We start from the raw sequence: 273,974 nt of genomic DNA on the forward strand, positions 1-273,974 counted from the left end.
ATCACCCAATCCTCGAATTCACTGCCCCTGACCACTCCTGTAAATTGCAGGATGATGTCTTGGAAGGGGGGGGGGTGAATTGTGTAAGTCCATTTGATCATCCCGTATTTTACGGGACAGTTAAATTTTCCCATATTATTCGGCTCTTCGGAAAGGGTGATTACACCCATCCCTTTCTCCTCCTCTTCCGCCCCCGCCCCTTTCCTGTGGAACCCCTTCTGAGCGAAGGCAGGCAATTTCAGCTTCGAATGGAGCGCAGGCAGGTATGTTTTCAGCTGCGAGTGAAGCCCAAGCAGATATCTGCAGCTTCGAATGAAGCGAAGGCAGGCAATTTCAGCTTCGAATGGAGCGGAGGCAGACGTCTTCAGCTTCGAATGGAGCGGAGGCAGATATCTGCAGCTGCGAGTGGAGCCCAAGCAGATATCTGCAGCTGCGAGTGGAGCCCAAGCAGATATCTGCAGCTGCGAGTGGAGCCCAAGCAGATATCTGCAGCTGCGAGGGAAGTCCAAGCTGATATCTGCAGCTTCGAATGGTGCGAAGGCAGGCAATTTCAGCTGCGAATGGAGCCGAGGCATGCATCTTCAGCTGCGAATGCAGGCGAATCCACGGCGATGTGTTGGAGAAGTGACTTCCTTATTTTGTAGTTCCATCGGATCATCCCGAATTGTATAGAACGGACAAATTTTCTCCATATATTCGGCTATTGGGAGGGGCGATCGCCCCCATCGCCTTCTTCTGGAATCACGCTTGCCGGAATGTACTTAAAAAAGGAGGAATATTTGCAAAGATAATTATCTTTATAGCTTCACGTTATAGCTTCCGGGACTTTAGAAAGTATATAAGCATGTGAACCAAAGATGCTCAACCTATTGGAGATCGTGGGCCACTTCATTGGTTTGAAAACGTGTCGCGAGCCACATAAGTGATCTGTAAATGTGCCGCGGATCATTTGTGTGATCTGAGAGTATGTCGCGGGTTACTAAAGTGGTCTGAAAATGTGCCGTGGGTCACTTAAGAGAGGTAAGAATGTGCCGCGAACCACTCAAGTCATCTAGAACAGTGCCCTAGGCTATTTAATTGATATGTAAATGTGCCGAGAGTCACATTGTGGATCAATTAATTGATTCAAGAACGCGTCGCGGGTCACTAAAATAATCTGTAAATGTGCCGTGAGTCGCTTTAACAATCTGGCTATATGCTGCTTAGTTCATTTCTACAAAATTATCTTTGAGGTCACGGGCCACATCAGATGACTCCGAGCGCCCCATTTATCCCGTGGTGGGTCATAGGTTAACCATGTATGATGTAAGACCAGGGTGTCCAACCTTTCGAAGAGGGCGGGTAACTTCACTAATCCGAAAACGGGTCACCTGAGTTTCTTAATTGTGAACAGCTCCGCACGTTACTAAATTGATCTGTATATATGCCGTGGGGTCAATTAAGCGATCTGGAAATGTGTCACCATAATCTGGAAATGTGTGTGCCATAAAAGTGATCTGAAAATACGCCTAGGGCACTTAAGTGATTTGGGAAATGTAACTTTACTAAGAAAATTACCTGAAATTTTTGATTTTCACTCCTCAACAAAATTTGGAGGAGTGAAACTGAAATAAAATCAGCAAAAATATTTCTAGGAAAATATTGAGAATAGCTGTACGGTACAGTGGTGTTCGTTAGTATGCCATCTAGATGCGTGATTCACGCATAGAAATTCGATTTTATTCTTCCTCCAAATTTCATTGAAGAGTGCAAATACTCCTTCAAATTTTAGGTTTGTTCTTTTACTAGCGTTATTCCACTTTTTTTCTTTTAAAAAAATGTCCCCCTTTTCACAAAACTACCCGTTAAACTTTTAGAGAGGAGTGAGTAATTCTGTGCTCACATGGCAAAATGTCACAAGTCGCTTTTCACAAAAAATTGAGTTGTTCGCATTTTTGTGTCTCGTCCGTCAAAATTTTGGAAGATGGCGAAATTTCGCCCATCCTCTTTCGGTTTATGAAGAACCAACGGAGGGCAAATTGCAATAAGTCACATTTTTGCAAAATATTCTTTACAAATTTGCCCTCGTGAAATTTTGAAAAGTGACTTATCACATTTTGCCGTCTGAGCACACAGAATTACTCTTCAAAATTATTTTGTCTCATAACACATTACAGTATAGTGTTATATAACATGTAAGAAACGATATTGAACTGGAGATTCTACTGTCATCTATTATATTAAAAAAAATACAACAGCTATAATTCTTCGATTAAAATTGGTAATCGATTTTTAATTGATGATCCACGAAAAAAAACTATGGTGTGGTATTACTAAATATTTTATAAGCAATAATATCTAAGTTTAATTATCAAGTTTGCTTCGAAATTTTAACAGTTGTTGTTTGTGTGTTGTAAAATAACATTAGTAAATTAAATGTACACCTCCTAGCTATTTAGAACATTCTTTAAACCGCTAGTCAGTTCCCCTCGGGCTAGGCAGCGACGAGGGGAAATTAAATTCGGTCGGTCCTCCTTGGCTTTTTGAAGTTGTGATTACAAAAACCCAAGGAGGAATTACTTATAAAATATTAAGTAATAACCCACCACAGGTTTTTCGTGCAGGCACATCAATCAAAAACCGATAACCAATTTTAATCGAAGAATTGTAATAGTTGTGTTGTTTTTATACGATAGGTGCTCTAGTTCAATATTGTTTCAAACGTGATATATAATACTATACTGTAATATTATGATTATTATTAATTTTGAAGAGTAATTTCATTCTTCGATGAAATTTGGAACAGTAAAATCGAATTTAGATGCGTGATTCACGCATCTAGACGGAGTATTGACGAACATTGAGCACATGCCACGAGCTACTTTGGTGATCTGAAAATGCGCCGCTTAATTCAATTTTACAGAGCTCGCGGGCCACATCAGGTGCCTCTGAGGGCCTGAAACATAAATTTTCCCGGAATGTGTTACTTGAAAGGAAGGATATTTACAAAGATAATTATCTTGGTAAACTACATTATAGCTTCCGGGACTTTAGAAAGTTCCAGTTCCCAAATTTAAATGGCGACAGCGGGATACCCGTCGTTTACACTGCAGTATGTGTTTACCAGGTAATCGTAGTAATCTTTGGCCGGGATCTGTCCCGGAAAAAGTTTTCCTTTTTCGGAATCACCTATAATTAGTAGCCGGTGACGAGTGAGGAGTTTCGGAGTAATTAAATGGATAATTCCATCTTATCCTAATTAGACGGGGAGAACTGCCGTTTCGTGGAAGTCGTCACGTGACTCGGGAAAGAACGACATCGTGGCTGGAACCGGGACGACTTATCTTTTCGGGGTTGTTAAATTCCTTATTCCCTCTGGATATATTTCCGACGTCATTTTTTTAAAAGAAAAATAGACTTTCCCGAGAATCTCTTGCGGGAATTCCAAGAACTGGATCAGGATTTATGATGAGCTTTCGGTGTGTTCGTGAGAGAGCTTTGTAAACTCGCTTATAATTCTGTGCTCAGATGGCAGAATGTGTCGACGCCGCTCATTAGAATCATGGATAATGTTGTCGTTTGGGTATTGCTATCACTTTTGCAAGGAACGGAAAAGGACCATACATCCTGTTCGACCAAACTATGGTCACTATACTACTTCACCAAACACCAACTCTGGCCATATCGCCGTTTACTGCTATTAATGAGATGGGTTGGAAATGAAGGCGCTGTATATTGGTGTTCGCATGGAACTCATTACGGAAATATCTCATCTATATTCTTCCTCGGGTTTGAACCTGGAACCGTGACAGCAACCTTCAAGGTTTTAGACGAGCATCTTACCACCACGCCACTCGGGCGCTTGGTCACTCTACTGGCAAACGGGACATTTTTCGATTTTCTTATCGTTCGGTTATTGTTATCAGAAACCCCTAGTCCCGATGTGATCACATAAAGCGGCCTAGACTGTATAACTCACTTTAAAAAAAAAAATTCAAGATGACGAACTGCAAATAACATTTTTCCAATATGTGATTTTGTGGTTTTTTCACTTATTACAATTTGCTTCTGTTGTTTGCTCATAAGCAGAATGAGAAAGACTTACATTTTGACACCTTCTAAGAATTCAAACATTCATTTCACCTTCGAATTCAAACAGGGGCGTAGCCAGGAATTTCGTTCGGGGGGGGGGGGACCAAAGTGATAGAACAATAGATTTGGCCATCTTTTTCCCTTTTTTTGGTCATTTTCTCACATTTCGGAGGGGACCAGACCCCCCCCCCCCCCGCTACGCCCTTGAATTTAAATATATCGGAGACTTGCACTTAAAAAACATGGAATTTTATTTGTTGGGCTCAGGAGAGACAGGGCAAAAACTTACTAATTGGGTTTTTGAGCGCACGATGACCGAATGAAAAGTTAATTATTTTATTAACTATACAACCACTTCCAATATGAATAACGTATCTGAGTTCCACGCTACCTTTTTCCAATTGGAAATGCGCCTCTGGAATCAACAGTTCACCAACAATTTACGGCAAAGAGACTTAAGTAATCACGCTGTATATTAATAACGCACTTCTACTGCGATTGCGTCATTGCTACCTTGTTAATTACGGTAGTTTGCACAATCTATGTACAGCCCATTTTACTGAATTCTTTGAAAAATTATCTTTTCGTATATTTTCATTAATATCTGTTCATTTATTGGCTTGCTTCGTTCCGCCATTTAAACATTTGAAATAAGAAATTATTTTGCATTTGCTTGAATTTCAAAAAATTTCAAATTTCCAAATTTATATCACCTACACATGAAATAAGGGACCTTCCACTGAAAAGGCAACTCGAGACAGATAATTTCAATTATCTTTTGCACTTTCCAATAATTTTTAGTTACCTTTTCATTTCCATTTGAATTAGTTGTAGCTTTTAATGCCTGGAACTTCATTATTACCAATTTAACTCCGAAGTTAAGAACTCACATTTGTTTATCACTGATTCACATAAGAATAACAAAAAAAGAATATTATAAAAATACCACCCACTCATAGAGCCACTAACACTAAAACAACACTATGATAGAGTGATCACTCACTTAAAAACAGTAAAATAAGCAACTTCAACTTAAAATAATCCTCTTCAATACGGTACGTTTTGTAAGCTGATGTCGTCTGCGAGAAAAAAGTAGCAGGGCCGTGTTGTCATACACAGCTCCGAGAAAACGCCCACTTAGCCAAGGCGGCAAGCGTAATTTCAAAGAGATGAAAAACAGTCCTTACTATATAGCCCTGCATCTGACCTATCTCCTTGCGCACCTTATTCGAGAACCACCGGACTAATCCTTAACTTATTTCAGATATAAAATGAATTTTATGGCAAGAGTTATTACTCACACCTTCAGCGTGAGTCTCTGGAGCTGTGCCGTGCGTATCGCTCGAAACCTATCGATAAGCAACATCGATTTTTCTTTTGTTCTCCCATTTTATAAATATATCGGTTTGTGATAGACACGTTGGAAATCTCAGCAGAAAACTTCTGTATGTGTCAGGCTCTGGTTCTTGCAGAGTCTGCAGATTCTCCAACAACCGAGAATTTTTTTCCCATCCGTTTTCTGTATAGAGAAAATCGTAAAAGAATTAAGAATTTGAGTTCTAAGTTTTATTATTACTAAAAATTTATGTGATCTAGAAATATGTGATCGTCGTAATCTATGCGATCGTTTCAAAGATTATGTATCCAGAGGCAGATTTATGGTTTTGCCCAGGGCTATATAATAAAGGCTGTGTTTTTCATCATGAGTCGGTACCAGCTGACGTCATGTGCGGCGTCGTTCCCCCGACAGAACCAATACCTTCTAGAGCAGATACTAGTTTACACTGCATACTTCTAGAGCATACCTAGAAGGTATTGACAGAACCAAAGCGTATCTGGACAGAACCGAGTGAGGTGCGCCCTCTACGCTTGCTGCTACCACGCTAATCACGGTAGTTTCACAAGTGCTGTGCTGTCCATTTTACTGATTAATTTCCAAAATTGTCTTTCCGATTATTTTCATTAGTACAGTATTTGTATATTTTTTAGCTTCCTTCGTCCAACCATTTAAGCATTTAGAATAAGAAATTTTGCATTTGCTTATGAGGGAATTTCCACTCGGACCTATTTCAGTTGAATCACGTACGTTAACTTTTATTGGGTTAATTGAAAGCAAACTTGACACTAAATTTCAATTATCTTTTGAACTTTCTGATAATTTTTGATTATTTTTTGTTTTCATTTGAATTAGGGGAGAAGAGGTTTTAGAAGCCTTAGACTTCGTTATTACTAATAACGTGTTATATTTCAATACTAGTGCAACATAAAAATATAGGAAGGAAACATAAAAAAAATCCTAGTATAAAATGTTTCAAGTGATTATTTTGAGTGCTAATATCATATCTAAAGATATTAACACTTACTATTTCTTGGATTTAATGTATTTCTTAGCCTATAGAGAATAATTAGGTTATGAAAATACGCACATACCTGTGTCACTAAAACAGCAACATGAACGAGAGTTAAGCAAATAAAATGTAAAAAAAAAAATTCTCATCAATTCAGCACGTTTCGTGTGCTGATGTCGTCTGCTAAAGAAACATGTTTGAGCAGTGACGTCATGCAATAGTTCCGAAACTGCGCCCACTCCTCCAAGGCTGAAAGTGTGACTTCAAAGGGATAAAACAACCCTTAATATAAATGTGTGTGTATATATATATATTTGTCCAGGGTTAAGACGAGGGGCGCAAGGAAAAAATGACTAAATAGGATCAAGAAACACTGGTCTAAATGCCGAGCTTGGTCAACACCCATTTTGGTCATCGGAGAGACTGATTCATGAGTACCATCTCTACGAAGTTTTCATACCGTTACCTATCCTCTAATACAGTGACGCATCCAGGGACGGGCTTAACCATTTTGCGGCCCGGTGCTACAGCTGCTTTGCGGCCCTCCGAAATTATTTTTCAAGATCCTTGAGGGGGCTGAAATAAGACTCAGCCCCCAGGTTCCGATGCCTATGCCAGAGAATAGCATAGGCATCGGACCCATTCTGCTGCAAAATGCGGGCGCCATCTCTACAACATCTGTACACAGTACATCACAACGGAAGGGCTGTCAGGGCTAGACGACGGATTAAATGCCCAGAGTTACAACTAAATACGCTTTCAGCTGTGACAAGCACGCATTTTGCCGCACCGCACCCCCCCCCCCCCTGTACGTACTGATTAAAACTGTACGTCGTTAGAGTGAGAATTCAGCGCTCTTGTCCAGCGCCCCTGAACAAATGGGGTACGTGCCCAAAAATTTACAGGGCGCAGAATTTGGCTGCTTTTTGCATTACAGGCAAATCCCTCTCCCCGCCTCTGCCTCAAAGAAAACTGTACAAGAGCCGCCCAAAAATAGTACTTGCCTAGAGCGCGAACTTATGAGATGCAGGTCGTGGGTTCGGGAGGGGGTTGTCAAAATCCTGGATTTCGAGGGTCCCTTGTCTTGGACAGAATCTTAAGATATTGCATTCATAAGAAGTAAAAATTTAACTCAATGCAATCAACGTATTTTTCTCATTGTAAACAAAGTATTTTTAATTCGTATTGCGACCCCTAAAATTTAGCGGCCCGGTGCGACTGCACTCTTCGCACCCGCCCAATTCCGGCCCTGGACGCATCAGTACATACAGTATAATGGGGTAAATTCGATTGAAACATAGAAAAGAAATGCTATCAATATTTTTACATATTTTTCGTTCCGAATCTGAAAATAGTTTCCTGGATCTTAATATGGAAATTATTCATAGAAATGGCTGCTTTTGGCATTGCCATGACGTGTCTTATTTGACAATATGGGGGGGTTTTTTTTCCAAAACAAACTCAAATTATTCATGATCATGATAAACATGCTTGTCTGTGTCACTCCCATGTCATACATAATTCATGGATTCAACATGTATACAGTATTTGATTTATAAATATGCAAATTAATTAAAAATTTTGTTTTCCAAATTTTACGTCAAATTTCATTTTCAAGTTGGCGACCGAATGGCGGAATGCAATGAAAGAAATCTCGCCAAGAAACACCCGATTTCACCGTCCATGAATTTCTTATCTCTAAAGATTTTCTCATGATTTATTTATAACTAGGAATTCCATAATAATATATTTTCCCTCTAATTTTTTTTTAAAAGATGAACAAATGGGACGGAAAAATAATTCTCATAAACAATAATTAATGGCGTATCCATTAAAAGACCGCTTTCGGAAACGGTCCATTGATATAATTTTTTTTCCAAGGGTAAAGAAATATGGATGAGCAATTATATCATCCAAAACTGTTTTTAGGAGACACAGAGAACGGGGGGAAAAATCCCCTCTTTTCCTGGAATTTTTTTCCCGGGAAAAATTATAAAAGGCAATTTATTATTAGTACATTACGGGGTTTCGAACCCGTGAAAAGCCTGAATCCTCTCGTAAGTGTTCGGGTTCGCTCTGATTAATGTCTTAAATAACAAATTCCATTCATTTTCGTTTTGAAAAATCCAATTTTTGAGAGCTCTCGAGTATTTATTACACTCGTATGATCTATTTCAGAGATGGTCATGATTAGAGAACTGATTATATGCGCTAAAACAATGGCGAAGTCTGCACTGAAAATGTAAATCTGTGTTTAAAAATGCCGAGATATATGTTATGAAATCGAAAATATGTACATAAGGTGCCGTTTAAGCATTACGCCAACCATTTTTGAACCCTCCCCTTGTCAGCAAATTTCCGTCAGCTCTGGGGGCGGGAGGGGGGCGGGAGGGGGGCGGAAGGCATAGGGGCCTCTTGCTCCCCCCCCCCCCCAGACGATCAAAAATTTATTTTTTAACGTAAAAAATATTTAAAAAAAACTAAAATTTCGGAAGAAAATACCTGTATATGTTATTATAATCAATTTCTGTTAATTTCAATTCTATTTAAAGGCTAAGAACTCAAAATTTCTTTTTAAGAAATTCATTGTGACCCACCCTCTAAGCCATATAGTGACGAAATGTGGCCCGCCACCTCAAACCTAATTTTGTAAAAAATGAACTAAGCGGCACATTTTTACAGAGACACATTTACAGAGTATCTAATGGTCCGTGGCAGAGTTAGAGATCCCTTAATTAAGTAACATGTGGCAGTTTTAGAGCGCTCAAGAGGCTTCCAGTGCAGTTCTACAGTGCTCAAGTTACCCGCGGCACATTCCCAGATTACTTAAGTGATCCGCGGCATACTTGCGGATCACTTGATTACGGATCACGTGACGCGTGGCACAGTTCCAGAGCACTTGAAAGATCAGCGAAACATTTAGAGATCACTAAAGCGGTTCTGTAGATAACTTATCGATAGAAAGAATGTTAGTTCAGGTGCCCAGTATCTATCGGAAGGTTATTTTTCCGTTTTTGGCGCACCGAATAAGATGTCACTAAGATTATTTCATATTTTTCATAACGGTGGTTGATGACGTAAGCATCACTCAAACACCCCCCCCCCCCCACACACGTTATCAAAAGTCAGCAAACTCGAAACCCCCCTCTGACCCCCACCCATCGATGCTAACGTAATACAGTAATTGATGACTCCTAAAATGAAAACGAATCCCTCTGATAATGCCGAAATGTTGCACTAAAATTGAAACTTTCTATGTCTCCTGGTTTTAATGACGTCATTTTTAATTTATCTTTATTAATTAGTTTGCTTTTTAAACTAAAATTTTAACAAAAAAAGAAACGCATAACAAAAAACAAAAACCGTAAAATGCCATTATAGAATTTAACGAGCAATGGACCATGTTGAATGGAAATTTCATGGATTGGCGAACTTATGGCCGAACGATGAAATAATGATAATTCCTGTTGAAAAATCCCCCTTTTTTTTCCCCCTTTTCTTTTAATTCATTGAAAAAATGGGGAAAAAAAATCATGGTTTTTTTTTTCCATTTCCCCTCTAAATGCTCTCTCATTTAAGAATTTAATGTGGAAACAACTCAATGAAGGGAAAAAAAGGCTTTATTTTTTTTATTCACAATCAAATATTTTAATTGTGATCTTTTTTTGTTTCCTTTATTTTTCGTTTTTTCCCTCTTATTTTTTCCCTATTCCAATTTTAACGCTCGTTTCCCAAGAACCTCAATCTTAAGACATAACTTTAATTAAGTTTCCCGGAATTATATTTCAAGCATTGTTCCGTCATTTTTTTTTTTTTCCACCCGGATATGCGTTTTTTCCCCCCTCTCATTTTACCTCAATCTTTCATATTTTGTGTTTTTGAATTGCCGCTGAAGGGAAAAAAATTCCAGAGGAAATTGGGAAAATAAATATGGAGGAAGAATGCGGATTTTTTTTGTTCGTAATACTACTTGGAATCCCGGAATCTTTTCTTTTTTTTCCTAGAAATAAAAATTGTTTTGAGTATTTGAATTCTAAGTAATATTTATTTTCTAGGAATTTAATTCGAGAACTATTTAAAAATTATTTTAATGGACCAGGCTCATGAAGTTGGAGGAAATATCGTATTAACCGACATTTCACTGTATTTTATAACTGGGTGCGACTCAATAAGACAATCAAATATTCTGTAAATTATTGAGAAATCGATTTTCCGGATAAAAGAAGCGTTAGACATTGAAAGAAACAATATGACCAAAATTAATGCGAGAAAATTAGAAAGCAACATTTAAAGTCAAGGTAGTTGATGCTAAAAACGAAACTAATTTACCTTAGCATGTATATTGGAACTAAGATTGAAAACCGAAAACCATAATTAGTGATACGGGGTTCCATGTCAACTTTTTTTCAAACTGAGCACAACTCAGGTCTATCACCATCTATGAGCGATTTACCGATTTACTACCTAGTGAGTTGTGTGCCGGAAGTGTATCTGTGTGTGTACCTAACAGTCTGAGTGCGTATGTAGTGTTGTGTTTGATTTTTCAGTGCTGCCATCTAAATTTCAGAAGTGAGGTGAGTAATGTGTCATGATTGACATAATTTGTACTGTTTGTAGGTCTGTTGCTCTCTGTGGCGAGACTTTTTTTAAAGGGGAGATCGGCTTGCGTTCGCACGTTGAAAACCATAGAAAACCAACTTCAGCCGAACCCGGGAGCTCGACCACCACAGTTCCATGTCAACTGTCATATGAAGAAATTTCAGCAAGATGCTGAAATTCAGAGTCGGAAAATTTATCAAATACTCTTTTTTTTGTCAATTTTTTAGTGTACACAGTGATGTTCAACAAGTCGTAAAACACAAAACCGTATGTTACTGTGTATATCCATAGTGTATGGTTAGTAGACTTGTGCAGTATATCGGCGCTGATAAACTGGCTGCACGCATTGCAGGGAAGTCCAAGACATGCCCGGAATTTTTCGGAATGGTGATCGGAATTTCTTGCGCCAGGGATGTGAGACCTGTATTTACAGCTCGAGGACGACACTTTGAACACCATCTTTGACCTCTGTTATTTGTTGAAATGCATATTCACTTACGTGATGTGTTTTCCGCATTTCTATGTCATCCCGAGTCGTTTGGGTGCCCAGAATATTCGACCACGAGTCGCCTCTATCAATCACCACGTTTTTTTTTACATAATGTACAGGACACCCTGTATATATGAGACCCCCTTGTAAATATACGAGATGAGAGAAAGCAGTTCTTGAGAAGGATAATTAATTTGGATCACAGAAAGAATCAATCCTTCTCTCTGTAGCTAGTTTGTTCTTCAAGAAGGGGGGTGAGTATAAATGGACGGTCTTTCGTCACTAGATCTTAATTGAATTGGGCATCGTCTAATTCACGGGAAGGGATTTTCCCACGTGTTGTCCGAAGAAGCAACCATCCCCCACGGGGCATCAATTGTGTCTCTAAAGCCCTTGCCGATTTTTCTTTCCTCTCGCGCGCCCATAAGTATCAATTCCTTTCTTCAACACCCGCGTTAATCCCAACTCTCGGTAGAAGTCGCAATTCACCATCCATCGTTGGCCGGAATTGATGACTTCAATGGGCTTTCGTATCGTATCTAAAAGGCGATTCCAGACGCCTCCTATTTATTCTTAAGGTGCCAAATCGAATTTCAGCAGTTCTTATTACTGAAAGAAATATTAAAACTGGAATCTTTGGAAAGAAGCTTTTTCTGGTAATTTATAAATATCCTAGAACTTTTATCACACACGCACGGAAACTTTGTTTTCGCGTCAACAATTCAGATCATACATACTGTCAAACTATGGCCCACTGGCCAAATGTGGGCCCAAAAGAGTCACCTGATGTGGAACGCGACCTCAAACCTAATTTTACGAAAATGAATAAATCAGCGTATTTCTAGATCGGTTGAGTGAAGAGCAGTGCAATTTCACATCACTTGAGTGACCCGTGAGATATCCCCAAGTGCACTGTTCTAAAACACTTTCGATACCACTGGGGCCGACCCATAGGCGGAGATAGACTTGGAAGTCTGGAGTGGGGGGCACGATGATGATGGCAATTCATATATACATTAGATCAGTCGATTCCACCTTTGACACTGGAGGGCATTACCCCCCCCCCCCCCGCATCTCCGCCCATGGGCTGAGGACCCCAAAAGGTGAACTTCGCTTGAAAATTTTCACCAAACTCTCAGAAACACCGCACTATTCGCAAACTTATTTATCGAGTTTATTACTTTATCCGATAATATACGAGGTATCAATCCAATCCTCCAAAGTATCGATTTCCGTATAAAGAAACTGGTCGATTTTCTAGAAGAAATAGGAATTCTGCTTTTTCTTCTTATGATGATATATAAACTCAAATCTCCACAAACTTCCGTCCATATTCGGTTATAAGGAGGCATTTTCTTTTGTAAATACGTAAGGCTGAAGAATTTCGCCATTTCCCTTCCGATTTTCCAAAAAAAAAAAAAAACCTTTTCTCATAAAAACGTTTCTCCGGAATTTCCTTTTCCCCCAAAAATTATCTCCCGACTCCATGAGAAGGATAAAAAATGCATATAAATATTTTCTTGAAATGAAAAATTTTGCTTATATGAGAGGAAAGCAAATATATGTTTGTGTTTCGTATGATATCGTTGTATATTCTTTTATATATAAAATAGTATATATATAACTTAATATTAATATTTCTTCATTCCCCCCTGGAGAAAGAACGATGGTGTTTTTCAAAAAAAAATCCGGGAAATAAATCCTCATTGGGATTTGATAGCCCTGCGTTTAGAAGAAAGGACAGGATTTAAGGTATTGGGGGACCGTGGGAAAAAATAGAAACTGTTTGTTTGAAGGTTATTCTCATATTATTTTTGAACTGATGAATTTTTATATTGATATTCACTAAAAAATGAATTTTGCGACTTGAATTTTTTGCGGAATATCAAAAATTTAATTCAAGGTTAAAAGTTATCAATTATTAAAAAATAATTAATTTTTAAATTTTTAATTAACATTTTTTTAAAATTTAATATCGTTCTGTGATTTAAATAGTTTCGTATGGATGTTTGAAAATGGTCATCACTGATAATAACCATTCCTGATAGTTCACGTCCTTTCAAAGTACTGGTCATACTTATCTACGTAGAGTTACCATAAGTGTTGCCACTAGAAAAGTTTCGGTCCGCATTAGGTCGAAAACCTCACAAAATTGGCATTAAATATGGATGATTGACGTGTTTGACCCGGTTTTCACTATCATAATGAGTCGGTCCCGCTGTGTGACTTCCAATGGCGTATAACCCAGTTCTTCTCTAAAACTCTGTAAAAATGGGAACGACGCGTTTATTTTGATCACCTGAACAGCAGTTGGTGTTAACAGATGTGAAGGACCCGAGTTTACGCGAAGTATCTTCAACATGGAAGTCATCGCGTACGCAGTACTCGCGTCTTTCTGGTGGTTGTCTTCGATGACCGTTTGCCTCCCTCTGGTCCTGCTCCTGAAATATAACGAGTCTTTCCGGAACAAATGGTTCTCGTGGGTATTCGTGAACATCGTAACGCCCGCGATGAGGTCCAAGCTAATGCCGCTGCGAAAGACCTGCTTCGACATGCTACGAGATAGACTTCGCTCGCGAGATAAAACGGTCGCGTTGAGAATTCTCGAAATAGGTGTAGGAGAAGGGCCGAACCTTGGATTTTACCCGGAGAACTCGTCGCTCATAGCGGTCGATACGAACCCGGATTTCGAGAGGTTTTTCGAGGAAACGTTATTGAAGCACCCCCAGGTGAAGCTCGAAAAAGTCGTTCGTTCAATGGCCGAAGACATGAAGTTAGTGGGCGGATGTTCCGTCGATGTGGTCGTTTCGACTTACGTGTTGTGTTCTGTCGGAGACATAGAGTCGGCTCTAGGGGAGATTCGGCGTGTCCTGAAACCGGTAAGTATCATTTTCTTACCAGTGACCATCACTGAAGATCGAAAATTCTCAGGTGAAATGCCATAAATGCATTTTTTCTCTTTTCGAATTTTGTTTTGCAAAAATACGTTTTGGGAATTTTTTTTCCCACAGTAAATGCTCATTTCCTAGTTGTTTTATGTTTATCCAGGAATTTTCAACACCAAATTCTGTAGTACAGGGTATCCCATAAATTCATATATAGTTTAAAGGTTCATGAAAATTTGAAGAAAATGGTATAATTTGAATACGGTTTGCGAACGACTTATTCGCACGAATTTTGTTTTGTATAAAAATAAAAATTTGTTCAAATTTTTGTCAGTAGAGAACGCTGCATGGAAGAAAATCAGGAGCGATATTACCTGAACTTTTCTTCAATCTCTTCTGTGTCCAAAACGTTCGTAAAGCTTCATGATTAGTGGGTGAGGTAAAACAACTTCGCCAACATTGAGTGCTTTACAGGGCCGTCTTAAGAGGGTCATGGGCGCTCGGGCTAAGTGATTTTTCTGAGACCCTACCTGGAAAATTCTCGAAAATTTCAACTACTTCTCGTTTTTCTGAGGCCCCTCTTCTCTTGAGGCCTCCGGGCCGTGCCCGGGTGGGCCCATGCGTTAAGATGGCACTGGTGCTTTATCCACCAATGTCAACATCATAATAAAAACCTTATGCGCCAGTAACAGGAAAATTGAGAAATGAGCTGCTAGTCGCACACTCCCCATTTTATAGGACGCTGATTTGCATATATCAAGTGATTTGCTTTCGTGTACTCTATATTAAAAAAAAATTGAATTTATTTTTTACAGTACCAAAAACAAAAATCCTCCTCCGTGAAAATAATTTTTTCGCGAACTGCATTCAAAAGCACCAACTCCTTCAACTTTTATGGCTTTTTAAACTAGTCCTCGCGAACATACCATTTGACGGTGGGTTCAAATCCCACCGTCGCCACAGTGGTGGTCGGCTGAAGTTGGTTTTCTGTGGTTCCCAACATCGAGGCGTGAATGCGAGTCGATTTTCCTGTTAAAAAGTCACCACGGAGAGCAACATGCCTAAAACGATGCAAATATTCTGTCATTACATTTCACTCATACGTGGCAAAATTGATGGCAGCACAAAAAAAATTCACACACACCCAGAATGCTAGGTACACACACTCATACACTTCCGGGTTGGAGGTCTAAAAAATCATTTTCATCTGTAACTAACTAGCATTGTAGAAAGGTAAATTTTCAGATAAGATTTAGATAAGAATACAAAGAAATTATCGAAAATTCTTGTTTGAAAACTGGTTGAAAATTTGTTATAGGCGTACTTTGCTGAATTCTGTGTTCGTTATAAGCAACAAAAATAACACAGATGACCAATACGAAATTCACGAGACATGGAAAATTCGTAATATTTGTGTTCGTTACAACCGGGTCCGGCTGTATATGCATAACATTTCTAGTGTATTTTCTACAGCCTTTAGAAAAACGGTACCTACCCTCCCCCGAATGATGGGCCTGCTTTCTACCTACATTAGCTGACAAAAGAACAACGGCTAAGGTTATTATTGAATGTTTCAAAGCAGTGTGGAAATAAACATTAAGCTGGTATAGATATAAAATCAGTTCGCTTTTGTGACGTTTTAAAATTTCTGTTTAATATTGAGAACTTTTTCAAAGTTAGAAAGACGTCTTCATTGAATGGCTACCTAACTGCACCATACACTTTGTAAACATTCCTCTAAGGAACTTCCAATAAATTGGTATGTGCTAGAACATGTGCGTGGTCCTAATGTATTTATGTTGTCAGAGTTACGCTTGTTTTGTTATGCGGGATTCGAACCTGGATCCTCATGATGAGAGTCCAGTATGATACCCAAACGACTTCACATCAGCCCATTGAACGGCTGCTAGCCAATTACTGAAAATAAGATGGTGGAGCCAGCATCTCATGAAAGAATTAATGTCATTTATGGGTTGAAAATTAAATGATTGATTTAGCTTACAGGAATTTCCTCCAGAGATAGAAGAGTTACATCTTTTATTTTTTTAAATTGTGGAGATAAGCGACTCATCGAATGAGGCGGATTTTGTGTGCTCATTTCGGTACATGAATTTCTATTAATGTGAATTTCTTATGTCAGCCAAAATTTCATCAGATCATTCTACATCTTTATGTATTTCCAGGGCGGTATGTTTGTCTTCCTCGAGCACGTCAGTTTTCCAAATGAGCGATGGAGCCTGGCGGCCGTACAGAGTCTGGTCAAGCCTTTGTGGTCGCTGTATTTCGCCGGTTGCTGTCCAGACCGGGACATTGAATCCAAGATAAAAGTTGCGAGTTTCACGGATGTCGATTGCAGGAGTATTGAGCCTCAGACCTTGTCGTTGTTCATGAGGCCTCAAATAGTAGGAGTCGCAACAAAATGACTCTCATCCAAAAAAATAATACATAGATTCAATTTCTTTCTATACAGGATGTTCGTGAGCCGTTTTAAAACAATTGATGAGTACTATCACCCCTCTAATTGTTACCCATCAAGACAAACAATATTTACATGTAATCTATGGTCACAATCCATTCAGAGTGTCAGAAAAGCATAAAATCCATTGTAAGCAAAGTTCCATTGTAATTATTGTTCGTCTTGGTGGGCACTATCACCCTCTTCAATTTGTTTTAAGCAAAATTACATTGATGCAATGGGAAATAACTTTATCTCAAAAGTGCTTTGAAATCCCTGATGTAGGCAAATGTATAAGTAGAGTTTGTTATAAAAAATGTCGATGAGAGATTACATGTTTCATTCTCGTTTCAACAGATTGTAAAATATTATTTTAAAAAGTGTTTTTACTGCTGAAAAAAAATTATAATCTGAATTTCAGTGCTGACATTATTTTAATATTTAATGACATCGTTTCAACACAAGACAATGAGAAATGGAGTATTAAATCATGACATAAATCGGCAGTTACTGCGTTACGCTGCTTGACCTTCAATTCACTTGCAAAATTTGTCAGACTTCATTTTTGCTCTCCTAATATGAAAAATAACTTTTTTAATAAATTTGGAACATCATATTTCAACTGTACAATAAATAGTATTAAAAAACAGAGAATTATAGAATTTGACCGACAAAAACTCAACTTTCCAATACAAATGAGATAACTCTAAATAATATTTTAATGTGTAGCTAAAATGACATAAAAAAACAAGTTTCTAGCAATTCACATTTAACTTTTACCTGTCTAAAAGAACTTCGTGAAGATTTCCATCTTTCCTGGCTCTTTTCACTGCTGAACGATCTTCTCCGCTGATCTTCAATTTTCTGTCTTGAAAACTCTGGAATTTTTTGCTGGACAAAAGTTTAATACAGACGTTAAATAAAGATTGACAAGGACCAGACATGCAATAAAGATTTGCTAGCACTGGTGACCAAGTTAATTATCATTGGTCAGTATGTCTACAGAAAATGAAGAAGAAAGGGAAGAGGGAGAAAGAAGCACCTTTAATTCCTCACTGGGGGGCTAGATGCCGTTTTTTGAAAACTCATATCATGTCTGAAAACTTCCGATTTAATAGAATAAAACTTCCAGTTACAAGGAAAACTTTAAATAAACACTAAAATAATATTGAAGGTTCTGGAGCCGAGGGAAAACTTTGACTTAGGCATATATTCATGTTATCTCTGAGTTCGATTGACTGTGCAAAAAAAATTCTTATGCCTAATTTGGGTTCCATACTTGATGTTCCATCACACTTTTTTTCAAAATTTTTTATCTTATCGCCACATAACTCAAGTTTTACCAATATTATTTTATGGTACCAATATTATTTTAGGTTTTACCAATATTATTTTATTTTATTCATAACTTCTATCGTTCCTCTCAAACCATTCAATTGTCCTCCGTTCAAGGGACAATATTGCTCATGTTGGGAAACATTGGCTTAACTTGATACAAGCATGTCTATCATTACACTACAAAGACATTACACAGTAATTTTTTGCATATAACCTGCAGCAGCATATTAAAATCCACACATGTAAATTGGATTTTAAGGCACACAGGGACTGTATAAAGAGTTAATTTTTTTATTTTAATAACTATGCAATCCCTTGCAACATGAATGACATATCTAAGTACGACACATTATTTGGAAACTTTTCTAATTGCAAGTATGGCCAGGGCTGTAACTAGAGAGAAGCAGGCCGGCCAGAGGGGTGCAAATTTTACCCCTCTAACCTCTTTTTCAGCATTACAAGAGGGGCCCCCAAAACGTGTGCTTGCCCTCCAGCAGACCAAGCGTCTAGTTGTGGCCCTGAGTATGCCTCTATGATTAACGGTTCGCCAGTAAAATACTATACGCCCTGCTACCTATGCATTTTGTACAAATTCACATCATACCACCCCCCCCCCACACGCACACACACACACACTTTCAAGCCTATCTCTGCTTATGCACCCAGTGTACTGCTGCTGAAGAATAAAGGGTGCTCACACTACTTGAAAGAGGTTGGATATGTAGGAAAGAAACTAGGCTATTGATATCATCCACTTACACATAATTCAGCTCGCATGACTTTACGTTTCCCTTTTCTTCATCGGGAACATCATCTTTATCACTCTTAATGCGCTCCGAAACACACCGTATCTGGAAAATGGATAAAAGGAGGAAAATAATTCCCACAACAAAATTTTTGATTCCTTTTCTTTTACAATCATTATGAACTTGCAATAACAAAACCATAAGATAAAAAAAAATATGTGGTAACACAACTGAAAACGATCAAATAACATGGTCTTTCTCACACTTTACCTTCAACATTTCATTTTCACCAGCTTTTTTCACATTGGCTACGAGATCACTAGTTTCGTCATCCACGGACATGAAGGAGTTTGTACATGACAGCAGTGCCAATTTACCCTGAAAAACAGTAAATTAAAAAAATAAGTATTACTTGACGATAAAACAGATCACTTTTCACAAGTGACTAACAAGACTTATTTATTTATAGAACTCACATCCTCAAAAATAGGTTCCCATTGTTCCAGTGCTCCGATAGCATCAGACCGGCCCTCTACATGCCCTTCACTCGAAACTCGCAGATATTTCCCGTAACCAGATTTCAATGCGATTTTTGATTCAGACACTGGCACAGCTGTTAATACTTCTTCTGGGTCTGGTCCTTCACCTGATTTCAAACACATAGAATTACAATCAGAAGCACGTAGAATTAGAATCAAATAGAGGCAGCTTTTTTGTCTAAGTGAATTCTTCATGCAATATTACATTATGTCTTATTACAAATATTATTTTTTGGGGATGCAACAATAAGTGTTCACCACATTGAAATTTCAAATTACAGTGAAATGTTGATATGAATGTTGATACTCTGCAGACCGAAAAAAATATTGTTGTTGAGAGAGTATCTTTACATTTAGAGGCAACATTATTATCACGCCATGAAATTCAAGCTGTTTTGACATCTTTTCTGAATCAACGTTGTTAGTACCACAAAAAATCTGCTTTTAAGTACTTATTTAATGTGAAAAAATATAATTGATTAGTTTGTTGATAACGTTTTAAAAGTTTTATTAATTAACTTTTAAAAAAAAAAAATAAAACCAACATAGTTGGATTGAAGTTTAGACAAGAATAATGTATTGTTAGATATTCAGCATGAGTTCAGGAAGGGGACGTCATGTGTAACTAACCTCCTTTGCTTTGAGGTTACTCAACGCTACACCTAGCCTATCCAGTAATGTACATGTGGCGAACTCTTGCACGTGGCTAGTCCAGCAAGCGACAAAGGACACATACTCTTTTAACTCTCTTGTGACCAGATGGTCACACAAATCGGCTCTGTATTATATTTAAAATGTTTAACATTCATGTGTAAAAAAATAAATTGTGTTAAAATCCAACTTTAAAGGTACGCTATCAGTATGTTTCAGCTTCTATGATTACTGGACTGAGGCTTTTGATAAGGGCAAAAATGTAGATGTTGTTTAACGTGATTTCCAGAAGGCATGTGATCAGGTCCAACATTGTAAACTCTTGAAGCATTTACACGAGATTGGGAGCAACTTGCCAAATTGGATAGAATCGTGGTTAAAAGATAGATCACAATGAGTTGTGGTGAGCGGGGAATTCTCTGATTGGACAGATGTCACCAGTGGAGTTCCTCAAGAAAGTGTCCTTGGCCCCCCATAGTTTTTCACTTTTTATCGATACAATCAATCTATAGACACTTTTTTATCGATAAGGATATAGATGGGATTGTTAGCAAACTCGCAGATGACATGAAGCTAATGGGGGTGGAAGAGGATCAAAGCAATAGGAGTTGCTCCAGGCCAACTTAAACAGGATTGGAGCATGGGCTAATAAATGGAGCATGAAGTAGTGTTAACATGTGCATAGTCACGCATTTTGGTTAAAAAAATCCATGTTTCTCTTACAAGTTGAATAGTGTCACTATTCCAGATGCAACTAGGGTCACCAATTTGGGAATTCTCATTGATGAGCGGCTTCGAATGTCCACGAGTTCGAATCCAGGCATAGAACATCAGAGGCAAGTTCTTTACCTACCAAGCCTATAGGGCAACCACCAATGGATGGAGCTTTCATTTCCCGCCCAGCTCCACTGGTTGGAAATTGCAGAATGGCGATATATATGACCAGAGTTGGTGTGCGGTAAAGTAGTACCAATTGGTAAGGGGCAATTCTAGGTTATGGTGTCGCATGGAATTTTTCTAAATACAGAACAAGAAAAAAACTTTTGATGAATAAAAACCCTAAACTGTAATCCTGATAACTATAAACAAAATTTTTCACCATGCTATGATATTGGTCTGTTCCATACTTTGAAAAAGTCATAATAATACCCGAATGATAATATCTATGATTCTAAAAACCGCCTGCTGTGTTACTCAAATAGGCTTTTTTTCATTGGCTTCCAATAACTTGACAATTTTAATCATTTGGCATACCGTGTTGTGATATGTGCTGGATCATTGATAATTTTTTTCGCACCACAGGGCTAATTAAACCTGGACCTACAATTTATTTCCAATTCCGAATGGCAGTGTTTGAAATTTAGCTTTTGAAATTGAGCCTCTTTTTCTTATACTCATCGAGAAGTACGCTAACCCCTTGGTATGGGACTTCCTGCTGTAGCAATTTTTTTGTGCAGTCATGTCACTGTTTCTGTTGCACACCTGTGTCATGAAAGTTTCTGACAAGGATGAACCGAGTATCGAACTCGCGACATCTCTAAACATCCTTTGGTACTTTAGACGAGTATCTTATTGGCCTAGGCTACTGTACCCATGAGCTGGATTAGAGAATCTACTATTTAATAAAAGAAATAGTATATTTTTTCATTATTTAAAATGGAAAAGGATATTCTCAAAATTTTACATCCAAGAAAATATGCTCAATCTTCAAGAATATTCTTCAGAGAAATTCTCCTTGTTTAGTGATGAGACTACATTGATTATGAACAACAACATATAACAAACTCTTTAATAATAAACATCCAACAGAGACATATGTTGCCATAACAACCGAGCCGACATTCGAATGCATACTGCTGCCATTCCATGACTTGTTATAATAATAATGATAATAAATTAATAACATCTTCAACACTCCTTACTTAAGAATATATTCGCCTTACATCTCTAGTTATTAGATGCCCTTGGAAGAACAAAAACAGGTGATGAAAGTAAAAAAAAAAATATATTAAAAGTGATTTTGAGCAAGCTGTAAAAATATATTGTTGTAGATTGAAAACTAAAAAAAAATATCACTAAAGAGGGATTTCTCATGGCAGACGATATTGTTACATTAAGAGCAGTTTAACATTAGACTATAGGGCCTAGACAATTCTAAAGATTTAGAAAAATATCATTATAAAGGGATATAACGTTGTATCAAGTATCACTATACTGCCCACAGACTAAAAATATAGGTATTTATATTACATATATTTTCACTATATTTAATAGCCATTTTATGTTACAGTAGTACATATAAAAACCAGAGTAATTAATACCGAAAAATTCTATATAATTAAGTACCTTTAGGATGTGGACCTCCAAGTATGAACAAGCCATTGTCCAATGCCTTGACATAACAATTTGATCCAAATTCAATGGCTATCGAACCAGTTATTTCAGAGAAAGTCTCCACAGACCACCAGCCTCCTGAATAAAAAAAATATTCAATATAAATATTATGTCTACTGATATGAGCTGATGCTTTATTAATTTCATTTATGTACATGTAATTGAATAATTTCCTATAATTCTAAAGTTGGGGAAATGAGTCCAGTACGAGAGTGACAAACCGATTGGTAAAATTACCACTGGATATAATCAGCTTCTAATTACATTTTGCCAAATGTGAAATATTTTATCAAATTCTATATGAATACTAGCTATAATACCCGGTGCTGCCTGGGTTTTCTTCAATTGCTGGGAGGATTGAAAAAATGGCAAACCATTATAAAGGCATAAGCTATTATACATATACTCGCAGCATTAAAGAAGTGACAAACCATTGTAAAGGCAAATGCATTTCTAGGGAGCCATGGTAACCAAAGTAAACATTCTTAAAATGATTGTTGAGGCCCAGGAGAATCATATTGCCCGACAGTTTTTCCCCATTTCGGGCACTTGCTCAGCTCTGATAAGCTTTTAAAGTAGTGTATCATTCAAGTCGGGACCCGTTTGGTAAATATGCAAAATTTGGCGACGATCTGCCCAAAATTGCAGATTTGTACAGAGAACATACACACACACAGAAAATCAATTTTATATTTTACTAGCTATAATACCCAGCGTTGCCCGGGTTTTCTTCAATGAAGCTTTTTTGGATCACGTGATATCTCCCCCTTTCTTTCAGGGACATGCAAACCACGAATATGGTGACTTCCTGCGCGACTCATGAAAGAAACAAATCTAGATTTAAAGAAACGTCAAAATAAATAAATATATATATATATACAAGATATACAGAAGACTGGATGTTGTGAAGATATTTGTTATTTGAGATGTTAATTTTTTAAGGAAGGAAAAAACTCATCTCTGCCTCTACCGGGAGTCTTAAAAAAAAAAAAAAAAAATTAACATCTCAAATAACAAATATCTTCACAACATCCAGTCTTCTGTATATCTTGTATTAAGAAGTGGAGAGCGACATTCATGTCATAAATATATATATACTTTTTTTTTTAAAGGGTGCTAGGTATTTCGATTTCCTTCCCCCCCCCCCCCCCCTTGAACTTCAAGTTATCCATCTCTGCCTGCTTCAAAAAATGCTTAATTAAAGCTGTGGAATTTTTTCTATGTACTTTTTATGGGCCCATAATTAATTTTAAAACAACCTAAACTATATGAATTTATGTAGTTCAATATTAAAAGACAATACGGAGACATTAATTTTCAGGCTTGAGAAGATATAAATAAAAAGTTGAAATCAATGTTATTGCCTGGATATCCAACTCAAAAAAGTAGGTCCGGATATATAATTACTTCATATTTAATCTCCTGGGCTTCATATATCTCTAAGCGAACTCAATATTTCAAAAATTGAGTATTTAATACAATTTTTTAAAATTATTGATGTGACAGAAAACCCCATCAAATTTCCTTATTTCTACATTAAAATTGGCAATTTTAACACTGATTTCTATGAGAATCACTCTTTTCCTGACCCTCAAAGCAATGCTGATGATGATTATGACGTCATTCAAAAAACCTCATTACTGGGAGTATTGAAAATGTGGCACACCATTATAAAGGCATAAATATTATACATATACTGACAGTGTTGAAGAAATGACAAACCATTGTAACGGCATATACACGTCTGAAACGCAATGCTAGGGAACCACGTAACCAAAGTAAACGTTCGGAAAGTGATTGTTGAGGCCCAAAACCCATTGTTGCCCTATGGTTTTTTGGCCATTTGGGGCATTTGCCCTGCTCTGATGAATTTTAAAGTAGCCTATCATTTAAGTCAGGTCTCATTTGATATATATGCAAAATTTGGCGACAATCGATCTAAAATTGTACATTTGTATAGAGAACATACACACACAGACAGAAAATCAATTTTATATATATAGATTATGTATATATAGGACTAAGAATTTTGTTTCGGTTATTGCTTCTGTCATTCATTTTTATCTTTCTTTTTTTGTTTTAACCTCCATAGCGGAAATCAGTGTGTAACTAGGCAGGTGCACCAACACAGGGCCCACTTGGAAGGGGGGCAAGAATAAGCCAGAAGGGGTCTAAATGCAAATTCTTGCACAGGAATGGCTAGTTACGGCACTGGCAGCAATCCCAAATATCTTGTCTTCTTACAACCTTCTCATTTCGGCAATATCGGGTCCAGCTAGGTCTGTACAGAGAGCTTTGCCTAATAAAATGTTTTCCTCCCCTATCAATCAACTGCCAGTTGGTAGAGTGAGCTTTTATTCACAGTTAGATAATAGGGGCAAGACCATTTCCCCCCCCCCCTTTTTGGAGATGCATATTTCTATGCATACAGAATAAATGATAGATCTTACATTTCTTGTTTTTTTATTATTATTCTTGGTTTCGGGGAGAAAACATTTATCATTACACGGGATCAGAAAACAAATATTCTTCTTGAAAACAGGTAGCAATTTCTAGTAGATTTTGTGATTTCCACAGTGGCAGTTATATAATTTTTTTTTAAATTTGTTTTAAGGGTTAACAGACATAGCATTACGTCTTTTTGGTGGGGTGCTGGTGATTGTTTTCTTCTGTAATAAATTTTGTAAAGGGGCTCAGCCTCCCCCCTTACAGAATTATTCACGATATACAAAACAAAACACCATTCAGCCTCGTGTACAGGCTTGAGTCCCATATGTATGGGAAGAATGGGGAGATTTTCAGGCCCCCCCCCCCCCACCAATGTTTTCTTCACATCAACGTTTTTGGCATAGACTGAAAATTGTGCACCACTGTTATTTGGCAACTATTTTTTCATCTCTAGCCACGATTTGGCGATAGGGCTACTGGCGGGGTGATGGGAAGGCTATAACCTTTAAAAATGGGAACAGACAATAAGGGGCAACTTTATTTCCGGCGCCAAACATATCTGACGACCCAACCAAAAGTCGCCAAGGCCGTTAGACACTACGGTCACCGAAATATAAAAAAAATCTCCAGCATAGAAAAAAAAAAAATCCATTCAAATATTAAAAATATTACGAAAGAAAAATATAATAGTATGAAGACAAATTAGCTCTGGATTATAAATATGATTTCTGCATAAATAAATAAGCTCTGGATTATAAGCCTACAATCGTCTAGATCAGCGGTTCTCAACCGGTGCTCTGCGGAGCCCTTGGGGCTCCTTGTGCACTCCCCAGGGGCTCCGCGGCCGCTCGAGAAAAATAATAAAAAAACAGTAAAATTAAAAAAAATAATTATAAATATTTTTAAATAGTAAAAATAAATCAGTAACTTTGATGAATAATTAAAAATTTGGTTCGGGGCTCCGCCATAGAACTTTTTTACTTAAAAGGGCTCAGCGAGTCAAAAAAGGTTGAGAACCGCTGGTCTAGATGGTTTGAAATCCTCCCATTTGACTTCCCTAACCATTTCCAAAAAGGCATTGAATATATCCATTTTTTCAGCTGCACATGCCTGCCAGAACATAAACTGTGTCAAATAAAATTTGAAATCTGCAAGGCTATTGTATTCCGGCAGTGTGCTCTTGACATGTCGCCAAGTGCTCTCTCTATGGTGTTCGTGTGACATCATTTTGGAGTCATCGAATTCAACACTATGGTTGACTGTCGAATGGGTGTATCCTTTTTCGGCTAGACGCTTATAGGCCTTCTAGCAATTGGAATGAATGAATAGTTGTTCTCTTCTCTATCTATGTCTCGATAAGCCCAACGAGCATTTCCGCAGACTTGTCACATGAACGGCTACTAAAAACATCTCCCTCCCTCTCTCTCTCTACCCACCAAAAAAAAAAACACTGATCCTCCACCCTGTGACCTCTATTGTATTTTCTCTTTCCAAATTTAGCCTCATCGACCTCTCAATGGTCTTACCTACACCGCCTATTTTCTCCGAATGATACTCAATGTGATCGAGAATTCCATCATAATTAAATTGACACCAGTCAGCCAAGGTGCCACAAGAAAAAGAATATTCCTGAGCTATCCTGGCGGTTCTTTGACCTTGCAGAATCTCATAGCAAAGTAGGAAAGTCTCGGGAATATTCAATTTACTGCACCCGAACCATGACCCATACCTGATCGATTGCTTGGCTCTGTACTTACTAGCCATCAGACAAAAATAAAACCATCAGAAATATCATTTTTTGGGGTCACTTTCATGACAGTTCCGCATTTTAGGCAACACATTGTTGATTTAAGAAGCCCTCTGTTCCGCAAAAACTCTAGCAACAGGACCCTATTTGGGGACAGGTAAGTTTGGCAGAAAATTGTATTACCCACTCCCTCCCCACCCAACATCGGCCTGCCATTAGACAATTTTAGAGTGAGATCCTGCTTAGAAATAATGCCCTAATATTTTTGAACAATGCTTTAAATGGAAGGTATGGTCAAAAATAGAAAAAAAAAGGAAAGATACAACCTGACCTGACAACAAAATATAATCCAAATGCACGGAACATAATCGACAAAATGGCAGTTTGAAAAGACGCGCTAGAACAACCAGCGCCACCTGGCTGTAGTTTTTTAACAGAAAGAACATTCTAGAACAACAACAACCCAGCAGAACAACGGCAAAGGCAGAACAACACAGCGCGCCAGCGACTTATCGTCGGGAAAAAAACGCCAAGTTGGCATGTCCCTTATACCAAAACCATATATTGAGAACTAGCCATATCGATAAATCTGGCCAGGCAATAAAAGGGGGAACTACCAAACTAAAAATCCGTGTTTTGGAAATTTAGCCTAAATGATCAACGAGATGTCGCTGATTTACCATTGGCGATTCTATAAATGTCGCCAGTTGGCGTTGAGTGCAATTAACTTAAAATATACTCAACCGTGAAGCTCTGTATCATTGTCTTCAGTTTGGCGACTAGTGCTTTCATCGCCACGATCTTTGTGTTTCCTCTTGTGTTTATGCTTCCTAAAATATAAATACATACAAAACGCATTAATCACCACACAGTGAAACAACTAAATAGTATATGGAGAGTAGGGTGGAAAAAAAAACGGGGTTCACCAACTTTTTCTCGCCTTTCAATCGCAATTTCCCGGATCTAACCCCAGTGTAGTCGCTCATTTCGGACAAAAATGTAAACAGACGTATCGGTACGACCTTGACTAACGAATCTCTCACAGGTGACGTGAAAAAACAAATTTTCAAAAGAAAGAAATTAAATCCTAAAAATTTGGGAAAGAAACAGGCTAAAATTCTTGCAATTGATTTACATCATAGATAATAAAATTTATTTTATCGATTTATAAATTTTTATTGCGAAGTCAATAATCTTTCGAAGTCACAGCCGTCCAGTAGTCAGGTCACAACTGTACTGCTTGTATGCGGCGTTATTGTCTTTTACTGCTGTACTCTAATTATTTCCTATCATGTTTAGAAAGTAAGCTCATAGTTTTTGTTCATATTTAGTGCATATATTTTATCTCTGAACTATTTAGTGTTAATCGCATTTATTAATCCTACCAATCAATTCAATTCCAGTGACTAGCCATTAATTATTTAAATGTCCCTTTAAATATTTAACTTCTCCATTGATTAACTGATTTAAATCTGATGTATATAGTGACATGACCATTGTAACATTTAAGTTCAACAAGATTACAAATTTGATAAATTTCCGTTGTGTATAATTAATTGTATTTACTTTGAATTATCCAGGCTTCGTGTTGCTAATGCTTACTAATTTATTCTAACCGTTGTTCTGGGCTGCACTCCCCCCTATTGATATTCGAGTCACCTACACGCACCCCGTTTGAACGGTGATGCAACTTTATTCTAAAGGCTATGTTGCATGGTTGGATCGGACGCAGAAGTTGCCTTTAGCTGTAGGGGGAGCAATTGTTTTATAGCTCTCAGTACGAAGGCCACAGAATAACGACGGAACGGGAGGGTAGAACTAGATTCTTCCAACCCGTCCTGATACTTTTATGCTGGCCGCTAGGACTCATCACCACTTCCACTTGTGTTTGCCTGAGGCACTTTGCGGTTTGTGTTGAACAAAGAGGTTTTATTACCTTTCTCCCTTCCACATCATTCCAGTTCAAACCGTATAATGTCCCCCTTAACTGTCTTTTGTCTGTCCCCTGGAATGAAGGTAATTGTAGAATCCGGGTCTTTAGAGAGTATAAATATACAGTGAGATTTGTGATAATGTTATGAGAGCGTTGCACACTAGCTGTACTGCTCATGATTTGTAATTAATGTGTATTATGGACCTCTATGAGAATAGGATATGTCATGGCTCCTACATCCTGCAGCAGGGCTCCTAGGCTGGATCTTTATAAGCCTCCCCTGTATAGTGAATATCAGATGGAGGGGGGTGAAAAAAATTGAAGGTTGTCACAGGCCCTAGACTTGTGCCACTTTGGTGGTGGTGGTCCAATGGTCATAGCGACGGATTTGTATCGCGAGGACCCGGGTTCGAACGTCACCACAGTGGTGGTTGATCAACTTGGTTTTCTGTGATTCTCTCCCAACTTTTCAAGGACCAAATGCGAGCCAATCTTTCCATTAAAAAGTCTCACCACTGAGAGCAACAAGTCTATAACGATGCAAATATTCAGTCATTACACTTCACTCAAGGTGAAAAAAATTGATGGCAGCACTACACATAACAAGCATTACACAGAAACAAACCTTCACATTATGTCAGAACACGTGTGTGTGTGTGCACACATTCCAACATTCGTTAGAAGTTCTGCAGAGGAATGTGGATGAGGTGCATATTTGGTTCGATAGTAGGCCCTAGACTTGTGGGATATGCATCATATCAGTTGTGGGGGGGTTGGTTTTGATATTTTTCCCGCTTGTTGAAATCTTTGATTTTAGAGCGTAGCAAGTTTTACAATATTCATATTTTACGAGTAGGTGGCACTACTGCGTTGTTTATTTGTTCTATATTTTATCATTTTCTCTGGCTAGCTTGTGCAGCTTTTTTTTTTATGCCTGTGTTCTTGATTTTTTTTGTGATGGAAATTTCACATTTACTTCAAAAGGAGGATGATGTAATCATTCTTTCTGAATAAAATTATCATAATTCAGCTCATAGGTGCTGAAACTGGGCAGGTCTTCTCCTCCTGGGTAATACACTTGAATAGTAGCCTAGGTATGGGCCCAAAGCAGAATATGCCAAAAACTGTGACTTACATTGCATAAAAATATCAGGAATAATTTCAAAGAAAGAGTTTTTGTGTCGAGAACATTATTATGGGAAATTTACTGAAGAACATTTCTTGTCAGCTAAGCGCTTGTTGCAGAACAACACTGAACATTCTGCTCTGGGGGGGGGGATGATACAAACTAACCTATGCCTTCTCAAAGGCAGATTTATGGTTTTACGGCTCTTCCCTCATTCTAGTGTAATTTTCTTGGCCATTCATTCCTTGAATTTGATGCCCTTGACCAGGGTTGGACAAACCAATATATGTATATATATATGTGCCAGAAAAAAAGTTTTACCCGAAGAAAAAGTAAGTCCAAAATAATGCTTCTTTTGACTTTATCAGGGTATATTGACCCTCTTTCATGTTGGCAAATATACTGTCATAAATGCCAAACATTTCATGCTGCTCTCAGCCTGCACAATTTAATAACTTTGCAAAGAAAATTTCAGGAGCCAATACTAAGTTTTTAGATGCCACGAGACGACCTGGCACCTGGGATTTGTCCAGCCCTGCCCTTGACTATATCTTTCTTGGTCACTCACTGGCATGGTCCCTCGCTCTCTAGGTCACTCCCATGCTTACACACACAGAGCCGCCTTTAGGGGTATGCAGCAAGTGCGGTCGCACTGGGCCTCGTAGTCACGGTAGTAGAAGTGAAAAAAATATGCATGAAAAAATACATTTTTTTAGAAAATAAGGTGTCTGAGTTTCGACTAATTTCATTCTGGAATTACTTTCATTAACTCTTAATTTCCATCCATTCTGGCACTACTTCTATCATTTATTCTGAATTTTCATTGATTCTAGAATTTTTTCTTTCATTGACCCCTCAATTGCCACGAGTGTATACATACGCCCTATGGAGTCTGTGCATTAACTGCTACGGGCGTATTTATAAGTCTTTACTCTTTATAATTGAAAAAGAGTGGCACTGGGGAACAGATCGTGTAAGATTTCATTGGCAGTTAAGGGGTTAATTTTCCACATTCATGGATTGTAGAAATTTTTCTCTCATTAATTTCCCATTTGCATCAAATCAGGGTTTTCCTCTCATTAGTTCTGAATTTTGATCAATTCGTGAGATTTTTTCTTTGACTAATTCCTGAATTTTCATTGGTAGATACTACAATCATTTCTCATTTTTAGTTCATCAATTTTAAATTATCATTAGTTCACAGATCACTAGGCCCTTTGAAATAATTTTATTCATCAGTTTAAAATTTCCTTCAGTTCTGAATCTTTATTGATTCAAAATTTTCATTAATTTTTGCATTCAATTGTCTCTTCATGAATTTTTTTTTTTGAGTGAATATTTTTCTACATTCCTGAATATTCTGTGATAATGAATGAATCTATGGGTGCTGATTCCCTTCCCCTCTACAAAATATATGAAATCGATGCTAAGGAGCCCCAAATTTATTTTTGCACTGGGTCCCCGCATCTGATAAGGGCAGCTGTGCTTACACACTCTCTCTAGGTCACTCTTCTGGTAGCTAACTAACCTGGTCCCTTGATCTCTAGGTCACTATTTGTGTCATTCCCATGTGCTTGTATGCTGTTTTTGTTATTCATGCCTGCACACTCATGTCAGTCTTTTGGCCTCTCACGGACCTGATCTATCACTCTTTTGGTTGCTCACTTATTCTGTCCAAATTGCTCTCTAGGTCAATCTTTTGGTCAGTCACATGCTTGGAAACTCTGTAGGTTGCTTGTTTGATTGCTCACTGTGATCTAGTCTCTCGCTCACTAAGCAGGGGCAGATTTATGGCTTTAACACCTCTTGGCTATACAGATTTTGTGTTGCCTCTTCTCCCATTCTACTAATTTTTTTTTTACTACTAATTCACATTCTTCAAATTTGCCATACTGGGCTATAGCCTGCTAAGTACCTCCCTGTAAATACATCTCTATGCTTTTCCCCCAATGTTTTATTTTTTGTGTGTGTGTCTGCCTTTCTGTTTTCTAGCTAGTTAACGTTTTAGCAACAATGTTTACTAGATGATGATATGAATGGTGGAAAAGCTAAGCTGCAGATACTGCATAACAGATTGCTGCTTCATTGTGACTTTTGCCATAGTACTTTGTTTTGTTTGACAATGATAGGAAAAAAATGTAGACTGCACAGATTCTGGCAACCAAAGGAAAATTTGATATAACTTACGGACATCTGAATTGGGCCAGAATTACCTACCTAACTTTGATAAAAGACCCTTTACAAAACTTGGGGGGGGGGGGGAAACAACCAATAAGCTTCATGTTTACATTCGCTTGAATATAACTGATACACATATTGGTTACTAAACCAGACGTGCACCTCGTCCATATTCTGCAGAACTTTTAACGAATTGGTACATGTTACACATTGGTGTGTGTATGAACGAAATGTGAAGTGAACCTTCTGTGAAGATTGTTTCTGTATAACTATTATGAGAAATTTAAATTTACAAAAAATTTGTCTTATTTCTTTCCCACATATAGAAGTGGGACACGGTTGTGGGAGGAGTGGAGCAGTAATTAAAAAGTAAAAATTTAATTAACACTGAAGTGTGATAAATTTAAAATTAATTTGTAATTGAAATAACTATTTAAATCACAACCACAATATTGATAAAGCTTTTGAAAATTATATCCCTGTGACCAGATTTAAATAAAATATTGACACTATGGAAAATTTGAAGGGAGAAAAAAAATTGTATCTGTTCAAGAACAAGAAATTACTACAGATTCATAAAAATATCTGAACAGAAGCGTTTATTGCCTCTAAAATACAACATAACTATTTAATTGCTGCATCATCAAACTAATAAATCAATTAAAATGATTAAATTGAGGATGTCCCATTCCTCCCTGTAGTGGATTATATATAAAAAGTCTCAAAACACTCAACTAAATATAAAATCAATAGGCTTTCTGGATATTATGCCGAGGTGAACAGGAAAAAAATGTGTAATTTCTCTCCACCGGGAATCTAACCCAGGGCCTCTTGCATTCCTACTGGGTTCGATTCCCGAGGAGAAACAACAAACGCTTTTTTCGCCTCGGCAAAATATCCAGAAAGCCTATTGATTTTGTGTATCTAAGCCGAGCAAAAATTCACCATTCATCTCACAAACCAAATAGTTTTTAGTCTGAATGTTAATGCCTGAATATATTTAGAAATGTTTCTCTTCTATTATCAACCCAGTTTGTGTTCAAAAACATAAAACTAAAAAATTATTTCACAAAATTGAATGTATTTATTAACTTTTTTAAACATTGAAAATGGTTTTTTTTCAATTTATACAAGTTACCCTAAATCTTCTTTGTCTCAAGTTTGTTAGGCCAGGATTACACTATAATTAAGTTTGATAAAAGTTGAAAAATGCATAACCAATAAGTGCATCAGTTACATTTCGAGCGAGTGTAATCAACTAGCTTATTGGTCTTTTTTTCAAGTTTTGTAAAAGGTCTTTTATCATATTTTTATGGTGTAGTCCTGACCCCAGTAATAAATGTTGAGCTTTAAAAACTTCATACATTGGAGAAAAACAGGAGCAGATTGAAATAATTTATTTACGCATACGGTCCCACACCTTCCGCTCCCTATGTATAATATAATGTACTGAAATTGAAATGTCTTGGTGTTGTAGCTGTTTTAGAAGATAACTTCTGCCTAACTCATTTCAATGCATGTTCGTTTCCACAATGTGACCATTAATGTTTTCTGCAGACTGTAACATGGCTTTCCAAGAAAGTCTTATTAAATTCTGACAGCATTTCCTCCAATGGCATACCTTCCATATTTTCCATGTGGCGATTGCATTCTAATTCATGTTTGCTTAAATTCACACCTTAGAAAATTTAAGATCCAAAATATGGGAAGCATGGTGGATGGATTTTAGTGCGGTAACCAAAACAAAGTTCCTTAAAGTTACTGTTGAGGCCCAGGAACCATTGTTGTCTGATAGTTTTTCGCCCATTTTGGGCATTTGCCCAGCTCTGACAAACTTTTGAAGTAGCCTATCGTTTAAGTCTGGGCCCTGTTTGGTATATATGCAAAATTTGGCGACGATAAGTCTAAAATTGTAGATTTGTATAGGGAACACACACACAGACAGGTAGAAAATCAATTTTATATATATAGATTCGAACCAGAGTGCTCATCAGCTCTGTAGGCCTATCCTATGATAGTGGTGATGTTTCGTACAGTCTTTCTTTTGCCTGCAGAAAAATCCGACAAAATATAGCTTTTTTTACTAATGTAATCAGTTTACTATTAATTGTGGTTTTTAAAACTTATTCTCAAACTCTCTTGTAGCATTTTATAAATAATTTTTAGTTACAAGTAAAATCCTTAAGATGAAGCTACTCATCATTTTAGCCTTTCCGGAGAATATTCGTAAATATACTTCTGAAGAATAACGTCTCTGATCTCTCTTGGTAATAAATGAAATGGTTGCAAAAATTTGTAAAACCAGATAACAGATTAAGAACCAAAATAGCATTATGAATGTAATTTATCGTTAAATCTCAGTGGTGCAGAACGTCCGAAAAGAAATTGGCTAAATAATAAGTAAAGGAGAAATGTCAAAATTGGTGCATTTGGCTAATATATACAGGGTGTCCTTTAAGTGCTAGCACAGCTTTTATCTCATCAACCGTCCATCATAGAGGTATGATTTTAGTTCAAAAAATGTGCAACAGCCGCTCAAAAATTACCCTGTCCCAGTTTTGAGAGTGAAAATACAGTGTTTAACAAAATAAAAAATCTACATTTTTGTACGGTCCCCCTGTGCTCTAATTTCCAATTAAGAAGTTGTTGCCCTGTCTCTCCTGATGCAAACAAAAGAAATTCCATGTTTCCAAGTACAGTATTCACAGAGATATTCAAATTTAAAAAAAGCAGAGGAAATTTTGCAAATAACAGAGTTAAATGCAGAAAAACCGTTTTACCCGCATTTAACGTTTTTTTTTTTTTTTTAAATTCCTGTTTTTCGAATTTGAATATCTCTGAGTATTGCGTCTCTCAGGAGAGAGAAGGGCAACAACTTCCTAATTGAAGTTAGAGCACAGGGGGAAAATATAAATTTTTTTTTTTTTTTTTTTTTTTTTTTTTTGTATTTTCGCTCTCAAAACTGGTACAGGGCAATTTTTGAACGCCTGTTGCACATTTTTTGAATTAGAACCATACCTCTACGACACATGGTTGATTCTTCTTATCATTACTACTTGGTAGAAGGGTCATTCCATTTCAAATCACCCGGCAAAATGCCAAAATGACACCCATAGTCTCAGATTTCAATGATTTTTTTTTTATTTGTTGCATTTACCATTCTTATTAACCGTGTGAAATATTATTTGCATATCTCTAAAATTTTTTGAGAAAAAAAATGTTGAAATTTATCAAAAACTGATGCAGATGACTTTTCCGAGGCTCAATTTTTAAGGGGCATTGTTTGAGAAAATAAATCATAACTTTTTCAATTTTCAATATATTCAAGTGAAATTTTCACTAAAGTGTTCACAAAAACATACAGAATATGAATAAAAATAATTCATAAACTTACATTTGAAATTCGCATGCAAAACAATTATGTAAACTTTGTTTTTGTGGAATTTTTCGTTAGAAAAAATACAATTTTTCAAACGTATTTTTAGACCAGAGGCACAGCAGTTACCAAAACAACTTTTATTTTAAATTTCTCCTAAATATATGAAGTAAAATACTGGAGAAAAAAAATAATGGTTTTTTGACCGTTAATATGTTTATTCTGGCTCGCAACACAAAATTCATCGAAATAAGACTGGATCGTTCCGATTTCAAATCATTCAACTAGATACTGAAATGCAACCCATCATCCCAGATTCCAATTATTATTGTTTTATTTATTGCTTCTACCATGCAAAGTTTCATGTACATATCTCAAAAACTTTTTGAGAAAAAAATGTTTTCTAACCTCACGAATGACGTCTCTTAGGCTAACCCCATTCAAGCAATATTATTTGTGAAAATATATCATAACTTTGCAGATTTTCAATATATTCAAATGAAATTTCCACTAAAATGCTCACAAAAAAATGCAGATTATGAATAGAAAAAATGTAAACCTTAGAGGGAAAAAGTCATTTAAATTTTATTTTTATTTTTGACACAATTTTTTAAACACTTTTTTTTGGATGCACAGCATGAATTTTCAATTTTATTTAAATTTAATCCTATTAATATATTAAGAAGACTAGAAAAGTAAACATTATTTTGACAGTTAATACATTTGAGTAACAAAACAATTGTACTTATATGACTATATTAATTATATTTGTACATTTTGACTTAATATAATGATTCATGCTTAGTAAAAAGAAATTTATATTTTATTTTTCATGTACGCTTATACATTTATTACAGTATTCATTAAATTAAGTTCCATGAGTAGTTAATGCAATAATTCAAAACAATTAATAAATTTTAAAATTCTAGGATTAAATGAATTCATGAACTAATTAGAAATGTTAATGTAATGTGTCAAATGGGAGTTGGTGAAAAAAAAAGGTTTTGGGTGAATAAAATAATTTTTCAAATTAAACCTTCATGTTCAGATTCTTAGAAGTGTTCAAATTCCAAATAATTAATTTCACTTTTAATTGATCTATAAATATTTCTTATGATGCAACAAAGACAAACTTTTGCAATCTGATATATTTTTGCATAAAGAATTATTTTGTATTTGATAAATCCAGATAATGTTAATCATATATATAGATTAATTTTTGAAGTTTTTTAACATGCTTAATTATAAAGTTATTTTACCACAACAGTGTTAAATTTTTTTTTAATTACTTCGACTTTTACAGTATATATTTTAATAAACATATATTTAATGTATATGATAAATATGAAATGGTTGTACTTGTGTGAAAAAAAATCTACATTATAATAATTAACACTAAATAATTTTTCTTATGATAACACAATTTCCATTTGAGCTAAATATTTTATATCATCATTTTGGAAATAAAGGAAAATGTCAGAAAAGACACTTGAAATTTATAGTGTTGGAAAAAAAACTGGATCTGACTGCCATAAAAAGTGTTATGCAAAAGTGTAAAATCTGTTACCCATTACATCATTGGACCCATCAGACATCAATATTGAGGAGTGGAGCAAGTTCTGAACATTTATCTACTGTGTGTTTAAGCATCATAGAGCTTTTTTCTCAAAGTATGAAATATATCCGGAAGCATGCTTTAATCCTTTAAAATGTCATAAGAAAAAAATAAAAGGTTTAAGGATAGTAAACTTGTATTTTTCATGTATAAATGAAATAAACGGTTGTACAAAATCAATTCCAGGGCAAAAAATATGCCATGCCTGTAGAGACAGCGAATATAAACAACAATAAATTAAATGAAGAAACTGAATACTGTGAAGAGATGAACAGTGACAGTAATGTAGAGAAGTAACTTGGAAAAATGTCAATTATTAAACAAGAAGCACTTGAAGAAATAAATTCATCTCTACAGAACATAGAAGAGTCACCAATTAAACTTCATACGGTAGCTCCACAGTGCAAGTCAAACAATGCCAAAAGAAAAGTTGAATCTGCTTGCAACACTTTAAAATCAAATGTTTGTAAAGTTTTTGAAGAATTACCAGAAAATGAATCTCAATGTACACTTATAATAATGAAGATATTAAACAGAAAGCAAATATGAATATTTTGATAAAGTTAATTAGAAATAAGACTCAATTTACCCATCACAACAGGGGCAAATTTTAACTCTGGCCCCTGCTTTAAGAAATGGGAACAAGGAAAAAAAAGAGTTCAATGTCAATGAATATGCCGTGAGAGAAACAGGAGAGCTTTTGTAAATGAAAAAGCAAAGGTGAGCCATTGTGTTTTTATTATAAAAAGAATCAAAAATTAAATTTCAACGATTTTTTTGCAATCTAATTTTTTTAATGCAAAGGTTTAAATTTTCTTTCCTAGTCATAATCTACATTTTTTTATGAGCATTTTAGTGGAAATTTCATTTGAATATATTGAAAATCTGCAAAGTTATGATATATTTTCACAAATAATATTGCTTGAATGGGGTTAGCCTAAGAGACGTCATTCGTGAGGTTAGAAAACATTTTTTTCTCAAAAAGTTTTTGAGATATGTACATGAAACTTTGCATGGTCAACAAGCATGGTAGAAGCAATAAATAAAAAAATAATAATTGGAATCTGGGATGATGGGTTGCATTTCAGTATCTAGTTGAATGATTTGAAATCGGAACGATCCAGTCTTATTTCGATGAATTTTGTGTTGCGAGCCAGAATAAACATATTAACGGTCAAAAAACCATTATTTTTTTTCTCCAGTATTTTACTTCATATATTTAGGAGAAATTTAAAATAAAAGTTGTTTTGGTAACTGCTGTGCCTCTGGTCTAAAAATACGTTTGAAAAATTGTATTTTTTCTAACGAAAAATTCCACAAAAACAAAGTTTACATAATTGTTTTGCATGCGAATTTCAAATGTAAGTTTATGAATTATTTTTATTCATATTCTGTATGTTTTTGTGAACACTTTAGTGAAAATTTCACTTGAATATATTGAAAATTGAAAAAGTTATGATTTATTTTCTCAAACAATGCCCCTTAAAAATTGAGCCTCGGAAAAGTCATCTGCATCAGTTTTTGATAAATTTCAACATTTTTTTTCTCAAAAAATTTTAGAGATATGCAAATAATATTTCACACGGTTAATAAGAATGGTAAATGCAACAAATAAAAAAAAAATCATTGAAATCTGAGACTATGGGTGTCATGGCTGGGTGATTTGACATGGAATGACCCAGAATTACTTTGCGAAATTTTGAACTTCTGAGATTACAATTTTTTTTCAAATAATTTCCCTTCCTCTAGTTAAATTAATGAAAAAGTGTCAAAATATCTGCTATTGATCAGCCAAGACTTTATATATATATATATATATATATATATATGCAAAACTGAATTTTGCTCTATTTGTAATATTTCTTTCATAGTGACCAATTTCATGAACAATTCACATTCATTGATATTTTCCTTAAGATTTGATGAAAGAGAACACGTGTCTGGTGTAACGCAGCTTAAATCTTCAGTGCAGAAAGGGATAAGAACAAAACTGGTCGAGCAGTTCCCACATCTGGAGGATTATCTCAATCAAGTACTACCCAAGAAAGAAAATCTCAGAGTTATCAAATGGTATATTTCAATGATAAGTAAATATTCATAATTCAAGAAACGTATCTTCAGCTTATTGAGTTGATTTTTTTGCACTGGATTTAAGTTAAAAACATTTTATTACAGTGACGAGCAGATCCTCACCAATTTTGGGATTAAGGTACTCTCAGAGTGTCTGCAAGTCGGCTTATCAGAAAAAAAAGGAAAATGGTGTCAATTTTATTTTGGAAACAATTTAAAATAAGTTTTGGCATCTACTCAGTTCTGTAAATTTCAGCCTGAATAGGGTCAGGTGGGGTAAAATGGTCATAAAAAGAGGTGTTTTCATCTTTGAAGAGGTATAACCATGTGACTTTTTCAAAAATAGGATATCTTTTGGCTGATATTTTACATTACATTCTTAGAGAGTATATTAGCACATTTTTCAAAAATATTTTTTGAGTGTAACAGTTTTTTTCTGCAACTTTTTAGACCTCACTTTTATGACCACTTCACCCCATGGGGTGGGGTAAAGTGAGTAGTGCATGGGGTAAAATGGTCATACCAAATAATAATGAAATTTTAAGAAAATAATCAGTGGGCATTGAAATTTTATTTAACACATTTATCAAACAATCATTCTATACTTTTAAATTTATAACTTTTAATGTACTCTATGATTATAAAGCTCGGCTTCATTAGGATCTTCAAATACAACTGATCTCTTATTTCATCTATGTCCTTATTTTCTGAAAAGGTATAAAAATTCATTATTTAAGCTTTTTCAAGATATTCAACAGATAATAAATCCTTATTAATCACTTGTCTGATAATTTGCATTATTGGTTTTTGTTCTCTTCATAATAAACCAGCACTCCACATACACAGCCTTCTGACATTTTTCATAAAGTTTGAATAGTTATAGATTTGTGTCAGATCTTCAAGAAATTTTTTCTTTGGCTATGGGAGTTTAGTGTAATTTTCGCATATTTATTTTGTGGCAGTCAAAGTTCAACTATTTCCTTAATTAAGATTTCTCCTATTCTATCGTGAACATGTTTTCATTTTGCCCTTGAACTCTGTATTACCCTTTTGTTTACAGCTGAGATTAACGAGGGCAAGGTAGTCAGTATGTGGCTCATTAGACACAACACTGATATTAGCTAATTTTGACACTTTCTAAGTTCAAGTCAGCCACTCATGCAGTTGATTCTGTATCTTTACTTCCCTTGGTTGTGAATTGTGAAAGTTCAACGTCTACAAAAGGGATGGGGGGGGGGGGGGTTGTTCACATTGAGCAAGATTTCAAGCCTTCAATACTAGTCTCCTTTGCATGGTAACCGTGATTTTCTTCTAGAATCCTTTTGTCTTGACTTGTTAATGATCCATCTTCCTTAAGTCATATGGAATCTTTAACTCTGCAGCTCACATGATACTCTAATGCTCTTTCCAACAGCTAACAATACTAATGGAAGAATGTCAGAGTACTGTTGTATATTCTTTTCACATATAGGTTCAAACACCTACTTTCCAAGTGCATGTTTGCTCTGGAAAATAAAAAAATTGAACTACATTAAATAAAAAGTAAATTGAGTAAAAAAAATCTTACAAGTTCAATTATATGTTAGGCAAAATAGCTCCTAGCAACTAAGTGTTAGTTAAGCCTAATGCTATGACCACTTTACCCCACATTGTTTAAATTACTATAATATATGAAGTATAATGATTACAACTTACCAGTGCATGGAATAGTGTTCTTGAGATACTTCTGGAGTGCCCTGTACAGCCAATCTATAAAAAGTTTTAGCAACTAAAATGGTAGAGAGAAGTTATTCAGGCACTCAAAAAACGGAACCCGAGCTTCAACAACAACAAAAAAATTTCATTTCCACTAAAATGTTGCTTGGCATTATATTTTAGGTGAAAAACTTTGCTACTAGCAAGTGAAAGTTAAAACAGAAATTTGGTAGTAATATCAATTGAAATTCTTAAGTTATGCCATTTTATGTTCAGTATGACCACTTTACCCCACATCTTTCACTCGTTGCTGTTGTACAGAACGACTTTCCTGGAATTCAAACGAAGATTTCTTTGCATTAACAGGGTATCATTTTATAAATTAGTTTCAAAAAGATCTATCTCGTAGGCACCACTAACTTCTATCAGCAGGGTATAGTGATGCAGTGGTAAGTTGTTTACAAGGTGCATATACAGTGTAGTAGTAAGATGTTCATGAAGGCAACCGTTACATCTGTAGGTTCAACCCCCAAGAATTGGTAAGCAAGAGTTCTTCCCCATTGAATCTGAGGCAGCCACAGATAGATACCTCAATATGCCTCTACCATGCTCAGGACAAGGATGGAAGTTTCCTTACGACTTTCACTAAAGAAAGATTTCCATCCCAACTTGATCAATAGTAAATTGCTGTGTTTGAGATGATCAGAGTTGGTGAGAAGAAATTATAGCTTCCACTGCAGTATACTGTCGATTGCATACTTCTGATTATAGAGAGAATTTTGCGGGGTTTTTTTTGCTTTTAGTAAAGTCCTAAATGTATATTTCATTAAGCTAATTTCTAGTTATGTGTTTTTTAAACATTGACTCCCATCCTGATATTAATTTGATGAGTTCATGTATGAAATAATTTTTTGAAATTCATAATGATCATATTAGAAAATTATTCAGGAGACACAAGAAGGCTGTACTTTACAAGGGTTAAAAGCATTTCCCAATATTAATGAGTTTCCATGCTCATCCTTCACCTGTAACTTTCCGCTTTGAATTATCATTCTCTTTCCACAGCTGATAATAAGTTCCATAAGTGTGTGTATTTTTCCACTGTTTTTTTTTTTTGTTTTTTTTGTCTGTTTTGGAAATGCCTGTCTCTTGATATAACAACACAACCTCTCTACATTATTTTTTCTTGGTCTGTAGAGTATTGCTATATCAAGGTTTCACTGTAATTGATGTATTTTCCAAGATTCTGTTGTCTGGATGACCAGTCTATTTTTTTCACTGGGCTGCTCAGAAACCACAAATTTACTTCAGCTGTTATGAAGAGTCGTTTTCTTTTCTCTGCAAAAACTTTACAACAGGATTTTAACCATAAGGTGTGTTTCTTTGGCTGAATAAGTCATATTTAGAAATGGTAAATTTTGGAAGACGTTCTCACCCACAGTTCTGAAGTGCATCAGATTCTCTTTGTTCCAGACCATTGCTGAACTCAGCAAGATAACCAATCAGATTACGTTCTTGGACAAGAAGCAGCAAGCAAAGATGTTACTCATCAAACAAACAATTTAATATTTGCTACGACTGGGCTGAAAAAGCACATGCTGCAATTATTGAAAAGACTGATTTCCAGCCACACACAAAGAAAAAACTTCAACTTACCAACCACTGGTGATTGTAGGAAACATTGAGTGGAATTAACCCATACCTGTAACAGCCTTTTTTTTTTGCCCTGAGAACTTCTCTTATTGACTGAGACAGTGAAAACAAAAAAATGAAAGAATACAGATGAGAAAAAAAAAACCAGTACTCGATCAATCTTTAAATTAATTCAACTTTATTTACTTTCGACAAATACAACACAGCTCTACCAATCAATGGTTTTGTGTTACCCATGAAGCGGGGGAAAAAAACCGGCTAATACACAATAAATACTTTTTCTTTTATACCTCACTTGCATATAATTTAAATTATATTTAAAAACGAGAAATAATACAAACTTTCACCAGAAAATTCTTCCCTCCCCTGACTCAGACAGGAAAATGAAATAAACAGCTGAATCATTAAATGGAAGTCACCAGATTAAATCTCATTTTTCTTTACATCATCCCAAAAATATGTTTAAAAGTTATAATTTGATATAAGTGTATTTATATTAATATATATATTTGTATGCATGTGTTAGTGCTGTGAGAATGAGATTCTGCTCTCGGAGCATCTTGTTCAAATCAAATAACCTAAAAAAAAAAAAAATGTGACTTCCTGTTTCAGTTTGCTACAGTTTCTGGGGTTTCGTTTGTAAGATCTTGCACTTCCGAGATCAGAGGTTGTTCTGTGGCCGCGCTGCCCTTGCTCAGTATCGTGACAGCCGCTATCTTACCCTTGTGGTACCCTTTTAGAATCGTGTAGCTCAAGAGCTTGAGACAGACATATTCAAGTAGCAGGCCACTACCGGCTATCAAAACCTGCAGGCCGGTGTTGGGTAGCTGTTTGATCAGAATGAATACCCCGGATGCTATCGAGGGCATGGTGATGATTAGGGCGACGAACACTACCCAGTTCAGCGGCGTTATGAAATTCGGCAGCCACCTTGAGTACCATTCAAGTACATATTTTTCATTGCACACTTTGCACTTGGCGCCGCCTGACTCTGTGCAACTCAAGAGCCATTTCTTCAAGCAGTCGTGGTGGACAGCTGATACATCTCCTTTGCAATTGCATGGTTGAATGAGGGGTCCACATTCTTTTGTATCCGGGTCATAGCATATCCAGCAAGTGCTTTGAGACTCTGACTTTGATGCCTGCTCATCTGTGGGAAGTTTCAAAGCAAAAGCTTCGTCTTCAGCCCCACTGTGAAAAAATGCCGGATTCTCAGCTTTTGTGAATAGTCTTCTCGGGTTGAGAATCCACAACTGTTCTGGGCAGGTACAGTTCCACAGCACGCATGGGAACCACAATACAACGCCCATCTCGATGACCCGAAATATGACATCATAGCAGTTGCGGCTCAGTATTGGAACTTTATCCTTCCACAAGCTGCTGAGACTGTCAGACGAGATGAATGCTGCAGTGAAGAGCAAAAGCATCGCCTGTGAGACGAGGCCGATGCGAGATTGATGCAGCTGAGAAATATTTGTCGAGGGTGGAGTTGATCCTTGAATAAACTCTCCGCGGACCTTGAAGTATACTTCTACGCCATAAATAAGAAAAAATATCACAACTATCAACATAAGAATGGCATAACAGCCTTGGAAAATACTGATAAGCCTAGCCCTCTCTTCGTCAGTAGAGCTAGAAAACTTCAGAAGCAACAACTCCGACAACAGCAAGGAATATGTAATCGTGTTGAAGAAAACAAACCCCAAAAGCGATTTGCTCAGAAAACTCTGTCTATCGAAAGACATGTTCTTGAGGTGGAAAACCTCTGCCCAGAAACAAACTATCAACGATGAACCGGTGAGAAGGAAAGGATAATATGCACTCAGGAGGGTGAATGCCCAAACTACTTGCTCGGGAGTGGGTGATGAGAAATAGATGGCTCTCAAAAAGGTAGCTATACATATAACGACGTATAGAGCTTTCTGAGTGGTAATACGGCAAGCAGACAAGACATATGAAGGCTTCATTCTGTCATATTCAGACTTGATGCATAAAACCAGCTGAACCAACGATACTCCGAATATCATATAGAATATGGTAGCGAATGCTATGTAGTAATTGAAGTTCGGGTCACTGCACGTTCCACCGCTGTACTTGACTTCGCAGATGCAAATTCCATCGTGGCATTCCCCATGGCCGGAACAACTGTTGAGACAGTTCAGTGTTGAATTGGTTGTTATTATGGACTCCATATCACAGTCTCAAAATGTTCGAATGACAGTTCAGAAAAATATATGTTCTATGCTCACTGAAGAAATTTGTGTCTTAGTAATTGTTCTTTATTTCAGGGTGAGTTCAGAAATCCTGAAAAATATAAAAAACTCATATTTTTTTCTCTAACATCATAAATAAACAAACATATACAAACACTTTTTTTCATTCTTGTTTCAGCCATGATCATATTGAAATAATTGTTGGCGCTAACGGCGAGCTTCTGTTTTTTCGTCAAAGAGAAGGACCATATTATCCAACTCTCAGACTATTACATAAATGCAAGTATATATATTTCACATAATCAAATTAAGGCAGTGGTTCTCAAAGTAATATTTTTTGGCTCCAAAGAGCAGAATACCAATCTAATATACCAATGTTAGAAGGACAGAAACTCCATTTATACAGAAGGGAAGACCTCTATATAACGGATAGGATAAAGGAGCTGCAAGTGCCAAACTTTTGAGAACCACTAGATCAACAAAATTTTCTGTAATGTTGATGCTCTCATGATAATGAAGTGTTTGTGATGTTTACAATTTCATCATCAAAAAATAGTTTTACTCTTTCTCTTGCAGATCCATTTATATGTCCAAGAGAACAAGTAGATAAAGGAGCGATCCGATTTGTACTTGGTGGAGCTAACATAATGTGTCCAGGTCTCACATCGCCAGGAGCAAAAATGACTCCTGTACCGAAAGGAACTGTAGTCGTATCCTTGCTATTGGCTGCCACTTTTCAATTATATCATACATTATACAAGTTGAATGATTATGCAGTTGACACTCGCTACAATGACCCAATTCTTTGGTTGAAAACAGATGTTATATTGAAACGAAAATATATAGGATTGTTTTCATTTGGAACATACCTTACCAGTCATTGCAATGAAGTAATCACCATGACATGGGTCATTATAACGGTGTAGACTGTATTTTTTTTGAATAGATAGAAAAGATTCTTTTGATCCATTATTAGAAATGTTTCTACAGAGATAAGTTTCTTTGACAGTGATACAGAGTATTTTTGCTGAAGGAAAGCAACATCCACTTGCTGTCGGATTGACAACGATGTCATCTGAAGATATGTATGTTGAGTGGTGTTTGCATTAGTAATTTCCTCATGATATACGTAACTAAATTCATGTCACTTGTAATTAACAATTTCATCACTCATGTGATAGTTTGTGAAAACGTCAAATGTAAATATTGCTTGTTCAAACCCCCTTTTTACTCTCATTCCAGAACTAAAGTGAATAAAGGGATTGGAGTAGAGAACGTTCATTATCTAAATGATGGTTTGTGGCAGATGAAACCAGTCAAATAGAGATTGCAACGAACGGCGAAAATATTGTACATTGATGAAGTTCAAGGAAGCAACTGCCAAAAGTCTGTGATGTGTTCTTGTTTCATTGATGAGAAATATAATAAAAATGTGAATAAAAAAAATGCAAGACTATATACACTAGAATCAGTTACTTTTGAATTATTAATGTACACCATGTGAAATGAGATTTACGTAGGTGCCAATTCCCAGATTTCAAAAAATCTGTAGTTTGTCACGTGTTTATATGTCAAATATTTTTCTGTCAAAAACATGTCATGGAAATGGAGGCCATGCAACCCAATTTCCTGGAACATTTCTGCATTTTCCCCTATTATGGCCATCCCGATTTTTTTTTAAATCAAGGATTCAAATTATTTCGCAACTTAGAGAGATAGATGGCTTTTTCTCAGCTCGAGATATCAAGGAAACAGTTATTTTCCGGATATTATTCTGAGGTGAACTCGGAAAGAAAAGTGAAGTTAGAGAGGCTACTATTGCCTCTGCCACAGTGCGTGAAATAAGGAAGGCATGAAGGTCATATCTCCAGTGGTGTAGATGGTGGCATGCTTGCCCAGCATGCAAGAGGGCCTGAGTTCGCATCCCAGCGGAGACATGACTTTTGTTTTCAAGTTCACCTCAGCATAATATCTGGAAAATAACTATTTTGCAACTTATTTTAATTTATAACTCATATTTTTTATGCTAAGTTTTTTTTTTTCCTTTTTATTGTAGAATTCATTTCAATCCACTGTGATTTACAGTAGCACTTTATTTTCCCGCCACTATAGATTTTAGCAATAATTGGCAACTTCGCTCATTTTTGGCATCATATTAGGCAACAACAGACGATTTCATATATTTTTATCGAGAAAACATGATCAGCCTAGGATTCAAGGACTATTTCAGAAACTTTTCTATAAAGATACAAAAAATTGGAGGATTTGGTTTTGGGCCAAAAGATTTTAATAAGACTAAAATATTGGAACGGTTTTGGGTAAAGTCTACCAATATTTTAGTCCTTCCATTTGGGTTCTTACTTTTAAACCAAAATGACATTTTGCAGATAATTTAAGTACACATCTCAGGAGTCTATGAAAATTTCTGGACAGAGTCCTGTTTTTATTAAAATGATTTATAATTTTGTGAAAAGCAAAAGAATTTGGTCAATTTCAAATTTATTGTTTTTTTCAATTTGTATTTTGTGAGGTGGGGGGGGGGGGGTCTCTGTTTTTGAGATTCAGAATTTTATGAAGGGTCCGGAAAACAGACTGAAATGTTGGCTGGGCCTTATACATGGTTCAAATTTGCTTTCAAAAAAAAATTATAAATAAGTCAGTCAAAAGGTTTAAGCGCCAATAAGTAGTGGCCAGGGCATGACAAATTGCAGGTGTATGACAAATTGGCATTGGTGCCTAAAATTTACTGTGTGTGATGAACTGGATTCTGAAGAGAATGGGAAAATTTCAGAATTTACTTGCGCTTATTTCTCAACCCACATGGGAAAAGGTCACTAAGGCCTGGGGAAACCTAAGAAATGGGTTTTTTTTTTCATTATTCTTGGAAAAATGTTTTTCACCAAGAAAATTTAGATGGAGCCTAATTTTGATCTGGGAAGAGCACTCATCCAGCAAGATACAAATGTTTCTATAAGTTACGGAAAAACAAAATAGGTTTATTTTTATTATTAGGTTATTATAGATTATTATTTTTTTGAAATAAAAGAAATTCTGTTAGCTCCTATGAAATTTATTCAAATTGGTGCCTAATTTTTTTTCCCCAATTTGTCAAGCACTGGTGGTAGCATTACTAAATGCTAAAATATGAAACATAATATATATACATTGGGCCCGCTTATATTTTTCAAAAAACCCACCATGAAATATGCTTTGAACGGGAAATCTTGAGTATTAGTAAGAGCGTTGGGATCATACAAATAAGTCGCACTAAGCTTGAAAATGTTCTTAGTGGGAACATTATGAGCAATAATCCACTGTATTCTTTACTCATTTTGTATAGAAAAATATTACAAAATTGAAAATACATTAAACCTTAAGAGGACTCAAAAAGTACACTTGACAGAGATGAAGAATAAGTAATGAACAGGCAAAAATGATAGATCAGAAAAAATTAGCCCTATGAGGAGGTTACTTTTCTAAAAGTTCTTGGAAACATTGTAATCTGAGTAATATAAGAGAATAAACATGTGTCACTTTGCAAATATTCTGCAGCATAGTTTTCAAACTTTTCTAGAAAAAAAAATCTGTTTCTATAGATATTTGAGTCATAAGTTTTTGAAATACATTGTGTATCAACCATGATTCACACATTTATAAAAAAAAAAAGATTGCAGAAGAAAAAGGCAAAAATAAATAGAAGGCATGATTGCTCCAAGCTAATTTTTGCAAATAGCATAAGACATTTAAAATAAAAATAATTGTATGAAGTACAGAGTGTACATAATTAAAATTCCACCAATGCTCAGGTGTCTAACGCCTTGACAACCCACACATCCTAAAATAATTAAACTTTAGGAACATTTTGAAAAAGGGATGGAGAAGAATTACTAAAGCCCCCTTCAAATATCAAAAATCTCTGCATAGCTTTTGGTGCAGAATTAGTTTCTTCAGCAATGCAATCTTGTGAATGCAGCGTCATACTCATTAGTGGAGAATGGAAATGGTTCTGCTGCAGATGTGTATGGATATCCTGCAATGAACCTTGAGCAGCTTGGTCCCCACGTTTGCAAGAAAATAGTATGTTTAGTAAAATTTGTGAGTAGAGAACACCCTGTAGTGATTCGTGTTATAACTGATTACTTTTGCTCTCAGTTCCCCCCACCTCATCGATTCATGAAGGCGTTTCATAACTTTGATTGAATATTTCATAACTTTCTGATGAATAGTTAGAGATGTTGACAGTTCACTGAGTAGGTAATTATGTACACCCTGTATAACATGAATCAAAAATGAAAATCTTCAACAAAAAAAATTAAATCTTGTTGATAAAATAGAAATCATCGGCACTTGAAGGGGGAGATTGAGAAAAGAATTGAATATTTGGATAGGTTTTCGATGGGAAAAATACAGGAGAAACAAAGAGGAGGGGAATAACGAAAGTAAGACTAAAATAAATCGATACCTTTGGTTAATAATAAATATTATTGATAAATATCAACGACCGGCCGACGGATGTGAAGGGGGAGGGGAATACCGAGAAAAATCATATTCTCTCCGCCTCCCACCCACACGTATATCGGTTTATATTAACTTTCCTTAGAACAAAAGATTATTTCAAGGTTTCGGAGTATTTTCCCTCCTCCGGATTCTACTTCCGAAAAAATAGCACATAAATATACAAGTTAGCTTTTCTTTTCCATAAAGGGAGCATCTCGGTCGAATTCCCTGTAACTTAAAGGATAACAACTTTTGGATCAAGGTGAGTTATAGTTTCATTTCAAATGCGGAAAATTCCGATAAATTTTTTAACTAGATGCGGGAAAAAGCAATGCTCATATAAAAAAAGGTATGTTCTCTAGATATCTTCGTAACATTCACCCGGTCTGTAACCAGGAATCGGGATCCGTTGCCGTCCGGGAAGGAGGGGGGCTCAACTGTCAAAGCCGATGAATTTATAATGGTGTTTTTCGTTTCGCTTAAAATTTGCCACCCACTCGAGATTGCAGCCGCAAATAACTGCTTCCCTTTTTTTGCCCCAGTTCCAACATTCGATCATGGATGCTATGGAATCCACGTGCTTGATAATTAAAATTAAGCTACGTCAAAACTCATATAGAAACAAATTTTTGAAATGATGCACAACCATTCCTAGAAAGAACCGCCAATCATCGATAACATATATTGAAGTAAATAATATAGTAGTCTGTGGAGTCTAGATGACACGCGTATGACTTTTGCAAGAGTCGATAAATATTGCTAGAATTTTCTTTTCAGATTGAACTATTCGATGTAAAATTATATTTGATAACACGCAAATTACTGCCGATTTCCAGTACTCTGATAGATTTCATTAAGTTCTTACGCGCAGTAAGAAATCGTGTCCGTGTCTTAAAAATTATGTTTACCTCGTATTCGTGATTATAACTCGCATTCGCACCTATTGGACAACTGCCGCTCACTCGATCAGTCGAGGCAAGCACGTATTTTTAATTTGTTGTAAGTTGCGGCCCCGAATGCGACATCACACGCACAAAAAACGACGCATACATAGAGTGCGTGATTCCCGATAATCTCCGCGACGGTGAGATTCCGTATATAAATGAAACCATAATTTTTCAATGTACAACATATGTTAACAATTTTAAGCTGCTACGCATCATATCAATTTCATATCGGTTTATATAGAATACAGGGTATAATACCCGGCGCTGCCCGGGTTTTCTTCAATTATTGGGAGGATTGGAAAATCGACAAACCATTATAAAGGCATAAAATTATCATACATACATAATATTGGCATCATTAAAGAAGTGGCAAACCATTGTAAAGGCATACGCATATCTGAAACGCATTAGCTAGGGAACCACGGTAACCAAAATAAACATTCCGAAAGTGATTATTGAGGCCCAGGAACCAATGTTGCCCGACAGTTTTTCCCCGCCCTTTCGGGCATTTGCCCAGCTCTGATAAACTTTTAAAGTAGCCTATCGTTCAAGTCGGGCCCCGTTTGATTTGCAAAATTTGGCGACGATAGATCTAAAATTTAGATTTGTATAGAAAACATACAGCCACACAGAAAATCGGTCTATATATATAATTGATATTGTATGTTCTCTATACAACTCTACAATTTTTGATCGATCGTCGTCAAATTTTGTATATATACCAAATGGGGCCGACTTGAACGATAGGCTCATTTAAAAGTTCGGCAGAGGTGGGCGAAAAATTTTTCGGGCTACAATGGTTTCTGGGCCTAAATAATGACTCGGAATGTTTACTTTGGTTACCGTGATTCCATAGCGTTTCAGACACACACACACACATATATATATATATATATACATATAAACTTACGATAAAATTCAACTTCATTCTTGATCATTAAAAAAACAAAGATGCAAAACTGTTTACATATAATTAAGGGCTCATGTTCACAATGAAACAAACCACGACACGAGCGAGACATGCTTGACGGATGCGTACATACTTTTGAAAAAGATCTGGACATCTGCGCCAATGAACGAACCGATCGTTTAGAGCGGAAGATTGAATTTGCCCACGCGCTAATCGTTCTAAAAGTTTTTCCATGATAACAGAAGTCTTAGTCATGTTTACCAACCACACGGGCAGGTAACATTGAAAACTGATTTCCAAACAACAAACTTCACTCTTATCACGACCCAGGAGATAAAAAAAAAAACAGGAAGAAAACCTCCATACTCACACTAAACCAGCAGGGCAGGAGAAGGCGAAGATTTTCCAAGTCCTGCTCTTATCACGGGCAGCAGAAGCAAGACCCTTCAAATTATATCAAGCGATAAAAAAAAACCTACTACGGAATTCATTTCGTTCCCCCGTCCAAAATGCTAAATAAACGCACATTTCAAGAGGAAGAAAAGGTAAATTCGCACAGAGCAGTTGGTTACACGAGTTCACTTCGATGTTTGGCAGTTATCCACGCCCGACTCGCATTCCCCTCTAGTTTTAATTTAATTTTTTTTCTCTTTTTTTTTTTCCTGGTAGCAGAAAAAAAGAAAAAGATTCGTGGCAACACGGGAGTATATAATGAAACATTTGAAAGGAAGAGCTGCAGCACTTGTCCACTTACTCCGTAAGTTTTCAGACATGTTTAACTGCAGCAATTAGACCAGGCTTAGTCTAGACTGCAAACCGTTTCCTCGTTGAAGAATGCAAAGTTCACTTGAAGAAGGGGAGAAATAAAAATGCGTGTCGAATGGAACCCAAGGATATCGAGGGAAGAAAGCATTTCAAGTTCGAAATTACTTACACTGATGCTCACTATAAGAATTCAAACTAAATGAGAAGTGTTATGCAGAACCCTCACAGATTTTATTTTCCAACGTTCCGATCAACACTCACAACCAATGCCTTAACACATGGGCCCACCCGAGGGAAAACTCATGAAAATATCGAGATCTGGTTAAAATTTTCGAGAATAAGTGCAAAAGTTGATAGGCAAGCATTTTTAGCCCCAGCAAGGGTCTCAGATAATGACTTTTAAACGGCCCTGCACACAACACATGCCGTCAGACCTCGATTTAACGAACTCCGATTCCACATATTCCTCGATTTAACTAATTTTTTTCTGAAATTTTAAGGAAAATAGTGGTCAAACCATTATTTAACAAGTAAAAAACCTCGATACAAAGGATTTTTTTTGAACTATCCAATTTTTTTTCTCGTCACTTAATCACAATCCGAAGATTTGACTACCCATGAATTGACCTTGAGCCCTTATTTAGAGACAAACCAAAAAGGGGGAAATAGGAATCTGTTCCTTTTTGAGTAAAGGAGACAATAAAACCATTTAGAATGTACCTGGGCAGGTTTCAGCAATTGGTATAGCATCAGTACCATAAAACATTGTGCTGTCGCACGTTTAGATTTTAGTAAAAAAATTAAATTACTTAAAGTTTGTGCTGTTTTGACAAGTAAAGAATGGCGTGTCATCAGAAGAGAAAACGTGTCACGATAAACATGTTGAAAGCCCATCAAAACAAACTTCTTATCACGCAATTTGTTCGTGTGCATCCTGTCTTTATTCTTATGTTTATATATATTTTTTTTTCAATTAAAATTTGTAACAGCAACCCCAAAGTACCATAAGTAACTTTTAAAATTTTCAGTTGAGTGTTTATGCTATTGATCAATTTGACCCCCCCCCCCCCTTTAACGATTTCCCCGATTTAACGAATAAAATTATCGATTTCTTCTGATTCGTTAAATCGAGGTTGGACTATAACTTCTCTTACCATAGCCAAATGCATTTTTTTCTCTCTTTCGATTTCTCGTCCTATTTAACATAAGACAGGGTTAAAATTTAGAGTCGTAATTTTATGGAAGATATATGGGAGAGCCAAAACAGAGTTACATATGTGAGGTATTTATTCTTTTTATGAAAATGATAATACTCTTACTTTGCATTCATTGCAATACAATGAAACCACTAAACCAGACATGCACCTCGTCCATATTCCTCTGCGGCACTTGTAACAAATTAGTGTATGTTGGAATGTCCGTGTTGTGAACCTAAAGTAAAGTTTGTTTCTGTGTAATGCTTGTTATGTGTGGTGCTGTCTGTCATCTGCTGCCAAATTTTCTAACCATGAGTGTAATGATTGAAGATTTTATCGTTGCAGGCCTGTTGCTCACTATGGCGAGACTTTTTAACGGGAAGATCGGCTAGCATTATCGCCTCGAAGTTGGGAACCACACAAAACCAACTTCAGCCGACCACCACTATGGCGACGGTGGGGTTTGAACCAGGAGCAATACAATGAAACCAGTTCCCTAAACTTATTTTTTCTACTGTCCCCAACTAAAGCCAACCTATAGGGTCCTCCCATACTAAGCTTATATCTTGTAGCGCCCCGCCCGGACCATTTCACTGCTTCCCAGGGACAATATTGTGCACTTTGAAAAACTGATAAAACCGTCACAATCAATCTACACCAGTGATTCCCAACGTGGGCGTTAACGCCCCCGGGGGGCGATGGAATGTTCCAGGGGGGCGGTAGAAGCTACGGGTACAACATAGGATCCTATGGGTTAGATTGCGTTGGGGGGCGATGGGAGAAAAAAATTTCTGAAGAAGAGGGCGATGGGACAAAAAAGGTTGGGAACCTATGATCTACACTGTTGTCACCCGTGTCTGCCTCTTAACGTGAGTTACATTAATAGTTTTACTCCTATACCAAGAGTTTTCAACTATTATTCACCCGCGGACTACGTTGGTCTTATCATAGGAGAATTCCAAGAACCCTATTTTTCTTAGTTCTGTGTGTAATTCATTTCAATTTATTCGTTCTGAAACGCATTCCCCCTTATAAAAAACCTGCTGCCCTAGACAACTAAGAGAAATTAGACTATTTTTCTAAAATAAAAAGTGGGTGGGAAAAAAATATGGTTTTAAATAAACAACCAACATGTCGATTCACAAGCGGCATCAATATACATGATAATTACATCGCAAACACCCCCGATAACGTCATAGGTTGTAATAACGCCCGCACGATAGGAAATCTGCTCGCACGCAAATCGGGGCATACTCACTTAGAAACCAGCCAAAACTATCGAATATAAAACGGAATAACAACAAAACCAACGTCATTTCGTCCGTTCATTATCGCATTGGATTCACAGCATGTTGTTTTCTTCCGTTCACAGACATGACAAATAAAAATAAATAAAAAGTATCACTGTAGGTGCCTACAAAATATTTGGTTAGGTCACGAACACGTAAAGAATTAAGTTTCACTCACACAAACATCGTGCATTCACTTGTCACCTGCGAACGAACGGATAGCCTACCTCGCTCCTGAAACAGCGGAAGGTAAATAAGGTCGCACGGAAATTGCTTAACCAATATTGAATTATTGCAAATAAAAACTAATCATTAGTTATAGTGTTTGTATATTGTGGCTAACACGAAGGGAGAAAAAAAAAGAGCAAGCCTATATCTGCGTGTCCCCAACCTCAGGGAATAATGTGAATTTTACTTTGAAAATAATGTTCATCATGAATAAAAGGGAATGAAAACCAATCAGGAAAAAATACTTTTGCTTCTTGATGACGTCGCAGACAATTCGACAATTTTATGATAAAACTTGGCATGTGAGACACTTTTCATTTATTTTTCCGTTAATGACCTGGTAGATTAATAAGAAACCGTCACAAAATTTCCACGAACGAAGCAGAATTTGGTTTTTTTTTCTTCTAATTCTCCTGCATATAATCCACGGATTATACATTTAAAAAAGCATCGGAATTTCTTTCGCGCAGATTATATCTCTATCAATCATTTTTAACTCTCTGTTTGATGTAGGTCACCAAATTTTCCATTTTTCCTTTGTCCGATGCTTTTGCCATCCAGTTAATATTAGTCATCTTTCGGGTCTCATTGCTCCATTTTGGTCATGGGGGGCCTTCTTCGACATTAAGCATTACGGGGGTATTAACTGATAATATTTGTGGTCCATCTTTTGCCCCGTCTTCTTGCAATGTGTCTAGCTCATTCCCATTTGAAACGATTAATTCCCTCCATGATTTTTGTCCATTTGTACATGTTCTCCCATATACTTTTGTCAAAAATATACACCTTTCTCTGTTTTTGATGCAGAAAAAACAATTAGAAAAGCAACACGCACACACATAGCCCCCCTCCTCAAGAAAACGTTACTCGCATAATAACACCGCCGCCACAGAATTGTTTCTAGCCAACACTGCATTCGGATGCTATAGCCTCCACTGAGAAATGACACATTCACACTCTTTCGTCGATGTGATCATCTAACATTTTTTCCATTTCGGAAAAAAAACCTGGCATTTTTGTAATAAAAAAGTGAAAATTTTTGTCAACGGGCCATTTCGTAATGGCTCGGTGACAATTGTGATGGCGCTGGGCCATTATAACTTGTCCTTTATGAAAATACGCTAAAACAGCTGTAACTTGGCCATGCTTAGATATAGCTAGGCCCCTGGTGGTACAAATAACCACCACTGTTAGGTCCTTTGAGCAGGTCATTATCCGGTGTATTTCATTGTTCATTATGATTAGAATGGGGGAAGGGGGGGGGGGGTACGTGTATTTCATGCTCTCTAAACAACCAAGAATGCGACCAATTCTCCCTCCAGGCTACGGGCGTGCGCAAGCAAAATACGAAAATTTACTACTAGTGAATAGGACAGATTTCCTGTCACGGCATTGAAAAATCCCGTCTACACAGATGAAAAAAAATTGGAGGGAACGTTGCTTACGACCAAAGATCGAGGTAGAACTTTATTTCGAAGCTCCATTGATAAATGCAGCAAGACCTCCCAAATCCGGACACTTTGGCCAATAAATGGTGTTTCTTTTTTAAATACAAAAATTTCGTTTCGGCTTTTCCGTAATTTTATTATTTTTTACATCACTTATTGTTGGTGCCCAATGTGTTCAGGTTTCTGGAAAAACAATGATAGCAACTGTGTGTCTCAATGAATGTAAGTCAGAAAGTCGGCTTTGATCAAAAAAACTTTTCTTTCTTCATTTCTCGGCGCTGTAGAGTTAACCTTTGTATTTTAAAATTTGTCCAGCGCTGTATTATTTTCTGTGAGCATCTAAGTGAATAGCCAAACAAGTGATGTGACAGGTACAAGCTCAAACGGAAACAATGCTTTAAGTAAATATGAGAAAGTCGAACTTTTGAAAAATTATAACGCGGAACACCAGTACGAATACAGTCAAATCCCGTTTTAACGAATACCGTTATAGCGAAAATCTCGTTTTAACGAACACTTTTCTAATCTCCCAGAAAAGTTTACATAGGAACAATGCTGTGTAACCTGGAATTTCTTTATAACGAAGTGATTCCTCTGGTCTCTTGGAGTTCGTTATAGCGGGATTCGACTGTATTGTGTAGAGGAGAGGGAATCAAAGAATCTACTATTCACGATCTTCAGAAGCAAAAACATTTTTTTTGTTTTTTTTTTCGGATTCGAGCAATTGACTACAAAAAATGATTTAAAAAATCGATTTTTTCGGTAGATAATTAGTAACGGTATGTAAACTAGAAATTATGTGGTTTAAAATTAATTTAACTGCTATTATACATACACACACATATATATATTGCTTTATTAATGTTTTTTTGAAGGAAAACATGAGTCAAAGTACTCTAAGAGGTATATTACCGTTTTAAATATGAAAACTCGGGAATGTTTTGCAACGAGCCCTCAGCTGGCTGAAAATGTTCTGCATTAAAAATTCTCATAATAGTGTTTTGTACACTGGAGCTTTCTTCCATCTTTTCAAGATTCTTTCCAAAATTGTTCTGCAACAACATTTATAAATTTTCGGCATATTCTGCTTTTGGATCCGGAATCACCTAGATCCCGATGAGTCCGGATTTTAGAGGTTCTACTGTAGTTATAAAAATACATGCCGAGTGTAATCAAATTTATAACGGTGCTAAATGACATTGTTATATAAACGTCACTCCTAAGTAACTCGAACTGCTGTCGTAATTACCAACTTCCAATAGAAAAGGATGCCCCCCCCCCTTTAAATGACATCGCTTGTTTTTGGAAAATGAGTAGAATTTTTTTTTTTCTGCTGCTTAGCCATTATAATAGGTTTCTGAAAATGACTGACGTATTCATTATCACATATAAGAATTATAACGCCGTTATTTATATTGATTTGGCGTTCATCTATCTCTGCACAAGCCTAAGAGCAACACATCAAAATGAACTGGAATCGATAAAAGAAAAAAACCCCGAAAGAATAACATATATTAGAACAAATATAGAAACAAATACGACATTCAGAAACGATTTAAATTTCAAGTATACAGGTCGAATTGATACCCTTAACCTAATTACAGGCTAGAAAGGAAGGCTCACTAAAACAACAATGATAAAAAGTCTAAATGCGGTGTGGGATATGAAAAATTCAAAGCCCTTTTAAAAAATGACCGACATTTTCATTATTATTACACAAAAATATCAGAATACTGAAGATAGATCTGTGGGAGGAACTGAATACATATATTCTTGACTTCGATTCGGCGTTCATTACAAGGGAATTGCTCCTCCTCTTAAATGAGTTTTCACAAACTACCGTCTTTTCCAGGAAAGGGGGGGGGGAGAGAGAGAGAGAGAGAACAGAGAGAAATTTATGAGAGAGATCGTTCACATTGATCGAAATAACGTACGGTCAACATTAATCCATAAAAATCTCATTTAAACAAACAGAAGGAGAAATGGCTCTCCCTTTTAGAACATACTCTCCGCTGCTTATGATCAATTTCTCTGTTACTTTCTATCCTCCCCCACCCCCAATTCCGCAAACGAATAATAAAAAAGTTAAAAAATTGGCAGCAGAGAAAACATGAATACCAGGTATCGATTTCATTTAAAATACACGCTATTTACACCCGTCAATGACTGTGACAGATACAAGTACCCAAGTATCAAAGAGCAAAAAAATATCATTAACACCAGTAACGATTGACTATTTCTTTTTGAATCTGGACCATTCTTTTATGTACCAATCACATCATAAGCAATAACTACTACAACTCAACGCTTGTGCGCCAGTGATCAACGAAATGACTAAACTCGATGGCTTTCAAGCATACGGGTAGAAAAAGGAGGAAGAGAAAAAAGTACGGAAACACACAATTAAAAAGGCTAATTTATATAGGAATAGGGCAACGCGAGGAATACGCGAAAATTAAGTGAACTTCAGTGTTATGTATGCAAAAAAAAATTATTTCATCTCACTTGTACGCGATATCGCGGTATCTATTTAGAACGCGGGATCCCGAATTTCTGAAGAGTTGAATTGCACACACAAGTGTATTATTTAAGGGCAATTCCTTGCGTTGTAATAGTTTCTCACTCGACTATTGTTCTCACATAGGTATTATGAAACACACTTGATCCATCAGGAGATGCAAAGAGCCTTGTGAAAATTCGAGAAATATTTGTCGGTGGAGATATATCTGTCACCAAGGTCAACGTCCACCAATTAATCGAGAGGAACGTTCTTAGTCTCATCAAGAACAATAATCACGGTCATGTCCTCAGTCATGGGCAAAAAGAGTTCTCACTACGCTGTGAGAGGAGTGAACCGCGTTGTCTCCTCGTTCGCGGCGACGACCTCGACGCACGGAGTCCGCAAGCTGACGACCACGGGGAATCCTGTGAGGCGAGTCTTTTGGATAGTGGTATTCTTCACCTCTCTCGCCGGCTGCTGTTATCACTGTTCCCACCTAATCTCGACTTACGCCAGTTCGCCCAAGGTGACCATCACGGAGGAGAAAGACGACGACGACGTCGAGTTCCCCGCGTTGACGGCCTGCAACGTGAACGTCATCAAGATCGGCTACGCAGACAGATACTTCGAGCAGTCGAAAAAGCGGAGAAGAAATACATTCTTGCACAGCCAAAAAAGTAAGAACTCCACTTCGTCCGTACTCTGCTTTCACAACGAGACCGACCTCTTGAACCAGAGCGCTGTCGACCTGAGCGATTCGTGGCTCAATCTCGGAATAACCAGGGATAATTTGTCCGAGTTTGGCCACAAGCTGCAGGATCTGATCGTGCAGTGCACTTACAACAGCATAGACTGCAATAAAGAGAAGTAAGTATAATCTCGAGCAATTCTACCGCTAAATATGATAAGACTTTCGCGGCGTTACCTATATAATAACGACTACACAGCAGGGCTAAATCTATTGCCCGAGGCATGTAAAAATTCTTACCGGGCATGTATTTTTTTTCAATCACATGACCGACGCGGACACTTAAAAACAAAAAATTAAAACACTTTTCGTGTTTTAATTATCGGCGGCGATGCAAGATCAGTAATTTTACGACTAACTACAGCAATTTTATGGGTTTTTTATAGCATAAAAATCAGCGATTCCCAACGTGGGCGATGTTCCGGAAGGGCAGTAGAAGCTACGGGTATGACATAGGATCCTATGGGTTAGAGTGCGTTGGGAGAAAAAATTTCCGAAGGGGGCGAGAGAGAGAGATGGAGCAAAAAAAAGTTGGGAAACTGATATAAATAGAGCGTGTTCAGAAAGCTTACGGGGGGGGGGGGTAATAGTAATATGAAAAATCAGCACGTTACTTGAATCATTTTCAATTGAAGGTGTTTTAATAACAGGTTAAGAAGAAAGAAGCTTGAATAAGAAATTCCTGGGCATTCTGTATAATAAGGTTTATTGATGGTACTTCCTAAATAATTGTTATTTAGAAGGTACTAGTTATTCTTATTAAATGTTCAGCAAAGACTTTGTTAGGCAGTTGCGATGGATTATATAGTCAAAGCATTTTAATCTATTTCATTTTTACGGCCTTTAATATTATGCGTTCTGGTGGTGCTCTCGTCCCTCGCACTTGTTAAAAGTCAGGTTCTGGAACGCAAATCAGCTATTCATAAGCAAAATAAACAGGCACTCACCGACTTCTTTTCAGACACCAACAGAGCGGAAAATTACAATATTGATTGACCTTAGATTTTCAATTTTAATGACCGCACTAATTTTTACGAGGATGAGGATCGATAGTTTAAAAATGGAATAATTTGATCCTAAATCTATAAACAATTTCTGACAAAAGAGGCAGTAAGACAAATAGTGGAACGAAGAGGTACGCAATATAAGAATTGTGCTTAGGAAGAAAAAATTGCATGGGCGTGGAGAAAGATGTCCGACAATAGTCAAGGAATAGATAGAGAAAATGACAGGAGGGGTTCTGAAACGTAAGGGCGTGATGATAATGATGATCCCTCCGCATCAAAGAGAAAGAAAAAAGGGAGAAACGGACCAATCTGCAGATCGAGGTGAAAACAAACAGATTTGTTCAAGTCGCGCACCTCGTTGAGTGGCCTCTATTTTTCTCCTTCGCCTCGCTCCCCGAGTGTATGCGGTGTAGAGCGAAACAATACAATTGTTTTCGTCGCTAGTCTCTATTATACACTCCCGTACCTTTTGGTCGCCACACCATATGCGCGGCCGAAACTCTGTGCTGGTTTTCATCATATCAACAACCACAGCAGTGACAGTTCAGATGATGATTTATGTTTAAAATTTGTGTGTTCATTACGATTTTGTTTTAAAAATTATGTGAATAACTATTATATGAAGCTATTTTGTACGTTTTTTAACAATGAGAAATTATTTTCACAATGAAATAAGTAAATCCGGTAGTATTTAGGAGTATTTTTTGGGCATGTATTATTTAAAGTTAACGTGGCCGACTGGGAATGTAAATTTTTGGAGATTTGTCTAGGCCCTGCTATACAGTATTTACTCTAGGATACTTATTTGGATATTAAATGTATATTATTTATTCGTGATCGAAATACAATCAAAGCTTTCATATTTTATGGGCAACAGATGCGTTATTAAGGACTCCACCAGGAAGCTGGGTCGGAAGAGATCTCAGCAACGGGATAAGTCTAGTAGCAGAGTTCTAGCCTTCTAATCCGTTATTAATTGTGAGACTAAAAATTTACGATCATATCATTTTGTCAAAAAAAAAAAAATACACCAGAGCTTTAACAAAATGGGCAACATACCCTACAAAATATGCATGAAAAGCAGCTCTAATTTAGAAAAAGTAGTGGAAAAAATATCATTCCCCACAATGCTATTTAATTCTGGCCAATTTACGAACTGATGATATTTACTCCATAGCTTCATTACAATTCTTGCACTGCAGTAAAAGAAACACACTGTAAGGTCATAGGACGCTAGCCAGAAATTTCGTTCGGAGGGGGGACCACTTTCATTTCGGGAAGGGGGGCAAAGTGGTTGAACAATAGATTTGGTCATCTTTTCCCCTTTTTTCAGTCATTTTCTCACATTTCGGGGGGGGGGGGGGGGGGGGGGGAATCAGACCCCCGTCTCGCTACGGCCGTGTAAGGTCACATGACTAAATAACCTGTTACAACAGACCAATGGTTCTCAAAGTGTGCTTCATAGCTTCTAAGGAAGTCACCAACGTTTGTCAGGGTGTCAGGAGAGCTGTCAACATTGACAAGTAACTGTTTAGTGCTTTGGAGTGTTGGCATGGCAAGAGAGCTGCAGATGACAAAAGTTTGAGAAACCCTGCAATAGACTATTTTCTTATTCACTGAAGTTCAGATTCAGGTAAAAATCTGGACACTTAAAGTGCTTCGGGGGAAAAACACTCAGTTTCAGACTAATGGGTATTGGAAAAAATTGTTACCATGAGAGAGAGAGAGATCTATAAGCATTATGTTGTGAAGAAAGACAGAAATTGAAAAATTTTCTCAATCAGGTGATGTGAAAATTGAGGTTTTGAGAAGCAAAATTCAATCAATAGTTTGAAGAGGCATTTGCTTACACAAGAAAATTGGATGATGAGGTCAGAACAAAATGAATGAAGATTGAGACAAGAAAATTTTCTAACTTGGATGAAAAATCTTTTCTATAATTTATAAGCGGACCTCTTCCCCCCCCCCCCCTCAGCATCTATCAAAATTTTCAATTCGCAATCATTTATTTTTTATTCAAAAAAAGTGAAAATTTAATTCAACAGATCAGTGGAAACATTTCAAAAAATTGAATTAGTTAAAATACTCATTAAAATCTTGTAATATATCATGAAAGAGCGATTAATAAATAAGAAAGTTATCTAATTATTGAATGTCTTTTTTTTCTGATTCTCGAAGCGATTACTTCAAAATAGCCTACAAAGAAGTATATTCTCCAAACTTTGGATTATGCCATACTGTATCTGTCCGGAACAAAAATGAAAATCCTATTATAGTTAAAAGATCCGGAATGACTCAAGGTAAGCTGAGTAATAACCAATTATTTTGTTTTCTCATAATTAAAAAAAATAATTTGCCGACAATTATTTGAAAGAAAAGAGAAATTTAGCATAAAATAATGAGCATTGTTACTTTAGCAACCTTTGCCTCTATTTCCCATTTTAGGACTCAGACTAACTATAAATATTGAAAGTTACGAATACTGGGACATGATAACAGAAGAATTCGGAGTTCGTTTGCATGTTCATCCACAGAATACTTTCCCGACACTAAGCAGAGGTGGAATAGTAGTTAGTCCAGGAACAATGGCATACTTGGGAGTCAAAAGAGTAAGTACATCTGATTCTTAGTGATCCATAAATCCAAGAAGTGAAAAATATTGTACCTGTTTCTCTCCCTCTTATGATTACAAATTTATTCTTTTGAAAGCGTTCAAGTGCACTTTCATTCAGCCAAGATGAATTAATCACCATCAAAACATTGAAGTACTAGGCATTTTAATTTTTTTAAAGTTTAGGCAAAAAAAAATCGATCATTTTTCTTCCTCTAATATTTTCTATTGTTTTGATGACAATTCATTAAAAATTACAGAATAAATAGATAACTGACAAACCTGTTTTATATTTTCAGTTGAGCATTGCCACTTTGAATTTGAAAGAACAAGAGCAATTATTATGCATAAACAAAATTTCATGTCATCCAATAAACTAAAAAATTTCTTGCTCTGTTATTTGATAGGACTTGACCAAAGTTTTTCATAAATGATATTATAGTAAAATTGTGATTAACTGTCACTCGTTTAACCATCAGTTTCTATTATCCGTCATCATCTTAAAAATAATAGAAAAAACAGCTCTAGGTTATAAGGTCCAAAAAGATTTGATACTGCTATGGTCTGTGCAAATGCCACCGGCAATCATAGCTTACCCCTGCTGGTAATTGATAAATCCAAAAAACCATGTGATTTCAAAAATTTAAATATAAATTGCCTGGGAACTAGTGTGCCCAAAAAAGTGCTTGGATGGGCCAAACAATTATTTCAGAATGCTTCCACAACATTTTCGTGCCTCAAGTTAGAGCTCATATGAACGAAAAGCAGTTGTGGCACAAAGCACTGATGTTAATGGAAATGCCCCGAAACACCCCTCTTGTGAACTCAAAGTTGACGATAGCAAAATAACATGCCTCTTTCTCCCACTGAATACAACTTGTCCAGCCTATGGACCACAGCATAATTGAAAATATGATGACACATTAAAGAAAAGCTTTTATCGAAGACTTGCTTTCATCTGATGATGCCCCCATGACTGTTAAAGAATTTTGGAAGAGATACAACATAAAAGGGGGATGCTATTTTCAATATTGCCACTAACCACTAAAATGTTGGCTTCTCTCTGACATTAACAGCGTTTCATTTTTTCTAATAGATAGTGAGCCAACGCCTACCAGGGAGACACAAAGAATGTTTTGAAAATTATGAAGAATCTGATGTAGTTAAAGAATTTATAGATAAAGGGCTTGATTTTGATCTTTCTGGTTTCAAATATACCAATGAAGTAAGTTAAAAACAAAAGAACATGTTTGCAAATTTTATGAAAATGATTAAAAACACATTAAATTTGCATTTATTTATTGATTTATAACCAGGGTTGGTAAAAAAACCGTTTTTTTGGTTTAAACCGGTTTTTTGTTTTAAATAGTATTAACATTAAAACAATGAAATTTCTGAAAAATCATTCAAACTTCCAATAATTAACTAAAATAAAATGTTTATTAATGTAATTAACACTATTCCTATGCTAATTAATCAATAAATATTTATGACATTTTAACAAAAACCAACTTTTGCAATTTAATTATTTTTTGCTTAACTCAATGGATTACTGTGTGTTTGAAAATTCTTTTAATGTTATTATTAATCATGTAATATATAAAGGTTTTTCTCCAGTTACTTTCAGTATACTTAATTAGGAAGCTATTTTGCAAAAACTATAATAAAAATTAGGTGAATATAATGTATTTGATGAAGTATAAATAATGCAGATTAATTAGCAATGGTTTACGATATACAGGATGATTATAACTAAGGTTCTGATTTCAAAACACTGTAAAAAAAGAACGATTGTCAGAATGACTTGAAAATTGACATGAATGTTCCTGAAAAAATGCAATTTTATTTGATAAAGGGGAAAAAATATTTAGAAATGTAAAATTAATGACATCATGAAACATGTGGGAAATTTGCTTGCAGAATGGAAACGATAGCCAGTCATGGCAGAATGATACCTTAATTATAGCATTTCACGATTTCATAATTCATGGAAACATCACAAAAAACAAAGTAATTGAAGAAATAACTACAACTTACTTGAGGAATGTTAAATATGTTGTCCACCGCGTGTTCTGGCTATGAGGTTGAAAGCACAAAAATTCTTGTTCAACAACAGAATGCCATGGAATGGTGGATGTGCTTGCAATTCAGCTTTATTAAACCAAACCCCCCCCCCCCCCCCCAGGGCAGTCTTAAAAGCATCATGGGCCCCCAAGCCAAGTAATTTTTCTGAGGCCCTACCAGGAAAATTCTTGAAAATTTCAACCAGATCTCATGTTTGTGAGGCCCCGGGCCGTGCCCATGCCTTAAGACGGCACTGTCTCCTCCCCCCCCCCCCATTAATATTCCTGAGGAACTTCTAACATATAGGGAATGTGCTAGAGATTGCAATTCACCAAAGTTTGCAATCTCACCACTGTTTATAACATTTTGAACTACACCCACAGCCAGAAGTTGCAAGGGTTAAGGTGCATCCTGTCAAAATGGGTTTTCAGCAGCTGCTTTGCTGGTATTGCAATGTGCATCTTGATAGAAGTTCTATCAACACACTGATGCTGTGGAAGTGCCGAAATGATGTGGTTGCACAAAATAGATTATACTGCTGGCCAAGTACAGCATCATCTACTTGCACATTTTGCATTTTTTTCTTTTGCGAAAGAAACTTCCATTGCTTCAAGAGTATCCATGCAAATTTTCAAGTCATACTTATTGTATAGTTTTGGAGAATCAAAACTTAAATTATAATCACCCTGTATATAGCTGATTATTTTTCATAAATCTGTTACTACTATACAGTAAAACCTTGATTAACTGGGCTTAACAGTGTGTGTGTGAAAGTATAAAAAAAAAAACAACTATTGAATATTAAGACTGGGAGATGTACAGTAAGAGATGTGCTACTTCTTATGGGAAAGAAAATGAAAATGTATGTGAGGTAATGTAACTACTAGTACACTAGTTTTTGTCCTTTAAGGACAGATGGTGTCTTTATTAGATTATAGGACCACCTGCCCCTAGCATGACAGTATCACTACTGTAGCTGCTTCTTTGTGAAGGGAAAAAGAAACCCTGTGAGATAATACACCACTACATTTAGATGTGTGATGCAATCCTTATTCATGAATTTGCTAAAGATAGAGCATCAGAACGTAGCCAAAGGTTAGAAAATGTTGTAAGAATGAGAAATTTTGGGTTTTATATATAACTTTAAATAACTAAGATACTTCATATGAAAAATATATATATATTCTGGCCACTTTTATGAGACTTTTTGAAAAAAACCACTTATAAAATCTTATGCCATTTAAAGATATACCATCAGAATGTACCCCAAGGATATAAAATGTGGTAAAAATGAAACATTTTGGCTAATAATGAACCAATATGATATTTTTCAAGGAAAAAAAATTATATTTAGGCAACTTTTATTTGATTTTTTTGAAAAAAACCAAGGTTTAAACCAACAACCCTGTTTATAACATAACAGGGATGTCCCACTAATTGTATGCAGCTCAACAAGTAATTTACTAATATTTAATGCCCATTCGGGTAGATTTCAAATGTCTTTTGCCACCAAAGGAAGGTGGGAAAATGCTTGGCTTACATTATTTTGACTCAAAATGGTAAATGTGGCTTCAAAGCATTCTCATCTACTATGGTTAGCATTTTGAGAGTTGTCTAAAAGTTTTTTTTCCAATATGGTCTGGAAAACCCAAAAGATTGGACATCCTTATTAACTTCTACAAAAATTATTAAACACTAAAATAAAGTTAAGCTTTAATTTTATAGTCACTTCGTCGAGTCACCCTTTTTAATAAGTTTTTTGTTTTTTCTGTTCAACATGGAACTAAATAATTTATTTTTGGATATTTCATGGTGCAAGGACTATAAAATATTTGAAATATTTTGTTCATGCTAAATCACTGAAAAATTAATAAATTTTAAAAAAGTGAGATTTTTAGATATCAATATTAAAATGTACAATTTCTCGCCTTAAAGCATTGCAACATTCTATGTAGAAACAGTATCTTGTTGGAAAAATGTGAATGTCTTGACGAGCAAGCAAAAATTAGAAGCGGTGAGAATATCAATAGATTTTGCAACCCATGCAACAGAACACAAGGTAAGAGATCTACTGAAACTTATAGCCTAGTTAATTTTTTCCATTTGAGATCAAAGATATAGGAGTGCAGCAAAAAATATCAGCTCAACCTAAAAAATGCTATATTATTTAATTGATAGATTAGGTGATACTAGGATGAAAACCATCAAGAAACCCTCTATTAAAACAAAAACTCAAACCATTTCAATTAAAATTAAAGTAGAAATATATTCATGTAATATAGAAATGTCCCCTCCACTTGTCAATACAAGATTCATTGAAAGACTGATTATTTGTGGAGATGAAGATTACAAAGAAGATTATTCATCACTGCGGCCACAGGGACTCGAACCCCGGTCTCTCGCTTGCCGGACGAGTGCTCTACCATCTATGCTATGGAAGCAGATATAATATTTCAACCTTGGAGCGTATATATCTGTTGAAAAGCACCGTACATGGACACCATCAACAATCAACTAATAGCTCGTGAATGACACAAGCCAACCAGATGGCCACAGGCATATAAAAATGTCCTCTCCACTTGTCAATACAAGATTCATTAAAAGACTGGTTATTTGTGGAGATGAAGATTACAAGGAAGAAAATTCATCACTGCCCCCACGGGGACTCGAACCCCGGTCTAGGCAAGCAAGAGACCAGGGTTCGAGTCCCCGTGGGGCAGTGATGAATTTTCTTCCTTGTAATCTTCATCTCCACAAATAACCAGTCTTTTAATGAATCTTGTATATTCATGTAATATAGCATGACAAATGTATGCAAGTGAAATAATTATATGCTCTTATGAAGAGTTTCATTGAAATGGGACATTGGAACAAGTTTAACTTCAATGAATAAACAATTTTTACATGAATGCATCATATAAAATGTGAAAAGAATTTAAGTATTAAAATTAGTTTTAAACTTGTTTATTCCAGCTGCTTGTCGAAGTGAAGTACTTAGAAATTCATCGAATGACAATGACAATTGCAATATTTTGTGTAAACCTGCATGCAGGTAAAAAAGTTTAAACTATTACATCCAATTCTGAAATATTTTTATTTCATACAATTGAGATTTTTTTAAAGAATAAATACATGTCTATAAACTTTCAACAAAAAAATCTGTAATGTGAAAGCTGTATCTCTTAAAATAAATCTGTATGTGAAAGTAGTGCTAGAATTTATATTGTTGACATAAATTAAAATTATGATTTACTCTTCCATTAAAATTGAAAGATTTATAATCATACTTTGAAAATCAATTTTATGTTTTCAAGTTTTGTTCATTTCAAATTCGAAACTTCATAATAGTCCATCTAAATATTGATAATTTTGCCTCAAAAAAATTAACTACCTGTCCTTATATTTTTCTCTTCATTCATAAGAAAAGTGGATTACAACATTGCACTTTCTCATTCATCTTGGCCCAACGTGGATCATATGGATTATATATTTCGCAGAGCACCATGGCAATGGACACACTTTCAAGAAATTGCTGCTGCTCATAATTTTTCTTCTCATGTTGATTCCATGGCTAATAACATGTCATTTTTTAAGTAGGTATCTGCTATGGTAAACTTTTAATTATATATTTTATTCTAAAAATATAATTTGAATCATGAAACCAAGAACACAGATAGTCGTACCAGTAAGAAACTAAAATAACCAAATAAGGAAATTTATGAAATTAAAATTGTTGCTATGTTATGACTTTGATAATAACATATGTGGCAGCATTAAGTTCTTGTTTTGAACTGTGTCATTACAATCTGATAGCTTAAGAATAAGATGAGAATGTTTTGTTCCCACAAACCAAATAAGAACCACACAGCCATAATATAGATAGAGATTAAATGCGCAAAATATTTTTATATGCTCATATATTTTCCCATCAAAAATAAGCAAAGAAGCATAACACTCTTTTTAACTTTTTTCAATAAAAACATCCTATCTACTTGAATAAGAAGAAAAAAACCCAGCATCATTGTCAAATGAAATTCAAAAAAATTTGTTTCCAAATACTTTTCAACAATTATAGCATTGCCAAATCATTTGACTTTAGGCAATTGGGCTGTTTTGCAATGTTATTTACGAGAGTGAAAAGCTTCATCAATAAGTAAAGATATTCATTAGAATTTGAAAAATACTCAACATTTTGAGAAATGTTTATTTTTCAAATGAATTTTTGTTTTAATTTCTATTTGACAAACCATGAAAATTTCATAATAAAACAAAAAACTTAAAAACATCTCATATTCATAGGGAAAACTTACTGAGAGTGCACCTTTTTATCCGTGAACTCACTTATCAATCAGTAGAAGATCAATATAACTATCTGGTAAGTCAAATTATGAATTAATGAAATGATACATGATAATGATTGTACACAAAATAATCATACACACTTCATACACCGCATATGAAGTAAAGCGACATACTGATACATTCTTTCATTTTCACAGTTACCGAAGCTTCTAGCTGATCTCGGGGGATGTCTTGGATTGTACTTAGGGGTATCGGTAATCTCAATAATTGAACTGGCTGAATTTTTCGGAAGCATGTCAGTGATTTGCTTTCTCCGTACACAAGCCAATCACAACAACAACAGGATTAGATCTGAAGCACTTCGGAGAATGCAAAGGAAGAGAACAAGGAAAAAAGAAACCCTGCATGCGAATTGTGATTATAATTCCACAAGAATCACTTCAAATAATAGGAATTCAATGAGAAACCATCAAGACATGCCATTTGCAGAAAGTTCTCGGTTTGGGTAAGTATTAGCTGTATTAGTTGATGCATTAGTAAGTAATGGGAACCAATAAGTTTGGTTTTTAATGCTTTGAAAATTAAGAGAAATTAAACCACTTAAAATTATAATCTAAAAAAAAAAACCTGTTTAAATGAATTGGGAAGTGAAGCAAACAAAGCCTTTGCGGCTATTATTTAGCAAAAAATTCTAAGTTTTCAGGTTCTTAGGCTGACAGGATGAAAAGTTTTCATCTTTAGATGTTTCATTTACATGGGTGGTGACTTTCTTGAGAATATTTACCACCCATGTGAACGAAATATCGATAGATACAAAGTTCCATCACATCTGCCTATAACAACCTGAAAATGTTATGCATTGAATGACTGATTTTTTTCATTCAATAATTAGGAAAGTTTGAGCTAATTGTAAAAAGTTGTTTTTTTGTTTTCTTTTTTTTTCAATTCTAATACAGTAAAAACTCTCAACTGATCCAAGATCTGATTTCTCATACTTTTTTTTATAAGTGACAATTTTAATCAAATACAGATTCAATTTCTATCAAATTTATTCTGCCATTTTGTTTTTGCATTTAATCTACTTTTTAAAATTTTTGGATATTCTTCATTTCAATTGTAAGCTTCTGGATGCTTCTTCGGCACTATAATAACAACCAGACTTTACTTATTGTTGCAAGCTGTACTCTACAGAATTTAATTTATTTTGATGGGCATGAAACTCGTACAATAAATATAAACATTCGACTAAATTACAGTAGGCCTATGCAAAAAATACTTAATCCAATGATTTGAATTCAGAATATTAGTACAGTATTTAACTTATCTATCTCATGGCACTTATCTTTACTAAAACTTAATTTTGTAGGCTTGTGGAATTCATTTATACTGATGCCCGGATCAAGTTAATTTCTATTTTCAAGAGAACAATTTAGAACTAATTATGAGCATTAAACAATTATTTTTCAATTAATATTTGTAAAATACAATAAATTATAATTATATGAAAATTAAATTTTGTCCTCGAAAGGTACAGTAGATACACTAATACTCACAAATATATTTAAATATTTTTTCACACTATGGAGCATATGCCCATGCAGAGCTCATACCAAGAAATGCAGGCAAGAAAAAGTCAACTAATTACTCATTAAAATAAATCAATAAAATGAAGAAGATAAAGTCCAATGATGTTTGCTGAAAATATAAAATAAAATAAAATAAAATGAGGTTAAACTGAAAAATCTGAATTGAAAATTTCTCAGAATTTGAATTTATGGGAACTACAGCAATAGCATTGATGGTAATGAAAAAATAAGATTAATGACCCAGTAATGCTTAATATTTAACCCAATTCCTGCTAAAATGAAAAATTTAGAAAATTTGCAACAATAACTTTTCTTTTAATGATGCCTATTATCTGTTATTGAAGATCAGTTTTCGTACATTAGGAAATAGAAATATAAATCCAAACTACTTTAGCAGATTAGATTTTCTTTAAAGCAACAAGATTTAAAATTGCCTACTGTACTTTAATAGGAATTTTATTAGCAGAAAATAAATTCAAATTTATTTGTTTCTCACTACTATGAGTGTATGGAGCAATTTTCTAAATCTAATTAAATTCTGGTTTCCGGCTTAATGTGGAATAAAAGAATCATGATTCAACTGATTACTAAATTCTAATGCTATTCATCATGCTTAATAATTTAGCTACATAGTTTTCAACATAGAAACCTGAGATAATGATGGTTTTCTTTTTTTACTACTCCTTTCAGATTTTTTTTTCTCATTCAGAAATTTCATTGAAAGCATGAAATAAAGAATTATTAAGCATGAAGTATCTCTAGATTATATCCAAGTGGTTCATTGATAGAATTGCAATTTCTATAATTACAAAAAATATGTTTCCTATAATTAGTGATGTTTGAAAAACTTCTTTCAGGCCAACAGCTTATACAGATTTATATTTCGATTACAACAGACCAAGTGGGAGACTTCAAGGAAGGTACTAAGGGATCAAAATTGACATTTGCACAGATAATCAATCATATAAATAAAATGAGGCTAGAATTTTACTTCTGCTCCCGATTTTTCAAAAATATTTTTTAATTAAAAAAGAAATATACATATCAATTGAATGTGATTATTTTTGTTTAGTGCATAAGTGGTTTTTTTTTCTATATTTTTACCATGAGATTCATAATATGCATGCACGTATAAGTAATTAAAATTCTTTTATATACTTATAGCAGTGGTTCTCCTAATATACAAAACTGTTTTTATGGATCTCTTTCTTTCAAAAATTATAATTAATCTTTCTTTCAAAAAGAGAGAGATTAAATGACACTTAAATCAGTTGAAAGTATTAAAATTTAATTCAGGTGGAATAAGTCTCATGCAATTCTCATGAATAGTTAGTTGATCAATCACAATATTCTTTGATTTGGTTTAATGCAAGGCCTTTTTTCTTTGACCTTTTCCCACAAGCTCCCAGTTTCTCAAAGAACTATAGAAAATATTTGGGATGCAGTAATCAAAATTATAATAAAAAAACAACCAGAATAAGAAAGTTTTATTATATCTGATTAAAAATAACTGGCAGTTTTAGAGATGCATTGGTAAAATATACATAATCAGACACTGTCCATATAATTACAGTTAATTAACAAAAGGGAAACAATTTTTTTAAAATTTAAATATCAAAATAATTATTGATTACATCGTGCTTCTGGAATCTCTGAAAGACTGCACTAGGTTATATTATGAGATGGCAGAATTTCCTAGACCCAAGAAAGAAATGAGAAGTTAGTCACAGAAATGAGGAAATTTTAAGTATGACAACCGAACTTCCAAATTCAAAGACAAAAAAGACAGTTGAAACATTGCTAGATAGGATACATATATTATATTCTATCTGCACAAAAGATGATAGAAGCATTGAGGAAAAGCAAACTGCTGAGTTGAAGGACATTCAGCAGACATCAAACAGGTAAAATATTTAACAACCGACAGTGATCACAAGGAAACTTGAATAAAAGCAACACGTGCATGATTTCCGTCTGAAATTTTGCAACGAATGAAAGAAATTCATCATATCCACTTAAATTAATTTTTATTTACATTTAACTGTATGATTCAGGAAAGAGAAAACTGAAATGAAGATGAAATTTAAAATAAAACTCTCAAGATATGAATACAGATGTGCTATCTTGAAATACCTTTATGTACTTAGCTCTGAAAGACGAGATGTGATTATGTCTATATGCAAGTAAATTTGACATAAAATACGTAAAACTTTTTGTAAATATAGTCGTCCCTTTGGTATTAACAGGGTCACGTTTTGGAAGTATCTAATAGGTGTGAATAGGGTAAAGCTACAAATAACCCAAACAGTGAACTTTCATTTTTTAGGAATCTCATTTATATCTACTTTGCGAGACAGAAGTCAAAGAAGACATCCAGTGATTCGCAGTGATGGTTTCTGAAAACACCACATAATATCAGCCCTCTCTCTCTCCATTTTTTCTTATTTAGTAATTTATTAGAGCATGTTAGTAAGGCTTCCCCTACCAATTTTTCTAATATGGGAACAACATACCATAGATAGGTTCATCTCATGGAAACAAACCATTGTCAGCTTAAATTTATGTAACCCTATGCTATGCTGCTTATAATGAGCTTCTCTTCCAATTCTTAATCTTTATATCGCCTGAGTTGTAGGAGCAATCAGCTCAAATAATCTCTCCCCTGTTGATTTCTGAATTGCTCTGCTGTCAACTGATTCTCTAATCTTTAGCATCAATGAATCCTTCTTCATCCATCTGCTTTACTAATGCGGCACAATATCTTTCATTATATTAAATATGTGAATACTGATACTTTATTGAAACCATTATGATGAGTAGAGAAAATGAAATGAACAACAAGAGGAAATAAAGTGTATTCGAATAAAGTGAATTAAGACTTAACTGCAACAAAGGACTAAGCATTCAAAAAAGCTTCACATAGACTTGGAAAAACAAATTGCATGAATGTGTTGAAAAGCTGATTGACAAAGCACACAAAAATCAAATTTATCATGATCATCACTGAAAATAAAAATTTTAGATAACCATTTTTGTTTAAAGAAAATGTCTAACTTTTTATTTTTAAAAGAAAAATCAATCCTCCCTCTCAGATTTGTTGTTATACTAAAATTAAAAAAAAAACCATTATCCAGTGAAATTCTACTAATGCATTGCCTAAGATTTAAGCTGTGAAAATAATAAATAAATCAAACATTTTCTAACAGATAGTAGCATAACACCATGTTTTATGATATTCTTGACAGAGGACCACCTTGAAACATGTTGATGCAAGCAACATGGATAAAGATACACCATGAAGGAATGAAGCAAATAAGATTCATGCACATCGAAGGAATAAGCAACAAAAATTTTCAAAAATTTGTCAATATTATAATAATTGCATCAAAGAATAAAATATACATTTCTCAAATACAAATATAAACACTATCTAATTAGAAATATTAGGTAAAAACTATTTGAATTTCCTGCATATAATTTGCAAATTGTTAAAAATTCAATCTGAATTTTTTCTCTCCAAATCATAGGTTGCTACATATTTCTACAGCTTTCCTTCTGAGGAAAAAGGTAGGAATAAAAATAAATATCTCAAGAATAATTTATAAAAAATAATTTTCCCAAAAGCAACTGCTTGTGTATAGATGTTTAGAAAACTAAAAAAAATTTCTACTCAAACCCACACGACAACCCCTTTATCTCATCATTGGTGAAAAAGGGTAGCACGCAAAAATTTACATATAGCAACTTATAGGATGACTTTTTTCCCCTTTCGTGCAGCAAAATTTACATGTGCGAATTATAAGCTGCTGAAAATTTGAGACAGGAAATTAGTTAAAAGTAGCACGGTAAATTTCAAACAGTTTTCCATTGAGCAAAATCTTTTTCATATGTTTTCCAAAATAAAATAAAAAATCATTTAAAGTTCAGTTTTAACTTAAGAAAAAATGTTTAGGCTCTATGAGAGAAAAGATTTTCTTTATATACCTTTCCTAACAATGGATGAACAGGAGCTTGATCATATTTAAAATGTATTTGCTCCAAGTTGAAAGATAAACATGGGAGTGTTAATCAAAAAATAATAATTCTGTCTGTCAAAAACCCTAGGTTGTGGAGAAGCATCGTGTCTTGATTGTAGTCCTCACACATCAAACTTTGAAGGCCATTTTTCATTTGATGCATAATAAACACTATATAGTACCACACTCTATAGGAATTATTTAATTATTTATCAACTGGATTTTCATTAAAATAGACAATCTTCAGCCCCTACTAATCCATTACAATCAGGTTCTACTGTATTTTACTGTTCAATTTGTGAATGACGCCTTAACCCCCTTCTCTTTATGACTTTAAAATTGAATACCTTGGCTAACATCTGTCATAAAGTGATGAAATTTATTCTGTTTGTCATACTACCGCGAGGACAAACTTTTTCTAGTACTTTGGGAAATGCAAAATGTGTAAAATTTTTGTATTTTTTCAAAAATTAGTTTATTTACATATAAAAGTGTCATAATATGAGTACAGTAGAGCATTGATTATCTGAAACCATTAGGGACTCTGGGTGTTCGGATAACCAATTTTTCAGGGAAAAAAATTCTACCAATGGAAAAATTCTACCATGGGAGCAATATGAAACAGTGATATTAAACACAAAACTATATATATTTTATATTACATCTTACAAATAATACAGAGAACTGACTAACTTAGTTTGACAAGTGACAGCCTACAGTGAGGGCCTACAGTTTAAAAAAAGAAGTCCAATTTTTTTTTTTTTTTTTTTTTTGCTGCACTAACAGAACTAGCGGTCACTATCAGCTGCTAGTGGAACTTCTACATTGCGTGCAAATTTAAATTTGCTGATTGAAATGCTTTCAGTTAACCAATGTTTCAGTTGATCGTATTCGGATAATCAATACTATACTATATTTATCTCATTCAAAGCATTTTTGCAACTGGAAGACTTTGCCAATGGTTGAGAAGGAAAAGGCCCAGGTAAATGCTTTCTGGACATATCGTATAAAATTTTTGTAATCACAGATTTATAAAAATTTACCATACTCATCATACCGGCCACAAAAATAGAACTCGTACTGTAAACAAAAACTCAGACCTGCAAAATCCTGCAATTGCCTGCAAAAATACCGTAATTTCCCATGCATAATCCATGGAGTACAAGAATTGAATGTAAAATTAGCAAAATATGTGTATATTTTTATAAGGTAACAAACTGTGCATGGATGCAATATTTTCTCTGAAAATCTGTGAACCCAAAGAATATTTTGATTATTTAATGAGAATTTCAATAATTTAACCCAAAAAATAGATTTTTAAAAAATTTTCGATTTTTTTCCTCTTTATGAAAATCAGCTATATAATTAAAACCCAGAAACCCTATAAAGGTTTAAAAAATCTGGCATTGTTGAACCAAATCCAGAGAGTTGGCAGGTCTGAAAATTTATAGAAATACAAGTACACGCTTGATGAATCATTATTATTGAGGGTTGAAATTAATATCACTTACTTTGGTAGCTTCAGAAAGTGCACTGATTAAGGTCTTGACTTCTTGCTTATTCAAATCAAGAGAAATCACTTCATCTTTACATCCTTTCTGGACATTAAAATCGAGGATAAGTCGTGGTTCATTCAACAGCGACATCTTATCACTGGCCAAACATAACTGTTAATAACAAAAAAAAAACCTTTTTTCAAATCCAGTAAAATATTCAATCAAAAATTCTATAATTTCAGAAGCGGTCCAGAAGATCAGCCTCTATACATATGGTGATCAAATGACCTGAATTTTACAGAACATTCCAGTAATTTTGGCCATCCTGACTTTTTACAAAATTTCTGCGTCTCCCCCCCCCCCTCCTCCTCTATTTTTAGAGGCACACATGAATTTAAAATCAAAAATGAATTATGTTATAATCATGACAGTCATAATTATAGTCATATAAATATACTCATTTTCCATATTTGTCAAACATTTACATTTCTTTATAAACAATTTTGTGAACTGCATTTTTACACATTCCAACTTGCAATAGCCCTGTATTTTTGGCCGTTGGCAATTTTTCAGCAATTTTATAGGCAGTTAGCAACTTTAGTTGCCTTTAACAATTTTTTTTTTGTAGTTGCCACCTTTACCTGCCCAGTTGACAGATTTTTTTGGAGGTATCCCTTACAGATCCAAAAACTTTATGAAGTATAATCAGCCTAGGTATGTATTTCGTAATATATATTGATAACTTTAACGTTGAACTTTGGTTTTACCAATTCGGTAAAAGGGCAGTGAATTTCAGAATACCGGAAAAATTGATTATTGCCACTGTGGTGGTAGAGTGGTCATAGTGATGGATTCGCATTGTGGGAATCCGGGTTCAAACCCCACCGTCGATGCAGTGGTGGTCGGCTGAAGTTGATTTTTTTGCGGTTCCCAACTTCGGGGTGCGAATGCAAGCTGATCTCCCTGTTAAAAAGTCTCGCTGCAGGAACAACAGGCTTACAATTATTCATTACACTACACTCACTGAGTTGAGAAAAAACTGATAGTTTAAAAAGTTTATTGGAGATGGCAGAACTGCACATAACAAGCATTACACAGAAACAAACTTCATGGAAGGTTCACTATACATACACACACATTCCAACATGTACCAATTCATCCAAAGTTCCGCAGATGGACGAGATGCATGTCTGATTTAGTAGTAATATATATTGATACTTTTCTAACGCTGCACCTTAAAAGCTGCACTCATGGATGGAACACACATAGGTACTTGGAACACGCTGACGGGCCAGAAGTTCTGCACCACGATTTAGAGTATCTTCTATAACTCTGTAGTTGAGTGCAGCCATCCTTAAAAATTACGGAGTTGCAATAATAAGTCAATCCTCATATTAATAAGTCTTGCCACAGAGAGCAAAAAACCCACAGTGGTACAAATATTCAATCATTACACTTCACCCCTAGTTTGAAAAATAGATGGCAACACTAAAATCCACACAAAACACTATATATACATACTATTAGGTACACACAGGCAAAAGACCAGAGTCGTGCTCAGTTTGAAAGGAAGAAAAAAAAAGGAAGTCCTTATAGCGAGTTTATGCCAAAAAAAGATAGGGGAGAGAGTCTCGAAAGTCTTTTACTTATTGCAAAACAAGTGTCACATACTTTTAGTTTCCAATCGAAGTCTTTCAAGAAAGCTGGAGACACCTCATGAGTTTTCTCAAGCAATGCACTTTCTATATCATCCGATCTCACTTTCAGACAACGGGTAACAATATCTTGATACTTGGGAGGCAAAGAAGAAATCACTGCATCAAACTGCATAAAAAGTGACAAAAAAAATCAAATTTAATTAACATTCATTCATTTGAATATGCGCAGGGTTAGGGGGAAATTTTTTTTTGTAAGTGTTCATTCTAGAAAGGGAAAAAAATCAAACTTTTTTTTTACTTACATCAGAATTAGAAGACTTGTATCCTTTCAGAATAAGTTGACTAGCATCGATGAGATCCCACCACTCGGTAAGAGTCCAATAACTCGAATAACTCTCGTAATTTAAAGCTCGGCGACCACAAAGCAAATCGATAGCTTCATGAAAAAACTAGTGGAAAAGACATCAAATGAAATGGAATATTCATGTACAAATAAGCATTTTACACAAATACAAAAGAAAACTTTGTTTTAAACAGAAACAATTACAAAACGACAAATACCCAAATCTTTCATTCCAAGTTAAAAAATTCTAAAATTCTATAACTATAATGGGTGGCCTCTTTCTCTTCTTTGTCTCACTTCTCAAGTGCGTGCGGTGTAGAACAAAACAATACAAATGTTTTATCGCAAGTCACTTCCATACCTCTTGGTTGCTTCACTATACGCACAGCTTCTTTTGGTGTTATGAAACAAGTCATCAGAAGTCTATTGCAGTTGCACAGTCTAAGTATAATCTTAATCGTTGAGAAATCTTGGAATATTGTTAAGACAAGAGATTCCATTTGTTTCAGAGGGTTGAGATTAGAATGGAAGTTATTTCAAAAACTATAAAGCGTTACAAAAGGAAAGTCAATTGTAGAAGATGGTCATGCCTTGCTAGTGACCATTGTTACTCTTTATCGGTCGGCCAAATATAAAGCCAGTTAGCAAGATAAAAAAAACGTTGAACTATGGTCGCAGAAATTACACCCATGCTCTCAGGAGGACCCCACAGCGGTCGTCGGCTGAAGGTGTTTTTCTGTGGTTCTCAACTTCAAGGCGCAAATGCGAGCTGATCTCCCCATTAAAAATTTCCTCCACAGAGAGCAACAGGCTCACAACAGCACAAATTTTCTCAATCATTATTCTTCACTCATACTTCGAAAAAATAGATGGCAGCACCATGACAAACATTACATAGAAACAAACTTCACATTAGGTTCACAACACAGACAAGCTCATTCCAACATGCACCAATGCATTAGAAGTTCCGCAGAGAAATATGGAAGCGGTGCACATGTGTGGTTTAGTAATAGTAGTATTTCTGCCAGAAACTGGTATATATATTCAACAGGACTTAGTTTTTGTTTGTTTTTTTAATCAAAAATTAAGATTATTGTAATGACTTAGACTTAATTACAGCAATTATATTATGATAATTATGACTCCTATGATGAGGGTTGATAATAAAAAATCTAGGCACCAACCAAATATTCCAGGAGGCAAGCTCAAATTTTTTGTCCAAGCTAGAGATCACACATTGAAAATTTTAGGCGCCAGTACTAATTGTTTAGTCCTCATGGCAATCTGGGATTTGTCAAGCCCTGGTCAAGTAAATACATTCATCTCACACATTTGTTAAACATGTACAGCAGACTCTCGATAATCTGCCAGTCGTAATCCGGCGTTTTTTATGCATAGAAAAAAAAAATCATGTCACTGTAAGTCTGTGTGCAGAAGTTTGTATGATTTCAATGAATTTTCAGTAATCTGGTGATTTCAACAATCTGGTTCGATATGTGCTCGATTAGCGAGAGTCTACGGTAGGCCTACGTTTCTTTTTGGTGGATCACATTTTCCCTTGCATTTTCGACGATTTTTTTGGCCATTTCTAATTGCCTTTGAAAAATTTTCTAGCTGTAAACTTTACTTGCAGTTGGCAACTTTTCAGCAATAACTTGTATTTTCATGAAGGAAATATGGTCAGCCTTGGTATTTATAGTGTTTGTGCATTGATACTTTTTATTGGGACAGAGGTTATACATCCTTTGCTGTAAAGCAGCGGTTCTCAACCTTTTTTGACTCGCAGAGCCCTTTGTGGTATATAATTTCTACGGAGGTGCCCCATTGGCCTATTTTATTAACTTGAGTGATGTAGACCTGCACTGAGGGGATGGGGGGTGCTTAAGTGCTCTAAAATTGTGCCACATGGCACTCAAGGAATCTCTAAATGTGCCGCAGATCTTAAACGTGTTCTGGAACTGTGTCGCGGGTTACTTAAGTGATCTGAAAATGTGTCGCGGGTTACTTAAGTGATCTGAAAATGTGCCACAGGCTACTTAAGTGATCTTTGAATAAGTAAGCGATCTTTGATACCTACTTCAGTGATCTGAAAATGTATCACGGGCCCACTTATGTTATCCTAATATGTGTACATTCTCAGTCTTAATGTAACCCAGAAACGTTTCTCCAACTCCATCTCGTCTGTAACCACCACAAAATTTGTTAATCGTGACAGTAACCAATTTTCGGGGGGGGGGGGAAATATGCGCATAAATCTTCTATGTTATAGTTTTTTTTTTACACAAAATAAAGTGTTCCGGACTCTGCCGCAAAGCCGGGCTGGAAGAGATCTCGGCAACAGGATAAGTCTAGATGCAAAGTTCTGGCGTTCATTCAGCCACAGAATCTTGAACCTTGAACAGCAGATCTTGACCAGGATTGGGTTTTTGACATGACAAGTGTCAAAACTGATTTAAACCGTCAAAAACCTACATGAATGCTTTTCGATAATGTTTTGAACACAAGGTTATAAGATGATTAAAAACTTAACTTTTTTGATTATTGCAATGCTTTATTTTTAAGCATTAATTTATTACAATAATTAAAACAGGAATATTAATTATAATTTGCAATTTTGAATTTTTCAACTAAGTCTAGAACATAGGCCTATAAAATTAGAGATATATTCGAGAATATTCTCCGGAAGGACTACTTTCATGAATTACTGGGGAATATTCTTATAGAAAATAATAAGAATTATTCTGAAGTTATTAACACTATAGTCCTTCCTGAGAATATTCTCCTCGATGAGAATATTCTTAAGTTACCAAAATCTTTCCAGAGAGTATTATCAAGAATATATATAATAAATAACCTCAATAAATAACTTGAGAATAATCATTATTTTCGATAAGAATATTCTCTAGTAATTTATAATAGTAGCCTTTGAAGGACAGGGTTTAAGCTAGGTAAAAACTTCCTTCCGCAAAAAAAGTGAAAATAAGGAGAAAAGCAAAACGCTTATGATAGATGGTTGGATGCCTACTCGTTTCGTACCTCCTGTATGCATTTTTGTGAAAGCGGCAACTACTTCTTTCACATTCTATGATTTTCCTTCGCATTTTGCGAAAAATGCTACCTTAGGTTAAACCCTGGTACAAATGCACTGGGTACCTGGTACATGCAAAAAAAAACCAGTCCCACACATCACAAAGTTGGCCTTGTTGTTGTTTTTGGGTCCTTGCTGAAAACGGTTAAGAACCTCTCCTGAATTACACCAGTACCTAAACAGGAAATCGAACCCGGACTTAAACGGCTGAGGAAGAGTTGGCAAGTTAATCAAACTGCAGCTAGAAATCCGACAAAGGATACAAAAACTGGAAATTTTTTTTTTTCCCGTTCCGAATAATTCAAGTAAGCCTCGACTACGTTTTATACCTAACCCACTCGTTTCAATGAAGTGGGGGGCGGGGAGGGAGTTTTCGGTGATTTAGATTTAAAAGCGATCAACACACGTTAATTATAGAATCAATAAACAAAAAAAATGACTCATTACGACTCTTTTGTTTAGGTGACACGTTCCGGAAAAGACTAGTCACCCGTGACACACAAGTGTTCCGTTTCCTACAACTACAATCGAGTGGGCACGTACAACCTAGGCTGTCGCAACAACAACAGCACGACCTTGCTTGTGGACACGATTTCGAATTAATTAATTGATCGATTAGGAAACAAACTCACTTTCTCGGCAATTTCAGTGGAACATTTAACAATCAAGGTATTGAATTCGGAATCAACGTTTCCATCAAGATGAGCAGACATAATATTACATTGCAATGGCTGATGAGAAGGGACCCAGAAGAAGAAGTAAAAAAACAACAAACAACGATTGCAACAGTATTCAGTGCTTACGCACCCGAGAACAGAATGGATCAATCAAAAAATTGATGTCATTCGAATGGTTTCTGTTATTCGTTATTTGATTGGGCAGTATGCGTAAGCTGTCGTCTGGGCATGCCCAAGTTGAAACTGTCTCCAGTTTTCTTATTGGTCTATCATAATATTCAAGTTGATTTAGCTGATCGTATTTCCTGCATAGATCTCGAATTTGCTGCCATCTATAGTTTTAAAATATCACTACTCGATGGTTTTTCTTTTTGAATAATAGGTAACAGCATGAGTCCAATTTCATTGTTTGTTTTGAAGTTGTCCAATTCTCAAATAGATGGCAGCATTTGCTGTAGTGTTTTGCCATTCACGTTAGATTACTCTGACCATATTTATTCAAGAATTATACAGGAAAACATAATCAATTGCTTTGATTTTGGGAAAAAAATCAAAAACTACTGCATATTTTCAAGAATCTGTGTCTTTTAAGTTTTTCTAAATATATTATTAATGTCACAAAGAGATTTAAAAGATTTTTCACAGAAAGCAAGACGAGCGAATATACGGGATTTTTCAGCCAATCAAAAGTACTTTCTGAACAAAATATAATTATTTATTTCAAAAGAAGTCATTTAATTCGATCAATGCATGAACGCATCCTGATATTTCAAGAGCAGCCTAATCGATTTCAAATGCAATGGACTCCTAATTAAGAGCCCAATAATTACTTGTATTTCTGGGTTTCAATCTAACTATACGAAATAAATTTTTTCATAAGCAAAGATCTCGTCTGATTTAATATTAATATTTATTACCCGAATATATCGCGGATAACAGATGACGCTAGAAGCCACACAAACTCGACATCCGGGTGCCATTAGTTATGGCTCCCTACGAATTATAATAATCCCAGCAACAATTCCGTAAATATTTACTGTCCGTAAACATTATAAGGTTTGCGGAAGAAGTCAGCTGATGAACGGGATCCGCAAACTCTCAGGTATTATTTGCTGACTCCATAATGTCCAGCGGACGAAAACCTCTAGTGATTATTCCCGGAAGCATTTGTTTACTATATGTGATGAGACTATCAGTTTTTCTAGGTAATAGTGTATTTCCGTGCCGAGGTATATTTGAGTCCCGGAAAAGAGGTTGTATTTGGATTTCTTGCACATAAAAATTATAATATCCTGTTTTTTTTCTCCCAATAGACTTTTCCGAGTCCATTAAAAATATACGATCGGATGAAACAGTTTCAAGATCGAAAGTATGGTGTTGATGACATATAAGCAATATTATATATTCCCTTATTTAAATCATTTAACCTGTAGGCGAGTAAAATCTTGCCCCGAGCACCGGGAAAAGTCATCATTCATCTGGGAGCACCCTTCGATTGTTGTCTTCATAACCACTCTGTCAAAGATCATGATCAGTGCCAATGAAAACAAGTCTTGTTATGGAAGACCTTGAGAAAGATCTTGCCGCTAACTAACTGGGAAATTCTTTTTTTAAATCTTTACGAAACGAGGATATTATTAGCATGAAATTTTCAAAAACATAACTTTGAGAAAATATCAATTTATTTGTTGATTGATGCTAAGGTTTCGCCATAGTTTATAGAAATGTTTCCCCCCATCATTTTCCATGTTGTGAACTCCATGTAATTGAGATCAATACACCGCAGACCTCTTGTAACATCAGGAGGTCTATTTCCCCGCCCACAGGGCCGTCAGAGGAGTGAAGCTGCCAGGGCATAGGTCAGATATGCTTATCATACTTTAAATTTACCACAGTAAAGCCCCGTGGAAAATCTGATCCGGGTGGGCCCAAGATCCTAGCCGAGGCCCTGTTGCAGCTATATGTGTGCCATGGCTGCCATCCCCACCCCACAAAATCCGAAACTTTGTATTTTTTATAATTGGCACATAGAGATGTGAAATTCTCAAGAATAATCTTTAGGGGGAATATAATATTCTCGACAAATCTGATCAAGGGCGAATTTCTATTATAAATAATTTGAGAATATTCTTAGAAGTTCTTAATGAGAATATTCTCCTGCATAATATAGTTATACAGTCAAATCCTGTTTTAATGAATACCGTTAGAGCGAAAATCACGATTTAACAAAACACGATTTAACAAAACACTTTTCTAATCTCCCAGAAAAGTTTACTTAGGAACAATGCAATGTAACCTGAAATTCCTTTATAACGAAGTGATTTCTCCGGTCTCTGAGTTTGTTATAACAGGATTCGACTGTATGTAATATCCTTCAGAATATTCTCGGAAAGGATTACATCTATAAATTATTGGGAAATATTATCGAAAATAATAAGAATTATTCTCAAGTTAATAATAATAGTCCTTCAGAACATTCTGAAATATTCTCCAATTATATAAGTCCTTCCAGAGAGTATTCTCAAGAATGTATGTCGTAACATATAATAAATAATATCTGTAAATAACTTCAGAATAATTCATATTATTTTCGATGAGAAAAGTCTCAAGTAATTTATAATAGTAGTTTTTCGAGAGAATATTCTCTGTCCCGTGTCTCTCTTCCCGTCAAAAAGATGGGAATATTGAAGTTTGAAAGCAAGAAAATTAAACCAACGTGGCTGAATTGCGTAAGTTTTAAAGAAATATGAGTGATGCAGAATATTTAAGTGTATGTATATTGAAGAAAGCAACAGTTCTGTATCTTCTTAGAATGAAGGTGATTATACAGTTGAATCCCGTTATAACGAACTCCAGGAGACCGGAGATATTGTTTCGTTATAGCAAAATTTCGAGAGAATAAATAAAACGAGATTTTAGCTATAACGGTATTCGTTAAAATGACATTCGACTGTATAAGAATAACTCCCTTCATCAATCAACTTTGCCTTTACTCTTTGCTTTGAACTAATTTCTGAAAATTTATCTAATTTTGAAATAATTTTTAGGTTTTAATCTTAAGGTTTCTAAAATCTTCGTAACCAAACTTTTAAAACTTCTCATCATGACCAAGAGAATATTCTGAGAATGTTCTCGAACTAAAAGTTGTCATCAGGGGTGATTACATCAAAAATTGCTTTGTTTTAAATGTTTTAGGCAATGAAAACTGATTTATATTTCATAATATAAACGAAATCAGTAAAAAAGATTTCTTTAAAAGGAAAATAAATATTCTCTATTATTCTCAAATTTTTACATCCAGGAGATTATTCTCAGAATGTTCTCATTCCCCGATAATATTCTCACCTCGCATCTCTATTTGCACGTCATTAAAAAATGCAACAAATTAATTCTACAGCACAAAATGTGTCATTCATGCAATTATGGTCCAACGGTGATCCTAGATTGAAAAATACTGATATATATTGCTATCTTAGTTCTAATGCACTGTTCTCACAGGATAACTATGCTTTAATAATGACTGCTTCTTGGTACATCAGGATTGCAAGAGGTGTTCATTTACGTTCTGAAATGTATTTGTTTGTAGTCTTTATTGCACAAGTTGCTATTGTTTTTATAACGTATCATATTGTGCGCGAAATGATTTAACAGTTCGAAGGAGTGAACCAAGGGGGGTGTTCCATTCATCCCTTTTCTTTTAAACAACTTTTAGACCATGGTGGAGGGGGGCAGCACCGAGAAATTTGTTTTTGCCCCTGATGAGATACATTAGTGAACTCCCCCGAACCACTGTTATATCCAAAGAAGGGGTGTTTTGGTTCGGAAAAATCACCGTGGCAACTAGAAAATTGGTATTGGTCCCTATGTGATTGCTAGATCAGAACCTAAGGATGGCTTAAAATTTTCTCATTTCATAATAAACTGCTTCCCAACATGGGCAGGGGTCATCAAGTTCGGAAAAATCATTATATTTAAGACACTTTCTTTTGAAAGAACCCATGCTTGGCTTTCATAAAATTTGACTGCCATCTAATTTTTTCTGATTTGTCAAGCCCTGGATTTCGGGTGAATCTTTTTTTGAGTTTCACTGTATCTTAGTTGTGACCCTTTCAAAGCCATCGGCACATCGGAAGTGCTGGTGTAGGAAGGCGCTTTGGGGGAGAAAGTGGGGGGATCGACCTCTCCGGGGAGGGTCGGTCTTTTCTTCTCTCTCTTACAGCGCGCTCCTCAATAAGTCAAGTTTGGGTTCTCTCCTTGAGAGACACACACATACTTTATGGGGCCTCCGTTCGCCCATCTTAATGATTGTTTCTAAGCTGTTTTTAAGGAATTAAATAGTTATTATTGTTACTCCATAGTGGTGCGAACTTATATGACTCGATCCTCTGTCTCTGGTGAGAACTAGTTAGCTAGCCTATTGAAAATAAACATACAGTCCACGAAAATGCATATGGGTCATTCCTAAAAAGTGTATAAACCGTTTCCGAGACTTTGTAATTTTTTTTAAAAAATTTCAAAGCACTCTAGTTTTAATTTTAATCTTTTTTCCTAGTTCTTTATTTAATTCCCTGTCATATGGCATTTCTTAATTGGTTTCCAATTCTTTTTTTTTTTTAATCATCGTTTGTAGCAAAACCTCGGAATCTGGCTGTCCCAGCTTGAAAAAAAGTGTTAGAGACTTCAAAAACTTTTTATTTATGTGCCGTTTAATCACGTTTTATATATGTGCCATAGATGAATAAAACTAACAGTAAAAGTTTGAAAAAAAAAAATATTTCTCATGAAAAACTATTTTTTTTATTCGTGTCCCAAAATGTTTCCCATTTTAAAATGTTCACTCTGTTTTGGTCATTTGGGAAATGTATTTTTATGACAGACTAAATCGTCAAAAATCACTTTCAGGCACAGATCCAGGGAGATGTGTCAAAAGGGGCATTTTACTATGAGTAAAGGTCATTATTTGACAATACATTCTGCATTTTATGGGACAGAATCATTATTTCCCTATATATTTTTTTGTTTCCATGTTCCATTTCTTCCCTCCCGTCCACTCTGGATTGCCTAATGTGAGATTTATACCAGCATATCAAATTACTGTTCAGTATAAACAAAACATTTTTGGAGTAAAAGGAAAATCATCCTGATGATATAATATACAGCTGAGCAAGTCCAGTGCCCACTTTGACCAGATTTTAAAAATTTTACCAGACCAAAATTCACAAATTACGAGGGGGAGCATGTTTTGGAGTTTCATCATGGTGGACATTTTTCAAAGGTTATAGAGGAGTCTCTGGGTCACCTATCACATTTTATATACAAATTTTGAGAAATTAAAAGTGCATTTGCATAGCCTATTTTGAATATTTGAAATATATTTCTCTCAGTTGAACATTTCTGTGCACTCTGTTACCAAGTTGTTCCATCTGTTAAAATGATGTCCACTCTGTTATAGGAAGCGTTTTTGCAGTTCACAGGCAAAAAATTTCAAGAACACTTCAAACTAAGATGTTAAATTATAAATTACCAATCCATTGTCTGGCAGAAATAATAAGTTTTGATTACATGTATAAGAAATAAGCTATTTAATTATTTTAAGGGATAAAAACAGTAGAAATAATTATATTTATTTTTTTACATCAATATTTGTAACAGAGTGGACAAAATCCATGACTTTGTCATAAAACCCAAAAAATAAAATATTACTACAAAATAAAAGTAAAAAATACTTATGAAATATTAAACTGAAGTCATTAGCTATAATTTGAGATCAATTGTTATTTTGAAAATTAAACTTTAAATTTATTTCAAATATGTGGAATGAACACTTTTTTTTTGGGAATGACCCATATGCACTGTGTGTTATCTGAAATGTCGCCACCTTTCCAAACTGTAATCAATCGTTTCTACACTTGACTGGGTCATGTGCAGCTGAAAAAAAACGTTATTACCATAAGCATATTCAAGGATGGCATCACTCTCCGCTACAATAAAGAGAGAAAATTCAGCTGCCCCTGCTGGGAATCAAACCCACGTCCTTTCACTTTCCAGGTGAATGCCCCAGCTCCAAGGAAAGATTGAGAGATTCTGTGCCCCTTTAAGTCTAGTGGTCTAGCGCGTTCAGTTGGAAAGTGGAAGGACATGGGTTCGATTCCCCACAGGGGCAGTTGAATTTTCTCTCTTTCCAAAATATATCTTCGCAACAGCCAGTTGTTTACACCTTCATATGGTAGCTGAGAGTGACGTCATCCTTGTATAAGTCGCCATCTGGTGGCAGCATCAGCATTTGTGAGCTTGGCCTGAGTCTGGTCCGGCCATCCATGTACGGTCCCTTTCAGTGTACACGAGCTTCAAGGAAAGATTGAGAGATTCTGTGCCTCTGTAGTCTAGTGGTCTAGGGCGTTCACCCATAAAGTAAAAGGACATGGGTTCGATTTTCTGCAGGGGCAGTTGAATTTCTCTCTTTCCAAAATATATCTTTGCAACGGCCAATTTTTTAAACCTTCGTATGGTAGGGGAGAGGGACGTCATCCTTGTATAAGTCGCCATCTGGTGGCAGTGTCAGCATTTGTGAGCTTGGCCTGAGTCTGGTCCGGCCAGCCATGTGCGGTCCCTTTCAGTGTACACGAGCTCCAAGGAAAGATTGAGAGATTCTGTGCCTCTGTAGTCTAAGGCGTTCACCCGATAAGTGGAAGGACTTGGGTTCGATTCCCCTCAGGGGCAGTTGAGTTTTCTCGCTTTCCAAAATATATCTTCGCAACAGCCAGTTGTTTAAACCTTCGCATAAACATATTGTTGCATTTTTGTCTAGTAGAGTGCACATGGAAAGTAGTAGTTGTTAATTCTTAATAACTACTACTTTTCATGTGCACTGCTAGACAGAATTTTTCACTTTTTTTCCCATTCATGACTATAATGGAAAATAATATCTTGAATATTTATTCAAAAAATTTATGGTACTTTTTCAGTAAACAGGTCATTCCCAAAAAAAGTGTATATTCCGCATTTTTAAAATGAAAAATTCAGAGTTAAATTTTCAAAATAACAATTGATCTCAAATTATAGCTAATGACTTCAGGTTTAATATTTCATAAGTATTTTTCACTTTTATTTTGTAATAATATTTTATTTTTTGGGTTTTATGATAGTCATGGATTTTGTCTACTTTGTTACAAAAACAAATATTGATGTAAAAAAATTAATAAAATTATTTCTGCTGTTTTTAACCCCATAAAATAACGAAATAGTTTATCTCTTACACGCATGCTGAAAAAAAATCCCAATTTTTTTTTTTTTTTTTTTTACTTTTTTGTGTTTTGATGGTTTTTCGTGATTTTTTTGGAAATAGTATATAGAAAAGTTTATTTTCTATATACTTTTAATTACTTTAAATCAAAACTTTTTATTTCTGACAGACAATGGGTTGATAATTTATATTTTAACATCCTTTAGGTTTGACATGTTCTTTAATTTTTTTGCCTGTGAACTGCACAAATACTTCCCGAAACAGAGTGGACAGAAATTGTTAACTAAGAGATAAATATTTCAAATATTCTAAATAGGCTATGCAAATACACTTTTGCTTTCTCAAAAATTATATACAAAATGTGATAGGTGTCCCAGAGATCCTTCTATAATTTTTGAAAAATGTCCACAGTATTGGAAAATTTTCTTTAAAAAAACATTTTTTCCCCCTCGTAGTTTGAATTTTGGTTCTGGTAAAAAATTTTGTATCTGGTCAAAGTGGACACTGGACTTGCTGAGTTTTATATATATTATATCATCTGAATTATTTTTTTTTACTTCAAAATTTGTTGTTGAAATTGAATAGTAATTTGATATTGGTTTATGCTATGATTAGTTTAAGGTTAAGGGAAATTGGTTATTTAATCTTGTGGTTATGCCTCTCACTTAAGTGATCCAGAGTGGGGAAAGGGGTAGAGCCTAGAAACAAAAATAATATAGGGGAATAATTGTTCTGTTCCGTAAAATACAGCATGTATTGTCATATGATGACCTTTACTTATCGTAAAATGCCTCTTTTGACACATCTTCCTGAATCTGTGCCTGGCAGTGATTTTGGTGATCTATACCAGTGGTTCTCAACCTGGGGCCATATGGCCCCCTTGCAGTCCTGGGATATTCTAGGGGTCCACGGGAGAAAATCAGAAGAAAGGTGATCCACGACAGGTGGTGAAGGGAGTCATAGAGGGCTGTGAAGAGAAAAAAGCTTTAAAAGTCAAACATGGTTGAAAAAAATATTACTACTTTCAAAATTCATCAGATCCGTTCATATAACCAGGGTCATCTTAACCCTTGGGTCTACAATGGAGGGAGGGGGACACACTGCACTATATGGGATCTGGTACTATGATTTTCATATGTAAGCTGTTACTTCCAGCTAAGTATGGAGGGCCGCCAGAGCAACGGTTGATGTGTTGGGAGGGTCGATTTATCGTGTGTGTTCGTTGGATCGTACTGTATTTTACATGGTCTGTTTTTTAACATATAATTTGAGTCCGTGCCTAGCTATATTGATCTGATTTATTAAAATTTCATTCATAATAAAAAAATAGAAAGTATCTCAATCTTTGATGAGGGTAGAGGGGGGCCACGAGAAAAAAATGTGATCCATAGGGGGCCATGGGCTGAAAAAGGTTAAGAAACACTGATCTATACTACTTAATGAGTTAAAGCAGGTTTTTTTCCAGGCTATTAGGCCATGGTCTAAGGCAGGGGTTCTCAAGCTGTGCACCATGGTACCCTGGTGTGCCTCCAGCCTTTTTCAGGGGCGCTGCTGACCCTGGCGAAGGTTTTTGAAAATACCTTTTGTTAAACAGCTCTGGTGAGCTATTGAAGCACTCGGATAAGCATTGAATTTGAGAAAAGGGGCGCGATGGTAAGAACCTTTGTCTCATTAATTTTCTTCCTGATGTTTCATTCACATCTGTGGCAGACATCTTCTGAGGTTGCATGGATTTCTGCTACAAGCGAGAAAGACTTCACACTAAAGTCGAGTGATTCACTATATAGACTTCTGAGGCATGATCAGCCGCAGAAGAGCCGCATTGGCTGGCTGATTGGCTGCATGCAGGGTGTAGTGGAGATTGGCTGTCAAGGTCATTTTCTCTCTGGCTCTCGTCAGGGGCACATCTTGGCTCTCTGTACTGCTGAAGTAACTGGACCCAGGTAGGATGTACCTTCATTGTCTCCTCTGCCCCTTTTAATTTATGTTGTGGTGCTTTAATATTTCAATTGCTTCTCTGCGAAGGTAAGCATACTAGTGCATCTAGGATGATATTACCTCAGTATTTTCAAATTTAATTTTGTGACTGATCTCCCACCTATGTTCTGCTGGGTAAGTTCAGCCATTGCAGAACATATGGAGATTCGACCGTGAAAAATCTGTTACTAAAGTCAAAAGTGTTATCAGATTTAATTTGGTACAAAAATATATTTCCCAAATGGCCGTAACAGAGGAAATCGAATTTTTAAAATGGGAAAAGTTTTGGGGCACAAAAAAAAAAAGTTTATCGTAAGGAAAAACATTTTTTTTTAATTTTATTGTCAGTTTTATTCATTTATGGCACACATACATAATGTGATTCCAACTTTTTTGAAAAAAAAATTCCAGCGAGATTTGTTTCAAGTCTCTTTGTTTAACAATTTTTTGAAGCTGGGACACTCAGATTTTGAGGTTTTGCTACAAACAATAATTTAAAAAATTAAATATCATCTGAAACAAACTAAGGAATACCATATGACAATGAATTAAATGAAGAACTAGAAAAAAGTTGAAATTATATCGCAAGAATGCTCTGAAATTTCATCGAAAAAATTATAAAATATCGGAAATGGTTTGTACTTTTTTTTTTTTGGGAATGTCCCAAATATATGTATGCAGATATATATATATTTGGTTTACTGTATAATGCAATTGGAAAATAACTAAGGTCACTCATCTCCTCAAACAATTCAACTTCATTGTTATCCAGGGAGCTCTATTCGAAAAGATGGGATGAGGCAAAAGGCTTTCTTTTATTTAAAAAAAAGTAAGATCATTTTGAAAAAAGTGTAGATTAACTTTTTGAGAAATTAAATAGAATATTAAAATATCTAAGACACAGATCATCAATTTCTGGAAAAATAAGCAAATTTTATTCTGTGCATAGCCAGCTTCAGGCCAGCTTCAGCCATTCTAGGCCAGCTTCAGGCCTAACCATAGGCCAACAGATTGGCAGAGGGGAATAGCAATAGTTTGAGATGTGAGTAATAATGAGATGTCTTTAAAGAAAATAGTTGATGTTTTGTAAGTTTCTTGTACTAGTGGAATTGCCCACAGTAAAAGATTATGAGATTCACATACAGTGTGTTTGAAAAAAAAGGCTTCCCTGGCCACTACTTACAAGCACACACAATGAGGATTAGAGTTCATTAAAAAGTATTTAAATTTTTAAGGGTATAAATGTTTGCAATTTTATGTGGTCTTATGAGTTATAGTCTACAAAATTTACCATTCATTACTTTCTAAATTGAGTACTTGTTAGGAAACTTCAAAATTCACTGTGTGTGTTCTTGCAAACAGTCATCAGGACAGCCTTTACTTTTGAACACGCTGTGTGCGGACTCCCTAATCTTCTATTGTGGACAATTTTACAGGTACAAGAGCATTTTAAAACGTTTGTCTTTTCCTCTGAAGACATTTTTTGTTCACATCTCAAATTATTGCTATTCTCCTCTGCCAATCTGTTGAAGATATCTGCCTAACTGTTCTTTTACACTCAGAATAAAATTTTCTGTTCTTCAAGAAACTGTTACTGCATGTCTTAGACATATTTGTATTCTATCTAATTTCTAGAGAAATTAATCTATACTTTTTAAAATGATGATCGTACCTTTTTCTATAAGAGAGATACCCTTTCACCTCATCGTCTTGTCTTGAGACCTTTCGTCTCATCTTTACGAATAGAGCTACGTGGAAAACAATAATGTGTCAAATTATTTGAAAATCTCCCAGAAATGATGCCGGCCATTAGGATTTGCAAATAAGGTAAGTGATGTGAGTAAAAGGGAGAGGTGGCCTTATAGTTTTTTTTTTTAATTACACAGTGAATCAAAAATATATATGTTTATTAAAAAAGTATGAAGTTTCTCAATAAATTTTTAAGATGTTCCCATTGTAATCATAATCTCCAATTTTTTTTTATTTTTTTTTTTAATTCTGATGGTTACTTTTTTTGTCATTTTTCATTTGACGCTATAATTTTTTCTACCACTGTACGTTGTGCAAAAAACCTGCAAAAAGATTTCTTTGCAGTTTCTTCTGTATTTGTGTGTTAATTTTTCCCAGTAATTTCCATTGTATTTGATAGTAGATATATCTCTTGAGAATAACTTAATCTTTTGTTCTGGTTTCAGATGAATACAGATTTCCCATGGATTCATCAAGTGCTTGTATCATATTTTCCATATCAACCAGTTGGTTTGTAAATTTCAGTGCAACTTATCATTTCTTTGCATAAGTAAGATTATGGATTTTTTTTTAATGTTTTTTCTTCATATATGTATATAGGGTGCTTCAGAAATGAGTCTGCAAGCACTGAAGAAAGGGCTATATTAGGCTATATTTCCATGCAATACATGGGTTGTTAAGCTATCATCAGATTACTCATAAGTTCTTCCAGGAAAAACATTTCGAAATCTGCCTCTAAGGCAGAAAGATGGTGTAAGGTACGAGTTGCACCTTCCGACACACCCCTAGCAGTACATGGATTGAAATTGCAGAAGGTTAGATCCTGGCAGTACTGGTTTGACAAAGCTGGACAGGATAAATTTCCCAAATCGATAGTCAGTAGAAGGCCAATTCATGATATAGTACAATCCTATAAGTGACGATCCAACATTGAAGCTCAAAATAACAAAGATTTCAAGCACCAAGCAGCTGTTTCAAGACTAATATAGCCTTTTCTTCAGTGATAGAAAGTCTGTTATAGCATAGACTACTTGGAAACATTTATTTTCTGGATATTATGCTGAGGTGAACTCAGAAAGAAAAGTCATCTTGTCTCCGCCAAGACATGAACCCAGGCCCTCTTTCATACCAGGCAAGCATGCTACCATCTACACCACTGGAGACATGACCCTGCCTTCCTTATTTCAACCACTGTGGCATGAGGCACTGAAGTAGAGACATTAGTAGCCTCTCTTAACTTCAGGAAATAGCCCCCAGGTGGGACAGTTTTTAGAGAGATAGATGGCTTTTTCTCAGCTCAAGATATCAAGGAAACATTTATTTTCTGGATATTATGCTGAGGTGAACTTGGAAAGAAAAGTCATCTTGTCTCTGCCGGGACTTTTCTTTCTGAGGTCACCTCCGATCTTTTTTGTTTGTTGGCGGTGTAAAAAATAATGGAGCCTTTAAAAAAATGGTTCATTGATGTTTATTCTATTTGGGCGGCATTTTTTTTTTCTGATGCAGAGCACTGTTTAGCACAATGATCATTTGGGTACTAGCGTGTGCTCCACATGAAACAAGGTGCTCACTCCGTTAAACGGTGTTCTAGACTATTCTGCTCTGATTTGAGCCCACTATTGCTGCACATCATAGCACAATGCAACGGGGCTGGTGTGGACCAGAGTATGTTCATGGGTTTTTCATCTGCAGGACGCATTGTCAGCAATCGCGCCTGTGGAGCTTGTTTTGGAAAGTTTTTCATGTAGGTGCTGAGGGAGCTCTAATACGACAAAAACATTGGTGGGGGTTTAGGTAGGCCCAGGGTTGTTTGGTTTAAACCACGTTGGTTTAAACCATGGTTTAAACCTTGGTTTTAACCAAGTGGTTTTTTTAAAAAAACCAGTTTGGTTTTTTTCAAAAAATCAAATAAAAGTTGCCTAAATATAATTTTTTTCCTTTAAAAATATCATATTGGTTCATTATTAGCCAAAATGTTTAATTTTTACCACATTTTATATCCTTGGGGTACATTCTGATGGTATATCTTTAAATGACATAAGATTTTATAAGCGGTTTTTTTCAAAAAGTCTCATAAAAGTGGCCAGAATATATATATATATTTTTCATATGAAGTATGTTAGTTATTTAAAGTTATATACAAAAGCCAAAATTTCTCATTCTTACAACATTTTCTACCCTTTGGCTACATTCTGATGCTCTATCTTTAGCAAATTCATGAATAAGGATTGCATCACACATCTAAATGTAGTGGTGTATTATCTCACAGGGTTTCTTTTTCCCTTCACAAAGAAGCAGCAACAGTAGTGACACCATCATGCTAGGGGCAGGTGGTCCTATAAACCAATAAAGACACCAACTGTCCTTAAAGGACAAAGACCAGTGTACTAGTAGTTACATTACCTCACATACATTTTCATTTTCTTTCCCATAAGAAGTAGCACGTCTCCTACCGTATATCTCCCAGTCTTAATATTCAATAGTAGTTTTTTTTTATACTTTCATACTGTTAAGCCCAGTTAAACAGGATTCTACTGAATAATAATAACAGATTTATGAAAAATAATCAGCTATATACAGGGTGATTATAATTTGAAGTTTTGATTCCATAACTATTCAATAAGAACTACTGGTCAGAATGACTTGAAAATTTGCATGAATATTCCTGAAGCAATGGAAGTTTCTTTCGCAAAAGGAAAAAAAAATAAATGCAAGTAGTGCAAAATGTGCAGGTAGATGATGCTGTACTTGGCCAGCAGTATAATCTATTTTGTGCAACCACATCGTTTTGGCACTTCCACAGCATCAGTGTGTGGATAGAACTTCTATCAAGATGCACATTGCAATACCAGCAAAGCAGCTGCTGAAAACCCATTTTGGCAGGATGCACCTTAACCCTTTTAACTTCTGGCTGTGGGGGGTACCTCAAAATGTCATAAACAGTGGTCAGATTGCAAAATTTGGTGAATATTAACATGGGGGCGCGTTTGGTTTAATGAAGCTGAATTGCAAGCACATCCACATCATGACCATGGCATACTCCGATTCTGTTGTTGAACAACAATTTTTGTGCTTTCAACCTCAGGTTGGACAACATATTTAACATTTCTTAAGTAAGTTGTAGTTATTTGTTCAATTACTTCGTTTTTTGTGATGTTTCCATGAATTATGAAATCGTGCACTGCTATAATTAAGTTAACATTTTGCCATGGCTGGTTATCATTTCCATTCTACTAGCAAATTTCCCGTGTTGGATGATGTCATTAATTTTACATTTTTAAGTATTTTTCCCCCCTTTACTTAATAAAATTCCATTTCTTCAAGAATATTCATGTTAATTTTCAAGTCATTTTGACAATCGTTCTTTTTTTACAGTGTTTTGAAATCAGAACCTTAGTTATAATCATCCTATATATCGTAAATCATTGCTAATTAATCTGCATTATTTATGCTTCATTAAATACATTATATTCACTTAATTTTTATTACTTTTTTCAAAATAGCTTCCTAATTAAGTATACTGAAAGTAACTGGAGAAAAACCTTTATATACTATATGATTAATAATAACATTGAAAGAATTTTCAATTACACAGTAATCCATTGAGTTGAGCAAAAAATAATTAAATGGCAAAAGTTGGTTTTTGTTAAAATGTAATAAATATTTATTGATTAATTAGCATGGGAATAGTGTTAATTACATTAATAACCATTTCATTTTAGTTAATTATTAGAAGTTTGAATGATTTTTCAGAAATTTCATTGTTTTTAATGTTAATACTATTTAAAACAAAAAAACCGGTTTAAACCAAAAAAACCTGGTTTAAACCAAAAAAACCCGGTTTTTTGGTTTTTTTCAAAAAAACCGGTTTTTTTACCAACCCTGGGTAGGCCTGTAACTTGGCTGGGGCAACAAGGGCCCCACTTTGTACTGTGCAAATCAAAGGTATTTCTTTTATATGAAGATATAGTGTCAGAGTATCTTATTTTTCATAGAATGTCTTCTGTTTAGATACAGATTTTAAACCTTGGAGCAATCCTGTGGGCTACTAGGATAGTGTAGTTCTCCATTGAATGCAATGATGAATTCACTCTATTCTAAGATTACGTCAGCAAATTTTTAGTAATTTTTGACCCCCCCTTTGTCAGCGAAATTTCGCCATCAGCTCTGCCTCCTAACGCATATTAGTGGAATCAGAGGCATATGCGTGGGGGGGATAGGGCAGCTCGTGCCCACAATAAAAAATTTATTTTTCTAATGCAAAAAAATTAAAACATATAATTCAAATTTCAGAAGAAAATACTATACGTTATTATAGCCAGTTTCTGTTAATTTCAATGCTATTTTAAGAATCAAAATTTCTTTTTAAGAAATTCAACCCACCCTCTAAGCCATATCATGATAAACCCTTGGCCTACATAAGCGGCACCCAGCGCAATTCTACATCGCTCAAGTTAGCTGTGGCCCATTTCCAGATTACTTAAGTGATTCGTGGCACAATTACAGATCACTTGAGGAGTCAACACATCAAATTTGTCATTGTCACTAGATAAAGGCATAAATGGACAAGAATTGTGGATGCCCTCTATTTGAGCGGTAATCATAGAATTGAATTGTGAATTGAATTGAATCATAGAAGAATTGTGAATTGAATTGAATCATAGAAGAATTGTGAATTCTTCCCCCTTGTTAATTTCATATCCCCAATCAATCTCTTAGTTATGTTTGAAGGATTTGACTCCAGCTTCCTAGAGACCTCTAAAATTAGGAGCTCTTGGGGGAAGAAACTTCCATATTTATATTTATATTTTATACTTCCATATTTATATTAATATTTTCCGATGCAGAAAATGAAATCAAGTACTCGTCAGGTTTCCTAGCAAGATTTTTCAGGATTTTCAACTCCGAATGAGCATCTACAAAATATAGATGAAACTTTTCCTCTTCAAGAGAAAAACATTTTCAAACAAGCTACGAGTGCTTCAGTTGTGAAACCACCTACAATTTTTAAGTGAACTGCTTTAGTGACCATGCAAACAAAAATAGCTACATAAATTTTCTGAAGAGAACCCTTTTTTTGAAATTTTGATTTGATTAGAAAAGGTCCACAGAAATCCAGACCAGAATTGGTGAATGGTGGGCTAGGGGTCACTCTCCACTGGTACATTTCCCATGATTTGTTTACATATAACTGGTTTGTTTCTGAAACATTTCACACGGTTATGTACAATTTGTCTAACCAGATCTTTTCCCTTTAATGGCCAATATACAAATACGAATACAACGCCACAACAGGCAAACTGCCCAACGAGGTGGCAGATAGGTGGCAATATAGTTGACAAATGCTGTACAATAAACCTTGTGGTCCGGAATGCATATCTCTTAGTTAGCATATGTTGAGATGGCAAAATCAGATGATTTGACATCAGACCCCAAATTGGACTGATCAAGTCTACCTGCAACCCTAAGCAAACTATCAGAATCAAGAAATGGATTCAGAGATCTTACCTTACTATTCAGAGATATGGAAATGCCTTTGGAATTGTTGTCACAATTTATAGAGATCATCATGTGGATAGAGGTTACCTTTTGGGCAATGAAATAAACACTGGAATCACTAAAAAATTAAAAAAATTATAGTGGTGGTTTTTTTTTTTTTTTTTTTTTTTGCCATATATGTGTGTAGCTACATATACCTAAACAAATTTTAGAAATTGTTCTGGCTAATATCATATGAAAACCCTTTGGCCTCGCATCTGCTCTCGGGTCATTTTGTTTTGTATATTCATCTATAACTTTAATAGCTTGCCAAGCTATCAAGGTTCTACTCTATACAGTAAAACCTCTCTTTTGCCATCACCGGCAGGATAAAAAAATTCATTGTAAAAGAGGGATGACAGTTAATCTGGGAGGGTGGGTTTGAAATTCATACTTTTATTATACAAGGGGAAGTTATTATTTGGCCATAAAAGAGAGGGTGGCCACATGTGAATGAATGAATGAAGAGGTGACCGCATCTGAGTTGTGTCCATTAAGAAGGATATTATTGTATATACAGCCACTTTTTATTTTGCTGACTTGAACAGACTCAAAAAGTTCGTTTGTAAATGGGAAAGCCATTTATATGTAGGTATACATTTTGCATATTGTTCAGAAGCGGAGAACTAGTTTTTAAAACATGACAGTTTGTAAAATCGAGCTGTCACTGTACTTACTGTCAAATCTTGAAAACTTCTACCTCAGAAACCTGTCTTGAAAAAAAATTCTTTTCACTCTGAGCATTCAATGTACTTTTTTATATTTACCTTTAAACAGACCCCCCGCCGCCCAAACCTTTGTTGTCTTGAACTGTAGATTTCTTGTGTTAGCGAAATGCAAGGTATAGACGTATAAGTAAATTATTGCTAAGGTTTATTTATTATTTATTTATTTGTGCTTATCTCTTTAAAAATAAATCACAGTCCTTTAGTAACTCATGAAAAATACAATAGTCTAACTCAGACACCTTCAACAGTTGACAATGGCACAGGACAAATTTGGAATTTTAATGAGGCCTATTGGCCACTTAACTATACTGCACGTGCATTACTAAAGAGCTCATTGAGCTATATGTGAAAGACTTTTCCTGAAGAATATTCAATCAAATTAGATGTATTGATTAAACATGCCTGTGTGGTAATTTTATTATTGTTGTTACAGTGTGTGTGTGGTCTAAATTCTCCCAGTTGTTATAAGTGGATCCCCAGGAAAAGAGAAATCAGATCTTCATCTTGAAAATTTTTCTACTTAATTTTTCTTTTTTTCAAGGCAACCACGGATAATATTCAAATCTTAGCTTTTGTGTGAATAAGTCCTGATTTCACTGAAAATGATGGTCCAGCTCAAGAAATATATTTCCTTACTTCCACATTATCCTCCTGCCTCTTCCTTAAGCATTTTCACCTATACTCCACTATATAGTATTTTAATCTATAGTGTCTTTCAACAAGAATAATGATGCCAATATAGGGAAATAGCTCACTACAGTGGTTTTAATGTATTTCTACCTCTCTAGACTTATTAAGCAGAAACCTGTCTTCAATGGAAAAAGATTGTGTTCTTATGATTCAATCCCAAAATACACATGAAAAAACCTGAATTAAATGGAAAGTCTAACGTGGAAATGCAGAAAATAAAATTGTACCCTTTAATCGAAAATCCTACACAAACACTGAGTGTTTGGTGACCAAAAGATCATACAAAATGTTAAAGTGCTCCACCAAAATTTTTTAAACAATCTGTGATTTTGCAAATGCAAATTATACATCATTCACCCTTAAATTAACAAAAACGGTTTCTGTGCTTGATGCTGTGGTTTCGATAAGCCATATGTGGTGAAGCAGTGGCTTTATAAAATTGTTACAAAATTTTTCCACTTTTGAAATTGAGAAATCAGTATAAGGATTGAATTTCCAAATGCAAGACTTACAAAATTGTATGCAAGATGTGTAAATTTTGTGATCACAAGGCTAGAAGTAATTAGAAAGAGGCAGCTGCCCTGGGGGCGAAATTCAGGGGGGGGGGATGGGAAAATTTTAGGTTGGAACAAAAACACAATTATGAAATCATTGAATTTTACAGTGGTTGGGATGGCAAAATTATGTTAAGTTTCCCTCACAAAATTCCTAGTTACGGCCCTGGTGCTGAGGATTATATAAACATAGGCGATAATGTACGAACTGAACCTGACACTAGAGATATTGACTGATATTGACATCCTAATAGAAAATTTTTCAGTAAGTTAAAATAGCATAATGTTATTTTATAAGAGAAACAGTATAAGTTGAAATTTTATACAGATGCTGTCAAAACCTAAACACAGTATTTAGTAATTATAGGCTAATTATTTATTTATTTTATTTATTTTTAAATTATTTGCTTTATCTTAAATTAATTTTTTTTATTTTATTTGTTCAATCACACAAGATCATTACATAATTTTGCACATTATATCAATTGAACCTTTATTAAGCAGAAACTTGTGTTCAACGGCAAAAAATCTTGGTCCCTTGAAGACAGGTTTTACTGTATATTTTTTAACTGAAATTTTTCATGAATACATTATAACTGTAAAACAGAGTAATTTAATGCCTCTAATTCTAGGTCAAAAATGGTCTTTTTGCCGGAGGTGTTATCCAAAGATTTTGCTTTCCTGAGGATGCAAAATGAGTGATCAACCTGAACCATGCAACTCTCCACCTGAAGAGCAGCAGGAGCCCACTATGGTCTCAATGGCCATAGTGGGCTCCAATGCTTCAGATGAAGCTCAAAGCTCATGGCAAGATGATGTTTCTGTCTGTGGAAATTCTTCTGATCTTTGTGATGTGTCATCTATGGACAACAACAGGCAACAAGTTGATCAACAGCAGGCTGAATCTACCGTCACGCTAGCATCAAATTCATCAAGTGCAATAACTCACATCAATACTATCATACGAGACGGTGCCACTTCAGCAGGTTTCAGGCATTCGGGAATGGTACAAGATGCGGATTCAACATCAGAATCAGTTGGTGTGTGTGAAGATGAACAAATGTTAGTTGATGGGCCAATGTCTTCTGGTACTGCTGGGCAATCAGCAATTTCACAAGATTCGATGGCTGTATCACAGGATTCAGACAACAGTGATGATCAAATTTCTGTTATGGATAACATCACAGCCCAGGAGTTCTTACGGCAACATGATCTATTAAACGCTGCTGCGTCTGTCTTACAGAGAGAAAAATCTCCAGTTACTGATGATATCCTTGGGAAATCTGATTTGTCTCATAATTTAATTTCATCTTTAGATCATCATCATCATCAACAGACTAATCCTAGTTCTCATCAGTCTGATTCTATGGCAGTGCAAAACCTTCTTCGTGATCAAGCCGATTTGGAAGCTGCGGTGCCTGCTATCACTGCCTATTTGGAACAGTCACGAGCTCAGGTCTTGGATGGCGATACATCTTCACAAATACACATGGAGATGACTCCTACCAGCGATATGCAAACAGACAGTATGTGTTATGGATCTACTCCTACAAGTGAAGACACATCAGTCGGCTTGACATCTGATACCTGTATATCAACTGGTGTAGGCTTGCCACCAGTGTCCACTATAATTCGTTCATCTGTTGCAAAAGGGAGATTTGATGCTTTCTGTCGACCTTCCAATATCAACATGATTATGGGTATTCCTCAGTTTTTAAATAATACTGGTTCATTTGATGCAGTTTCATCAATGGGTGCCATCCAACGTATTTCTTCAGAGCAGCACTGTGATGTCCTTCCAGCTGTTAGTTTAACTAGTCCATTAGAAGTTTCAACTTCCAGACAAAATGTTTGTACAGATCTAAATATGGAAAATGTGGATGTACAGTTTTCTTCATCGCCATTAGTTTGCTCCACGTCATCCAATGACCTCAGTGCTTCTGTTGTTGAAAGCAGGTGCATTAAACCAACCTCTTCTGTGATGTCTTTGGGACCAGATTTGATGGACAAGCATTCAGTGCTGACAGATGGCCATATTCATCCTGATGATAATTTCAATTCACTATTGAACTCCAAAAGTTGCATTCCTGTTTATCCTGGTGTTATTCCTTTGAGGGATGTCATAAGCCTTGGTTCTCCTACTCAGGTTCAAAATATTTTATCTGCAATGCGAATGGAAGACATGCAAAAAGTTGCAGCCATCAAAGAGCATCTTCGGTCTGAAACAGGTACATCTCTAGAGCCCAGTGAAGACACCTTAGCTCATACAATTATATCACCTCAATTCAATTGCAGAGATGATTTACAGCATACTGGAGCATTTGTAGATGACATTAGTCATACTTCACAGTCATTGCCTTTGTTTTCAGTATCTGCCATCGAAACCAATGTTATCATGTCTACTTCAAATGTTGATTCAACACCAAAATTGAGCAATGCCGAGATGAAAGTCATAGAAACCACTAAACGTATGAGAGAGCAGCAGCAGCAACTAGATGACTTGCAGGCAATCAGTCAGGAAGTTCAAAACTCTAGCATTGGTCAAGAATTGATGGAAAAGCAGTCAGAATCATCAAGGAACACCAATATAATGTTCTCGAAGGTACAAGAGGCATTAAGTGGTGGCATGGAAACATCATCTCCCTTGTTTACGTGCTCTCCTTCCACATTGAATAATCAGAATTTGAATATGGTTTCCAGGTCATCAATCATTGAGAGGCACATAGTACATTCTTCAGAAAATATCAAAGCCAGAAAATCGAATGCACCATCGAAAGCAAAAGCTGATTCTCCTGAATGCATTTCTAGTACAATTTTATTTAAAGCTAAAGATGAGTCATTGAACGAATTGAGAAAGTTAGAAGATGATAACCAAAGACAAGGCATTAGTCCAGTTGGTCCAGCTGTGACAGCTAGTGTCATTCAACAACTCCTTAAATCACAGGTGTCACTTGATCTAAAACCAACCATACAGCAAAGGGTAGTTACTGGGGGAGTTATAACATCAGTGACTTCAGCTAAAGCTGACATGAATGCCATATCTAACTCAAAGTTAACTTTCTCCACCTCTGCAAAATCTGAGAAATCAAAGGTCAAATGTGAAACGGATGAATTTTCTGATATTCCAACTTCTGTGGGCGAAGCGCAGTCCAGGACTCTCTTGGTTAATATCACTGATCACGAAAAATTGCAAGAGATTGCTGCACAGTTGAATGATGATTCGTTAGACACTGATAGAGATAAGACATCAGACAACTCATTCCATTTGGTATCAGATAAAAGAACTTCTGTCTTGCCCAACTTATCTGCATCTTCACTTCCTGCTTTTTTTTCTAATCTTCCAGCAAGTGCTATAGCTTCTTTACAGTCAAGCTTGAAGTCCCAAAATGTGTCACTTCCATCATCTTTGCCTAATATCACAATTGCGGGTACAGCAACTCCGGTATCACTCTTGTCGTCTTTGCCTTCAGACCTGATGTCTCCTCCATTATCTTCAACCTCTTCTATATCACTTTTACTTCCCAATATACTTTCTTCTACACTGCGAGGTCCTATGTCAGCAGCTAAATCTTCGGTTGGGGATTCATCTAGCAACTGTTTGCCTTCTAGCAATTCTAATGTTTATAGTGGTCTTTTGAAATCAGTAGGTCTGTCAGCCCTTGTAAAGCAGGAACCAGAAACTGAAAGGGGTTCGGGTCCTCTTCCGCCATTTACTCTTGTTTCTGGCCTGCCACCTTTGGTAAAAAGGGAGTTGAACGCAAATATAGCATCTTCATTTCTAAATACGAGTAGTAACACTAGCTCACAGATTCCTGTAGTGACTATAAAACAGGAGCCTGGAGCAAAACAGTCGCCTGTCAGTGCCTGTTCTATTCTGAATGCCAGCTCTAATCCGCCTAATGTAACTTCTGTTCAAATACCTTCAGCAGCAGCAACAACACCCGTTGAACTATCAGTTGTGGTTGCCTGTACAAATGCAGCTGCAACAGTATCTTCTATGACAAGCCCAGTGCCTTCCCAAGCCTCGACTATTGCATTTGCTGGAAACACGCTATCTGCTGTTGTGTCTGCTGCTGCTACAACAACTGTATCAGGTCTCATCACACCTAGCTCGAAAGAGGATCAAAGTAATGAGAAGAAATGGAACTGCACCATGTGTAAGAATGGAAGCCCCTGTGGTCTTCATCCTACTCACTCTCAGGGTTTGCCGACATCTTCATCTCAGATAACGCCAGCTCCCCCTCCTCTCATGTCAGGTGATCCAGCAAAACCTTTTCAGTGCACCCTGTGTGGAAAGCATCTCGCATCGAAGAATGTCTACCAACTGCATCTCAGGAGTCATTCTGGGGAGAAACCGTTCACTTGTAACTTGTGTGGCCACCATTTCTCTCAAAAGACTTCCCTTACTCGGCACATGCGATCTCATACAGGTGAGAGACCTTTTCCATGTGAGGCATGCGGTAAGAGGTTTGCAGACAAAGAAAGAATTAAAATTCATATGCGTACTCACACGGGTGAGAAGCCATTTGCTTGTGAAGTCTGCGGGAAGCGGTTTTCTCAAAAATCAACTGTTAAGCGACATATGAGTGTGCACACCGGTGAGAAGCCTTTCAAGTGTGAGACCTGTGGTAAGGGGTTTGCCAATCGAGGGAACTTGAATGCACATAGCAAAACACATGCAAATACATGAGAGTTATGTATATATATATAAAAACTTGACCTTATTGCATAATTATGTATACTTGTGTATAAGATTTATCGACAGTTTACAGAAAGTTATGCCTTCAAATAATTTCATTTTAGTAAGTGTTTTTTTCCAAAATCACCCTTTCCTATTATTCTAGTTTTTTCACCACTGCAGCTGGAAAACTTTTCAGATATGTTTGAGATTTTTATCATGTTGACATTTTTCTGACTGCAGAATCAGGGCATTTGTTGTTTAATCATTTTTTTTTTGTTGTTGCTTTTTTTTTCAGCCGTCGATTGAATGAGTTATTGTAAATTTTAGAAGAAAGTACAAAATATTTAACTTACTTCACTGCAATATTGAACATAGCATTTGTAAGCAGTCCCTTGTACATAAGGGGGAAAAAATATATTGTTTTTATCACCTGCACATATCTAGTGTATAGATGAGATTATGAAATATATATATATATATATGAGCCGTTAAAAGTAGTGTGACTGCAGTTGTTCATTGGAAAGCATTGCTTCATATTCAAGTATAGTCACAATGCTATTTGTTAATCAAGTTTTTTTTAAGTGAAATGATCACTTGTTTTAACATTATTAAAACCAAATGATTTGAGTCGGAGATGATTTCATTGTTGATATTGAAATATATATATATTATATGAATAAATGTTTGTAATATATAGGCAGGATGTCTGCATTACTGCATTGGGAAATTACCACACAACATGGTATTAGAATGTGGCAAAATTGTCGTCTCTATAAATCTTGGAGCCGGTTTCCAAAATATTCTTTTTGGTAATCATTCTGTGTAAATTAAGTTGTGAAGTCTTTGTAGAAATTGTTAATTTTAGAATGTAGGCTTTTACAGCCAGAGTGAATATAAGTGATGAACATTCAAAGCTGAATTGCCATGGGTTGAAAAAATTTTGATTTCCAAATATTTCATTCACATTTGCAGTAGACATCTTTGGTGGAGATGAGGAGAGTCGATAAAATCTTCATTGTTCTCCGGAGATTACAAAGAGCACCACAGATGAAAGTGGAACATTTTCAAAATTAAAATTCCCATAACCCAAGCTCTTTAGCTCAGAATCTACTGACTTAGAAATTTCTGTTTAAATATTAGTTGTGGAAAAACATTTTTGCGGCAAGACAGTTTGATTTTTACCATGATTCTGATGTGTGCGTATCATAATATCAATTTAAATTTCAATCCGCTTTAAAATTTCACTTTCAGTTCGAATGAAATACTTTAATGTCATTGAAGACTGTGTGGGAGAATGTACAAGTATGTGATATGTAATGCAGATATCCCGCCATGTGTAACAAATCTTGTATAATAATAATAATGTTAGCAAGTTAATTTGTGTGATTCCAGTGAAACGGAGTAAAAAAAGTGTTCTCGTCTCGTTTTGTACCAAAGTATTAACGTATCCGTTGAAAAAAGAAATGTTTATATTCAACAGCTTACCAGGTATTGAATTTGTTAAATTTGATTTCAGGAATTTCTTTGTTTTAATTATTGTCTCACAATTGAAATTTTAAATATATATAATCACAATTATGTATATTATATCTGCCTTTGCCCTTTCATCAGCAAATTATTAAGTTGTAGTTAAACAAACACAAATTTCCAAAGTTTGTTAAAGAATTTTTTGTTTTTGTTCGCTGATATTTTTTGAATCGCCTTTGTGTTGAATAGTTTCCAAACTGTCTGATAGTTTGAAATGCATAGTGAAAAAAATGTCATTATGACCCATTAATACGATATGATACTTCAAAATGCATATGCATCATAGTGATTGTTTTGTGTTTCCACCAGGATATTATAGGTCTAGAAAATGTGTGAAATGAAATGAAACATTCAGTTGACATACGGCAGACCCATCATCATTGAGTATACTGATTGAGGGAGGAATAGTAATGTGCATGAGGGAAAAATTTGCTATTTTTTCTATGCTGAATTTGAGCGTTTGCATAGTTTTAACCATCAGTATGAAGTTTCGTTTTATTTAATTAAAGCCTATTTATTTTTAAAAAATGGAACAATCTAAAAAATACATGTGATTTCTTTGATTTATTGGTGAGTTAAATAGCTATTTAACTCACCAAATTAAAGGGGGGGGAAATTAAAATGTCCTCCAAATCAAATGTTATGGTTGGTTATTTCATCAAAAAAATTAATTCCAAATTATAATTTTTTTTATCTTAAATTTTTCTTTATTATAATAGGAATGAACATAAAACAAGTTTTTTTTCTAATTTTAAATTGTTGTAATATATAGTGAAACCTGTCTGAGACAGGCACTGTACAAGGCAGAAGCAATGAACCAATTCATGTGAATGATAGCCCTGTGTAATTTATTTGGTCTCTGCACAACTGGTAATGGAATCATTACCCCTTGCTTGGAGCTGCTACAAAAAAGTTCAGATTTTTTAAATTTTAATATTTGTGATATTGGCTACATGTTATATGTATTCTTGAAAAGATCGGTAAACCACAGAATAAATATAGGGATGACTGAAAATGTGCCCCAAATTCTGAGCAGAGACATTTTGCATGTGACATGCATAAATGAATCTAACTTCAAATTATCCAAAACATTTGGGAAAAAATTCAAATCAAACAGATAACATTAAATTGAATAGAAAACTCAAGGGAGCAAGTACTAAAATTTAAATTATACCAAAAATTTGAATTCATCACGGTCCACTGTATTTGAAACTGGTCTTGAATGGAATTGAAAGGTAGTTTGCTTGAGGATTTGTGCTTTGATGTGCACCTTTATAAAACATAAATCTGTCTAAAAAACTCAGAATATTATTTCAGTCTTTTGATGTTCTGTTTCGTACAGGTTCCACTGTATTTTATTTGATAATAAATTCCCATCACCATCATTAAAGACATAAAATAATCTAATCAAGTGGTTTTGTCATCCGTTTTATCTGATTGGCAGTATGGAGTTTTTATTATCAATATTGTGAGTAAAATAACTTCTCAGACTAAAACCAAAGATTCAATACCAAAAGAAAGAAAAAAGACTTGCGTAACCTGAAATGCAAACAGCACCAGAAAACTCCATTTACTGACCTTTGGGTGGGGTAGAGAATAACAATATGATATCATTATATTCCGAATTTTTATCATATCATGTTGGTTGGTCTCTTAAATTTAGAAATTCAAATCATTTCAATCCTAATAGAGCCAATTAAAAAATGTGTAAATATCCAGAGTGGGTGATTTATGTGTACCCGGTGATTGAGTGATAAGTTTCAATTTACAGTAAATCATGCACGCTATCTCATTTGTTGTTCTAAACCAACCTAAATATACTGAAAGGTTAAAAATTCTATTGTTAAAGTTGATGAGGAGAATTGATTTAATTGTGTAGATAATATATGTATAGGTGTAGACAAGTTTCTTTCTTTATAAAAAATAATGAAAGCTTTTATTTTACAATCACTCATGCAAGTAGAATATGTGCCAAAGATTCTGTGTGTTCTTGTTCAGGGGAAAAATGTGATGAAATATATTTATATACCTTATATATATAACTATATGTATACATATGTTGCATTATTTTAAAGATGATAATTAACGAATATTCAAAGTTTGTTATTGCTGTTGAAAGGGCTAGGCAGTAGCTAAAGTCTTTATCGACCGATAGTTGCCATGTTTACAATTTATTTCACGTAAAATAGCTGTTTTATTTGCTGCACTTACTTGAAAATGCTGTAGAATAACTTAGCTTTAAATCTGAACTCTGTGATGCTACATGATTAGTACAGCTGCAGAGTGGTGGAAAGAAAAATTTCAAATGCTGATTGCATGTGTCATAAAAATCCTCCTTTGCGATTCGATTCAGAATTAAAACATCTAGAAAAATTCAATTGATGGTAACCATTAACACAGCGGTAAACATTGGTAACATTTCAAACTGCACAAAATTTTGAACTATCCCAGCTGCTTGTTCATCACACACCTTTCATACGAATTGGTGCGATACGGATATAATCTGTACAATACTACCTCATTCTAGATTTTGAGCTGTTTTATTTGTAAAGCTATAAAATGGCTCTTGTTAGAAACATTGAAAACATAAAAAGCGGCAGTAGTTTGATTTCTGTTATTACAATCTGTGTTTAGTATTGAATATACTTCATGATTTTGAAAATTTAGCGCAATAATTCTACTAAAAAGAAGCATGAAACTACGAAAAACATGATCAAACACTCAAATTGATTTGAATCCATGATTGGCTTCTTTACTTAGTCGTAAATGTCATGATTAAGTCCAAACACATTGTTTTGGTGACAAAATAAATTTAGCGATAATTATTGAATAAATTTAAAATCTTAATTTTGTTTTCCATTTCACAAAAACAGACTCATTTTTTCGATTCTTTGTGTCACTCTGCAGCAGTATCAGATTATTTCCCTCCTTTTTGTTTTCATTTACCCCTTATTCCTTTGGAAAATTTTTTCAATACTTCTCATTATAACTTTTTATTTCTCGTAAATTCTACGATATTCACTTGGAACTATGTGATGCAAATATGGTCCAAAAATTTCTAGTTGTTGTGAAGTGTACAAGAAAGTATTTATGAGTGCAACAGCATTTGTTTCCTGAGAAAAAAGCAGCTGTGTATATATAACGTTCACAATTTTGTATCAACTGTTTATCGCTTATTGCATTTTGTGATTCGTGTGGCATTACATGCATTTTCCATACTGTACTAATATCATCCACATATATATAAATATCCTAAAGCAATAATGGTCATACGATTCTCGATTGCGCTGTCACATATTTTTTAATCAGAATGCAAGTGATGATAATCCTATTCTTACACTAATTTCTATGGTAGATTCATTCTATAAAGAAATAATTTACACCTGGTACATGGATTGTGATCTTGTCTGTATGATAGCAATGTTGATTTGGTAACAATGATTTACAAATTTTTGCATGAAATCAAATTGTTGATTCAAATTCAAGTGGAACACAAGGTCTGGTTTCAAATAACAAGACTATACCTGATATGCGAGAGAAAGAACAGCATTCTATTTTTTTCCCTTCATTTAAAATATTGGAGTAGTAATATTTATTGTCTTCAGGTTTTCCTGAACCTACATGAAGTCCTCCCCCCCACTCCAACTTTCTGCCGCTATGTGTAAAACATACTTCTGACCCGGAACCTATTTTGGAAAATTGAATTTTTTTTAATCAATTTATTTTGTCTAAGTTCAATAAAACATGAATATCAAATATTTTCCAAAATAATACATTCTAATTCAAATTCTAAAACAATTCCAAATAGGCATCGTTGGACATTTTGAGGCAAATATTCAACTTATATAATTTTAAATTCAAAAACGTAACTAATGTGTATCGTTCTCTGATCATATGATGTTCATAATTTGATTGTGTGTGTGGATCATGTACAGGGTACTTGTACTCTGTACATTGATATTATTATAAGCTGATATAAAAGAGACAGTTACACTTTGGAAAGAAAGACACAACTGTTTGTGTCCTAGTGTCATTGCTGATTGTGTAATAAAAGTCTATTATTCATTAAGCCATAAAATTCACACTTTGCTTTATAGCGATGAATTAATTACTAATGCTCTACTGCTTAAGAGCACATCATAGAATGACCCAAGATGAAGGAGATGTAGACCCTTGTAAGTCTAACACTTTACATCAACTGATTCACAGTCTGATCGTACTAGAAAAAAAATCAATATAGGTATGATTCAAATATGCAATATATATACCTGCTATAATTTTTAAATTTTTCACAGGTAGTCAGAAGACATGCATATCAACAAAGAGAATATAGTTGAGCTCACAACTGATTGCATGGAACAGTAAGCTGCTGCAATTTATTGCAAAGAATGTGACTGTGCAATGCTAATTGGTATCATTCCCCCACAAAGAATGGGCTGTAAAAGCTAAAAACGTTAGTGATTTCACTTGGAATCACCAGGAAAGAAAGGGTTAAAGATTATCTTGAGTCAAGGAGTTTTATATGTGCTCAAGAGAATGTTTCAATTCTGTGATAGAGTTCTTCTTAGACCCTGGCTTTTTTTCTTCTCGCCTGTTAAAATTACTTATGTGTTATGTGGTTGGGTGCCTGCATCACCTTTCTGAGACCCGCTCTTTGAGAACCATGACTATTTAAAAGTAAAAAGCAGTCAATGCAGCTTAGAAAAACTGATTTAGAGGAAAATATCAAAATCACCATTTCACCTTCTTTTTGTTATGAGAAACTGTTATGAGAAAACTTAAAAATTGCTGGTCCCCTTCTCGTAAGGCAACCTGTAAAATCTTGTATTGTAACTCAGGACTTCACAAATTGAAAAAAAAATTAGATTTCAGGTAAATTTCTTAAGAGCCAAGTTGACTAGGTAATCCATTTCCATGTTAAATGTGATGACATAAATTCTGAAGATGTTATTGTCCTCAAACCCTAATCTATTGATCACACACACAGGAAAAAGTTCAGGCGCTATTACTAATCTTTCAGTCACCATAGTGATGTGCACCTGAGATTTGTCATTCCCTGTTGTATCCATAGCTTTTATTTCTCATGGTCTATTCCAGCCTCCCAAGGAAGACATCACCATATTGCTTCTTTCAGCATTTAAGAAATTACAGATTCTTGAAATCCGCTTCTTTCTAAATGAAAAGAGGCATATGCTAAGGTGGATCTGAAGAGCTGGGAGAAAAACACAATATCAGTTCATATATGTATATCAGATCAGTTATTCAGGCATTCATCACATCAAGGCATTCCCCCCCCCCCCTCCCCCTTATCTCTAGAGATGAGTATCAGCAAATTCACTGACACGCTACAGCATTTTGATTACTCCAGACTGTGGAAAAAGAGGTTAAAATTTAATTTGAACATCCCATGGTATACTTTCACTCTTATGTTGCCAAAAATATCTTGGTTCTAAGAGACCTTGTCGAGTTAATGTAGAATGACTTTTTACTGGAGGGATAGATGATAACCTAGCTATCGAACAGGGAAGCTCATGGAACTGATTTGGGAGAATTGAATGCCAAACACTTATTTCAAATGAAATTGGTGCTTCAAGGAAAAAGACTTCTGATATTAGTGCCAAGATAAGCGTTGGGAAGAAAAGTTGATTCTCTCCTCGCTGGTTTTCTTTCTCAAGTTCATCTCGGCAGTAATGTCCAGAAAGTCTTTCTAGGATGTATTGTAGGCCAGAAAAATTAAGATCTTTCATTAAATTAGTGCTGTTTTTTCATCGCAATTGCAGTATTTTTAAACCATGCTCCAGTTCATAGATTATGTTTCGGAAGTGTTGTGCGGTTAGTCTCTCTGATTTTTTATGTTTTTGGAAATGATTTTTTTTTAATTGTCAAATGAGAGAAAAATAAGATAAAAATTTCTATATTCTATAGATTGGAATCATTCTGTATGGTATATGTATTTTTGTAATCTCCAAAAGTGATTTGAAATATGCACACTTTCTTCTCTGTAACAGTAAAGAAAAACAAAACATTGGTTTGAAGAGTTTATTTGTAATTGAAAAGGGGAAACATCTAAGCTTCGAACATGTATTTGAAAATGTTTGATTTTGTCATGAACTTATTTGAAGCATGAAAGCTATCATAATTAAGAAACAACCGACCAGATGGTTAATGTAAATCTTCATGAAGAATCAAGACTTTTTGCTTCAAGTTTCCAAATTACTCTAATTCTAAAGCTTGATATATTTATTGCTTTCGGTCTGAAAGACTTGTGGGTATTATCATCATGAATTGAGAGAACATTGTTGAGGAAATTTTACCGGCAAATGTATGCTGTTGCACTGCATAGTGAATGTGTGCATGGTTCATGAAATCTCAAAACAGTATTCTGTAATAGTAATAGTTTTAAAGGAAAAAAAGGCCTTTCTCGTATGTGTGACCTTTATGCTGTTCGACACGAATTTTGGACTTGAAAATAATGTGACCTTAACCTCTGAGCTTCACTCTGTTAATTGTCTTGTGGAGATCGAGTTCTGTGCACCTCGTTCATTTTTGACGGCATAGATAGTTTTTTAAGCGGCAAAAACAAAAAAAAGATGTATAAATAAAACAAAATGAAGCAATTACGGGAAGTTCTCACGTGCGTTCCTTCATATACATATTGAAAAAAAGGCTTTTTACCCGTCATTTATGGCATTGCGAAAGGCATTATGTATATATATTTTTAAACCAAAGGTGACGGGATGCATAATATATATATATGAGTAAATAATATATATATAATTTAGATATATAAAGAAGAAGAAAAAGTTTACGAGTAGAATTGCACACTATGCAGTATTTTAGTCATTTCAGAGTGTAAAGATTACCATTACACGTTTTTTTAGTCATGAAATGTTTTTTACACTAGCCAAGTAGAAAGTTCCACTTATTTTATTGATTGTCCGTTACCAGTGTTTTAAGGTTATGTTGTATATTTGTGTACAGGGAAGTTAACTAAAGAAGATATATATTTATCCAGAGATTTTTCTTTTTTGTTTATATCAGTCCATCCAGGGAGTGATGTTCCCTTTTATACATATATATATATATCCAATCACATCTGTAATTTTGCATGTACGTGTCAAGTTTCCATGGTCGACAAAGTTGACACACTTCATTCAGAGAGACATTATTTCTTTCGTTCTTTTTTCTTTCTTTTCTCAGAAACTGTAGAAACTCTCTTCTCAGATAATGCCTTAACAGAAACATTTTGCACTTAGGTATACCATGGAATATCAATTAAGCTTTTCTATACGAGTCAAAACATGAAAAAACACAAAATTAAGGTGAATGATACACACACCTCTCTGGTTTATGCCATTGCGAAATAATAATTTTTTTAGTTGAGCACTTGCGCACTATGCAGGCACCACATCAGCACCTGAAATGCTACGAAGAAAAACAAAAACAAAAAAAAAAGTAACTATTTTGTACTTGCCCTCGTCTTCCATCTGTAGTTGTTTATTCGTGACCAGGAAGAATATTACTCTGCCGCTGTAAGTTGATTCTATTTCTCCCGATTTCCCCTTGTTTTGTTGTTGAATTTTAATGACTTTTTCTGGAAATATTTTCTGATGACAAAGTTAGTAAACATTTTTTGTTGAGGGAGAAATCCGCAGAAGGCGTTAGGATATTAGTTTTGGATAAAATTTTGTAGAGAAAAGTCAATTTTGATTCTTGAAATTCTAAGCATAAAATACATCATAATAAATAAAAGCATGAGAGGAAAAACTGCACCATACTGATTAATACAATAAGATTTTTTCTGTGGCCATATATATTAGGCGAGCTGAATGTGCATGAAATTTAAATACTTGCTATTTATTTGGCTTTAAGAATAATCTGACACGCCACAACATCTTCAGTTTATTATTACAGTCAATATTAATACCCATTATTCACAAGCTTCTTGCCATATTACGGATTTGGACAGTTGACTGCTTGTAGTTATCTAATACAGACGTGCCAACTTCTGAAGTCCGGAAATCCAGAGATTCTTCTGGGATAGAGAAGTTTCCCCCACTTTCTGGTTGCCATAACCCAGATCAAAAAGTTCATTCATTTTTGTGGAAAAAAAACCGATTAATAAAAGTGCTCCCCCCCCAGGTAGGTCCGGTGTACTTCTTTGAGCAGAATATAATAATGTGAAACATTTTCTGCTCAATTTTTATGTCTTATTTTCAATACAACCGTATCATTCAATCATTTTCCATGTGGTCGGTACACCACAGTGACTGCACCCATAGAGTTCCCGAGTTCCCATAGATCACAGCAATTACCATACCCTACTATCAGTAATACCATGTTAGTATAGCATCAAAAATAAAAAAAATCTAATTGGTTTCCATTTTGAGGTTTTGGACAGTGAAGAGTTCCCAGTTAACTACTATTCCTTTTTAAAATAAAATTAATTTATAATTAAGTGAATTTAAATAGGCTCTAATAGTTGTAGAACTGCTGTCAGAGCTGCAACTTGAAACAAAAAATTTACTCAGTCACCAGGGGTCAGAGTATATTTTGGCACCCCCTCCCATAATTTTGAATGGAAAAACAGTAAACTCAGTGGTGGAGCACCAGACCTCCCTCCCTTTGCACTCTACTAGTTGCCACTTTGCCTGCTGTGAGAAGAGGGTGGCATGATACTATGACAACTATGAGAAACTACTCGTTAAAATATTAAATTGGAAAAATTGGTTGCTGTTTCTTTCAACCATTTAAAGTCGTCTCTAGTAGTAAAGTACTCAAAATGGTCAAAACTGATATCAACCAGGACAGTTGAATCAGATTTTGTGCATGGTCAGAACCGCACTTGGTCGAAGTGAATGCAACCGTTTTTAAAAAAATCACATTTTGATGCTTGTTAAAAGTAAAAACCGATCTTAATTTTAAATTTAATATGAAAGAAAACAGTTAAAACTATATATATATTACTACATCAGTTTAAGACCATTTCAACAGTTTCAACCAGTTTTGAGCACTTTTAGCCAGTGGCATGGACAAAACCAATTACAACCCTAAATAAAAAGTCAATAAAGCAGGGCCTTAGCGGCCAAGAATTGGCACTTAGCTAACAGATTGAGTGCAATGAGCAGCCAAAACCATCTGGTGGGAAATAACCGGCTTTTTCAAGTTCTTAATACTTTTTACCATAAAAATCAGTATGCATTACAATTGTTTTGTGTACAAGAGAGAATGTATTAATTATTTTGTAAATTATGTAATATTTTTTATACTCAAATTAATACTCTATTCTATTATAAAAGTAATTCATTTTAAATTATGACTGTGGTTTTTTTTTATTAGAAAATTATAACTAAGCACATCCTGGGAATATGCTGATTCTTTTGCAATTAAAAATCAAAAAATTGTTTTTAAATCTTATTTGATATTATCTCGCAATCAATGAGGTGAAGAAATAAGCCTTAAAATTATGTAATCAAACAATAATTCATGAATTTTCTTCCATTTCTTCCACTGTCTCGGAAGAAGTAGGTTTCTTCCGCAAAAAAAAAAACCAACCGAGACGTAGCGAAATCAGTTGAAATAGAAAATCTTTACCTTTCTTAGAAATTAAAACTGCAGGATATCATGAGGGATCCTCGATTTGTCAGATTTGAGTATTTCCAGTATCAAGTCCTTGTTGCATTGTTTAATTTTTTTTTTTTTTTAATTTTTTTTCCTGCGCTTCTTCCGATCTATGCAACATGTTAAACATAATGTTGTTGTTGTTATTATTCGAATTATTCAGATTTTGCTGTTAATCATTGTTTCAGTTTTACCAAACTTGTATTCATTTTTTTACTTAATTGCATCTAACTATGCAAGTTATATGTTCAGCAGAATGTAGTTTTAAAAAAAAACTACAGAAGTTGTTTTTCTTTTTCTTTTTCCATGTTTCCCAAAGTACTTTATATTTTTTTTGAACATTATATATATATACATAGAAGGAAAACTTGCATATATATATAGACCGTATTTCTAGCTGGCAATATTTATGTAAAGCGAGAAAACGGTGCTGTTGGTTGTGCCTTGGCTAGCGATTAGAAGTCAATTCCAGTGCATACATGAACATGGTGACGAGTTCTTGTTAGGAGGAAAAACAAAAAAAGGTGTTATTAGATTTGTTAACTAGCCTCGCGCTGTACTGTATGTAGGCGATTAATCTCAGGTTTTAACCATTATAGAGTTTCTCTCAGAATTTATCATGAAGAATAATATATATAGTTGCCTATAAAAAATATAATATAGGTCTGACAAGTTCTCTAAAACTTTTAATTACGTACCTTCACTGCTCTGTAAAGAGACTTTTACTTTAAGACTGTACATCACTTTGCAAATTAAAAACAATATTGAAAGATATTCATGTTGGTGCCATGTTTCATTTTTTCAATTCTCAGTATGGAAATGTTTTTGATTTTTCTTTCCGAGGCACAGTGTGTGTAAGAAAATTGCAATAAACAGAAAACTGTGGAGATTTATTTAAATACACACAAGATGTGCGTATATTGAGTTTGAATTTAAATATGCATGGCATGTAGCAAAGTATAAAAAATTAGTGTGTCACAAAAGTTTTTCGTAAAAAAAGTTTCCTAGATCATGCTCAAAAATATTTCATGTAGGTCTGCTTATAGTTACCTTAGCACTTAAATGTGTACTTTTCCATGGGCAGAAGAAAGGTTTTATGAACTTTTTTAATGCAATGGATGCTATGGCGCCTTTATCAATGCTTTCCCCAGCTCCACAACAGTTTGGTAATCCTTCCTACCGTGGGACGTTTGGCGGCCCCCTTTATACTTAATTTATAGTGTGAAAAAACGAAAATTATGAGATTCGCCCCAGGGCCGGAACCCTGCCAGCCCCACCCTTGTGGGGGCCATGCTTCCCACTGATTGGGTAAATATAGCCCACACATTATCTACTGGATTGAGATCCAGGCTAGTCCAGACAAGGGCCGCTGTGGTGGTCGAGTGGTCATAGTGACGGACTCGCATCGCGGGGACCCGGGTTCGAGCGCCACAGTGGTGGTCGGCTGAAGTTGGCTTTCTGTGGTTCCCATTTCAAGGCGCAAATGCGAGCCGATCTTCCCGTTAAAAAGTCTCGCCACAGAGAGCAACAGACCTACAAATATTCAGTCATTACACTTCATTCACTTCACTTCTGAGCTATAGATGGCAGGACTGAAAAATCATACACTACCCTAGATACGCGCTTGGACTTCCAGCACAACTCACTAGGTAGTAAATTGCCCATGGCGATAGACCTTAGTTGTGCTCTGTTTGAAAGTCCAAACAAGGCGAGTTGAACTATAAAAGCTACCCAGACCCCTCCCCCACTTCCTCTATGTGTGAGAAAAGGAAATCGAAAATTTAGAGTAAATTTCAAAAAATTCTAGCACCCATGAAAATTCAGAATTTATTTTTGAAATAATTCCAGATATATGGTGGAAATTCAGAATTTATGAAAAATAATTCCAGAATTATATATTTCTAGATGAAAATGCAGATTTCCAGAATTGACGAAAATTCGTAATTTATGAAAGAAATTATTGTTGCCGTAAATGCGGAGACCAGAAACGCGGGGCCCAGTCCGACCGCACCTATCGCACACCCCTAAGGGGAGGCTCTGAAACCACCGCCTTGTATGAGTGAAAAGGTGTATTAGGGCGCTACCCCTTGTTGAAATACACATGTAATTATTTCCCAAATGTAATCAGATTATGCTCATAGTTTTCTGATTATTTTTCACACTCCTATACGACTCGGATGAACATCAAAATGACGTACAAGACGAAGACGCACACTGTGACCTCCAAGGGATTAAACGTACTTTTTTTTAAATTCCATTTTGAATGTTTTTCTATTAAGTAGAAAAAATATTTAAAAAATTGTAATGTATGAAATTTTCATATTCCAATTTTTTTCCTATATTCCCGCTTTTTTTTTTAACTGCGAGAAAATTATGAAAAGCGAAAAACAACACGCTGGTCAGTGGAATAATTGTCTTTCCCACGACCTATAAAATATACAAGTTACCACACAGGTTATCTAGATTATCAAGGTGGTCGTGGACAAGCACGCATTTTTGCACCCTCTTGCAATGGTAAAAGAGAGGTTAAAGGGTGGAATTTGCGTCCTCTCTGGTCACAGACGTGCTTGCTCCTTCCTAGTTGCAGCCGTGGCTTTTCTAATGATATAGCCTATTGTTAAAAATGTCATTCAGCCAATGGATCGCTGTGTTGTCTTCAGATTTCTCGCCATGATGGTCTCATCTCTAGATTTGGCAAAAAAAAGTAATTGTTTGGGAATAGTAGGGCATGGTTTTGTCACACTGCAAAAAAATGAAAAAAACAAACCTCATGCTTGCCTGGTGTGTGATCGCAATACCCCGCATGCTAACCGGTTGCGGTTTTTTTTTTGCAGCTTTTTTAAAACACTAGCAAATTACCGAGTAATGGTTATCACTAATTTTTCAATGTCGTTGTAAACTTTTTTCTCAATCAAGGATGTTTATGGTTTAATAAATGCCTTTCTACAACCTTGTTGTTGAAATTTGATGTCTATCTTGCTTAGATTTCAAGATAGCATGAAAGTTCCAAAATTTTCCACCAGGTGGCGTTCTAATCTTTCTTATCGTTTGGCGCTTACTCGTATTGCTATACCACTACGCTATTTTTATGATTCTATATGCCACATTTCAGGAGTTATTCAAGATTATTGAAAATAACGCTTCAAGAGCGTTTACACGAGATTGAGGGCAACTTGCTGAATTGGAAGTATTGTGGTTAAGAGATAGGTCACCAGTGTCGTCTTAAGGCATGGGCCCACCCGGGCACGGCCTGGGGGCCTCAAGTGAAGAAGGGGCCTCACAAAATTTAGATCTGGTTGAAGTTTTCAAGAATTTGCCTCGTAAGGCCTCAGAAAAATCACTTGGCTCTGATTGGACAGGCGTCACAAGTGGAATTCCTCCAGGAAGTGTGTCCTTGGCCCTATACTTTATCACTTTTTATCGATACACTCGATAAGCGTATCAATGGGATTGCTAGCAAATTCGCAAGTGACGTGTAACTAATCGTGGTAGTCGGAAATCAAAGCTAAGACGCCTTCATATACGTATATAACGGCGCTTTAATCAAAGCGATAGGGAGTTGCTCTAGACCAGCGGTTCTCAACCTTTTTTGACTCGCGGAGCCCTTTTCAGTATATAATTTCTATGGCGGAACCCTGTTTGACTCGGAGAGCCCTTTTTTGTACATAATTTTTATAGCAGAACCTTGTAGACCTCTCTTATTTACTTATCTACCAAATTTACTGATTCATTTTATTTTCCTCGAGTCACCGCGGAGCCCTTGTGGCTCCGCAGTGCACCGATTGAGAACCGCTGCTCTAGACCAACATAAACATGATTGGAGCATGGGCAAATGAATGGTGTATGAAGTTTAGCGTTGACAAGTGCATGGTCGCTCATTTCGGTTCGAACAACCCACGTTTCTCTTACGAGTTGAATGGTGGCACTATCCTGGATGCAACTAGGGTCACCGAATCGGGAATTCTCATTGACGAGCGACTTAGGTTTTCTGAACATTGTTCAGCCGTGGTAAAAAAATTCGAATAGAATGCTCGGTTTTATTTTCAAAAAATTGTCTTCGCGTTCTCCTGAAGTCATTCTTCCGCTTTTCCGAGGCTTAGTTCGTCCTGGACTGGAGTATGCAGTAAGGTTTTGGGCACCATATCTACAGAGGGACATAGACTTGGTTGAAGTGGATGCAGAGAAGAGCTACGCGGGCCCTTGTTAGCACACGTACAACCTTTCTTTCGACATTACAAGGGGGCGCCAAAATACTTGCTTGCTCCGACTGACCAAGCAGCTATTTGCGGTACTGTCGCAGGGCAAATGCTTCACTTCCCCATGTGGAAATCAGGCCCTGTTCTATGTTCACCAAGTAATGTGGGCAGGGCCGCAACCAGATGATTGAACAGCCAAGCAAGTACATATTCTGGCGTCCCCTTGTAATCAGGGTCACAACTAGGGGGGAGCAGGTGGGTCTCAAATTTTATTCCCAAACCTCTCCTTCAACGTTACAAGGGGGCGCTGAAATGCTCACTTGCTCCGGGTGACCAAGCATTTAGTTGCGTAATGTTGATTGAAGGAGAGGCGAAAAGGTGAAATTTGCCCCCCCCCCCACCCCCAGACCAAATCCGCCTGCTCTCCCTTAGTTGCGGCTCTAAATGTAAGGCCGAGTTATAAGAGAAAAAGATGAAAACATAACTTATTCCAATTTATACATTCCCACTGACCGTTGAATATCAAAAGGCCATCTTTTATGTGGAAAAAGTTTTCCCCCGTTCTGATAATTCCTTTTCTGTTTCCCTTTTTGATTTTACAAATGTGCATACTTCCCATTAATTTAACATTGCATACATGGGACGAAAATAAATAAAACACCTTTTCACGGACACCTCTCAGATGCGGTGAACGCTCTTTTACGGCCAAATAATAATTTCCCGTTGTGTAATAAAAGTATGCATTTCAAACCCCTGATAAACGGTCACCCCACTTTTAAGGGCGATTTTTTTTTTTTTGTCATGTCTATGTCCCCAAAAGGGAGGTTTTACTATATTCAGAATGTGTCAGTGTTTTTGATATCTGCGGGTAGATCTCGTTAGGGCAAATCCGATGATTTCCCCCCCCCCCCCATTGATTTTAGTACCTCTTCTGGTCTGAGCATCAGACTCGCGGCTCACTTTCATAGCGAGTTGTTTGTTTTGCACTCCATCTCCATAGGTTTGTAACGCAAAACATACAACATTGGTATCGTCTGTTAGCTATTCCAATGACAAATCTGGTGATAATTTCATTATGTCATTACCTACTACGCGAAGGTAGGCACAAAGAACGTATTCGCGTCGAAACTTGCGGCCGTGTCTATGATACAGTCCACACAATTTTTCTTCTTGCTCAGAGATAGACGATGGGTCCGCTCTCTTCGATGTATTTATAAGCTAAGACAGAGATGAAGGTTCACGATAATAGAAAATAAGAATATCAAGATGTTTCTTCCCTAAAATTAAAGAGATGGATAGCGTTTGAGTGAGAAAAGCCAGTCCTTATCCAGATCTCCCAACACAGAGAAATTAGGCCTGTCGCATTTGAAATTCAAGCATCATACAACAAGCATAAATACCCGTGTTATCCACTCGGCTCACAAAGTATTAAAGAAACACAAGTGGCGACGAGGCCCATCTTAAAAGTTGGATAGAGTATTCACTCGAAGACTGCAAAAGGTAGGAGAAAAAGTTTTTCATACATCTCTTGACCATGGAAAATTTAGTTGAAGAGTTAATAAGACAGAATCAAGCTCTAATGGAAGCTCTCAAAGAGCAACGAGGCTCAACGTCAACAAACCAAAAAGTGACGGTTTCGTTTGATAAATACGATGAAGCTTAAGAGACTTTCGATTCGTTTATAGAACGTTCCGAGGCGTTTTTAGACATTCAAAATTTCCCAGAAAAACGTGCTGAAGTCTTAATTTGTCGAGCATTTCTGCAAAGCTCTACAACTTGTTGAAAAATTTATTGTCTCCGGACAATCCATCAGAGAAAGAATTCGCCATTTTAAAGAATGTTTTGAAGAACCATTTGAATCCTAAAGCATCGATAATCGACCTATAAATGGTTTATCTTCGGCGCAATCGACCTACACCCGAACGCGTCAAAGAAGGCTCAATCGACACCTAACAAGCAGAAACAAATTTCAGTTGAGGAAAACGAAAATGATGTTTCCATGTTAGGGTTACAGACCGTATTGAGAGGAAAAAGCCTACGATGATGGTTACTGTCAACATAGACAATAAACCAGTGAGTATGGAAGTTGATACTACGGGTGGAACGTATCAGTAATGAGCTTACAGGGATTCAGAAAAATCTCGAAGAAAAAATTTCAACCTACGAATTTAGTATTCCGGACATACAATGGAGAAAAAATTGTTCCAGCGGGATATGTCACTGTTCCATGGAATACGGAAAACGAACGTTGCACTTGAACTTATACTTGGTCAGGGAAAATTTAGACACGATTTTTGGCCGTGAATGGCTATACAAAATCAATCTAGACTGGAACTCTCTTAAGGCTGTGAGGACCGCTAATGACATGGATCTGAAAAAATTGTTGGATGATTATAAAGAGATTTTCGACAACAAATTAGGTGAGGTAAATAACCATGAAAAGTGGAACTAAAGCTAAAACCAGATGTTACCCCAGAGTTTCGTAGAGCGAGAACTGTACGCTTCGCATTAAAAGATCGGGTTGAAGAAAAAATAGACCGGCTTGAAAGAGAAGGCATTATCGAGCGAGTTGAAACTTCAGATTGGGCTACACCAGTTGTTCCCGTGGTGAAACCAGACGGATCCATAAGGTTATGTGCAGATTATTCTGTCACATTAAATCCTAAGCTAGAGGTGCCTCAGCATCCCTTACCAACGTTTGAAGAAATATTCTCATGTTTAAATGGGGGTAAACGATTTTCAAAATTGGATTTCAGTCATGCATATTTGCAAATGAAAGTGCACCCTGACAGTTAACGACTCCTAACCATAAACACTCATAAGGGGTTATACGCCTGTAAAAGATTGATGTACGGCCTAAATGCAGCTCCAGCAATATGGCAGAGGTACATTGATGGGTTATTCCAAGGAATAGGTGGTGTAAAAGTTTTTTATGGATGACGCCAGAGTAACCTGAACGAATGACGAGCCACATCTCAGGGCTTTGGAAAAAATTTTCAAAAAATGTCAGGAGCATGGGCTGAAGTTAAATTTGAAAAAGAGCACATTTTTTCAAAAAGAAATAAATTTCTTAGGTCACAAAATTGATGAAAATGGCCTAAGTGAAACAAATGAGAAAAACTGAAGCAATTTTGAAAGTTCCCGCACCGAAAAACGTTCAAGAAATATAAAGTTTTCTGGGCGTGGTAAATTTCTACGGGAAATTGTGTCCAAATCTGGCAACCATTGCCTATTCTCTCAATGAGCTGACGAAAAAGGACGTTCCGTGGTGTTGATCTAAAAAGTGTGAGACTGCATTCAAGAAGATCAAAAAGGAAATTTGCTCAAAGCGAATCTTGATGCACTATGATTCTACACTACCTCTTACTCTTGCTTCGGATGTTTCTCCAGCGGGAATAGAAACAGTTCTATCACATGTCTTACCAGATGGAACAGAAACATCAATTGCCTTCGCTTCTCGTACGCTGACGAAAACGGAACAGAGATACTCCCAGATTGACAAAGAAGCTTTGACAATTATCTGGGCAGTAAAGAAATTTATGCTTTACTTGAAAGGCCGAAGATTTACTCTCATAACAGATCACAAGCCTTTGGTAGCGATATTCAGCTCGAAGAAAGGTCTACCAGTGTTGACGGCTACTCGACTTCTGCCTTGATCTTACAAGCATATCAGTTCGATATCATCTATCGTAACACACAGAACCATGGTAATGCAGATTGTCGATCCCGATTACCTTTAAAGTCAGAAGACTTACCCCAGTAGCACAACGATATAGTACAATATCTGGACCATATTGTTATATATCGAAATGTCAGAGGAATATCAGATGTCATAACTATGATATAGAACGATCTTGTCCTATATGGTGCAAATTATTTATGATGTTAATTGATCAAGTCTTTAATTTTTCAGCCGAATATGTATTTGATTCCATGTGAATAATCTCTACTTTGAAGGACAACAACTTGGGACAATAAATTATTTTAATATAGTTTGAAAAACATAGATCTATATCGTGAACCTGACAAAGATTTATATCAGATTCTCAATATAGACCTGATATAGATCTATCAAAGAAGACATAGCTCTATGTCCTGAACATGACATACATATATATCGTGAACCTGACAAAGATATATATCAGATACACAATATGCTGATATATCAACATATCGTGTGCATTTAAATGAAAATATTGCCTTCAAATAAAAATTTTGAGAAAATTTAAAGTCGGTACAATTTTTTGTTTGAATGGGAATTAAAAACGTTTGAATGAATAATTTTTCATATGAAATTTTGATTTTAATAGGATTAATTATGTTGATATATCAAAATCATTTCATCAGTTATAATTGAATCCTTAGTCTGTATGTTTTACATCGTAGATATTGGTATTTTAGGAGGAGCAAGAACTTAATCCACCGCAACTTTAATTGCCACTTTATAATTGCACATATTTTTTTAATTTAGAAAAATTTGCTCATTTTTGTTGTATATATGGGTTTTTCTTAAAATTATTTATTATTTATTTTTTTCTTTGATGTTTTTATTTTTTACCATACTTTGAGAATTTTAACTTTTTTGTGTTGCATATTTTTTATTCCGTATTTTTTGTTTTATTAGCATAAATTAATAATTTTAAATAAATAATTAATATACTACACAATACATTAATATGTTTCTTGTGTTTTTTGTATTATATATAATTTTTCAATTATCTGCCTCAAAATGATAAATATGTCTCAATTTTTATTTAGTAATTTTTGTGCATACATGAAAATGAATAAATTTGATTGAAAATACAAGTAAAGAAACCATTACTTGTAAATTGATGTTATAATAACAACAAATAACCAGTGCTGTAGTGGTGGGTTGGTAAGATATGGGGTTAGAGATGGGAAGAGTTCAGGGTATGTGAGTTCAAACCCACCCACCTCCCGAAACTTACACTTTTTTTTTTTAAAATTTCTTCTGAAAAGGCGCCATCTATCGTCCAAAATTTGAAATATTTTAATATATCACATTTACGATATAGATCTATTTATCTCTGACTATGCCTTTTTTAGCCAGAACGATATCGTGGCCTGATATAGATCTATATTGGAAACTGAAATTTTACGATATAGATCTATATCTTTGTGCTACTTGGGTAGTTGTCAAGGACGACATAGAACTCTTCCAGTTGAATCAAATCGAAACACTACCAGTGAAAGCTCAACATTTAGCAAAAGAGACGCAAAATGATGAAGAGTTGGGTCCATTGCTGAGGAAATTGAAATTCGGCGAACCTTTAGTAGGGAAGGAAGCCAAGTACATCTTGCAGGACGGATGTATTATGCATGGCCAAAGAGTTTTTATTCCGAAAAAATTTAGAAATCAAATTTTTGATGAACTCCATCAAGGTCATCGTTAAAATGAAAGCAATTGCTCGATCCTACGTCTACTGGAGGGACATAGAAAAAGCTGCTAAAAACTGTCCAGATTGTTCCAGATTCAAGTTCGATCCGGTAAAAGCAAGGGTACACCATTTGGAATACCCGAGTGCTCCATGGGAAAGAATTCACGTAGATTTCACTGGTCCCATATTCGAGCATATATTTTTGATCGTAATCGATGCTCATTCTAAATGGATGGAAGTATACCCGATGAAATCAACAAACATGTTCAAGACAGTTGAATGCCTACGGGACTGTTTCTCTCGATTTGGACTGCCTTTAGTGTTAGTGAGTGACAATGGTCCTCAGTTCGCATCACACGAATTTGAAATATTCATGAGGAATAACGGAATAAAGCACAAAACGTGTGCTTTCTTCAAACCATCAAACAACGGGCAGGCAGAGCGATACGTTCACACCTTAAAACAATCCCTTCGGGCGATGCAAAGATTTCCCGGAAACATCTACCAAAAAGTAAGTACGTTTCCTGTTGAATTACAGAAAAGCGCCGAATGCGACTACCATGCAAAGCCCAGGAATATTATTCCTAAAAAGAGAAATCCGAACTAGAATAGACTTAGTCTTGCCAAATATCAAGAACAGGGTTCAAGAAAGGATCAGAAATGAGATCACTGACTTCTATGACCGAACTTTCGAGCCAGGCGATTGTGTGGCTGTGCGAGATTACAGATCCGCCAATAACAAGTGGAAATTCGGAACTGTTCTCAACAAAGACGGAGTTCTACACTACACTGCAGATGTAAACTCTTTTCCGACGTCACATCGACCAGATGAGGGCAGCTGGCAATCAAGTTCAGCCAACCTTGTGGTACCCAGAGTTCCAGGCAAATTTTCATCAACTCCTGTCGCTGCTGACTCCGAGGTACAGATTGCTCCAGAAGAACAGATAACTCCGGCAGAGGTCAGTAGCGATCTACCAACACCAGCGATGTCCAGCACTCCCGTTCCTTTGCGACGTTCCCAACGAACCAGGAAAGCTCCTGTCCGGTTGGATCTTTAAATAGCGGGGAGGAATGTGGTGTCCTTATAAGAAATGACTAAAAGAACTGACTAAACTGATAAGAACATACAAGATACAACGCCGCCTAGTGTTGTGTAAGGGGAACTAGTGAGCTCCACCCCGGACATCACAAGTAGATAAGATGTCTAAATGTTCTGCTCCTTCCTCTTTATAAATTCTTCTTATCTATATGTATGTAATCCATCTAAGTCTAACGAATAAATACCCGTGTTATTCACACGGCTCACAAAGTGTTGAAGAAAAACATCAAAATCTTAGACTTCGCATATCGGGAAACGAAGCGGTAACTCGGTACAAGAATTGTGACTGGGAAGGAAAAATCGCATAAGGGTGGCGGGGGAAGAGATGTCTGCACATAGTAAAGGAAGAGGGGGGTAGAGAAAATGACCGGAGGGGGTTCTGAAGGGCGCAATGATGATGATTCCTATGCAGAAGCTTTTTTTTTAGAGAGAGAGAGAAAAAAAAAGGAGAAAACGGACCAATCAGAAGATTGAGCGAAATACAAACTTGTTTGTTCAAATGGCGCACCGCGTTGAGTGGCCTCTCTCTCCTTCGTATCGCTTCTCGAGTAAGTGCGGTGTAGAACAAAAACAATCGTTTTGTCGTCAATCGCTAGTTTCTCATACAGCTTGGTCGCTGCCCTAGGCTGAACATATAGTGAGGCGACCAAGAGGTACGGGAGTGCATAATGGAGACTAGCGACGAAAACAATTGTATTGTTCTAAACCACACATACTCGAGAGGAAGAGAAAGAGGCACTCGACGAAGTGCGGGATTCAACCATGTTTGTTTCCGCCTCGAGGTGGTGATTTTCGCGATCTGCTGATTGGTCCATTTCTCCACTTTTCTCTCCTCCTGCGGAGGCATCATCATGATCACACCCTTACATTTCAGAATCCTCCGGCCATTTTCTCCATCCTCTTTAATATGCGCGGACATCTCTGCCTTCCACCCCATGTATTTTTTCTTCCTAGTCGCAATTCTATAGATTATCTCTTCACTTCACTATAACCTCAGCCTTCACCGTCACCTTCTATCTTGACCCTTGTACCCTAGATAACCTGATGCTTTGTACCCTAGGGCAAGATAGCTTTCTTTACTCGCTCTTTTGTCCACTCACTAACCTGATCCTTTGCTCCTTTGCTCTGTAGGGCAAGATACCTTTCTTCACTCTCTAGGTCACTCTTTTGATCACACTCATGCTTCCATATTCTCTAGATTCCCATGCTCACACAATCTTGACCACTCACTGATCTGCTCTTTTGCTCTCTAGGTTGCTCTTTTGCCAGCTCACCAACCTGGTACTTTGCTCTCTAGGTCACTTTTTAACTGCTCACTAACCTGGTACTTCACTTTCTAGGTCACACCCATGCTTATGCACTTTCTTGGTCACACTTTTGGCCATTCACCGATCTGCTCATTCGCTCTTTCTTTTGCAAGCTCACTGACATGGTCCTTTGCTCTCTAGGTTGAGATGCCACTAGGGTTTTCGCCACTCACTGAAATGGACCTTTGATCTCTAGGATGAGATGATTCCATTGCTAACTAGGCCACTCACTGAAATGGACCTTCGATCTCTAGGATGAGATGATTCCATTGCTAACTAGGCCACTCACTGAAATGGACCTTCGATCTCTAGGATGAGATGATTCCATTGCTAACTAGGCCACTCACTGAAATGGACCTTCGATCTCTAGGATGAGATGATTCCATTGCTAACTAGGCCACTCTTTTGTCACTCTGATCTGCTCCTTTGTTCTCTAGGTTGCTCTTTTGCCCACTCACTTACCTGGACCTACTGACTTGGTCTTTGCTCTTTGATGTGATTTGTAAGATGACTTTCCCCATTCCCTTAATTTGACAAACACAAACAAAATTTTGCAACAATTAAAAAAGTATGCAACATCATCATCATCAAATCTGAACAATCACAGCTGTGAACAGATATTTATTACATCATTTTCTCAACCCATTGTACAAGTAACATCAGAGTGATGTGACAACAATGCCCGCAAAGTGTTTGCTTATTCACAAATTCATTCGAGAAATAACAGGATACAGATATAATATATATATATATAAATATGAACAGTTCTTATGAACACAGTCAGTGGGAATGATGCTGCACACATTAATAATAATATTACGATGAACATGCAATAAAGGAGTTTGCGAAATGAAGTCCAGAGTTTCATAAACTGCCAACGAAAATAATATTTAAAAAAATTGATAAAGCATGTCCACATCGGGAAAGAAATAGAGGCACATCTTTTCTTTTTAATTAATTTTTTTCTTAAATAGCTACGAGTCCATCTTGATAAGTCCCTGCTGAGATTTGGCACACGCCTCAACACCTACGAATGGCAGGCAACATCCAGCGAACCATTCTTCGACCCTCTGAACTTCACTGAGACTGTTTTGATTTTAGCCATTCGACAAATTCATCTAACAACACTGGCCCTAAAAATGAAAAAAAAAAAAAAACACATTTAAAACACATATTTAAATACCACCAAATTATATCAATGTTTATTCTTAGATAAATCTCAAGTTATTAGCACTAGAAGGACCAGGCTGGTCATTTATACCGTTTTCAATCTTCTTGCTCAGTTTTCATAATGAACTCAAGATTCTCTGCTCTACCATTAGGAGTTTGGATGTTTTGGATAAATTCCTTGTTAGAGAAGTTCAATAACTTCTCAAGGAATTTAATTCTTTGCATCAAAGCTTTAATACAGCGCTAATCGGCCCATACCAAAACAATCAATATGGCACTGTACTCTGTAACCTATCCACCAACAACAGGGTCAAACTTTGCTGGGTAACTAGTCATTCAGATAGCTCAGGTAATGAATTGACTAACAGGTTGGTTAGAAGGGGTTCTAGGACTCTGTTCATCAGTCCTGGGTCAGCTTTAGGCATTGATTAGAAATACTGTTTTCAACTCATTCAGAAAAAAACACTACCACGATTGGCTGAACATTGAATGCTCGGTGACAAGCAAGAGATAAATTGCGATTGCCCTAGTTTTAGGCAGAAGGAGAGCCAACAAAAATGATATTTGTAGAGCTGTTGGTCTACTTACTGGTCCCTATACTCTTAAAAGGCATCTTAATGTCATAGGAGTCAGAAGTAAACTCTCACCAGTAGAGGTTGTTTATATAAGGAAGAAACAGCCACTCACTTTCTTTGCGAATGTGAAATGTACTCTGCATATAGGTTTGAGCACTTGGATCATCATTTGATCAAACAATTATTGTTGAGCAAGTTTCACTGTAATTTAAATTAAAATCAAGGGGGGGGGGGAAAGAGGAAATGGTTCTATATATTTTTCCTTCTCATTTTCAAAGGGCTCTTTGGTTCAAAAAAGGATCTTTCAACAACAATAATATACAATGGAGGAAATCTAGTATTGCACAGTTTGGAAACAAGAAGAGATGATATGATATGATGATTTATCTTCATGAGCTGCTCCCATCATTTTGCCTCATTTTAATTTTGATTGTTCATCACCTATGCAAACACGATGTTTAAACAGAGCAGATTATTATAATAGTCACAGATAATGTTCTACATTGTGCCACGATCATTATACACTCAGTTAAGAGGACAGGAAATAAAGAACTTACACGCTCCATCTTCATCGTAATTACTTAAATCGTTCTTGATAATACGGCTGAACTCTAGAACATTACACCACTGATCTTTGTTGATGACTTTATATTTTGATTGCTGCAATGGAGAAATCGTAACTCTTGTATTAATTACTGTCGGTAATTTCATTTTCAAGACTATGACAAATGGAAAAAATATTTTATCAGAACTTGCATTCATAACAATGAAAAAAGATTCTAGATGCAAAAAAAATATTAGCTGTAAATGTCCTGAAACACACAGAATTCCAAACGAAACGTTTTATTTTTTCGGCTAATCTACTATAACTATGTTTATATCCAACACCTGATTTTAGCGGAGGGGGGATCGTTAGTGTTTACCCCCAAAACATTCAAGGATATAGTGTGTCTTATCACATAGAAGCAGATTTATGGTTTTGCCACTCGTGGACTACACAAATTATACTATCCTATTTCCTTCTTGTTGAAGCTAAAAAGCTTAGAGAACCTAAATCAGAATTTTACTAACAACAACAAAAGCTACTATATAAGAGAAAAGACAGCAAGGTCCAATCACGCTATAAAATAACAAAATATGCATAAGATACATTTTCAATGGTAAGAAATTTGTGTGCGGAAGATATGTAACATACTCTGGAACTCTGTGGAATAGGCCTCTCTTGCCTCTATCTTAATTTTTGCACATGTTTATATAATTGAATTTGCATGCACTTATACTAAGTATAATCTCAACTATCCGGCCTCCATATTATCCGACCTAGTCTCTTGGCACCATTACGTCACCAAATCATCAGAGCTGTCACTTTGTTCCCCAATTTGGCAAGATTTACAGAGGAATGCATTAATTTTCATTTTTATACAAGCTAATGGCTATTTATAAGCAAAAAATTACATAATAAATGATAAATAAGAACTCTTTATATAATTTTTGAAACAATATTTATATTCTTGGACTTCCTTTTTCTATAATAAATTTTTAAAACATAAAAATTTGCATTATGTATACATCTAAACATATAAAATAACATGTTCTGGAATTTGAGACTGACTGACTGATTCGACATCACCAAGCTCAAACTGCTGAAGCTATAAACATGAAATTTAGTCAGTCATTTCGTTTCATGAAATTACATAGTAATTTAGTCAGTCATTTCGTTTCATGATGTAAAGACTCATTAAGAAGGGTTTTTCAAAATCCGACCCCTAAGGGGTTCAAAAGGTGGTACCCTTTGTACTACCAAGATGCTTTGCCTTAGATGGCAAATTTAAAAAAAATCTGTCTTAGTTAGTCTTTATGTCACGAAATAAAACAAATGACCAAATTTCATGAATGCTTCAGCAGTTGGGGGCTCTGCATGATTTCTGTTAAAAGGTAACAGAAATCATGCAGAGCTCCAACCGCTGAAGCCTATATTCATGAAATTTGGTCATTTGTTTTAGTGACATAAAGACTAACTAAGATGGATTTTTTTAAAATTTGCCATCTAAGGCAAACATCTTCAACCCATTGCTCCCCTGAAGTACACAGATTACTCAATGCTTGTGTCCGATTCCATGCTCGCGAGCACTAGATCAATGTTCTGATTAAACATCTTGGAGTACTTGTGTTGTTCGAAAATTTAAATTGTCGTCATTTCATGCATTAGTATGTCAGACTTACGTAAGGGTGCTCTTCTTTTGATGATGGGCACAGGCAGTGCTTGCTACTGGAAAAAGGTTGAAGAGACCTCTGATTTAAGGCATCTTCAAATGTAGCATAGAGGAAGAATGCCAATTCGGAACCACTGATGCTATTCAAGAAATTCGGTCAGAAGTTTTGATTCATAATGCAAAGACTAAGTAAGAGAGGGTTTTTCGAAGTTCGACTCCTAAGGGGGCAGGATTCAAAGGTAACATAGATGACACCGAGCCGAAACCACTGAAATTCATGAAATTTGACAAGAAGTTTTATTTCCTAGGAGGTTTTCGAAATTTGACCTCTAAGAGGGTCATAATGGGTATAGAGAAATCAGGCTGAGTCGATACCACCAAAGTAAAAAATAAGAAATTCGGTCAACATTTTTGTATTGTAATGTAGAGACACTGAGAAGGGATTTTTTAAAATCCAACCCACTAAAGCTGGTTCAAAGGTTATGTGGGCAATTATCACTGAGCCGAAATCACTGAAGTCATAAATATGGAATTTAGTCAGTATTTTATTTTATAATGTTGATGCCCACTAAGACAGGATGTCTGAAAATTCATCCTAAAATTTGATCAATATTTTCATTTTATCGTATAGACTCACTAAAAAGAATTTTTTTTTTTAAACTCGACATCTAAGCAGTGGCGATTTCATGGAGGGGAAAAAATATTACATTGACATGTAGGCAAATTGATTTGTTGTTGTAATTCTGGGAGAAAAAGTAAATGAGAACATAAACCCACATACACTCAAAATCAGTTCTGATAAAGTATAAAATACAGGAAAAAAGTCACAGCACAAACGTCACTTTTCAGAAAGTTGTAAAAAGCCTCTGTCCCTGGGATTACAAACTTTTGTGGGGCTGCTCAAGTATTACGTAAGCAAATTTTTAGCTATTTTTGACCCCCCCCCTGTTAGCAAAAGTCAGCAAAACTCTGCACCCCCCCCCCCCCAACAAAATTTCATCATCAGCTCTGCCCCTCTGAATCCTAACACATATTGGTGGGATCAGAGATGTACACAGGGGGGTGGGAGCATAGGTAGGCACACCAAAGATGATCAAAAATTTATTTTTTTAATGTAAAAAATTTAAATTTTTTAAATTGAAATTTCAGAAGAAAATACCTTCATATGTTATAATCAATTTCTGTTAACTTCAATGTTATTTGAAGGCTATGAACTTAAAACTTATCTTTAATAAATTCAATGCGACCCACCCTCTAAGCCATATAATGATAAATTGCATAAAGTCCCTTCGACCAAATATGGCCATGAGGGTTATCTGATGCAGCTGCCCTCCTCAAACCTAATTTTTTAAAAAGGAACTAAGTGGCACATTTACAGATCGCTTAAGTGTCCTGCGGTACAATTCCAGAGCATTAAGCAAACCATGGCACATTTTCAGATCACATAAATGACCTGAGACAGTTCTAGAACACTAAAACGATCCGTGACACATTTGGAGATCCCTTGAGTGACATGTGACATAGTTTTAGAGCACTAAGTGGCCGCAGGTGCGGTTCTACATCCCTTAAGTGGCCCCCAGTGTGGTTCTACATCACTCAAGTTACCCATGGCATATTCTCATATTATTTAAGTGATGCGTGGCACAGTTCCAGAGCACTTAAGCGGTCCGGACACATTTTCAGATCACTTGGATCCATGAAAAATTTAGAGATCACTAAAGTAGGGCACTTATCAATAGGGGAAAATGTTACTTCAAAAGTATCCACAAACTATCGAAGGTTTTTCTCATCTTTGGCTAACAGAGTAAGATGCCAGTAAAAAATTCATATTTTCATAAAGGGTGGTTGATGGCGTAAGCATTATCCAAACACCCCCCACCCCCCATCGATGCTGACATAATACTTAAATGGCCCTTGTTGTAAAAAATTACCTCTTCCCCACCCCCAGACAGTCTGGAACCATCCTGCATCTAAGGGAGGGATCATAAGTGGAGGTAAGGTTCAAAGGTTATATGGGGCAATCATCATTGAGTCCAAACCGCTGAAACTATAAATACGAAAAATTTGTTCAGTATTATATTTTATAATATAGAGACTCACTAAGACAGACTCAACTCCAAGATGTCACATGAGGGGGGGGGGGGGGGTTCAAATATTATATGAAAAAAATCATTATGAACAATTTTCAATTTTCAGCATACCGAATCCATGCAAGCAAAGCGGTGAGTAATGGTTAGTTTTTCTGTATTAAGTACTGGACTGTACCACCAAAAAATACTTAATTTTACCTCATTAGGTCGTGCACAATTGCTGTTGCATTTAATGTTTCAACCGCCATAGCCTGAGAGGCGTATGATCCTGATCGAATCACTATTTCAATTATTGTTGAAGAATAATTTTCAAGTTTCAAATTATATATCAGTTCTTGTGAATAATTATGAAGTCGGATCTGTTAAACATTTTTTATTGGTGGTTGTTTTTTTCTTTTTAGGGAGTCGATCCCCAGAGTCAGCCCCTAATGCTAACGTTTTTTTATAAGTATAAATATATCCCGCCGGCAACGGTCTGTCTAATTGTTCCAAATAATGTAGTTCACCAATGCTCCTTGGGGAGTTTCTCATTTGCCCAATCTGTGATGCCGCACGAATAATCCTTGTTAAATCTCACTTGTGCAGTGGCATGTGTATGCTTTCCACCGATCTGCACCTGTACTGGTGGCCATGGGATATTCCAAGTATGTTGATGTTGCAATATCTGGACTTGATGTGCCATGATTGTTAAAATGATTTTGTTTCTTTGTTCTAAAAATTATCGTTTCTTTTCAAAATATAACAAAACACAAACACATGTACAGACACAAACATATATAAGCTTAAAAAACATACATTTTGTGACCTCAGGGGACTTGTGTGTCCTTCCAGCAGATCTACAGGGTTGGGATTTTGAATATGTTTCAAGCATTAGCTTGTATAAAGAATAGGCACATCATATTGTACATTTGTTCATGTATTTATGATTTCAGTGTACTGTATATAATTAAATTACTCATTGTGAAGATCATATAGTTGTATAACTAAATTACCTATTGTGAACATCAGTACAAGGCAATATAAACATTACACATGTTTACAAAAAACATACCTACACTTATCCTACATAATTAACCTACATATACAGGGTGATTCAAAACTCAGCGTACAAACTTTTAAGGTAGAAAACACAAGAGCAAAACAGAATCACATAAGAACGTATGACTGGAAACCCCAACCTGATCAGCTGAAGGATAAATGAAGATTCAGAAATGATAAGCCAATAATGGGTGGGAAAAACTCTTTATTTCAATACTTTACACATTAAATTTCATGTAAAGCGCTCAAAGTTCTTACCATCCAGTTATGCACGTTTGAGGGTGCTACTCACCAGTGCTGCACTTGGAATACCCAGTAAAATATAGCTAAATAGTTTTCCACCCGTTATTGGCTTGTCATTTCTACATCTTCATTTATCCTCCAGAAAATCAGGTTGGGGTTTCTGGTCATACATTTTATGCGATTCTGTTTTGTCTTTGTCTCTTCTACCTCGCCTAAAAGCTTGTATGTTGAGTTTTGAATCACCCTGTATATGCATTCATTAAAATAAACACTGATTTTTCTTTTTGTACTTTTATATCTAATTAATCTAATATTTTAATAGGTTATACAGCAGATGTTACAGATGCATTTCTAATGTAACAGAGGTATTAAAAAATGTAAGAATTGAGATTAATGAATACAACAAGTTTTAATGTTTAGAAAGTTCATAATTTTTATTGTTTTATGCACTGAGGAATTTTTTGGTAGTTATTAAAAATAAAATGTTATTATGAAGTTTTACTTGAAAGAAAAAACGTTCAATTTTTCATATTTTATAGCTTATCTACACTTACATGTTCATTTAAATAAAATAAAGCTAACAAAAATCAACCTCCTGTCGTTTTGCCCAGCATTGGTTCTTCTACGTAGAATAAAATGTGTCCTTCTAGTGTTAAATGTGACCTAAAATGCAGTTTAACATCATTTAAATGGCCTGCAGCACATTCCCATATCATTTAAATGACCCCACAGTACAGTTCCAGATCACTCAAGCGGTATGTAGCACATTTATAGATAACTTGAGTAACTTGTAGCGCTGTTCCTTATCACTCAATTAGGTGGCCTTTGACACATTTTCAAATCAGTGAAGTGACTCACACTCTCCTAAAGGTAAAAACACCCTTGATCTAAAGAGAAAAATTTCTACTTCAAATCATATGGGGGGGGGGGGAGATACATTATTACATACTTAAACTACACTAACCATTTTACACTTTCCACATCAACACAAGCCCTACCTAAAAACCTAACTTTTATTTATTCTGTGGTTATATTTTGAGGTTTTCTCAATTATAAGGTATTGCTATCATAGAAAATAAACTTATCTATTTGACACTGAGTTAATTGAAATTTGACTTTGATTCCATTCTATTATCAGACATGTAAAAATAATGAACACATTCAATTATCTTCAGGCTTCTTTCAAAATGAATGTCTTACCTCTAGGAACTGTTGGAAAGAAATATACAGGGGCCAAATTCTTCCTAAAAGCAAGGACAGCATCGCTTTGGCGGTGTCTATATCCATACTCCTTTGGTCTTTATCCTGAATAAATTAACATAAATAACTTAAAACTGTTGAGTGACGACCAACTTTCAATGAATGAAATCTAACTTATTCACATAATAATTTTACTGCATAGCTGCCAACTTTTGAAAATGAAAATTCGGGAGATTTTCGCGCACACCCGTATTTTATGCTAAAACCACTCCCTAATAAATACAATAGGGATTTTTCCAAATAAAATAGGGATTTTCCAAACATAAAAGTTGAAGCGTAGGGAATAAAATCCCTACTCAAAAACTGAAGTCAAATTAAAATAGGGATTTTACACACATGGAAGTTAAACCCTTGGGAATAAAATTCCTACGCAAAAAACAAGTGAAATTGGAGGTCAAAACTTCAATGATGTAAAAATAAATATTGTGTTCAATCAGAAACACTGTGAACAAACATTCTCCGCGAATGACCCCAAAATCATCGGAAGATGAAGGAAACCACCGTCAATTTTTGAAGAACACTGACTTTTTGTGACACTTGCTTGATGTTTTTTTTTCACTTCACGACTGATGATGGCAGTCTTTCCATGACCGATGTTTATGTCCGTAACACAACTTGTACAAAAAGGAAAAGTCAGCCCTCTTCTGGAACGTTTGATGAAAGGAAATTCATCGGAATAAGTATCTTTAAAATTGATTAAATATATTTTTGCTTATCATTATTCATGCTTTGTTATATCGCACGTACGTAACTTCAACAAAAGAAATTTTGACCACATGTGCATCACCATAATCTTCAATTATTATCCAGGACTATTGGCTGCTAAGCCATTTCCCTGCACGATAAGACAAACAATTTTCTTGTTACCATCAGAGGGTTTGTAAAACTTCCTTAAAAAGGGAATTTCCCCATTTACGACGTGTGACGTCATTTCGAAAGGGAAAAAAAAGAGGCTTCATGCCCCACAAGAAATTCCTTAGGGATTGTTTTCATAAGCGGGGATTTTTTAATCAAGTAGGGAATTTTTAGGGACAATTAGGGATTTTTGTGATTTTCGTAAAAATTCGGGAGATTTAAGAACTTTTCGGGAGATCGAGCGATGAAAATAAAATTCGGGAGATTCCCGAAAAATTCGGGAGACTTGGCAGCTATGTTACTGTATCTCTTGACCTATGCACTGCAGTAAAAAAAAGAACATCGGCAAAAATTAGTTTGTTCAACATATGTGCTCACATTGACATAATTGCCATAACTTTTTCCAGGAAAAAAAATTTCACCTTCATATGATTACCATTTTCTCCATATTCAGAACATCTACCACATATCCAAATGCTATAACATCAATAGCTATTGCAATTATTCAATGGAGGGGGGAGGGGGTTCTGTCCAATCCAATAACAATAATAAAGAGGGAAAAGTTGAGCCTTGCTGTTTGTTAGTTGCAAGTACAAAACCTGCACAATATCTGTATTTCTTATATCCGTCAACACTCCTTACTTGATGGAAAATTAAAGGCCCCTTTGATGATTGCATAATACCCTCTGTACTCTTCTCTAAAGCCCTGTTCACATGGGAAATAGAAAAAGCAGGTTTAAAACCAGCTTCAAGAATTTTCAACTGCTCCCCATTTCTTTCTTTACGAAGGAAAAAGTCATCAAGAGGGTGATAGAACTCCCAATGCTACCACAATATTTGCACATGTGAACGGGGCTTAATACTGAAAAAAATATATCCAGATGTGCCAACTTTTGAAATCCAGAAATACAGATTCTCCGGAGGGGGACCCCACCCCCAGCACTCAGAGACTCAATCAGAAAAAAAAAATTTAACCAATTAAATTCCCCCCCCCCCCCAAAGCAGGTTCTGCATTGCCCCTGAGCAGAATATAGTATAATTCCATGTCAGTCTTTCCGTGCAGAATAGAGAAATCACATCTACATACTGTTCATAAAATGTGTTTCCTTTCGTGAATGCTATCAGTGATTCTATCTTGGGTATATGAACTCTTAAAAGCTTTATATTTTAGCTTTATTATAGCTTAAAGTTTTATATTTTCTTTCTGAACACGTTTAATCGGAAGAAACAATTAAAAAAACTCAAATTACAAAACTGCAGACGAAAAAACGTTTACCGCACGGCTGTTAATGGAATACAATAATGATTATACAGGAATTTTGGCAACCAAGGTCATGCCCCTGATAAATGATTGCTGATAAATGCTACGAAAACGAAGTCGTGTCTTTGCCAGTTGCTTAAATACGGTCACAAGAGACTTTTTTAAAGGCTGCTCGATGGAAATTACCACGGCTGTCCTCTATGGGTGTTTTCCCTAACGACGACGGTAATCTCTGACGCCACGGCAACGTGAAAGCTAATTTTCTGCCAAAATCCGGAGAAATTTTAACAAATCCGGAGAGCGGGAGGAAGGATGAAAAATCCAGTCTCCCCCGCCTAAATCGGGAGAGTTGGCAGGTCTGTATATCCCCTTGACCATTCTATACCACCTGCAAATAATTAAGTTTTATGGCATCTACTTGCCATCCCTTCCATTGGGATATTTGTTCTTTCTTTAATCCTTTTTATTTTTTTCTCCCTTTCCCTTCCCTTAGTTTTTTTTTGTGCAAACCACCAACAGGAAAAAAAAATGTTCCTCTCAAATACATGGCGAAGGCATTGTAGATTATAGGGGGTGGAATTGACCACAATGGTGGTAATTTTAATATTAATTAGAATAAACGTAATCCTCATCCCCAATAGAAATATATATATTTTTAAACCAAACTAAACTACCAATGGAAGAAAAAGGGGTTGTTTTCCCCCAAGACTTTATTTTTAGAATTTAAAAAAATTCAAAAGCAGATTGAGATGTGGAATCACGACTTAAAATGGTGTGGTGTGAAGTACAGTCGGCCCTTGGTACTAACAGATTTCATATATTCATAATTTTTGTATTCACTGTCTCCTTCCCAGTTTTTTGCAAAAACACAGTTGCAGTGCAAATTCTTGTATCGGAACAAAATATGAATTGCACGTGTTGAATAAATGTCTTAAAACCCCTCCTAAAGTTTTGCTAGAACTCAAGTTCTCTATATGCCTTTCAACTCCACATCTAGCTGCTTGTTCAGGTGTTATACAAACATTTATGGCTCACTATACACATGCTCAATGGTGATTGTGCAGACATTTGAAAAAGATGTAAATGCAGGAAATTTCTTAAAATTATGAATTAATTTAACCTATGCCATTAGTGTCATTGCTAGAACTACGGAAGCTAAGAGGATGAAAACACCTCGTATTGGAAGAACTTTTGGCCACAATGTGTGCCCACGGATATATCCATTTCTATGGAGCCAGCCAAAAAGGTTATGAAAGATGTGAAGCAAGTGGATGGAGAAGGATTCAATGAAGTGTAAACAGAAGGAAATTGAAGAATTAATTAATAGCAATTCAGAGATCTACAAGAGGGGAGGGGGGGGGGTTAATCAAGCGCTAATTGCTTCTAAAATCAAAGTGATACTTTATGGGGGACGATCAAGATTGCCAATTATAAGACAAGTTCATTATTAGTACATGGCCCGTTTACACGAGGCAAGTGCTTTAGTTGGTAACTTAATTTTGTAGTTGCCAAGTACGATACAATGTATGCAGACGATAAGGGCTGTTTACACTGCTTTAGTTGGCAAGTGCACAAATGATTTAGTTGGTTAGTTAATACGAACGATTCTATTTTTTCCGGTTAAGTAGACCTATGCGCATGCGCCAGTGGGCGTGACCTGCCATGCTGGAGGGGTCTTTTTGCTCTCTGACGGAGGGGTTTATTTTGATCTCAAGCGTGAACCTGTTCATGCTCAGTCGTCTCCTGAAGTTTCTCTAGAATTCCACGGAAATATTGGATGGTGAGTTGGCCAGAGGACACAACCTTCAAGTTTGTTGAAAAATATCTTTGCCATGAATGTTTGTTGAACTATAGAAACGAAAATTACTTTAACAAACAAGCTAAAAATTATTCGATGTTGGAAAAAGCTATGGAATATTCTGTCGACGTGATGTCATGAGTGGAAAAAAATTGAAGATATAAAATTATATATCAGGTGTGAGGATTTATATATTAAAAACTGAAGGGGGGTTTCGAATATTTCTCTCGTCCAGAACGAATTTGCTGCCATCTGTTGTAAAAATACATGATCAAATATTTAACATAAAGCTATCATCTCTATAGATTAAATTAAAAATAATAATAATTTCGAAAATTTGTAAATAATTATTTTTTGCTAAATGAATTTTTATTATTTAATTTTTAACCCTTAGAATTTCCTATGAATGCCAAGAATCTTCTCCCATATTTTCGGCTTACATAATTTATAATTTATCTCCTCTTTAACTTTGATTAAAATATCATATAATCGATATTTACAACTTAGAGGAGAAATAGAGAAATCTTATATTTCTTCTCGATGACTTACATAAGTTTATAATATGTTGTGTATTCTTTTTCCCCCTCTTGTATATATATAAGTGAAAGTGAATAAATTTATATTCTTCTTTAAAAAAATATCATATAATGTGGCTCTGATCACAGAAGTTCTACCTGATCATCTTCATCCATCGTTATGAAAGCCATGAGCTTTAGAAAAAGCACTTCTCTGAATGGCAGATAAATAAAAAATTATTACTATTATTCTCCCGCGCGTTGCGTCTATCTCTCCGTGGATTTGAGTAGATTGAAGTGCACATGCACTAACTGAGCTCACTTCCGTAAAAATTATCCAATGAGCGTCTACTTACCACTTATCATGTGGACACTTTCAAAAAGAATCGGTAAGTTGAAATTAAGTTACCAACTAAAGCACTTGCCTTGTGTAAACGGGCCTATACTCACAAGTTACATTATGAAGATTACTTACTGTATTACACTTTGAAAAATAGTGTTTCGGTGTCTTTTGACCCCCCCACCACAATCATACACATCTGCATACAGCCCATGATGCAGATGCTACTAAGGCCGGGATTACACTATAAAAGTTAAACAAATTTTTTTTATAAAACTTTAAAAATACAACCAATAAGCATGCAAGATTACATTTGAACAAATGCAGTAAATAATTGGTTGTTTTTTCAAGTTTTATAAAAGAACTTTAATAAAACTTTTATAGCATAATCCCGGCTTAAGTAGCATGTGTATCATGGACACCTAATGCATAAAGCTCTAGTTACAAAATGTGGTAAAAGTTTAAGTGATTTGTCTTGAGAGAGAGATGTAGTGCATCTCATTTTTACTGGATCTGCTTTCTGAAAATTAATTCATGAAAAGTACCTCAGGTGACAAAATAAATTTTCAATCAAGGTCATACTAAAAAATTTTCTGAATATCATTCAACAAAAAAACAAGCCAATACCCAATAATAAAACCCGACACGATTCTTGATTTAAGGGAAAAAACAACATGCAGTAAAATAAACTTTTAAATGTAAATTAAACAGGATGATAGAGAGAGAGAGATAAATACCCGAGCAAAATCGTATGCATATCTGTATATGCTTTTGAAACTAACTGCATCGTTTAGCAGATTTCGCAGGTGTTCGATTTTGCCCTGAATCTTTGGAATGCTGTCACACCTGGAACAGAAAATATACTTATGGCATTTCTATAAGAAATAATACATATAGTAGTGAAGTCAAACATAGCGCTTTAAATATCCAAACGTCTGAAAAAAGATTGCTTAAAAATTCAACTTGTGCACAGTACACTTTTACTCTGTAAGGATAGAGTTCCAACAACCTTGGTTCCGGGAGAGGGTTAAACAAAGAGTGCATAGTAGAACATGGGGAGAGGGGACCACAGACTTAAGTTTAGTCAATTCTCGATATGTACAATATTGGTTACACCCTTTTCACAGTTTAATAAATTCCACCAGTCTGCATTATAAATGACACATTGCAAATAACCAAACTCTATGTGTAAGATGCCAAATCGTTTTTCAAGACTACTGTCGATTTTGTACAGGTAATAATGCTTTCCACACACTCCAACTTAGAGAACAATAAACCCAGAAAGAGAAATACTCTACCTTTTTCTATTATATATACTATGCATGCTCAAACCATGGCCCTCTGAATCTGAAATCAGCAAATCAAAAACATAATTTTGTTCAAATAAAGTAAGTAGCACATTTTCAGATCACTGTGACCAGAGGTGCAGTTCTATATCACTTGAGTAGCCTGTTGCATATTTGCAGATCATTAAATGACTTGCAGAATATTTACACATCACTTAAGTGAACTGTGGCGCTGTTTCCAGATCACTCAACTGATTCTCAGCACAGCTCCAGAGCACATACGGGTCCGCAGCACATTTACAGTTATGTGACTAACGCGACACCTTTTCAGATAACTTGAGTGACCGATGGCACATTTAAAGATCATATAAGTAAGCTGTGGCATCGTTTTAAAAATTGCTTAATTAAATTGCCTACAACATGTTTTGAAAAATATGAAGTGGCCCGCATTCTCCTTAAAAGTTGAGCACCCTTGATTTATACCATATGCATATTTTGTTACTACACCAAAGGAAAGGGAAAAAATGTATGTTCCCACAGTCTATCTTCTGCTATCAAAATAAGAACAAAAGCTGGCTCCACACACTGGCTGTTGATCAATAAATTGGGGGAGTGGGGAGAATTGAAAACATGTTTGACTGGAATGCAACCTTACAGAATCTTGGGGGCTTGGCATTGCAGAAATAAAAGGTTTACAAGGAGGTAAGATATCTCAGCATTACCAAAATGCAAAACATCAAATTAGGTGAGATATCTCTTGAATGCTGAAGAGATGTTGAAACAGCTTTGGGGAAACACCTCTTATGCCAAAATTAGGTCTTCGTTGTCATATTTAAACAAAATTGTAAATGTTGCAAGATTTTTTATACATCAGTGTAAAAAACAAGAAAACTCATGTTTAAATGCGTGGCCTTGGCCTTACTTACTCGAGTTCTGAAAGCCCTCTAAGCCATTCTGATATCGTGAAAAAACCCATCTGCTTGGCGTCCATCTTCCATGCGAGTACCAGCATGATGATCTGCAAATTTTAAAAGAAAAAAAATTGTTTTGATAATCAAAAATTCTCTAAAAATAATTCATAATTTGTATGATTCAAATAACATAAAATGTTATGATATGCCATGGCTTGAGAGTCATCATGTCACTGCGAGCAAAAATAGAATTGCAGCCTAAAATATTTTGTGTACGATTATATTGGAAACTTGGAATTGAGACGTTAGTGCATCTACTAACAAGAAAAAAGTCAACCAAAACCTTGAAAAGTCTGGGAGAAAATTTTTATTTCGGACAGTTTTTTTTTGGTGTGAGAAAATGTTTGGCTTCTAAAAGATTTGGCTAGTTGTTGAATTTTTTTTTATTTATCAAGCTTTGTGATTTATGCAAAAATTGATAAATTTATTAGTATCACAAAAGTAATTGAAATATTTGTTAACAAATACCACAAATAATCAATATTAATAAAATAAAAATGTGAGAAATAATTACATTTTCTGGTTCTACTCCTATATCTTCACAAAATTTTTCCATTCCTTCAGGACCGATGACATCCGGATCATTCGGACCTGAAAAGAAGAAAAAAAAAAACAAAGTTTTATAAGGTGACAACTTCGAAAAATATAAGTTACCAATTAACAAAGCAGCAAATTTGATAAAAATCATTATTAAAAAAATCAAATAAATCAGATTTTTTTGTTAAAACAAATTGAATCTAACTCATTTTTTATTCCAAATTTTAAATGCTTACTTATTAGAAGTATTGAATAGTTTTCATAGTTATAGTTATAATTTATCTTACAGACGATATTAAGCTTTGAAGATCTTGCTTTAAAAAAACTAACAATCTCATTTAGCATACCAATGACCATTGAAGCACAAATCGTTCTACATTTAAAACAGCGCTGAAATTTGTACTTGATAAAATCAAAAAGCACAGTCAAATATGTAGCTGACATTCATTAATTTAAATATTCTGGAGCAACATCTTTTAAAATATTGCTATGATATCATAAACTTTTGTCTTTTCAGACAAAAGTTTTTTTTTTAAAATAACTATCGAGTTATTTAAAAAAATAAACGTTTTTTTTTTTTTGGTTTAAATAGCATTTACATTGAAAACAATAAAATTTTTATTAATGTAATTAACACAATATATTCCCATGTCAATTGCCTATAAATACTTCAATAATTTTAATTAAAAAAAAAAAATGTTTGCAATTTAGTTATTTTATAGCTTAATTAAGAAAACTATTTTGCAAAAACTGATAAAAACTAGGCAAATACAATATTTTCAATGAAGCATAATTAATGCAGATAAATTATCAATGTTTTATGATATACAGGGAGTTATATAACTAAAGTTCCGATGTCAAAACACTAAAATACACTGGTCAGAGTGACTTGAAAATTTGCATGAATGATCCTGAGACAATGAAATTTTGTATGGCGAAAGAGAAAAAATGCTTAGAAATGTAAAATAGACAATGCTGTACTCATACTCATCTAGCACATGGGAAATTTGCTTGCAGAATGGAAATGATAATGCAATTAGCATAGCAAGATGTCATAATTAATGAAAACATCACAAAAATAAAGTCATTTAAACTAACAACTTATACAAGAAATATTAAATATGTTGTCCACTGTGAGGTGATAAAAGTAGAGTTATCAGAAAGGACTGGACAAATTGAAAAAAAAAAAAAATCAGGCGGCAGCTGAATTTGTTAGGAGCAAAGCATGTTAATCCCTAAGAAAAACAGTCCTGAGTAATTTTATTTTTTTTACTTTTTCAGGACTTTATGACCCATTCTTTTGTTGGGAGACATTATGAAATCAAAAAAAAAAAAAAAAATGTCTCGTACTTGCACTTTATTTTAGCAATATGCATATAAAATTTCAGGGACCAAAACCAATTTTCTAGTTGCCCGGCCTCTGGAATCTGTCCAGCTTTGCTATTCACATGCTGATGCTGTTGAAGTGCCGAAATAATGTGGCTGTGCAAAATATATTATATCGCTGGCCATGTTCAGCATCATCTACTTGTGCATTTTAAAGTGTTTTGTTTTCTTTCACGAAAGAAAATTCCATTGCTTCATACAATGGACCCATACAAATTTTCAAGCCATTCTGACCAGCAGTTCTTATTTGTGTTTTGGAATTGAGCTTTGTGATTATAATCACCCTGTATGTAGCTGATTATTTTTCATAAAGCACTTACTACTGTACATTCTAACCAAGCGGTGACCCTAGTCCATATTCCGAGGAATTTCTAACTGAAAATTTAGACAGGGATCACTGGCCACTTCGCAAACTGGTAAATTTTGGGCTTTTACTACTTAACAGTAGAACCTTGATTAACTGCGGGGTAATGCTGAACATATGAAAAAAAAAATTCAATATTAAGCCTGGTGGTGATATGCAGTAAGAGATGTTCTGTTTCATATGGAAAAAAAATGAAAATGTCTTTGAGGTAATGTAACTACTGGTACACTGGTCTTTGTCCTTTAGGGGCAACTGGTGTCTTTTTGGATTATAAGACCACCTGTCCTTAAAATTATAGAAGTCACTACTTTAGCTGCTTCTTTGTGAAGGAAAAGAAACAAATTCTTGTGAGATAATACACCACCACCACATATTTAGATGTGCGATGCAACGAATTCATGAATTTGCTTGAGATAGAGCATCAGAATGTAGCTCAAAATTAGAAAATGCAGTAAGAATGAGAAATCTTCACTTCAGTGTATCACTTTAAATAACTAAAATACTTTATACGAAAGAAAATTTACATTCAGGCCACTTTTATGAAACTTTTTGGGGAAAAAAAACCACTTACACCATTTAAAGATCTACCATCAGAATGTACCTCAAGAATATAAAATGTGGCAAGAACACATTTATAGAACATTTTGGCTAATAATGAACCAATGTGCTATTTTCCCAGGGGGAAAAAATTAAATTTAGGCCCGCTTTTATGTGATTTTTTGAAAAAAAAAAAAACCAGACTGGTTAAAACCAAGGTGGTTTAAACCAAACAGTGCTGATGAGCTATGAGAAGTTTCTCTGTGTTGTAGCTTAATTAAAAAAGCTTAATGACGGAAGAAATTGGAGTTGTGAAAATAACAGTAAGTTTTTAATATTACTTTTGAAAAAATATATATATATTGTTTCTCACATGTGACAATTATTCTTCCAAATAGTGTACTGCCTATTTCCTCAAAGCTTGTAGTACATTCCATGCCAGGTAAAAAAAATCTGTCTATACAGTTGACATTCATTCTTTAACAACTTCACTTTCTCCATGGGAAAGAAAGTTGTTGGAAGAGATTCTAGACAGCTTTCTCTGAAATCTAATTTTCTGAGAAAAACCGAAACAATTCTACCAACCTGACTCTTCACCCAAAAAACCAATACGTTCATCACATTTGATTAACTATTAATTAATGTGTAAATAATTAAAATATGAACATCACTATCTCCTATTAATTCGTAATTATATCACAAAAGTTAAAAAAATCACATTATTAAAAATTGCTTGAAATATCAATTGCTCGAAGTATCCGATTTGAATCAGTGATTTAAAAAAAAAGATTTAAATCGAGATACCTTGCTAAAAAGTAACTAGTATTATTTAAACTTACTGGCATATTCGTGGAAAAACGCTACACAGTTCTTTGTTGAAAATGTTGGTCCCACTTCAGTATTTTTATTGCCACTCTTCCTGGTACTGAAATGAGAAGGGGAGAACCCCTAACATATCAAAATACAGTAAAAGTCTAATGTAATGAGTATAGCTTATTACAAGGGATTTACAAATCACTATAAAGAGCTAATGTTGAAGATACAAAATATATTCGGTTATAGCGAGTTGAAAATTGAAAAGCTTCCGCTATAACATTAAAAAAATTCACAAGAAAGTCATTAATTTTCTCCATTTTCTACAAATTAAACTGAGAATGACTCTGATCATAGCACATACACGGTTCAGGAAGGGGAAGTCATGTGTAACTAACCTCCTTTGCTTCTATGATTACGTGACTAAGGCTTTGGGTAAGAGCAAAAATGTCGACGTTGTTTACCTTGATTTCCAGAAGGCATTCGATCGGGTCCAACATGGCAAACTCTTGAAGCGTTTACACGAGATTGGAATAGGGGGCAACTTGCTGAATTGGATAGAATCGTGGTTAAGAGATAGGTCGCAACGAGTTATGGTGAACGGGGAATTCTCTGGTTGGACAGACGTCACAAGTGGAGTTCCTCAGGGAAGTGTCCTTGGCCCCATACTTTTTTCACTTTTTATCGACAAACTCGATCAGGGTATCGATGGAATTACTAGCAAATTCGCAGATGATGTGAAGCTAATGGGGGTAATCGGAAATGAAAGCGATAGGGAGTTGCTCCAGACCAACTTAAACAAGATTGCAGCATGGGCAAATGAATGGAGCATGACGTTTAGCGTAGATAAGTGCATGGTCGCTCATTTTGGTTCGAACAACCCACGGTTCTCTTACGAGTTGAATGGTGTCACTATCCCGGATGCAACTAGTCACCGATTTGGGAATTCTCATTGACGAGCGACTTAAGTTTTCTGAACATTGTTCAGCGGTTGTCAAAAAATCGAATAGAATGCTTGGTCTCATTTTCAAAAAGGTCTCTTCGCGTTCTCCTAAAGTCATTCTTCCGCTTTTTCGAGGCTTAGTTCGTCCTGGACTGGAGTATGCTGTAAGGTTTTGGAGACCATACCTACAGAGGGACATAGACTTGGTTGAAGGGGTGCAGAGAAGAGCTACGCGTGTCCTTATTGGCACACAGGGCTTGAGTTATGAAGAAAGACTTCATTTTTTGAATATGTTTACATTGGATGAACGCAGGTGTCGAGGAGATATGATCGAAGTGTTCAAAATTTTCAATGGGATGGATAGGATGGACCATGAACTTTTAGTACACCGCCAATCGACTGCTTTTACAAGGGGACACCAGTATCGATTGGTGAGGGACAATGCAAGGTTATGGTGTCGCAGGGAATTTTTCTCCAATAGGGTTGTTAATAAATGGAATAGCTTACCCCCGGAGGTAGTAAATTGTAACACAATTGACACGTTTAAAAAGAAATACGATAAACATGTTGGGGTAAATCGAGAAGCTATCCATTCTTAGAATAAGACAACCATAAGTATTCTTTATGGGCGTTGTATAATATTTTATCATGGGTATATATTGTTTGTAATTTGTGTTAATTGCATTTTTAATTGGGTTGCTGTATTTTTGAAACATATGACAACCATATTTTTATGGGCATCTTTTTATCAGCCACCTCGTTGGGCATTTTGCCTGTTGTGGCGTTGTATTTGTATTTGTATTTATACCAATCGTAAACATTAGTCTCTCTGAAGTACTTCTAACAAAAGATGGAAACTCATCACATTTTTTATCTATTTTGATATTCAGACTATCCCAACAGGATATGTGAAGATTTTATATGACTTGTTTCTCCCAGTGTGAAAGTGACCATGACTACTGCCACAGCTTATTTGACCGGAACTTACAAACAGCATACACTAGTTTCGGAAAGGGGAGGGGGAGTACTCGTACTAAAAAATTGCCACCCAAATATTCCAATTAGCATAAAAATATAATGAATCCATACAGCCATGGAAGTCACAATGATACTGGGGAGCCGGTGGATAGCTTGGGGATAAGCATTGAATAGGAAACGGGCGCCACAGGTGGAAAAAGTTTGAGAACCCCTGGGATAGTCGTTATATGAAAACATTTGGCACTTATCCAACCCAAAGTTATAATGAAATGGTGGCTATAATGTGACCGAGGTCATTACAGCAAGCATTAACTGTAATAGCTGAAATTTTTAATTGCTCGGTTGGCCTGTTAAATCACATTGATAATACAATATTCTATGCAAAAAAATTGGCTTAAATTTTGAAATATTTTTTTGTCGCCCACAGAGCTAATTTAGCACTGTGAACTTGGCTACTGTGCAGTCATCTTCAAAGAGAATTACCTAAAATCAATTTCCCGACTAAATTGTCAGCAAGTGGGGACCATGCATTGTATAATACAAGTACATTGTAGTGAACGGGCTATCTGTAGCTAGGAGTAAATGTCATGGAACGGATGGTCCCATTTCCAACTATACTAAGCTGTTATGTGGCTAAAAATATGGAGGAGCCTGCATGAATTTATGATCAAGCATGCAAGATTAAAATTGCACAAGTTCATCATGATTCCATGATAAAGAGCAGTCTTAATGCATGGACTCGACCTGGGAAGAAATAACTAAGGAAATTTTTTTCCATTAGTGTGATAAATGCAGTTTAGTTCAAAAATTAAACCTCAGATGTTTGATCCAATAAATTTTTCACATTAAAAATAACATTTGGATTCAAAAATGAGATATAGTTTCAGCTTTAATTTAGTATAAATGTAAATTTTTGAAATACTTGGGAAAATTATTTATTTTCCAATCTCTTCGCGGATCACCAGGATATTTTTGGCAGAGAATAGTCTGGGAATCCTAGCATTATATTATTCTAATTTGCCCAAGGGTCCCGAGTTTGTGCACCCATATTTAAAAGGTCAAAAGAATATTGTTATTTTGATTGATGCTGTGTTTCTGGAAAAGATAAAATGGATAAGCAAAATGCACTTTCATGTGCTTATCAAAAAAATAAGTCATTAGGATAAATACAGTCAAACCTCATTAATAAGTCACTCTTGGGAGACCAAAAATATGACCTTGTAAGCGGAGTGACTCGTTAAAAGGAGTAAGCCATGGCCAAGCTGATTCCTGTCTTCCTATTGATGCATTCATGCAGAGAAAACCAAATTTTAGTTATTCCACGACTTCAGTCATAAAAATTGATTACTGGAGTTTTTCATAATCAATTAATGTTTATTTGCTACATATTATGCATTTTTGAACACTAAATGATTTTTTTTACCTTTTTCGGTTTTTAAAAATTCACAAATTTTTCCGCATGTTTATTGGAAACCAAAGTATCACAGTTAAGGATGGCAGTTTAATTCTTTTGGAATACCATAAATGAAAATAAAATATTCATGAATTAGAAAAAAAATTGTTTTTCACTGAAAAAACTGTGGCAAGTTTTGTTTATATGGAATTGGTAGTTGAAGAAACAATATTTTTCTCCAAAGATATGAATCGGAAGTCTATATTTGCTGTGCTTTCCAGTCCCAATAAAAAAAAATTTTAATAGTCGATTTTTCATTACAACACTGCTTTGTCTTTAAAAAAAGGTAAACTTTTTTTTTTTTTCAATTTGGAGAGCATTCTGACAGTAGGGGTAAACACAGTGCTACAGATGCTCAACAATCATCATTCATTTAATTTGATCATTTTTATCGCACCACAGTCAATTTTTACACACAAAGGCTACTTAGACCGGGACCTACAAGTTATTGCAGATTCCGAACGGCAGGCTCGTTTTTTATACTCATCGAGAGGTTGGTGCTCTAACCCCTCAATGGGGGATTCCCTGCAGTAGCAATTTTTTGCTGCAGTCAAGTCACAGTTTCTTGTTGTACCCCTGTGTCAGGAAAGTTTTATGACAAAGACGAACCAAGTACCAAACTCGAAAAACCTCTAAACAACCTTTGGTACTTTAGGTGAGCATCTTATCGACTTGGGGTACCGTGGCCTCAACAATCATCCAGCTAAGAAATTTGTTTAAAACATCAAAAAGTAGAGAAAAACATTTAATGGCTTAAAACTAAATGTTTTTTTTTCTCCCTGGAAAAACTAAATTTTTGCCATAAACAACTTTTTAGCAAAAGTTAACCAAGAAAAAAAATTCCAGCTGAACTATCCCAAATAAGAAATAACCCAGTGTTGAAAATCTGTCATCAAGCCTGCAGTGAAAGGGGGAGAGAAATTAAGGCTTCAGTGGCTTTTGCTTGAAATGCTATAGGCAGATCTTTGACGTAATAAGAGTGAACATTGAGCTTATTGTGTATATTGTACGAAGAGTTTACGATTTCATTGGTAATTTTGGAAAGAGTGCTTTCACAAAAAATAGATGACTTAAGCAGAGTGAAATGGCATACAATCAGGAGTTTAATAATATTAGAACACCAAAAAGTGACCCAGTAAGCAGAGTGACATGTTACCCTGGTGACGCACTAACAAGGTTTGACTGTATAAGGTCAATAATAGCTTGAAATAGTGCTCTTAATGTGTTCTAAAACTAACGTGTTTAAAGAAAAATTAATGCTTTCAGTAACATTAAGGTATGATATATTTTTGCATTTAATAAAATTTGATTATCGGTATCATAGAGAAGGTTGCTTGTTCATATCACATCCGGGTCACCAGTACTATGGTGATGCGAGTGCTGGTGGATGTCTCGTTATTTTGGAAACATACTGAGTCATGACTCTTTCTTTTCTAAGTTATTTAATAAAAGACATAAAAAACAGAGAGAGATTTCTAATATATGTTCGGTCGACGGTTGGAGAGCCAGACTGAACTCCAATACAAGACGACACTAGATAATGCCTAGCGAGTGGGTGGTATAAAGAACATAATAAAAATATAAAAATTGAACAAGACAAGCAGCGCCACAGTAACATTTAAAAAAAACAATATTCGGCCACTGAATATATGGTAGATTAACATCATATTAATTCAGTGTGCCAATTTTTAATGTCATATCAATTACAATCATTTGAAATGAACCTCAATTTTATTTTCAATTTAAAACCAAAAACAATTTCATTTATAATTATAATGAAATTTTAAAAAACTCTATATTGACAAAATCATTATTCGTCCCATCTCTACATAAGCATGCTAATTGTTATATAGTAAGTACTCAGTAGCACAATGTCCCCAAGCAACACCATATAAAAGGGGCCCCCAAAAATTTCATGTTTGCCCAGGACCTGAACTCTTTGAAGAACAGGCCCCTGACTCTGCACATTCCAGGAAATAAAAAAAAAATGCTAATGAAAGATCATGTTTCAAAAGTAAAAAGGCCATCTTGACCTTTAAATCTCTGAATGCATAAATTATACTGAAATCACTCTACTTCGAACTGTTACAGTTTCAGTAATTATATCTATCATCAAAGTCAAGGGCTGTCAGTGAAATGTTAAAAATAGAACGAACAAAAAAAAAGGATGACTGAAAATTTTTCTCAAAAAAGTTATCAAGAAAAACCCATGCATTCTACGCACATACCTAATATCCCCCATAGAATGTAAACTCCCGAAATGATCAGATAATTGTTGAATCAGCTGCAAGAAGAAGTGAAGGAGGAAACACATGAAAAAAGCATATCAATCCACAGCTTCCTGCCGCAAGGTTTCTCCAACTTGAAGAATAACACATACACAAAATACACATTTTAACTGGCAAAGTTGCTCTCTTCCTGCATCAGGAGTAAAGTGGGGAGAGCATCTATAAATAGACTTACACAAGGAGGAGGAAAACTCTTTGCCTTACCTAATTATCACGACCCTGGTTTTTTTTCCTTTCTCCGATAAGTAAGAAGAAGAAAAGGATGAAAATAAGTTGCATCAGAGAGTGTTCAAAGGACTATAATGTATGTTTTATCTGGTATGGAAAGGTTATTAATGATAAAAATAGAAATCACTGAAATTTTACATAATAATGTAGTTTTTTTTTTGTTTGCTGCCGATCTTCTACTCTGATTTTGTCAATCCAAATACAGATTTTGATATTAATCAGATAAATTTGAAAGAAATTTCTAATCAGATAAATTTGAAAGATATTTCTAATCAGATAAATTTGAAAGATATTTCTAATTAAACAAAAGAAAATAGCCATTCAAATGTAAATAACTGACAATGTATAAGGGACCGTAAATAAAAGTATATTCTTCAAATCCTGAAAATCATACCTTGAATTCATTTTTAATCGCTTTCCTGAAGTATGTTTGGAGTCCTCTACATTGTCAGCCCTCTTGCGGCGCTGAGGCGGCATGGCACGTGCTGATAAACTTTCTCCTGTGTCTTCTGAGTTGACTGATTGGTCGCTCAGACTCTGGAAATTTCAGAAAAAAAAAGGTTTTCTCACATTGAATTCGTAACTCTAAACTTGATGTCTTTTCCCATACGACTGAAAATTTCAGTTCAAAGCCATAGAACACATATCTTTACGAAAGCTTTAGAAAAGGAATTCTTTAGGTATGGTTTGTGGATCTGAGTGGCATCCCCTAAATTAAGTCAACAGCTGTGCATCAAATAAACCTTTTTTGATCCAGAAGATTCGGTGATAAGGAATTCAACAGTTCACTCAATTTACACATCTGTTATAGCCACAAGGATGCCGCAGGTATATGATCAGTGATTTGCCCAGCCTAAATTCTTGTCTATTTCCCAGTGTCTTCACAAAATTCAGCATCTGAAAAAGACCCTTCATAAAATTTCAGGGGGTCTATTATGCTGCTGTCGTTATGCTTGCATTTCAAACACATTTGTGGTATATTCAATCAATCAAGTTTATTGTTTTGGCCACTGGCCTTTAACAATTGGTTGGCAAAAAAAAAAGAAAAATATATTACATTTGTGTGGTATATTGTGGGGTAGATTTACATCACCATCAGTAGCGATTAATTTTTCTCATATGGATACAAGCAATCTTTGTTATCCTTATCGCTATTGCAGGCATTAGGTAACAGGGATAGGAAAGCATTCCTTGACGTGATTAAGAAATACATAGCCACTCACGCATGCATTTTTCAATGAAGACAAGAGCAATGGAGAAAAATTAATAGAATTGAAAATTATTTATTCATCAAGTTGTTCATTTCATTATAATGAATAATAATGCTGTCTCTGAATTATGTTACTAAATCAAGTAACATAATTCAGAGACAGCATTACTGTTGGCACTTGAAATGCTATTTAATTACATATACCGATTGAAAAAATTATATACAGTGAAACCTCGCAAGAAAGATCCTCGATACTATAACAAATCCCTCTACAACAATACACACAGGGCAGAGTTTACGCTAGATAAAAGATCACTTTAGCAAAAAATTGAAAAATGGGGGAAAAAACTTTTGCAAAACGCTAATGATTGATGGATGGATGTCTAATTGTTTAGAACCTCTTGTGCAAATTTTTGCAAAAGTGGCTATTACTTCTTTCGCATTCTAAGATTTTCTTTCGCATTTTGACATTTTGAGAAAAATGTGACCATAGCTTCAATCCTGATTACAGGACGATTATTATAATTCAAGTTCCTGTACTTCCCCAAAGCAGAATGTTTAGAACTGTTCTGCGACGAGCCCTCGGCTGACTGGAAATGTTCTGCAGTAAAAATCCCCATACATGTAATAGTGTTTTTTGCACTTTTCCTTAAAATTCTTCCGAATTGTTCTGCAGTAGCGCTAATTGTTCTGCGACGTACGTCGCAGATTTTGGCACATGCTGCTTTGGGGCCGTACTTTATATAGTAGTTTCTCCTCAAAAACTACTCGTCCGAATACAGTAGAATTTTCAGGACATGCTAATGAGACCATGAGAGATTTATGCAATAAAAAAATATATAGTTTCGCTTTTTGACCAAGTGAATAAGTGGCGCTTTTTTATTGAATTTTCCTTTTTTCATGGTCCATATAGTGTATATACCAAGTTTCAATGCAATACCTCCATCAAAACGGGCACTTCATAGGTCTCAGCAGCAGGGTTTAAGCTACATAAAAAATTCATTTAGCAAAAAAAAGCAAAAATTCGGAGAAAAGCTTTAGCAAAAAATGCTACAATGCTAATGATTGATGGTTGGATGCCTACTCGTTTCGTATTTCCTGAATGCATTTTTGCGAAAGTGGCTCTAGTTCTTTCACATCCTAAGGTTTTCTTTCGCATATTGCTACTCAGGAAAACTATTTCTTTGAGTACAGGAACTTAATTATAATCACCTTGTATTTATTTTTTTGGAAATTTTGCTCAGCAATGCCTTTATTCTAATGTTAAACTCATCTCAATATAAAAATATTATTTTATTGGTAAATCACTAGGCCCATTGCGTTACGGCAGCACTCAAGGGGGAATCAAAAATATATCAACGTATTTTTAAGGCAATTTGAAATCTCTGCAATATATTTTATATCTCGTTCAAAATAGTCTTCAATATAATTTTGAACTCATCTCCAGATTTTTTCCTTCATTTTTTTTTTAATAACATGGATATTTCGTAACATCATTTTTATCACTGATAGTGTTAATGACTTCGTCGGTATTGCTACTTTCTGCGCAGTATGCAGAAGTGTAAAGCAATAAACACACGCACACACACACTCTCTCTCTGCACACTAAGTATGGTATAAAAAAATCTAATTAAATTTTATTAATCAAATAAATTTTTTTAAATCCTGAGTTAATTTTCTGGTCGAAGTATCAATGCTGATTTAAAAGAGATGTCAACAACAGCGTAAATTTTATGGCACCTGATGTTGGTGATGCCCTCGCTAAGATAAAACCTCTGCAATGATATTTTTTTGTCTCACAGACTACCACTATATCAGGATTCTAGCGATATGATTTCGGTGTGTCCTCCAATATCGGTAAAATTATTCTGTTGATATTTTTCAAATCTTTGTAATAAATAATGTGCTATGTATCATTTTTATGTTGTGTGAAACAAACAAACCAATTGTCTAATCAATTACGTAAATGAAGGGTTACTTGTTCTTGATTTTGTTGTCTTAATATCAAGATAGTAGATAAATAAATCTAGTAATAAAAAGTATAATTAATGAAAAATATAATTATAAAAGATATATTATAAAGATATATATAACATTAAATATACTTTTTATATAATTATAGAATTATACTTTTTATTTAATTATAAAAAGTATAATGTAAAAATATGAGAATTTGATGAAATTTTTACCAGTCATTGTTTGATTGTAATAATTTAAGCAATTTCCCTGTACGAGTTCTATGTGTGTGCATAGACTACCTCTTTCTCAACCATTTGATGAAAATAAAAGAAAATGAAGATGAATTTTTAAAAAAAAGTTGCTTACCAATATTAGGGACAACACATGCAAATGTGCGCAAAATAAACACAAAATACAACAATAATAATAACGCACGTGTTGATAGTGATGATGACTTACCAGCAGCTGAGAAAAATTTGATTGGTTCATTTCTCTCTTCCCTAATGCTAGCCTCGGCCCCAGAGTTTTTAGTAAAATTGATAATGAGAAGCCAACGGATACGACAAATCATGCTTTTAACTATGTTCCTAGAGGTTTGTGTTAGAGAGCTTGCTGAGAATTTATATTTAGCGTGATGTCACTGACTAATAACTGATACTGAGTATACCTTGTATAGCTACTGCAGCGTAATAGACTCCCAAGGTCTGAAATATATACTTTCTACAAATTATCGTATATGCTCATGTATAAGGCAACCCCACCTCATTTCAGGACCACAATAACTGCAATAAATTGAAAACCAGCGTATATGACGACTCCGAAAAATTAGAGCATTTTAGAAGAGGGAAAAATTTGTATATTTTCATGTCGTCTTCAGTTCCATCTATCGCATTACTGATGCAACAATTTTTAAATGATTTGATGATTTCACTGGAAACAGAATTCCACGCCTTATGAAATCACTTGCACAATAGGTGAATGACGGGTCTTGCTAAGGCACTGCTTTTTGTTATTTATCTTTGGAACTCGTCCATTCGGTCCATAAATTCCTTGAATAATCTTTGAAAGGATTCATTCAAACTGAGCACAACTCTGGTCTTTTGCCATGGATAATTTACTAGATTTAGTTGTGTCGAAAGTATGTGTGTGTATGTAGTACCATGCTTCTGAATTTTCAGTGCTGCCATCTGCGAATGAAGAGCAATGAATGGATATTTGAATTGTTATAGGCCTGTTGCTCTCTGTGACAAGACTTTTTAACAGGGAGATCAACTCATATTTGTACCTGAAAGTTAGGAAACCAAGAAAACCAACTTCAGCCGGCCACCACTGTGGCACCTATGGGGTTTGAACTCAGGACCACGAGATGCAAGTCTATCACCATGACCACTCGACCACCACAGCGGCTTTTTAAAAAAAAAGAATATTGATGCTCACATCTAAAGGATGTATAGTCTATGTTAGTTCACATGATATTGAATCCGATGACGTTGATTTTTTTTTCTTTGGCTTTAACATCTTCAGTCATGTGGGGTTTGAACATGACTACCAAATTCACTCTGCTGATAGTGATGCCATCTAAAGTAGCTAAATAACGTTGTGGATCTTCAAGCTAGCTGTTCAAAGACCATGAAGCTGTACCATTTGGTAAAGTGGGGGCATAAGCAATATTTTTTGCTCAAAAAACTGACCCATGTATAAGCCAATACAATATTTTCAACAAAAAAAAGTTTGAAGGAAACATTTTATTTTCTGGATATTATGCTGAGGTGAACTCGGAAAGAAAAGTCATCTTGTCTCCGCCGGGACACGAACCCAGGCCCTCTTGCATACCAGGCAAGCATGCTACCATCTACACCATTGGAGACATGACCTTGCCCTAGTTATTTCACGCACTGTGGCGTGAGGCACTAGTAGAGACATTAGTAGCCTCTCTTAACTTCAGGAATTGGCCCCACAGGTGGGACGGTTTAGAGAGATAGGAGACAATATGACTTTTCTTTCCGAGTTCACCTCAGCATAATATCCAGAAAATAAAATGTTCCCTTGATATCTTGGGCTGAGAAAAAGCCATCTATCGCTCTAAAAAAAGTTTGGCTTATACAAGAGTATATACGGTAGTCAATTTAGAAAAAAAAAAAATTAAGGATGATTTTCATAAAATAAGACCCTAAAAGTCTGGACAGATTCCCTGATGGTTGATAGTAAAAAAGAAGCCGCTGCCATCAAATGCATGAGAGCGCTTGGAATTCAAAGCAATACAGTTAGCACTTACCAAGTTACTGAAGCTGGTGGGCAAGAAGAAGGAGCTCAGTTTCCTCTCCGTGGTGAAATGTGGAAGAGTACATGGAATAACTGCGGTTAGTGTATTTCTAAAAGATGGGAGGAGGGAAAAAAAGTCACATATTAAAAACTAAAATGGCAATGATTAACCCATCAATGACGGGCATTTGTGTTAATTTTTTCTTCTTTTTCCTGAAAATGCAACAGTAGATATTTCTAAAGTTCAGAAAAAAGTGTTCAGAAAATCACATTTTTATACTTTATTCAAGTACGTGTGTGTCTGGGAGTTCAAGAAACTTGAGCATCACCCCCACCAGTGGCAGTTCATGGTCTCTGACTCAAATGGTGTTCTTGACCTCTACATAGATTGAAGCACCTACCTAAAATTACTGTATTCACTCTTGAAAGTCATCATGCCATATGTCATTATGATGAAACCCATCATGCACTTGATGGCCCTGGGCCATGCCTGTGTCGGCCCTCAAGTGCGAATACCTCTGTGCAAGACAGTCCTGGCACCATCCCCATAAGAAACTTTGCGAGGAAGCTGAGTCCCCTTCCTTCCTATGAATATATGATGTAGGCTAACTCATGTGCCTGTGTCATCTGCATCTAAGTATGTATTTATATTGCAAGGAGAATTATCAGTAGACAAAAAAAAGTCCACAAAAGTATCCAAGAAATAATATACTCCAAATACTCCAAGAATAGTGCTATTTTTTTACATATCGAGACTAGACAGTAAGGGCTATCCAGCTGCTGTGGCGATCAAGTGGTCATAGTGATGGACTCGCATCACAAGGACCCAGGTTTGGACCCTACAGTCACCACAGTGGTGGTCGGCTGAAGTTGGTTTATTGTGGTTCCCAACTTTGAGGTGCGAATGCAAGCCGATCTCCCCCTTTAAAAAGTCTTGCCACAGAAAGCATCAGGCCTACAATGGTAAAATTATTCAATCATTGCACTTCATAGTTTAAAAAAACCGATGGAAGATGGCAGCACCACACACAACACGCATTACATAGTAACAAACTTTACATTAGGTTCTCACAACACATACAAATATATTCCAAAATGTACCAAAGCATTAGAAATTTCGCTGAGGAATGTGGACGAGGTACATGCATAATTTATCAGTGGTAACAGGGGTTATCTATGGCCCTCGCATCGAGAAGCCAGGTTCTTAGGCTAAGTTATTTGAAAGGCCTCTTCAAAGTAAATTAATAGTTTAAAAAGCACAGGACATATCTAGGGCTCTAAGGCTGGAGTTCCATTAGCCCCTCCTCCTTCATTGCAGGGGTGATGAAGTCTGTCCATTGAGAAGTATACAAAGAGGATGACAATTTTGTGACAAGGAAAGCCCTTCTGTTCAAGATAATGTTACACTGTGTACAATGTTTCACAAAAGATCAGCAAATAAAAATTTTGCATATCCATCTGTATAAAGATGGATCAAAATTTCTTTCAAAAATTAGCTTGAATATAATTTTGACTTTTTTCAACAACCGTAGTGTAGTTATCTGCAATCTACGACTTTAGGTGATTGGAAATACTAATAGGCAAAAAGTTTTAAGCTGAGAACGGCAAAAAATGGTAATTTTTCTGTTTTCAACATTTAGAGTACACATCAACCCAGCGTCCTATTTATAGGACAGTCAATATCTTTGATTCAGCAAATGAGAATCAGACAAAACTTCAGGAATGCCAATTTCAACACATTTCACACATATCCTGAAAAAATAGTGCCGAAATTTCGAGTTAAAAAATAACTTGGGCGTTAACGGTTAATATCAAAGGAACAAAATCTGTTCAGCACATATAAAGAAAGCCTACACTGTCAAATTTAAAATCCAAAAGTCATTGAAAAAAATTCAAATTATCAAATTTATCTTTACCAGATCCTGCGAATGGAACTAGATGACTTCAAATTGCAACTTAATCGTGAAATGCCCCCGCCCCACCCACCCAAAAATTACAAGTCATTAATTCTTAAAAAAGGATTTGATACCAACTTAATACCATTGAATTTCTTTTCTTTTTTTGAAATGAATTTGATTCGGCTACGCCTTACATGTATTCTTGTTTCCTGTTTGGGTGCCATATGAGATAACGCTTAGTAATAGAAATACAAGAAAAGGGAGATGGTTAGCACAGGCTATTATGCTCATTTTGGCCATACTGAAAACACGCTGTGGATATTGATGCTGCCATCTACCTTCTTTCTTTTAAATCTGTTGTACACTTTAAATTAGAATATATTTGGCATAAAATATACGCATACATAATATACATATACAGAAACTAATTATAAGAAAAAGGAAAAAAAATTGAATTTTATGAGAGTGAAATAGAACCTATGCAGTGGCATGGGGTTCCCCCGATGACGACCCACTGCATTTCACTCTTATAAAATTCAATTTTTTTTTCCTTTTCTTAAAATAATTCTTTTTTGTGTACATATATATTTTTGAAAGAACAAGTGAGCAGCACTAGCGCTTTTGTCATTCAAAAGATATCTTTTCACTACCTCTTCATTTTTTATCTTCATTTCTCTTGTATTTTTAGCCTACTTATTATCATAGAATTTTATACACCTTTTAAATTAGAATATAATATTCAGGCGACTGTCCAGACTTTTTTGTAGGGTCCTGTTTTTGTGAAAACTTTCCATATTTTAATGCAAAGGATCATTAATTTTATGAAAATAAGTAATTTTGAGGGAAGCGAAGTAATCTAGTTAATCTACACAAAAAGAAATGAAATTCCAAACTTATGGTTTCACTAATTTTTATTTTGCAAAGTTCTGTTTTTCAGGTCCAGAATTTTGTAAAGGGTCGTTTTTTTAGATCCGGAACTTTGTGAAGGGTCGGGAAACCGGGCCGAAATTTTGACTGGGCAAACCCCTGATATTGGAAGAAGTGTATGAATTTTCAGAATTTGCAAAAACCATCGCCAATGGCAACTGCTAAACTGAAATGCTGATTTTCAACATTGTTAAGATATCGCTCACGGCACAATCTATTTACATAAATGTTTATGTTGATACAGCATTATTATTTTCGTATCATAATTATTATTTTCGATATACAGACAATGTAAAAAATGATTTGAAAACAAAAATAAAAGTTTTCAATGCAGTGCAATACTTCACTAATTGCAAATGTACTTGACTGCATATCTTTATTGATAGAGGGAAGTACATTTTTGGAAATTTGTGCCCCCAAAATATCTGACCATGAGCCGCCACTGTTAATAATAATCAATCTTAATTGTTATATTATTCCACTGTTCTAAAATCAGCATCGCAGGGACACCCGCTCAAAGTTATGCGGAACAGGTCCTGACCAAGAAAGTCCTTACCTTGAGGAACCAACTTCAGGTGACTATAATCGACTGACCTCACGGGAATGGGATTTCCAGTATTTGGTTGCTTTTAACACTGGTGCCAGTATATGCCGCTCACTTATGGCCTTTTATTTTTCTTGGGTCAGAATATTTTCCTGCTCCACATGAATGGGGATTTAAGATTTTACCCCAGTGGGTTTAGCAAATACAAATTTTGTAGCCCTCCTTCCATTCTACTAATTTTCCTTACACCCCCCAAGCCCAGTCTCTAAGTCACTCTTTTTCAGCCACTCACTGATCTGGTCCCTTGCTCTCTAGATTTACACAGCATTTCTCAACCAATGGTCTGCAGACCAGAGGTGGTTCTCTGGCAGACTCCATAAATAAATTCTAATTAAATGAAATATTCAATTGTTGTCACTGATATCAGTAATAGCTTGTGCGTTCCTAATGAAAAATGAGAACTTACGTACGGTAACCATATCCCATTAGGAAAATACCATCCTACATACAGTCCACACTGCTTGATGTGATCACATCAGAACTTGGAGTTTCTGACGACAATAACCAAATGATCAGTATATGAATGGCACCAAGACCTTTGTAGGGAAAAGTCCAGTTTGCAAGTATGAGGACCATACATCCCATTTGGTCGAAGTGGACCAATAGTAAATGGGTATTGTAAAATGAGATAACTGTTTATCTTTCCCGTACTATGGGTTGCAAAAAGTTTACAAAACACTATTCTATTTTCTAAATTTTATTCAAAGTGGAACTTCTTTTGATGACTGAAAAAAGGAAAAAAAGATGGCCAAATCTATTGTTCTATCACTTTGGTTCCCCCCCCCCCACTCCCGAAATGAAAGTAGTCCTCCCCAAAAGAAACGTAAACAAACGGAATAACCTAATGGAAATTATGAATTGAATTACACTTTTTAACGAACAATACATTTAATACATTCCTTGAAGTGGTCTCTCCGAAAAGAAATTCGAATCTGGTCAACTGAAAGATCAAGCACTTGAGGGAAAGAGTTTTTTTTTTGTCATACATTTGCCTTGACTATAGGAAGGCCATTGCAAAAACAGCTCCACGGGTGCATGGATTGCAGTGAATACTACTGATCAATTACAACATCAAGTTCGGAAATGTTCACAACAAGGAGGGGGGGAGGGAACCTATCTTACTACAGTCCTATAACAATTACTCATGAGGGGAAGGGGACTTCAGAATGCACAAAAAAAAAACTTCTATGGATAATGTTGTATTTTTTTTAAACGAAGTCCTGTTTATTATAAATGAATTATTCCCATGTTATATTGGTCTGTTCCGTTCTTTGCAAAAGTGATAACAATACCAGAATAACATTATCCATGATGCTAATAAGCCGGGCCAACTGTACTAATTTTAGGTTGTTTTGCCCCCAGGCTGCGGGAATAGTGTGGGAGCACACATTCCTTTCCACCCTAACCCAATTTTTTTCTTTCGAACTGTGTGCATCACCCATTATACTAAAGGGGGGAACGTTCTACGATTTCAGCTGCAGCATGGAATGTAGAGAAAAGTAAACTGTCTTTATGCAACACAAAGTGTCCAAATGAACCCCTCCACCCAACTTTATTTTTTTCACTTGGCCAAATCTCTATTGATATCCCCACTACCAGGGCTGCAACTGGGGAGGGGGGGGGCAGGCGGGTCTCGTGCCCTGGGCGCTAGACTCAAGGGGGCACAAATTTCATTCCGAAACCTCTCCTTCAACACTATAAGGGGGCTTCGAAATGCATGCTTTGCCCCGGGGGACCAAGCATCTAGTTACAACAACCCATCTGCATTCATCAACTGGTCATACCTCACTCTCTACGCAAATCTTCACATCACTCACATGCTTTCACAGTTTCTGGTCAATAATATACTTGCACACACACTCTAGGGCTCACTCTCTTCGTCACTCACATGCTTGCACATACTTTCTTGGTCACTCACTCTCTAGACTAGCGAATTCATGGTTTTACGGCCTGTGAGTTCGCTGCCCTTTTCTTCCCCCATACTACTGATTTTCTCGACCACTCATTCCTCAAATTTACCACCTTAGGCTATAGCCCACCGGCTATGGGAGGGTGGGGGGCGTAAATACACTTCTCCCAGCTGCAGGATGTCGTGGGAGAGGGGTGTCCCTCCCCCTTCCATATTGACATGGAATATTGGTTGAAATTTTCCGATAGGTTACTTGATTGCACCGGGACCTAACTTTTAGATCAACCCAAACCAATCACCGGGAATCAAACCTGACACCTTATATAGAGGGTTTTGTTTTTTTTTAATGATAGTCACATTGGATAACATATTGACCAGTTGATCCGAAAATAATGACGAGGAAACATGAAATGTAAACACAACGCAGTGGGGAGGAGGTTTCATCAATATTCTCATTAATACTGACACTATTGATGTTGCATTTACATTATTTGGTATTCCGATCACCCACTCACGCACATACACACTATATTATAGAATCACTTTATAAAAATATAGTCACACAAATGGAAAAGAAATTAATAGAAACTGATTTCTAAGCACTAACCAATTTCATCAATTGTGTACTTGTGGAAATTAATTAAACGAAATCGGAATCCCGGAATAAAATTGCCTTGTTTGTGTCACTTGATTCGAAGAATGAAATACCTATTAACACTGGTTCGTGGGGCGAAGAGGGGGAGGGGGGCGAAAAAAAAAACGCACCGGCGCTGCACGGCGAATTTACACGGATCTCCTCGGACTCGCGAAAGCACTAGCTGTTGATTGGTTGTCGAGTATCGCTTGAGTCCGCACGATTGGTTCGTGTATGACGTCATAGTTCCGAGATCAAAAGTTTCCAAAACCTACGGCCGGCGAATCTCAATGTCACGTGACGTTCATTCATTCTTCTGGCTGAGAAACCCTGTGAGTTCCGTCTGCCTAAACGCGGGAAATTAGAATTGGTTTTTTTTTAAAATTTACTTGCGATGAAGGTTATTTTCTCCACGTGGAAATTATATTCCTTTGTCTAATTCAGGGCAGGACTAGAGGCGAATTTTCATGGGAGGGGAGGGTTAGCGGGGTTTTATATTTTATAGCCCAGGGCGGAAAAGCCCGAAGGGGCGGCAAATTTGAAGAGTGACCGCAGGGTCCGACTTTGACTTGAATTGTTGCACACTTTTAATCAAAAAATAAAAAAACAAACTTTTCAATATTGTATGTATAGGGGCCGTTCAAGTATTACGTAAACAAATTTTTAGTCATTTTTGACCCCATCCCCCCCCCCCTTGTCTGCAAAATTTCGTCATCACTGCCCCTATCTCCTAACGCCTATTGGTGGGATCAGAAACGTACGCGGGAGGGAGGCAAAGGGAGATAGGGGGCTGCTGCGCCTCTCCCCTGACGAAAAAAAAAATTTTTTTTTTAATGCAAAAAATATTTTTTAAAAAATTACAATTTCGAAAGAGAGAAAATATCTTTATATGTGTTATTATAATCGATTTCTATTAATTTCAATGCTATTTCAAAGGTAAGAACTCAAAATTTCCTTTTAAGAAATTCATTGCGACCCACCCTTTAAGCCATATGTAGTAAACCCTTGACCAGCGGGCTAAATGTGGCCTTGAAGGTTATCTTATGTGGTTTGCCCCCTCAAATACAATTTTGTAAAAATGAACTAAGCGGCACATTTGCAGATCGCTTAAATGACCCGTGGCACAATTCCAGAGCATTAAGTGGCCCGTGGCACATTTTTAGATCACTGAGGTAGGCCTCAAAGATCACTTTCACATTTAAAGATCACCTAAGTAACCCGCGACACAGTTACAGAACACTTGAACGATCCGTGGGACATTCAGACATCCCTTGAGTGACATGTGGCACAGCTTTAGAACAATTAAGTGCCCCCCCCCTCCCACAGTGCTGTTCTACATCACTCAAGTTACCCGCGGAACATTCCCAGATTACTTAAGTGATCCGTGGCATAATTACGGATCACTTGAGTGATGCGCGGCACAGTTCCAGACCACTTAAGTGGCCCGAACATATTTCGAGAGCACTTGAAGGATCAGTGAAACATTTAGAGATCACTAAAGTGGCTCTGTAGGGGACTTATCAATAAGGAAAATGTTAGTTCAGGGGCCCGATAACTGTCGAAAAGTTTTTTCTGTTTTAGGCGCACCGAATAAGATGCCATTAAGAATATTTCATATCTTCATAAAGGAGGGTGGTTGATGACGTAAGCATCATCCGAACCCCCTCCCCGTCATCAAAAGTCAGCAAATCGTAAACCAACCCCCCCCCCCATCGATGCTGACGTAATAGTTGAATGACCCCATATCTCAATTTAACTTGATGGGTGCCTTGGGCAAAAGATACATGCTGTTTGTGAAAACATCAAAAAAGGATATCACTATTTTAAATGAGAAATGTAATGTAAAATTTTCCATGCAATATCTTACAATAAACGCTGCTTTTTTCTCACTCTCCATATGAGCAAAATCATCGATGTTATCTTAGCTTCAATATACTGGACATAAAGCTATGGCCCCCATCCATCAGCGGGACCCAGGGCCGCAACTAAATGCTTGGTCACCCGGGGCAAGCGTGCATTTTGATGCCCCCTTGTAATGTTCAAGGACAGGTTTCAGAATGAAATTCTCCCCCTCTGGTCCAGCGCCTGGGGCACGAGACCCACCTGCTCCCCCCTAGTTGCGGCTCTGGCGGGACCCATACGCTGGGATCTTTGGTAGGCCCCAAGCCAGACTTTTCACGGCCCTTTTATAGTTAAATTATAGCATGGAAAAAAATGTATGGTAATTGTCTCTCGGGCTGGAGCCTCACGGGAGGAGATACTGGGGAGCCCAGCATTAAAGGTGAAGTCGACTGATCTAATGTATATATGAATTGACATCATCATCATCACCCTGCCCCCTCCCCAGACTTCCAAGTCTATCTCTCCGCCTATTTGGGGCCCTATAAGCAAGGCCGCAACTGGGAGGAGGGGTCGGCGGGTCTGGTGCCCCGGACAAGGGGGAGGGTACAAACTTGCCCCTCTAACTTCTCCAACATTACAAGGGGGCACCTGAATGCGCGTTTGCCCCGGCTGACCAAGCATCTAGTTGCGGCCCTACCTATCAGCCCCGACCCTTTTGGGGGCTATGGCTAAGGGAGGGGGGATGATAGTTTTTCTTGTAAAAGAAACTTGAACGAATTGATGATGTTATCATCTTTAATGAGAAGAATGATCTTTCTCTACAAGTTTGATATTGGTGATGTTGTCAATGATGATTCAATGCTGTCTCAACATTTGGAAACGTCTCTTCAAAGAATAATAATAAAATAATAATAATAATAAACTTCTACACGTTATTTAACATTTGTGGCATTGTGTTACAAGAGAGGATGAAAATTGTTGCAGTTCGTATTTGTTTGCAAGGTCAGATGCATAAAGTTTTGCATTGCAACTACACAGAATCTTCATGAACATTTGAGGATTTCATGTTGACCAAACATGCAAACTTTCTCTTGTCATCGTTTCATAAATCATTTATGGTCAAGATGTGAAACATGTCTCATTGACGAGCGGCTTAGGTTTTCTAAACATTGTTCAGCGGTGTTCAAAAAATCGAATAGAATGCTCAGTTTCATTTTCAAAAAAGATCTCTCGCGCAGGGCCGTCTTAAGAGCATCACGGGACCCGGGCCAAGTGATTTTTCTGAGGCCCTACCACGCAAATTCTTGAAAATTTCAACCAGATCTTATTTTTGTGACGTTCTTTTTCTCTTGAGGCCTCTGGACCGTGCCCGGGTAAGCTCATGCCTTAAGATGGCACTGTCTTCGTGTTCTCCTAAAGTCATTCTTCCGCTTTTCCGAAGCTTAGTTCGTCCTGAAGTGGTAAAAAGGTGGTGGTGGTAGGTTTTGGAGACCATATCTACAGAGGAACATCATGGGCGGAGATACGGGGGCAATGCCTCCCCAGGGTAAAATATGGAGCCTACTGATCTAATGTATATGCATATATATGAACTGACATCAACATCATCATCATACCCCCCCCCCCCCCCCCCCCGCCAGCAATCATCATATCCGCCCATGGACTAAAGTCCATGGAAATAGTCAACCAAGTCGCAAGACTTGGGTGCAGAGAAGAACTACTCGTGTCCTTATTGGGTCGGAGAGACACGATCGAAGTGTTCAAAATTTTTAACGGGATGGATAAGATGGACCATGAATTATTGTTACACCTGTTTGCTTTTACAAGGCGACACCAGTATCGATTGGTAAGGGACAATTCTAGGTTATGGCATCGCGGGAGTTTTTCTCTAATAGGGTTGTTAATAAATGGAATAGCTTACCCCCGGAGGTAGTAAGTTGTAACACAATTGACACGTTTAAAAAGAAATATGATAAACATGTTGGGAAGCTATCCATTCTTAGCATTGCATTTCCGTTGCATTTTTAATGGGGTTGCTGTATTTTTGAATCATATGACATCCATATTTTTATGGGCATCTTTTTATCAGCCACCTCGTTGGGCATTTTGCCTGTTGTGGCGTTGTATTTGTATTTGTATAGAATAAGACAACCATAGGTATTCTTTATGGGCATTATATAATATATTTTATCATATATGTATATTGTTTCTAGTTTTTTTTAAATTGAATTTTTAATTGAGGGTCGCTGCATTTTAGAAATATATGACATTCATATTATTTGTTATGGGCATCTTTTTATCAGCCACCTCGTTGGGCATTTTGCCTGTTGTGGCGTTGTATTTGTATAAATTGAGGAATTGAACAAAAGACTGTGACACAATTGAAACATATTTTTGTCGTGAAGCCAATATTGCAATAAGTGCATTATAACCCAGCTCATGCTGTGTAAAGTCTGTTACTGATTGGCGTAATATGTATTAAAAGTGATATTTAGTAGGGTTTGCTATAACATGAACGCTTTTGAAATAATATGATGTGATTTAGGGCAAATTCTTTTATTTTCAAAAATTTTACCAAATAAAATTTATAAAAATTTGATTTAAATTGGGGCCCCCTTAAAACATGGGGTCCTGTGCAGATGCCCATGTGGAAATCGGGTCCTGAGTGAGTGGTCAAGAAAATTAGTAGAATGTTAAAACGGTGACAAGATTCATATAACCCACAGGCAGCGAAATCATAAAATCCACCTATGACTTGAGGGGAAGAAACTGTCAGTGAGTGACTAAACAAGTGAGTTAGAGAGTTTGCAAGCATGTGGGTGAGCAAAAGAGTGACCTTTATCTACGCTCGAGCGTGTACAAGCACGTAAATGACAAAGAGAGTGAACTAGGGAGCAGTGGCACCGGAATCGGGGGGAGCAGTGGATGCTCCAGCACCTGCAGTATTCTGTATCACCGGTCTGAGCGCTCCAGAATTCATTCAGAAATCAAAACTTGTCGTAATAAAGCTCAAGCCAAGCATCACCCACGGTTGCGTAACACTCTCCGACGATGTTGCTTGAGGATGAAGGACTAGGTCTCAGTGAGAGTGAGTAAAAGAGCGACCTTTTCAGTGTGTAGCCATGGAGTGACCAAAAAAAGTGACCTAGAAAGAGCAACTTAAACACATAGGCGTATTTATAGTGGGGGGGGGGCAAGTGGGTTATAGTACAGGGAGGAAAATTTAAGGAATGAGTGAAAATTCAAGAAAATCAAAATAGAATGGGAAAAGGCGGTGAAATTCGCGTGGCTCATAGCAACACCCATCGCCCCCACAAGGGGTGGGCTGACAAGGCTCCAGCCCTGGGGCCCGGGAGGATTTTAATATTCTTTTTGTTTTTTTCACGCTATAAATTCATCATAAAGGGGGCCCCGTGAAAGTCTGGTCAGGAGCCCCGTAAAAGATCCCAGCCTAGGGGCCCTGCTTCAGGATGTGGGGGGCCATGGCAACACCTACTAGAGAATTTTCAGTTCATGTTTTCAGAATGTTTTTTAGTGGGTGTTGCTCATAGGCGGGAAAACCATAAATCCGGATCTGGGCAGGGTCGCTCTTACCAGACACGGCGTCTATAGGGGAAATAATAGCGGGGAAAGAGGCATCTTGATAATTTGGGGGCCTTTTAGCCTCGATTATAAATATTCTATGAAAGAGGGAACGAATCGGCATCCACAAATATTCATACATTATTAAAAAATATACAGGAAACTCAAAAATATCCGTAAAATAGACAAAATTGAATGTGCAAAAAAAAAAAAAATTAATGAAAAAATATACCGTATATACTCGTGTATAAGCCGACTCGTATATAAGGGGGACCTCCCTACTTCAGGACCACCGAAACCGCAATAAATTGAAAACCCGCGTTTAAGCCGACCCCAAAAAATCCGTTCATTTCAGAGGAAAAAAAATTCTTCTATTTTCATGCAAAATGAACAGCTTACGGGAAATTTACAATAGAAATGATTCAAACTTTTTAATCCGTTTCTTCAAGCTCATGGTAATCCATTAGATCATCACAGGGGGTGCGGCATCGCCATTGCCACTTTCAGAGGATATCTTCAGTTCCGTCCATCACATTGCTGATGCAACACTTTTTGAAGGATCGGCGGAAACAGAATTCCACGCCTCATGTACAGGTTTCTTCAAGGCACCACTTTTTTTGTAGTTTCTTTATCATCGGAATTCATCCACATTCGATCCACAAATGCCTCAAATAGTCTTTGAGAGGCTTGTTGATGATCACATCTAAAGGCTGTACAATCGACGTTAACCCACCTGGTATCAAAACCAATGATGTTTTCGATTTCTTTGCCTTCATATATATGAATGAACATATCCCATACCAATAATGCTGGTTTCTTGAACACAAATGACTATTATAGAAAAATGACTACTGATTGCGGGGGTCAATATTTTCTCATCAAAAACTGACCCGAGTATAAGCCGACCCACCCACTTGGGGAACGAATTTTTCCAGAAAAAAACTCGGCTTATACACGAGTATATACGGTATTCAGATTCCGCGAATTGAAAATAATAATAATAATTGACAAAGCAGCACTCATGAAAATTCAGAATAAATGAAAGAAAGAATATAAGACGATGAAAATTCAAAAAGAAATAATTCCAGAATTATTTCTATGAATATACAGGATGATTCCACAATTCCCTTGGCTGCACTTTACGGCGAATCTTTGATCCTAGAGGCATACTTCCAATTAGAAAAAGCACCCAAATAACTTGTGAAACTCAGATACCTCATTCACGTTGCAAAGGGTTGTATAATTATATACGGACATCCCGTCCTCAAAACCCCAATTAGAAAGTTGTTGCCCTGTATCTCTTGAGGCAAAAAAAAAAAATCATGTTTGAAAATGCAATGTTCGCCGACATATTTAAATTGAAAAATCAAAAAGGTGGGGGAAAAAAACAGCATAAATGAATGGAAAACGACCCCCCCCCCTCCCATTTATGCTGTTCTTTCCCAATTTTTGAATTAAATACCTCCGTAAATACTGCTGTTATAAACATAGAATTATTTTGTTGGCCTCGGGAGAAACAGGCAACAACTTTCCATTTGGGTTTAGTTAGGTTAGTTTGGGTGTAGTTAATTTTTACAAAATTAGGTTTAAAAGAAGGCAAGCCACATCAGATAACCTTTAGGGCCACATTTGGTCTGCGGGTCAAGGGTTTGCCATAAATGGCGTAGAGGGTGGGTCGCAACAGGGCCGTCATTTCAACTTTTTCCAGGGGGACAAAGAACATGTACTCAATGTATTTATAAAATTTTTATATACATACCATTTTTAAGTGTATTTTCAAAAGCCGGGGGGGGGGGGGCACGAGCCCCCCATGCTCCCCTCCCGCGTACGTTTCTGATCCCACCAATACGCGTTAGGAGGTAGGGGGCAGTGCTGACGAAATTTTGCTGACATAATCATAGCACAATAAAAAAAATCACTCAAAAATTAATTTTTTAATAATTTCAAAATTAATTTTTCTTCAGAGCATTATTTTAGTGTACGATGGTTTTTAACAGCTGGCTGATGCGAATAAATATTTAGGAAAGAGAAAATTCAACTCCCCTCTTGCGGGGAATCGAACCCACGTCCTTTCACTTTCCGGGTGAATGCCCTAGACTACAAAGGCAACGAATATCGCAATCTTCGCATGAGCCAGTTGTTAAAAACCTTCACATGGATAGCGGAGAGTGACATCATCCTCGGATAAGTCGCAATCTGGTGACAGTAATTGTGAGCTCTGGCCGGAGTTAGGTCCGACCAAAGCTGCATTAAGAGTCTCTCAATAGCTCAGTGCGTTCAGTACACACGAGCTCCAAAGAAAGATCGAAATATTCGCTGCCTTTGTAGTCTAGTGCGTTCACCCGGAAAGTGAAAGGACGTGGGTTCGATTCCTCGCAAGAGGGGAATTGAATTTTATCTTTCCTAAACATTTATTCTCATCAGCCAGCTGTTAAAAACCTTCGTATGAATAGCGGGGAGTGAGATCATCCTCGAATTATTTTAGTATCCTATAAGATTGACTCGAGCCAAAACAAAATCTCTTGGTAGCAGCAATTTTGGGTCAAAACTGCATATTAGCAACTACAATCTGGATTATTTAGTACAGCAAATAATTCTTTTCCGTCTCTCCTCACAATATATTGAATTTTTTTTTCGAGGAGTCTTCTACAGTCCAGTCTGTCTACTCTCTTCCAAATTATGAAGACATCCAAGTTTTTTTAAGAATGAAGCTCCTTTGAGACCACTTCCAAGTGAAAAATTTGTAAATTACAAGGTCAAATGTGAATAAATCAAGGTGAACCAGATGGCTTTACTGCGCTGTCCATCCTTTTTTTAAAAAGAGATTTGTTTACATTTACCCTATTTAATACCAGTGTAATCGTTTTCGACACATGAAGCACTTTCATTTTTAGCTCTGCTGAGAATAGTAAATATTGTTTATGCCTCTGCATGCCCTAAAAATACAGAAGACAATTGAATGCTATTGGGTATACGACAAATTTTCAGATTTCTGGATCACTCAGACCGGTGATACAGAATACTGTAGGTGCTGGAGCATCCACTGCTCCCTAGTTCACTCCCCTTGTAATTTACGTGCTTGTACATGCTCGAGTGTAGATAAAGGTCTCTCTTTTGCTCACTCACATTCTTGCAAACTCTCTAACTCACTTGTTTAGTCACTCACTGACAGTTTCTTCCCCTCAAGTCATAGGTGGATTTTATGATTTTGCTGCCTGTGGGTTATATAAATCTTGTTTTACCATTCTACTAATTTTCTTGACCACTCACTCAGGACCCGATTTCCACATGGGCATCTGCACAGGGCCCCATGTTTTAAGGGGGGCCCCAATTTAAATCAAAGTCTTATAAATTTTATTTGGTAAAATTTTGGAAAATAAAAGAATTTGCCCTAAATCACATATTATTTCAAAAGTGTTCATTGTTATATATATAGAATTATATTATATATAACAAATAATATTATATATAGCAAACCCTATTAAATATCACTTTTAATACATATTATGCCAATCAGTAACAGACTTTACACAGCATGAGCTGGGTTATAATGCACTTATTGCAATATTGGCTTCACGACAAAAATATGTTTTAATGTGTCACAGTCTTTTGTTCAATTCCTCAATTTATACAAATAGAACGCCACCATAATCACAAAAGCTAGAATAAGCCTATGCACCACAATTTTGAATGATGAATGTTAGTTACTATATAATTAGTGCAAGACCATGAAGTAGTAAATATAAAATTATTTTTTGTATACAGATAGAAGTTCTTAATGATTTCTCAAAATATTAACACAAAATGAGCTTTTGAACTGCCAAAAGCCCATAAACCAAATAGTCCACATACACACCCAAATAACCTGAAAAAAAAAAAACTATAGAATACCTGCTTTGACAGAATCGTTAATTGTAATCTACTATATATTAATATGTGTGATTTCCTCTTCATTTAAAAACAGTTACATAAATTTTGTTGCCAGGATTTGGTAAAAAAAAAAAGGACAAAACTTAAAAAGTAGGACAAGTGGGAGTGGGGGACATTATACCAAAAGAAAGAAAATACTGATGAAAGGGGATTTAAATTTCAACCCAAGACTTTATTACAACAGACTCCTGCCTGTAACTAACATATCCAAAATCTAGCACAGGGGAAAAAATTAGAGAAAGAAAGAGACATACTAACATCAACAATAAGTAAACTTTTATTCAATCTTAAATCAATCATACACCCTCTGAAGCAACGATTGCAGCCTAATCAGACAATTTCAGCGTATGTAGGTCGATAAAACACCTTAACTCCCACAGATTTCTCCTGCAACACAACATATAGAAAATTTTCAGCTTAAAGCATTTTTTATAGCTGTTCTGAGGGGTATCAAAATCAATATTCTTTATTCCTGTATGGCTGTTTATTCTGTTATGGTCAATGTACAAAGGCTAGGCTCTTAGCAAAATGGCAGAACAATTCCTGGCCACTTCACAAACAGACAGAAGTCTAGCCAATATGAGGAGTGGTCAGACTTTGGCCTATTGTATATACAGTAAAACCCCTCTGAGTAAAGTATGAGTAAACACTTCTTTTAAGACCAAATAATAATTTCCCTTGATAAAAGTATGCATATGAAATCCCTGATTAACGCTGTCATCCTTTTTTTACAGATAATTTTTTTGTCTCCTTAATGTCTGCAAAAGAGGGGTTTTACTGTATATAGATTTAAAAAACAACATACACATTAATATAATGAGTATGAGTAAGCTACACACTGAAGACTTGTTATCCAGTTCTTGAAATCCATGCAGAATTGATATAACTAATAAATGGCAATAGCTTAACAATAAATACAGAGGCCACTCTGAACACTTTAGCAGTCCCCAACTAGGTGATGATATAGGAACTACTAAGGTTACAAGGACATATTATGTGAAGATCCAGAAATCTTTTGTCTCACGATGTTATAAAGCTTAAGAATGAATAAATTTTATCTGAGGCAAGTCAACCTATTTAAGCAGAAAGAAATTTGATTTCAGTAGTATCCACTTACAAGTCACAATTTTCTATGATTTTGAACAGGACTTGCAACACATATGTAGTAGAATCATGAAAATTAGCGATAGCTCATAATGAGAGGCCACACCCTTTCAGAGCAACAGGTGGAAACTGGTACCGTGAATTAAAGTATGGGTAAGTCTGGGAACATGAGGCACAAGCAATACACAATTTCAGTCTGCAAAGATGAACAATGTTCCATCAAAGTGATCAGCAGAGCCATCTTAACAGCATCACAGTTTCATGGCCAAAGTAATGTTTTGGGGGGGGGGGGGAATTTTACTTGATTGGAGAAGTACATGGCCTACCAATTTACATATTCACTCCAGAAAATTACAGTACCAGACCTTAGTGCCCGAGCAGCATAGCAATAAGATGCTCGTCTACCACCGTGAAGTTTGCTGTCACGGTCCCAGGTTCAAACCCGAGGGAGGCTATAGATAAGGATAGTTTCCTTAATGCGACCACTGATAGACAGCTCCTTCATTTCCAACCCATCGCATTAACGGCAGTAAATGGCAATATAGCAATATGACTAGGTTGGTGTTTGGTGTAGTATTACTAGGCAGTTCCACAACCCAAAGGCCTCATGATAATTAGGCCTTTGGGTTGTGCCAGGATGGACCCCACAAGTTAAAATGACCTAGAACAAAACAGATCTCAATGTGCTTCAAAGCATGATAAGATAATTAGTAGAGAATTTTTAAAAAAATTCTGGAACAATAGCAGCAGTAATCCTTGGAAAACGAGTAATGCTACCTATTAGTGATACTGTGAAGTTAGTCGCCAACAAACTATCAAAGCAACAACCAAAATAAGGTTTATGGCAATATTATTAAATGTAACTATGACAAAGCCAGGATCCACACCACCCTCTGAATGCTTCGACTTTCATAGGTAGGTTAAGTCGGGCTTATAAGACACAGGTCCTACAAATCCACTTAGAATTTTGTCAGAGATGCTTTGTTGTGCCACTGGTTCAACTAATTTCAAAAACTAAAAACATTGTTACTATGGCATACTTAAAAGGCATTTTTAAATTCAAAATGGACCCATTGGTCATGATCTTTAACTCCTTCACCAGTTTGCCTGTACACTGTATGGGCTACCCAAACTTGGCCCTAACTGGGTGTGTCTGTAATATTTTCTTTGTTCATTTCTAATTCTTAAGAGACTATTTAGTATTGACATTTCTCAACAGATGGTGGAACTTGTCCATATCCCTGAAATACTTTTCATATGGGTTTTTCTCAAAATATATATACCCATATGCAAGAGTATTCAATGAAAAACATTTTTATCTACAGAAGCACAAATTTTTGTTGAGCATAGTTTCCTAAGCTTTTTGTTCCATCTCGCCCCCTTCAGAAATTTTTTCCTCTCATCGCCCCCGCCCCCCCCAGATGAAGTGAACCCATAGGATCCTATGTTATACCTGTAGCCTCTATCACCCTTGTGGCCCATTCCATCTTAAAGGGACGATATTGCCTACTTTGGAAAACTGTTCTAGTGTATGCAGTGCTTGTAAATTCAAACTGTTGTAATATTTTTTTGGAAATTATGAATGAAGTGAACGACGGAAATACATTCTTGTTAGATGATGAACTGTCATCTAATTATTTGAATTATTCTTCAGATGACTTGTATAGTGTGCTCAGCTCTGATGAAGATTTGAAATCTGCCAGAGAATTTTCACCAAGGTTGATGTGAAAAAAATCCGCTCCTCCACGTCCTCAGTTCAATTTCACTTGTATTCCTTCTATGCACATGTAAGTTAACATGTAAAGTCTGACAGAAGTTTTGTAAAATCTCTAAACTATTCCTCATTACATAAAGAGCGTACTTTCAAAAAGCAAACATTTAGAAGGTTTTTGTGTTTTTGTGCTCCAAAATAATAAAGTAAAAATGGTGTAAAAGTATTAAAAATGAAAATAAAGAAATTCTCACATTCTCTTATTCTGTTAAGCATAGCGTTTAATTATATGCAGTAAAAAATATGACTTTTTTGTGAAAATTTTTGGTAAAAAAAACTGACCAGGTACGTGGTTAAGGTTTTGTTGATTTTGGGTCGCATCAAAAAAGTCGAGAACCACTGCATTAGGTACTCATTGCTGCTTTACCCATCCTACAGTCCAGATTTAACCCTGTGCATATGGCTTTTTTTCCCCGAACCTTTGCATAGCTGCCAACTTTGAAGAATAAGAATTTGGGAGGTTTTCGCCTGGATCCCAAAATTTCCTACAAAAAATAAATGTAAAACTGATTTTTTAAAACATTGTAGGGACTTTTTATTTTTAAAAGTAAAATTGAAGGGATTTTTCTCTGTAAAAAACTTGACATCGCTGAGAAATTCAACATCACCAATCATAGCCAACCAGTCATTACTACTCTAAAATTAAATATCATCAACAAAAAAAAATCACTGTCTGGTCCAAAACAAGACATACAGACAACGGAACATTAGTCAGGGTTGCGGCAGGTGGTCTGCTGCAGGTGTTGGATTAGAGGGTGACAAATTCACTCTTTAACGGCTCCATTACAAATAACCTAACATGGGACCACCAAAATGTGTACTTGCCCCGGATGACAAAATATCTTGCAGTGGCCTTACATATAGTCAAAGCAGGTACAAGTTATCTTGCCAATGTCAAAAAGCCATATTGATGCTGGCTGTTCGGCAAATTTTGTCTTGCCCCTCTCCCGAAAATGTTTTTTTTTCATTTGACGAAATGGCAACTATTTACATTATGCTTGTGATGTTATTTTGGGGATTAAGAACAAAACAAGTTTTTTCTTCCAAGTAAATACTTTGGGAATAATTTTTCCCCAAAAGATAGGATTTTTTTACGATCACGAGTGAAATTCGGGAGATGTAAAAATTTTTTGGGAGTCTGGGAGATGGAGTAGAAATCTGGGAGACTTTGCAAAATCATGGCATTGAATAATAACTTCCATGTTAATTAATTTTCATGTGAAACATAGCAGTTGATGGGGGAGGAGGGGGGGGGGAAACATTGCATTTTGAACAGCCTGTGCATTGGAAAATTTCAGAATTATTTCAGAAAGTGATTTTGCAAAAAATGCAAAAGTACTTCCATCACAATGATGATACTTTGAAAAAATTCATAGTTTGTCCTTATTGAAATGAAAACTTTTTGCTAAAAACCTTTCAGAGTGGCCAACATATAAGTGATACATATCCATAAGTTTACTACCGAAGCCTGAGATGCTGATTAGTACACGAACCTTTACAATGTTAACACCATATGAAAATGCAAAGACAATGTGAAACTGATCTTTATAATAAAATATAAATAAGCACAAACATCAAGAAATGCAGTGTATAATACAGAGAATAATACTTGTCGTACACTTCAATTCTTCCTCACATATGATATATTACTGTAATTTCCTGTGCATAGTCCGTAGATTGCACCTTTAAAAAATTTAAGGATTCCTTAGTGCAGATTATAGGTCGCCGAATGCATTTGGGATAGGAACAAGTATTTTGGAAAACTTAAATTTGTAAACTGTTTTCAAACATTTATAGATGCAAGTAGAAGAACTGACCGATTAATAACCCTTCTATTCCTGAACATTTCATAATTGGGGAATAAAATCTAAAAATATGAATTGTACTCTGCTGCAGATCAACATTTTTTGAATCAAAACTAGACAAATTAACAAATTATACATAAGAAACATTAAGGTACTTCTAAATTAATGTTTCTTGGAACAATCCCTTGAGTGTTTAAAAAAAGCCCCAATATGTTTGAAAGCTTAAAACAAGCACCACGTCATCACCATCTGTTGAGGTTTATCAGGATAAAATCTAACTATTATGCAATTATTATTTTCTTGTATAGAGATACCTTCAGCTAAGAAATACCCTTGGCTTACGAAGACTTTTTGTGGTTTTTCTACCTCAGCTAACAAATGCTTTGGTGGATGTGTATTCACTCACCAACATAACACAGTGGCATTGTGAGCTGAATTTTCATGGCGATCATTATTGGAACTACAGTTACTCTCTTGAGCTCAATTACAGTATTTCCTCGCATATAGGATGAGGTATGATTTGAGATCAAACTAAGAAAAAAGTAGATTTATTAATTCAACTCCTTATTTCATTTATTCACAGATAATAGCATAAGATTTTTGGGATGAGGCACCATAAATGCGGGGTGACATAAGTCAGGGTATTATTTTATGGGGAATTTTCCAAATAAATTTTTTGGCAGGGGAGGGGGCAATGCTCAGAATGGTGTTACAAAATACTGTGGGTGCTTAAGCATCCATTGTGCCCCTGGATTTGACGCCACTGTTGGGATATTTGTCTGGCCCAGGCCCCCCTTCCCTGAATCAAATTCTGGAACTTTCTCTCACATTAGTTTTTCATCCATTTCCGATTATTTTATTAATTAATTTTCAATTATACTACTCCCAGATTCTGACAAATTTTTTCATCAATATTGTTAAATATAACTTTAAATCCTGAATCATCATTAGTTCTGGATTTATTTCATAAATAAATCCCAATTTTTCCAACATAAACACATTGACTTTTTTTGTCTTTTAGTGAAATTTTTTGTTCAGATATTCCCTCACGTATATTAAATGATCCAAGTTCTTAAAGCAGTGAAAATTGAATAAAAACCTTGTCCTATACATGAGTAAATACAGTAATTAATATCAAAATGAAGTCAACTTTTCAGACAATACTCTAAATCTCTTTTAGAAAGACACCAATGAATAAGGCAAATGCACGAAAATACAAAAATCCTAATGCATTTTGACACTAATAGGTGTCGTCTTTAGAGGAAAAATATTTAACCACTAGTCATGTTGATCGGGTTTTCCACTTGGGTTAAATACCAAATCTTAACGCTTAGTTGCTCAGCAGAAAAAGTACATCTTTTCACTTCAGAATGAAGCTCTGAGCCTGCGTAAAATACGAATGCAACATCCTGATTCGACACTGGCGGAATAGTGCTACCCGTTTTGTCTATTCAACTTTTCTTAGAATTCTCACTCGAAATGAATTTAAGCCATGGTGTTACGATCGGGGTGTAGATTTATTATCGTTTACTAGTATATAAAGTGTAGTCATACCCTATGATCCAATACTCTCACTGAAGATCACTGATTCTTAAAAAGCTTAATCTAACAATCATAGATGTGCCCACTAAAAACTTAGGTTTTATGTCCCCTAAAGATGCTGTACTACAGAATAAACAATGGGGCATTTATCACATTCCATGTGGTGATTGTCCTCTTGGTTATATAGGACAGACAAGGAGACCCATAAAAGAAAGATTAAATGAACACACGGTTTCAAGAATAACGAATGTGGAAAATCAACCATCACCGCTCACTGTTGGCAAAAGTTCCATACATTCACATTTCAAGAAGTGAGAGTTTTTCACAAAGTCCATAGTTGATTTAGATTTCTACAAAGGCACATATATTCGGGTCTTCAAAAATATACTAGTAAACGATAATTAATCTACACCCGTGATCGCAACACCATGGCTTAAATTCATTTCGAGCAGGAATACTAAGAAAATTCAAATAGACCAATCGAGTCGCCCTATCCTGCAAGCGTCCAATCAGGAAGCTGCATTAGTATCTCACGCAGGCTCACAGCTTCATTCTGACCACGACGTTTGAAGTGAACAGATGTACTTTTTCTGCTGAGCAACTGAGTGTTCAGATTTGGTATTCAACCCAAGTGGGAAACTCGGTCAGCATTACTAGTGGTTAAGTTAAATATTTTCCCTCTGAAGACGACACCCATTGGTGTCGAAATCCATTAGGATTTTTGTATTTTCATGTATTTGCCTTATTCGTTGGTGTCTTAATATTCTTGGGCAAAATTGATAAACTCCTCCATATAATGACATGCCTAATTGTTAGATTTGACAATTGGGGGGGGGGGGGGGGGCATTGCATAATTATTATTATGCAAATGAAAAAATGGCTACTGCAGATAAAATAATATAAATTATTTTCCATGGCCCAATGGTCAAGAAAGTTTTTTTTATCTACAACAAGAAACTTATAATTGAGCACTTAAAGAAAATATCTTAGTTTGCTTCATTCACATACAGTCAGACCTGTTTATTAAGAGCCTGCTTTTAGTGAGAGCCTGGAGTTATCAACCAAATTAACATAGTTATGAGAGCATGCTTTTCACACTAGCTTAGATCTAGATAGGGATTTAAAAGGGGAAAACCCTTGAAGAAATAAAAAGTAAATACAAGAACCAAAAAAAAAAAAAAAACAATTTTACTTTCTTTTCATCGATCTCAAAATGTGGAAATAATGTACTTTGTAATGTACGAGGTATGACTGTCAATCGAATAGTTTTGGGAGAGAAACAGCACTGAAAATGAAGATAAGAAACTAGCCAATTAGAATATTTAAAAAAAATGGTTAATTCAGCCTTTTCTCAACTCTCACTTAGACTACTACTATTTAAACCATACACACACCTCGTACACATTCTTCTATGGAATTTCTTATAAATTGGTACATGCCAGAATGTGTGTTCTGAGTGCATGTGTAGCTCTAACTTATTTATGTTGTCAGAATTGAGCTTGTTCCATGTTATCGCTGGTGCTGTCATCTGCCTCCCATATTTTGAAGATGGTAAATGCTCGATTTTTTTTCATGTTACGCTAGTATCATATTGTACGGTTGCCTGCATATTGTACGGGGGGGGGGGGGGGGGCATTGCATAATTATTATTATGCAAATGAAAAAATGGCTACTGCAGATAAAATAATATAAATTATTTTCCATGGCCCAATGGTCAAGAAAGTTTTTTTTATCTACAACAAGAAACTTATAATTGAGCACTTAAAGAAAATATCTTAGTTTGCTTCATTCACATACAGTCAGACCTGTTTATTAAGAGCCTGCTTTTAGTGAGAGCCTGGAGTTATCAACCAAATTAACATAGTTATGAGAGCATGCTTTTCACACTAGCTTAGATCTAGATAGGGATTTAAAAGGGGAAAACCCTTGAAGAAATAAAAAGTAAATACAAGAACCAAAAAAAAAAAAAAAAACCATTTTACTTTCTTTTCATCGATCTCAAAATGTGGAAATAATGTACTCTGTAATGTACGAGGTATGACTGTCAATCGAATAGTTTTGGGAGAGAAACAGCACTGAAAATGAAGATAAGAAACTAGCCAATTAGAATATTTAAAAAAAATGGTTAATTCAGCCTTTTCTCAACTCTCACTTAGACTACTACTATTTAAACCATACACACACCTCGTACACATTCTTCTATGGAATTTCTTATAAATTGGTACATGCCAGAATGTGTGTTCTGAGTGCATGTGTAGCTCTAACTTATTTATGTTGTCAGAATTGAGCTTGTTCCATGTTATCGCTGGTGCTGTCATCTGCCTCCCATATTTTGAAGATGGTAAATGCTCGATTTTTTTTCATGTTACGCTAGTATCATATTGTACGGTTGCCTGCATATTGTACGGGGGGGGGGGGGGGGGCATTGCATAATTATTATTATGCAAATGAAAAAATGGCTACTGCAGATAAAATAATATAAATTATTTTCCATGGCCCAATGGTCAAGAAAGTTTTTTTTATCTACAACAAGAAACTTATAATTGAGCACTTAAAGAAAATATCTTAGTTTGCTTCATTCACATACAGTCAGACCTGTTTATTAAGAGCCTGCTTTTAGTGAGAGCCTGGAGTTATCAACCAAATTAACATAGTTATGAGAGCATGCTTTTCACACTAGCTTAGATCTAGATAGGGATTTAAAAGGGGAAAACCCTTGAAGAAATAAAAAGTAAATACAAGAACCAAAAAAAAAAAAAAAAACCATTTTACTTTCTTTTCATCGATCTCAAAATGTGGAAATAATGTACTCTGTAATGTACGAGGTATGACTGTCAATCGAATAGTTTTGGGAGAGAAACAGCACTGAAAATGAAGATAAGAAACTAGCCAATTAGAATATTTAAAAAAAATGGTTAATTCAGCCTTTTCTCAACTCTCACTTAGACTACTACTATTTAAACCATACACACACCTCGTACACATTCTTCTATGGAATTTCTTATAAATTGGTACATGCCAGAATGTGTGTTCTGAGTGCATGTGTAGCTCTAACTTATTTATGTTGTCAGAATTGAGCTTGTTCCATGTTATCGCTGGTGCTGTCATCTGCCTCCCATATTTTGAAGATGGTAAATGCTCGATTTTTTTTCATGTTACGCTAGTATCATATTGTACGGTTGCCTGCTCTCTGCAGAGAGACTTATTAAATGGGAGGTTGGCTCACATACATACCTCAAAGTTGGATAATCACAGAAAACCAACTTCAACCGACCACCAAATATAGACTGCATAACCGAATTTTTCTTTTCCCTATGCATTGCATTCATTTTTTGTGAAAACATATCAAACTCATTTTTTTACTGTCAGAGTTGAATAGAAATCAAGTTTCTAGGAAACATTTTACTTGCCAAATTCTTTCGTTATTTTTTAAACAAAGCATAACTCCAGTCTATCGCCATGGGCAATTTGCTACCAATTCAGTTATGCCAGTAGTGTGAGTGTGTACCTAACAGTCTGAGTGCATATATAGTTATGTGTGAATATTTATGTCAAATACCGTTATAATCTCATATACTCACGGTAAGCACTTAATTTTTGAATTGAAAACCAGAGATTTTTTCTGGATCACTCTGGATTGACCAGTTAGATATGGTCAATACAGAGTGACTGGATTTAACTGGTATTTTTCACTGGAAATCGACTCCTCATTATAAGTGAGTTTGACTCCGTATACTTAATAAATCAAGAATACATGAAAATAAATGGAAATTTGAATAGGCAGACATTTAACGGGAAAAAATCTGATAAAAAAACTTATAGAAATAGTAGGCGAATTTTCAGCTGAAAAGTGCTATTAGGAGATAATGATAAATACACTATTTCTATTTATGAAAAATTCAGAAAAAAGAATGCAGAGGTGTACACAGGAAGGAACATGCTACTGAAGACGGTAAAAAAATTAAATATTGAAAGAAATATCTTTATATGCTGTCTTAATCAATTTCTGTTAATTTAAAAAGCTTAATAGTCCAACAAGGGTTAGTAACTGAAAATTCTTTGAAAAAATTTGTTGTGCCCCCTTCAAAGATCAATCCTGTGTACGAGTCTGTAATGTCAGATTAATCAATCACACACAGTAACTATTTTATGATAAAAATCTAAGAAAGCAAAACTTCTGATCCTAATTGCATAGGATTTGAAAGGATTGACAATTTAAATTTCTTGAATCAGTTGAGGAGCTTACTTGCACAAGGTAACATCTATGGTTTTGCTAAATTTACAGAAGTAAAAGAAATACATTTGCTTTACCAAAGAAGAAAATAGCCCAACAGGTAGCATATAGAAGTGGTAGAAAAGTATTTAAATACTATGTTTCTTGATCAACATTCAAGGGAGTTATCATTTGAATTTTGGAAATGTTCTGTTTTGAAAGAAAATTAGTGGAGATGTTACCTTTTTGCTTTCAATTGGAGTAGTCAAACCTGAAAAATTGGAAATTTCTACGTCACCTGTTGATTCCAGAAGGTTTTACCTAGCCCAGGAAAGTACCCCTTACTTGCCTCTTGTCATTAACATAAGAAAAACGATCATTCCACGTTGGAACCTCCCATAACAGACACCTCCACTAACAGACTTTTTAAATTATGTTGACATGACTCAATGTATTTTTACTATCCAGTATATAATGGAAACTTCTCGTTTCAGACAAAATTTCAGGTCCCATGGATGAACACTATCGATGTAGGTACTACCAAAAAATACCAAAATGAACGGAATGAGTTGGATATGTTCCATTTTCGTAGAAATGACCAACTTTACATTGTAATTTTTACCAAAAATATTTCCATTGGAATAAACCCTGTTGCATAACTTGATGGCACTCATCCCAAAGATTTAGAGAAACCATTGAAAAATAAATTTTGAACAGTTAATGTGTTCACCTTTTGAAAATAAGCTCCTCAATTTACATGACATGAAATTCACTCGTTTTTCCCAAATTGGGAATGCAAATTAAATCAGATTTACAGACAGAACAAGTATCACGAATAAGTAATTGAATTCTCAGAAATAAAAGAATTAAATCAGATAATTAAGGGGAATGCTTTTCACCGGAAGGATAAAAAAAATAAATTTTGGACAGACTCTACTGGGAATCAAACAAATCAAATTCCACCAATAATCTTTAAATGACATTTTTCCCTTTTTGGGTCATAGTAAATTTTTTTAATGAACATAGTTTTTTCTCAAGAAATTTTTTTTTCTATGACTTGACCTCTCTATTTTCCTGTTGGAAGACATACCACTATTAAATTAGAAAATTTTAAGTACCAATACTGATTTTCTCATTCCTGAGATTTGCCAAGCATTGACAGTCATATGATATACAAGGTCCGTAAACTGTTTGCGAAAAATTGGGAAGGTGATAGCACCCATCAAGATGAACAATATTTATGATGGAACATATAGTTGTAATCCACTCAGAGTATCAGAAAAGCTAAACTTAGAAATACATCCAACAAGCACAAGTCCTCACTTCTGACGTCATTTCTCTGCTCTCTATTTTTTATATCAGTCAATTATTCAAATACAAAAGCCACAGCAAGCGAAATGTCCTAGCGAGATAGCTGAAAAAATTTGCCTATAAAAAAATATATATATTCTCAGTATGAAAACTTCTTGAAAATTTTCTAGAAATTTTGCACACAGTGAATGATTGATAGTTAAGTTATGCAGAAGTATGGCTTCTCTGGCAGAGTAGAAATGGCATCAGAAGTGAAGACATGCTTCTTGGATGTGTTTCTAAGCTTTGCTCTTCTGAGTGGATTGCAACCATAGGTTCCGTTGTAAATATTGCGTTCATCTTGATGGGTGCTATTATCCCTCTCTAATTTTCTTTAAACAAGTTTGCAAACACCTTGTGTATATGAGGCTAAATATAGAAATAAAAAACAGATGTATATATGCTTCATACATGCTTATTAGAGGAAAATCACAAATTGATCATGAAACTCCCAGCAATAAATCAATTTTCATTAATGACTAGAAAAGAATCGCTCAATCAATTTCTCATTCATAAAGCCAGTGTATACAATACAGAACACTTCAAAATATGAACTTACACATTTTTCATCAAAAACAATCTAAAGAGTGCATCAAATACAAATATATCATTCAAATATTTTACACATTTCCTTCAACTAAGGAAAAAAAACCCATTGCAGTATCCATCAAACAAGAAATATAACTACAACTTTCATCAGTGAAACGATATAACGGCAAGCAAATCCACTTCAAACGCATCTTTGAAAGAGAATAAATAATAAGCAGCATAAAAAAAGTTTTCTGAATACATATTCTCAAGTAAAAATTCATAACACAAGCCTGTAAGTACAAATGCACAATATGTACATATGGTTATTGATACAATATACAGGGTGTCCTGCAAGTCCTGATTCAACCTTTATCTTAACAACTGTTTGCTGTAGAAACATAGTTTCAATATAAAAAATGCTCAAAATATGTTCAGAAATCACTGTACCAGTCCTCAGGTGAAAATAGTGTCATAAAATAAAATATAAATTTTTATATGGTCTCTCTGTTCTTTAACTTCCAATTATAAAGTTTTTTTCTGTTCTAAAGCCAACAAAAACAATTCTACGTTTTTAAGTGCAATATTTGCTGAGGTAATTGAATTCAGAAACATAAAGAACATTAATAAAATACAGTATAAATGAGGAAAAGAAGTGTCTGTTAGTCTATGATGTTCTTTCCCAACTTTTCTACAATTTTCGAATTTAAATATAGCACTTGGAAATGTGGGATTTTTTTTTGTCTCAGGAGAGACAGGGCAACAACTTTTTACCAGGAAATTAGAGAGAAGGAAGGAGACGTATAAAAATTGTTTTATTTTTTGGCGCATTGTATTTTTCCTCTTGGACAGAGTGATTTCCAAACACATCTTGAGTACTTTCCAAATTAGAACCATACTCTGCGACGAACGGTTGATGAGATAAAGGCTGAATTAGGACTTACAGGACATTGTATGATACAATACTGAGAAAAAGTGAAATTGTACATGAATTATTTTTTGGCCCCCCCAAAAAAATATATATTTTAATTTATTTTACAAACATGTGAATCAAAGCTAATTGTTTTGATATAGAGAGCTCCACTTCAACCACTCAATCGCATCATTAGAAATAGAGTTTCTCATATTGAAAAGTTAATCATCCATACGAGCTAATTTTTTTTCACCATTTTCTAACCACGTGCACAGATAAAGGAGTTCACGAGGCAGGGACATCTCAAAAGTATCATGAAATCCAGAGCAGTGATATTTTCCCTGACTGGAGGTATCAGCTTACCAATTTTAATAATCTCAAAAACAATAGTTATGTAATCAGAGGCATATATTGGGGGGCATAGTGTGCTTGTGCCTCCCTACACCCAAAGACAATAAAAAATTAAAATATTTTTGTAAAAAAAACAATTAAGACATCAAAAGAAAATATCTTGCTAATTGCTATCTTAATGAATTTCTACCAATTTAAAATACTTTTTGACGATGAGTAACTCAAAATTTCTTTGCAAGTGGTTCTTTGTGCTTCCACCCAAAGTCGATCCGGCATACTCTTCTGCATATGACCCTCATCAATACACTCGAAGTACCTGGACATGCTCAGGTAGGTTTATATACTGAAATGGCCCAGTCACAGAAAACATTAATCCCCAGTGTCAGCAATAGAACACATAAATGCATGAAAATTACAGATTCATAATTAGGGTCCACAATAATTAATCCTGACACAGCCACCTGAGTAAAATGTCAGTAAATTGACTCCACAGCAGTGGACACAGGGCTGTATAAGGTTGGTGAAGTGTCAATGATGGGGGGTGGGGGATGACTGATCAAATATACTGTGCATTGCCCCATAGCTGTGCCTACACCCTACTCTTTAAGTGTATGCCATCTTATGTCTCCAATTTTTGAAATTGGCGTTATTAGGAGATACCTACCTCAGATAGAAAAATGAATTTGTATGGATGATGGCTCTTTTCCGTAACAAATTGTCTTTCTATTGATGATGGCCACAAAAACCCAATGTTATTTTAATTGTATTTATCAAGTGGTTTACATGAGCTATATAAATTAGCCCCATCATTCATTTCCATTTAAAAAGCATTTTTTTTTCCGGCGATTTTTACAACCTGTCTTGAGCACCCTTAGTATTTATATCTGCATAGCAAAAAAGAGAAAAATTACATACATTTATACATAGATACATATGTATATTCATTATTTACAGTCATATGGCAGTGAAATCTGAGACAGAAGACTGAGCAATTAAGCATTATTATCACATTTCCAGTAATTTGGGGGGGGGGGGGGGAAACTAAATCCTCTGGATTCATAGTGTTCGAGAAGCTACAGTTCTTCCTCCTTATAACTTGATGACATATTTTTGTTTACGCCAGAATAAAATATTATTTGTTCTTCTGTTTAATCTTGCTACCTCTGCAACAATAAGTCTTGTGACTGAGTTCTGGCATTCATGAAATGTTTTTTTAATCTTATCGTGCACATTCAATTGTTTCTATAGGTCATATGACCATGTTTGACAGGTCAAATATTGTTTCAACTAATTAATACCACCAGAGGGATATCCAACCCATAAACAGTAATGTATGTTCACAATTCCATAAACATAACTAAAATGCATCCACAAAGCTAGCAGGAAAGAGCCCTGTCTTTCCAGTTCTTGCTAAAGTACCCTTATACCAGCCATCTTCTCGTTTCTTATGCACATAAACAATATCCCCTACTTTCAGTTCAAGCTCGTATTCACTGTTAGGAGGATAAGGCACTACACAGCGGAACCTGGATAAAAAAACGAAGTTTTAGTTGAAAAAAAAAAATTATCTCACATAATGATTAACAGATATATATGTCACAGTGAAAGCCTGAAGATTGGTAAAACCTATGTAAGACCTAGGTTTTACTAAGGCGAGTTGGTAGAAGCTCAAAATACGATTGTTAAAGTTTTCATTTCACACTTCTACCAAGTCAAAGTTAAGTTAGTCAATTTTTTTATGGGCATAATAAGAATCAAAAATAAGAAGTAATACATGAGGCGATCATATCTATATACATATAAAATTGATTTTCTGTCTGTCTGTGTGAGTATGTTCTTTACACAAATCTAAAATTTTAGATCGATCGTCATTAAATTTTGCATATATACCAAATGGGACCCGACTTGAACGATAGGATACTTTAAAAGTTTGTCAGAGCTGGGCAGATGCCCCAAATGGGCAAAAAACTGTCAGGCAACAATGGTTTCCGAGCCTCAAAAATCACTTTCGGAATGTTTACTTTGCCTACTGCAGTTCCCAAGCAATGTGTTTCAGACATTCATATGCCTTTAAAATAGTTTGCCACTTCTTTAATCCCGCCCGTATTATGTATAATAGTTTATTCCTTTATAAGGGTTTGCCACTTTTTCAATCCTCCCAGTAATTGAAGAAAACCCGGGAGTACTGGGAATTGTAGGTAGTTACCCATATTTTATGAAACTGTCATATTTTTCATTATCAATTGGTGACCAACTATACTAAAGCAAAGTTCCGTTATTTCAACGATATGCTTCCATGAATTTCTAATATTTACTGTACATGTTCGTTATGTTGAGCTTTTTCTTTTATTTGTGAAATTATTACTATTGACTGAGATTTGTAGAAACCCCTCAACTTTCTGCCCTTCAACAACTTTCAGCAATAAACTTAGAATTTTGCCCAAAACCGCCTATGTCCCTTATTGCTCGGTGTATAGATCCAGATTTTTTTGTAATTTCTGCAGCGAGACATAGTCAGTGTAATAGTACATAGAGAAAATATGGTGATTCACCAGCCGTTTTAAGATTAAACATGCACATAAAAAAAAATTTCAATGTGAACAGGCCATCATGCTTGTTTACGTCATGTTTTCACACCACCTTTCATACAAGCTACAGTGCGTGAAATCCAGGTGGAGTGACGTCACAAGAGCTTTTTCATGTAATAAAGACAAGGGGTGCTTTCCAAAAATAAAAATACACACAATGGCAGAAAAAAAAACAACTAAATATTTTTCTCCTTTTTTTAGAAGTTTTTATTCTTTTTAAATTGGTGGAAATAATTCAAAACCCGCAGTATAAATTCATAATCCAGAAATCCAGAGAATGTCGTAAAATATGGTATTCCCAGGCTAAATCCAGAAAGTTGGCAGCTCTGCTATTAAAATTTTTTTTTTTCAAACCGAGCACAACTCAAGTCTATCACTATCTATGGGCAATTTACTACCTAGTGAGTTGTGCTGGAAGTGTAAGTATGTATACCTAGCAACCTGAGCGTGTTTCTAGTGTTGTGTTTGATTTTTAGTGCTGCCATCTATATTTCAGAAAAGAAGTGAGTGAAGTGTAATGACTGAGTACTTGTACTGTTTGTAGGCCTGTTGCTCTCAGTGGCGAGATTATTTAATGGGGAAATCGGCTCTCATTTGCACCTTGAACCATAGAAAACAAGCTTCAGCCGACCACCACTGTGGGGCTTGAACCCGAGTCCCCGTGATGCGAGTCCGTCACTACGACCACTCGACCACCACAGCAGCTCAGCTCTGCTATTATTAAAGGAACACAATTATTCATGCAATTAACCCTAAGTCTTGTATATACAGTAGATACTAATCCAGCACATATTAATTTCGGTATCAGTCAAGGTGCTGCAAATATGTAGTAAACTGTTCATTTCCACCAAATTAGAAAATGCAATTTCTCATGTCAAATGTTTTTTTAGTAATGTCCTAGTGTTCTGAAATTCCATTTTCAACATTGTTCTGAAATTCATTGAAATTTGAGTGAACCACCAGATCTGATCCTTCATCACTGAGATGACTGGTTTCAAACATGCAGCTTTCTTGAAGCAATTTTGAGTTGTCTGTTGACTGACTTTTTGCCATGCCAAGCAAGCCATCTACATGGCATTTACCCCCATCTATCACAGTATCCATCTATGATTGATAAGATCCATCAACACAATGGGCTGTAATATGAATAATCCTTTCTTATCAGTTTCTTTCACCTCCGGAGGAAAATACAGATTTACACGAAAGAAAAGGGATTTTTCTATTTTCTTTTTACTATAATTGGGCTTGGCTTCCAAGATAGTTTTTGTGAAAGATAGTTCAAGACAGAGTGGTCTCAATATTGAGGTTTTCGAGATATAGTTTTTCAAGAAAGAGGTTTGACTGTAGTTTCAGCTTCTAATTTAAATTGCAAGAGAGAAATGCTGTTGGACTCTTCCCCCCTCCCCATCTTTCCAAAAGCAATTTAGAACCGTCTTTTGAAAATAATAATCAAAAGCACTCATAATCTTCAGTTTTATCAGTGAAGTGAAACATTAATATTGATTTTATCTGCACTCCCTCTTTTATAAATAATCAAGAGCACCAAGATTCATATTATTTTATGGAAGAAAAATAGGAGGGAAAATGCTACTTCAAAAGTGAGGATTTCCTCGAAAAATAAGCCAATCATATTAGTTCTGTGTTTCAACTGATTAGAAATCAAGATGAATTTCTGGAAGAAATCTCAGCAATAATACTCACCTCTCTTTACTTCCTGATTGCTTTGAATGTGAGGATAGGACGGGCTGCTGCTCAGAAGCTTCTTCTTCACATGCACCACTTTTGAACTGAGTAGACGTAGCTTCCATAGCACCAGGAATAACTCTGATACAAATAATATGAGAGAACATATTTGTTTACTCTCAGTTAAATATAAAATTTCCAACAAACCATTGCACGTATTAGAAGTATGTATTTTTGTATCAAAATTCAGGATTGTTAGGTTTTTTTTTTAGAGCATTAGATAGTGAGTTTTTAATGGGACAGTTTGAACTGTGATTAAAAACTCTCTCACGTCAAAAACCTAAAAAGTCTAATACGTACAATATTAACAGTACTTTTCTTGCTTACTGCAGAAAACATACTTAATGCCCTTTGGTACGTTCGGCAGGTGTCTTATTGATCTTGCCTATCTCACTAGTTATATAAAATCACAATCACAGTAAAACTTCAGATTATTAATACCTTGGTTAACAAGTGGTTTGCAAGACGAGCAAAAATTAAGACTCAACTAACAAGAGCTGACAATATGAATTTTATGTTTACCAAAGCCTCCTAGAGTAGGACTAGCCTATGAAAGGCTTTGCATATTTGCATTGTCTGTGTCGAGCCTCATTGGATCACAACTGAGGGACAGGGTCCAATGTGTATGATGCATATCGTAAAACCTTCCATAGTTTTTTGGGGGGGGGGATCTGGTTTGACTCAGACCCCTTTTCCAGGCACCATGGGCCTTTAATGGCGCTTAGTATGCCCCATCATGCCACTAAGTAAGAGGCATTCACAGTACAAGCTCATAAAAAACAAGTTTCAACCTCTTGTTGTGACAATTTCAAAGTGAGCCTCAAGTTCTTTTGCATTGTCCCGAAAATACTTGATCCTTCAATATAAAATACATCAAAATACATAATATAAATTAATCAATCTACACTTTAGAATTGTGGCTGGGCAAGAGGCAGCCGTAGAGCAAATTATATATTTGAGTTTCCATTATTTCTTATGGGAAGGTTTGTCTGATAAAAATATGAGTGTTTAGGATTATGAGCACATTTACGGAATTATGTTCTTGAACTAAAGTTCAACTATATACACAGGGTGTTCATAAACCGTTTAGAAAAAAAATTAGAGGGAGTGGTGTAGTATCTATCAAGGCGAATAATATTTAAGATGACACCTATGGTCACAATCCACTCAAAGTGTCAAAAAAGTGTAACATGAGTAGTCCACTTTGAGATTTCAACAGTGGAAAAAAAACAACATAATTATAAGTTGCACAATCCTGTGCAGATCAGTAAAAGATTCAAAGATGTTCAAAGTGATGTCTAAGGGTGTCATTGTACAGTCCACATAGGCAAATGAAAGACTGGCCCAACCTCTTGCATTGATTTTGTCTGTTGCAACAAAGGGATTCTTGGGACAAGATTTTCTGCAGAGTTTATAGTTGCCTCATATAAAAATGCTTTCATATGCCCGACAAGAAGAAGTCCAGTGGATTTAGGTCTGGTGAACATCGATGCCATGCCATAGGTCCACCACGTTTAAACCACCGTCCAACATATCTGGCATTCAGGTGTTGCCATCATGCAAAAACCACATGTTTCTCTGTGTAGTAAGTGGAACAGGCTGCAACAATCCCCCCCCCCCCCCCCATAAGAAATGAGGGTTTATGCTTGTTGGATGTGTTTCTAAGTTTTGCTTTTCTGACACTATGAGTGGATTGCAACCATAGCTTACATTGCAAATATTGTTAATTTTGATAGGTACTACCATTTTATGGAAAATTCACTGCTAACAACACCACCACCACGAAATTCACCCAACAAAAATTCACAACGGAAAAATCATTACTGATGAATTCACCGAGAAACAATTTAAAGACTACAGTTTGTCATAAATGACTAAGTGATCAAGTGAGAGATTGAATGAGTTGGAGAGTGAGTAACTTTGTGAGTGACTGATCATATGAATGACCGAACATAATGAGCAGTAATTTTATGAGTGATCGAATAAGTGAGTGGCTCACTCACTCATTTGCTGACTCACTAACCCCGACTTTCTTATCTGCTCATCCACTCACTCACCATGCCACTTTGTCGATGAGTTGTTCGTCGAGGAATTTTCCTAGAGGTGAATTCTGTGTGAATTTTCTGCACACAAGTACTATCACCCCTCCATTTTTTTCTAAACAGTACTAACGCCCTGTATGAATACACAGCAGATACACAGTTTGCACACACACACTATCAATATAATTTAAATTTTTTATAATTTGGTTGAAAACTTTCATGAAATTGTTCACAAAAGTTTTCAATTGGAGGACAAAAGTAAAAAAAGAAAAAAAAAATGAGGAAGAGTACCTAGTTTGTAATGAATCCACTACTGATGCGGTATGATCCACAAATGATGGATTGTCACAAAAATTAGCAGCAAGTCGACGACCTTTTTTCTTTCCAGTTATCCTTTTCATGAGACTCTCCCTGGTTTTGTCTTTTCGCACCTAGCAAAAAAAGAAAAAAACGAGATAACCGGATACAGTTAAATTGGATGAAGAACACAAATCCTCATGGCTAAATTCAGTTTAATTATGAAATTACGAAGCAATTAATAAAACTTTTGAAACAAGATTGTTAAAATACATGTTTGATCCATAAATTAAAAAAAAATTGGGAGTTGATCCCATGAAATTTAACATACTTTTTCTGGCTTCACATGAGGTGGATGAAAGTTTGCTGGAGCCCTCAATGATACATTAGGTGGTGACACTACAGACATAGAGGGTGCAGATGGACTTAAAGCAGTATCTCTGAGAGAATCTCCACCAAATTTCCAAATAGGATTTCTGCTAGGACTCTCACAAGGTTGATTGAGTCTGGAATCTGGCCGAGACTGTTGGTTGCAATAGGATGAAAAAACAACATTAGAGCCACAGCTAGATGGAGTGTTCGCATTCGAACAGGGAGAAGCTTGATTCAGCTGTAGTTTGGTCATCCATGGCAACAAATCTTTCTCGGGAGTTGAGTCATTTTGAGCTCCTTGTTCCTAGAATGAAATCAAAATTATATACTTGGTTCAAAATTATACACTTAAATTATTACTAATTCAGCTAGAATTAGTTTACTTTGACAACATGTTTGATTAGGCATTGTACTACATTTTTTTTTAAATTTTTGAATTAGATTACACTATGTATGTATGTACATGTGCAGTCGAATCTCAATTCAACGCCACCACCACCTGATTTTGTAGAATACTGGCCCCATCACAAGAATCATGGTTGTACCCATTGTAATCTCTACAAATTTCATACGTTTTATATAGTTCAGATACTAAAAAGTTATTTAGCAAAATTTCAGGGTGAAAATTGACACAATTTTTTTATTTTTTTAAATCATGTTTTTCCAAGTATAAGTCTCCCTGACATGTTTTGTGAAAATAACAAAATCTATCTCAAAAAAATTCACCTGAAGAGGAAGAAAAGGATTTCCATGGTTTCCAGAAGTTTTCTGTGAAGAGGGAGTAGCAGATGCCGTTGAAAGACTCCGAGCCCATTCTAATAGTTCCGGAGCAAAAGTTCTGCTTCCTTTAGTTGCAGTAATTTTTGAGCTGGATGGTAGCGGACTCGGAGCAGATACCTCACTGCTGCTAGCAATAGAAGAGTTCCCCAATGATGCATTTGAAGGAAGAGACTTCAGCCTTGGTGGAGCAATAACTACAGGTACTGCAGATTTCTTGTTGGAAACTTGCTGCTGAGCTTTGAAACTGTTGGGATCTTGTAGTAGTTGGTTTTGGCGACCCGACAGCCTATAAAAAAAATGAAACGACATGTATTTACAACATTTGAAAAAAAAAAAAAAAAAAAAAAAACTAATGTTAACTTGTCTTATACAAAAAAAGTTGTAAAAATATAAAGTTACAGTAGGACCTCCCAAATGCAGACATCCATATAATCTAGACATTTTTACTGAGAAATTTTTTCCCAAACCAGAACTTCGATGTTTTTCTTTATTCCAAATTCCATTTCAGCTTTTTTCTATTACATCGGTCATTTTCTATCTTTTTTATACCACTTTTTCCCAATGCATTGTAGGTGTCCACTGTGGTTTTTAGGCTTTGAGAAAGTGGGAATAATAATGGCACCTGTGTCTCTCAACAAATGTAACATTGATCTGGACTATCACCGCATTGTGTTTTTCTTTGGAAGGGGTTTAACCAGGGGTTCTTAAAGTTCTGTGTTCCACAGACAATGTATACTGGTAAGATTAAGTTCATGAGCCCCCTGCTCCAATAAAATGAAGAAAAATGAAAGACATAGATCCATTTACAAAGTAATATTCTGTTTATCTTATATATGTGAAAGTATGTATGCTCTACAAATGCACAGCGTTGATAGTACCACCCCAAATTTGTTTAGGATTGTTCCCTAATGAGTGGAAGGAGCTGAAAGCATATTCCTGCCAAAAAACATTATCAATTTTTTTTAATTGCAATAAATTTAAAAAAAAACATTTTTTTTTCACCATTTTTCTGTTTTCAATTAGATGTAACAATTTTTTCCCAAATTGTTTCCATAAAAAAAGATGCACATTTTAATGGGCTTTCCATTGCAGTTTGAATTTTAAAAATCGGATAGCAAATAACGACATCTAGTAGGTTTTCATTCCACACCAAATCTTAATTTACAAGTACAAATGTTGATGATGACAAGTATATGGATTTGAGATTTTTTTCCCGTCCCGGTGTGTGTACAAGTGTTGCTGTGATAAGTGTATTCTTTTCTGCTGTGTTATGAGCAACAATCAAATACAATCACATGAATAAATCTTTAGTGTGCATTTGAGTATAACCTTTAGATAAAATATAGAATTTTTAAAATAGTTCCAGGAAAAATTTAGCTTTAATTTCCTGATTCATAACACATTTTATCATTGACAGACACACAACACAAAGTTAGGCTTCCTTTTAAAATGATGACTTTTTGTATTTAACACAAGTTTTTTTAAATATAAATTTTTAAATTTGTGATTTCATTTTATATTCAGGGCTGTATAAGGATGCCTCCCAAAAAATGAGCATCAATTTGTTGGCTGGAAACTTTCGTCAGACACTACCTGTTGCTCTGCATTCAATGCCAGCTGAATCATTTTAACATCAGTTGATCAAACTTGGCAATGGAAGACCCAAGCACTGGACTAATTATTCTCAAATGGATTTTGTCAATTGCTAAACTCAGTTTAAGAACTTGCAGACAAAGTCTTCCCAAACATTCAACAAAATCACAGAAACCATGAGTGGTTTTGAGAGAGAGTGATTCTGGAACTGAAAAATGACAGTGTGATCAAGATCAATGAAAAAATCCTAAAAATTCTTCCCAGAGACTACAAATCTTACAGACACAGCCAAACAGTTCTCTATCCAACAGAATTTCTGAACTCTTTGGATATTCCGGTTGTACCTCCACACAACTTGACCCTCAAATTCTGAGCACCTATAATGCTTTTAAGAAATTTTGAGACAGAGACTCTTCAATAGCACCAGATTATGTGTGAAGAAATTGCACAATTACATCTGGATTGTGCCAAAGGAGAAGATATCATTCTATGAATCCAAATGATCACTGAATTAATGCCATTCACTTTCAAGCAATTACATCTCCTGATTCGTTTAGCTTTGGCCACGACAATCAACAAAGTGCAAGACCAGTCATTAACAGTGACAGGTATCAACCTACTTGAGCCCTTTTTTTCATATGGACAGCTTTACATCTCCTATTCGCACGCTAGTAATCTCAAAAATTTGTACATGTACACACCCGATGGAAAAACAAAAAATATTGTGTATCCACAAGTGATTGCCTGAACTTTTTAATTAAAATTAATTTTTTTTTAGTTGGTGCAGAAATTTTTTTTGCTTACAACATTATGTTAAAAATAATTAATAAAAACAAATCAGTTTTTATACTTTCAAATTATTAAATCTTATTGTCACTTTTAGCATTATTGAATCCCGTTCTTTCAGATGAGCCTGAAAAATACTGGCTAAGTGTGAGGCTATACATGTATAGATTTTTTACAGAGTGGGCAATGTCGCCAGGTATCAGCTACTAGCAATATAAAAATGAGTTGATTGTTTCCTCATCAAAGGTCACAGACTCCCTGAAATCTTCAAGTCTTTCCAATCACCCCTGGTTAAGAATTGCTGCTTTTTTGACTAAATGACCTTTTTGTTCCCTCAACCAAAAACTAACTAAATGAATGAAATAAATAAATAATAATGGAACTATGCAGTTTCACGAGGGGGGAGGGGATTTTAAAATTTTTTGAAATTTTTTTTGTTTGTAGGCCTCACTTAATTAATACAAATACAAAAGCCACAACAGGCAAACTGCCCAATGAGGTGGGTGAAAAAAAAAGATGCACATAAAAAATATGGATGTCAAATATAACTAAAATACAGCAACCCAAAATAAGACACCATCGCCACAGTGGTGGTCACTGAAGTTGGTTTTCTGTGGTTCCCAACTTCGATGCGCAAATGCGAGCCGATCTGCCCGTTAAAAAGTCTCGCCACAGAGAGCAACAGGCCTACAAACAGTACAAATATTCAGTCACTACACATCACTCACTTCACTTCTGAGATATAGATGGCAGCACTGAAAAATCATACACAACACTAGATACGCACTTAGACTGTTAGGTATACACACACTTACAATTCGGGCACAACTCGCTAGGTGGTAAATTGCCTATGGCGATAGACCTGAGTTGTGCTCGGTATGAAAAAAAAAAACAAAATAAAACCCAAAATAAGAGCATTATCACAATAAAAACCCTAATGATTGATAATATATATAACACACTGACCATAAAAGAGATTATGGTCGTCTTATCTAAATATGGATAGCATCTCGATTTATCCCAATATGTTTATTGTACTTCTTTTTTAAAGTGTCAATTGTGTTAGAATTTACTATCCCCGGGGGTAATCTATTCCATTTATTAAGAACCCTATTAGAGGGAAACCTCTGCGACACCACAGCCTGGAGTTATCCCTTACCAATCAATACTGATGTCCCCCCCCCCCCTATTAATACACCATCAATCAACTGCTTTAACAACTCACGGTTCATTCTGTCCATCCCGTTGAAAATATTAAACACTTTGATCATATCTCCCAAACACCTGTGTTCCTCCAACGTAAATATTTGTATTAGAACTGAAATGGCCTAATAAAAATTGGTATGACAAGTATTCCATTTTTTTCATATGTGGTATTTTTTATAATGTGGTATTGAAAGGGTTAAAAAAAATGTGAATCAAAATGATAAAAGTCACATTACTGCTTTAAATACAAAAAAATTGGGAAATAAAACTGGATCCATGATCACCTAGGTTTGGAGGAGTCAGGATTAGAGAGGTTTTACAGCTATCATGGCATTAAAAATTTACGGAAAAAAAGAGATTTTCTGCTATGAAATAAAAAAAAATTTAGACCTACTTTGAAATTCGAACATAATTTCCAGGAAAGACACCAGAACGGCCAGTTCGAAGAGATGTGCCTTTGAACCAGCCATCTTGATATTTCTCGGTAACAGTATAATATTCCCCTCTTTTCAAAAGAAGTTCATCCTCTTTTTCTGGCTTACAGTTGAATAATGCCATACAGCTGGAATGGAAATGAAAGTCGATCAGAAATTCCAAACACTTTCTCTATCCAGAACAATTACTTTTCATATTTCTTGTCTTTTTGATCTCAAAAAAGAAGTTGCAAGAAAAGTAAAAAAATTAAAATTGAAAACTTTTTCATGCCATACATAGAAACCAAAAAAAATAAAAAGCTGGAAGGAAAAAAACACCTTTTTGTAAAGAAAAATTGCCACAGCAATCAATTTAACCAGCAATTTATACTCACATTATAGGTTGAGCCAATGTCACACTAGCTGTAGTTGCACTAAGAGAAGTTGATGACTTTGATCCAACAGCTGCTTCACCGGTTGCTGATCTGTTGCTCTTTGTGGGAGTCTTAGACAAAGCGGTTGCATTATGTTCTCTATTTTCATTGCATGTAGACTCTACATTATTGGTAGGAACTTTATTGCTGGTCTTCTAAAATCAAAAACATAACATTTTCCACAACGTTTCTCTTCCAATGAAATACAGTCAGAAATATATTATGTAAATAAAGGAAATATACAATATTAATTTTTCTTAGTGCTGGTTTGTTTTGTTTTTTTCCGCCCTTAAGAAAAATGAATGATTTTTTTCTCTTTGATTCCAAAAAAAAATAAAAAATAAAAATAAATAAATAAATATATATATATATATATATATATATATAAAATAATGTGATAATACAGGTGGAGGTCCGGCTTTAGCTAGTTGGTGCCAGATCTTAACTGCATTGAAAATTGTCATACTATTAGAACTGGATTTCAGTATCAAGAAAGAGTATGTGGCTTCCAAAATGAAGGAAGATTCAAGGTGTGCCAGTTTGATACCAGAGATTGATGACAACCGGAGATGGCTGCGAATAGATGGTGCTCCCTTGCCCCACCAGCTGTCACAGTTCACTGCTACCAAAAACGTGATGAAAGTTCCAAAAAGGTAGTTTTCAAAAATCAGGAGTTAGGTCACGTTTCCAAAAATGCGATCAGTAGTTAGGTCAAGGAACACAAATCAAAACTTGGCATGTCACCTTTTACCTCGTTAACTGAAATAATTTTTTTGTGGTTTCTAGCTTCGAAGTTCCAAATGTGAGTGAAGACTTAGGAAAAGTTGTATTATTTTCCCTAGTCTTCATTGTCACGTCATGATCAACTTTGTTTATTTTTAACTGTGAAACCGAATTAATTTCTGCAAACAGATGAGTATTAATAAAATACTACCAAATGTTTAGAACATCTGGAACTAATTTAAAGGTCTCAGAGCATTTCATTTAGTTAGGTGGAATATTTTTTTAAGTGCTGTCCTAGTGTCTCCTACAGATAATGTGAGAACTGAGGAGGTTATGGCAAGTAGCAAACTTACAACACATACGTGCATTCAGATGCACAAACATAGAGATTGATATGTAGGACAACAAACTCACTGAACACACAATGCTGTATAGTACGCCAACACAATTAAAATAGAATTTTCCCCTTTCAGGGTAAAATGATAGTAAAGTAAACTGTCCCAATTGAGTTTTACAGTTTGTAACTAATTTACGAACAATAAGGAATGTATTTTTGGTTACACACTTGATGCACAATCATTATAACAACCCTTACTGTTACAATAAAAATGGACACATCGGGTGGTTGTTATATCGAAAGGAAAGTATACAGAATAGTCATATGATAACATTTGGGATTTATTGTACCAGCTGCTGTAGCATATGGTCATTATATTGAGCATCGATCGTGATTGCAATTGAATTGGAAAATGATATTGAGAGAATAAACAAAGTGTAATTAAACCAATTAATTCTGATGCTGCTTATATCAGTTCACTGTAGTACTCAATAGTAATAATTTCAATGAAATTGAAACCACTTTATAATAAAGATAAAAAAATTTTCTGAGAGACTTACGGTTGATTTTGATGGAGTGATATCTTTTGACGTATCCAGAGTGAAATGCGGGCCTCTAACCGGTAATCCTCTATGAGGAGCAGCCAACACATCCCCACCAGCAGTACTGAGAATCTCTGTAGAATGTTCGTGCGCAGATGAAACCTGTGATGCTTTCTGCAAAGGAGACATGGACAGTGACGACAACGAATGCCTTTTCTCCCTTTCATTACTATTACGCTGTGAAGCACTGCGCATAAGGGCATGCACTGAACGCTCTATAGTTTGAGTGACTGGCATTGATTGATGCAGTGGTGAATTTGGTAGAGAATCTGCAGCCTTACTGACAGGAGATCCAGAAGATAGGGCGACAACACTATTTGTCATCTCAGTATGTCTAGTACCTAGATAGAAAAGAATATTATAACCTTGGTATTTACCATTACAGTAAAATAGAACCACTATTGTCTTTTTTACAACTGATTCAATAACTCATTGTTGCAAAAATTACTTTTAATCAGGGTTGGATTTTTAACATGGTAAGCGTCAAAAACTGGTTTAAACCAGTAAAAAATATTTTTTAAAAAAAGAATGATTTTGAATAATGTTTCGAACACAATAGGCATATTAAATCAATATTTGTCAATTATTCAATTTCACATCTAGTGACCGTAAAATAATTTATGAAACAATGACAATAAAGTTTACATGTTTGATCAACACGAAATCCTGAAATCTTCATGAAGATTCTGTATATTTGCAATGCATCTGTTCTTGGAAACACATTTTCAGATGAACTGCAACAATTTTCATTCTTGGTTCAGGTTGATGACAAAATACCACAAATGTTAAATAATGATAAAGACAGCATTGAATCCTCATTGACACCACCACTAATATCAAATTGTTCAAGAGAAAGATCATTCTTCTTATTAAAAAGGATAAAAGCATCAGTTTGCTCAAGTCTTTCACAAGAAAAACCGTCATCACCTCAGCTTTATATTGTATACTGAAAAGCTATAAGAGAGAACCCAAAAATTAGATTTTTATGACATCATTAATGACTCGGCTCATATGGAGATTGCAAAAAAGCATTTATTGTAAGACATAATTCATGGAGAATTTTCCATTGCATTCCCCATTTTTAAAAAAAAATAGTGCATATCCTCTTTTTTTATGTGTTTGCAAACACAACATGTACTTGTATTTGCTGACGTTCCAAATCTCTTCAACCACAGTCGGGAGGAGGGGGGGGGGGGCACAGGGCCCCATCAAGTCAAAGTCAGCCCCTGCACAATTTGAATTGAGATATGCATAGAACTGGAAAGTATTTTTCTATTTCTTGATCAAATGTGCAAGATTGGATTGAGCAGGGTAGCAATGAGATACTTTGTCCGCAGAGTCAAGCATGCATTTTGGTGCCCCGTGAAATGTACAAGGAGCAGTTAAACTGTAGATTTGGGTCCCTCCTCTAGTCTAGAGCACCAGACCCACCTAAGTTGCAGACCTGGGATTGAGTAGTGTGATTTTTAGCAAGAGAAAAATATTGTGAAATATCTTAAAATGAGGGGAAAAAATTCAATTGGACAAAGGCAGAAAACTTAAATACAACTGTGGGCCGATGAAATACTAAGAACCCAGTGAAAATGCAAAATCAAACATTTATGGAGAAAATGGCTTTCAAATGAGATGGCTTGCAAAACACAGATCTGCTCCATAAATAATGATAGTTCAATAGGCAAAAAGGCTGCTTTGAGGAGTTATTTTGCTGACCTTGTAAGGTAAAAAAAAAGAAGTAAAAGACTACATTAACTACAACGAAAAATATGGCCTAACTGGGGTGAAAAAAATACAGTGAAATTGCATGTATCTCAAATCAGCATGATTTATAAATTTGTGGAATAAATATAAATGTTTGATTTTTATCAAATGTCAGGTAAAGTAAGTTCAAAATGCAAAAATAAAAAAAGTAAAAAAAAAACCTTATTTTTTATATTACTTGATATTAATATAATGAATGTATTCAATGATCCCTGTAAATTTCCCCTTCTCCCCCCTCCAACAGGCTCTAACATTTAAAAATTTGGTATCCAAAATTTATGGAAGTAAACAAGAACAGATTAAAAAACTATAAAAAAAGATAGGAGTAAGAATAGAGGAAGAAAAAGAAAATGAGAGGGATATCACTCAGTAAAAAGGAACATGGCACTGTAAATATAGAAGGGAAAATAAATAAAAGTGAGTGTGATGATGTGTGTGTATAAAAAAAAAATATATAGGCTATGTCCTTTTTCTTCTCAACCACAGTTGTTTTACAATGTCTTGAAGAAATATTCCAGTGTTTACACATTTCCTTTCTTATCTGATCCCTAACCACAATTTTTTTTCCTGACTTTCTAGGTTGTAGGAACCTTGTAATAGAAAAACATTTGGACTTATCCCACTGGTAATTATAATGGGAAAGTCACCGGTGCGCATGCACACACACATACACATAAAAAGAAATGAATTAAATATTAATTAAACTAACTCGTAAAATTCTTGGGCATGATAGAATCTGCTCCGTTTGAGACTGGTGTAGGTGGTGCCACTCTGGATGGACCTGGCTGAGTGCTAGAATAAAGAAATTTATTTATTTTACAAAATAATGAAATACTAGTTTAAACAAAAGTATGATTATCATGAGCAATAAGAAATATAAACTCACTTCATTGACAGCTTCAGAAGACAATGTGCTGCTGCATTCATCTACGCAACCAAATAGAAAAGAATAAGAAAAAAAAGATTTCATTTAATATTTTAATCAATAAAATGTATGAGAGAAAGCTATTGTATTTATTTGCCTATCAGCCACAATGCTTACATTTTTAAAAACATCATTTTTGCAGGTTTAGCAAATGGCAAGGCTTGGATGCAGCATCTACATCAATTTTTGTATTGAATGAAACAACCTTCAAATATAGACCAAAAGATCTACTTCTCATGTTTGGTTTTGAGCATTAGCAAGAATTGTTTGTAAAATACAAGGAAACCTTGATTACATGAAAATTAATTTCTATCCTCTAAAAGTGTGGTGAATATGCAGATGTGACACTTGCATACCAAAAGTTAAACAATTTTATTTGTTTGATTTTTTTTTCCTGACTGTGGTAGATAGGCCAAGATTACACTATACAAGTTGCATAAAAGTACCTTTATAAAAGTTGAAAAATTACACCAATAAGTGCATTCGTAACATTCTAGCAAATGCAATCAATCACCTTATTGGTTGTATTTTTCGAGTTTTACAAATGAACTTTTATGAAACTTTTATAGTGTAATCCCAGCCATAGAGCAAGAAATAAATACAATATTATAAAATCAAACTTTTACTGAAAAATTCTACTAAATATTTACAAAATTTACTGTAGCTTTATCATCTGGAGTGCAATAAAATTTCGCAAATCAAAGAGTGTTACGCAACATTCACAGGAACAGACTATGTATATAAAACTTCAATTTTTATACACTACAGTCGAGACTAATTTTCTGGTCCCAAACAATATATTATTTCTTTCAACATCCTTCCCATTTATGAACATTTAATTTTAAGAACTAATTTTTCAAGTCCCTACGGGTTTCTAAAAATGAGCATAAACTGTATGTTGCATTTGAGAGAACATGCAGGAGAAATAACCACAAAACCTGTAATTCTGTATTAAAAAAACAAAACAAAACTTACCTCTACAAATGATATTGGAAAAATTCCTATTTTATCAAACATCTTGCCTTCAGCCCAATTATCATCTATCCTTCGTATGACAGTGATCACTTCACCCTACATAGATAAATCAAATTAGACACATATGCATGCATTTTTTCGAATGTGGTAGCAGAATATGTTGTTTAGAAGCACAAAATTTAAGCAACAATGCATCATTACATTATGTACACATTAGACAGTAAATATATTGCATTTACTTATTTGTAGGACAAGGTTTTTATTGAATTTATCATCTCTTCAAAAAACCCTTGGCCATCCTAATGGACAAGTATGAATATGTAAACAAAAAATTTCACTGAAGTACAAAAAAAATCAATTAACAATGGAAATTTTAGTAACTTTAGAACATTTAAATAACAATGATAATTTTGACTGATTGAAAATTATAATTCAGGATTCATTGAAAATCCAATAATGATGACAAAATTAGTCAGAATTAAAGACTAAAATAGTTTAAAATTAATTAATAAAATAATCAAAAATTGATGAACAAAACAATCAAAAACTAATGAGAGAAGTTCCAGAATTAATGAAAATTCATAATTTATGAAAGACATAATTTTAAGAATTAGTGAAAAGTTTCAATACTTTTGGAGGCACCTCAGTTTTATTAAGAGGTATTAGCCATACATAAGAATCTCATTAGCCATACATAAGAATCTCAATTGTGGCATCAGAGTGAGAGGTGTAATGGTGCTCAACTACCTACACTATTTTGTAACACCATTCTGAGCACCCCCAAAATTTATTCAGAAATCCCATATACAATAACCCACACACAAAAACATTCTGGCATGCCCCAATGTACTAGAAATTTGACACAGGAATGTTTATTAGGAACAGGTATGGTGTAGGCCAGCAGGCCTACTTCATTCAATGTTTATACAATTTGTGATCCTAAAAAAGGAAACTTTCTTATTACATATTTTTTCTCTTCAAACACATATTTTGAAACATTAAAAAAGCTAGCGTATCTATAGAAATGTGCAAAAAATTTATGCAGCCCCTAGATATGTTTTGCAAACACTTGTACTGCACAAATTGTACCCATAAGATCAAGTGATTTCTGAGGTCTCGCCTCAAACAGTATGGTGTACCCACACCCAAAATTACAAACCATGGATTTAAGGAAGAGGAAAAATGAAAAATAATCATATCATCAACATGTGTATTGAGTATAACTTACCTTTTTGAAAGTCAGGCAGTCTTTCTCATCACTTCCAGCCATCTTGAAATCATAAAGCGCTTTACACTGAGGTACATGAGTTCGGAGCAATATAACACGCACGTGCACTGATGGAACGAAACCATATTTTCCATTCAGTTCTCCATAATACCAATTTTGATTTATTTTTCTCTGCAGGAAAATTGTATCACCTTCTTTGAAGGACAGTTCACTGTAAATATAAAAAAATAAGAATTTAAAAAGGAATTAAATTATGAATGTGAAAACATCATACAGGATGCTGACGATGACAAAAAATGGTAACACAATAAGAAAATTGTTTAACAAGTTAAAATATTTGCACACAAGGCTTGACAAACTAGAAAAATAGAATTGCCCACACAAATTCTTAGGAGTCAAGCATATTAAAAAAAAAAAAAAAAAAACCAGTAAAAAATGATACAATCCATTATTAGGGCTTGACGAATCAGGTAAAAAAATCACACAAACCCTAGCAAAATTAAATAGCAGTTCCCTAATTTTTGCCCTAATAAAAAAATATAGTGCAATATACTTTTTTTTTTCAACTTTCCCACAACTTGGTGACCACTTTTAATGTTGGGAGGCATGCAGAAATAAATTCCGAAAATTTTATGCTGCCCTTCCTCCAGATGCAAATTAAGAAATCAAAGAAAATTTCAGGTGCTAATACTAATATTGCTGTTGCCATGGGGACCTGATGCTCAAGATTTATTAAACCATATTCATTATTTAATAATATTAATGTTCAAGTGAAAATTAATAAGCAATGGTGCAGCAAAATTTATTCAAGCCCATGAAGAATAAAAGGAGTAATCAGTTGCTTACAAGATGAATACTGTGCACATTAGTCATATTTGCTTACAAGTCAGAGTATCTCAATTTATTTTTATTTTTTGCTTTCAAATAGGAGATTACTATAATATTCTAATGAACTAACCAACGGTAATACATAAAAAAACCCATCCAGCTTTCTTTGGGGTGATAATAAAAGCAATGCTAGAAAACGTAATTACTAATGATGAAAATTGTTTGAGTTTGAAGACCGTCATCCATTTGAGTTAGTTCTCAACGTTTTCCTAACACTAGTGGTTGGCATAAGGAGAGAATTGATAAAACTGGATCAAAAGTCAAGTTTTTGGAATCTCAGGTTATATTTATGTATATGAGTGGCTTGACATACACTATCGTATTGCGACTGGTCAGTTGATCCTATGGCTGGCAGCGGATTGAGAACAGTTCTTACGCCGAGAGAACCAGATTGGCCGAGAGATGTGGATTTATCTGATTGGCTGTTTTCGTCATTCTGTTGATGGATCTTGAAGGGGAACCTTCCCCTTTGTGGCCAAATGATGGCTGTGAAAATCTTATCAAGTAATTACTAATGTTGCATTTGTATAACTGAAGGGAGGGGTGTATGTGTGTTTTATCACCTACTGAACTGGTCTGTTATCTGTGTAATAATTTATTCTCTCTCTAAATAAATAGTCTTATTTCAGTCCTACCTTAGTACTCATCTCTAACAACAGTATTATATTAGCAGTTTTTTTCCCTCTGAAAGGTTGGAGAATAGATATTTATTTAAAAAAATAATTCCCCAAAAAAATATAATACTTGAACGATGTCAGATGGAGACCTTATAAGGTTTTTAGACTTTTCCAGGAATTGATAATCCTTTTATATTAGAAGACACACCATCATGAAATCGGAAAATTTCATGTATTCTCAAACACAGATTTACACCAATCAAATACAAGAAAGTTTATATGTCAATAGGCCTATTGATTTTCTAGTCATTATGGTGCCTAGGATCTGTCGAGCCTTGATTTAATTCATAAGTGGGAAAATATCGAGCCTAGATAACCCTTTCAGGCCCAGTTCTCACAAACATAGGGCCGTTTTCCTTGCTGCTGCACATATTATTTTTTAACACCAGTGAGTTTAGCCCTGACTTCAACGATGAACACATAATTCTTGAAGTCAGAGATTCAGTTCAGAAAAAAAAAAAAAAATCTAGAGTGATAAAAAGCAACCCCCTCCCCCATTTATGTGCGCAGGGTCTGAAAGGATTATAAAAGATGATTTTTGCGGTCCCTTTAAAAGACCCGAATAGCTCTAATAATATTAAGTATTACTTATATTATATATACTCCCAACCTAAAAATTAAAGTTTTTATTAAAACAAAAAAACTGAAACAACTGATGAAGCTTTATAATTAACAATAAATAAATTATTGCAAATTGAAACATTTTTTGCAGCATTTTTTCGAGGAATAAAATGTGTAAATTACAGTTCAATCCCATACTCACCCTGGCTCCTTAGCTTCATAAGAAGAATAAGCTCTGGCCCAGGGATAGCAGCGAGATGCCTATAAAATGACATAAAATTTAACGAAGACACTTTAATACATATTTTAATTAGTTTAAATATAAAAAATTATGTCCAAGACATACACAAAAACAATATCAAGTGTAAAAAGTAATTACCCTCTTCAATTACAAGTGATTGGCAAGAAATTTGGATGCTCTTTATTTGACAAATCGGCAATAAAAAGGGTAGTCTTGTCATAACCTAACCACGAACATTAGAAGAAAGGAAAAGGGGGAAAAAATGAAAGAGTGAAACTGTATAATAGATAAGTTGATAAGAATGCAGGTACAAAGTTAGATTTCTCTTTTCAACCTCACCCAACCTTTCCTCTTTCGCTCTTATAAGAAAGATACATCATATGTGAAAAGAAATCACTGGCAGGGTATACAAAAAGCCAAAAGGAAAAAAACTCATAGGGTTGCAACAACTCTTCGTGAGGATGAGGAAAGAAAACCGGGTGAACTTGTTTGAATTTATTCCACCGGTGTTTGAATACAATATTACATCCTTCATCGTAAAATGGTTAATCATCATATTTCTCGACACAGCCAAAGAGAAAAAGTAAGAAAAACTTGACAATACAGTGATACCTTGGTTTACGAGCATAATTTGTTCGGTAAACATGCTGGTAAGATAAAACACCAGTATATTAAAGCAAACGTCTCCGTAAGAAATAATCAGGGCTCCCACTTAAGAAATTATAAAAGGTAGGATAAAGTTGGACTAAAAGTAGTATGGGGGAAGGTACCCCCTTTGACACCATAATCATTGCATAATAAAAAAAAATCCCTAAAAAATTGTTTTATTTAAAAAAAATGTAAATATTATTTTTTCACAGCACTATTTCAGTATTCTGTAAGATTGACTCAAGCCAAAGCAAAATGACAGAAATGACGGTTACAGAAACAATTTTTGGTCAAAACACAGATAAGTCTTTTCTCTCTGTCTCTCATAATATATATTACATTCTTTTTTTGGAGTCTTTCACAGTTCAGTCTGTTGACTCTTTTTGACAGTGCACAGCAAATTATGAGATGGCATCTAAGTTTTTTTAAGAATGACACTCTTTCGAGACCACTTCCAAAAGCACATTGAAAAATATGTAAATTACAAAGTCTGATGTAAATAAGTCAAGGTCAACCAGATAATTTTGCTCCATCGACCATATATTTTTTTTAAGGAATTTTTTATTTATGTTTCTTACATTTTACTAATTCAATACCAATGTAATTTTTGTAATTTTTTTTGTGACAAATGAAGCACTTCCATTTCTAGCTCTTTACTGAACATTGTAAATATTGTTTATGCCTTTTCATGCTTTAAAAATACACAAACAAGACAATTGAATACTATTGGGTAGCATCAGAATCACCAAACCTAAAATAGACCTAAGTATCCAACTGTTTTGCAATGCAAACTACTGTTTCACCTATACACAAAACGTGGATCATAATTTTGAATGATAAATGTTAGTTACTGTCCAAGAACATGAAAAGTAAATACAAGGTTATTTTTTCATCCAGACAGAAGTTTTTAATGACTACTTTACTTGGTGAACCCTCAAACTAAGAAAATGAAAAATTAATAAACCAATCGGTCCACATACAACGCCACCCAAATAACCTTAAAAATGATACAATTTCTACTTTGACAGAATCATTAACTGCAATCTATATTTGTAATATTTGGCAATATTTCGATGATTTCCTGCTTAAAATCAATTAGGCTACATGTGAATTTTGTTGATAGGATTTGGTAAAAAAAGTATGAAAAGTAAGACAAAAACCAGAAAGTAGGACAATTTACCGAAAAGTAGGAAATGGGGCAAAATGGCATAACTTAAGAATTCCAATTGATATTACTACCAAATTTCTGTTTTAACTTTCACTAGCTAGAAGCCAAGTTTTTCACCTAAAATATAATGCCAAGCAACATTTTAGTGGAAATTAACATTTTTTTTTGTTGTTGAAGCTCGGGTTCCATTTTTTGAGTGCCTGAATAACTTCTCTCTACCATTTTAATTGCTGAAAGTTTTTAATAGATTGGCTGTACAGGGCACTCCAGACGTATCTCAAGAACACTATTCCATATTTTATAGTAATTTAAACAATGTGGGGTAAAGTGGTCATAGCATTAGGCTTAACTAACACTTAGTTGCTAGGAGCTATTTTGCCTAACATATAATTGAACTTGTAAGATTTTTTTTACTTAATTTATTTTTTACTTAATGTAGTTCAATTTTTTTTCTTTTCCAGAGCAAACATGTGCACATGGAAAGTAGGTGTTTGAACCTATATGTGAAAAGAATATACAACAGTACTCTGACATTCTTCCATTAGTATTGTTAGCTGTTGGAAAGAGCATTAGAGTATCATGTGAGCTGCAAGAACATGAGTTAAAGATTCCATATGACTTAAGGAAGATGGATCATTAACAAGTCAAGACAAAAGGATTCCAGAAGAAAATCACGGTTACCATGCAAAGGAGACTGGTATTGAAGGCTTGAAATCTCTTGTTAAATGTGAACAACCCCCCACCCCTTTTGTAGATGTTGAACTTTCACAATTCACAACCAAGAGAAGTAAAGATACAGAATCAACTTCATGAGTGGCTGACTTGAACTTAGAAAGTGTCAAAATTAGCTAATATCAGTGTTGTGTCTGATGAGAGACTTGAAACGAGCCATATACTGACTACCTTGGCCTCGTTAATCTCAGCTGTAAACGAAAGGGTAATACAGAACTTAAGGGCAAAATGAAAACATGTCCAGGATAGAATAGGAGAAACCTTAATTAAGGAAATAGTTGAACTTTGACTGCCACAAAATAAATATGCGAAAATTACATTAAACTTCCATAGTCAAAGAAAAAATTTCTTGAAGATCTGAGGCAAATCTATAACTATTCAAACTTTATGAAAGATGTCAGAAGGCTGTGTGTGTGGGGTGCTGGTTTATTATGAAGAGAACAAAAACCAATAATGCAAATGATCAGACAAGTGATTAATAAAGATTTATTATCTGTTGAATATCTTGAAAGAGCCTAAATAATGAATTTTTATACCTTTCCAGAAAATAAGGCCATAGATGAAATAAGAGAGCAGTTGTATTTGAAGATCCTAATGAAGCCAAGATTTATAACCATAGAATACATTAAAAGTTATAAATTTAAAAGTAGAAAATGATTGTTTGATAAATGTGTTAAATAAAATTTCAATGCCCACTGATTATTTTCTTAAAATTTCATTATTATTTGGTATGACCATTTTACCCCATGCACTACTCACTTTACCCAATCCCATGGAATAAAGTGGTCATAAAAGTGAGGTCTAAAAAGTTGCAGAAAAAAAACTGTTACACTCAAAAAATATTTTTGAAAAATGTGCTAATATACTCTCTAAGAATGTAATGTAAAATATCAGCCAAAAAATATCCTATTTTTGAAAAAGCCATATGGTTATATTTCTTTGGATATCTTATTATCTTATCTTCTTCTTATTATCTTATCATCTTCTTATTATCTTATCATCTTCTTATTATCTTATCATCTTCTTATTATCTTATCTTATCTTCTTCTTATTATCTTATCATCTTCTTATTATCTTATCTTATCTTCTTATACTTCTTATCTCTTCAAAGATAAAAACACCTCTTTTTATAACCATTTTACCTGACCCTAGGACAAACGGGAGCCCAGAATAATGAAGAATCACATGATTTGTTCCACAACAGCCGTGATATTTTTTTCTCAAAGATAATGAGAACGAAGGCTGATTAATTTAATTTATAAATTATTGTACTTTCACTTATTTTATGCTGCTCCTCCGTAGTTGCAGCTCTGAATATGCCAACAATATTTTTTTTTTAATTAGGTCCTTCGTTAAAATGATAAAAAGTGCCCTGTAAAATGCTTGGTTGAATTGTCCCCCCCCCCCCCTAAAAAACTCAACTAAGGTGGCCTTGCTTGCAATGAGAAAAGAAAAAAGGGTCAGCTTAGTGTTATCATGTGACTTTCGAAGATACAAATCTGTGTGTGTACGTGCTCTTATAAACTAGTCTTCATACAGAAAGTCTGCTACACATACCACTTGTATTGCACAACATCCCCCATTTATTTATGTACACTCAATTTTCAGAACAATACAAAAAAAAGCAGGGACTTCACTTCAAAATCTTTGCATACATTAAAAAAACAATCTGGCTTGTGTTATGAATGATACTGCTGCTGTCAGTTGGGTCAATAACAGGGCACAGGAAATAAGGCCTGTAAGCTACAGTGGAACCTCGATTTAATGAATCAGATAAAACAACATTTGTATCTGTTACATTGAGGAAGATCGTTATATCAGGTTTTGGCTATATTGAAAGTTTTTTATTGAAGCTCTATATGTCCATATGGCTGTAATTCTAAATAATTTACTTTGTCGCCCAGGACCAGTTTCCATTTTAGTAGCAAACCTTCTCATAATGTTGAATGGGAAAAACAGTAAGCGTGCTCTTTATGATTTGGCATCGGAATAACCAGCCTCCCCCTGCTCTTTCCTACTGTTGCGGCTCTGAATATGCCTACATTTTTTTTTTTCAAATTTTGTCTTTCACTGAAATGATAAAAAGCACCCAGTAAAATGCTAGGCTGAATTGCATTCCCCCATCTCACTAAGATGGCCTTACTCGCAATGACAGGAAAAAAGGGTCAGCTTAGTTGTCATCATGTGACTTTCGACCGATACAAATCTGTGTTTGTGTGTAGATCCCCTTATAAACTAGTCTTTACACAGAAAGTTTCGCAACACACACCAATTGTATTGTAAGACATCCCTCATTTATCAGGTCAAACCTTGTTTAAATTTTTGCTTGTGTTGCAAACAACTCATTACTTACAAAAATCCAAGGTTTCATTGCATTTGAAATCTTAATGCAATCCCCTTACCTTTCCAAGATACCTATCATACCAATTAGACCATGGCAACCTGGCACCTAAGATTTGTCCAACCCTGTAATACAGTATAACCCGCTTTTGGCAAAATAATACTTTCCCTTGTATAATAAAAATATGCATTTTGTTATTAAAATCCCAGATCAATGAATACCCCTCTTTTATGGATGAATTCTTTTGTTCTGCCAGTGTCCACAAAAGAGAGGTTTTACTGTAATTCAATGAAAAAATCATTGGCCAATTTCCACAACTGTTTCTAAAAAATTATATAATTAGATTTTTAAAAAACATTATACCTGTTTAATCACACCCTTGTTGAGTTCCGCTCCTGGCACAGTCTGTCTTGCGTCTTGGTCCTGGAGTGATATCGGTGGCGTAACAGAACTGTTACTATCATTTATTGTATCTTCATCGACCTTGACAGAGTTCAGATGCGATTTCGTCTTCATACCCTCCAGAAGTCTTATGAGCAGAATATTGCCAGGTAGGTCTTCGACTTTCACCTGCACCAATACTCTGCATTCTGGACACCTAAGCTCTTTTTTGGCATCAACAATGTCCCGTAAGCAACGTCTACAAAACGTATGTTGACAGGGAAGAACTTTGCTAGTGGCGTCTAACTGCTCCAAACATACGGAGCACTCGAGCAGCTCCTTCAATAACTTCTCGTCCATTTTACCATGTGCTTTTTTATAACATCTAATAGCACCTGTAAAATGAAATTTTACTTATTAAATGTTAGAGGAACATGAACAATTTACATGTTTTGATCAGCTTGCAATAGATAATGCCACAAAAGGTGGTTAATGTTGAAATCATATTATGAAGAATGAGCAGCTAATAACTGGATATAAAATGACCCTGCAATTCGGACACATTCCTCTGTGGGATTTCTAACAAATTGTTATTGATACTGGGGAAGGAGGGAGTATATCTTTGCCCACGTGCATCATCTGTATGTTAAAGGGCATACTACAAATATAAAGGAATATTTCTAAACAAGTCTGCAACTAAGGGTAAGCGGGACGTCTTGGTTCTTTTCCAGTTATGGCAAAAACTTAAAAACCCTAAAATTAATTATTAAACCAAAATTTGAATTGAAAACTCTCATTCACATAATGGGGGAAAAAATTCACGGCAATGCCTCCCATGCATAGACAGGAATCTGTTTTTGCAGAGACAGTTTTTACCACTGTTTTTTCACAGATGGCAAAAACTTTCTGATCTTGATACAGTGAAAAATCTTGATATGATATTCTATAAATCAAGTTAAAAAATACTGTTGTAGAGAGATTTATTGTTATATCGAGCATCACTGTAGTGAGGTTTCACTGTATAGTAATACTCCGACTTATAGGCCTACTACCTCCAGTTGTGCGATTTCAGAGTTACACGATTATCTGTGAAAATTGCATGTTTCTGAAATTCAAGCATAATCACTGGATTATTGCTGAGATAGTGGAGATCATTAAGTGATAATCAAGTAAAAAAATTGTTTTGTTTGATCAAAGCATTATATTTAATGGAATTACATCAATTCTTGAAAGATTACAGTATTTACAGATGAAAACTTTGCCAGGAATTCAGAATGAAACCCCAAGGCTTATTTGATGTTTTCACAGAGAAGATCACAATTTTCACACCCGAAGTTCAACACCAAGTTTAAAAAATAATTTGTTTAATGTATTGTTCTTTGATGGCAATGCACCCCTGGTCTGAAACTTCCAATAAACTTCAACTCATGGTTGAAATTTGTTTCCTGGCCTCCAAGCACGAGCAGCTCATTTCTTTTGATTGGTCGAGATCAGTGCTGGACGAATCGCAAAAAAAAATCTGGGTGGCAGAAATTTTTTTTACCCCTAAAAAAAGGTCTATAATAATGCTTTTTTTTACTTTTTCAGGGCATAGTGACTGTCTTTTGTGTTGGTAGATATGCTACAATAAATTCCAAATATTTTGTGGTGCTCTCAGTCTGCAATTTAGTATAACTACACAAAGAATATTTCATGCTCCAATACAAATTGTTTAGTCGCTGGATTCTAACCTGGCGCCTGGGATTTGTCCAGCCCTGGTCGAGGTGCTATCAATGTTATCAAAACATTCACAGCATTTAGCACACAACTTTCATTTGCGCAGATTTCAGAGTGCAAATACAGATTTTAAAAGTGTTTTTTTTATTGGACTGGAGTGCCATCACAACTCAAGTTAAATTTATAAAGATCCATAGGAAAAAATCACAGCATTATAGTCACAGCAAGAAAGGAAAAAACTGGTGTTACGTCTTTATGGTTTACATACAGTTTTCCCTACAGGTTTTTGCTCTTTCTAAAATTTTTTTTCTAATATCTGTTGATTAACTAATGAGATGACTCAACGGTGCACCTAGCCTATCCAATAATGTACATGTGGCAAACTCTTGCGCCTGGCTAGTCCAGCAAGCGACAAATACAATGGTACAACAGGCGAAATACAAAATGAGGTGACTGAGGAAAAGATGTCCATAACAAAGGACATACACTCTTTTAACTCTCTCGCGCGACCAGACGGTCTCATGAACCTACTCTGTATTATATTTAAAATGTCTAACATTCACGCAAAAAACAAATAAATTGTGTTAAAAACTTTAAAGGTGCACTATTAGTGTCCCACTAATATATACATATATTTCTATGGGAAAAACTGTCCCAACTTCAGTAGTTGTTGCCAATCCTCCCACCTATTGCATGACATGGGAAGGATGGGAGACTACTGTGCTTTGTATATTTTAGAAAGAATTGGTTTACTTTGAACAACTTCTATTACATTTCTTCTATTACACTTCTATTACTAAAATTTGCTACTTCTATTACAAACACCATTGTGTGTGAAGAGTAGAACAGCCTACTAAATGTTTTAAACGCTTTTGTAAAACATAATTTATGCTTATTCTTTGATTGATAAAATTGAATAAGCATATATATTATGTTAATTCTTAAACCAGAGTTTGTGTATGTTTCAAACTTAAATTTTTATGATGAGAGAACAGAAATGTATGAAGTACAGTCAAACCTTGTTAGTGCATCACCCGGTTAACACGTCACTCCGCTTAACGGGTCACTTTTTAGAAGTCCCATTGTCCTCAGGCAGGAATTGGCATAGCTATGGCTTACTCCATTTAACGAGTCCCTCCGCTTACTAAGTCATATTTTCGCTTTCCCAAGAATGACTCATTAACGAGGTTTGACTGTATATAAATTTTCGATGCTTGGAAAAACCCATTAATGCCAGGACATTTTTTACAGCAGTTTTTCCCAGCAATGAAAAGGGACATCAAGAAGTGTTTGTATTCAAAACTATCTTATTTGCATTTATAAAAATAAATAAATGCACAATAATGCCTTACATTCATAAATAAGGAAAAAAAATCAATTTTTGCTGAAATAGTTTTTACTGCGGTTTTTCTTTCTCAGATATGGCAAAAATTCGCCAACTTTGATAGAAATACATGTGTTGGGTTGGATAGTCTTCCAGTATCTGAGAACTACTACTACTTAACCGTACATGCATCTTGTACACATCTATTGCGGAATTTCTAAGGAATCGGTTTACATGCCAAAATGTTTGTGGCGAGTGTAGCCCCAAACATATTCACCAACTACCACTGTGCCAGTTGCTATGGCGACTAAAAAATTTGGGCCTAAAAAATTTTCTATACGTAATAGCTAAATTTGAGTCTGAAGATGCCACAAAGTTTTCTGATTTCAATACACATCTTTTAGCATGGATTTGAGCTATCAGGTCCCGATAAAGTCGTTATAACCTTAATTAGGGCTGTTCTTCAGCAAAAACTATGCTTGGCTCCTAAATATTTTTTAGATTTGTCAAGTCTTGCTAATCGCTGAAATTTTGTCTCATAATTATCGCTTGAATTTGGCTCAAAGCTGGTTATAATGTACAACTGAGAGCATTGTTTCTTATTGTACCATAAAAATGCATTTACATCTTTAATCATTCATATAACTTTTGACGGGAATGGGTTGTTTGCAGTTGCAGTTGTTCAGATTACTGCGAATGATGTTCAAGTAATCAAATTTCGGTTATCAAGAATTAATACTGCTGGGAAAAAAACCCGCCAAATTATCGCCAAATCTCGGTTGGCACCACTATTTTGTAAGTAAACAGAGATTTGAACAATTTTATATACAATTTCAACGAGACTAACTGTTCATGAACTAGTCATACATAAAACAATGTTAAAAAAATCATTGTAACCTGGGATGGACAACGCCAATTAAAAAACCAATTTCATGTTTACATGGCAAATAAACAGGAAACGCAATCATGTCATAATTTATCTTCGGAACACAGTTCAAATTACATTGTAATTGAGCTCGAATTGACTCATGATAAAATGTAAATAGGATTTCATCATGTTAGTCACAAACAGGTTTCGTTCAAAGTTATGCAAACCCAGCTCCATTACTTACAATTCACTTTCAATTTTCAATTTGGCTCGAAAGTCTTCTCGTTATAATTTCACCTATGAGAAAATTATTAATTGTCACCGATAAAAGTATTTGTTTTATCACAGACTTTAAAATATTTGGCACGGAAAAGTTTATTTTTCATGATAAATACACACTCGAGAGTTAACATTCAGTACAAGTTAGAAGGCTCTACTAGATACATCTCACGAGAAATTGCGCAAACTATTTCATAATTCGTACTCTAGCGGCAATTTTAGTAAGCTTCATAGTAGTGACATTAAATGTCGTCTGATCCAGTGGTTCTCCACCTGGGGCCATATGGCCCCCCTTGCGGTCCTGGGATATTCTAGGGGGGCCACGGGAGAAAATCAGAAGAAAGGTGATCCACGACAGGTGGTGAAGGGAGTCATAGAGAGCTGTGAAGAGAAAAAAGCTTTAAAAGTCAAACATGGTTGAAAAAAATATTACTACTTTCAAAATTCATCAGATCCGTTCATAGAACCAGGGTCATCTTAACCCTTGGGTCTATGTGGGCATGACCCGGGTCTTCATGTCTATAATGGAGGGAGGGGGGACTGCACTATATGGGGACTGGTACTATGACTTTCATATGTAAGCTGTTACTTCCAGCTAAGTATGGAGGGCCGCCAGAGCAACGGTTGATGCGTTGGGAGGGTTGATTTATCGTGCATGTTTGTTGGATCGTACCGTATTTTACACAGACAGTTTTTTAACATAAAATTTGACTCCTGGGAGAGATGATAATCCACCATTTGAGTCCGTGCCTAGCCAGGATTCCAGAGATTGATCTGATTTATTAAAATTTCATTCGAACCCCATAGTGGTGGTCGGCTGAAGTTGGTTTTCTGTGGTTCCCAACTTCAAGGCGCAAATGCGAGCCGATCTCCCCGTTAAAAAGTCTCGCCACAGAGAGCAACAGTCCTACAACGATAAATCATTCAATCATAACACTTCAGTCATAGTTAGAAAAACTGGTGGCAGATGGCAGCACTACACATAACAAGCATTACAGAGAAACAAAAAACTTCACGTCAGGTTTCACTACACGTACACGCACATTTCCGCATGTACCGATTCGTTGGGGGTTCCGCGGGGGGGGGGGGAGGGTGCATGTGTGGTGTAACAGTAGTAGGTAGGGCCTCCAAAAAATGGCTCGGGGATCCATGATGTTCTTAAGTCAGCCACCTCGTTGGGCAATTTGCCTGTTGTGGCGTTGTATTTGTATTTATTTATATAATAAAAAAATAGAAAGTATCTCAATCTTGGATGAGGGTAGGGGGGGGCCCTGGATACGACAGGGGGGCCACGAGAAAAAATGTGATCCATAGAGGGCCATGAGCTGAAAAGGTTAAGAAACACTGGTCTGATCAGTGTTTCTGAGAGCCTCATCAATACTCTATGAGCAACGAGAGGAATGACCGAGCGTGTGCGAGCATGTGAGTGATTATAAAAGTGACCCAGAAAGTATGCCATCAGGTGAGTGATCAGTGAGTGACAAAAAAAAGTAAGCTATACTCTGTTCATTCTCACTTGGGTCCTGATGTAAATAAAAGCACGTGTGCGATGCCCAAAATGATTGGTTGAAGAACATTTCACCTTTTCTTACTGTGCAACACCGCCAAAAATATAATCCTTTGTCGTTTGCCTCTCATACCATAAAATACCTCATAATTTTTATTTTTTTTAAATATTTATTTCCATAATATAATTTCCATATAATTTCAAAGTTATCTGGAAGGCGGGAAAAAATATTTTTTAAAGATCGGTCACAAAGCGTTTTTGCTGCTATGTCTTCAGGGTGGGTGTTGACGGGATACGCCTTTCTCAGTCAAACATTACCGTCCCCATTTTTAAACGGAAGTTTCATTTTATTATTATTATTCCTATTCGCAAACAGATTTGATATACGCTTGTATACGCTTCTTCAAGAGTTCTTGCAAGAAAAAGAGCTTTCTTCTTTATCGTTTGATGACATATGAATGAAATATGCGCGTCTATCGTGTTTGGCAGAGACATTTGAAAATGCATTTCTTTGCAGCTGCTCTGGATTCCTATAAACAAAGTTTCTGTCAACAAGATTTTTTTTCCCCACCCACACGCTTTGACGTGCATCCTGAACGGGGGGGGGGGTTAACTTATCGTTTGTGGTGAATATACGCATTTCAAAAGAATTCTCACTTCTGCTTGAGCAGCTTGTTGGGAAGAAGTATTATATTGGTTTCGTCGAAGGCGGCGAGCCGAAGAAGTCTGAGGATTAAAGGCCCGTTTACACGAGGCAAGCGCTTTAGTTGGTAACTTAATTTTTAGTTGCCAAGTACGATACAATGTATGCAGACGATAAGGGCCGTTTACACGGCTTTAGTTGACAAGTGCGCAAGTGCAGAAGTGATTTAGTTGGTAAGTCAGATAAGAACGGTTCTATTTTTTCCGGTTAAGTAGACCTATGCGCATGCGCCAGTGGGCGTGACCTGCCGCTCTGGAGGGGTCTTTTTGCTCTCTCACGGAGGGGTTTATTTTGATCTCAAGCGTGAACCTGTTCATACTCCGTCGTCTCCGGAAGTTTCGCTAGAATTCCGCCGAAATATTGGATGGTGAGGTGGCCAGAGGACACAAGCTTCAAGTTTATTGAAAAATATCTTCGCCATGAATGTTGAACTATAGAAATGGAAATTACCTTGTTCAAACAAGCTAAAATTATTCGATGTTGGGAAAAGCTATGGAATATTCTGTCTGACGTGATGTCAGGAGTTATATATTTTTGAACCTTCAATTTTTTTTATCTGGTGGGGAGGATTTATATATTAAAAACTGGAGAGGGGGATTTCGAATATTTCTCTCGTCCAGAACGAATTTGCTGCCATCTGTTGTAAAAATACATGATCAAATATTCAACATAAAGATGTCATCTCTATAGATCAAATTAAAAAATAATAATGATTTCGAAAATAATTTTTGTTTAATGAATTTTTATTATTTAATTTTTAACCCTTAGAATTTCCTACGAATGCCAAGAATTTTCTCCCGTATTTTCGGCTTACATAATTCATAATTATCTCCTCTTTAACTTCGATTAAAATATCATATAATCGGTATTTACAACTTAGAGGAGAAATAGAGAAAGCTTATATTTCTTCTCGATGACTTACTTAAGTTTATAATATGTTGTGTGTTCTTTTTTTCCCCTGTGGCGTCATCTCTCGCCCCCTTGCGTGGGTGGCAGAGGCGAAAAAAGGGGACAAGCGAACTGTTTCCCTTGCGTGACCTACTTCTTGCTCAGTGTGTTGCTCTCGCGCAAGTGAGAAAAGAGTTTCTCCTTTTTTATTATTTGGAATTAATATTGTTAACCTATGTAAATAGTTTCTTAAAATTAAATGAACTTAAATATTATCAACCGTTTCTTCAATTAGTCAGAATATACATCGTCCTCAATGTGTATCATATAACTATACCCCCCTTGAGTAAGTGAAAATGAATAAATTTATATTCTTTAAAAAAAATATCATATAATGTGGCTCTGATCACAGTAATCGTAAGTTCTACCTGATCATCTTCACCCACCAGCTTTAAAAAAAGCACCTCTCTGAATGCCAGATAACTAAAAAATTATTACTATTATTCTCCCGCGCGTTGTGCGTCTGTCTCTCTCCGTGGATTTGAGTAGACTGAAGCGCGCATGCGCTAACTGCGCTCACCTCCGTAAAAATTATCCAATGAGCGCCTACTTACCACTTATCGTGTGGACGGTTTCAAGAAGAATCGGTCAGTTGAAATTAAGTTACCAGCTAAAGCGCTTGCCTCGTGTAAACGGGCCTTAACACACGAATTAGACGTGAAGGTAACGTTTTGAAACTCTGGTTCGAAAGAGTAAAGGCCCGTTTACACGACGCAAGCGCTTTAGTTGGTAACTTAATTTTTAGTTGCCAAGTACGATACGATGTATGCAGACGATAAGAGCCGTTTACACGGCTTTAGTTGACAAGTGCGCAAGTGCAGAAGTGATTTAGTTGGTAAGTCAGATAAGAACGGTTCTATTTTTTCCGGTTAAGTAGACGTATGCGCATGCGCCAGTGGGCGTGACCTGCCGCGCTGGAGGGGTCATTTTGCTCTCTCACGGAGGGGTGTATTTTGATCTCAAGCGTGAACCTGTTCATACTCCGTCGTCTCCTGAAGTTTCGCTAGAATTCCGCGGAAATATTTGATGGTGAGGTGGCCAGAGGACACAAGCTTCAAGTTTGTTGAAAAACATCTTCGCCATGAATGTTTGTTGAACTATTGAAATGAAAATTACCTTAACAAACAAGCTAAAAATTATTCGATGTTGGAAAAAGCTATGGAATATTCTGTCGACGTGATGTCAGGAGTTATATATTTTTGAACCTTCAATTTTTTTTTATCTGGTGGGGAGGATTTATATATTAAAAACTGGAGAGGGGGGTTTCGAATATTTCTCTCGTCCAGAACGAATTTGCTGCCATCTGTTGTAAAAATACACGATCAAATATTTAACAGAAAGATATCATGTCTATAGATCAAATTAAAAAATAATAATGATTTCGAAAATTTGGAAATAATTTTTGTTTAATGAATTTTTATTATTTAATTTTTAACCCTTAGAATTTCCTACGAATGCCAAGAATTTTCTCCCGTACTTTCGGCTTACATAATTCATAATTATCTCCTCTTTAACATCGATTAAAATATCATATAATCGGTATTTACAACTTAGAGGAGAAATAGAGAAATCTTATATTTCTTCTCGATGACTTACTTTAGTTTATAATATGTTGTGTGTTCTTTTTTCCCCTGTGGCGTCATCTCTCGCCCCCTTGCGTGGGTGGCAGAGGCGAAAAAAGGGGACAAGCGAACTGTTTCCCTTGCGTGACCTACTTCTTGCTCAGTGTATTGCTCTCGCGCAAGTGAGAAAAGAGTTTCTCCTTTTTTATGATGTGGAATTAATATTGTTAACCTATGTAAATAGCTTTTTAAAATTAAATGAACTTAAATATTATCAACCGTTTCTTCAATCGGAGTCAGAATATACATCGTCCTCAATGTGTATCATATAACTATACCCCCCTTGAGTAAGTGAAAATGAATAAATTTATATTCTTTAAAAAAAATATCATATAATGTGGCTCTGATCACAGTAATCGTAAGTTCTACCTGATCATCTTCATCCATCGTTACGAAAGCTATGAGCTTTAAAAAAAGCACCTCTCTCAATGCCAGATAAATAAAAAATTATTACTATTATTCTCCCGCGCGTTGTGCGTCTGTCTCTCTCCGTGGATTTGAGTAGACTGAAGCGCGCATGCGCTAACTGCGCTCACCTCCGTAAAAATTATCCAATGAGCGCCTACTTACCACTTATCGTGTGGACAGTTTCAAGAAGAATCGGTAAGTTGAAATTAAGTTACCAACTAAAGCGCTTGCCTCGTGTAAACGGGCCTTAATGCTCATTTTTGAATTTTTGATTCAGTTAGCCTCATTATGACAGACACTATAGATCCGGTGAGAAAGTCTCATTAAAGATCCCAGTCCAGGGGCTCCTGCTGCTGGATGTTGGAGTCATGGTTCGCAACCTACGCACGGATAAAAAACCGAAATTGTCTTGACAAAAAACAGGTTATCAACAACAGGTTGAAGTAAAGGCCCGTTTACACGAGGCAAGCGCTTTAGTTGGTAACTTAATTTCAACTTACCGATTCTTCTTGAAACTGTCCACACGATAAGTGGTAAGTAGGCGCTCATTGGATAATTTTTACGGAGATGAGCGCAGTTAGCGCATGCGCGCTTCAGTCTACTCAAATCCACGGAGAGAGACAGACGCACAACGCGCGGGAGAATAATAGTAATAATTTTTTATTTATCTGGCATTCAGAGAGGTGCCTTTTTTAAAGCTCATAGCTTTCGTAACGATGGATGAAGATGATCAGGTAGAACTTAACGATTACTGTGATCACAGCCACATTATATTATATATTTTTTTAAAGAATATAAATTTATTCATTTTCACTTACTCAAGGGGGGTATAGTTATATGATACACATTGAGGACGATGTATATTCTGACTCCAATTGAAGAAACGGTTGATAATATTTAAGTTCATTTAATTTTAAAAAACTATTTACATAGGTTAACTATATTAATTCCAAATAATAAAAAAGGAGAAACTCTTTTCTCACTTGCGCGAGAGCAACACACTGAGCAAGAAGTAGGTCACGCAAGGGGAAACAGTTCGCTTGTCCCCTTTTTTCGCCTCTGCCACCCACGCAAGGGGGCGAGAGATGACGCCACAGGGGAAAAAAGAACACACAACATATTATAAATATTTTGTATATATTGTAAGTCATCGAGAAGAAATATAAGATTTCTCTATTTCTCCTCTAAGTTGTAAATACCGATTATATGATATTTTAATCGATGTTAAAGAGGAGATAAATATGAATTATGGAAGCCGAAAATACGGGAGAAAATTCTTGGCATTCGTAGGAAATTCTAAGGGTTAAAAATTAAATAATAAAAATTCATTAAACAAAAATTATTTCCAAATTTTCGAAATCATTATTATTTTTTAATTTGATCTATAGAGATGACATCTTTATGTTGAATATTTGATCATGTATTTTTACAACAGATGGCAGCAAATTCGTTCTGGACGAGAGAAATATTCGAAACCCCCCTCTCCAGTTTTTAATATATAAATCCTCCCCACCAGATAAAAAAAATTGAAGGTTCAAAAATATATAACTCCTGACATCACGTCGACAGAATATTCCATAGCTTTTCCCAACATCGAATAATTTTAGCTTGTTTGAACAAGGTAATTTCCATTTCTATAGTTCAACAAACATTCATGGCGAATATATTTTTCAATAAACTTGAAGCTTGTGTCCTCTGGCCACCTCACCATCCAATATTTCCGCGGAATTCTAGCGAAACTTCAGGAGACGACGGAGTATGAACAGGTTCACGCTTGAGATCAAAATAAACCCCTCCGTGAGAGAGCAAAAAGACCCCTCCAGAGCGGCAGGTCACGCCTACTGGCGCATGCGCATAGGTCTACTTAACCGGAAAAAATAGAACCGTTCTTATCTGACTTACCAACTAAATCACTTCTGCACTTGCGCACTTGTCAACTAAAGCCGTGTAAACGGCCCGTATCGTCTGCATACATTGTATCGTACTTGGCAACTAAAAATTAAGTTACCAACTAAAGCGCTTGCGTCGTGTAAACGGGCCTTAAATGTGGATGACTCTCTCATCAAATTGGAACTTCTACAGCCCGTGGATTATTATAAAATATTTAATTATACAGACCCGCAAGAAAAATAAAAAGCGGCAACACAACGGTAAGTTGTTCATAATTTGTTTCACGTTATAATTGGTAGCATATCCGGCCCAGGAAAATCATACGGCGTAAATTAGCTCAGAAATAAAATTGTAAAATTCTGAAGAAAAAAAAGTAATAAGAAAAAAATGAGGATTTTTTTGCTCACTATCTGCCGTAAAATAATAAACAACTCTTACAAACTTTTGTAACGATCATGGCCCCACATCCTGCCACAAGACCCCCCCCCCCCAAGCTGTGATCTTTGACGGGCCCTCAGACCAACCTTTCAACAGCCCTTCTATATAGTAAACTTTTATCGTAAAAAAATAAAAAAATGACAAGAATTGTCGGAGGCAATGTCCGGGCTGGAGCCCTGTCATCCCAACTCTTGAGGAGTGTGCCATGATAACGACAGAATACCTTATCGAATTTTTTTTTGGAGAGATATATACCTCTTTCTATTTTAATTAGTGTTATCAACAGTTTTTATTTCAACAAAATTTGGAGAACAGTGAAAAAAAAAAAATTCCAGGAAAATTCTTCATAACGAATTTACAATCTAACGTTTGAGGAAAAAACGCACGTGTTCGGAACCACGTAATGAAGGGGCGGGTAAAATTACAACCAATAGAGATAAAGAATGCGGAGTGATATCAAAAATTGGTACAGCGGTTTATTTACATCAGGACCCAAGTTAGAGCGAACAGAATATAGAGGGACCAGATCAATGAATAGCGGTCGAGTGGCATGGTGGTAAAGAGAGATGCTCGTCCACCACCGTGAAGTTTGCTATCACGGTCCCAGGTTCAAACCCAGAGAAGAATATAGATAAGATATTTGTCCTAACGAGCTTGAGCTAACCACCGATAGATAAGGCTAATGCAATTCATTAATGGTAGTAAATTGCAATACAGCGATATGGACAAAGTTGGTGTTTGGGGAAATGGGTCAATAAGCAAAAAAATGGGAGTGAGATCCAAGGAGCAAGGGACTCTGCCAGTCAGTCACCAATAGAGTGACTTAAATAGTGAGAGACCAGATCAATGAGTGACGTGCATGGCCCCTACATCCTGAAGCAGGGCCCCTAGGCTAGGATCTTTTGCGGGCCCCCCGACAAGACTTTCACGGGGGGGGGGTGACCCTTCATGATGAATTTATAGCGTGAAAAAGCAAAAAGAATGTGGAAATTGTGGGGGCGTGATGATCATTTTTGTCGCACCAACTGTCATTTTCTGCATGCGAAAGCTAATTAGACAATTTATTGCCGATTCCGAACGGCAGTGTTCGGTGATTTGCCCCTTTTTTATATTCACCGAAGGGTTGGTGCCCCTTATCGTTACACACAATTCTTCGGTGGGAAACTTCGTGTGGTAGTTATGGCTCCCCTACAAAGGAGGGGGGAGGTATGCCCAGCAGCACATGATATAGAACGACGTAGAGATTTCGATACCGTTCAACGTCGTTACCGATATCATTCTACATAGGAATGGCATACATTTGTCGACGTTGTTCGAGATGGAGAGAAATCTGGATTATTTCAAAAGTGACTAATTATCATACAAGATATTCTCCTTCGAAACGAAATGCTGTAAAAATGAGAGTAAAACTATTTATAGGAAAAAAAACACGATATTTTGGCGTTTATTGAGTGAATACAATTTTACTATATCATTCGTTATCGGACACTCAAAAATTTCCGACTTCTTTCCGACGTTCGACAATCATTCGACGTTTCGACGTCGGACAGGTATTGGTACGATATCCTAACGATATCGTTGTGCTACTGGGGTGGCTAACCGGGCCACAAGGCTCCAGCCCTGGGGCCCTCTGGACAATTTTCATAATTTTTTGTTTTTTCATGCTATGAATTCACTGTAGAAGGGCCCGTAAAAATTATGGTATTGGGGCCTGCCAAAGGTCCCAACTTGGGGAGGTCCCTGCTCCAGGAAATGGGGGGAGGGGCTGTGGTGGTAGCGATATTTTTCCTGATTGTTATGTTGTCACCGTATCTGTTGTACCTTCGCGTCAAGAAAGTTTCTGACAAGGGTGAATCGGGTATCGAACTCGTGACGCCTCTAAACATTCTTTGACACTTTAGGCTCTCTTACTCTACCGCGTCCTTGATTTTTTTTTATATTTGTTTTCTTCAGAGGTGTATTTATAAGAGGAGAAGTGGCTTAGCTGGTTATAGCCTGGAGCGGCAAATTTCACGAATGAATGGCTAAAAAATAGTAGAATGGGAGAGAAGGCAAAATTTTTTCGTTAAGCCTATAGGCGGTGAAAATACAAATTTGCCTTTGCCTAGAGACCAAACGAGTGATCTAGAGTTTGCAAACAAAAATAGTGCCCACGCATATAAATGACCAAAACAGTAACCTGGAGACATAGGTGGCGATACACTTGAAATTTTGAGGGGAGGGGGCACGGTCATTATTGCTGGGGTACACGATGATGATGATGTTAATTCATATATACACATATACATTAGATCAGTCGACTCCACCTTTGACATGGGGAGGGGGGGGAGGGACATGCTTCCCTGTATCTCGGGCCATGCCTAGAGAGTAAGGGACCAGGTGAGTCAGCACACAAAAGAGTGGCCTAGAGGACGTGCGAGCATGTAAATGACCGAAGGAGTGGTCAAGCGTTTATACGCATAGTGATAAAAAATGTGACCTGGGAAGTAAGCCACCCAGGGCCGTCTTAAGAGCATCATAGGTCCCCGGGCCAAGTGATTTTGCTGAGGCCCCTCTTCTCTTGAGGCCCACCCAAGCCGCCTCGGGTGGACGCATACGTTCAGACGGCACTGAATACAATATTTAGTGTAAAATACAATATTTAGTGTAAAATACAATATTTAGTGTAAAATACAATATTTAGTGTAAAATACAATATTTAGTGTAAAATACAATATTTAGTGTAAAATACAATATTTTATAATGTAAATACCTCCTGAAACGGGAAAGTATCTGAGAGAGGACGTCAAACCACGTCTACATATTACACTATCTATGTCTATGCTCTTTGCTTTAGTAATTAAATAGTTCATTAGATGTTAGCATTTCGATTATCGATGTATTAGTGAGCACGGATGTTTGGACCATAGTTGTGTGAAATTACGGTTTGTAAATAATAAATAATATCGTTACACATATTGGAACCATGCCGGCTAAAAAATTCCTGCTCAGCTGAATAAAATTTCTATTTCAGTGGTACGAAGGATTCTTTTTTTATTTTCCAGATAGTGGGCGCACTCTCTTAAATTTCACCTGCACAGACTTGTAGTTTCTCTGCCACAGAATTTCGATATCTGTGCAAAATGAAAAAAATATCATGCTACCTTACAATATGGGAATTTTTTTTTCTGCGCAAAAACTCTTTAAACTCTGTAAATATGGAAGTATTCTCATTATCAGACTCTAAACGTCCATATATTGTAAACTTATTCACCATGAAAAAATGGTGCCTTTCTTAGTTACAACAAACATTAACATCAACATGATATAACATTTCTTAGTCCATAACCAACAAACGGGTAAAAAGAAAATTTTATCAGTCAAAAAATATGTCTTTTAGAAAATAACTATAGAGAGTACAGGATGTACTATATTGCGAATCATATCATTAAATTAGAACCCCCTTCTGTCACCTATCAAATAAAAACATAACTGTTATGATTCTTCGACTGGAATCGGTGAGCGGTTTTTGATTAATATGCCGCATGAAAAAAAAATGATATTAAGAACTATTTTTGAGCAATAATAGAGATTGAATTATCAAGTTTGCTATAAAACTTGAACAGTTGATGTTTGTGCGTAGTAAAATAACGTTAGTAACGCTATCAAAGCGTGGCCCTGTTTGGCTTCCTGTGATTGTAATCTAAAAGCATATAAAACTGGAATCACAAACATATTGTTTTCGGTTTATATGCTTTCTGATTAGAATCACAGGAAGCCAAGGAAGACCACACTTTGTGAGTTTTACTAACGCCATTTAACAACAAACAAACAACAACTGAGGCAAACTTAACAATTTAAACTAACAATTAGTGCTTATAAAATAGTTACTATCATACTACATTGTTTTTTTTTCGTGCAGCAGATTAGTCAAAAACCGGTCACAATTCCAATAGAAGAATTAAAACAGTTGTGTGTTTTATTTGATAGGTAGCAGAAAAGTTTTAGTTTAATGTTTCTCAATATAATGCATACTGTACTCAGTACAGTACAGTGTAATGAATAATTTTCTAAAAGGAATATTTTGGCTGATAAAATTTTATTTTTACTCGTTTGTTGGTTACGGGTAAATGTAACTACTAAACCATATATGAACCTCGTTCACATTCCGTTGCGGAATTTCTAATGAATTGGTACATGTTGGAATGTGCGTGTACGTGTTATGAACCTAACGTGAAGATTGTTATCGTTTAATGCTTCTTATGTGTGGTGCCGCCATCTGCCATCAGTTTTTCTAACTACGAGCGCAGTGTAATGATTGAGTAATTGATAGGCCTGTTGCTCTCTGTGGCGAGGCTTTTTTAACGATGAGATCGGTCAGCGCGCGCACACACACACATTTGCACCTCGATTAAAAACAACAGAAAGATAACTTCAGCCGACCACCACTGTGGCGACGATGGGGTTCGAACCCAGGTCCTCGCGATGTGAGTGATAAATATAACTGAGAAACGCACCATTTTTTCATAGTTAATAAGTTTATAAAATATGGACTGAGAATGCTTGCGTGTACATATAATGTTTTGCTACGCAGAAAAAAATTCTCCATATTGTAGTAAGGTAGCCCGTTATTTTGAAATTCTGCACAGATATTGGAATTCTATGAGCTGAGAAACAAGTCAGTGTGCAGGTGGAATAAAACACAATGTGCCTCCATCTGGAATAAAAGGGTATATTTCAGGTAAGAATAAAACTTTTTCTTCTCCCGCGAGTACCTCGATGCTTATCATTTGTGAAAAGTTCCCCATCCTGGAGACCAGCCCCTTAGACTGAGATCTTTAGCGGAGGCTTCCTCTATAGTGAATTTATAGTGCAAAAAAAAAAAAATAAATAAAAATAATTAAGAGATTTGTCTCGGGTCTCCGTGCTAGAACCCTACCAGCCTTGTTGGGGTCATGGTTCTTACTTAAACAATTGAGGATGGATGTTCGATTTCGTACTCAGGAGATATTTGCCCATAACTCAGATAACCACCTTATGATTCAATAATTCGCATCATGAATATTTCAGTCAAAGCATGTTACAGTTCTTCTACGGGGCTTTTCTTTGAGATAGCTATAATCAAAGCTCTTAATTAGTGACTATGGCTCCCAATAGGATGATAGGTCTCCAACCTTGTGAGTCCCAAATATAAGTTCAATCGGGCACGGCACGAAGACCCATGTCCCCCTCCCAACATGCTTCAGTGGGGCCCCTAAGCTAAGATCTTTGGTGGGCCCCAAGTAAGAAAGACTCTTCACAAGCCCCTTTTTTGAATTTATAGCGTGAAAAACACAAATAATGAGAATCATCTCGTTCTCCCGAGCTGGAGCCCTACTAGTCCCCTCCCCAGCAGGAACCACGCGGGGATCTCAGTTGAACAGGAGTTCCATGATAAGATCTGGCAAAATAATTTATGACAACGCATGTGTATATGCGTTGCCATAAATAACAGTGCTGTTATACATAAATAATGTATAACAGCAGAGACTTACGCAGGTGGTGGGATAGGAGGACCGCGCCCCTACTTAGTCAACCAAAAAAAAAAAAAAAAGTCAGATATTTAGGCATTACTGAAAGCTGCCGTTGCGGGTAATCCTGTGGGTGGGAACGAATCAGGTAGGAGCGAATATTAGTGTCTCTGTCAGAGTGTACCGAGACTTAATATTATCCGCTCGGGAGGGGGGGGGGGGGGTTAAGATGTGGCAGTGGCTCCAGTTCTGCCAAGGGGTACTAGGTTAGCTATGGAAAGTCTGGATCTTATAGCCATTACAGAAACTTGGGCAAACGATGGGGATGAATCTTTCTTACAAATCTCAAAATACGATACTTTTTTAAGAAATAGATCGGATAGGAAAGGGAACTTAACAGTCTTAATATACGTGAAATGTTTGAAGGCTAGAGAGTATAACGTGCAGAGAAGTGATATTGAAACTATATGGGTTGAGCTTGAAAACAAATGGCGTCATGAACTTATTGTAGGGGTTTGTTACAATCCGCCGAATAGAGATCCAAACTATATCTCCAAACTTCATGATGAAATTTCCTACATGTGCAAGCATAAGAAGGTTGTCATATTAGGGGATTTCAATTACCCGGGTATCTATTGGGAGAAATTTTCAGCTAGAGATCAATATGAAAGAGACTTTCTTAAGTTGGTGCTCGAAAATTTTTTGTACCAGCATATATCAAAAGCCACTAGGGTACTGCTTATTTTGGATTTAGTTCTCCCTAGTTCCGAGTATCTAGTTGAACATGTTTCGGTGGGGGACGAGTTTTCTTCCAATGATCATCGTGTCATTAGTTTTTTCTGCAACTTTTCTTCGGGTAAGGTTGATAACAAAAGACTGGTTCCTTGTTTTCGGAGAACTAACTTTGATGTCGTAAGAGAACGGTTAGCGGAAGTTTTCAAAGACCGGTTGAAAGCAGTCGGGTGATAAGTCAGTGGGAAGAGTTTACTGTGAAGCTGTCCTCTCGCTTTTTTTGCACGATGTCATACCCTTTGTTCGAAAAAAGCATGTTTGTACATCGCGCTCCCTGTGGTTTACGGATAGCATACGTAACCTTTATCTTGAAAAGAAAAGAGCGTTCAGAGAGTATGAAAGTGGACGAGGTGACCTGTCATTGTTTACTGATAAAAGAAGAGCGTTGAAGAAAGCGATAAGGGATAGTAAAAAAAGAAGTTGAATTTAGGTTGACAGATAACATTGGCGCCGCTGTGGTGGTCGAGTGTCGCGAGGTCCCGGGGTCGAACCCCACCGTCGCCACAGTGATGGTCGGCTGAAGTTGATTTTCTGTGGTTCCCAATTTCAAGGTGTGAATGCGAGCCGATCTCCCTTTTAAAAAGTCTCGCCACAGAGAGCAACAGACCTACAAACAGTACAAATGTAATTCAATCATAACACTCACTCCACTTCCGAAATATAGATGACAGCACTGAAAAATCAAACACAACACTACTTACGCACTCAGGCTGTTAGGGTACACGCACAGTTACACTTCCGGCACAACTCATTAGGTAGTAAATCACCCATAGATGATGATAGACCTGAGTTGTGCTCGGTATGAAGGAAAGATAACATTGGCTCTGACCCAAAATCCTTTTTAGGTACGTCAATAATGGATGAAAGGGGACAGTTGGCCCCCTCACGATAGGAGGGTCTAGGATAGAGAGCAATGTAGACATGTGTAGTGGTTTCAATGACTTTTTCACGTTGGTTTTTAATAGAGAAAATGCTATTCAATGTACAGGTGTTGCGTTGCGTGATAAAATCCTCAACGATATTCAAGTGGAAGAGATATATATATAAAAGGATCCTCACAACACATGCACTAGAAAGAACCATGGCATTAGAGAATGGGTTAATAAGACATAGCGGGGAAGATATATCGGGGTATAAAATTATCACTGTATATTATGATGTCACTGTGAAGTGTCGGGAGACGAGGACTTCAACTGTCTTTTTTTTGTCCTCGAGAAGGCGTCGGTGTGTAGAAAACATGGAGTGTCATCACGGCACGGCACTATAACCTAAAGTGGCACAGGGTTCCCTAGAAGCAAATGGTGGGGGGGGGGGGGTCAAGGAAAAAACTGAGCACTCGGTCGAGTCGGGATATGTTTTCGGACATTTTTTCATTTTGTTTTTTTTTTTCCCTTAGTGGGGAGTCTGCTGAATCAGGGTCTGCTGAAGATGAATTCGTTATAGTGGTTCCAACGGTTCTTATCGCTGTCCATACCGGGTTTGAGAGGTTCACTGCTCCCGCCACAAGACGTGCCGGAACCCGCCGCCGTGCAGCACCGGAACCCGGCCTCCTGTAGATTATCGAACGCTTGTTCTAAGTAGTTGTGTTTCAAGTAGAACCTCGCGCTGTACCTGTCGTCGTCGCTGCCGCGGTCGGGGTCCCGGCTATCGTTGAGGGTGTCGCCGAACACCTCCCGGCACAGGGTCACCCGGCCACAGACCAGGATTCGATTCACCTTCCTGAACTTGACGTCAGCTAGGGCGTCTCGCCCTGACGCGAAAGTGCCTCGGTATCCGTCGCTGATGTATCCTGGAGGAGACGTCGGGCACCTGCGACCCCGAAAGCAAAGCACCAGGACCAGATGATATCTATCCCAGGGTCCTCAGGGAATACGCTAATGGATTGTTGGGACTAGTCGCACAGATTTGCAAGAGTAGTGTTGCTGAAGGTGACTAAGTCTTCTTTCATTTTGCCCTCGGGCTGTGACGCTGTTGAGACAGCATTAGTGACACTTTTTTGGATATATATGAAAAAAAAAAATTGTTTGAGTTCCGTAGAACAGCCTCATTATCATCAAGGGTGACAACCTCATTTTCTTCAAACCTTGTGACGTCTTATAACCATCGAAGAAATAATTCCATAATTGAACAAAATTCAGAACTAATTAAAGACGTAATTTCAGAATGGATGTAAATTCAGTTAATGGTAGGGGAAAAAAAAATCAGAATTGATGAAAGTTTAGAACTAGTGAAAGAAATACTTTAAGAACTGATGAAATGCAGAATTAATTAAAGAAATAATTTCATCGACCCATTCCATTGACTCATCGTACACCTCTAAAGGCAGCCCCAGGTGTCCACAGACGACACCCTTCTTTAAAACTAAAAAAAAAGTGTTTTAAATGTGCTTCCTTATCGAGAAAAAAAGATTCATTCAAGAGATAATTTTATTAAAAATAATCTATATAAATACATATCTAATATGAATTTCCATTCAGATGATGATCATAATTAACCCATTCGTCCGACCATAATGAATAAAATTTATTTAAAAATAATAATAGTTATAACGCACAGCACGTAAAGGAGAAGAATATTAATCTTTTCTTGCTTCCGAATATTAATATTTGAGGTATTTGAATCGTTTAGACACAAAAGAAGTCTAATGAAGATTCAGAATTAATGAAAGCATTAATTTCAGAGTTGATGGTAGATAAAATTTCAGAATTGATGAAAATTCGGAATTTACGATATAGGAGAAAAAAGTTCAGGATTTATGAAAATACAGAATTAATGGAAGAAATAATTCCAGAACAAACTAATGAGAATATAGAATTAACGGTAGAAAAAAATTCCACAATTGATAAAAATTCAGAATTCACGGAAGAAATAATTTTAGAATTGATGGACGAAATAATTTTAGAATTGATGGAAGAAATAATTTTAGAATTGATGGAAGAAATAATTTTAGAATTGATGGAAGAAATAATCTTGTAATTGATGGAAGAAATAATCTTGTAATTGATGGAAGAAATAATCTTGTAATTGATGGAAGAAATAATCTTGTAATTGATGGAAGAAATAATCTTGTAATTGATGGAAGAAATAATCTTGTAATTGATGGAAGAAATAATCTTGTAATTGATGGAAGAAATAATCTTGTAATTGATGGAAGAAATAATCTTGTAATTGATGGAAGAAATAATCTTGTAATTGATGGAAGAAATAATCTTGTAATTGATGGAAGAAATAATCTTGTAATTGATGAAAAAAGTAATTTTTAGAATTAATGAAAGAAATATGAAATTGATGAAAATTTGGCATTAGTGAAAAAAAAAAAAGTTCCAAAATGAATGAAAAGAGAACTAACGGTAGGGGAAAAATTCCCGACCTGATAAAAACTCAGAATTCGTGGAAGGAAAAATTCCATAATTGATGAAAATCCAGAATTTACGGAAGAAATAATTAATTGGTGAAAGCCTCCAATACATTTATCGATCGTACGGAGCCCTACGAAATCGCGGGACCACCCACAAAATGCACCCTTAAGGTGGCTCTGAATTCCAGAGCTTCAGGTGTTCACGGACAACACATCGTCCTTTAAAATAAAATAAAAAATCCTGTTTCAAATGCTTCCTTATCGGGAGAAAGACTCATTCACGAGATCATTATTTAAAATAAAATCTATATAAATAAATACATTCTTTTTCTCTATTCAAATAATGCGATTATAACAAACGCATTCATTCGATCATTATGAATAAAATTTATTTTAAATAATAATAACAAGCAGCACATAAAAGAAGAATAATATTAAACCCCTTTCTTGCTTCGGATATTAATATTTGAGGTTCCCAAATCTTCTGGGGATAAGAAGGAGTAGCATGAAGATTCTGAATTAATTAAAATAATAATTTCAGGTTTAATGAAAGTAATAATTTCGGAATTAATGGGGATCAAAAATTAATCACAGTAATAATTTCACAGTTGATGAAGAAATAACTCCAGCATTGGTGAAAACTCAGGATTAACGGAAGAGAAAATGCCAGAATTGATGAAAATTGAGAATGAATAAGTGTGATGATTATAGATGAAAATTCAGAATTAATGGAAGAAATTATTCCAGAACTGATGAAAAAAAAAGGAATTAACCGTAGGGAAAAAATTGCAGAAATCGATGAAAATTCAGAATTAATAAATGAAAAATTCCAGAATTAATAAATGAAAAATTCCAGAATTTCTATGAAAATTCAGAACTATTGGATACAAAAATTCCGACTTGAAAATTTAGAATTTACGGAATAAATCCAGAATTAATGAAATAAATCCAGAATTAATGAAATAAATCCAGAATTAATGAAATAAATCCAGAATTAATGAAATAAATCCAGAATTAATGAAAATTCAGAATTAATGAAAATTCAGAATTAATGGAACAATTACAGAATTAATGGAACAATTACAGAATTAATGGAACAATTACAGAATTAATGGAACAATTACAGAATTAATGGAACAATTACAGAATTAATGGAACAATTACAGAATTAATGGAACAATTACAGAATTAATGAAAATTCAGAATTAATGGAACAATTACAGAATTAACTGAATAATTACAGAATTAATGAAAATTCAGAATTAACTGAATAATTACAGAATTAACTGAATAATTACAGAATTAACTGAATAATTACAGAATTAACTGAATAATTACAGAATTAACTGAATAATTACAGAATTAACGGAATAATTACAGAATTTACAGAAGGAAAAATTCCCGCATTGATGAAGATCCAGAATTTAAAAAGAAAAAAATTCCAGCATTGATGAAAATTAAAGCAAGAAATAATTCCAGAATTGGTGAATGCCTTCAATATTTTACTGTAAGTGCGGGACCCGGTGCGACCGCACCTGTCATACATCCCAAAGGTGTCTCGGATAGCCTCAGGTGTCCACGATCTTTAAAATTAAAAAAAAAAAAATCCTGTTTCAAATGCTTCCTTATCGAGGAAAAAGTCTCATTCACAAGAGATCATTACATTTAAAATAAAAAAAATCTATAAATTAATAAATATCTCCTTATCCATTCAAATGATTATCATAACGAACCCATTCATCCGATCATTATGAATAAAATGTATTTAAAAAATAAAGTAACAATATACAACGAGCAAGAGCACGTAAAAGAAGAGGAATATTAATCTTTTCCTGCTTGCGATATTAATATTTGAGATTCCCAAATCTCCCTGGAAAAAAAACGGGAGAAATCCTAGGAAAAAAAGACTTTTTCCTCTCGGAAAATATATAAATGGCACCTTTTCCGTTCGGGTAATGAGTAGGTGGCGGCACTGGTTGCCTCCCGCTGATCGATCTGTGTTGTCCGGAGATTTTCACCCCGCATCCCATATTTTCCCGAGGAATTCCTCCGTGATGCTGACATTTTTAGCTCAAAATACTAACAATAGCAAATAATAATAACAGCGAAGGATAATATATCGCGGTTTTCATTCCCATTCGTTTTCGAGGAGCCGTTCCTCGAGTTCACCATCCACGAGATTCGCATTTTGCTCCTCCCGATCCCTCTCGGAAGACCAAAGTAATGGCCGCATGCGGCGATGAAGACGAAGAGTATCCAGCTGTTGTGGAACTCAATATCGGCGGTGTGGCGTACACGACGTCTTTGGAGACTTTGACCCGAGAGAGAGGATCCTATCTCTCCAAGATGTTCACTCCAGGCGGACAAGGTGCCCGGGTCATCAAGGATTCCAGGGGCAAATACTTTATAGACAGAGATGGAGTCCTGTTCCGATATGTGCTGGATTATCTACGGGACAGGAAGCTGATCCTGCCCGAAAACTTCCACGAACATTACAGGCTGAAGCAGGAGGCTGAATATTTCGACCTTCCGGGGATGGTGTGCGAGGTAGCATCGTCTTGTTCCTCGTCGTCGACGGCACCACGGCCCGCCGCCTCCTCCTCGATGGTCGCCCCGCGGCACCCTCTGTCACCGACCCCAGCTGCCATGCACCACCATCCCGTGGTCGCAGGTGCCCCGACGTCTCCTCCAGGATACATCAGCGTCGGATACCGAGGCACTTTCGCGTCAGGGCGAGACGCCCTGGCTGACGTCAAGTTCAGGAAGGTGAATCGGATCCTGGTCTGTGGCCGGGTGACCCTGTGCCGGGAGGTGTTCGGCGACACCCTCAACGATAGCCGGGACCCCGACCGCGGCAGCGACGACGACAGGTACAGCGCCAGGTTCTACTTGAAACACAACTACTTAGAACAAGCGTTCGATAATCTACAGGAGGCCGGGTTCCGGTGCTGCACGGCGGCGGGTTCCGGCACGTCCTGCGGCGGGAGCGGTGAACCTCTCAAACCCGGTATGGACAGCGAGGAGAACCGTTGGAACCACTATAACGAATTCATCTTCAACAGACCCTGATTCAGCAGACTCCCCACTAAGGAAAAAAAAAACAAAATGAAAAAATGTCCGAAAACATATCCCGACTCGACCGAGTGCTCAGTTTTTTCCTTGACCCCCCCACCATTTGCTTCCAGGGAACCCTGTGCCACTTTAGGTTATAGCGCCGTGCAGTGATGACACTCCATGTCTTCTACACACCGACGCCTTCTCGAGGACAAAAAAAAGACAGTTGAAGTCCTCGTCTCCCGACACTTCACAGTGGCATCAAAATATACAGTGATAATTTTAAATCCCGATATATCTTCCCCGCTATGTCTTATTAACCCATTCTCTAACGCCATGGTTCTTTCTAGTGCATGTGTTGTGAGGATCCTTTTATATATATATCTCTTCTTATCATTGTTATAGATGCGTATTACATGAATTGAGTGAGTGTAAATAGAGGTGGGTATTGATAGCTGCATACATGCACGTGTAATTTATTTTAGATCCTCCCTGTTTATGTACAGTCAAACTCGGTCATAACGAACTCTATCCGTGTCCGTCTTAACAGCAGGGCCGGGCAAATCTCAAGCACCAGGTCACCATGGCGACTAAAAAATTGGTATTGTCCCTAAAATTTTCCTTGTGTAGCTACTAAATTGTAGGCCAAGAGCAACCCAAAATGTTTGAAATTTACAGCACCATACCTGCCAACATGAAAGAGGGTCACTATGCCCTGAAAAAGTCAAAATAAGCATTATTCTGGACCCTTTTCTTCGGGTAAAAAATTGTTTGGCGCCTAGATTTTTTTGTTTTGCGATTTGTTCAGCCCTGCTTAAGAGCACCATAGGACCTCAGGCAAAGTGATTTTTCTGAGGCCCGAATTTGACTAGAAATATTCGTCCACCGATCTATACATGCTTGCTCTCGAAAAATTTAACCAGATCTCATTTTTTATGAGCTTCCCCCCCCCCCCAAAGGCTCATGTGCGTCAACCCAATTTTTGACTACCATTCCAAATTGCACAATTTTTTTTATATATGACAACTGCTTACTTAAATAGCATGTTTGAGAAGTTTAAAAAAAATTGGCATATTAATTTAAGAATGCTTTCTTTGTAATCACAATGCAAATTTCCTATTAGTGAAGTTTTTAATTAGTATAAATTAATTGACTTAATTTAATTAAAATAATTAGTGACTAAGAATTTGAGAAAAAAACCATCATGCACAATGTGACAAAAAAAATTGTGAAACCATTTTTCTTTATTTTCTAAAAATTTATTTCTGTTACGATGTCATAGAAAAAATAAAAAAATTCCAATTCGGAAATCCAGATGATTGGAATTTGGTTCGAAGATAAATTTGTATTTTTTAAGCAATAAACTTCCAGTTTGGTACAGATATCAAAATAACTTGGAAATAAAAAGCTGTTATTTATTATATGGGAGGTCTATACATTTGGCAGTTGGAAAATTGAAGAACTTCAGTTTAAGCTAATGATTTATGAAATAGTTTCAATTGAATTAATATTCCTTTATTCGTACATTATTTCACTGAAATTAATTTTACCGGAAATGAAAGAGGAAAAATTTTAGGTAATTTTTCCTTGTTTTATAGAGAATATTTTTAGTTTTTTTAGGGCATAAATGCATTTTTTATGGAGCAGTTTTAAGCAGTTTCTAGGTCATAGAAATCCTAGTCATAACGATAATAAATATTCATCTCGCATATATTTGTCATGCTTAAATTTTTTTTTTCGAGAGTTATATTTTAAATCACCGTGGACTTGTGCTGTAGCACTGCAATTCTTGCCAATGAAAAATATTTGACAATTTCACCGACAGCTGGGAACATTTTTGGCAAGAATTGGCGATGATCCGTATTTGTGATCCCAGTTTACAGTATTTTTATAGATTAAATTTGATTATTGCCCCCTAATCATAATGAAATAACTTCATGCACAGCATCCCCTGAGATAAGAATTTTTGATCAAGTCTTCAAAACGTCGACTTCGTTTGTAACGACAACTCGGTTATAACGTGAGAATTTTCGCGCGATCTTCGATGTCGTTACATTACCGAGTTTGACTGTATATATATTTCTGCTTTTTGCACGGGTCATGAATTGCAATAACGATTTATTTTTTTATATATATAATAATGCCGAAACTAAAAAAACCCCATTAATGAATATTTCATGTGAAAAACAAAAAAAATATTTTTCCCATTTTAATGGATGTCAGTAGCACAAAATGTTGATAAGAAAATTTCATGATTTAAATACGATGTTATTATATATAAATACACGAGATGAAAGCAGGTGATGTAATACATGTGAAATGTGAAAATATATTCGATTATCCCACCTTTACAATAACTTCCAATAGACTGTGGATTCCCATAGCTATGCAAATGCAACATGGCAACCTCCCCTAAATAATAATAATAATAATAATACTGATGTGGTTGAGCCTTTTATATATAAAAGCTACTTACCCCCAATTCTGTGATTGTCCTCTCCACGGGAGATTCAGCTGTGAGTACGGATCGGACACACGTGACCACCCTTTAATATCAAATTTACCGGAAATGTGATTTATTTTGTTTTATTAGAATCGATTTCGAAGGCCATCCAGTTTTTTTTAGAGCTATAATGGACTACAGAACAAAAAAAGAAATCGTAGAAATTCTCTTTGTTATAAAATCGATAGTTCTGATCGGAAAAATCGATCGGATCAGAAATATTTCGGATAGTACAGTCACTGCCAACGATTTCGGGAAAAAGCCCCTTTTAGTAGATACCTCTACGAAAGATTGGGTTTTACGCAACCGATATGGCTATTGATGACATTTATTCAGGTGCATAGATTTATATATAATTAGTGCAGGGACTATATAAGCTATTCAGTTCATTTGTTTCACTGAATAGATTGGAGGTTTCCGAGAACCATGAAAAATTCACGGTCTCACAAGGAAAGGGTACTAAGGTATCATCCTCAAAAAATTATAAAAAAATTCGAGTACATTCATCTCACCTAGAAATACAAAAAAAAAAAAAAAAAAAAACAATTAGCGGAGGTATATAATAATTAAAGCCGCAAAAATTATTTGAAATGATAATGGTTGGCTACTCATCGCCTCTCGTGTGATTATTGGCGATATCTATATATTTATGAAAAACTTCTTTCTATTTTTCACGCTTTTTCTCTTTCCCTTCTAGTTTTTCTATATATATATATATAAACCAGTTATTTCTCTTTTTTTTCTCTCTTTCTTTGTACTCTACCTGATCATGTGTTGTTTGAATGACGTCACTCTAACACTCTTCAGTTGCGGGATTTTTAAATTCATTCTCGGCTTCCATTGGCGTTCAAAATATTAATATTCATATATTTTTTTGAGTGGTCCGTAATATTTCCGCAGAATTTTTTAATATTTCTGCTCATATTTAAATGAATAGAATCAGCGGGAATTTTTTCAAACTCTTTGAAGACGTCACCTTGGGCGACTTTTCTTGTCAGGGGTATATTTGAAAACGAACGACGCATGTTATGGTATAGCTACCAGGGTCCAAAAACTGAAATACGGCACTCACTTTCTGAAATTATTTGACATGATTGCAACAGATGGCGTCGTAAAAACTGCATTCCATTACCATTATTTGTTTGTACCCTAGTATAAATGCCACGGTATAACGTTTTGCCACAAGCAAATATTTGTTGTGCGTTTAAAACTACATAAATCTTTTGCTAGTGACAAATACAAGAACAGTGGTTCCCGAACTTTTTACTCCATGAAGCATTTTCTGGAGAAAATTTAATCTCGTATCACTAATTTTGAACGATCTCGATACACTAAAGTGCCACAGAATTAGGAATAGACAACAATACGCATATATTGTAGCACTGCTCACCTGCATCTGTAAATATTGCAAACCCTTTGACATACAGGCTTTTTGCAATAAATTTGAACGATATATAGTTGAAGTACCGGCGATAAATCTCTGGAATCTGTATTTTTTTACCACTTAGGAAATCAAGGGGGAAAAAAGATAAGAGCAGGTTTTCTATTGCCTCCTTTGCTACCCTTCTCTTATGTATGCATACTGTTTTTTTTTTTTTTGCTCATCAAACCATAGCGAGAGAGTAAAGGATTTTGAGGTGAAGAAAAATATCGATACTTCATAGTGTTACCAATAAAGCCCTGGGAAAGAACAGAGAGGGAGCTCGAATGTATTTCTACCATCTACTGTAGGCTCTATAGGTAGGCTATATCTTGCTTCTGTAAGGGAAGACGTTTAGAAAGTGTCTAAAAAAGTAATAAAATTGTTAAGAGCATTTCAGAGTTAAAGCTACACATGGAAAATTATAAGCTTTAATTCAGTTGTAATAGGCAATCTTTTTAAAATTATAATTTGAAGAAAGTGAAAAATCAAGATTTTATGTGATTTATCGTCAAACAATGTAAACTGGCTAAATTTGTAGTTTACAATTTTATACCGAAAGAAATTCTCCCCATAACATTGGAAAAATTTTTTCCAAGACATCGATGGTTGAAAGACATTCAAGATGGTTAAAGATACAAATTGTAGTTGCAGTAGATAATATCTAACTACAACATTATACTAAAAATTTTGACAGTCAGTGTACACATTCTGAGTAAACTTTATATATTACCATCTCATTAAACACAATTTCATAAGTTCAAACTGCAATTTTGTACAAAACCGATTTATTTGTCAAGGCAAGATAAAAAAGCTCACGAATTTTCCACCAGGTGGCATTTTGTTTGTTATTACCGTGTAGCGCATGTTCAATTTAGTGCACCTCGACACTTTTTCCGTAGCTCTATCTTTACCCGTTCAAAAGTTATGACCACTTGAAGATCTCATAAGTTACATATGAGGAGACTCTCATAATCATTTTCAACCTCTAAGAATCATTTTCGGATGCCCGGGAGCGTAAAGGATGATATTTGAGAGAAATGAATAACATTGGAAATTCCACATAATCCGGAATAACTCCTGAAATATGGCAGATAGAATCATGAAAATAGCGTAGTGGTATAGCAATACGGGTACGCGCTTTATGATGAGAAAGGTTAGAGCACCACCTAGTGGAAAATTTTGAAACTTTTTGTGTTATCTCGAAATCTAAGCAAGATAGACAAAAAATTTCAACAGCCAGGTCGTAGAAAAGCATTAGTTAGGAATAAAAATTAATCGATGTGTTACCTCTCAGCGATTAAATCTAGCGGAGCCCAGTTCGAGAACCACTGTACTAGAGGCATTATATGTTATTGTCAGGTATACGTCATTCCTGTGTAGGCGTACGAAGAAATTACTCAAAGGTGGAAGAGTTCATTTTTTTTCCTTCCGAAGGTGTTTTTTTTTCGTTTTTTCTGCGAAAAAACCCACAAAAATCTAGCTGGTGGGGTCCCAAACTCCCCTCGCAGGGGTGGCTCTAGGTCCAGTAGGACTGTGTGGCTGATGGGTCCGAATTTTTTCTTATGAGAGGGATGCCAAATTTGGGGTAAAGAAAAAATAAAATTTGTCTATAAAAATCAACTTACGAATGGAAAAAATTTGCAAAAAAAAAAAAAAAAAAATTAATTATTTGATGCATACACAGGATGCGTACAAATCTCTGAGTTTTTCTGGTTAGTTATATTACTTAAGACACTTAGAATATACCGAGCGGACTCACTGTCCTTTATCTTAAGCTGGGTCCACAATTGCGAAATTCCGCAGTGTTAAACCGGTTTTGATGTGTGACTAGCACAGCGTGGGTGTATTGCATGGAAGAATTTGCGTAGCCACGGCCCAAAACCGGTTTACGAGCTGCGAAATTCTGCGACAGTGCACCCGTCTTTATAGTTGCAAAATCAGTCATATGTTCAAAGTGACGTCTAATGTTAAGAAAAGGCATAGGGAACAGCCATTTGTTGTAGCGATAATATTCACACTTCGCAAAAATGTATCAGATGAGCTAAGCTGGGTTTTCCAGGAGCTCTAATTATAATGTATGGCTTATACGACGGAGGGGTGCCGAAAAGATGTCTCGAGTGGGTTTCAAAATCGGTATCGAGCAGGCCCTGATCAACCAGCACCTCCTAGAGATAGAAGGCCTCTGCACTGTTTGCCATAAACGTCATTTACAGACCACCTAGCAAGTTTGCCACATTTTGAAACATAGCATCCTATTTCGTTTCTTCTTATTTTGGCGTAAAATGTTCCTGATTGGCTCACAAATATCGCATAGTGGTTGGATGTGGGGCATAGAAATCGCCGATTCGTAGCCCGATCATTTCTTTTTCTCACAACGATGATACTGGCAAGAGCAGGGAATTTCCCCCCCCCCCTCTGAATATTCTGAGGGAAAATGGACTACTTACTGACATCACAAGCAGAGTGCGAAGGCCTATCTCTAGGAGGTGCTGGACCAACCCCACTTCCCGTCCTGCGTACGCCAGTGCTTTTATGAATCATTGTTAGGATTTATAGGTTTCACCATCTGTCGCTCAAGAACTCTTAAGAACTGAAGTAGTCAAGCAGTTGAACTCATTATGATTCAAAAGTTCATTTCATTGATTATTTATTTCCCAAGAAAAAGTACGTGATTATTCACTAGAAATTAAATGATTATTTATGAGAAATTGATTACTTACGAGGAGTTGCACGAAGAACGCGAGTCCCGTAAAAAGACATTGGGACATTTCTTTCAAATACGGGACGCCTGGCAACCTCACGTCCGTTCACGTTATAATATAATGAAAGGATTATGATCAGCGTACACACACACACACACACACAAAAAAGTAATAATCAAATGACACTTCAATGTTCAACATTTATGTACTGTATTGCATTTTATTCCCTTGTATTATATTTGGGCGAATATTTCGTTGCTATGTGTCGATATTTCCGATCCGATGTTTGTAAAAAAAAACCTTGATTTTTTTAAAAATTATGTACATATTTATGAGCACATTTATGTGTGTCGCGTGAGAGTGTGTAAAAGCATCACCTGTGTAAAAATGCACATCACGGCTGGAACGTGATAAGGCTGCTGTAGGTATAATATACCACGTTTATAGTTTTCTCTTGCCCCCCATCTCTCTATCTTTACCCATGTTCATTGATGTTTTTAAATGCGATATATATATATATATATATATACATAAAATATATATATTAAGATGTTGTAAGATGTTGATGTTTTTTTTCTCTTTGATAATACAGTATTAACCACATGAAGTACGGGGTGTCCCATAAATTTGTAAATAGTTAAAAAAATCCATAAAAATTTTAGGAATTGGTGTCTTTTTGGATGTGGTTTGTGAGAAACTTGTTCTCATGAAGGGGTGTTGTTTTGGTTCAAAAAAAAATTAGTTTCAATTTTTGTTTATAGAGGGCACTGCACAGAAGAAAATCACTGGAAATATGCGAATTGGGTCCTATAAAATGCAGGGCAAACGTAGACCTAGAGGTGGAGTGATAGCTTCCTCCCAAGAGTAGAATAATATGGGGTAAATTTGTCTGTGCGGTCAAATACGGGATGATTCAATGCAACTACACAACTAGTCGCTTTCCGACACATCGCCCTGGATCCGCTTTCCTCCGTTCCATTCGCATCTGAAGATGCCAGCCTTTCACTCTACTCGCAGCTGAAGATGTCCGTCTTCGTTCCATTCGCAGCTGTAGATACCTGCCTCGGCTTCATTCGTAGATGTGTGAAGATGCCTGCCTTCTACATCATTCACAGCTGAAGATGCCTGTCTCCGTTCAGGTGCGTATCTGGGAAGGGGGTTGATCGATCCCCGCTTTCCCAAGAGCCGAATGACATGGGGAAATTTGTCTGCCCCATAAATGGGCAGGGGATGATATGGGATGATGTCGTCCCTCCGGACACATCGTCGTGGATCCGCGCCTGATGCAGGGTGTAGGATAAACAGCTCATTTCTGAGTTTTCCTGTTACTACATAAGGTTTTCATTATGATGTTGCCATTGATGGACAAAGCACTAGGGTATTGGCTAAGTTGTTTTCCCTCAGCCACAAATAGCCGGCTGAAGCTTTACGAACGTTTTGGACGCAGACGAGATTAAAGAAAGGTTCAGGTCCAGAACCATTTTATTTGTTTCTATCGACAAAAATCTGAACTATTTTTTTTTCTGTTTCAGAAAAATCTCTTCGTGAGGATAACTTTTTTTTGCAAACCGCATTTTAATATATAAATTCCTTCAAATTTTACGAATTTTCAAAGAATTTACGAATGCAGAGGACATCTTTAAGGACGTCTTATCAGATTTTATTTGATATTTAATTTTTAGGTTCGAGCCTGGATGGATTCAGAATAATTCAATATTAGATCAATTATAGGTCTTGACGTTGAGATCTGATGCATTGAGCTGCGAATGCGCATGCGTAGAACAATTAAATCCGGAGAGGAAATCAATGCTCAAGAAATTCTGGTCGTCCTGGAATAAGCCCTTGAAATTGGAATGTTATCATACATTACTATTTAACACCCTGTATTTATTCATAAGCACCTAATCTGACTGTCATCATGAATTTCATGTGTTTTAAAGGTGACATTGAGATACTTAATAAGCGAATTTTTTGTAGTTTTTTTGTCAAAAAGCCAGTGGCGCACAGTGCTTCAAATCACGAAATTAGCTGAAAAAAGAAAAAATCCAAGATGAAGTTTCCGTATCGGGAAAAAAAAAACCATATCAGTGCGTAGAAAAATATCTCATGTGTCTTGAGGTGTGTTTATTTCTTGATACTTGAATACATCAGGAAGCATGGAAGGTTCAAAGTAAGGGAATAACTAGAGTCCGGATTATATGCACTAAAAAAGTGGCAAAATATGATCTAAAAATATGCGCTTAAAAATGCAAAAATATGCACTTGAAAATTCAAAATAAGCACTAAAAATACAAAATGTGCACTAAAAATACAAAATGTGCACTAAAAATACAAAATGTGCACTTAAAATGCCAAAATATGCACTTAAAATCACAAAATATGCATTAAACACCCCAGAATATGCACTAGAAATCTTGTAAAAGTTAAAAATTCCGGAATACGTACAAAAAATGAGAAAAATATGCATTAAAAAAAATCACCCATGGAAAGGAAAGCAGATGTGTTTTTAAAATGCATCTTTTGTATTTCTTAGTGCATATGTCTTTTTCATTTACAAAAAATATCCCCTCATATATATTTATATACCGCATATGCAAATAACTTCTACATATTGTTTAGTCAGGCATTAATTTTCAGTTTGTTTCAGCTGCTCAGTAACGAAAGAATTTCGACACTGTTTCTAAAAAAAATTAACACTTTGAGAGAGATATCCCTAGGATAAGCCTTACAATAAAACGGTTAATATTCGTAAAATACTTTATAAATATGCATTAATTCACTAAATTTCACCTGCGGAGGAAAAAAACGATGTTATGAAAATATTATGAACAATATTTATTTGAAAAATTATAAATTTTTTTTTTTTATAATAGTTAGCTTAAAAAAACCTTCAAAAATATGCAGTTATCCTGAAAATTCTTTGATTTTATGCATTTATATGCATTAATGCTAAAAAAAGACCAAAATATGCAAATGCATATGTGCATATGCATTTGCATATAGTCTGGGCTCTAGTGATAATTCACTCAAATGTGGGATTTTCGCTGAAATTCGATGAAAAACTTGTCTCTTAGCGTATTACTCAGCTGTGTTTGTATTAAGAACTCAAAATTCGTTTTTGCCATTTTCGTTTTTAGGTTTTTTTTTCCTTTTCGAACAATAAGATTTTGTAGAATAAATTGTTTCTGAAAATGGTACTCTTGAAGTTTTACTTCTTTTTGAATAGCTTTGAGCGCAAAAAGTGACTTGCGGGGCCGTAACTAGGCTGGGGCAACGGGGGCACTGCCCCGGGGATCCCGAGACAAATGAGGAGCCTCAGAATGAATGTGCATTTATTTTGCATATTTTTTTCATTTTTAAAGGGCCCCCAAGAAAATGCCTGCCTCGGGGCTCCGACAACGGCTCTGGTGACTTGCGAAAAAAGTCAATCTTTTTCCCACCTTGAACTTCTTTTTCGAACGTTTTGCATGCGGGAGAACGCGTTTTGTGATCCATTGTCACCCCTAGCCAACCCTTTTCTTGTAATAAATTTTTAAAATTACCTTATCTATGACTCTCACATAGTGCTAGTGGTGCATTGGGCTTGATTTTTAGAAAGCAATCAGATCTGTTAACGAAATATATTGGTGAAAAGTTCAGACTCAAAAAATTTAAACATTCCCTTGAACTTATAAGCTTTAAATTTCGTAAAAATATGGAAACTTTTCATCAGTCACCTTTTAGAAAACTGAAAATCATGCATCAAGACCCGATCGTGTTTTCTCGAAAGGAATTCGTCGTGATTACAAGGAAAAAACAATGAACCCCCATGGAAAATATTCCAACAAAGATCGGGGCAGAACTTGAAGGATCTTCCAATATATTGGCTTGAAGAGCATGGACCCTAAAGTGGAAAGCCTTTAGGAGCCCAGCTCAAGAAAGCTAAGCTGTGAGGTACAAGCTAATGATAATAATTGCCGCTGTGCGGTCGTATGGCCATCGTGCTGGACTTTCGTCCTGATGATCCAGGTTCAAACCCCGTTGACAACACAGCGGTGGTCGGCTGAAGTTGGTTTTCTGCTTCGAGGCGTGAATGCAAGCCGGCTCGCCCATTTTAAAAAGTCTCTCCACAGAATGCAGGCAGACCTACAACACGATACCGACATAATATGAAAATTCGAGCGTTTCCATCAGAAAATGAAAGACAAGTGGCAACACGAACGCGTAAAAAGCGCCACTCGGCAACATAAATACGTTAGGGTCACACATACGCTCAGAACACACATTGCGGCATGTGCCGATTCGTTAGAAATTCCGTAGACCAGCGGTTCTCAACCGGTGCTCCGCGGAGCCCTTGGGACTCCTTGTGCACTCTACAGGGGCTCCGTGGCCACTCAGGGAAATAAAAAAAAAAACCAGTAAAAATTTAAAAAATAATTATAAATATTTTTAAATAGCAAAAATAAATCAGTAACTTTGATGAATAATTGAAAAATTGGCCTACGGGGCTCCGCCATAGAATTTTTTTACTAAAAAGGGCTCCGCGAGTCAATAAAGGTTGAGAACCGCTGCCGTAGACGAATGTGTACGAGGTGCATGTTCGGTTAAACATTTGTAAATAAGTAACATTTGTGTACCCATGGATGAATCTCTTAGAATCAAACTCCGATTATGAGCAATACAAATCACTTTCAGTGTGCTCTCTGGACAAACCAATGCAATCGGGATCTCAAAAACACGCCACAAGAAGCCATCAGAAATACAAGCACGATCGACTCAGACTTCATGGATGTCCTCCTGAGTGGAGCAGGCATTACGGGTGCGTGGGGCCTCAAGACTTGCGTTTAATATGTTTGGTTAGTCAACCAATATCCATTGTCAGAATTTGGAGCCACCGAATTATGGAGTCCCTGTACGAATTCATCACTCGCCCACGAATGCCTATTCTATTTATGCAAGATTATTGTGGAGGTTTCATTCAAAGAACCCCAAGGGGTTACGGCCACACGCAGCTCCTACTTCCACAGAAGGATTTTTCCTCCATTGAAATTATTCTATGCTTTTGATGTTTCGAGAGCATTTTTATATTGGAAGATAAAATAAGAATTCTATAGAATAAATTGAACTAAAAATCTGTCTTCAAAGTAAATAGATCATTTGTGTTCAAATGAAACGGATGGAAGGGACACTTGGATCGTTGCCAACGCAATCCATCGCATTCAGGAGCATTCATTCATTCACAGATTGCGTCTGCAGACATAATATCGACGATATCGTGTCTCGTTTGGACGCCATTTTCATGTCTCTCGTAAAACGATTCCAATCCAAGAAAAATTCCTCGTGGGCACACCCATTATTTGGGACATTTATTACTTTGATTTGATGGCCGACCGTTCATCATCCCGACATCAAATGGATGTCAACTACGTCCAATAGTGTTAGTTATTTATTCATCTCGGATGCTTTTCTCCATCTGCGTTCTCATTCATACCAAGGGCTCATGCAACGGAGGGTGCGGCCCTCAAAGAGGCTGTAAAACCAGATCAGAAACGTATTTACGGGTTTGGGGGGGGGGTGCTTAAAGAACTGAGGGTTCGGCCGCAAGAAAAATAGGAGGCCGTAAAACCGGATCAAAACCTATTTACGGGGTGGGGGCTTAGCGGGCAGGAAGTACGGAGGGTCGGAAAATTCAAGGAATGACTCGTCAAGAAAATTAATAAAATTGGAGAAGTGTGGCGAAATTTTTTTTTGGCCGACAGGCGGTGTAACAATAAATCCATTTCTGCTTAGAGAGCGAGGGACTAGGTCATTGAGTGACCTAAAGAGTTTTCAGTCAGGTGAGTAATCGAAAGAGTGACCTAGAGAGCGAGGGACCGGTCGGTGAGCAACCATAAAAGTGATCTAAACAGTTTGCAAGCATGTAAGCATTCAAAACAGTGTGCAAGCATGTAAGCATTCAAAACAGTGTGCAAACAGGTGAGCGACCTGTAGAGCAGGGGGGTTTACGGAAAATTCACCGACAGCAGTTCGATGCGAGTCAGTAAGCGAGGGAGTGAACGATTGTGAGTTACTGAGTGAGTGAGTGAGGTGAGTGAGTAAGTAAGTGAGTTACTGAGTGAGTGAGTGAGTGAGGTGAGGTGAGGTGAGTGAGTGAGTGAGGTGAGTGAGTAAGTAAGTGAGTTACTGAGTGAGTGAGTGAGTGAGGTGAGGTGAGGTGAGGTGAGGTGAGTGAGTGAGTGAGGTGAGGTGAGTGAGTGAGTGAGGTGAGTGAGTAAGTAAGTGAGTGATTGAGTGAGAGAGCGAGCTACTGAATCCCTGATTGAGTGAGCTACTGAGTGGATGAGTGATCTAGTGAGTAAGTGAATGACCCAGTGGGTAAGTGAGTGAGTGACCTAGGGAGTAAAAGTGAGTGAGTGACCTAGGGAGTAAAAGTGAGTGAGTGAATGTGATCTAGTGAGTGACCCAGTGATCTAGTGAGTGATCCTAAAGATATGGCGGAAAGTTTTAATAATGACTTTATTAGAAGAAATTTAGATGATACGGAAGAAATTACAAATTGCTGTTGCACAAGAGAGTATATTCAATAATTCCATTAACTCTATCTTTTACTCAGAAACTTCTACTGAAACGTTAAAAGGAATAAAATAACAGAGAATTAAAAGATAATAAAGTAAGTGTATACGCGATGAATTAACTCCCTTAAAATGCTTAAAATCATTTCCTATTATCACTTTGATATTATCAAAAACATTGCTGATCATCAGTAACCAATGGATTTTATGTATTATATGATGAACCAGCTGTTACCCGCCACTTCACTGGTGTGGATTCTGCAATCTCATATTTACTCGGCGATGATTCCTCCCCAATACCACTTGAACACCTCATGATCCCCATGGGTGATGAACTTTCAGAAATCCCGTCTCTCTATCAAGGAAACAGTTATTTTCCGGATATTATGCTGAGGTGAACTCGGAAAGAAAGGTCACCACGTCTCCGCCGGGACTCGAACCCAGGCCCTCTTGCATACCGGGCAAGCATGCTACCATCTACACCACTGGAGAGAGACATGACCCTGCCTTCCTTATTTCACTCCCCGTGGCGGAAATTCACGAAATTTCACTCTAAACCGTCCCACCCGGGGGGGGGGGGGGCTTTTCCTGAAGTTGAGAGGCTGCCTCTATTTCAGCGCCTCACGCCACAGGGCGTGAAATAAGGAAGGCAGGGTCATGTCTCCAGTGGTGTAGATGGTAGCATACTTACCCGGTATGCAAGAGGGTTCGAGTCCCAGCGGAGACGTGATGACCTTTCTTTCTGAGTTCACCTCAACATAATATCCGGAAAATAACTGTTTCCTTGAATCTGATTTGTTAATAATTTGTGGCACTACTTATGTTAAAAACTAACTAACTAACCAATTCACTCACTCACTAGGTCACTTGAGTTCGCTTAGAGATATACGAAGCCCAAGAGATTAAATATGAAGTAATTATAGCCGGACCTACTTTTGAGTTGGATATTCATACAAAAACATTGATTTCAACTTTTTATTTATATCTTCTCAAGCATGAAAATTAATTTCCCCGTATTGTCTTTTGATATTGAACTGCATAAATTCATGTAGTTTAGGATATTTTAAAATTAATTATGGGCCCGCAAAGTACATCGAAGAAATTAAACAGCTTTAATTAAGCGTTTTTGGAAGCAGAAACAGGAAGAGGGATAACTTGCAAGTTCAAGAGGGTGGGGGGGGGGGATCGAAATACTTAGCACCCGTTAAAAATGAAAAAAAATAAATTAATTTCTATGTTTCTTTAAATCCAGATTTGTTTCTTTCACGAGTCGCGCGGGAAGCCGCCATATTGGTTAACTCAGACACCGTTTGTACAATTTGTTCCTCAAAGAAAGATATCACGTGATCCAAAAAGCCTCATTGAAGAAGATCCGGGCAGCACCGGGTATTATAGCTTGTTAAATATGAAATGATAACAAACTTGAAGACAGGTATGACGTAAAGGTATAAGGCCGTTATATTTATTTATTTATTTATACAATATTGTTGGCCCAAGGCCTAAACAAGAGGACGCGGTAGATTACACATATGCTTTGAAACATTAGACAAGAAATTGGAGATCGTGAGGGAGCTAACAATAGTAGAGGGGAGTTTGTTCCATTCAACTATGGTATTGGGAAAGAAACTGAATTTAAAACAATCTGTAGAGGCAAAAATAGAGTTTAATTTTTTGGGGGTGGTCAAGTCTATTGGAAACATAGGAAGGCCTAGACAAAATACCGGACGTATCGAAATTTAAATTACCATGAATAATTTTGCAAAGCAGGGCTAAGCGGGGGATAAGAGTCGGTGAGTAGCGAGTGGGTGGAGATCAAGTTCGAGTTTGAGATCGGAAACTGAACTAAAAGATGAAAAGATGACGAGCAGTCATGAATAAAGCGGGCGGATTTATTTTGGATAGGTTCAAGTTTGTCGATGTTACTAGAGGTTTGGGGGTCACAGACCTCAGCTGCATAAGAAAGAACGGTTGAGATATAAGTTTAGTAGCAAAGAAGTCAGACGCGTCACGAGTAGAATGTTTGAGGTTGCGGCGAAATGGAAAAAAATTGTTGAGGCATTTCTGGTAGACATAATCGATATGATTATTCCAACGGAGATCAGCCGAGATTATGACTCCCAGATATTTAAATTGAGAAACTTGGGATATGGTTATGTTATTGATCGAGTACGAAAATTCGAGGCGAAGAGTTTTACGTGTAGCTCTCATATGAAAACTGTTTTAGATAAGGTCGATAAGCATGTGCCAACATATTGAGCACCAATCTGAGATGGAAACAAGATTACGTTGGAGAATTTCTTGATCAGATCTGTCATTAATTCCGCGGTAGATTACACAATCATCAGCAGAAAATCTAGTGGTGCTGTTGAGGGTTTCAGGGAGATCGTTTATATATATTAAAAACAATAAAAATGAGGGAACCGCTCCTTGAAGGAGTACCTGAATTTACAGTGGCAAAAGGTGAATCATGATCTTTAAAATGAACGACTTTTTATACGATTTTTTAGGAAAGCTTCTAACCATTTGAGCAATTGTACATTAAGACCAAGATTTGAAAGTTTAAGGAGGAGGAGTCTATTGTGCGGAACTTTATCATAGGCTTTAGAGAAATCCAAGAAGATGATATCGGTTTGTACCTTCCCGTCAGTGGTTTTGGTAAGGTCATGGATGAAAAGGGACAGTTGGGATGTAGTAGAAAGGGATCGTCTGAAGCAGTGGTGGTTGGGAAAGAAAAAGTTAATGGAGTCTATATAAATGAGCGTGGATTTTTTCCTTCGCTATAACATGTTCGAAAATCATACAACAGGATGAAGTAATAGATATTGGTCTGAAGTACTTTATATGCCTGCTATACGACTAAATCTACATGTCGATTCGCAATATCACAGAAAGGGGTACAATCACTAAATTTGAAAGTGCACAACACTGTACAAAGTTAAATACAATGACAGAACCCTATAAAGCGGCCGTAACGTGATAATGCAAATGTTTCCCGAAACCTTGAGATGTCGGAACCAGAAACCAGAATATTTTTTGTATATAACACTATCAGCATTTTTTTATAAAATATGTGAAGGATTGGTTTAATGTAGGGGCCTTCTAAGTATTTTATTCTATAATAACTGTAAACTCTCTCTCTTTATATCTCAGGATCACATGCTGCCAAAATTTTCTGGTACCCTTTCATTACAGAAGGGAGCAGGTCTCTCTTCCTGATTTATTGCCATTACTCTACCATTAACAAAGATCGAGTCCAAACCAAAAAAAAACATTCGACAATAAATTTGTATGTTAGTGCCCACTGCCCAGCTAAAAAATTGCAAGCGTACCTGTCCCCAAGCACCCAAAGGCTAGGCCTAAAGAACCGATGATCTACACGGGGCTGTAATTAGTTACTTTTTCAGACGGGAAATCATGCCCCCTCCCTCCCCGTGTAATTTTGAATTATTTCAAAAGAAGAATTTAGCGTTCTCTGGTCCACCGCCCTGGGCACTAGATTCACATGCACCCTTCTGTTATTTCGGGTAGGAAGGAGGGAAAATGGGGGAGGGTTCTGTGGCAAAACAACAAGCCAGAGGGTTCGGTGCCTGAATTTTGGATATTACATGTCTTGGACAATATTTTAAGCTATTGCTTTTTTTAAGTCAAAAGGTAAATTACAGTAATTTTTTTTTAAAAGCCGAAATGGAATCAAATAATTTTCATCCCGTTTTGCGGCATCCTAAAACCTAGCGGCACGGTGCGGCCGCACCTTTCGCACCGGCCCTGACTACGTAACTTGGTAAAGAGAGGAAATCCAAAATGCAGAATGTGTGTGTGCTTGAGAGAAGTGGGGGAACCAATTTAATAGCTATACGCCGTGTAAGAAAAATTTATCGAAATTGTGCACGACGTCTTCATACGCGTGCATTAAATCATGGGAGAGCGTCCATCTTTTTTTGTCTCCGGAAACAACAATATCCGACAAAAATATATCCTCTTCCCGCAAAACAAAGAGGACAACATTTTCCGCGCGGGCTGTTGGATCAATCACTGCATCAACAGCAGCGAAAACACGCAAATCTCTTCTCCAAGCCAAAAAATTTCTGGTTATTGGGGGAAGGGGAAGTTGATTTCGTTCACATGAAACGGGAGATGGGAGTTTTGTCCATTGTCCCGGAAAGGGAGAGGGTGGGGTGAGGGAAAGGGAATCCCTTTGTGCCTCCAAAAATCCAGATCCTTATACACAGGATGATTTTGCTGTTGTTGCGCCGCCGTCCTCATCACCATCGTCGTCTTTTTCGATCGGTTCAAGAGACGTTGCTATAAAACGAGACGAAAAATTAAACGGCAGGGGGCATGCGCGCATCTCTCGATATTTTGCCGATATCGATTTTCGTTCGTTTCCCAGCGACACGACATCTTTGGTGGTCGCCAACAATACGTGCCGATGATCCATCTTCGGATAATGATAACAATAACAAGAAAGGAAAAAAGTGGAGAAATTTATGTGTTTTTTAAAGGGATAGGAACAGAGGCGCATTTATACGGTTTTGCCCCGGGGCGGCTTAAGCGAGGGTGCAAGGATGCACCCGGGCGGCAGCTTAGGTTTTAGTTCGTCACCAAATTTTTTTTTTTTAAATTACCAGTACTAAAAAAATTCACTTGATCAGAGGCAGATTTATATGGTTTAGCTGACTGTGGGCTGTAAAAATTTTGCTGCGTTTCTTTGATCCTAGTCTAATTTTCTTGACGAGTTATTTCTTAAATTTGATGGGCGACAGCCCCCGTAGTACGGGCCTATGTTTTTCGGTTAATTTTTTTTCGTCACGCATTCTCTCTTGACTTGGCCCCTTGCTCTGTAGGTCACACTATTTGTCGCTCACCGACCTGGTCTCTTGTTATTTAGGTCACTTTTTTGGTCACTCATATGCTAGCGCACTGGTTTTGGTCACTCATGGACTTGCGAACTCTAGGTCACTCGTTTTGTCACTAACCGACCTAATCCCTCGCTCTCTGGGCAGAGGTTTTATAGTTTTGCAAATCTAATACAAATACAACGCCGCAACAGGCAAACTGTCCAACGAGGTGGCTGAGAAAAAGATGCCCATAAAAATATGGAAGTTGGCACCCTTCTCCATTATACTTATTTTCTTGACCACTCATTTCTCAAATTTTTCCGCCCTGTAGCCAAGTTTCTCTGTAATCCGCCTCTGCACATGACACCATGCTTTTGAGCTATACCTTGCCGACAAAGATGTTGAGGTGAACTTGAGGGAGAAGACAGAGGGCCAGTAATACCAGAAACAAGAATGCACTCTATCAAAAGGGGCAAGTGTGTGTTTTCATGCCCTCATTTAGTAATTTTTGTGGAACAAGTCAAATGAAGGCAAATCAAGACTTCAGTTTCTACGATACCGGGCGTCACCTGAAACGGCTTCAAAATGATACTAATCATTAAATCACAGGGTGTTCATCTGAGTTGTCGTTTTTTTTACACTATAAACTCAATATTGAGGAGACTATCCACTAAACATCTGAGTCTAGGGGGCCGGGTTCTATGATGTTGCATAGATGGGCATGATGAGCACAGAGATGCTCGCGGGAAAAAGAAAAATTTTATTCCCACATGAAATGTGCCCCTGTAATTTTGTTTTCTTCCTGATGGGGACACATTGTCTTTTATTTCACCTGCAACTGACCTGTCAACCCCCAATTTCAAAATAAACATGTTACTTTCTACAATATAGGGAACTTTTTTAAATTCTGCGCAGCAAAAAATCTCATCACGAAAACGTTTTCATTGATAGTCGTTCCCGAACTCTAAACCTCCATATATTTTGTAAACTTATTTACCATGAAAAATGATGCTATTAGTAACTTTTGACCATAACCAACAAACGGGTAAAACTAAAATTGTAGCGTATGAGAACAAAATGAAGATGGTTTTTCGGTTATAATTACACTTTTCGCTCAATACTAACGTTATTTTACTATATTTAAATATCAACTGATAAAATTTTGCAGCAAACTTGTTAATTTAACCTATATTATTATTTTAAAAATATATTTATTAATGTTATACTATTTTTTTTATGTGCACATTATTCTTCACCAATTCTATTTTGAATAGTCACTAATACTTGTGATTTTATTTTATAGGTGGCAGAATATATATATATATATATAGGTGCTCTATAGTTATTTTCTAAAAGGCATATTCTGGCTGATAATTTTTTTTTACCCGTTTGTTGGTCATGGACCAAGAAATGATATATTATGTTGATATTATGTAACTAAGAAAGACAATTTTTCGCTTAAAAGTTATAAGTTTTACAAAATATAGACATTTAGAATCAGAGAATGATTAAGAATGAGAGTACTTCCGCGTTCACAGAGTTCCTGCTGCGAAGAAAAGAAAAAAAAACAAATGACGTTGTATGATATTTTTTTCATTCCGCATAGGCATCGAAATTCTGTGCGCAGAGAAACAACCGGTCTGTGCAGGTGAAATTTAAGAGTCCAGTATCTGGAAAATTAAAAGGATTCTTGGTTACCACCGAAATGAAAAATTATATTTAACTCAGCAGGATTTTTTCTGATTTTTCCCACGAAATTCGAGCAATTTACTAGGACCACATAATTTTAGGCCATCCGATGAGGGCTGCATTCCCCCCCCCCCGGATGATTTATCGTTTGGTGAACTGTGGGCTATACAAATTTTGCCGCAATTCATTCACCCATTCTAGTGTAGTTTTATTCACCACTCATTCCCCCCCCCCCAAATTAGCAGGCCTGGGGTGGGGAGCCCCTCCATTACAGTAAGTATGTCTATGTGGGTGTGTGTGTCTTTCAGTCATGCTATCACACCCTCTAGATCAGTGGATCTAAACCTGCCCAAGCCCGCTTCCCGGTTTCATTCATTTTTATGATGTGAGGGCTCAGTCAAACACACACGACCAACGGAAAATGAACGACTAAAAATGAAACGGCAAATCACTCGCGGCCCGGTATGAATGAAATCAGGGCCCGGCGATTGAGAAACACTGCTCTAGATCAGTGGTTCTCAACCTTTTTTTGTCCATGGCCCCCTTTCAACCATTTCTCATTCCTGTGGGCCCCCCTCTTGCGAACATGAATAATTTTCTAATACCCCTCCCCCGTCCGTTTTTCCATTAGAAGATAGTTATCCAAAAATTGTCTGAAGTATATAAATATGTTTGAATTTAATTTGATTAATTTTTAATTTATGAAAATAACGAAAAAGCAAAATAAACGTAATAGAATACAGTAACAAAAAAAAAATAGAATAAATTATTTTCAATCAATGTAAACTCTGCGCTTGAAGATGAGCCAATGTCATCAAGTTACTTGTGCTGGATGAAATTTGTATTATTTCAAATTACTTTATTTTTGTGTAAATTATTATGGTTTCGTTGAGAAAATGTCAATTGTAGCTTCCAAAATACGCATTCTTGTAGTGATAAACATCGCAAAAAGTGGTAGCAAGCAGTTTTATTGATTTTATTCTCTTCATGCGGATAAAAGTAGTAATGAGGGAGTACATACACACACACAAATGAATCACAATTGAAAAGTTCAACCTTTCACATCGTTTTCAACGATAATACATGTATCAAGGATATAGGTTCATGTTGTAGCCCTACTATAAACTTAAAAAAATGAACTAAAATACGTGTGAAAAAGTTTTAAATAATTTTTTGAAGCATTCATATTCCAGAGAAATACAAATACAACGCCACAACAGACAAAATGCCCAACGAGGTGGCTGATATATTCCAAATCATGTGCGCAGTGACATGGCCGGATTAACCATTAAGCAAAATAAGCACGTGCTTAGGGCATCAGTACTAAAGGGGTACCACCAAAAAAAAATATCATATGGCATTTTCTTTTTAATGCACGATTTTTTTTCAACGTCGATCATCCGATAGAAGATCCTAAAATTGTAAGAACACTTGATTGTATTGTTGGAGGTCATTATCACAACAATGGCACGAAAGATGAGAATCTAATAATGTTGCAAACTAGACTTCACATTATTGCCAAGTTTTTCGATTAGCTTTTCGAATTTTCATAAAGTACGCCCAGGGCTGTCTTAACATCATCATACGCCCACATACAACGCGACTTTTCTGAAAGAGGCACTACTACCTTGCTAAAAATTCCTACCTACCTATTTGCATATTTACTCTTAAAAATCGGAACCAGATCTAATTGTCACTTGGTTGCCAGAAGTGACCAGATGGGCCCATGTAGTAAACCAAGTTCTACAGAATAAGGACATGATTTTTGTGGGTCATTAGTGGATCAAGTGTGTAGTTTGATCCATAGAAGTAAAAGAAATGATACCAGGTGTAAATTACAAACTTGACAATTTTATCTAAAAAGAAAAAATACCCAATACATATATAACGGTGAATCGCCAGAAATAAGATACCTATTGGCAGGGCCGCAACTAGACACTTGGTTAGCCGGGGAACTACTCATTTAGGCACCAACCCCCCCGTAATGCTGAAGGATAGGTTGAATGGTTGAATTTGCGCCCCTATTTGTAATGCGCCTGGGGCACCAGACTCACCTGCTCCCCCCCCCCCCACTAGTTGCGTCCCTGCCTATTGGTAATATTATGGCCATTATAAGATTCAATGGTTTTTCCATGGAGTGTAGGTACAGCCTTTATTCATCAACCGTTCGTCGTAGTGGTATGGTTCTAATTTTAAAAATTCTCAAAATATGACCAAAAATCACCCTGTACGAGTTTTGAGGATGAAAATACAGTGTACAAAAAATGAAAAATGTAAATTTTTGTACGATCCCCCCCCCCTCTAATTTCTAATCAGACAGTTGTTGCTCTTTCTCTTCTGAGTCCAACAAACAAATCACATGTTTTTAACTGCATTATTCCCTGAGATATTTAAATTCAAAATTGGAAACAGGTCCAGGATCAGGAGAATTTCGCGGCCCAATGCAGAAAAAAAAATTTGCGGCTCCCTCTAAAAACATTTTATGTAGTTGCTCGCCGACTTACAAACTTTTCGAGTTACGAACATAAATCTTGAAGGGAAAATTTTGTTTTCACGAAAAGAACTAATTCTACCACACTCATTTTTTTTTCTCATTATTTCAGGAACGCGTTGATTGTCTGGATCGTAATCAAACACGATCCATTGAGAGGCAATGGCATTTGAATTAAATTCACAAAATTCATAAATTATTAATAATAATTAGCACGTGGTCCACCTGCTGACACTTCATCGTGGCTCGAACCATATTGAACGGACATAAAGTTTTGTCATACTTTTAAAGCACTTCATCATCTCTTTATCAAATATACGTTGCAATTCGATAACTTTGATCATTTTTCGCAATTTCCACCCCCCCCCCTCCCGAGCCAAGGGAATTTTTGGAGGCCCTACATGGAAAATTCTCGAAAAATTCACCTACGTCTCGTTTTTCTGAGGCACTCCTTCTCTTGAGGCTCTTCGGGCACGGCCCGGGGCGGGGGGAGGCATGCGTTAAGACGGCACTGCCTAAGGTTCGCACCAGGCGTCCTTCTTTTTCAGTTGTGAATCTGGTAACCCTATCTAAGACCACATAATCCGTGTTTTCACTTATTTGTTCGATCATCCATATTGTCCGTATGTTTTTGTGGAAAGAAATAATAATTTTTTTCTACATAAAATCGATTGTTGCAAATGCACGAATTTTGTTACCCTAATTTTCGTCTAATAAAAAAAATTTTATGCCAAAAAATAACAAAGAGAACTCTCTCTCTTTCATCATCGCATGAGTTGCCTGAAATTTCGAGATTAAATGGCAGCACCAACAGTAAGTATATAAATCAAGCCTCCGGAGGGAGTAGGACGTCAGCGGTCTCCGCCTTCGCAGTGCTGAGAACTGTGTCCCCCAATATCTTTCGTCGGAACATCACGTGACTCGGTGAAAACAAGCACGACCCCCCCCCCCCCCTGTTATTTTGTTATATCATAAATAGTAGTTTAAAACAATAAATGAAAAAATAATTTCAGCTTGGACGAGATAATTCCAAAATTAATGAAAGTTATAATTTCAGCATTAAAGAAAGATAATGTCAGCATTAAAGAAAGATAATGTCAGCATTAATGGAAGAAAATATTCTAGAATTAATGTAAGAGATAATTACAGCATTGATAAAAGTGGTAATTCCAAAATTAGTGAAAGAATTAATGAAAGCGATAATAATAAAATTAATGAAAGATAATTCCAGAATGAAGGAAAGAGATAATTCCAAAATTAATGAAAAAGAAATAATTCCAAAATTAATGAAAGAGAAATAATTCCAAAATTAATGAAAAAGATAGAATTCCAAAATTAATGAAAAAGATATAATTCCAAAATTAATGAAAGAGACAATTCCAGAATTCATGAGATATAATTTCAGAATCAATGAAAGAAATAATTTCAGCATTAATGAAAGAAACAAATCCAGAATTGATGAAAGCAATTATTTCAGAAGTAATGAAAGAAATAATAATTAATAAAGGAAATAAAATTCCAGAATTAATGAAAGAATATTCAGAAAATAATGAAGGAAAATTCAGAAAATAATGAAGGAAAATTCAAGAAATTATGAAAGAAACGATTCCGGTATTAAATGAAAATAATTTAATCTTTTTTCACCTTTAGATGAGTTCTTTATCCTTTTTTTAATCTTTAAAACCCAATATTTAGAGACCGAACTGTACATTTCTATGGAAAAATTGCCAGGCGGGAAGCTTGTTTTGACCGAGTCACGTGATTTCCTTGCATTTGATGTCGCTGCAGTCGCGGTGGCTGGATGCTCCCTCCTGTAATGTATAATCTCTGTCGTCTGCTTCTCTCCAATTTACTTGTTTTGGGCCTCTCCTTGTGTCCGGAAAAATTAACTGAACTGGCAGTTCAAACTTCCAGTTCTGTTTGTGAGCTTAGCTTGTAGGGAACCGACTTCTTCTCTGTCGTCTGCTCATTAAAAGGCTATTAGTTTCGGACGTCTCCTTATGCTCAAATAAAATAATCGAACTTATAGTTTAAACTTCCAGTTCAGTTCACAAGCTTTGTTTATAAGGAACTGAGCGGGATAGAGAATATAATTTTTTTCACTTTGAACTTCATCATCACGACATGAGTCAATTTTAAATTTGACATTAGATGGCAGCACATTACTATAAAGTGCAGTGTGGAAAAATTCACTTTTTACGATCTTACCTGTCGTCTGCTTGTGTGGAGGTCCTACGTTTTCGATGTCTCCTTGGGTCTTGAAAAAATTACTGAACCGGAATTTCGATCTTTCAGGTCAGTTTATAAGCTTTGTTTATAAGGAGCGTAGCTGAATGAAGAATTTCGTTTTTTATACCTGAGCTCCCCGTCATCACCACATAAGGCACTTCTGATTTTGAAAGTAGGTAGCAGCACCAACAATATACAAGGCGCATAGGTAACGGGGCATATGGCATTTTAATGGCGAACCATTGGTCCTAGAGGCGTACTTCCAGTTGGAAAAAGTACTCGAATAATGTGTAGTACTCAGATATTTTATTCATGTTGCCTAGTTACATAGTTATTAAACTATTAGTTATTATTATTTATAGTTATTAAAATAAAAATATTAACTTTTTATGTGGACACCCTGTGCCCCAAAACCCAATTGGAAAGTTGTTTCCCGGTCTCCAACAAAAAAATTCATCGTCTCTAAGTACAATATTCACTGAGATATTCGAAGAAGGTTGGAAAAAAACATCATTAAATGCGAGGAAACCATTTTACCCGCATTTAATGCTGTTTTTTTCCCCCCAAATTTCCTCAATTTTTCGAATTCGCATATCTCGGTGAATATTGCACTTAGAAACGTGAGATTATTTTAGTTGCCATCGGAAAAGACAGAGCAACAACTTCTTAATTGGGTTCTTTGGCACACGGGGATGGTATAAAAATTTTTTTTATTTCATTTTATAACTATACAACACCTTACAACATGAATGACATATCTGAGTTGGGCACGTGATTTGGATACTTTTTCTAGTTGGGTATGTCTCTAAGACTAACGGCTCGCAAGTAGTGTCATACGCCCTGTTACCCATGCAGTCTGCATATACACGTAAAAAAATACAGTTGACTCCCGTTTTAACGAATACCGTTATAACGGAAAAAATATCGTTTTAACGAAAACTTTTCTAATCCCCCCGGATAAGTTTACATAGGAACAATATAAAAATCTGAAATTTAACGAAATTTCTTTATTACTCCGGTCTCTTGGAGTTCATTATAATGGGGTTGACTGTATTCCCACCAAAAAAATCTGACATTTTTGCAATTTTTGATGTGAAAGCAGTCCTTTTTATAATGATTATGCCATTTTACTTTTATAAATTTAAGAAGGAAACAAAAGAAAGAAAGGGTGGGGAGAAAAAAAGAAAAATGGCCAAGGGGGCTCGGTTGTGCGTAAATGCCTTGAAATTCCACTTGTGCGCCTCTATATATAGCTCTTTCAATATTAAAATATTTCATTTATACGAAGCACAATTTCAATTATTTGGCATTTTCATTTTGACTCGAACTCCAAATCTTTGGCATTTAAAACTATCAAATCCACGAGGTTTTTGCAGATTGTGAAAAACGAGTCGCTGAATTGGTTTTGCATGCGTATTATCAACACTAAAAACCATAAATTTTAGGTTGACAGATACAAAGATACGCATTGAGCGGGTTATGGACATTTCAAAATGAAGACTTGCGTGAGAATTTATTGCACTTTTCTGAGAAATCAGCAGATGCAGTGAGTATCAAATAAACGGATTTAAATTGCTTTAAATGTGGTCATACGTCCATTTAGAATTTTTTTTTTTTTCTAATGTCCACAACATTGTTCTTGCAGGATAGGAAAATTGCATTGAAATTATTTCGGATGTTGCAGGCCAGTAGTAGGCTTAGGTAGTAGGGCAGTTAATAGGAAGCATTATAGTATAGATTAAAAAAACTTTAAAGATGTGGTGTTAATCTTAGTCCTACTAAGTCCCAATACATTATCTGCTTGGATTGCATATAAACCAATTAGCAAACCAAATGACGTTAAGACCGTCTTAAATATGTTTAAAATCACGTTTTTCCTGTTAAATTGAAATGAATGGCATATGAACACTTGCGATTTTGAAACAACAGCAAATTTATGCAATTACAGTTTCTTAAGTTATACAGCAATGTAGTTTTAAAAAAATGTAATTTCGCGGGTATTTTTCCTCATGTACGATGTGGTCTCTTGGATGGAGTTCGTTATAACTGAATTCGACTTTATTTCTTTTCAGTGGAAGCAATGAGTTGGCACACTTCTCCCCAAAAATTCATAAGAAAATACCCCAGAGAGAGCAATCATTCTTTATTCGATTTTTATAAATATATTCCCCATCAGACCACTCAGGTTTAGAAGTGCCGCGAGTTCGATACCCGGTTCGTCCTCGTCAAAAAACTTTCCTGACATAGGGGGTACAAAAAAAAAAATGGCGACTTGACCGCAGCGGAAAATTGCTACTGCAGGGAGTCTCCCATCGAGGGGGTTAGCGCACCAACCTCTCGATGAGTATAAGAAACAAGCCTGCCGTTCGGAATCAGCAATAAATTGTAGGTCCCGGGGTCTAATTAGCCCTCGTGTGCAGAAAATGACCGTGGTGCGACAAAAATTATCAATGATCAGACCACTCAGTGCCGGTTGAAGATAGCTTTGAGCTAAACTAGATGGCTATCCGTCTGTAATTGCATGAAAACGATGGGGTTTTTTACACACAAGCTTTATTTTTCACCCACCTACTTCTTGGATTGCATTTACTACCAGCACTCAAAAGAATGTCAATGAATGGTCAACAAATCTTTGTCTGCTTTCTTTATGGCAGCCCTCTTTAAATGAAAAGTCTTCGAACACACACAACACTTTCTGTCTTTACAGTTACTCCATTTTGCTTTAAACCTCTTCTATAGTTTGTGTCAGGGCCTACTGTCACCCCCAAGGCGTAAACCCACCGAGATTACATGCAACGCTTTTTTTATTTCCTTCCTCATGTTAATGTTACTTGAATAGCGGAAAAATATATTCTATGCATTTTTTGTTTGAAATTAAATTTTTTTTAGTCAGAGTGAGTAAAAAAATTTAATTCCACAAACTTCTTCGTAGCCCCCATATCAGTAGCCGTGGCTCCCCTTTCGCCAGATTTTCATCCGTGGCTCTCCTGGAATATCCTAGGGCCCCCTGAGGCCATATGGCCCCCGGTTGAGAAACACTGCTCTAGATCACTGTTTTCGTCCCTCGCTCACCAGGTCATTCTTTTGGTCATTCACATGCTTCCACATCCTCTCGGTTAGTCATTTAAGTGGTCTGGATTTTTTTAATAAACGTGACACAATCTCGTTAAAATTCGAAACAAAGATCAGCTTCTCGAATATAAGCAACAAGAAAGTTTTCTGCTGAGAAAGTTCTCCGGGAACCGGGATATTTAAGGGTTCCGTGGCGTTTGATCATGCGGAACCTAAAAAAAAACCCGGTCATTTAACCCTAGGGTTCTCCGAACACAATGCTAAAAATCATTCCGCCATATGGTAAAACCCTGTCAGCCTCCCGCAAGTGTCTTCTTTAAGGGCGGCAGACGAGGCTTTGCACCCGGGTTGCAGGTAAGCTCGAGCCGCCCCTGGTTTTGCTGCCTGTGGGCTACGTGGAATTCGTCGCCCTTCTCCCATATTCAAGTCTAATTTTCTTGATCTTTCCTGAATTCACCACCCTTGTGCTATAACGCGCTTAGCCTCCCTCCACTCCTGAAAATACATTGGTTTTTCTATCACTCTTTTGGTCACTCCCATACTCAGACATTCTTTAAGCCCCTCATTCTCTTAAGTAAGCCATTCACATGCTTGCACATCGTTTTGGTGACTCTCACGCTGGCACATATTGTTTTGGTCACTCACATGCTTGCACACACCCCTCAAGATCATTTTATTTTATTGTCCACTCTCATGGTTTCTTGCTTCACTCTTTTGATGATTTATACCTTTACACAAGCTCTAGGTCATTCTTTTGGTCATTCACATGTTCTTTACGAACTCTAGGCCACTGTTTCGGTCATTCACAAGCTCCTACACGCTCTAGATCATTCACTGTCTTGGTCCCTCGCTCTGTAAGTCATTTCTTTCGCTCACTCACGTGCTTGCAAACACTATAAGTCACTTTCTTAGTTACTCACTGACCCTAGCCCCTAGCTGTCTGGGCAGAGGTGGATTCTCTTGAGGGTCACACAAATTTTTTACGTCCTTCTGCAATTCTAATAATTTTCTTGGCCAATCATTCCTCAAATTTGCCGCCCCTCTGAACTTGCCACCCTGGGCTATAGCCCGCTATATATAAGCCCCTCCTGTAAATACGATAGGAATCATTTTCAATGTATGATATGTTCTGGAACGACATTGAATTTGAGACTGAATTCGGATGTATTCAGTACAGTGAAGTGCCGCAGTGGTGGCAGAGTGGTCATAACGACGGAGCGGGTTTTGAACCCCACCGCCGCCACAGTGGTGGTTGGCTATAGTTGGTTTTTTGTGGTTGCCAACTTCGAAGCGCGAATGCGAGTTTCGAAGATGATTAACTAATCTCCCAGTTAAGAAGTCTCGCAACAGAGAGGCCCACAACCGTACAAATATTTAATCATTACAATTTATTCACAATTTGAAGTATAGATGGCAGCAATAAATGGAAGTCAATTTCAATAAGATTTACTTATTTTCTTTCAAGTCTAATTTCTCGTTGAAATGGACGCCCAGAATTTCAACTTTATGGACTCTCTTGATGAAGTTGTCATCGCGAGAACCCGGGTTCGAACCTCCCCGTCGCCTCAGTTAGTCGGCTGAAGTTGGTTCAGTCTCAAGAGAAGACGGGGCCTCACAAAATGAGATCCGGTTGAAATTTTCTAGAATTTACCAGGTAGGTCCTCAGAAAAACCACTTGGCACGGTGGACCATGATGCTCTTAAAATGGCAATGACATAACCATGCGGGAAGCCGCATCAGTCTTCACGCTTCTGAGCTCTGCTTGTGAGAGAGTGAATGAGCAAGTGAGCAAACGAGTGTTCAAGTGAGCAAATTAGTGACAAAGTGAGCAAATTAGTGACAAAGTGAGCAAATTAGTGACAAAGTGAGCAAATTAGTGACAAAGTGAGCAAAATAAATTTAGTTCAAGCAAAACCAAATTTGTTATGAACGAAATTTTCATAAATAAAATCAATCTCTGGAACCCTGGTCTAGGCAAGGATCCAAAAGTGGATGATCACCCTCCTCCTCCGAAGAGCCGGATTATGGGAGTGGGGGGGGGATAGGTCTGCGTAAAATACGGAACGATTCGACGAGCCTGCACAATAAATCGATCCTCACGACGCATCGTCTTGGGTCCGCGTCTATCCTGGACTAGGATTCAATGAGCTTGCTTCTTGAGGGGTGTTTTGTGCATGGCCTTCTCAATATCATGGATCTCTGGGCAAAAATTATGTTTTGCCTCCCCCCCCCCCCCCCCCCCCACTTAACTCTTAGCTGCAAGTAACATCTTACATTTGAAAATCATAGTACTAGATCTCATCGTGCAGTCTCCCCCACTCCATTATAGATACGAAGTCTGGATCATGCCCACATAGACCCAAGGGAAAGGCCGTAGTGAGCCTTCTCGGGGTCCCGACAGAAAAGACACGACCCAGGCTCTGTCCCTCCCGGGATATAAGGCTTTTACCCGTGCGGGTTGGGTCGTGCTGGGGAGCTTCTCGGGGTCCCGGGGCTTGAAAGGGTTATTATTATGCAAAAAAACGTTAATCTTTTGTGGAACCCCCATTTGGATCGGAGCCCAATGGCAGAGCTCGGTTGCCCCAGCCTAGTTACGGCCCCGCCCAAGAGTTAAGATGGACCTGGTCCTAAGGACGGCTCTGATGGACTCTGGAAAAAACAGTCATTCACTTTTCTACCACATTTCATTTTATTTCTTAACAGCTCTCTGTGAATATCCAAGGACCGCGGGGGGGGGGGGGCATATGGCCCCCAGGTTGAGAACCATTGATCTAAATAATATCCAAAATCAATTCTGGTTGTTTTCTAGTTGTTTTTGATGAGTGATTTAGTTGGAAGTTTTTTTGACTGTTGGCGCGCGCACACACACACACACGTTCCAGGCCTTCTTCGACCACCTGCTAAAATCTCTTCATTGAGACAGAGCGGCGGGCCATGATCCGGTTAGGCGGAGGAGAAAGAGATTTGTGTGCCTATTTAATGCTTTGAAGTGGTTCTTTTACAGGTGGAAAATATCTAACAAACAATTATGGGGGAACCGCAGCGAACCACGAATTAGGCAAGGGAGCCGCGGTTGACCGAAGTTTGAGAACCTCTGGCGTAGCGTGTCGCAGCTTTGCGCGAGTGGACTGTGAGAAGCAGAAGATTCACCGGTTCTTTCCGTTTACGGGGGGTGGGGGGGGGGGGGGGGTGGGGTCATCCAAGTATTACGTCAGCATCGATGGCGAGGGGAGGGGTTTCTTGTTTGCTCACTTTTGATGACGGTGGGGAGGGGGGGGGGTTGAATGATAATTACGTCATTAGCCACAATTTATGAAAATATGAGATATTCTTAATGACATCTTACTGGGTATACTGCGTACTAAAAGCGAGAAAAACTTTTCCGTAATCTGTGGGCACCTGAACTAACATTCTCCCTATGTATACAGGGCCGTAACTAGGGTGGTGCAACAGGTGCACCCGCATAGGGCCCACTTGGAACGAGGCCCAGAAGGGGCCTAAATTCAAATTCAGGGTATATATTGATAAGTCCTCTATAAAATCAATTTGGTGATCTCTAAATGTCCCGCTAATCCTTCAAGTGAAATAGAAATGACATGAATAAATGAATGAATGAAGCAAGTGTTCTAGAAATGTGTATCCGGCCGCTTAAGCGCTCTGGAACTGTGCCGCGCGTCACTCAAATGATCTGCAAGTATTCCGCGGATCACTGAAATAATCTGGGAGTGTCCCGCGGGTAACTTGAGCGATGTAGGACTGCACTGCAGGCCGCTTAAGTGCTCCAAAAACTGTGCCACATGCGGGATCTCTAAATGTGCCACAGACCGCTTAAGTGTTCTGGAACTGTGCCGTGGATCACTCAAGTGATCTGTAAATGTTTCGCGGGTCACTTAGGTGATCTGTGGCCGCATTTGGCCCGTGGGCCATAGGTTTAGCATATAAGGCTTAGAGGGTGGGTCGCAATGAATTTGTCGAAGAGAAATTTTGAGTTCTTAGCCTTAAATATAGCATTGAAATTAACAGAAATTGATTATAACAACATTTGAAGGCATTTTCTTCCGAAATTAAAATTTGTTTATAAATATTTTTTTTTGCATCAAAAAATTTTTGTTTTCGATCGCGGGGAGGGGGGCGCACGAGCTCTTCTATGCCCCCTCCCCGCGTGCGCCTCTGATCCCAATATGGGTGTTGGGAGAGGTTGCTGGTGGAATTTTGCTGACAAGGGTGAGGGTCAGAGTTTTGCTAACTTTTGCTGACAAGGGAGGGCAGGGTGGGGGGGGGGGGGGGGGTCAGAGTTTTACTTACAAGAGAGGGGAGGAGTCAGAATTTTAACCTTCTGACGTAATATTTGAACGGACCTCTTACAGACTCCACACGTGTCGAATTTGAATAGTATTTGAATTAGATTGTGAGCGATATAAATAATACTGATTTATTGATTAACATAAATTGATGTATGTAAATTTTCTTTCGAAAACTCGAATTAAATGGTTTATTATAAAACATAATTATTACAACAAACATATAACGTAAACACTACCCACTATTTATCGATCTAATCATTGTTCATTTTAGCAATTCATTGCCACAACTCCTCTTTTCCGGATCAGGTAACACAAATTTTCATAATTATCTTTCACCACCACAATCATTTGTCTTTGAAATAGATGGAAAAATAATTGAAAAATAATATAATCAATAGTTGAGGTCATTCCATTATACAGCGCAGGCAGTGCTCGCCAATACGGATTTAGATGCGTTTGACTCACGCATCACAAAACTCGATTCTACTCCGAATTTCATTTCACTCTGAGGAGTGAAAAAATATTCCTTCAAATTTTAGATTTTTTCTTGTAATAGACTTATTTTCTTGTTTTTCCTTTAAAAAAAAGTCCCTCTTTTTAACAAAACTATCCGTTAAAATTTTAGAGAAGAATGAAATTACTCTTCAGAATTATTTTATCGGATAGGGGAAGTTCGAGTATATTACGTCAGTAGATTTGTAGCCATTTTTGAACCCCTCCCAAGCGGACCAAACGTGGCCCGCCACCTCAAACCTAATTTTGTACAAATAAATTAAGCGGCATATTTACAGATCGCCCAAGTGTTCTGTGGCGCAATTCCAGAGCATTTAAGTGACCCGCGACACAGTTCCAGAACAATTAGGTGGTCTGTGGCATATTTAGAGTTGTTTTGGAGCACTTAAGTGGCCCCCACCCAGTGCAGTTCTACATCACTTAAGTTACCCGCGGCACATTCCCTGATTACTTAAGTGATCCGCGGCGTAATTACGGATCACTCGAGTGGAGAGCGGCACCGTTACAGATCACTTAAGCGGCCCGAGACTCATTTCTAGAGCACTTGAGCTGCCCGGACAATATTCTCAGACCACTTGAAAGATTCGCGGCACATTTAGAGGTCACTAAAGTGGCTCTGTAGAGGACTTGTCAATAGAGAGAATGTTAGTCCAAGTGCCCACAAACTAAGGAAAGGTTTTTCTCGTTCTTGGCACTCCCAGTAAGATGCCATTAAAAGAATATTTCATATTTTTATAAAGGTTGGTTGATGACGTAAGCCTCATTCAACCTTCCCCCCCCCCCCCCGTGTCATCGAACCCGGAATCCCCCTCATCAATGTTGACGTAATACTTGAATGCCCTGCACAACACTTGTGCAACATAAAAGGAACATTATTGAACTGAAGCTTTTGCTGTCATCTACCTACCATATTTCACTCTTCAATGAAATTTGGAGGAGTGAAACCAAATTCGCAAAAATATCTGCTCAGCATATATATATATATAGTTTGGGCCAGCCTGTATAAGAAGTACTGTATATATACATAAATGTTAGAAAACTGACATTTGTTGATTTCCCTTTAAAAACTACACAGGATGGTTCTTTGATTCTTATAGAACTGGCCCAATGCATTTGCCAATAATTTCCGTTGTTTGTCAATAATTCCATTGCCCAATGTGACTTTGACCTTTTTACTCAAATAAAGAATTTGCTACAATTCTCAAGTTCCGGAGAAATGCAGCGAGCAGCAACAAAGGCATTGGAGGATGTGAAAAACATAAAGCTTGAAATCCGCATTCACATCTTTGTACGAACAATGGCAAAAACGTGTGATTGCACAGGGTAGTAACTTTCAAGGAAACACCAAATAAACAGGTTCTATCTGTATTCATTCTTCCACGATAGAATAAGTTTTTGAACTTTCTGAACGCAGTAGTATATGAAAATCGCCTTGTATCGAGTATAAAACGTTTATGAATGATATATCATTGCCAAAACATATTAATATATTATGGTAGGAAACCAGAGAAATTTGAAACTGAATAAACACTTAAAAAAACGTATAAAGCCACTTAAAATTAAAGCCACTTAAAATACCATATTTTATTCAAAATTTTTCTACGATAAAACTTTTTTTTTTTACACAGAAATATATTTTAAAAAATTACAAAAAGAATATAAAAAAGTATATGTACATTCTGTCATTTCGAAAACACTTGCGAACTACTGGAAAATATTATATATATATATATATATATAAAAATTATTCAACATTACAAAATTTCTCTACGGAATTTCACTTCAAAATACAAACAAAAATACAAAGGGGGTAGGGAATCTCAATACAATGGAATGCCATAACAAGGAATTACAAATATATATCGCTCCACTATGTAATATCAGTATAATATCTATATATTTTTCAATGATTATCACACGTGCGAGGCATGTACTCATGAAATGCATGTAATAAAACATTGTATGCCCTTTATGGGAAAAAAAAGCAGTTATATTTTTATTAAAGAAAATGACGCACATAAAATCAGACAAAGTTTAAAAACAATAATCGATGCCAATAAAAGTTTGTAATAGAGCATAAAAGCGTTTCACAAAAAAGCAAGTAAAATATAATTCGATTGAAACAACTATGTTAACTAACAACTTAGCTTTCATGATCGATTCTAAATTTTTGATGCCTCGAGAACAAGAACATAAAAAGACGTATTTAGAGTCTAATTACGATGGACATGCTAGAACCACATCCAACATAACTCGCACAAGAACTTTCGTAGTATACCAGATAACCACTCAAAATTTTTAGGCACAACATGCACACACATTCTGGCACTACTCATTCAACAGTAAATTGTCCATGGCAATAGACCAGAGTTGTGCTTGGTTTTGAAAGAAATAAAGTATTTGTATGTTACTAAGCAACAACACATGACACTGGACATCAAGACAGGGTTATTCGCTGACTGAAAATTCCAAGTAGCAAAAACTTTGCAAGATTGTTAATACCTAGATTTGTTTGATTTGATTTAGTGAACCTTTCTCAGGACTCTAAACCAGTGTTCTTCAACCGCTAGTCCGCAGACCAGTGCTGGTCCATAGGGATTTTCTACCAGTCAGCAAAACCTTTTGCTCTATCTATGTAGCTGTTATATAATTTCAGATTAGTTTCTGCCATCAGTTGGACTGAAAATTATTTTTTCCTTTTTGTTTTTGCAGTCTGCAAATTATTCGTCTAATTTATTCATCTTTTGCTATTGCTTCATTTTTTTGTGGTCCGCAAATAATTTCTCTTATTTATTTTTTGCTGGTTGCCAAATTATTCTTATGATTTTTTTCTTGCCAGTCCCAAAATTATTTCAGTTTATTCATTTTTCGCTGATACGCAAATTATTATTTTTTGCTAATTCATTTTTTACTGGTTGCCACAAGTTATTCCTTCGCTTTTTTTATTGCCGGTCTGCAAATTATTTCTATTTTTTAATTTTTTTTGCCAGTTTTCAAATTACTCCTCCACTTTTTCTTCTTCTACTACTAATTAACTGTACATGTACCTCGTACACACATTCCTCTGCTGGAATTTCTAATGAATCTGTAGAT

At 36.1% G+C, this 273,974-nt stretch overlaps 11 protein-coding genes across 18 annotated transcripts; 6 read left to right on the forward strand and 5 right to left on the reverse strand.

Moving 5' to 3' along the window:
- Positions 1-13,800: 13,800 nt before the first annotated feature.
- Positions 13,801-16,899, forward strand: LOC149070275 (thiol S-methyltransferase TMT1A-like). Its single transcript, XM_089250000.1, has 2 exons — positions 13,801-14,387; positions 16,577-16,899. Exons 1-2 carry the CDS (start codon positions 13,869-13,871, stop codon positions 16,814-16,816), a joined length of 759 nt encoding a protein of 252 aa, XP_089106126.1. The 5' UTR covers positions 13,801-13,868; the 3' UTR covers positions 16,817-16,899.
- Positions 16,900-17,263: 364 nt separating this feature from the next.
- On the reverse strand, positions 17,264-27,723 carry FRG1 (FSHD region gene 1). Its single transcript, XM_089249999.1, has 8 exons — positions 27,642-27,723; positions 27,456-27,541; positions 22,469-22,594; positions 19,409-19,578; positions 19,203-19,310; positions 18,946-19,037; positions 17,629-17,739; positions 17,264-17,421 (listed from the first exon to the last, which is right to left on the reverse strand). Exons 1-8 carry the CDS (start codon positions 27,695-27,697, stop codon positions 17,385-17,387), a joined length of 786 nt encoding a protein of 261 aa, XP_089106125.1. The 5' UTR covers positions 27,698-27,723; the 3' UTR covers positions 17,264-17,384.
- A 162-nt stretch (positions 27,724-27,885) lies between these two features.
- Positions 27,886-46,028, forward strand: MCTS1 (malignant T-cell-amplified sequence 1 homolog). Of its 2 annotated transcripts, none has more exons than XM_089250003.1 (6): positions 27,886-28,013; positions 38,857-39,009; positions 44,749-44,849; positions 45,147-45,280; positions 45,588-45,655; positions 45,813-46,028. In XM_089250003.1, exons 1-6 carry the CDS (start codon positions 28,003-28,005, stop codon positions 45,892-45,894), a joined length of 549 nt encoding a protein of 182 aa, XP_089106129.1. In that variant the 5' UTR covers positions 27,886-28,002; the 3' UTR covers positions 45,895-46,028. The 2 variants fall into 2 exon arrangements, with proteins under 2 accessions (XP_089106129.1, XP_089106128.1); XM_089250002.1 differs by having other exon boundaries at positions 27,919-28,013; positions 38,811-39,009.
- LOC149070278 (COMM domain-containing protein 8) lies at positions 42,519-82,236 on the reverse strand. 5 transcript variants are annotated; one of them, XM_089249998.1, is made up of 5 exons: positions 81,902-82,236; positions 78,141-78,287; positions 77,852-78,004; positions 76,196-76,351; positions 42,519-44,661 (listed from the first exon to the last, which is right to left on the reverse strand). In XM_089249998.1, exons 1-5 carry the CDS (start codon positions 81,980-81,982, stop codon positions 44,653-44,655), a joined length of 546 nt encoding a protein of 181 aa, XP_089106124.1. In that variant the 5' UTR covers positions 81,983-82,236; the 3' UTR covers positions 42,519-44,652. The 5 variants fall into 5 exon arrangements, with proteins under 5 accessions (XP_089106124.1, XP_089106120.1, XP_089106121.1 ...); XM_089249997.1 differs by lacking the exon at positions 42,519-44,661 and adding an exon at positions 72,135-72,363 and having other exon boundaries at positions 81,902-82,061; XM_089249994.1 differs by lacking the exons at positions 77,852-78,004; positions 78,141-78,287; positions 81,902-82,236 and having other exon boundaries at positions 76,196-76,335.
- On the forward strand, positions 58,339-62,735 carry LOC149070279 (acid-sensing ion channel 1-like). The gene is made up of 3 exons (XM_089250019.1): positions 58,339-59,217; positions 62,284-62,405; positions 62,551-62,735. Exons 1-3 carry the CDS (start codon positions 58,652-58,654, stop codon positions 62,733-62,735), a joined length of 873 nt encoding a protein of 290 aa, XP_089106145.1. The 5' UTR covers positions 58,339-58,651.
- Positions 82,237-82,921: 685 nt separating the features above from the next.
- LOC149070280 (uncharacterized) lies at positions 82,922-111,399 on the forward strand. Its single transcript, XM_089250188.1, has 3 exons — positions 82,922-83,048; positions 93,362-93,465; positions 101,058-111,399. Exon 3 carries the CDS (start codon positions 101,120-101,122, stop codon positions 105,113-105,115), a length of 3,996 nt encoding a protein of 1,331 aa, XP_089106314.1. The 5' UTR covers positions 82,922-83,048; positions 93,362-93,465; positions 101,058-101,119; the 3' UTR covers positions 105,116-111,399.
- Positions 111,400-126,409: 15,010 nt separating this feature from the next.
- LOC149070281 (uncharacterized) lies at positions 126,410-126,907 on the forward strand. The gene has a single exon (XM_089249310.1). The coding sequence runs from the start codon at positions 126,410-126,412 to the stop codon at positions 126,905-126,907; it is 498 nt and encodes a 165-aa protein (XP_089105436.1).
- Positions 126,908-128,836: 1,929 nt separating this feature from the next.
- SCCRO4 (DCN1-like protein SCCRO4) lies at positions 128,837-164,942 on the reverse strand. 3 transcript variants are annotated; one of them, XM_089249674.1, is made up of 10 exons: positions 164,774-164,908; positions 158,842-158,938; positions 153,792-153,934; positions 147,534-147,619; positions 144,385-144,461; positions 143,826-143,917; positions 142,351-142,459; positions 136,785-136,889; positions 130,558-130,660; positions 128,837-129,388 (listed from the first exon to the last, which is right to left on the reverse strand). In XM_089249674.1, the coding sequence occupies exons 3-10, from the start codon at positions 153,872-153,874 to the stop codon at positions 129,333-129,335; spliced, it is 711 nt and encodes a 236-aa protein (XP_089105800.1). In that variant the 5' UTR covers positions 153,875-153,934; positions 158,842-158,938; positions 164,774-164,908; the 3' UTR covers positions 128,837-129,332. The 3 variants fall into 3 exon arrangements, with proteins under 3 accessions (XP_089105800.1, XP_089105799.1, XP_089105801.1); XM_089249673.1 differs by lacking the exon at positions 158,842-158,938 and having other exon boundaries at positions 164,774-164,942; XM_089249675.1 differs by lacking the exons at positions 153,792-153,934; positions 158,842-158,938; positions 164,774-164,908 and adding an exon at positions 153,110-153,284.
- Positions 164,943-188,570: 23,628 nt separating this feature from the next.
- Positions 188,571-218,493, reverse strand: LOC149070283 (E3 ubiquitin-protein ligase SH3RF3-like). Its single transcript, XM_089249563.1, has 15 exons — positions 218,323-218,493; positions 214,153-214,565; positions 208,862-208,920; positions 206,534-206,744; positions 205,306-205,401; positions 204,292-204,332; positions 204,115-204,197; positions 201,606-201,988; positions 199,947-200,140; positions 199,533-199,700; positions 195,500-195,839; positions 194,733-195,077; positions 194,396-194,535; positions 192,021-192,143; positions 188,571-189,257 (listed from the first exon to the last, which is right to left on the reverse strand). The coding sequence occupies exons 2-15, from the start codon at positions 214,528-214,530 to the stop codon at positions 189,089-189,091; spliced, it is 2,730 nt and encodes a 909-aa protein (XP_089105689.1). The 5' UTR covers positions 214,531-214,565; positions 218,323-218,493; the 3' UTR covers positions 188,571-189,088.
- A 15,073-nt stretch (positions 218,494-233,566) lies between these two features.
- LOC149070284 (BTB/POZ domain-containing protein KCTD12-like) lies at positions 233,567-234,102 on the reverse strand. Its single transcript, XM_089249312.1, has 2 exons — positions 234,056-234,102; positions 233,567-233,963 (listed from the first exon to the last, which is right to left on the reverse strand). The coding sequence occupies exons 1-2, from the start codon at positions 234,100-234,102 to the stop codon at positions 233,567-233,569; spliced, it is 444 nt and encodes a 147-aa protein (XP_089105438.1).
- A 3,407-nt stretch (positions 234,103-237,509) lies between these two features.
- Positions 237,510-245,752, forward strand: LOC149070285 (BTB/POZ domain-containing protein KCTD12-like). The gene has a single exon (XM_089249750.1). The coding sequence runs from the start codon at positions 237,736-237,738 to the stop codon at positions 238,579-238,581; it is 846 nt and encodes a 281-aa protein (XP_089105876.1). The 5' UTR covers positions 237,510-237,735; the 3' UTR covers positions 238,582-245,752.
- The last annotated feature ends 28,222 nt before the right edge of the window (positions 245,753-273,974 follow it).

This window comes from Pholcus phalangioides, unplaced genomic scaffold (assembly GCF_987345545.1).
Source record: "Pholcus phalangioides strain wild (caught in Gottingen) unplaced genomic scaffold, Ppha-v1.0 ptg000022l_1, whole genome shotgun sequence".
NCBI lineage: Eukaryota > Metazoa > Arthropoda > Arachnida > Araneae > Pholcidae > Pholcus > Pholcus phalangioides.

Coding starts and splice junctions, on each gene's coding strand:
- LOC149070275 (XM_089250000.1), top strand. CDS start 13,869: ATGGAAGTCATCGCGTACGCAGTACTCGCGTCTTTCTGGTGGTTGTCT. Junction 14,388..16,576: donor TTCGGCGTGTCCTGAAACCG/GTAAGTATCATT, acceptor ATGTATTTCCAG/GGCGGTATGTTTGTCTTCCT.
- FRG1 (XM_089249999.1), bottom strand. CDS start 27,697: ATGAGCGACTACACTGGGGTTAGATCCGGGAAATTGCGATTGAAAGGC. Junction 22,595..27,455: donor CAATGATACAGAGCTTCACG/GTTGAGTATATT, acceptor TTTTTTATTCAG/GAGGCTGGTGGTCTGTGGAG. Junction 19,579..22,468: donor TGGAGGTCCACATCCTAAAG/GTACTTAATTAT, acceptor GTTTGAAATCAG/GTGAAGGACCAGACCCAGAA.
- MCTS1 (XM_089250002.1), top strand. CDS start 27,956: ATGCGGCGTTATTGTCTTTTACTGCTGTACTCTAATTATTTCCTATCA. Junction 39,010..44,748: donor AATCTCAGAGTTATCAAATG/GTATATTTCAAT, acceptor TTCTTGTTTCAG/CCATGATCATATTGAAATAA. Junction 44,850..45,146: donor TCTCAGACTATTACATAAAT/GCAAGTATATAT, acceptor TTTCTCTTGCAG/ATCCATTTATATGTCCAAGA.
- LOC149070278 (XM_089249994.1), bottom strand. CDS start 44,549: ATGGAGTCCATAATAACAACCAATTCAACACTGAACTGTCTCAACAGT.
- LOC149070279 (XM_089250019.1), top strand. CDS start 58,652: ATGTCCTCAGTCATGGGCAAAAAGAGTTCTCACTACGCTGTGAGAGGA. Junction 59,218..62,283: donor ATAGACTGCAATAAAGAGAA/GTAAGTATAATC, acceptor TGATTCTCGAAG/CGATTACTTCAAAATAGCCT. Junction 62,406..62,550: donor AAGATCCGGAATGACTCAAG/GTAAGCTGAGTA, acceptor TTCCCATTTTAG/GACTCAGACTAACTATAAAT.
- LOC149070280 (XM_089250188.1), top strand. CDS start 101,120: ATGAGTGATCAACCTGAACCATGCAACTCTCCACCTGAAGAGCAGCAG.
- LOC149070281 (XM_089249310.1), top strand. CDS start 126,410: ATGCAAAGCCCAGGAATATTATTCCTAAAAAGAGAAATCCGAACTAGA.
- SCCRO4 (XM_089249673.1), bottom strand. Junction 130,661..136,784: donor CTTTCCAACAGTTCCTAGAG/GTAAGACATTCA, acceptor TCTCCATTGCAG/CAATCAAAATATAAAGTCAT. Junction 129,389..130,557: donor TTACGATGAAGATGGAGCGT/GTAAGTTCTTTA, acceptor TTTCATTTTTAG/GGCCAGTGTTGTTAGATGAA.
- LOC149070283 (XM_089249563.1), bottom strand. CDS start 214,530: ATGGACGAGAAGTTATTGAAGGAGCTGCTCGAGTGCTCCGTATGTTTG. Junction 206,745..208,861: donor TATGAAGCTAAGGAGCCAGG/GTGAGTATGGGA, acceptor TTATATTTACAG/TGAACTGTCCTTCAAAGAAG. Junction 204,333..205,305: donor TTCCAATATCATTTGTAGAG/GTAAGTTTTGTT, acceptor TTGGTTGCGTAG/ATGAATGCAGCAGCACATTG.
- LOC149070284 (XM_089249312.1), bottom strand. CDS start 234,102: ATGAAAGAAGACTTAGTCACCTTCAGCAACACTACTCTTGCAAATCT. Junction 233,964..234,055: donor AACACTACTCTTGCAAATCT/GTGCGACTAGTC, acceptor TCGGGGTCGCAG/GTGCCCGACGTCTCCTCCAG.
- LOC149070285 (XM_089249750.1), top strand. CDS start 237,736: ATGGCCGCATGCGGCGATGAAGACGAAGAGTATCCAGCTGTTGTGGAA.